The sequence below is a fragment of the Macrotis lagotis genome, chromosome 4 (genome assembly GCF_037893015.1).
Source record: "Macrotis lagotis isolate mMagLag1 chromosome 4, bilby.v1.9.chrom.fasta, whole genome shotgun sequence".
In the NCBI taxonomy this organism is placed as follows: Eukaryota; Metazoa; Chordata; class Mammalia; order Peramelemorphia; family Peramelidae; genus Macrotis; species Macrotis lagotis.
The window spans coordinates 202524688-202745251 of record NC_133661.1 but is presented as its reverse complement, the minus strand read 5'-3'; the positions used below and the strand labels follow the sequence as shown (position 1 = coordinate 202745251).

Sequence of the window (220564 nt, the reverse complement as noted above, 5' to 3'; positions counted from 1 at the left end):
GGTTTCATTAATTGGGACTCCATTAAGATTATAATTGGAATTTAGTGAGTTGTATTCACTGGAAGTTCTAACTAGGTAAAACAGCTATGTTAGATCACAGGACTTTTAATCAATTTTCTCTTATGTCAGATACCAGGATGGTCAACAGAAGGAAATGCTACTGGGTAAATGTCATGTTCTTGGAGCCAAGGAAGCCAATGGGCTAAAGATGTCAGTTCACAAGAATGTGCAGCTGAAGGGGCAGCTTCTCTGTATGACTGATGTTGGACCCCTTTGACTTGATTTCCCCAAAATGACATTTGAATAATATCTCATCTGGAAGAATAAATCTGGCCTAAGACATCTAACTTACCCACATGACTTCTGCCTGGACACTGACATTCAATGCTTATATCTGTAAAGGAATTTTCCTTTAATGTCCTGGATCTTTATAGTTACTAAGCAGAGCAGAAAAAGAAGTTTTAGGTGAATTGGATCTAATAGCCAGAGATAGGTTGGGTGTCTGGCTCTGACACCTGCTATCAGCTCCATGTTAAGATAGGAAGTAAGTTTCTTTAATTTATATTTAAAGGGGATATTTAGGTAAGAAGAGTGGAAATTCTTAGGATAATTACAGTTTCAAGGTCTAATTTATGGAAAGGAATATGAGTTAGAGAAGTATATCAGGAATCAGAAAATTGGTAATATTTTGAGGGGAAAAATAATTTTGGTTAAGGATGTTTGAGTCATTATTGTAATGAGAGCAAAGGTTAAAATTGTTTTATTTTATTTTAATTAGTTTTTGCAGGACAATGGGGTTAAGTGGCTTGCCCAAGGCCACACAGCTAGGTAATTATTAAGTGTCTGAGGTCGGATTTGAATTCAGGTACTCCTGACTCCAGGGCCAGTGCTCTATCAACTGCGCCACCTAGCTGCCCCAAAATTGTTTTATTTTAAACCAGATGCTGGGTACTCTTAGAACAAAGATGACTGTTGAATGTATATGTTACAAGCTTGAGTCAATGTGACAATTCTCATTGGGTATTCGCTCATGTAGCAAAACACTAATGGAAGTTTATTATGTTAAAAGTGATGTATATGTGTCAATATGGCAATAAGGAAAAATATAAATTGTAATAAGCTCCAGAACCTCATTGTTTTGTGATGGAAATATGTGTTTTGATCTGAATAAGATGTTAAGCAATTTCTTTACCAGAAGACAAGGTCTCAGCTAGTCACCAGAGCTAGAGAGGACTTTTTTGGAACAGATTCAGAAGATGCAAAAGGACATTGTATGTCTCCAGGGGAGAAGAGAAGAGAAGAGAAGAGAAGAGAAGAGAAGAGAAGAGAAGAGAAGAGAAGAGAAGAGAAGAGAAGAGAAGAGAAGAGAAGAGAGAAGAGAAGAGAGAGAAGAGAAGAGAAGAGAAGAGAAGAGAAGAGAAGAGAAGAGAAGAGAAGAGAAGAGAAGAGAAGAGAAGAAGAGAGGAGAGACACTGGAACAGTTCATCTCCATCATTTCTTGCCTATCTATACATTGTTTATCTGTAACTTCCCCTTGACTCTGTAAGTGTGACACCCCTACTGATGCCCTTCTCCTTATGGAAAGGAGGAGGGGAGGCAGGGCGAAAATGTTCTCCATTGAAAGAAAAAGAGGGAGTTTATTGGATAGCATGATTATATCCTACATGAGTCTGTATATCCTATTTAGGGAGAGCCCTATCTCTGATTTAGACAAGGGGGTATTATTTTTAGATGGGAGGAGAATCTAGCTTACAGAACTCATTTCCCAGTCTTTTGGTGTGGCTAATGTTGGACTTGTGATAGTTCACATCAGTTTGAGAATTGGCCTTGGGTGGCAGTACCCCTGGGTCTGACCTAGATTCTCAGTCCTTGGTCAGAGGTGCATTGTGCCACAGGATTCTGATCCAGAGGAGAGAAACACCAGTGGCATTTGACTGAGTCAGTTTAGGGTGACTATTGTTTATAACTGATTGGCCAGAATATTTGCCTGGGGAGTAGTGAATGTCTAGACATGTCCAGAAGCAGGGTACATATATTCTGGGCTGTAAAACTTAGAGATAGGTGACCTCAGACTCATGTGAGATTAATGATGGTACCTGGATCCTTTGTAAAGATAAGCAAACTTTAGGGGTGGCTAGGTGGCATAGTGGATAAAGCACCGGCCTTGGAGTCAGGAGTACCTGGGTTCAAATCCGGTCTCAGACACTTAATAATCACCTAGCTGTGTGGCCTTGGGCAAGCCACTTAACCCCATTTGCCTTGCAAAAACCTAAAAGTAAATAAATAAATAAAAGATAAGCAAATTTTGTTAAGGGACATTTGTTAAGGGAAACTGTGATTATGAGTTAGTGTGGACTTGCCAGGAAAATGCTGAAATGGCCATTTGCAAGAAAAATAATTAAATAACATCCCTAGGTATATTAGCTATTCTTGGGTTTGGTACATACAATGGCACAAAATCAGAAATTTATTTTGGATCAATTTTGGAGCCAGGAAGACCCTTCAAAGACATTGGCTTAAAAACTTGCCAGTGGAAGGAGGTACAGCAACTTTGGAAATGTGCCTATTATCATGATGATTATATGGCCCATTTAAGAGGGCCCCTTGGAAGTAAGGAGAAACAGTTTTATCCATTTGTTGGAAACTATATTCCTGGAAGACTAACTAGCACTAGAGGGACATTATTAGATTTGTAGGACTACTGCCTCATCTAGTTGTCCAAAGATTTGATCAGGGAGTTATCTAGACTTAAGGGCCTACTACCTGGGCACAGGATGGAAACTGGGGATATAGGACCCCTATCAATATGCTGAACAAAAATAATTAGGCTCCAGGCAGTTGTAGAAATTATTACTAATCAAACAGCTAGGGCCCTAGATCTTTGGCCAATCAAGCAACCCAATCCAGAGAGGCAGTCTTACAACACAGATTGGTAATGGACTACTTATTAGCTGAAGAGGGAGGAGTATGTGGGAAATCGAATCTATCCACATGCTGTATTAAGACTGATGATAATGGACAATTGGTTAAAGAAATCACTAAAGACATTAAGAAATTAGCCTATGTTCCTGTGCAAACTTGGAACTCTCCCTTTGGTAATTATTGGTGGTCCTGGTTTAACGGAATCTGGTGGAAGCAGATTCTTTTGTTCCCCTTAATCGTACTTAATGGAATTATCTTACTGCCAATTTTTCTGCCCTGTTTAATTCAATTGATAACATGAGTGGCTCAGGACAGTCTTAATAAAATGGTGACAATCACTTCCAATCTTAACAACATAACTTATGAGGATGATGACCAGATGAACCAACAATGTGAGTTTATATTACAGAAATTTGAAGAAATCTCATCAAAATAAAGAGGAAGGATTGAGTAGCATAAGGCTTGAGATTTCTTCAGTAGAATATTATAGATTAGAAGTAGTTGAACTGTGTGTTATATCTCTTCTGCCCCTCCTCTGCTGACAAGCAACTTCTGGGATATTGGTGAATGTTACCATGTTCGAAATGTAAAGAGTCAATTGACCATCTCTTATCTGTTGAAGTCTGGATGTTCATATATTCCTTGGGGATGGAGAGGTAATCCTGTCTCTGAATTATATGCTTTTTTCTTTAGATTATTTTACTTGTTCAGATTGTAAAGACCACATTCCTCACTAATGACGATGGGTCAGTTGAGGGGGTGGAAATCAAGTTAGGATATATGACCCTTAGGGTCTTTGTCTCTTTACCTCATTCTCCATCTATAAGGTTGAGTGGGGCCTGCTTCTCAAGAATCGAATAAAGCTTTTTCTCTTCATACCTTGAGAAATCTCTGAAATTTATTTAAGTGGTTATATTTGTCCCACACAAGGACAAGGACCCCTGACTAGTTGGAGCTAGTTTTTGACTTCCCCCTGTGTAGGGAGGCTTGAAGTCAGGTGAGGAGACCTCACTCATCTCAATGACTGGTCAGTATTCATTCTTTTGTTTTACATTCACATACCTGCCCATAGGTACCAACACTGCCAGACCCCAGTCTTTGTAATGCAAACTAAAAATCTCCCCTTACATTTTTGTGGAAGCCAAATGCTCCCCATATTCCTTACAGTAGTGGAATTTTCTTTGTCAATTGGACTGAAACCATTCTCTAAACTGTAGGTGGCTAGGACTGCACAAAATAGACTAGAAACAGGAGAGTTAAACAGAAATTTAACTAATTTCAGAGTGAGGAAAATGATGTTTGCAAATGGAAGCCCCCATCTGTTCACAAGAAGGAGGACTTATTTACATACTGTACTGGACCATGACATAATCATTTTTTTAAATTTTTATTTTTAAAATTTATTATTACTATTATTACAATACTTTTGTTATAAGAGTAAACATAAATCCCCCTCCCCCCAAGAAGATGAGAATCCTCAAGAATAGTGAGAGAGAAAAAAAATGTATTTCAGTCTGTGTTCAGATTCCAATGGCTTTGTCTCTGCGAGTTGCTTTCTTTATCAAAAGTGCACCAGAGAAGTTTCTTCAGTATTTTTCCCACAGTTGCTATTACTAGCTGTACCACCACTCTATTCCTCCCCACTCTCATTTATTCTATTCTCTCTCTCTCTCTCTCCTTTCATCCTGGACCATTCTAAAAGTATGTTGTATCTGAGTACCCTCTCCCTCGATCTTCCCTCTCTTCTGTCACCTATTCTCCCCTTCCTTCCTCCATTCCCCCTTATCCCATCTCTTTCCTCTCATTTTTCTCCAGGGTAAGATAAATTTCCTCACCCTATTAAGTGTGTATGTTATTTCCTCTCTGAGCCATTTCTGATGAGAATGAAGGCTCACTCATTCCCCCTTGCCTTCCCCCCTTTCCACTCCATTGAAAAAGCTTTTTCTTGACTCTTATGTGAAATTTCTTATCTTCTTCTTCTTTATTTCCTTTCCCTTCCGCCCAGTACTTTCTTTTATCACCCACTGACTCCATCTTTTTACTATATTATACCATTATATTTCACTCCTTCCTGTGTCCTGTCTATATGTGCTCCTTCTAACAGCTCTTATAAATGAGAAAGTTCATATGAGTTATCAATATCTTCTTCCCATGCAGGAAGACAAACAGTTCAATATCATTAAATTCCTCATAGTTAGTCCTTCTCATCTACCCCCTCTATGGTTTACCAGAGTCCTGTACTTGAAGATCAAACTTTCTGTTCAGTTCTGGTTGTTTCAATAGGAAAGTTTGAAAGTCCCCTGTTTCACTGAAAGTCCATCTTTTCACCTGAAAGAGGATGTTAAGTTTTGCTGGGTGGTTGATTCTCAGTTGTAAACCAAGATCTTTTGCCTTCTGGAATAGTATATTCCAGTCCCTATGAGCTCTTAATGTAGATGCTGTCAGATCATGTGTAATCCTGACTATAAAGCCAGGGCAGCTGAATTGTTTGTTTCTGGCAGCTTTTAAAATTTTCTCTTTGATTTGGGAGTTTTGGAATTTGGCTATATTATTCCTGAAGTTTTTCTTTTGGGATCTCTTTCAGGAGGTGATTGGTGAATTCCCTCAATTTCTATTTTACCCTCTGCTTCTAGGATCTCAGGACAATTTTGCTGTATTATTTCTTGAAAAATGAAGTCTAGGCTCTTCTGATCATGGCTTTAGGATAGCCCAATACTTTTAAAATTATTCCTTCTGTATCTTTTTTTGAGGTCAGTTGCTTTTCCAATGAGATATTTCACATTTTCTTCTAAGTTTTGGCTTTTTTGGAAGAGTTTTATTTCTTCCTGATTTCTTGCAAAGTCATCAGCTTCCTTTAGTTCCATTCTGCATTTGAAGGAGTTATTTTCTTGGGAGAGCTTTTTTATCTCCTTTTCCAGCTGGCCAATTCTGTTTTTTAAGGCATTCTTCTTCTCCTTGTTTACCTTTTGTTTTGCTTTTTCTATTAGGCCTAAACTGGTTTTTGACACATTATTTTCTTCAGTATTTTTTGTATTTCTTTCACCAAACTGTTGACTTGGTTTTCATGATATTTTTCTGCATCGGTCTGATTTCTCCTCCTAATTTTTCCTCCCCCTCCCTTAATTGTTTTTCAGAATCTTTTTTGAGCTCATCCGTAATCTGAACCCATTTTCTATTTCTCTTGGAGGTTTTGGATACAGAAGCTTCAATTTTATCATCATCTCTTATAAATGAGAAAGTTCATATGAGTTATCAATATCTTCTTCCCATGCAGGAAAACAAACAGTTCAATATCATTAAATTCCTCATAGTTGTTTGAAAGTCCCCTGTTTCACTGAAAGTCCATCTTTTCACCTGAAAGAGGATGTTAAGTTTTGCTGGGTGGTTGATTCTCAGTTGTAAACCAAGATCTTTTGCCTTCTGGAATAGTATATTCCAGTCCCTATGAGCTCTTAATGTAGATGCTGTCAGATCATGTGTAATCCTGACTATAAAGCCAGGGCAGCTGAATTGTTTGTTTCTGGCAGCTTTTAAAATTTTCTCTTTGATTTGGGAGTTTTGGAATTTGGCTATATTATTCCTGAAGTTTTTCTTTTGGGATCTCTTTCAGGAGGTGATTGGTGAATTCCCTCAATTTCTATTTTACCCTCTGCTTCTAGGATCTCAGGACAATTTTGCTGTATTATTTCTTGAAAAATGAAGTCTAGGCTCTTCTGATCATGGCTTTAGGATAGCCCAATACTTTTAAAATTATTCCTTCTGTATCTTTTTTTGAGGTCAGTTGCTTTTCCAATGAGATATTTCACATTTTCTTCTAAGTTTTGGCTTTTTTGGAAGAGTTTTATTTCTTCCTGATTTCTTGCAAAGTCATCAGCTTCCTTTAGTTCCATTCTGCATTTGAAGGAGTTATTTTCTTGGGAGAGCTTTTTTATCTCCTTTTCCAGCTGGCCAATTCTGTTTTTTAAGGCATTCTTCTTCTCCTTGTTTACCTTTTGTTTTGCTTTTTCTATTAGGCCTAAACTGGTTTTTGACACATTATTTTCTTCAGTATTTTTTGTATTTCTTTCACCAAACTGTTGACTTGGTTTTCATGATATTTTTCTGCATCGGTCTGATTTCTCCTCCTAATTTTTCCTCCCCCTCCCTTAATTGTTTTTCAGAATCTTTTTTGAGCTCATCCGTAATCTGAGCCCATTTTCTATTTCTCTTGGAGGTTTTGGATACAGAAGCTTCAATTTTATCATCATCTGAGTATGTGTTTTGATCTTCCATGGGACTCTGGTCAGATTCTTCTTTTTCTGTTGTTTACTCTTTTCCTCAGCCCAAGACTAATTTACAGCACTTCCAAGGCTTTGGGTTTTTTTTTTTTATTTGGGACACCCCACTGGGGCCTTTATTCCTCCAGGGTCTTATGCTCTCTTGCCTGTACTTTGATATGTAGATGACCACAACATTTCCCTCTGCCCTGGAGCTGTAAGGAGGAGTCCTGTTTGGCTATCTTAGTATAGAAGCCCAAACTGCAATCTGGATCTGAGTGTAAGCAAACAGCAGAGTCCTACCTTGAGGGAGAACAGAGAAATTTCTGCAGTCTTCCCTGACCCCCTTACTGTCTGTGGACTGTGTTCTAGAGGTTCAACCTACTTTCTCCAGATTCTTGCTGCAGGTTCTGTGGCTCACTCCACACTCCTTCTGGTGTGGCAGAATTCTCTTTCTACCCCTTCGAGCTGTTCTGGGGCTGTGCTGCTACTGGGGCTTTTTCCAACTCCTGGTCCTGGTGAAACACACCTTTCCCACAGAACTTCTAAGTTGTCTTGGACTGGGGAAATGTATCACTCAGTCTTTCTGTGGGTTCTGCCCCTCTGAATTTTGGCTTGAGTCATAATTGGTTGGCTTTTGGAGTTTTGGGGGGAAGGAGTTCCTAGGAAATGATGCCTTCATGCCCCCATCTTGGCTCTGCCCCCTGTATTCGACATAATCATTTTTTGGTCTTCAGCCAGTTCTCCTGATTGGCATATAGTAAAGACACTTTAGGGGCAGCTAGATGGCACAGTGGATAGATTACCTAGCTGTGTGGCCTTAGACAAGTCACTTAACCCCATTGCCTTGCAAAAAGCTAAAAAAAATTTTTTAAAGACACATGCTTAAGTCCAGTGGGAATGACTAGTCTCAAGTCTTGGGGGTCATGATTATACTTCAGTGTAAAGAGTTTTGTGATGGGAGCGGGACCTGGTAGAGATGAGGAACAGGGATTGTGAACTTGTCAAGAGACATGATGGCTATTGGCTCTCAAGTCTCTCAGAAATAGGGGAAGTTAAAAATCTTAAATCCCTTGGTGAATACTTAGTTCTGGCCAAAGCAATATACTTTGCCAAAGGGTGAGATGCTCCAGAGCATCTTAACTAAGAATTATTGTTATATCGAGTTCAGGACATAGTCTACTTATTAGACTTTAGCTCTGGGGAACAGGGTGTCTCCAAAATATTTTGAATCTTATCTGGGTGTTGACATAATTAGATGTTTAAACTTGATCCCGAATAAATGTGAATGTCATTGTTTGGCACATCCTTTAAAAGCCCCAGCTTAGTATTTCTCTAGTATCTCCCCTTTGAATTGTACCTGATCTTCTTAGCTTTCATGAGAATCAATTAAGGAATGGAATAATTTTGCTCCCTCAAGGAAAATCTAGGTCCTGAAAAGCTTGCAGGAGGACAAAGTGAATAGGGTATTATCTCAGTGGCAACATACTGGAAAGGGGGCTAAAGTACTCCACTAAACAAAGGTAGAGGGGCGGCTAGGTGGTGCAGTGGATAAAGCACCAGCCCTGGAGTCAGGAGTACCTGGGTTCAAATCCAGTCTCAGACACTTAATAATTACCTAGCTGTGTGGCCTTGGGCAAGCCACTTAAGGCCATTTGCCTTGCAAAAACCTAATAAATAAATAAATGAATAAATAAATAAACAAAGGTAGAAAATTTCAAAACAAGACAAAGAAAAAAGAGAAGAAACATTCCTAGTAACATGGGCAGGCTGCACTTTTTCTCCTAAATGTCCTTTTGCCATCAAACCCATATTCATTTTGAGGTTTTCCTTTTTCTACTTTTTCAAACCCTGCCCTAAGGATGACTTCTATTACCAAGGAATATCATTTAAATACAATGACACAATGATTCTTTAATTGAAGGACTGAAATTTAAGAATACCTTGGAGGCCAGGTGGTTTAGTGGCTTAGTGGATAGAGCACCAGCCCTGGAGCCAGGAGTACCTGGGTTCAAATCCAATCTCAGACACTTAATAATTACCTAGCTGTGTGGCCTTGGGCAAGCCACTTAACCCTATTTGTCTTGCAAAAACCTAAAAAAAAAAAAAAAGAATACCTTGGAGGACCAAACAAACTGTTGTATCAGTTGATGCTCTTGATAATTTTTAGGGAAAGTTGGTAAACTCTCCATTTCTATGGGAGATAAGTTCAGAAGATCTCTTTGCCCTCATTTGCTCATTCTTTCCTTTTTTTTCCTTTTTTTTTGTGGGGCAATGCTTTAAGTGACTTGCACAAGGTCACACATCTAGTACATATCAAGTATCCAAGATCATATTTGAGCTCAGGTTCCCCTGACAGCCAGAGCAGGTGCTCTATCCACTGCCTCCTTATTTATTTATTCCAACATTTGACTCCTGGTCAGAATTCATAATGGAATTTGTAGTTTGTAGTTAAAGGACATAGATTCAAATCCTACCTATGACCTATAATAACGGGTATATCATTTGCTCCTTTTAAGTTTAAGTTTCTTTATCTACAAAATAAGGTATGTGTTTGTGGGGAGGGGAGCAAGAGACTGATAGCTAAGCTCATAGAAATTGATTTCTAAATTTCTAGTTCTACATCTGGGGCAGCTAGGTGGCTCAGTGGATAGAGGGCTGGTTGGATTTAGGAGGATGGGAGTTTGAATTCAGTCTCAGATATTTGCCCTTACTAGATGTGTGACCTTGGGCAAGTCACTTGACCCTGATTGCCTCACATCCAGGGCCATCTCTAGTTGTCCTGATCACTGGACCCAGATTACTCTGAAGGAGGCAAGTGACTAAGCACAGCACACCCCTCACTCAAATCCAATTCACATGCTTGCTGTGGTATCATCTCCCTGATGTCGTGATCTTTTTCTGCATCATCTATATTGGTATTTGAAAAAAGTTTCTTCATAGAAATATTATCTTCAGGTACTTTCCCAAGTCACCCTTTTGAGAAGAAACTCTTCTTGAGTTCTCTCCAACCAGTTTTATATCGGCTTCTACCATCTAGGGAAGGGGCAATTTCTGGGGCCCCGAAAGAGTTGTAACTAAGACCAGATAACTGACTTTGTCCCAGGTGCTGACAGTTAGGGTGAGTTCTTTCCCATAATATCCAGAAATTGCCATTCCTGAACTTTGAGTTCTGGCAGTCAATTCTCTATGCCTTGCATGCTGGAATTGGAGGGAAAGATGGGACCCGGGAGAGAGAAAGGAAAAGGATCTGGGCCAGTAGAGTGCCCTCTACATGGCTACTGTTTTTGTCTCAGGTTAAAAAAAAAAATCACAGTTAATGCCTTTGCTCCAAAATCCTTGTTCCTGGTTTTTCCAGGCCTCTCTGCTCTCTTTTCATTGAAGCACAGAAGATATTTACATAAGAATATTTACAATGTCCAAATTATTTTTACTTGAGGGAATGATAGGGCAGCTAGATGGCAGAGTGGATATAGTGTTGAGTCTGGAGTCAGGAAGACTCATCTTCCTGAGTTCAAAACAGGTCAGAATGATTTATTCACTGTGTGACCCTGGGCAAGTAACTTAACCCTATTTGCCTCAGTTTCCTCATTTGTAAAGTTGGAGAAGGAAATTGCAAATCTCTTTGTCTAGAAAACTCCTAATGGGATCACTAAAATACAAAAATAAAAAATCAAATACAACTGAACAATTATACCATCTCTTCTAGATATTTTCTGTTTAATCCCTTTTTGATCTGGGGGTTTGTCCATTAGCCTAAATACTCAGTAGTCAATGTCTCACAAATTACTTCTAACTGATGGCAAATAGAGTTACTGCTGGCTCTAGTGTTCTCCCAACCCTTCTCTCTCCTTCCCTGCATCTTCCCACTGCCCCAAACTTTAGAGGATGTGGTTCAGAAACATTGGAAGATCTAGCATGGGTGTTCAAACTTTTAGCTCTTTTCTGAGCCATATTGCCCAATAAAAAAGTTGTTATGGGTCACACATAGAAGTTAAAATTTATTTAAGACTATGTAACCTAGTGAGTATAACAATAAAATATAATAAAGCATAATAAAAATGAACACAATAATAAAACATTTACATGTTAAACAAAAATAAGAATATGCAATTTTAATGTGATCACTGAGCCTACCTTTCTGATACCAGTGTAGCTATATCTGCTTTGATAGAAGTTGTAGTGATGTGAAGAATATTTTCTAGATCCTTATCTGAAACTTTTAGTTCTATTTTTACTTTCTTTTGTGTTTTATATGGGGAAAAAAGTTGCTCACAAAAAAGACATCATGAACTGGCCATGTTTGTAAAACGTCAAATATTTTTCTTTAGGCTGGTACAATTTATGAAAGTTGTATAAAGACACTTGAATAAATTTTTCTTTAAGTTGCATATCTGTTTTCAACTCTGCACATTCTGTTTGCAAGTTTTCAGGTAATATGTTGATATCAATTGAGAATGGAGAAGCAAATATACTGAGGTGTTTTCTAAAATTTTGAAAGCTAGTCTTAAAGTCCTGTGACAAAATAGCAATTAATGTTGCACATTTTTCACTGTTTATGTTGCATGGTCTGTGATGCTGTAACATTGGCTCATGCACTCACCTATTACTTCATTTTCAGGTTATGCAACATGGGCCACATGAATAGTCTTTGAGGCCCACAGGCAATAGGTTGGACACACCTGATCTAGATCTCTTAATATGTTTGCTGTAAATGCTGAAGGGAGGGGAGGGAAGCTGAATTTGATCTACAGCTGTCAAATTAATACTGATTACTGACTCCAAAAAGATTAGCAGATATTATCTTCGAAGAGAAGAAGGCTGGTTGAAAGGTAGATTTCCTAAGGAGTCTGTCTCTGCAACTGGAAGTCCAGAGATGAAAGCAAACTGGCAAGTTTCTATTACATCTTTAAGGAGAGGAATCTCAGGTTCAATTTAAAACACAGGAAGCGGATTTGCTAATAAGAATTGCACAAGTAACCTACAGAATATGACTAGGTTTGTCATCCTCCAGAAGGCACTAACCAATTCAAGGTGATCTTCCTGATTGGGTAAGAAGATGAAAGGAGTAGAGAAATATCTTTTTCTACCCTTACTTGGGGAAATTTTCATTTAATTTTTTCTTCAGGGCAGCTAGGTGGTACAGTGCATAGAATGCTGGGCCTGGAGTCAGTTTTTCAAGTTCAAATCTGGTTTCTGTCACTTATTAACTGTGTGACCCTGGGAAAGTCATTTTTCCCTGTTTACTTTGGTTTTTCTCTTTTAAGAAATGAGCTAGAGAAGGAAATGGAAAACCACTTTAGTAACTTTGCCAAAAAAACCTCCAGATAGAGTCACAAAGATTCAGACATGATTGCACATCATTTATCACCTTCAAACACAATTTCCATTATTTGTAAAGCTACCTCAACTAGATAGTTTAGAAAAGTAATATAATTAAATGAATTTATTACTAAAGTGTGAATGATTGATAACTACATAATTTGTATATCTTAAAAATATAATGTTTGTAAATCCCAATAAATCTATAATTATTAGAAATGTAGTCAGTGAAACTATTTAATAAAATGGATAGGGAGACTAATAAGTAAGCAGACTAAGTCTGTTTTTCTAAGGTCAGGTTTACTAAGCTGTACCAGCTAGATCATAGAGCAGAAAATGTTATATTCCTTTTTTAGGTTTTTTTTTTTTTTTGCAAGGCAAATGGAGTTAAATGGATTGCCCAAGGCCACATGGCTAGGTAATTATTAAGTGTCTAAGGCCAGATTTGAACTCAAGTACTCATGACTCCAGGGCTGGTGCTCTATCTACTGCACCACCCAGCCGCCCCAATATAACATTCTTAAGGAGACAGAGGCAGATTCTAAGAGACCGGGGTCCTCTCCATGGGGTCGATTTAAGAATGCCAGGGAGGCTGAAATACTGGCTGTCCTTAAAGTTTGGTTCAAGGCAAATATGATATCTATGAAATGAGACACAGGAACACACACACACACCAATTTAACACATACACATATGACTATATGCATATACACCCATGACACATACATCTATTATATATGCATATATACACATGTAAATACATAAATAGTATTCTGTACTGCTAGGTGGTATGGTAGATGGGGTTCTTGTCCTTCAAATCTGGCCTCAGACCCTTATTAGTTATTTGACTCTGAACAAGTCACTAAATACTATTTACCTCTATTTTCTTATCTTTAAAAATCAACTGAAGAAATGGCAAACTATTTCAGTATCCTTGCCTAGAAAACCCCCAAAAGGAGTTATGAATAATTGGACACAACCAAATAAAACAACACTTTTTACAAGGGAAATTTCTACTGAGTAGAGGTTAGGTGGAGAGAAATAATGGGGAAACTATTGTTGTTATTGCTTTTGTTTTGATGCTTCATTCTTTTTTTTTTTTAAGTTTTTTTGCAAGACAATGGGGTGAAGTGGCTTGCCCAGGGCCACCCAGCTAGGTAATTATTAAGTGTCTGAGGGCACATTTGAACTCAGGTCCTTCTGACTCCAGGGCCAGTGCTCTATCCACTGTGCCACCTAGCTGCTCCTGCATTTCTTATTATTGGTGCCTTGGAGCAATTTTTTTCTAATCATTCAAAGTTTGCTATCCTTTTCTTGAAGGCAGTTTATATACTTTGACTTGTCAGAATAATGTTAGATAATGTCTGGAGAATGTTGGAGAATGTGTCTTGGTTTTATACATTGTCCCATAGTCTCACCTTTCTCTAGTGCCTTGACTCCAAAACTAGTTCTTGTTTCAACATAACACAAGGCAAACTCCCTACTTTTAAGTGTCAGTGTAACTGTGGTTTGAACATAAAGCTGAGAAATTGCTTGAATGGGCAAAGTATTTATCTACATTGACATCTTTATCTATATAGCCTTATCTGGAGCTTTCTTTGCACTGTAAACCCATAGTTCAAAGATTTCCCTTTTAGTATCAAATTCCTCTTTCACATCCAAGTCACTGGACTTTGATAACTCTGGAAGAGAGATTGAGACTGATGCCTTCATGCAGCTTTGCCTCACTTAATTCTAATTCACAAGGAAGTCAAGATATCACCTTGTGATACTGCTGTTCTTTGAAAATGCAGGATGAACACATCATGGGGAATTGGGATTGGTGCATATGAGCAAGGGTATTTCCAGAAGTCTGGTCCACATGCACCAAAGTCTAAACAAGACTTAAAATGGAGTCACACAAGCAGATTCTGCACAAGTAGAAGACTTTGCATAATCCCCCTTAGGTGCTGACCATATTCATGGTGTATCAATTAAACTTGTATCAAACTTGTCTTCAACTGCATTATCTTAATCTCTATTACTTTTAATTTGGGAGTTGGCACAATAAATAATCCCTATAAAGAAGACTAATAGAAAGCCTACAAATATTTCACTCATGAAAAATCAAGATAGCCATGACATTAACTCCCCATGGAGACCATGGTTCTTTCCTATCTGCCTGATTCTTCATTTCAGTCTTTCTGTTCAGAGCCTAGATGGGTATAAATGCCATTAAAATTGACAGGACCCCAAGTGCAGCACTCCTGACCTATGTGAGTGTGTATATACCCCTCCCATCTATCCAGGAAGAAATCCAGATAGAGGTAGACCATTTTGTAAGACCACAGACCTGAGTCTATGAACCTCTGTACTAGTGTCCTCCATAGCACCCATGATCTCATTGACAAACACCTGTAAAAACTTATTGATTCTCTTAAGGAGGGCTATCCTATGGGCAGCCCTATACATTGGCATGCTAAAAATGACAAAGTCAATCCCAGATTCTCCTACTAAAGAGGATAAAAAAAGAGATACTTAGATGACTGAGGGCTTGTTGTAGAAGTCATCCTTATAGGTAAGGTGAATGTGGCCCAGAGGCCAAAAAGAACCTTGCTCCTTCCTGCAAAAATTTGAGAACCTCATAGTATACATTATTATTACACAAAAATAAAATTCTGGGGGCCTATACTAAAAACTCATCAATGAATGCCTAGTCCTCTGGAAATAAAATATTCTCTACAAATTCCTGGTCCCATAGAAAGTCATGTTCTTATATAGGGACATGGTATAGCTACAGCCTGTCTACTAACCCATTATGTGACTGTTTTGTTCTGGTCATAGCATAGTAGTGGTGGTCTTATAGTATAATGTAACTATAGCAGGGGTATATTAATAATTTTCTTCCTTGAATGTAAAGGTTGTTGTGGAATTCTCTTCCAAACCCATGGGAGCTCAATTAGCTTTATGCTTACAGCTTCTTGAATTGATGGCAAATGAATAGTCACACAAGTTAGTCCTGACTATCTTGTCCTATCCTAAGGTATTCTTTCTTCAAGGTGAAAGGGATATGAGTATCCAGCAATTATTTCACTTAAAGGTATGATTGGCATTTGGGATCAAGAATAGATGAAGGTGGTGCAGTGGATAAAGCACCAGCCCTGGAGTCAGGAGTACCTGGGTTCAAATCCGGTTTCAGACACTACCTAGACATTACCTAGTTGTGTGGCCTTGGGCAAGCCACTTAACCTCATTTGCCTTGCAAAAACCTAAAAAAAAACCAGAATAGATGAAGGATAAATTCCTGATTATCAAGGTCAATACATAAATAGATGGCCAAGGATCACTGATTGAAATTTGGGGTCTCTTTTTAGCCTAACTAGTCTTGACATACAAGTGACTTCCTGGATAAATTTGAGATAATCTCAGAGGGAAGACTCTATGATTAAAGGGAGAATAGGACAGAAGGTATTCCAGGTGGGGGACAGCCAGCAGATGTCTGAAAATGGGAGATGGTGTCTGGGTATGAGGAAACACAAGAAGGCCAGTGTCACTGGATCTCTGAGAATATGGGGGATGGAGAGTAAAGCATAAGAAGATCAGAAAGGTAGGGAGAGACCAAGAGGTTATGAAGGGCTTTGAAAGACAAACAAAGAATTTTATATTTGATCCTGGAGGCAATAAGATGCCACTGGTTGTGATTAACTTTTTTTTGGGGGGGGGGTCCTTTGCCATCAGGACCAGCCTGGTTTCTTTTTATCTCTGAACAAGAGAGCTATTTTATTTTTTCCTCTCCAATCCTTTTTTTGGGGGGACCAAGCCTGTGATTTTATTGATATAGGAAATCACTGTGAGAAAACTTTCACACTGTGAGGAAAATTCTCCACCATCAGTGATGAGTCCCTTTTCTGCAATTTAAAGTCATAGTAGCTCCCTGGGACAGAAAGTTTAAAAGACTATCCAGGAGGGATTCTTTTTTCTTTACTTATAGCTGGGATGTGTCTAGCATGTAATAATAATAATAATAATAATAATAATAAAAAAAAAATACTTGTTGACCATTTGAGATGATTTATCCAGAGTCCACAACCAATATTATGTCAGAGGCAGGATTTGCATCTTGGTCTTATGTGTCTACTAGGACGCATTTCCTCTCATCCATTTATCTCTTCTCAAGACCCATTTGGAGCCTTGGAAAGACAATGTCCAACTAAACAGATACAGTCAGTCATTTATGCAATTTTAGATTTTAAAGGGAAATGTTTGCACCCAATAATTTTCAGTGCCCATACATTCCCAGTGTATTGTAGGCTCCCAACCCCCACACATCCCAATGATATTTCCTGAGTCTGGGGTTTCATACTTTTAAAAATAGCTTATGACTGAAAAACAGCTGCTGCTAAGCTCTATGGGTATCAGGATGGAAACATGAGCTAATGGTTTCTGTCAGTGCCCCTGGCCTTCAGTTGTCCTCAATTATCTGGGCTTGGAAATTGAGCTTTAGCCCATGGGACTGTGTGACCAAGGAATGCCCTATAGTTGAGGAGTGGAAGGCTCTGCCTGACTTCCTCTAACCTCCTTCAAGGTGCTAAAAGAGCTTTCTTTCCAGATAAAAGGCTCAGATTCTTTTACTGATGAGGAAACTAAGACCTAGATTCATTCTGATTTGTTCAAGGTCACTCTGGTTATAAGCAGCAGAAGGAATTTAAAATACAAATTATAGCTTATCTCTTTTTCTTCAGTCTGACTTTAGTTTCTTTCTTGATTAATAATTAATAAGGCTTATCTTTAGGAAGAATCTTGATGGTGTTGCTTTCTTATTCTAGCAAAGTTCTCTTGAACTGCCTTTTTATTCTTTCCAAATGCTCTTCCATGAAGGCAATTGGTTTTTATTATTGAGAACACGTAGTGTGCTGGAGATTTGAGAGTTTTCTAGGTTTTGCTCAGTCTCATTTCTAGAGGGGCATAGCTAGGCAGTGTGTAGGCAAGAACAGGCTGAAAATGAGCCAGCAGGTTCCAGGAGGCAGTTTATACCTTGGAAATAATACATCTGACCCCCCAAATCACCAGGGGGTTGAAGAAGACAGTTGGATGGGAAGAGAGTTAAAAGATTCTGAGGAAATACAAGATCTGGGACCACCTTTCTGCCCATCTTCATTTCCAAATATCCCCCAGGATTCTCAGGTAGGTCATTGTAATATTGTACTTGGAAAATGTAATTCTTTTTTTCCCAATGTATTTTTTTTTCCCAAAGTACTGTGATCACTATGAGAAGAAAACAGGAAATTTTTTTTATAAACTTATGTCTCCTTCTGGCTTCATGTAATATTTTGCTCTGCATCTTTATAAGTATTATTAATTTAGACCTAGAAGAGCTCTAAGAGGTTATTTAGTTCCAACCACCCCTTATTACTGATGAGGAAACAGGCCAACATAGATTAAATGACTTGTCCATCATCATTCAGATAATAGACAGGATTCAAACTCATGTGCATAACATTTAATTCAGAACATTTTCCTATGCACCCTATTTTCCAAGGCATTTATCATGGAATAATGTGTTGTTTATTATAATTCTGTTGGTACCCATCCAGGGAATGGACTAGAGCCAGCTTGGGCTAGTTCATGAAGAAGACTGTTAAATTTTCATTGTGAACATTTATATTTTTGAAATCAGAAAATGTCATGAGTTAGGATCAGTACTATTTTGTTGATTACCTAGACTTAAGAAAGTAATAGAGGGGGCAACTAGGTAGTGCAGTGGATAGAGTACCAGCCCTGGAGTCAGGAGGACCTAAGTTAAAACTGACCTCAGACACTTGATACTTCCTAGCAGTGTGCCTTGGACAAGTCATTTAACTCCCATTGTCCCCCCCCCAAAAAAAAAGAAAGTTATGGAGAAAATTGAACTTCAAAGTGTGTCCTATATACATTGTTTTTGGAGAAGAGGAGATGGTTGTTAAACATTTGCTAACATACCTGTACCTATCCCTCAGTAAGATAACATGAGAGCAGAGACTGTTTTCCCCTACCCTCCTACAGTGTGCACACAGTAGATGCTTAATAATTGTTGAATGATTGAAAAATGATCTTTTTACCTCCTGCCTGTACTATTGTTTTTGTCATTTTGTTGTGTTTAAAAATACAAAATGAAAAATATGTACAAAAAATTTTAAAACAAAAAATTTTATAAATATATTTTGTTTTTTAAAATCATTTATATTTCCCAATATATCTTTTTTCCTTTCCCCTTCCCAGAGTCATTCTTTATTCTGAAAGTATTTTTAGAAAAATACTTCAACAAAATCATCCAGATATTTAAAAATTCTAACTTCATCTGTAGTTTTCCATACCCATGATCTTCATTCTTTGAAAGAATAGGAGGTACATTCTCAAATCTTTTCTTTGATACCTTTTTTTATAGCATCCATTTTTAATTCTTTTGCTATTTTTTCCATTTATATTGCAGCAGTTACTATATACACTACTGATATATATATAGATATATATAGATATATCTATATATCTATATATATATATCTATATATATATATATATAAATATATCTATTTTCCCACTCTAATATATATTCTCCTAATTATGGCTACTTCATTTCAAATCAGTTCATATAATTCTTTCCATTCTCTTTGTCAAATTAATCATTTCTTTTAATATCTTAATATTCATTACATTTATTCATCACAACTTATTTAGCCATACCCCATTTGATGGGCATCTATTTTGTTTCCAGTTCTTTATTGCTACATAAAGTACTGTTACAAATATTTTTATATAAATGGCACCCTTCTTTTTGCCATTGACCTCCTTGTGTCATATGCCTAGCCATGGCATCTGAGCTAATGAATATGGACATTTTAGTTACTTTTCCTTCCATAATTCCAAATTAATAAAATTCATAAATACATTTCAGAATTGTTTGTTCAATCCATAGCTACATCAACAGTGTCACTTGGGTTTCTGTAATAGCTTCCTAATGGGTTTCTCTCATCAGGTCCTCCCTTTACAATCTATCCTCATACCCTCCAAAGTGATTTCCCTAAAGCACAGATATAACTATGTCATTCTCCAACTCCATAAACCACAGTAGTTCTTTATGGTCTCTAAGATCAAGGGTAATTTAAAGCCCTTCTTAACATATCCACACAACTACTTTTCCAACTAAATTATATATTGATAACCTTCATGTTCATTACAGTCTGAGCAAATTGGCTTTATCTCTTATTTCCATACCTTTAAATGGACTATTTTGTATCCTTGCATCTACTCCATCCTCACCTCCAAGTCTCAGAAAATCTAGCTTTCTTCAGTCCTCAATTCAAGAGCTTCCTTTTATATGAAACTTTTTTTTTTTAGGTTTTTGCCAGGCAAATGGGGTTAAGTGGCTTGCCCAAGGCCACACAGCTAGGTAATTATTAAGTGTCTGAGACCGGATTTGAACCCAGGTACTCCTGACTCCAGGGCTGGTGCTCTATCCACTATGCCACCTAGCTGCCCCTATATGAAACCTTTTACTGATTCTCATAGCTACTAGTGACTCATCCTCCCAACCCTACACTCAAATCCCAAGTACCCGCCCCCCCCCACACCTTTCAACACTCATCTTGTATCTATTTTGTATATTCTTATGCTCTGACCATTTTCCAAAAGTCTGGCTGCTCCGTTTTGCCCTTAGGGTTCTAGGGATACTGTTGGGGAGATTGGAATATCTTTTCTTTAAAGCTATCAGCTCTTGCTACCATTGGTTATTATTTTCCCCACTGCTGGCCACCACCATTAGCACCTTGGCTTCTCATTTAGCATCAGTTAATTTTTACAAAGGACATATGCTTTGAAGCTGTAGCAAAAACAATAGGACAGGGACAGCTAGGTAACGCAGTAGGTAGAGCACCGGCCCTAGAGTCTGGAGGACCTGAGTTCAAATCCGGTCTCAGATACTTAGTAATTACCTAGCTGTGTGGCCTTGGGCAAACCACTTAACCCCATTGCCTTGCAGAAACCTAAAAAAAAAAAAGCAAAACAAAAAACAATAGGACAAACATTTCCTATCCCCTCCCCCAAACCTCAGAAGAATATTCTATTCTCCCTTACTCCACCTCCATCTCTGAGGGGAATAGGTTCACATTCAATTATGTTTCTATGTAATATTAATCCTAAAAATGTTCAGATGCATCATGTCAGATGAGTCCTTGTCTCAGCTAATGCTGGGTTAGTTTCTGAAGGTCACTCCTGAAAGTCATTCCTTGCTACTTAGGGCACTGGTGCTGAGCTACCTACAAAACTCAAACTTTAGAACAATGGTCCTAGGACATCAGTATACTAACTCTTTTGGGCTTTCAAAGCTAACAAGGTTGGGGACCCCAATCATTTTAGCTAAAATGGACCATACATTGAAAGACAGTATTATCTCTCATTGGATGTAGTCAGTAAAGGAGCTACTGAAGAGAATGAGGCCAGGAGTATGGTTATTAGTATTTTTATAATAAAAAAATAATAATAACAATAACTTGCATTTACATAGTGTTTTAAGGTTTGCAAAGCACTTTGTAAATATTATCTTATTTCATCAGCATAACACTCTAGGAGGTAAGTGCTGCTATTGTCCTCATTTTATAGTAGAGGAAACTGAAGCACAAAGATGTTATGTGACTGACCCAGGGTCACACAGCTAATAAATGTCTGAGATAAGACCTGAATTCAAGTCTTCCTGACTCTAGGTCTAGTATTTCTCCAATTAATTGCCTTTTGCAGGTACTCCCAGTTTTAGTTCTGCAGTCAACTGAATAAAGCTTCTCCTAATGCTAGTACATAGTAGACTTGAACTAACTTGTAGAATTACTATGCATACTTAAGAATTTCTATAGTACTTTTATTTTTAGCTTCATCATTCTTCTGGAAGCAGGTTCTATAGTGTCTTTAAATGATAGAAAATATCATCAGAGACTTTCAGTCATGAACCAGTCTCCATTTTGTACCTACATATGTACTTGAGAACAATAACTTTCACCTTGTTTTTGTATGCCCAGTGTGACACAATTGTCTAATTTATGCTTGATTGATTGATCTGTAAGATATTTTGCACACACATTCTCATACACACACGCACACAGTCCCAGATACAGACACAGATACACACAGACACACACTAATATATTGGTAAGGTGTGAGATTTTGTGATGGTTGTTTGTCAACAGACCTGAGCAGGGTTACAGAGTTGATGGTTGCCTATGTGTTATTCCTTGAAGGAATTTACAAATACCTGTCTAGCAGTTCCAATAGTTTCCCTTTCACTACCACTTTGATCCTTGAAATTCTCATTAGAAGGACCCTACTTTATGTTACAACATTCTGGAAAGGCTACTGTTAAAAATGTAAGTCACTTAAGTAACATGTTGACATTATCTTTAAGTTACCAGAGCAAGTAGTGATTACCTAGGAAAACATTAGGGTTTACTGCCCTGAATTATTATTGATCTTTTTTGATGCGTTCCTATTGATTTCCTGACTAGATATAAATTCCTTAAGGTCAAATAAGGTATCTCAAAGGCAGGGATGTGTATTTAAGGTCTCAAGATTGTTAAATTTTCAGTTTAAGAATTATACCTCATGGGGCAGCTAGGTGGCATAGTGGATAGAGCACTGGCCCTGGAGTCAGGAGGACCTGGTTCAAATCTGGCCTCAGACACTTAATAATTGCCTAGCTGTGTGGCCTTGGGCAAACCACTTAACTCCATTTGCCTTGCAAAAAAACTAAAAAAAAAAAAAGAATTATACCTCTGAAATTAGCAATACTTGTTTTGTTGATTATCTAGGAGATATGCTAGAGATTAATAATAGAGATTAAATGCTAATCAAATGTAAAAGTATATTGTGGGCCAAGAAGGAGTGATAGAGAAGTTCTTAGTTAAATTCTTCTAACATTCCCCTCCAAACAACTTAAACATAATACCTCAAATGGAATTGTGTGGTGACTGAGCCAACAAAAGATAAGAATGGGATATCCTTCCAGCCCAAGACAAGATAGGAGCTAGGAAAGAGATATTTGTGACATGGGGAAGGAGGGTGACCTGGAATCCATATAAGTGAAGCCTTGGGACTAGGAGGTGGTAACAGAAGTGGCAGCAGCAGCTTTGGGAGTTCTCAAGCCAGAGCTGGTAATGGGACTTAATAGTTAGTCAGAATATTAAAGAGAACTCCTCTGCTAACAGTGGACAAAGAACCAGACATTATTTGTCAACTCTATTATCTATAACCACTTCTTTGGGGTTCCCATCTGTGCTTTGGTGATGCATATATTCCTGTTATTTGCCTCTTGATTTATTCCCCCAACTTTTTTTCCACAGCAGCATCTGTGGACTCTTCATTGACTTTATTTATGATCCTGCTTACTCTTTGGGTCTTGATCTCATTGAGTCAGTCATACTGAAATTAGATCACAAGTTCCCTTAGAGTCTATTGAAGTGGGCTATGGTACTCAACTATGTTTCAGGATCTTCAGTTGAAGATCCAGAACAACAAGATTAATCCAGTCCCCAAATCCTACCCCACACAGAGTTGTCACTCTTACCCCATGCTGACCCTTCAGGTCATTCAGATGCAGTAACATGACAACACCCAGTGTTTGGGACCCTGGCCAAGCAATGATCATAGGAACTCACCTGCCCCACCTCCCTACCACCCAACTTCTGGCCAGTTTTATGTTCAGAGCACTGTTTCTGTCTCCTTGTTTCTGTCTCCTGCCATTCCCAGGGGAGTTGTCTCTCACAGTCTCCAGTCTGCCAATGGCCAGGGCAGTTGACCCTGGGTGACAGTGCAGCCTCAGCACCCATGGAGGAGTCAAGGTCCAAAAGCAATGATGGACTCTCAAGGAGAGCAATCTTTATTCACCCCATCTGAGTCCTTGCCTAGTCCACAAGACTTCATGTGTGAAGTCACAACAGCAACCTGTCCCTTCTGGGCTAAAACTTCTATGTGGTTACTAGTTGTTTTTCTTTAGTTTTTCTTTATGATGATTTCTGTAGTAGTTCTTTGAGTGCATTCCTTTGACCATTTCTCAGATCATCACACCATACTCTCCTAATCTTTTCTGGCCTAGAATAGTAAAACATAGTCCCTGGGAACTTTGACCTTCCCCCTCACCTAAATAAAACCAACAAAAAAATACCAAAAAACCCAAAATTGTCCCTCCAGAGCAGAGAAGAGAATTTTCAGTCAAGAGGGAATGGGAACCCTGCACTGTATACACCCACTTTTGGGTTTGAGGGCAGAGAAAAATACTTTCAGTTGAGAGGGAGTAGAAACCCCAAGGGACAATAACATTTCTTTCACCAAGTCATCAGGGACCTAGGGGAACAGTATTGTTTTTGGTTCCAAGAGAGGAGCAATATTGATTGTTGGGATCAGAGGCCTTTCCTGGATAAGGATCAGAGTGCAAATTGAGAGAGCAGTGACCAAATCTCTCTCCAGATCACACCACCTTGAAAACACCATATTCCTAGGATTAACTCTAAAAGCAAAAATATGAAAAAGTCTGAAGCTTGAGACAGCACTCTCTTATCCCCACCACCCCCCCAAGTTGGTGACAAAGTCCAATATTAACAGAAAGTTCCAAATCAAGAAATAAAGTGGAAAAAAGAATAAACAACAACAAAAAGAACGTGACCATAAAAAGCTATTCTGGTGATAGGGTAGATCTCAAGACATGAATTAAGAAAACAAAGAAGACAAAATAACTACAAGCAAAGTTTTCAAAAAAAAAAGAAGTGAATTGGACACAAGCCTAAGAAGAATTTCTGGAAGAGTTCAGAAAGGATTTTTCAAAATTAAATAGGGGCGGCTAGATGGCGTAGTAGATAAATTAGTCTGCTATATTTGGTCAAACATTTAACTAATTCAGCCCTTATATGATGACTAGTATGTTTTCTTTTGGTGAGGCATGTGATATTAGCTGGTATTGAATAAAAAGGGAAAAATCATGAGACAGAAAAAAAACAACAAATTTGAAAAAGAGAAAATAGTATGCTTTGATCTGCATTGATTCCATAGTTCTTTCTCTGTATGAAGATGACATTTTTCCATGACAGGTCTTTTAAATTGTCTTTGATCATTGTATTTCTGAGAAGATGTAAGATTCATTATAGTTGATCATTGTACAATGTTGCTGCTAAGATATACAATGTTCTCCTGGTTCTGCTCACTTCACTCAGTTCATGTAAGTCTTTCCAAGTTTTTCTAAATACATGCAAAGATAGTTTTAAACATTTATCTTTTGTAAGGTTTTGATTTCCACATTTTCTATACCCCTCTTTTCCCTCCTCCCTCCCCACGTCAGCAAGTAATCTGATATAACTTAATCATGTTTAACATAGTTCCATATTAGTCATGTTGTGGAAGAAGAATCAGAATTAAAAGAGAAAAAAAATCATGAGAAAGAAAAAAAAACATAAAAGTTTTAAAAAGTTAAAATGGTACCCTGTGGTTTGCAGTCATATTCAGTTTTTTCTCTAGATTGTGGATGGCATTTTCCAACACAAGTCTTTAGAATTGTCCTTGATCACTGAACTGAGAAGAGTTAAGTCCACCATAGTTGATCATCACACAGTATTACTGTCAATGTGTACAATGTTCTGGTTCTGCTCACTTCTTTCAGTATCAGTTCATGCAATTCTTTCTAGGTTTTTCTGAAGTCTACCTACTCATGATTTCTTTTTTTCTTTCCTGGAAAACTTTTTTTTATTGTGGGTGAAGAAGCAGGGCAGCTGGACAGTTTAGATGATTCCAATCTTGTTGGCAACATCTAAAGCATCATAGTCTGGAGCAAGCCAGACATAGGCCTTCTTCTTTCCATCAGGCTGGATCAGTGTGTTGACCTTGGCCACATCAATGTCATACAGCTTCTTTACAGCCTGCTTGATTTGGTGTTTGTTGTCCTTGATGTCCACAATGAAGACCAGGGTGTTGTTATCCTCGATCGTTTTTCATAGCAGACTCGGTGGTCAGGGGGCGCTTAATGAGGGCATAGTGATCAAGCTTGTTTCTCCAAGGGGTACTTTTCCGAGGGTATTTTGGCTGCCTTCGAAGCCTTAGTGTCTTGGGTCTCCGGAAGGTGGGCGAGGTTTGGATCTTCTTCTTTTTGTGGCTGTGGACGCCCTTCAACACTGCCTTCTTGGCCTTCAAGGCCTTGGCCTTGGCTTCTCTCTTGGGGGGGGCGACGGCTTCCTTCTTGGCCTTTGGCGCTATCTTGGGGGAAAGGGCCTACTCATGATTTCTTACAGAACATCAGTACTCCATCACATTCATAAATCACAATTTATTCAGTCATTCCCCTATTGATGGGCATCCCCTCCAATTCTTTGTCATCACATGATAAATATTCTTGTATATATATATGGGTTTCCCCCTTTTTATGATCTCTCTGGGATACATATATAGCAGTGGTATTGCTGGATCAAAGGATATGCACAGTTTTATTGTTCTTTGGAAAAAGTTCCAAATTGCTCTCTAGAATGGTGGGATCAGTTCTTAGAATTCTATCAACAATGCATTAGTGGGGTGGCTAGGTGGCATAGTGGATAAAGCACCAGCCCTGGAGTCAGGAGTACCTGGGTTCAAATCTGGTCTCAGACACTTAATAATTACCTAGCTGTGTGGCCTTGGGCAAGCCACTTAACCCCGTTTGCCTTGCAAAAAAACTAAAAAAAAAAAACAAGCAAAAAAACAATGCATTAGTGTCCTAGGTTTCCCCATATCCACTCTGATATTTATCATTTTCCTTTTCTGTCATCTTAGTCAGTCTGATAAATATGAGGTGGTATCTCAGAGTTGTTTTAATTTACATTTCTCTAATTAGTAGTGTCTTAGAGTAATTTTCATAAGTCCAATCTATAGATAACTTTAATTTCTTCATCTGAAAACTGCCTGTTCATATATTTTGACCATTTATTAATTGAACAGTGACTTGTATTTCTCCATTGTAGTTTTCCATTTATTTTAGAAATGAAGCCTTTGTCAGAGACCCTCACTGTAAAAATTCGTTCTCAGCTTTCTACTTTCCTTTTAATCTTGGTTTTACTGGTTTTGTTTGTGCAAAAACTTTTCAATTTAATGTAATCAAAATTATCTATTTTGCATTTCATTACATTCTCATTCTTTTCTTTGATCATAAATTCCCCTTCTTTCCATAAATCTAACTGGTTTTTAGAAAAGTAGATTCCTTGCTCTTCTAACTAACTTATGATATTACCCTTTCAGTCTAATCATGTACCTATTTTGACCTTTTCTTTGTATATAGTGTGAAATGTTAGGTTATGCCTAGTTTTTGCCATAATAGTTTCCAGTTTTCCCAGCAGTTTTTGTCATAGTGAATTCTTATCCCAGAAGCTAGAATCTTTGGATTTATTTTTTAAAAAAAAGTAGATTTGGTATAGTTATTTATTTTTATTATTGTGAACCGAATCTATTCCACTGATCCACCACTCTATTTCTTAGCAATACCAAATAGTTTTGATAATTGCTACTTTGTTGCATAGTTTTAGATCTGGTATGACTAGACCTCCTTCCTTTGCATTTTTTTCATTAATTCCCTTGATATATTTGATCTTTTGTTCCTCCAGATAAATTTTGTTATTATTTTTTCTAGCCCTATAGAAGAAATTTTGGGTATTTAGTATTTTTTTAGAAAACCTCAATTAGGGTCACACAAGAGTTGGAATGACACATTTAGCAGATAGATGGTGCAATGGATTTACAACTAGGCTTAGAGTCAGGAAATGGCAAACCACTGCAGTATTTTTGCCAAGAAGTGGATAGAGTGCCAAGTCAAGAGTCAGGCCAAAAGTCAGGAAGACCTGAATTCAAATTTGACTTCAGATACTTATAATTTATGGAACCCTGGGCAAGGTATTTTATCCTGGTTACTTCAGTTTCCTCATCTGTAAAATGAGCTGGAGAAGGAAATGGCAAAGTACCACAATAGCTTTGCCAGGAAAACCCTAAGTGGAGATATGAAGAGTAGGATATGACTGAAATGACCAAGCAACAACAACTGTCCTAAATATTTTTGCCTTATTTCCTCTATCTGATCAGAAGTTCCTTGAGGAGAAGGGTTTATACTCCTTTTGTATCTTCTTAAGTATCTAGTATAGTGTTGGGTCAAAGGTTATGATTATCAAATATCTTCTGAGTGAATGAATGATGGAGTGGGCTGCTAGAAATGATCTTTATACACTTTGAAATTTTCTGCTGGATTGTTTCCCAGGAAAGTCATTTAAGTCTCAAAGTCACCCATTAGTGCTGCTGCTGGTATATAGGAGATATTTTTTATTCTTTTTTGTTTTATTTTAATTTTTTAGTTTTTGCAAGGCAATAGGGTTAAGCAGCTTACCCAAAGTCATACAGCTAGGTAATTATTGTCTGAGGGTGGATTTGAACTCAGGTACTTCTGACTCCATGGCTGGTGTTCTATCCACTGCACCACCTAGTCGCTCCTACATATAAGATTTTGTGGGTGGAGTGGGGTGCAGGTTGGCAAAAATAATGGTTGGCCATGGGAATCAAAGAACTTTTCCCTCCATTCATGGACTCAGATAATGTTGAAATATCAGGAGGGAAGGTTTGAGCTTGAATTCTAGGGCTGTTAGACCTGTGGAGCAGGTGGCTGCTTATGAAACAAGACTTGAGGGAACCTGAAGACATGCATGTCCAAAATTTCTGTCAATTATGACTCAGCCCTTTTCACCTACCTGGCAAAATGACCACAGTTAGAGTCACTGTTAAGAGTCAACCACGGGGCAGCTAGGTAATAATGTGATAATGTGATCATAATGTGATAAAATAGGATATAGACAAGATAAATTAGAGATTTATCTCAGGGAAGGCACTATCATTTAGAGATTAAGAAAGGCTTCTTGCAGAAATTGAAATTTTTAACTGAGACTTGAAGGAAAAAGTCAGGGAAATAAGGAGTCAAAGAAAAGGAGAAGGAAAATTCTGGGTCTGGAAGATAGAGAAATGACCTGTATATTTTGTGCAAGTCTTGTCTCCTTGAGTTTATTAGAGTAGCTAGCTGTGGATGAGAGATAGAAACAGGAATTTTCAGCTGGGAGGATGGTGTATCTAGAAGAAAATATCTAAAGTCTGAGATGAAGAATGCAGCCATGCCTGGGGTAGGTCACTGTAGGAAGATAAAGATGGATGGTACACTGAGTCATGATGATGTGAGATTACACGGATGACATCATATGTTGTCCTAGGCTTGGACTTCTGGAATTTATCCAAGGGAATCTGTACATTCCTGTATGTATATGGATACTTCCCCCCTTCTCTCCCCTCCTACATCTTCCTTTAAGGAAGCTCCAGTGACTGATAGGGAACTCAGCATCTCCCAGAGATAATCCTTTTCTCTTCAGGAGGCTTTGAACTCTGACCCACAGGGTTTTTTAATGTTGATTTTTTAATACTGAGTTTCCTTGGTGAATTGATTGGACCCCTGAACTATTACGATCAAGCTTGCTGGCCTGATATTTTAAACTTTTTTTTTTAATGTTTTTGCAAGACAAATGGGGTTAAGTGGCTTGCCCAAGGCCACACAGCTAGGTAATTATTAAGTGTCTGAGGCTGGATTTGAACTCAGGGACTTCTGACTCCAGGGTGGGTACTCTATCTACTGTACTACCTAGCCGCCCCTTTTTAAAAACTTTTTAATACTTTATTTATTTCTTTTCCTAACTACATGCAAAGATGGTTTCAACAATGATTTTTGGGTAAGATACTGAGTTTCACAATTTCTCCCCCCTTCCTTCTCTCCCCCCTCCCCGACAAAAAGCAATATAAGTTATGGGTGTATAACTATATTTAACATATGTTCATACTAATCATGTTGTAAAAGAAGAACTAAATCAAAAAGGGAAAAAATCCATGAGAGGGAAAAAAATCATAATACATAAAACAAATTTTAAAAATTGAAAATAGTAAGCTTTGGTCTGCATTCAGACACCATAGTTCCTTCTCTGAATGTGGATGGTATTTTCCATCACAAGTCCTTTGGAATTGTCTTTGATTATTGTACTGCTGAAATGAACAAGTCCATCATAGTTGATCATCACACAATGTTGCTGTTAATGTAAGTAATATTCTTTTGATTCTCCTCACTTCACTCAGCAAAAGTTCATGCAACTCTTTCTAGGCTTTTCTGAAATTTTGTTCCCCTGTGATTTCTTACCTCAGTTTGTTCAGCTATTCTCCAACTGATGGATATCCCCCTCAATTTCCAGTTTCGTGGTGGGAAACCACAATGAAAAGAATTGCTATAAATATTTCCGTACATGTGGATTTTTTTTTTTTTACTCTTTTTTGTGATCTCTTTGGGACATAGACTTAGTAACTCTCTATGCCTTTCAATGGCTCTCCTCATTTCTCTTTAGTTTTCTGGACCTTTTAGTTTCCCTAGTTCTTTTCAAGATGTAACTCAAACCCTACTCTCTCTAGGATGTCTTTCTCTTCCCATTCCCCTCTATTATTTTATACCTTCATCTATTCTGAATATGTCTTGTATGTACCTGGTAATTTACATGTTGTTTCTCCTATAAAATATGAACTCCTGAGGGCAGGAAATATGTTTTTGTCTCTCTTCATATCCCCAGTGCCTGTTGTATAGAGTACATGTCTAATGAATGCTTGTTGAATGCCTGATTCCAAGTTGGGAAGGGTTGGTTATGTCACACTTAGTGTCTATGCGTAAAGATTACTTGGCTCCAAGTTAGCAGCCTTTACCTGAATATCTTCATCCTGATTGACATAGGAAATGCTTTCCCTAATTGCTCATTCTTAACTCTTCCCAGAGTCTTTATGTATCACGTTGTGGACTCCACCCTGTGCTCCTTTTCCTTCTTTAACATTCTCTGATTTTTGCTTTTTATTTTATTTTATTTGGTTTTTGAAAGGCAATAGGGTTAAGTGACTTGCCCAAGGTCACACAGCTAGGTAATTAAGTATCTGAGGCTGGATTTGAACCAGGTCCTTCTGATTCCAGGGCTGGTGCTCTAGCCACTGCACCTCCTAGCTGACTCGTGACTTTTTTTTAAAAATAAATTAAAGGTTGTGGCAACCCTGTGTTGAGCAAGTCTATCAGAGCCATTATTCCAGTAATGTGCTTATATTGTGTTTCTGTGTCACATCTTGGTAATTCTCACATTTTTTTATACTCTTTAACTAATCTTATATCAGTTCTACTGATAAGTGCACTGATTTTTGGTATTACTATTGTCATTGTTTTGAGTTGACACAAACTGAACCTATTAAAGACTGCAAATTTAATAAAAAAAAAAGTGTTGTGTGTGTTCTGATGGCTCCACTGACCAGTCATTCCTTGTCTCTCTCCCTTTCCTCAGGTCTCCCTGTTCCCTGAGACACTCACTACCCTCCCCCTTTCCAGACATAAGGGATTTAGTAGAGAAAAAAAGAGATAGTACTCCCATCCCTGACCAATTTGAGGAATATGTCCTTTCTTACAACTGTCTTAGAATTGACTCCTGGGAAGAGGCAGTTAGATGACACAGTGGATAAGAACACTAGAACTAGAGTCAGGAAGAACTGAATTCAAATCTATTCTCAAATATTGACTAGCTTTATATCTTGAACCATTCAGGTCCTATGGGCAAGGTTGTGGCAAGGATCAAATGAGATATTTGTGAAAAGTGCTTAGCACAATAGTTCTATATAAAGATTTATTTCTCTTCCTGTTCTACAACTCCTTTTCTGGTTTTTTCTTTTTTTCAAGGGGAATCCTGCTCAGGACAAGAAGATCTGAGAATTAATTCTCAGAATCTGTGAATCTCCCTGAAATTCAACATCCTCTCTCTTTTCAACGATCAACCCTACAGACAGGCAGCATAAGATAGTAGAGAGTGTATTGGGTTTGGAATCAGAACAACTGGGTTCAAAAGCCATTCCTGATGCTACCCATCTTTTCTTGGGAAGTCACAACTTCTCTGGGACTCAGATTCCCCATCTGTAAAATGAGGAATTTGAATTAGCTGGCCTCAGAGCTTCCTTCTTGTTTCTTGTCTTATGATGGAATTTGATTAATATATTATACAATTGTATATTTCATATGTCATTATATCATTAATTATGTAATCATTAAAAATCCTATTTCAATTTAAATATTTCAATATATTATAATGTACATATAGCATATAATAATAATGAATATTGCTATGATGGAATTTGATCAAATTATGCTGGGTCATAGTTGTTAGAGAGCAGACCTCAGAGTCAGAGAGAGATCTGGGTTCAAATTGTTCCTCTGACATATACTGGCCATAAAATACTCAACAACTATTTTTATCCTGGGCAACTATCTTGAGATTATAATTTTGCAAAGGAAGCACTAATCTGCATAGGTAAAGAAAGTCTCTCTCTAGGAACTTCTTATATTAATGAAATCATGGGTAGGTTAAAAAAAATGAAACATTATGTACAAGGCAAGTAACTGGGTACTATTTGGATAAATGAGGAGAATGTAGAGATAAGGAATGAGTGAATTAGAAAGCATTTATTAAGTACTTACTAGATGTAAAACACAATATTAAATTGTCATTCAGTCATTTTCAGTTGTATCTGACTCTCTGTGACCTCATTTGGGATTTTCTTGGCAAAGACATTGGAGTTGTTTGCCTTTTCCTTCTCTAGCTCATTTTACAGATGTTTAGATATGCATTATCTTCTTCTATTGGAATATAAGATCCCTGAGGGCTTGGATTCTCTTCAATTTTTTTTTTAATTCTCAACTTGTCAGGTATCAGAGAAATGTGGGAACTGAAGGTTGTATACAATGTGCATCAGATGAGATCATTGTATCAGTTGGATTTAATAGTTTTTCTTCATTTTTTTTTTAGATATTTTTGCAAGGCAAATGTGGTTAAGTGGCTTGCCCAAGGCCACACAGCTAGGTAATTGTTAAGTGCCTGAAGTCAGATTTTAACTCAGGTACTCCTGACTCCAGGGCCGGTGCTCTGTCCGCTGCACTACCTAACTGCCCTTGTTTTTTCTTCATTTTAAGGAAGGGTTCTTTGGTAGGGAGGACTTTATATTATAAATGACTATAAATCAAAAGGCACTGATAAAACTTTAAAAAATTTTAAGAAAGGTCTGGTAACACCATTAGAGAGGAGATAAACTCAAGATGCAGAACTGCAAATACATTTTTGAGCATGACCAAAATGGGGATCTGTTTTGCTTGACTATACATATTTGTTACAATGATTTTTTTCTTTTTCTTTTTTTTTCCAGAAGAGTAAAAGAGAAAAAAAGTGTTTGCTAATAGGAAAAAGAACCAAGAATGCATGGGTAGGATTTTAACTAAAGAGACTTTACCTAGGTAAGATGATCCAGGCAAAAGGTAATATGAGAAAAGATGGAGATGGGATGGTCAGTGAGTCACTTTGACTGAAGCACTGGCTAAATGAAAACATTTGAGATAATGCTGTTAAAGTTAGCCCAATCTTAAAACCATGAAGGCCAGGTTCAGGGTTCAGGCTTTAAAGGCAATTAAAAGATTTTGTGTCAGGAAATATTATGATCAGAACTGCATTTCAGGAAACTTAATCTGGGCAGTATAGCAGAGAGGTACCATTTAAGTGATGGAGAATCTTAATGTCAGAAATATCTGAATTCACTTCCTGCCTCTGATCCACCCTATCTGGGTGACTATAAGCAAGTCATTTAACATCTCAGTGTCCAATGAAGCATTGAGAAATTGTAAACTATAGTGGGGTTATTGTATTGGTGAGAAAATAAACCTTCCTCTTGCATAGGCTTGAACCTGTTGCTCCCCTGTCCAAAAATCTTCCGTGGTTCTCTGTGGTGTTCATTGTGGGATTCAAGGCCCTCTATGATCTGGTACCACTTTATCTTTCCATGCTCTGTTCATCTAACATGACTTGTGCTTTTCCACTTTAGCTTATACAACAATCAGTGTCAGAAATATCCTTTTTACATTTTATTCTTTTTAAATTTTTTAATTATTTATTTATAACCTTATTTTCTTTTGAAATTTTGAGTTCCAAATTCTCTCCATGCCTCCTACCCTTCCCATACTGTAGCCAATTGATTGATTTTGGTTATGCCCATGATGAATCACAATTCAGACCTGGGAATGTAGATGTAGAAAAATAGGGATTTATTAAAAGAAGTTGCAACACATAAGAAAGTGATAGGAAAGTTAAGAAGAGTTTGGAAAGGGAGAGAGAGAGAGAGAGAGAGAGAGAGAGAGAGAGAGAGAGAGAGAGAGAGAGAGAGAGAGAAGGGCAAGTAGCCATGAGGCTTGGGTTAACCAGGCCGCATGGTGAAGCCCATGGAGCTCTATGTGGTTTACTGAAGAACCAGAGGAAAGCCCATCCTTCTGGATGTGAGGCTGGAAGAAGCAAAGGCTCGGAAGGTACTTCTTGTTAAATAATCCTCCATTGTAGGCTGGACAGAGGGTGGTGCTTGGGGTGTAGTCTTTTCACCTTGGACCAAGTAACTTCCAATGGCAATCTACACGCTGTTCCTTCCTGTCTCAAGATACTTGATGTACACTTTTAACACATCATTTCCTGCCCAACAGTGTTCAGGCCATGACTAACAAGGTCAAGGTGGAAATGGGGGATAAGATAAAAACAACAGGGTCCAAGGGAGGCAGAATCTCAAGAGCAGGGACCTCCACACATTTGGAAGATTTTATTTCTGCTAATTCACTATTCTCTACATCATTTCCCTGCATCACTATCATTGAGAAGGCAAATAGAAGGATATCAACTACTGTATTTCCCTATGCACCCTTTTTTCAAAAAATTTGAGGTCTAAAAATTGGGAGTATCTTATACTATGGTTGTAGGGGTTTTTTTACTTGTATTTCCCACTTTTTCATCCTTGTTGTCTTTATGTTCATTGTTTCTTATTTGTTGGCAGTATATTGGGTTACATTTTGCCATGTTCTACCCAGAAATGGCTCAGAAAAGATTTTTGTACAGTGCTGAATTCAAGTTCAAGGTGATCCAGTTTGCAAAAGTGAATGGAAATCATGCTGCAGAACGTAAATTTGGTCCTCCTCCAACTGAGAAAAGAATCTGAGACTGGCTGTGGGAAGAAGAAACCTGTCTGAAAACATCCTGGCAGAAGAAGGTCACAAGAGGCAGGTCATCCACATGACCTGGATTAGAGAGGAATTGAAGAGCAAAGAACCATTGGGATTCCTGTGTCCACATAGATGGTTCAGCAGGCAGCAAGAATAGCTAATAAAAAAGAAGCGCCTGATTTCAAAGGAGGACACAAGTAGTGCTTCAAGTTCATGAAACGGAATGGATTAAGTGTTCATCCATGCACCAGACTTGCTCAGGGTGTGCTTGGTCAACCCCAGACCAGAGCACAGGCAGAAAAGCAAACAGAGCCTCTCTGTGTCAAACACAGATGAGGACAAGCTAATGGATGGGAGTTTTATCAAGTGATGAGGAGCTGAATGAATTTTATGATGTGTAAAATTGAGTTCAATAACTTTAAGTAATACTTTTTTTCAAATTTTGGGTCCCAAAATTACAGTGCCTCTTACACATGAGAACATCTTATACATGGGGAAATATGAGTATTGTACATATGAAATCACCCAAAATATATTTCCATATTAGTCATATCTCAAAAAAGCAAAGAAAAAGATAAGAAAAGAAAAAGAAAGAAAATTATATTTCAATTTGCATTCAGAATTCATAGTTCTCTTTTTTCATCATGAGTCCTTTGAATTTGTCTTGGATCATTATATTGATCAGAGTAATCAGATCTTTCACAGTTGATCATCATTACAACATTACTGTTACTGTGCACAATGATTTGCACAATGATCCAGATTTTCTCACTTCACTTTGCATTAGTTCATATAAATTTTGCTATTTTTTTCTTCTGAAACCACCCTTCTCATCATTTCTTTTAGCACAATAGTACTCCATCACAACCATATGACACAACTTGTTTAGCCATTCCCCAACTGATGAGTATCCCCTCAATTATCAATTCTTTGGTATCACAAAAGAGCTGCTATAAATATTTTTGTACACATAGGACCTTTTCCTTTTTTAAAATCTCTTTAGGGGCACAGACCTTGTAGTGTTATTGCTAGCTCAAGAGTATGCAGTTTTATAGATCTTTGAGCATAGTTCCAAATTGCTCTCCAGAATGGCTGGACCAGTTCATAACTCCACCAGTAATTTATTAGTGTACCTATTTTCCCTTATCCCCTCCAGTCCTTGTCATTTCTGATAAGTATGAGAGAGTACTTCAGAATTGTTTTAATTTCCATTTCTCTAATCAATAGTGATTTATAACATTTTTTCATATTACTATTAATAACTGATTTCTTCTTCTAAAAACTGCCTGTTTATATGCTTTATCCATTGGGGAATGGCTCTTATTTTTATGAATTTGCTTCAGTTCCATATATGTTTGAGAAATGAGACTTTTATCAAAGAAACTTGCTATACATTTTTTGTAATACTTCATTATCATGATACTCATTATCAAAATGTACTTTCCCTACTTATCTCTTTTGATTAGATCAGTTTTGACTTTTGCTTTGTATTTAAAATACCCTTGACATTTTTACTTCAGTTGAAGTTAATAGCTTTCTTTCTAGTCCTTTAACTCTCTGTGTCTCTGTTTTAAGTGTATCTCTTGTAAATAACATATTATTGGATACCGATCTCTAATTCATTTTGCTGCTATTCCCATTTTATGAATGAACACTCCCCATTCACTTTTATAATTACTGTATATTTCCTGACATCTTATCCTCCCTTTATCCTTTTCTTATCTCTGTTTATCCCATCACTTTTCCAAAGTCTGTTTTGCTTTTGACCACTGCCTCCCTTAATTTGTCCTCTCTTTTATCATTCCCCACTTTTCTCTCATCCCCTACTATTAATTCTCTCTTGGGTGAGGTAGATTTCTATACCCATTTAAGCATGTATGTATCTTCCTTCTTTGTTCTTGTTCTTTTTTTTTTTAGGTTTTTGCAAGGCAATGGGGTTAAGTGACTTGTCCAAGGCCATACAACTAGGTAATTATTAAGTGTCTGAGGCCAGAATTGAACTCAGGTACTCCTGACTCCAGGGCAGGTACTCTGTTTACTGTGCCACCTAGCTACCCTATATCTTCCCTCTTTGAATCAGTTCCAGTGAGATTCAGATTCAAGCATTGTCCACCACACTACATTTTCCCTCTATTATAAAAATTATTCTTTGCAAGCCTCTTTTATCTTAGAAAAATTTTCCTATTCTACCTCTTCCTTCTCCCTTCTCCTGGTGCATCTCTCTTTCTCATTCCTTCATTCTCCTTTTGTTTGATATTTTTGGGATTATTCCAACATAAAAGATTCACACTCATTCCCTTTGTCTAGATGACCTCCTTCTAACTTCCCTAATTATGATAAAGATCTTAGGAGTTTTATTTATCATCTTCCTATATAAGAATGTAAGCAGTTTAACCTTATTGAATCTCAAATAAATGCTCTTTCATGTTACATTTTTATGCTTTTCTTGAGTCTTGTGTTTGAAGCATATTTTTTTCCTGTGTTCCCCAACCACCAGTTCTGTCTCAGGTGGATCACATTCTTTTTTTTTTTTTTTTTTTTTTTTTAGGTTTTTGCTAGGCAATGGGGTTAAGTGGCTTGCCCAAGGCCACACAGCTAGGTAATTATTAAGTGTCTGAGACTGGATTTGAACCCAGGTTACTCCTGACTCCAGGGCTGGTGTTTTATCCACTGCACCACCTAGCCACCCCCTGGATCACATTCTTTATGATAAGTCCATCACAAAAGCTACTTCCATATTTTTCCGCCATTGCTGTTGCTGATCGCAACTCCCTCCATTCATACCTCCCCACTACCATATACCATATTTTCTCTCTCTTCTTTCACTCTGTCCCTCTTCTAAAATGTGCTGTAGGGTAGCTGAATGGTACAGCAGACAGATCACTGGCCCTGGGGTCAAGAGGCCCCGAGCCCACATACCACCCCTAAGGCCCAGCAACTACCTGGGCCCGTGGTCCAGGACAGACCACCCAATCCCAGCCAGCCCCTTGCAAGGAGTAAAAAAGAAAATGTATTATATCTGACCACACTCCCCAACAATCCACCCTCTCCTCCATCACTCACATCCCCCCTTCCCCCTGTTCCCCTTCTTTCCTTTTTACTCTAGATGTTTATATCCCATTGAGTGTATATGCTGTTTCTTCTTCAAGCCACCTCTGATGAGAGCATAAGTTCCCTCATTCCCCCTCGCCTTCCCCTTCCATATCATTGTAATAGTTCATTTCAATAAAAAATTATCTTAGCCTATTCCACTTCTCCTTTCTCTTACTCCCATTACATTTCCCTTTTAGCTACTGACTCCATTTTTGCAATATATTATATCTTCAAATTCAGCTCTCTCCTGTGCTTCACCTATAAAAGCTTCTTCTACCTGCTCTATTAAATGAGAAGTTTTATATGAACATTATCAGTATCATTTTTCCATGTAGGAATACAAACTATTCATCATCATTAAGTCCCTCATATTTTATCCTTCTCCTCCACTCTCTATGCTTCACCTGAGTCCTGTATTTTAAGGTCAACCTTTCTGTTCAGCTCCGGTTGTTTCAACAGGAACAATTGAAATTCCCCTGGTTCATTGAAAATCCATCTTTTCCCCTGGAAGAGGATGTTCAGTTTTGTTGGATAGTTGATTCTTGGTTGCATTCCAAGCTCTTTTGCCTACTGGAATATTATCCAAGTTCTATGAGCCTTTATGTAGTTGCTGCTAAGTCCTGTGTGATCCTGACTGCAGCTCCACAATATTTGAATTCTGTTCTTCTGGCTGCTTGTGATATTTTCTCTTTGACTTGGGAGTTCTGGAACTTGGCTATAATATTCCTGGGGGTTGGGTTTTTTTTTTTTTTTGGATCTCTTTCCAAGGGAGATCAGTGGATTCTCTCAGTTTCTAGTTTGCCCTCTGCTTCTAGGATATTTGGGCAATTTTCCTGTAAGAATTCTTTAAAAATAAGGTCATGGCTCTTTTCCTGATCATGACTTTTAGGTATCCCAATATGTTTTAAATGATCTTTCCTGAATTTGTTTTCCAGATCAGTTGTTTTTTCAATGAGATGTTTCACATTTTCTTCTAATTTTTCATTCTTTTGGTGTTGAAGTATTGTGTCGACTTCTTGTAAAGTCATCAGCTTCCTTTAGCTCCATTCTACATCTGAAGGATTTGTTTACTTCAGAGAGCTTTCTGATCTCTCTTTCCATCTGGCCAATTCTGCTTTTTAAAGCATTCTTCTCCTCAGTAACTTTTTGAACTGTTTTATCCATTTGACCAATGCTAGGTTTTTTTTGTTTTTTTTTTTTTAGGATTTTGCAAGGCAAATGGGGTTAAGTGGCTTGCCGAAGGCCACACAGCTAGGTAATTATTAAGTGTCTGAGAGCGGATTTGAACCCAGGTACTCCTGACTCCAGAGTTGGTGCTTTATCCACTATGCCACCTAGCCGCCCCTCCATGCTGGTTTTTAACATGTTATTTTCTTCAGTATTTTTTTGGATCTCCTTGACTAAGCTACTGTTGTCTTTTTCATGTTTTTCCTGCATCTCTCTCATTTCTTTTCCCAATTTTTCTTCTTCTATCTTCCTTACTTGATTTTCAAAATCTTTTTTGAGCTCTATCATAGCCTGAGCCCAATTTCCGTTTTTCTTGGAGTCTTTAGATGCAGAAGCTTGTACTTCCTCATTTTCAGATTGTGTATTTTGATCCTTCTTGGGATCATAGACTATGTATTTCTCAAAGGTGTTCCTCTTTTTTTCTCTGTTTACTCATTTCTCCAATCTGTGCCTGGTTTTGGGGTGCTTCCTGAGCTTTTGGGACACTCCCACAAGAATCTCAGTGTGTGAAGCTCTAACTTCCCTCCTGGTGTGTAAATGACCACAAATACACCCCTCTGCCACGGGGCTGAGGTGTGGGGGGCTATTCTATGGGGGGGCCTAGACTGTGATCAGGATCTGAATGTGGTCAGAGTCCCAGAGTCCTGTTCCAGGTACAGAGGACAAACCTCTGAAGTCTCTTTCCACTCCCCTATCTTTGGTGGGCTGAGCACTCAAGGCTCAGTTGCCTGGGGGCTCCTGCTCTCTGGTTGCAGCCACTGCTGCTGAGCTGACTGTGCTGAATGCAGCAACCACCCTGAGGGCCTGGGCTTCGTGTGCTTGGTATGGCAGAGGTCCCCTCTGCTGATCCTCCATTTTGTTCCCGGTGCTCCCCTGGGGTGTAGGTCAGGAAACTACCCCCATTGCCATGAGCTGTGGCTCCCAGGCACTCTGGGGCTGCCTTTGGGAGGCTGAAGTTTCTTCACTCTTGCAGGCTGCCCCTCTAACCCCATGGAGCAGAGCCTTTCTGCTATTTTCCAGGTTACCTTGGTCTGGAGAATTGCCTCACTGGATTTTTCTGTGGGTTCTGTTTCTCCCAAATTTAGTTAGAGTCTTAATTTTAAGATTTTTGAAATATTATGAAGAAATACCTAAGAGAAGCTCTTCTCCTGTCACCATCTTCAAGGTCTAATCTGAAGGTCATATTTTCTATCTCCTCTATTCGATTAAATACACTTTTACTCAGGAAAAATTATACTGAATTTTGCTAGTTAGATTATTCTTGGTTGTAATCCTAACTCCATTGTCTTCTAGAATATCATATTCAAGCCTCTGAACCTTTAAGGTGGAAACTGCTAAATCTTGTGTGATCCTGACTATGACTTCATGACATTTGAATTCTTTCTGATTGCTTGCAGTATTTTTACCTTGATCTGGGAATTCTGGAATTTGGTTATAACATTCCTGAGATTTTTGTTTTTAGAATCTCTTTAAGCAATTTCTGTTTTACTCTCTGAATAGAAGATATCAAAACAGTTTTCCTTAACAATTTAATAAGATGTATAGAATCTTTTTAAAATCATGACTTTCAGTAAATCCAATAATTCTTAAGTTGTATCTCCTCAACCTATTTTCTAGGTCAATTATTTTCTGATAAGATATTTCTCATTTTCTGCTATTTTTTCATTCTTTTGACTTTGTTTTATTATTTCTTGTTGTCTCATGGAATCATTAGCTTCCATGCCCAATTTTAATTTTAAAGAAATTACATTCTTCAGTGAGCTTTATCTCTTTGCCCATTTGACTAGTTCTGCATTGGGGGGGGGTTGCAAGGCAATGAGGTTAAGTGACTTGCCCAAGGTCACACAGCTAGGTAATTATTAAGTGTCTGAGACTGGATTTGAACTCAGGTCCTCCTGACACCAGGGCTGGTGTTCTATCCACTGTGTTACCTGGCTGCCCCCCACCTTAGTTCCGCATTTTTAAGGACTTTTTTCCTCAGTGAATTTTTCTGCTCTTTTTACCATTAGGCCAAAAAGATATTAATTTTCTTTTGATAATTTTTTGGCATCATTCTCATTCCTTTTCCCAATTTTTCCTCTACCTTTTTTTTAAATCTCTTTCTTTAACTCTTCCAGAAATACTTGTTGGACTTGTACCCAAATAGTATTTTTCTTTGATCATTTCCTTTTGAGTTTGTGTCTTGGTCTTTCCTGCCACCATAGTAGCTTTTCATGATCAAGTTATTTTTCTCTTTCTTCCACATTTCCCCAGTCTATTTATTGTCTTTGAAATTTATGTTAAAGTTGGTGTTTGCTCACTAGAGGATAATGAGGTACTTTCCCAAGTTTTAGACTTTTTCATGTTGCAGTTTCCAGAGCTAGTTCAGGGAATATGCCAGATTTCAGGGCTTCCAAGGCAGGGTGACCCAGGGAGGGGTGTGGTCATTGTTCTCCTGGTCTGTGCTCTGGTCTTTCCCCTTACTTCCCTACAGCAGCAAGCACTAGCAGTCCTCCTGGCCTGGAACTATGACCGAGAATTTCTTATGGGAATAGAGTTATCAAACAGTGCCAGTTGCATCCAGTGCAGCAAAGAATCCCCTGTAATTTCTTTCTGACTAGTTGTCCAAGCCACCCTTATAGTCTCTAAGACAAGAGCATCTGAAGCTACTGATGCTTCTTTGCTACCTCCTTGCTTTACCACTGATGCACCTGCTCTGCTCTGGGCTGGTTCCCATCTCAGTGATACTTCAAAATTTCATTTGAGGAGTTATTTTAAAGTTGTTTGGAGGGGAATGTTGCTATAGTTTGGCTGGGTTGATGCCTATACTCCACCCTTTTGATTTGAATTCATACTTATCCTTTAATTTCTAACTCAAATCCAACCTTCAAGTTGCCTTCCCTGACATCCATCCTTCCCCACCCTGATTTCACAAATTACTTGGTTCTGTAGCACTTATCGGTGCTTTTTTTTGAGCCAGAGTTATCTGTGGATATATCAAATTCCCTACTGGATTGAAAATACCATGAGGACAGAAGTCTTGAAATTTAAACTTTGGAACTCTTCCAGAGCTTAGAACTGTGTTATATGAGGAATAGAAGTTGAATACATTTTTATTGAAGGGCATTAAATAGAATCTAAATAAGAGTCTATTGCACTAGATCGGGTGAGAATTAATGAGGACACCTGATTAGGTAGGTGACATTGGGAGTAGAAATCTGGGATAACCAGTGCATTGTCAATGACTATTATTGGCACATTGAGTCCTGTTTCACCACCCTATGTGATTAGATCCCAAAGTAAATCTGTCAACTCTAGTTAGATTGTTAGAGCAGGAAGATTCTTCATAGGTTATCTAGTCTGACTTCCTCATTTCATAGATGAAGAAAACTGAAGCCAAGAAGGAGGACTCATAGTGCTGGAGATGGAAGAAACCCTATAGTCCAGCCCCTTCATTTTTCAGATGAGGCAACTGAGTTGAGAAAAGTCTAGATACTCTTCTTGGTCTATACCTTTCTCTCTAACCCCACCCTAAACTTAGGAAGTTACCCAAGAATGTACTGATTATTCCCTGAATTTGTCAGCACCGACATTTAACTTATGGATGAGGTATTGCTCTTAGAATCAGAAGAATCTAATCCTGTTTCAGACCTTTACTAGGCCATGTGACCTTGGACGAATCACTAAACCTTTATATGCCTCAGTTTAGTCATCTATAAAATGGGGAAGCTGGACTAATGGTCGCTAAAAACCCCTCCAGATCTAACTTGTTGAAGATCCTACATTAGGTTCTTTGGTGAACAAGTGAAATAGAAGAAACTATTCCAGAACCCAAAGAACTCACAATCCATCTGGGAAGATAGAATTAAGCCACCTGAAACAATCAGAGAACTATGATAAGACCATTTTTTGAGAAGTCATTTAATACAAGTGAATTTGAAATTTTCCTGGTGACAAGGAGTCATTGAAGATTTTTGAATAGGTCTATGCAAAATTGATCTTCCTGTCTCTCAATTCTTTGCCCTACAAAACTTCCCCACCCTGCCATGACAATCATATGATTATTAAACTAGTGATAGAGGGAGTTATCCTGTACTTCCTTCCATAACTTGAAGATTTGTGTTGGCACATTCCAGGATGGTGAGAGGACTGGATATTATGCCATATGCCAATAGAATTTGGGCTAGACCTGGAGTGAGGAAGACATGAATTCAAATCCAGCCTCAGACATTCAGACACTAGTCATGTGATCCTGGGCACATCATTTAACCTCTTTTTGCCTTGATTCACTGGAGAAGGAAATAGCAAACCACTCTAATATCTTCACCAAGGAAACCTCAAATGTGTACGGGTTCATTTCAAGAAGGGGGAGTGCAGCAACCCAGCCAAACTGTACCAACATTTCCCTCCAAACAATTTTAAATAACTCATCAAATCAGCTACATGGTCTGCAGGGTCATGAAACATCAGAACAACTGATCAAGACAAGGCATAGGAAGTGACATGAGAGTTATTCAATTATTTGGACGTGTCAGATAGAAGATTATACTTATTTTATTTTTTGTTTCCAGAGGGTAGAATTAGAAGCAATTGGTGGAAGTTAAAGATAGACAGATCAAAACTTGATTTTGAAAAATCTTAGCAATTAGGGATGTCTAAAAATAAAATGGGCTTCCTTAGGAGGCAGTGGTTCCCCATCCTGGAAGTCTTTATTTCCAGGCTGGATGACCATTTCCAGGAAATATTACAAAGGAAATTACATTGTAAGTACATGAAAATTTTGTATTGCATAAGAATATAAAATTTATATTTTTAAGTATATATATTTAATATATTGCAATATTTATTGTCATTATAGAGGGGATTTTTGTAACTGTGTGACTGATACAAAGGTATGCTCTATTTTAACAACTTTCCAAAAAGCAGGTTATGCTTTTCAATTTAATCTGCATTATTAACATTTTTCTCCATGACTAGACAGCACTAAACCAAATTCTGATTTGTAGTATTTGCAGATTTCTGGGGTATAAATGTTCACATGGAAAAATTTAACAATCAGGGTGGAGCCAAGATGGCAACAAGAACAGATCCTGTTTTAGGTGCTCTCTCATAAGTCTTTGAAACTAAGGACTTTAACTAAATTTTTGAGAGACAGAACCCACAGAGGGACCCAGTGAAGCAGTTACCTACTCAAGGTAACCTGGAAAAGAGCAGAAAGGCTCTGCTCCCCGGGGTCAGAGGGGCGGCCCGCCAGAGGGGTGGTCTGCCAGAGTGAAAGAACTTCAGCCTCCCGGAGGCAGCCCCAGGGCGCTGGGAGCCTCAGCTCACAGCAGTGGGGGAATTTCCTGAGCTATGCCCTGGGGAGCACCAGGCACAAATTGGGGGAACAGCAGGGGGGGGACCTGTGCCAGAGCAAGCACATGAAGTCCAGCCTTCAGGGCACACAGCAACCAGCATGGCCACTGCATTCCAGATCCAGGAAACATAAGCAAGCAGAGCAGGTAAGCAGGAGCTCCCAGGGCATGAACCCATGGAGTTGAGGGAAGGGAATGAGACTGCTGAGCTGTGTCCTCTGCCCCTGGAACAGGACTCTGGGGCTCTGAACACATTCAGATCCTTATTTCAGTCTAGGCCCCCCCAAAGAATAGCAGGGCCCCCCCCACCTCAGCCCCATAGCGGGGGGGGGGGGGGCGCATATGGTCATTCATAGACCAGCAGGGATGACAGAGCCTCACACACTGAGACCCTTATGAGAGTGTCCCAAAAGCTCAGGAAGCACCCCCAAAACAGGCGTAGGCTGGAAAAATGAGCAAGCAGAGAAACAAGAGAAACACCATTGAGAAATACATTATCTATGATCCCAAGAAGGATCAATATACTCAGTCTGAAGATGAGGAAACACAAGCTCCTGCATCTAAAGACTCCAAGAAAAACAAAAATTGGGATCAGGCTATGACAGAGCTCAAAAAAGACTTTGAAAATCAAATGAGGGAGTTAGAAGAAAAGCTGGGAAAAGAAATGAGAGAGATGCAGGAAAAATCTGAAAATGAAGTCAGCAGCCTAGTCAAAGAAATCCAAAAAAAAAGTGCTGAAGAAAATAGCATGCTAAAAACCAGCTTAGGTCAAATGAATAAAATAGTTCAAAAATTATTGAGGAGAAGAATGCTTTAAAAAGCAAAATTGGCCAGATGGAAAAAGAGATAAGAAAACTCTCTGAGGAAGAACAAATCCTTCAGAGAAAGAATAGAACTCAGAGAGATTGCTGAATTTACAAGAAATCAGGACTCATTACTTCAAAACCAAAAAATGAAAAATTAGAAAATGTGAAACATCTCATTGAAAAAACAAATGATATGGAAAACAGATTTAGGAAAGATAATTTGAAAATTATTGGAATACCTGAAAGTCATGATCAGGAAAAGAGCCTTGACATCATTTTCAAAGAATTACTGCAGGAAAATTGCCCTGATATTCTAGAAGCAGAGGGAAAAATAGAAATGGAGAGAATCCACCATTCTCCCCAAGAAAGAGATCCCAAAAAACCAACCCCTAGGAATATTATAGCCAAATTACAGAACTCCCAATTCAAAGAGAAAATATTACAAGCAGCCAGAAAGACACAGTTCAAATATTGTGGAGCTGCAGTCAGGATCACACAGGACTTAGCAGCAACTACATTGGAAGTTCATAGGGCTTGGAATATAATATACTGGAAGGCAAAAGAGTTTAGAATGCAACCAAGAATCAACTACCCAGCAAGGCTGAATGTCCTCTTCCAGGGAAAAAGATGGACTTTCAATGAACCAGGGGAATTTCAAATGTTCCTGTTGGAATGGCCAGAGCTGAACAGAAGGTTTGATCTTCAGATACAGGACTCAGGTGAAGCATAGAGAGTGGAGAAGGGGAAAATATGAGGGACTTAATGATGATGAACTGTATGTATTCCTGCATAGAAAAATGACACTGATAATACTCATATGAACCTTCTCAGTTAATAGAGCAGGTAGAAGGAGCTTTTATAGTTGAAGCACAGGAGAAAGCTGAATTTGAAGATGGTGTAAAATGGAGTCAATAGAAAAAAGGGAAATGTAATGGGAGAAAGAAAAAGGAGAGGGGGGAATAGGTCAAGATATTTCATATAATAAGATTTTTCTTTATTACCATGAGCTATTGCAATGATATGGAAGGGGGGAAGGCAAGGGGGAATGAGGGAATCTTTGCTCTCATCAGAGGTGGCTAGGAGAGGAAACAGCATATATATACTCAATGGGGTATAGGCATCTGGAGTAAGAAGGGGGGCAGGGGGAAGGGGGGGATGTGAGTGATGGAGGAGAGGATGGACCATGGTGGGAGAGTGGTCAGATTTAACACATTTTCTTTTTTACTTCTTGCAAGGGGCTGGGATTGGAAGGCCTGTCCGGGACCATAGGGCCAGGTAGATGCTGGGCCTAAGGGGTGGTAGGGGGGCTCGGGGCCTCTTGGTCCCAGGACCAGGGATCTGTCTGCTGTGCCACTCAGCTACCCTACAGCACAGTCAGAGTGAAAGGAGAGAGAAAATATAAGTACATGGTAGTGGAGAAATAAGAAAGGAGGGAGTTGCAATCAGCAATGGCAATGGTGGAAAAATATGGAAGTAACTTTTGCAATGGACTTATCAATAAAGAGTATGATCCACCCGCGACAGAGTTGTTGATGTTGGAACAAAGACTGAAGCACATTTATTATTATTTTTTGGGGGGGGGGGTGCAGGGCAAATGGGGCTGGGTAGCCTGCCTGGGGCCACATAGCAGGTGATCGTTGGGTGCTTGAGGCTGGATTTGGACCCGGGTGCTCCTGGCTCAAGGACCAATGCTCTGTCTGCCACCCAGCCACCCCTTTTATTATTAGTATTTTATTTTATTTTGGGTCTTTTCTTTCTTTTTTTTTTGTTTTTTGCAGGGCAGTGGGGTTGGGGAGGCTTGCATGTCACTCAGCTGAGTGATTGTTGGGTGTATGGGGCCAGATATGGACTCAGGTGCTCCTGGGTCCAGGGCTGGGGTTCTGTCCATTGTGCCACCTGACCATACCTACAATTATTACTATTATTTTTTTAATTTTAATTTTTTCTCTCCCCTTTACTTTATTGCTCAAGTGAGTCTATATTTTTTGGGGGAGGCGGTATTTTGTTATTTGTTTACTTTTTTTTTAAGTTTTTTCAAGGCAAATGGGGTTAAGTGGCTTGCCCAAGGCCACACAGCTAGGTAATTATTCACCACCTAGCTGCCCCTTTTGTTTACTCTTAAACAAGAATATTTTATTAATGTATAAAAAATATTATTTGTAAAAAACAAAAGTGCATACCCTTTGATCCAGCATACCTCTCCTTGGTCTATACCCTGAAAAGATGATGAAAAAGGGTAAAAACATCACTTGTACAAAAATATTCATAGCAGCCCTGTTTGTGGTGGCAAAGAATTGGAAATCAAGTAAATGTCCTTCAATTGGGGAATGGCTTAGCAAACTGTGGTATATGTATGTAACACTATTGTTCTATTAGAAACCGGGAGGGATGGGAATTCAGGGAAGCCTGGAGGGATTTGCATGAACTGATGCTGAGTGAGATGAACAGAACCAGAAAAACACTGTACACTCTAACAGCAACATGGGGGCAATGATCAACTTTGATGGACTCACTCATTCCATCAGTGCGACAATCAAGGATAATTTGGGACTGTCTGCAATGGAGAATACCATCTGTATGCAGAGAAAGAACTTCGGAGTTTGAACAAAGACCAAGGACTATTACCTTAAATTTAGAAAAAAATAAAACCCTGACATCTTATTGTCTGATCTTGCTATCTCTTATACTTTATGTTTCTTCCTTAAGGATATCATTTCTCTCTCACCACACTCAATTTGGATCAATGTTTACCATGGAAACAATGTAAAGACTGACAAACTGCCTTCTGTGGGGGTGGGGGTGGGGGGTGAGGGGAGGTAAGTAAGATTAGGGGAAAAATTGTAAAACTCAAAATAAATAAAATCTTTAATAAAAAAGGAAAGAAAGATTTAACAATCAGCTTTACTTTGCCTGTAGGACTTATCATTCTAGCTGTTATTTGAGGTTCCTTACAACTCTGAGGTTGTGTATGTTTTTATCCCTATTGCTGATACTTTTTTTATTTCCTTTCTGCCTTTCCATCAAAGCTTACTTCTCTCTCATGCAAATCCCACCCATCCCTGCTCATGTCAGGTTGACATCTCATGTCTGTCAAATGAATTCTTTGGTTGCATGAATTGGGGTGATGCTACAGTATTTGAGGTCTGAATTGTAGAGTTTAGTAGTCAGTTCTTGCTTTTGTTCTGTTGTTCTTTGAGATCCCTACCTGGGGTTTTCTAGGCAAAGAGACTGGAGTGGCTGGCCATTCATTTTCTTCTCTAGCTCATTTTACAGATGAGGATACTGAGGTAAAAAGTGTAAAATGAGTTGCCCAGATTCACAGAACCTGAGTTCAGATTTGAACTCAGTTCCTCTTGACTCCAAGTCCAGTGCTTGCTACTTAGTTCTACTTTCTCTTATATTGCTTGATCTCTTTTATATAAAACCCCTCCAGGACAGGAACTGTGTCTTTTATCTCCTCTTCTTGTTTAATAATAATTGTTAGCATTTATATGATTCTTTAAGGTTACAAGGTGAGTTATGCATATTATCTTCTATGATTTTCATAATAACCCTGAGAAGTAGATACTGTCTCTGTTTTATAAAAAAGGAAACTGAACCAGACAGAGACCAAATGATCACACAGCTCAGATGTGTCTAAAGCTGATTTGAACTCAGGTTTTTCTGGCTCTCAACACTCTACCCACTGCATTTAGTAGCTGTCATTTCCCTAACAGATCCTCCAACGTCTGGCAGACTTGGCATATGGTACACACTTAGTAAATCCTGCTTGGTCAGTTTTAGCAGCTTCAACCACTTGAGTGAAATAAAAAGTCAAGGAAGAGAAAAAGTCATGGCATTATGGATAGAGAACCAATCTTGGAGTTAGGAAGACCTGGCTTCAAGTCCTGCCTACTGCAATGAATACAAGACTTGAATAAATCACTTGACTTCTCACATTCCTAGGCAACAAGTCACAAATTGTTCTTCTATACTGGGAGAGGAAATTTCCTAACTGAAACTTCCCAATATTAATAAAATCCCTGGTACAAATTATAGAGCAATAAAAACCAAAGTTCCTCCCTTTATGGAGCCTTTGTACCATAATTAACATTGACTGAGCATACACTGGGTGCAGGATCTTGAAGTGATTAGAGTACAGTAAATTACTTAATAAAAACTCATAGGCCCACTAAGACAAAAGGAAAAGTTTAAAAAAAAAAGCTAGACTTCCAGAAAAGAACAAACAGAATAAGATATTACATACATGGTGTGATTGAAGGTGAAGACCTAAACTTCCCCCATTCACCATTTGAAGTTGTTCATTTTTGAGGTTAATACAAAGAGAGTCATAGTAAGTAATCTTGGAATCCAGGGCAAACACCATAAAATATGACCTTATAACATGCAATTAAGAAAAATTCAATCAACAGGAGAGGAAATTGGGATAATGGACCCACTGTGAGACCCCAGTACCTAAAAATCACCTAGTCGAGCCACCAACCTGGGGAACTGGGAGCAGGACTGGGGAGATCTTCATAGAGCACTCCACCTAGTAGCTTCTTTCTTTAACTAGTTATCCTTACTAACCAGGTGCTAGACTCAGTTGTTTCTACACTATAGAACAAGACCTGTACAAATGGAAATGTACATTTTTAAATTGTACTATCATTAAAAATCCTTATATGAAATGTTGTCTTCTAAATTTTGGTGTCCTAGTACAAAGGGCTAGTTGCTTTGACCTACTTAGTTTTTGATTGGAATTCCCTATTAAATATAAGTACTCGGGAGAGACATTTAAGGAGGCTTATCAGTCACGCACACCTTAGCATGAATTAGTTTAACTATATTACTTTCCTCTTGATGCAGAACTGGGAGATATAGGACCCTAGGTACACTAGTAGAGAATTATAGGGCTGCTTCCCAAGTCCCAGACAAAGGAGCCCCAGATTGTGGTAGGAACTCCTCAGAGAGCATACATCCCCTTTTTTGTTCTGGTCTTTTTTTTTTTCCAGAGGTATAGCACAAGGACTGAGAGTCAAGGGACTCACTTTAAATAAAAATGTTTGAAAATTGAATTAAAAAAAGAGAGATTGATGGGGCTCAACTGACAGAGGGGAGACACTACCCTAGAGAGTCCTAAAGAGACTGTCAGCAGTATTGGTCTCTATGGGAGACAGGTAAAGGAGGAAAACTTGATGATGATGACTATAGGGTCAGTCTCCTGTGGGTTAGAGTCCCCAGCCCTCAGTCAGTTCCTTCAAGTTGTTTGCTGAAATTGCAATGTCAGCCTAGATTACAACTCTTAGATACCAGCCTTATGTGGCCCAAATCCTTTCCTGGCAAACCTTCAGAGTACTGTTGCATATAAGGAAGTAGGTTAAAGTTGTGGGGAGCTTAGCCAGCTGTCAGCATCTGGGCCATGGACCTCAACATCAGGGAGGTGATGCCATGACAAACACATGAATTGAATTTGAATGGGGGGGGCTGTGCCAAGTCATCATCCTCATTTTCTCCTCCAGAGCCATTTGGGTCCAGTGGTCACATATGAAGCAGAATGATGGGAGATGGTCCGGGATGAGAGGGCAGTCAGTGTCAAGTGACTTGTCCAAGATCACTCAGTTACTGTCAAGTGTCTGAGGCCGAATTTGAATACCTGTCCTTCTGACTCCAAGGCCAGTGCTCTATACACTGTGTCACCTAACTGCCCTTAAAATCAGAGTGGCTATTAAATGAACAAATGAATGAAAAAAGCATGCCAGGGGCAGCTAGGTGGCGCAGTGAATAGAGCATCAGCCCTGGAGTCAGGAGTACGTGAGTTCAAATCTGGCCTCAGACACTTAATTACCTAACTGTGTGGCCTTGGGCAAGCCACTTAACCCCATTGCCTTGCAAAAAGAAAAAGAAAAAAAGAAAGAAAAAAGCATGCCAAATACTATGGTGAGTATTGGGGGGCGGGAGGCAGAGGGAGGTTATAAATAGAAAATGAAGACAATTCCTTTTTTCCAAGGATTTCACACTTTAAGATGACAAGTAGACAGAGGTCAGCTACAGGTAAATAGAAATGCCCAGAATCCTATAAGACTATAGCATGAATGAGAAGACCCAGGAATTCTTAGGATGCATGGAGTGATTACCTTGCAAGAACATACCATCATCATTGGTGAGGGGGGAAGTGTGGACCTAAGCCTCAGAAAGAAGAGGAAATTTCTTCCGAGAAGGATGGGTATGGGTAGAGATCCTGCCAGAAGGAGAAGAGGAGCAGGGGACCTTGATAGGAAGGAGTGGGAGTGGACTTTGGGTTAGAGAAGGAGAGAAAAGTCAGAGGATGGTCAGACTTGAAGCCAGCTCTGGTTGGGTCCCTCAAGGAATCCTTAATAGCACCTGGCATGATCTAGAGTAGGGGAAAAGGGAAAAGGAGGGTGAAGATGTAGTCCTTCTATCTCAGGAATAATTCATATCTGTGACAGCCATTATTAGTTCATCCTGGGTAAACTAGGGGCTTATTCCCTAGATTTTGATAGAACAACTTTGATAGGACAATTTATGCAAGGATTAAAAAACAAAACTATAAGCATCCCTCCCCCTTTTCTGTCACAAAGTGGGAGGATTTGGGACTCTGCTAGTGAGAGAACCTTCTGCTTAAAAGGACAAAAGGAATCTCTTGTGGTTCATGAGCTCATTTTTTCCAATTACAAGCAAGGATAGTTTTCACATTCATCTTTTTGTAAGCTTTTGAGTTCCACATTTTTCTAACTCCCTCCCTTCCATTCTCCTACCCCATGAAAGCAAGGATTCTGATATAGGTTATACACATACAATCATATTTAACATATTTCCATATAAGAATTATTGTGAAAAAAGAATCAGAACTAAAGGGGAAAATAACCTTGACAAAGAAAAAAAACATAAAACAAGTTTTAAAAAAATGAAAATAGTATGCTTTGGTCTGCAATTAGATGCCATGGTTTTTTCCTCTGAATGTGGAGGGCATTTTTCATCATAAGTCTTTTAGAATTGTCCTTGATCACTGAACTTCTGAAAGGAGCTAAGTCCATCATAGTCGATCATTATATAATGTTTCTGTAAATATGTATAATGTTCTGGTTCTGCTCACTTCACTCAACATCAGTTCATGCAAGTCTTTTCAGACTTTTCCTCCCAATGAGCTCATTTTTTCATATAGCCATACCCTTCCATGTCATAAACAAACCCATTCCTCTCCCCTCTAAAAATAATCTGTCCTTAACTGTGGTCAAACTTTGCCAGAGATTTTATCTTTTCTGGTTATGTTGCAATGAATTTGGGATATTGCATGTTCTTGTTAGTTTCTGATATCTTTATTACATCTGATTATTACATACCTCAACCACACCCATGAATAAAGAATCACTCAGAGTTTCAAAATCTTAAAAGATTATCCTTACCTTAGGGAGTCAGTGTTGCGTAAGAAATGGAGCTCTAGGGATGAGAAAGTGTGAAGTGTAAAGGACTTGTCCATGGTTAAGGGACAGAACTAAATTTGAATCTCAAATCTTCTGACTCTATCTTCTCTTCTTTATAATATGCTCACCTCTCTCAATCTTTGTAAATTGTAGGGTGAAAATAGGACCTACCTCACAAAGATATTGCAAGAATTAAATGAGATAAATATAAATAGTGTCTATTACAAAAGTCTTGGAAATGATACCCTAGAAGTCTCAAATGTCCAAACCATGAAATGACATCCAAATATGGAATATCAATCAATTAGTCAATCAGCGAGCATTTATTAAGTTCTTATGTACCTGGCACTATACCAGATATTGGCAATACAAGATAAAGTGAGAAATAGTCCTAAGTCCTCAAAGACCTTGTATTCTAACCAAGCAAGCAAGATCTACAAAAACCGGCATATCAGATAAAGATGTATCAGATGAAAAGACATATACTAATCTGATCTTAGCCAAAAGGCAAAAAAGGGTGTATGGGTATTTAAGGAAGACTACCCCCTTTGATATGAAGGCTTGCTAAGTCCTTTTCAGTGCTGTTCATCCACATTTGGTGTCCACTTGGTGCTCAGCTCTGACCTGGTGACACTAAGAAACTGAATCAGGCACACTGACCACACCCTGGTAAACTATCTAAGCAGACAGGCCAAATTGGTTGAGTATAAATGGGTTAGGGGGGTATTTACTTCAAATGTGTGAAGATATCCCCCAGTGGAATGGGTAGATGAGAACAATTTGTCACATGGATGGTTGAAGCATCTATTGGTGACTCTTAGAGCTTGGTCAAATATTGAAGAATCCAAGGTCAACAACTGCTTACCAGGCCATCATCAGTCATTTTGACTTTTATTCTGCCACTGGAATGCAATGACTCTGGAAACATATCTTTGTGTACCTCTGTCTCACTTAACTCCAATTGAAATGCAAATCAAGACTTTACCTGTAATGTCTTTGGAAATAAAGGCAAGACAAGCAACAGTATAGGTATATACAAAATATATGGGCAGCTAGTATTGTAAATAGATTACTGGATCTTTACCTGAGTTCCTTTATCTTTTCTGAGTTCAAATCTTATCTCAGACATTTATTAGCTGTGTAACCCTAGAGAATTCACAACATTGTTTGATTCGGTTTCCTCATCTATAAAATCAGCTGGAAAAGGAAATGGCAAACATATCTTTGCTAAGAAAATTCCAAGTGGGGCCATGAAAAGTCAGACACAACTGAAAAGACTGAACCTTCTCAAGAAGACCTGTGTGAGGGGGTGGCTAGGTGGTGCAGTGGATAGAGCACCGGCCCTGGAGTCAGGAGTACCTGAGTTCAAATTCGGGCTCAGACACATAATAATTACCTGTGTGGCCTTGGGCAAGCTACTTAACCCCCACTGTCTGTGATTCAATATGTATGAAGGGGAGTAATATTTAATAATACTGGAAAAATAGACTGGGGCCAGGTTTTTACATACCAAAAAGAACTTATGCTTTATTATAGAGGAAGTATATTGAACAGGTGAGTGACATGGTAATCCATGTGCTTTAGGAAAATAAATTAGACACCTGTATAAACAGAGCTATCAGACACCCTTAGGGATCTTAGAATAGCAAAAGCTCCCATTTACTTATCAAGAGTTTTATTATTTCTGAATACATTTCTCCTTGCTTACCCCACCCTGAGACATTTTTCTTGTAAGAATATTAAAAAGGAAAAACAAGTTCATCAAAACCAGAACATCAGTTATATCTGATCGAGACCATCTGTATTTATTCCACATTCATATAAATCACTTTTTTATTGGATTTTTAAAAATTTTTTAAATATTTAATATTTATTTATTCTCATTTTGTACAAATGTTTTTTATACATTAATAAAATATTCTTGTTTAAGAGTAAAGAAAATGCCCCCTCCCCTCTAAAAATATAGACTCACTTGAGCGATAAAGTAAAGGGGAGAGAAAAAAATTAAAATGAAAAAAATAATAGTAATAATTGTAGGCGTGGCCAGGTGGCGCAGTAAACGGAGCACCAGCCCTGGAGCCATGAGCACCCAAGCCCACATCCGGCCCTGTATCACCCAGCCATGTGACATGCAAGCCACCCGAACCCCACTGCCCTGCAAAAACCAAAAAAAAGGAAAAAAAACCCAAAATAAAATAAAATAGTAAAAATAGTAGGAGTGGCTAGGTGGCAGACATAGCATTGGCCCTTGAGCCAGGAGCACCTGGGTCCAAATCCAGACTCAGACACCCAACGATCACCCTGCTATGTGGCCCCAAGTGGGCCACCCAGCCCCATTTGCCCTGCACCTCCCCCCAAATAATAACAATAAAAAATGTGCTTGAGTCTTTGTTCCAACACCAACAACTCTGTCTTAGGTGGGTCATATTCTTTATGATAAGTCCATCGCAAAAGTTACTTCCATATTTTTCCACCATTGCCATTGCTGATCACAACTCCCTCCTTTCATATTTCTCCACTACCATGTACTTATATTTTCTCTCTCCTTTCACTCTGACTCTGCTGTAGGGTAGCTGAGTGGCACAGCAGACAGATCCCTGGTCCTGAGGCCAAGAGGCCCTGAGCCCCCATACCACCCCTTAGGCCCAGCATCCACCTGGCCTCATGGTCCCAGACAGGCCATCCAATCCCAGCCCCTTGCAAGAAGTAGAAAAGAAAATGTGTTATATCTGACCACTCCCCCCCCCCCCGTGGTCCATCCTCTCCTCCATCACTCACATCACCCCCCCCTTTCCCCATCCCCCCCTCCTTACTTCAGATGCCTATACCCCATTGAGTATATATGCTGTTTCCTTTCCTAGCCACATCTGATGAGAGCAAAGATTCCCTCATTCCCCCTTGCCTTTTAGCATGCTATTTTCTTCAGCATTTTTTTTTTTGGATTTCTTTGACTAGGCTGCTGACTTCATTTTCATATTTTTCCTGCATCTCTCTCATTTCTTTTCCCAGTTTTTCTTCTAACTCCCTCATTTGATTTTCAAAGTCTTTTTTGAGCTCTGTTATAGCCTGAGCCCAATTTCTATTTTTCTTGGAGTCTTTAGATGCAGGAGCTTGTGCTTCCTCATCTTCAGACTGAGTATATTGATCCTTCTTGGGTTCATAGATAATGTATTTCTCAATGGTGTTTCTCTTGTTTCTCTGCTTGTTCGTTTTCCCAGTCTAAGCCTGTTTTGGGGGTGCTTCCTGAGCTTTTGGGACACTCCCACAAGGGTCTCAGTTTGTGAGGCTCTGTCCTCCCTCCTGGTCTGTGAATGACCACAAGCTCCACCCCCCTCTGCCATGGGGCTCAGGTTGGGGGGGTGGCCCTGCTGTTCTATGAGGGGACCTGGACTTCGATCAGGATCTGAATGTGGTCAAAGCCCCAGAGTCCTGTTCCAGGGGTAGAGGACAGAGCTCTGCAGTCTCTCTCTTCACTCCCCAATCTCTTTTCACTCCCCTCCCTAGGTTCAATGGGCTCATGCCCTGGGGGCTCCTGCTTGCCAGCTCCACCTGCTTCTGTTTCCTGGATCTGGAATGCAGTGGCCACACTGCTCTCTGTGCTTTGAGGGCCGGGCTTCACATGCTCGCTCTGGCAGAGGTACTGTTAAGGTCCGAGAGAGATGCCTCCAATTACAGAACAGAGGCACTCCACACGATGGAGATGCAATAGCAAGGGTTTATTAAACTAGCTCGAGCTAGGGTTCTGTCCTAGGTCAGGGCTAGGATCCTGGAACCCCGAGTAAAGTGAGGAGAGACCTTATATATGGTTTGGTAGGGGAGTTTCAAGCATCTGCCTGCAGATTGTCTTGAGATGGTGTGGTGTGGTCTTATTGGATGCAGGTCCTTGGAGAAGCCCCCTTGATGCATGGTCTGAGGGCTGACCAGGCAGACTCTTCAGGAGCTGATCTGGCAGAAATCCAGCTAGCTGACCAAGCAGGGACTTAGGGGCAGAATTTAGGAAACAGTTCACAGATTTCGACACTCAGGATCTTACAGGCATTCAGGCTAAAGTCCACAGATTTCAAGACTCAGGGTCTTACATTCCCTTTTCTTCTTGTTCAATCCAGGAGCACTCATGCTCCTCAAAGGGATGCACCAGACCCTCAGGGAGACCGTTGTAAGACTGCCTGAGCACCATTAGTTGGATAGTATTAAACCTGTTCCTAATGAAAGCAAGCATTCGGTTTAACATGCAGGGCCAAAGGTTAGGAGGAGTAAAAGCAGTATCAAGGGGCCAATCAGGGTAGAGATCAATGTGGTGAGCCATGGGTACTGGTTGAACCATGCTTCAAACCATCCTTCTTGCTGTTCTCTTTCTTTCCTATGTTTGGCCAATCCCTCCCTTACTTTAGCCATTGACTCTCTGACCACGCCTGTATGGTCAGCTTAAAAGCAACCTTCTTCTCCTAGAGCAGCACATAGTCCCCCTGATGTAGGAAAATCAAGTCTAAGCCTCTTCTGTTCTGTAAAACTACTTCTGAAAGGGAGGTGAGGGATTTCTCCAGGTGTGAGATTGAGTCCTCTATTCTGCTAATATCCTCATCTACTGCTTCTCTGAGGGAGTCGAATCCTTTCTGATGGAGGGTGAGAGAGGAAATCCCTGTGTCTGCTCCTACCAGGCCTATTCCAAATAGGGTGGCTATTATTAGGGTGGTGAGGGGCTCCCTTCTTGTTCTGGAAATGGGTGTTCTCCTTTCCAGACCTGCCCAGGAGTTGTACATGACCTCTTCCTCATGGTAATAGATTTTAGGAAAGATAAGTACTTGGATGCAATACTCCGAAGTTAAGCCCATCAATACCTGTCAATTAATGCATGGGGTAAGGCCTGTGATGGAGCAAATCCACCAACCATTAAGGCCTGGGGAGATCCATTTGGTAGTACCTAGTAATTCCAGAGAATGGGAAGAATTGCATAGGGTTCGGTACCTTGGAGGAACTTTCCCTAAACATGTACCAACCCCTGACACTGACTGTAGGGTGAGTCCTGGCCCCTTTCGGTTCCATTTACAGGAAGGGGGAGGGGTTTGCGAAGTGCTAAAGTTTGCCACTAAGCCTACTGCTTCATAGAAGGGGGGTTTGATATCATAGCACAACCAACATCCATTCGTGACTCCAGGGTCTGATCTATTAAGAGCCTCATATACAGCAACCATCATTTCCCAAAGGGGTCAAAGGTGGTGGTCATTGTGGGGAGGGTGTCTACAAGGGGGGGCATAGGTCGGGTGCCTCTGATAGTTGGAGAGGTAGTCCTGGGTAGTATTCTTGGGGTGATGGCACTGACAGGTCCGGTTATTTCCTTAATCACTGAATTGGGACCCACAGCTTGCATGATTGGAGTTGCTCTAAGTTTAAGCTGTATAAGGCTCCCAAACTAGGGTTTCTGATAGAGATATAGTCCCCAGGTGAGTCCCAAGACCCATCATTTATCCTGTTTTCCTTTTTCTGTGAATTTGATTTTGATAAGATTGCAATCCTGCCAATGCCAAGTTCGGGTACATGGTCTTACATATGTCATTTCAATGAAAAGGGGCTGGGTAGTCCATTTCCATTCCCCATCATTAGTAGTTATGCAACTCCAGGTTGAACAGTACAGAGACTCCACACCCCCATAGGTCTTCCTATCTTGTCCTGTCCTGAACCCTGGACATGCATAGAACCCATTTCTACTCATAGACACCCTCTGTGCTTGCCTTCTCCATTCTCCTCCCTCTATGCCATCCAAGGGGTTTACTTGCTCTAGATTAAAGTACAAATTGGGCTACCAGGTAAGCAGCGGAGCTTCTCCAGTTGTTTGGTTATAGGTTTCATGAGTCTCTGGGTTAGATATTTCCCAGACTAGTCTGAAGGGCATATGAGGGTTACTCTCTCTGTTTGCCAGCTGCCAGAGTATCATCATCCCGGTTAGATAGAGGAACAGGTTCCCTCTTTTGGTTGTCATATACCTATGTTAGTTTTGTCCTTAAGGAGTTGACTGGATCTGCTGCAGCTTGCCACTGGGCTTCCTGTTCTCCACCTTCCTCGGGCTGGCTGTCTGGATGTGTGAATGATGTATCCACATGGGGATTCCATCAACCTTAACAGCAATAGGGTTGGTGAGAATTATTTGGTAAGGGCCCTTCCACCTGGGTTCTAAAGTTTTACAGTTATGCCTTTTAACCCAGACCCACATCCCCGGGGAATATTCAATGGGGGGGGGGGTTCCTCTTGCCCTTTAAGATTGTGTAGAGCCCTAAGGGCAGGCCAAATCTCTCTCTGGGTTTTGCCGTAAGGCTTTTAACACAGTCCGAAAACTAGGAAGGGTATTTTCAAGGGAGTGGGTTGGGAAGGAAGGAATGACAGGAGGAGGAGTCTTGTACATTATTTCAAAGGGGGTTAAGCCTAGGTGATAGGGAGTGTTCCGGGAACGGAACAGGGCAAAGGGAAGGAGGGTCACCCAGTCTCCGCCAGTCTCTAGAGCCAATTTGGTTAGAGTCTCCTTTAAAACTCTGTTCATTCTTTCTACTTGACCTGAACTCTGGAGAGTATAAGCATAATGTAGTTTCCAATCTATCCTCATTACCCTAGTGATTCCTTGGCTAATTTTACTAATAAAAGCAGGCCCGTTGTCAGAACCCATGGCTTTTGACACCCCATACCTCGGAACTATTTCTTCCAAAATCTTTTTAGCTACTACTTCTGCTGTTTCCCTTTTAATAGGAAAAGCCTCAACCCATCCCGAGAAGGTGTCCACCAAGACTAGGAGATATCTGTACCCACATTTCCCTGGTTTAACTTCTATGAAGTCTATTTCCTAATTTCTCCCTGGCAGCTGTCTCCTAGTTCTATGCCCCAAGTGGTGTCCTGTTATTTTTCCCGGTTTCATAACCTGGCAGGCTTGGCAAGTCCTAGTAAGTGCCTCAGCGTGTGCAGCATGAGATTGAAACTTGAAGCGTGATGTGCCTAGGAGCTGTATCATCTTTTTTTTTTGCTTAGATGAGTTGAATGATGAAGCTGATTCAGGAAGTGTTTCCCTAGAGATTCTGGGAGCAAGAGTTGGCGGTCGGCTGTATAATACCAGCCGTGGGCGTCTGTTTCAGTGTCTTTCATCGATTGGATCTAAGTTAAGTCAGAGTCCGAATAGGATGGTTGAGGTGGTAGGTCCCCCATACCAGGAGGAGGTATGGACAACTGGAGGATACTAATTTCCTGGCTGTCAGAGCCCTTTTCTGCCACTTCCTTGGCTGCCCTGTCTGCAAGACGATTTCATCGGGCTGTCAATGTGTCCCCCTTCTGGTGTCCTGGCACATGGATCACAGCTACTTGGTGGGGAGGAGGACAGCCTGAAGTAAATCTAAAATTTCCTGTTTATGTTTAATCTCTTTGCCTTCTGAGGTGATAAATCCCCGTTCCTGATATAGAGCCCCATGCACATGGAGTGTACTGAAAGCACATCTGCTGTCAGTGTAGATGGTAACCTTTTTTCCTTCTGCCAGTTGCAAGGCTTTGGTGAGGGCAATCAGTTCAGCTTTCTGGGCAGACGTATCTCTGGGCAGGCTCTTGGTCCAGACAATCTCACTGGTGTCAGTCACAACTGCTGCTCCTGCCAGCTGCTGTCCATTCTTCATGAAGCTATTCCCATCCGTGAACCATACCAGATCGGGGTGGGGCAAGGGAGTATCTTTCAGATCTGGACGAACTGCCCGGGTTTTGGCTAGGATGTCTGGGCAATAGTGTAGCGGAGGTTCTAGTTCAGGGTCCGGCATGAGAGTGGCCAAATTCAAAGAGTCTGGAACCCCAAACTGTATACGGGTGCATCAAGGAGTAGTCCTTGATAATGTGTAAGCCGGTCATTGGAGATCAATCTTCCAGGAGGTTGTTTCAGAACTCCCTCAACAGCATCTGGGGGTGGTGACTAACAGCTTCTGTACAAAAATCAGCTTGTCGGCATCTCTGACTAATAGGGCTGTGGCCACGATGATAGGCAGACACGATGGCCATCCTGAGGCCACCAGGTCTAATTTCTTAGAGAGGTAAGCTACTGGTCATTTCCAGGGTCCTATAGTTTGGACTAGGACCCCTTTGGCTATCCCCTTTTGCTCATCTACTTAGAGCTGAAAGCTCTTAGAGGGGTCAGGAAGAGCTAGGGCTGGAGGAGGTAGCATATCCCTCCTTAACTGCTAAAATGCCTCATCCATAGCTTTTGTCCATTCCCATGGTTTCCCGCTGCCACTAGCCTCATAAAGAGGTCTGGCCTTTTCTGCAAACCCCAGCATCCAGAGACGACAGTAGCCCACTGACCCCAGGAATTCATGCAATTCTAGGCTCGTTGTTGGGGTAGGGAGGCTAAGTACTGTTTGCTTCATGGCATCTGTAAGCCATCTTTGCCCCCCTTTTATTTTATATCCTAAATAGGTGACCTCTTTTTTGGCACAGCTGGGCCTTCTTCTCACTGGCTTGGTATCCCCATTTCCCCAGGGACTCTAGCAAGGCCCCTGTGGCCCTTTGACAGTCTTGAAGTGTCTGGGCTGCCAGGAGTGTGAGGAGTGTGACCCCTGGATGTTCAGTCTTATAATTCCCCAGGTCTTTATGAAGGGCCTCATTGAAAATGGTAGGAGAATTCTTGAACCATTGGGGAAGTCTGGTCCATGTAAGCTGTCCCATGATCCCCTTTTCCTCATCTTGCCATTCAAATGCAAAGATTTCTTGGCTTTTAGGAGCAACTCGCAGACTAAAGAATGCATCCTCTAAATCCAATACGGTATAGGGCACTAAGGAGAGTGTATGGGTTAGGGACAGTAGGGTATATATCCATGACATGGGCATTGACCTCCCGTAGGATATGGACAAGTCTGTAATCCTCTCCTCCTGGTTTTTTCACTGGAAGGAGAGGAGTATTCCATGATGAGTGGCATTGCCGCAGGATCCCTACCTCCAACAATCTCCTAATATGAGGAGTTATGCCCTGACGTGCTTCTCTGGACATGGGGTATTGCTTAACTCAAAACTGGTTCCGCCCCTGGTTTCAATTCTATATACATATATATATATATATATATATATATATATATATATATATATATATATATATATATATATATCAGGTTCTGCCCCCAGTTTCAAACATATATATATATATATATATATATATATATATATATATATATATATATCAGGTTGGTGCTTAGCCCATCCTGTGCCTGCAGTTTCTGCCCAAGCCTGAGGATATTGTTTGAGCCAGGGCTCAATGCCCTCTTTATTCACTGGGGTTTCAAGTTGGAACAGACGATGCTCATCTTCCTGCCGCAGTGTGAGGGTCTGGATTGCTATCCTGCCAGGTTCCCTAGCCACTTTCATTGCCCCTAATGGTTGCCCATTTCTGTCTAGTACAGAGATTCCCTCATTTTCAAAATATACACGAGCCCCAACCTTAGTGAGGATATCCCTCCTGAGTAGCGGGGTGGGACATTCTGGGATCACCATGAAGGAATGACTGACTTGCCCCATGCTTAGGTCCAATTTTCTCACGGTGATCCACCAGTATGGCTTAGTTCCCGTGGCCCCCTGGACCCAGCTGACCTTGTCAGACAGTCTACCCCTGGTGGAAGTGAGTACAGAATTCTCTGCTCCAGTATCTACCAGGAAGCTTACATCAGTCCCTTCCACCTTCAAAGTTACCCTGGGCTCAGGGAAGGGGGCCGAGCCCTGACATCCTCAGTCACTATCCTCTACGGTGGTTGTCAAAATCTGTTTAGATCTGGTTTCCCTATTTTCTCCTTCCTTTTTCTTTTTCCTAGGGCATTCTCTCACCCAGTGCCCCCTCTCCTGGCAGAATGCACATCGATCTCTTCCTTGTCTTCCTTTGTGTGAGTGTTTATCAGTCCTGGAGCCTTCCCCGGGTTCCCCCCAGCCGCTGCTAGCAAAATTTTAGCCATTTCCCTATTGTTTCTTCTAGTTTCCCCTGCCTGATATCTGCTATCCTCTGCTCTTATCCTTTCCGCCCTTTCTTCTGGGGTTTCTCTATTATTGAAAACTCTTTCTGCTATTTCTATCAAATCTTGTAGTGACTTTTCCCCTAATCTTTCCACCTTTTGTAATTTCCTTTGTATGTCTGGGGCTGCTTGGTTTGCAAAAGCCATGACCACAGCAGCCCTCCTACCCTCCTTCCATCAGCCTCTCTAGGAAGGGTGCCAGCCTCTCATCTGACCCCTGCCTCACGTCCCCTACCTTAGTCAAATTGGTCAGCTTGCAAGCCGCAGCACGGAGACTGGCCATCAGAGTCTAGCAGTACACTCGGAGACGCTCCCTACCTTCAGCCTCGTTGTAGTCCCATGCACCTGGGCGGTCAAGTGGAAAGAAGTGGTCAATGATGCCAGGATTCGTGGTGGGTCTGCCATCATCCCCTGGTACAAATTTCCGGGCTTCTCCTTGTATTCTTTCCCTCTCTTCCGTAGTGAAGAGAACCCGGAGGAGCTGCTGGCAGTCATCCCAGGTTGGCTAATGGGTGAATAAAACTGAATCTAACAAATTTATAAGGTCTTTTGGTTTCTCAGAAAACTGGGCATTCTAGTAGAGGTCACTAGTAGAGAAAGGCCAATATTGTAACACTTGTTCCCTGTCTGGTCTGGGGGGGGGGTCTATGGGCCACAATGGCAGGGTTTGCACTACCTCTGGCTCTGGGGTCTTTGTAACTCTCTGTCTAGTCCTGTACACTGGTCCCTCATGTTGAGCCGATAGGGTTGGGACCCTTGGGGAAGAGGGTGCCGGATCTGGGTTGTATGGTGGGGGAAGAGGTTGAGGCGGGGGAGGGGGATTTGGGTTAGGGTTAGGGGGAGTGGGGGAAATAGGTTCCAGTCAGAGTCTAGCTGGATTAAGACTGGGTCTGATTCAGGTAGCATGGGTGGAGCATTTGACTCCACCTTTCTTTTTACTATTAATACCTTTTTCTTAGGTTCTGACAGGGTAGGAACAATATTTTTTAGCCATAGAGGTGGGTTTCGGGCTAAGTCCTGCCAAACAAGGATGTAGGGTATTTGGTCGGGGTGTCCTTGTGGTTTTTCTGCAAAGATCAACCTTTTTACTTCAAGGATAATATCCATCCTGAAAGTTCCACCCCAGGGCCACCCCACCCCGAGTGTTGGCCATTCCTGATTGCAGAAGGTGTTAAAATTTCCTTTCTTAACATCAAAGGACAGATCATGGGCCCTTTCCTTGACCTCCTTAAAGTGGTCCAGGAGGAGGCTTAGAGGAGTGGTCTGGGTCTGTCCCATCTCAGCTGGAATTTTTATTAAATAATTAAGAGCGATAAGCAAAGCAGAAGCAAAGCAAAAGAAGCAAAGGTGATAGCCAGTCAGCATTCAACCCTTCCAGAAGGACCAAGTGTTGCTTGCCAGGTCCTAAAAGAAAAATCAGGTTAACCTTATCTCATTCCCATACATCAGTCATTCCTGACCTGCAGAAGGGTTTCTTTATCTCATTTCCAAATGTCAGTCCTTCCAGGATGACCTCCCAGGGGTTGGGGAACATCTTCCTTCACAACCCCGCTGGCGACCGTAGCAGTACGTCCACCTAGGCCCCTTGCCAGCTTAGTCCAAATACAGAGCCACGGACTTGGTTACTTTAAATATCCTTCCAAGTACGTCTTGTGGCCTGTGCTGGGGATCCAGCATGAGCTCCCAAATGTTAAGGTCCGAGAGAGATGTCCCCAATTACAGAACAGAGGCACTTGACACGATGGAGATGCAATAGCAAGGGTTTATTAAACTAGCTCGAGCTAGGGTTCCATTCTAGGTCAGGGCTAGGATCTTGGAACCCCGAGTAAAGTGAGGAGAGACCTTATATATGGTTTGGTAGGGGAGTTTCAAGCATCTGCCTGCAGATTGTCTTGAGATGATGTGGCGTGGTCTTATTGGATGCAGGTCCTCAGAGAAGCCCCCTTGTTGCATGGTCCGAGGGCTGACAAGGCAGAATCTTCAGGAGCTAATCTGGCAGAAATCCAGCTAGCTGACCAAGCAGGGACTTAGGGGCAGAATTTAGGTAGGCAACAGTTCACAGATTTCAACACTCAGGATCTTACAGGCATTCAGGCCAAAGTTCACAGATTTCGAGACTCAGGGTCTTACAGTACCCTGGCTGTTCCCCCAATTTGTGCCCAACGCTCCCTGGGGCATAGGTCAGGAGACTGCCCCACTGCTGTGAGCTGCGGATCCCAGCACCCTGGGGCTTCCTCCAGGAGGCTGAAGTTCTTTCGCTCTGGCTGGCTGCCCTTCCAACCTGGGGAAGCAAAGCTTTTCTGCTCTTTTCCAGGTTACCTTGAGTAGGAGAACTGCCTCGCTGGGTCCTTCTGTGGGTTCTGTCTCTCAAAAGTTTAGTTAGAGTCCTTAGTTTCAGTCTCTCAAAAGTTTAGTTAGAGTCCTTAGTTTCAAAGATTTATGAGAGAGCACCTAAGACACGATCCACTCTTGTTGCCATCTTGGCTCCGCCCCCCATATAAATCACTTTTAATCCAACAATTCATGAAGAAGGTTGTATGACATAATTATTCCAATTTTGTAGATAGTAGAACTGTAGTAAAGAGAAATAGAAATTCCTTCCCCAAAACCACACAGCCAGCAAGTGAAGATGCTAGGTCTTGAAATCTTCTGCCTCTCAGAACAGTGTTCATTCTTTCTCTACCTGAAGGTGACTTTTATGTTGACCAGCTAGTGGGCAGGCATAGACTAGGCTAGAGATGAAGGGCAGAATAGAATTTTAACTGCCTTATTTTAAAGATGAAGAAATTGAGATACTTTGCAGATCTCCTCACTATCAAATCAGAAGTCCTCCACAAAGCAATTACAATACCTCCTTGAAGTTACTTTACAAAGGCAGCCAACTCAGACTAGATTCAGAATTTTTTTGTTATCAGGGTCCAGAGGTTGTTCCTCATTAGACCTGGGCTTGTTCCTTGGCATGGAAATCCTTTCCAGATCATAGACTACTGTCAAACCTCCACAAACAGAATCATGGGGACAATTAGTTGGTCCTTCATTCTGATGAGGACCGAAATGGCATCATTACGTTGGAGTGAAGGTACAGTGTGTCCAACTGTGGCTGATCAGATCAGTGAGCTCAGACTGCTCTACCACAGGTCAGGCACAAATAGTCTATATGAGCATTTAGGATGGAGAGGGTTCTAAATTTGTGCATTTCATGCTTCTTTTGAGCAATTATGTTTCTGTTTTGCTCATAGACCATAGCACCTTCTTTGATGTAGGCACGCAATGCTAGAAGATCCTGTGTTATTGTCTCCCATGTCTCCCAAAGGTCTTCAAATAAACTGAGAGTGTGCTTATATTGCTTTTTCTGACTGTTATGTGAGTACTTGCCTTGTATGAGTTCTCTGTAAAATAGTCTTTTAGGCAAAAATATGTTTGGCATTTGAACAACATGACCAGCCCATCAGAGTTGTGTTCTCTGTAGTAGAGTTTGAATGTTGAGAAAGGACCTCACTGTCTAATACCTTATCAGGTGATCTTCAGACTTTCCCTGAGCCAATGCAAATGGAAACAATTTAGTTTTATGGCATGGCACTGGTAGGTTTATCCAGGTTTCTTAGGAATACATAATAGGTCTACTTCAGTTTGGTAGGCAATCTAATACCTCTTCTCTCCCACATGTTCATTTGGAGTCTCCCAATCCCTGAGTTAGCTCTGGAAATGTATGCATAAATCAAATCATCTATGCGTACCATTCCTGGAAAGTATGCTGCCAAGATAAGTGAACTTATCCACAGTACTCATGGAGATGGTAGTGAGGATGTGAAAGGATTAAAATTATAGCCAAAATTGACCCAGTACTTTTTGAGATGCATTATCTAATTGACTCTTGTGACAACCTAGTAGGGACAGGTAGTACAATAGCCCCCATTTTATAGATAAGGAAAATTAGTTTCAGAAAAATGGGATAACTTGTCTATGGTCACACAACTAATAAGAATCAGAGAGGGGATTTGAACCAGAGCTGTCTTTACTCCAAGTCCATCATTATTTCTATTATATTCAGTTGTCCCTGGTTTGAAAAGCCAGAAGTCGATTCTTTTCTACTTCTCCTGAGTAATTCTTCTCAGTCTCCTTTACCTGATCTTCATATCCAATCCACTATATTCAGGAATACCCTAGGTATACCACCCCTGAGCCTACCCTCTTTGGGTGATCTTATCAGCTCTCAGGGATTACCCCTCTGATGATGATTCCAAGATCTACATATCTCACTTCTCTGACTACAGACTGGAATCTACATCTAGATGTCCCATATACTTATTAAATTTGAAATATTAAAATAGACCTTATTATCTTTTCCTCTAATCCTTCTTCCTAATTTCTACATGTAGCAGAAGTTAGCTCTGGGTTCGGTATCTCAACTGACACTCAAACAACAAATCAAATCCCCAAGCATAGCTAGCTACTTGTCCCTTCAGGGTTCTAGAGGTAGCCTTACTAGGTTTGGGGGAAAGAATTCTTGTACCATAGGTTATGAGTCCCCACTGGTGTTTTTTCCCATTGATTATAGATACATATCAATTATTTAGTTAAACCTAAATAGCTTTTTAAAGTGCTATGGTAAGAATAGTTGTTTTAAAAATATCAACCCCCTCCTTAAAACTAGGAGCACATTCTTCTTCAAGTATATGCTAAGTTCAGAAAGTAGGGTCAAGCTTAGAGGATTCATGTGGTAAAGGGATAAATTCAGAGCTCCTGGCTGCTGGAAGTCCTTTTCTCCCTTTTGTGGAGAATTCATGAAATCCTTCTTAAATATGGTATAACTTTCCATAGGACTGCTTTTGGAATTCTTTTTGTCAGTGTGTCTTTTTTGTCCTTGGCTCTGGATACTGACATTGCTGTCAATCATTGCTATTCTAAGGACACTTCTAGGATATCTATAGAAAGTTCAAAATCTTCTGATCTTTTCAAAGTTTGCAATCTGGTTTATGATGGGATGAAAAGATATGTTCACTATCTCCTTTCCACAAGTGATTTTCTTTGAAAGGTTTGACTGAATCTTCTCATTCTTCTTGAGAAGGCCAACTACTTGAATTTTGAATTCCAAATTGGCTTTCCATTTTATCTAAGAACCATAGAATGTGACTTCTTCAGTCAACTCAATATACTTCCTACATAGCTTTATTTCACTTCATTCAATTGCTTTTATTCCTCCAGAATGAAAGATTTTAAGCCTAATTTAATGCCTTTGATTGGCTGATTGATTGATTTGGGTGTTCTGACCTTTTAAAGGTATCAGAACTGGAGCATCTTATTATTTACTTTAAGTAGAGGGCCGACCAACTGATTCAATCAACCTCCATCTATCCATCAACCCTTCAGTTTAATATTTATTATCCTCGACTAATGGAGTATGCTCAAAGGAGCTCTCTTAAGATTTAGAAAGATTATGCATTCATTATGCTTTTTGGAATAATTTCTTTTAATAGTCTTTTAAATAGGAATAATAGTCTTTTTAAAAATCAATTAATTTATTTTTCCAACTATATACAAGAATAGTTTGAAACATTCATTTTTTGGTAAGATTTTGAGTTTCACATTCTTCTCCCTCCTTATATCTCTCTGATATAGGTTTTAAATATATAACTATGTTAAACATATTTCCATATTAGTCATATGAAAGAAGAATCACAACAAAAGGGAAAAAACATGAGAGGGAAAAAACAGAAGCATAAAACAAATTTTTTAAATTGAAAATTACATGTTTTGTGACCCAATTAGTCTTAAGAAAAAAATTCTCTCTTTCAACTTCAGGGTTAGTGCAGGCTGCTCCCTATGTCTGATGTAATTTCTTTCCTCAACTCTTTCTTAGTCTCAACTCCTGACTCTTATAGTAAGGATTCCAAAACACATACTAATATTTTCTTTTTTGTTTGGTTTTTTTTTTTTTTAGGTTTTTGCAAGGCAAATGGGAGTTAAGTGGCTTGCCCAAGGCCACACAGCTAGATAATTATTAAGTGGCTGAGACCGGATTTGAACCCAAGTACTACTGACTCCAAGGCCGGTGCTTTATCCACTATGCCACCCAGCCACCCCTAATATATATATTTAGGTTTTTGCAAGGCAAAATGGGGTTAAGTGGCTTGCCCAAGGCCACACAGCTAAGTCATTATTAAGTGTCTGAGATCGGATTTGAACTCAGGTACTCCTGACTCCAGGGCCTGTGCTTTATCCCCCTAATATTTTCTTTAAGGAAACTTTGGCCTCCCAACTGCTATGACCTATTTTTTCTTGTGAGACAAACCGGGTTAAGTAACTTGCCCAGATTCACCCAGCTAGTAAATGTCACATGTCTGAGACAAAAATTGATCTCAAATCCTTGTGACTCCAGGACCAATCTTTATCCAGTGTGCCACTGAATTGCCCCTTACTATGATCTATTCTTCCACTTCATCTCAGGCACACATAAGACAATCATATCTTTGACATTAGCATCTCTTACAATTGTTCCACTTACATCTTCAAGAATTGCTGTTATTTGGTTATAACCTCCCATCATTTCACTATCCTCTAGGCCTTCTCTTCTATGCTCACTCTTTATCCTTACCATAACTTCTATCTCTCTGTCCCTCAGAAGACTCCACAATCATCATCACTTACTCCAGCTTCATTTTCCTTCTTTCACAATCTTTATCCTATTGGTTCCAATCAGTGCAATACAACTTTGTCCTCTATTCTTGAATCCCTTCCTTCCTTCTCTGAAACTTACTCATGCTTTACAATTACCCTACCTTGGATAGCTCCCATTTTCTACCTCTCCTGTTCATGTCCTTCTAAATGGAATTAGAAGTCATGAAATCATGATTAGTTTCTTTATCAATTTAAATTATTTAATCTCAACTAAGCCTTCATTTCAGCAAAATAATTCTTTTAGCTTTTCCTAAGTGATTCTTATCCATATTTGTATTGGTTGTGTGGTGGGTAAAAGATGAAATGTAGGAGGAAACAAAGGTTCAAGCTTCCAAGCACATCAGTTTATTAAGTAATGTCTTCTAGTTGCAGAACAAATCAGAACCAGGACTCCTCAGCTTTGGCACAGGACCTCCAAATACAGGGAGAGACAAATTTTTATGCATTAAAGATAATTAATTAAATAAGAACAATTAATTAAAAGAAAATAATTAACCAGGGTAATAAACTTAGATAATCTGATTTCTAATTGGAGGAAAGATTAGGGACTTTCCAAGTTAGAAGGGGAAGATTGAACAGATACAATTTCCTGAAATCAGAAAAAGGGGAGCTCCATTCCTTTCAAATGTCTGTATTCAATTAAAGGAACATGGCAGTGGTAACTGATTGACCAATATAGGACTATTTTTCAAATAAGACATATGGGTTGCTTGAGTTAACTGTGAAAAAACTCCTTGAAATAATCTTGTATATGGGGCGGCTAGGTGGCGTAGTGGATAAAGCACTGGCCCTGGAGTCAGGAGTACCCAGGTTCAAATCTGGTCTCAGACACTTAATAATTACCTAGCTGTATGTATAACCTAGTTCCTTAGTTAAGGGTCTCTAAACAACAGGTCAAGGTGGTCCTGCTTCCCAGCCACACAGGGTCAAGTTCAAACAATGTAATAAAGTGTTCTCTCAATCCTCACAATTGAATAAAGTTTTCTCAAAAGACAGAAATTGGATTAGAGCCATGATTGAATAGAAAGGGAACTGAGCCAGCTCTAGAACTGAGTCATAAGTTGAAATCAGTGTATTTTGCTCTACTCCCACTACCACTTGCTGTTCTAATTCTTCAACTGTTCCAAAACTTCTTTCTTTCACCCTCAAATCTCCCATACCACCCTTCCCTGTACTTTCTCTCTCTTTTTTGTTTTTGTTTTTTCCCCCCAAGGCAATGGGGTTAAATGACTTGCCCAAGGTCACACAGCTAAGTAGTTATCTAAGTATCTGAGTCTGGATTTGAACAGGTTCTCCTGACTTCAGGGCAGGAGTCCATTTCACCCTCCCACCCCTTTATACTTTTCAATGGAGGAATTTGTCTCATATTTTACTGAGAAAATAGGGTCTTTCACCATGAAATCCTTCTTTTTCTCTTTATGGTTCAAAACCTCTTGACAACATCCCTCAGCCTTTCCTTCTTTTCTCCATTCTCTTATGAGGAAATGACCCAGACTTTCTGGAGGCAACTAGGTGGTACAGTGGCAAAAAAAAAAATGGCTCTTTTTCTAATCCTTCTTGTACCCTTGATACTATCATTTCCCATACCCTTCAGGACATTGCCTTCATCATTATCCCCTCCCCCCCCATCTAATTTACTCTCACCTTCTCTGTTGCCCATAAACAAGATCTCCCGCATACTTAAAAAAGAAAAAAATCTCAACTTTGAGTCTACTATTCTGTCCAGTTGCCCTGTTATATTTCTCTTCCCTTTCACATTTCAACTCCAGAAGAAACTTTCTATTCTCATTGCTTCTACTTCTTATTTCTTTACTTACTTCTCAAACCTCTGCAATTAGCTTCAATTTTATCCTTCAGTTGAAACTTTCTCATCAATTATTTAATTGCCAAATTTGATAGTTTTCCCAGTCCTCATCCTTCTTGACTAATTTATAGCATCAGAGATTGCTGACCTCTTTTTGACTGAAAAGAAAGAAAAATAGGAGCATAGTTTTGAATGGTTGAGGATCAAGTGAAGGGGGGTTTAGGAAAAGAGTGTGTTCTAGATAAGATCCCACCTCTGACACTTACTATGTAACCTTGAGCAAATCACTTCATCTCCCTAGCTTTCATTTTTCTCATCTACTAGGTGGTGAAGTAGATAGAGCACTGGCCTTGGAGTCAGGAGTATGGGAATTTGAATCCAACCTCAGACATTTGATACTAGCTGTGTGAGACCTTGGGAAAGTCACTTAACCACAATTGCTTCACATCCAGAGCCATCTCCAGTCGTCCTGATTCATATCTGGTCACTGGACCCAAGATGGCTCTGGAGGAGAAAGTGAAACTGGTGATTTAGCACAGCAGCCCATCACTCAAATCCAATTCATGTGCTTGTAATGGCATCACTTCCCTGATACCATGGTCTTCTTCAAGAAGAAGGACAACACAGATAGACAGTTAAAGTAAAAGATTTATACTAGATGGGCTCTGTGTAGCTATATGGCACAGTGGATAGGTGTGCAGGTTTAAAATCAGAAAAACTCTTCTTGAATTCAAATCTGGCCTCGACACTTACTAGCTGTGTGAGCCTAGGCAAGTCACTTAACCCTGTTTGCTTCACTCCAGTATTTTTGCCTAGGAAACCCCCAAAAAGTGATCATGAAGAGTCAGACATAACTGAAAAAATGGTTAGCAATAAAATGAACAACATGGGATTATAAGATCATAGATTTAGAACTAAAAGGGGTTCTTCCTGGAGTCAGGAGTACCTGAGTTCAAATCCGGCCTCAGACACTTAATAATTACCTAGCTGTGTGGCCTTGGCCAAGCCATTTAACCCCATTGCCTAGCAAAAAAAAAATAAAAGGGGTTCTTAAATGCATACAGTACAGTTCCCTCATTTTTCAGATGAGGAAACTGAGGCATAGAGTAGGCTAGTAACACATGCATTGTTCCTTGTCACACAACTAGTAAATGTTAATGGGAAGATCAGAACCAGGTCATTTCAAGTCTAACTCTCTATCCTGTGCAACAGAGGAATCAAACACACTGTTTACATGCCTCCTACAGCACTCCTTGAATGTGGCCCAAAACAGGCTGAAATGTAATTGGAAAATATTATGCAAAATAATTAAAAATATAATGGAACAAAAATTTTAAAACTAAATCAGTATGTGGCTAGCAGGGGTCCTAATATGCAGATTCATTGAATTAAACTCCTCCTTTATATACCATGTTATTTCTTAAAGCATAGTACTGGCTTCCAGGTCATGTGAGCTCCATAATGGTACATTGGACATTTTTTTTTGGATCCCTACAACCTTTCAAACATCTCCAAAACAGAAATTATAGGTCAAAAAATAAAGAAGTCATCAGTTTCCATGGTCTAAAATACCGCAAAACCAGAGTTTTTTTTTTAAAGCATAATAATTAAAAAGGTTAAACCAAAATGACATTTTCTAAAATCGTTGAACTGGAACAAAACTTGATCATCACCCATTCCTCAAACTGAACTTGACCAGTACTGGCATTTCAAATAGTTTGAGAATTTCATAAACCCTTTCAAAGCTTAAGAAGACTATCTCCTACAAAACCATCTTAAGTGATTCTGTCCTGATAGGACTGTGGTTATAAAAAATCTGGGCCTAAATTCATCACTTGCTAGAGTGATCAAAGGCAAAATCAAATAACTCCCGGAGCTTCAGTTTCCTCATCTGTCAAAAATGGAGATAATTATACTCCTCTTACCTACTTCTTGGGGCTGTTATGAAGATCAACTGAGATAATGTGTGAAAGCAGAGCTGATCACTAGATGAATGCAAGATATTACCATTATAATAATTAGGGAGGGCAACTTGCTTCTCCTTTTTCCTCTCATCTGCCTTTTAGAATCTTTAACTCTCTTCCAGGATTCAGCTCAAATGCGAACTCTTTCCTATTTGAGATTTTTTTTTCTGATCTTTCCAGTTGTTAGGTTTAATCCCCTAGGTAATTTCTTTGTGTTTACTTTGCATATAGAAAGAAGGAAAGAGGAATTTATTAAGTGCCTACTAGGGGGAAGATCCAGTGCCTAGTTTGGAGTCAGGAAAACTCATCTTCATGGCCTCAGCCACTTACTAGCTGTGTGGCCCAGGGTAAGTCACTTAACTTCATTTATCTCAGGTCCTCATCTGTAAAATGAGCAGGAGCAGGAAAAAGCACACCACTTTTGTCTCACTGCCAAGAAAACTCCAAGTGTGATCAAGAAGAGTTGGACACAGATGAAATGAGTAAACAACAGCAAAAAATGTGCCTGGCATTGCTCTATTTGCTTTATAAATATTATGTCATTTGATCTTCATAATAACCCTGGGATATAGGTGCTATCATTATCCCCATTTTACAGTTGAGGAAGCTGGGGCAGTTAAGTGACTCCCCTGGGATCACACAGCCCATATCTAAAGTTGAATTTGAACTCAAGTCTTCCTGGTTCTAAGTCCAGTGCTCTATGATTTGGACTAGTTAGCTTTTGTTTTTTTCCCCCTCTCCCTTTTAATGTTGCTATCATTTCTCAGTGATTTTCTCAACCCCAATAGAATTCTCTCATAACAAATAAGCATCATTCAGGTAAAACATCTCTCACATGTGCTCCCTTCTCTGTCCTGGCACTGACACCACTCTGATCCATGCCCTTGTCACCCAAATCTGTATTATAACAATAGCAATAACCAGCTAGTTAGTCTGCCTGCCACAAATCTCTTCCCACTCCATTTCATTCTCCGTTTAGCTTCTGGATTTATCTTCCCAAAACACAGGTTTGACTATGTGCCCTATTCAAATAAATTTCAGTGGTTTCCTATTACTTTCAGGATCAAATATTAAATCCTCTGTTAAGTTTTTAAGACCATTCCTGCCTTTCCAGTTGTCTTGCGCTCACTCCCCTTTGTGCATTTGGCAATCTAGAGGCACTGGGCCTCCATGTTGGTCCTTGCACTAGACCATCTATCTTCAAACTCCATGCATTCTCTCTGATTGTCCCCTATCCCTAGAACTCTCCCTATCCTCATCTCCATCTTTTAGTTTCCTTTAAGTTTCAGCTAAAACCACCTTCAGCCAAAAGCTTTTCTGAGTTCTCTTCAATCTCAGTGTACTCATTCTGGGCTTATTTCCAATTTAATTTGTGTGTGTGTATGCATGCATATATAAACAAGCTATGAGTGTGTATATATCTTTGTACATATATATAGATATAAATATAAAATTAGAGAGAAAGATATGAGACAAAGAGGTAGAAAGACAGAAAGAGACAAAGACAGAATCAGAGGAAGAGAAAAGAGAGAGAAAGAGAGTCAGAAAGAGACAGACAGAGAAGACAGAGAGAAAGACAGAGAGGAAGAGGAAAGAGAGAGAAAGAATCAGAGAAGACAGAGAAAGAGAGAGAGGGAGACAAAGAGAAAAGAGAGAGAAAGAGACAGAGAAGGCAGACAGAGAGAGAGAAAGAGAGAGAGAGGCAGACAGAGAGAAAGAGAAAGAAGGAGAGAGAGTTGGAGAGAAAGAGACAGAGACAGAAATAGAGAGAGAGAGAGAAAGAGAAAGATGGACAGAGAGAGAGAGAGAAAGACTCAGAGAGACAGAGAAGACAAGGAGAGTGAGAAAGCTTGTTTGTCCATAGTTTTGTCTTCCGCATTAGACTTCGAGAACCTTGAAAACAGGGGCTGTTCAGGGTTGGGTTTTTTGTTTGCTTTTTTTGCCTTTCTTTGTATCTCCCTTTAACACAGGACTTGACAGGTAGTCATGATGAACAAATGCTTGCTTATTTGGTGTCTAAATTCTGTATCTAAAATTCTGTAGAGAGGCAAAGGGCATGTTTCCCTATCAGTTCTATCTGCTCCTCTGTATTATACATGTTGTTTTCTACCAGTAGAATGGGAACTCCCTGAAGAGAGGAAATATTTCATTTTTGTTTTTGTAGCTTTTGAATATGGAACTTAGTAGACCCTCAATAAATATTTGTTGAATAATTGAATTAAATTACATTTTAAGTTGATTTGCATAATTAAATTGTAATCAAATTAAACTGTATTCAGGGTAGGAGAGAGGCTCTAATATGATGATCACATTTTTATGGTATGGTTCTAATATGATGATCACATTTTATGGAATCAGAGGACCTGGAAATGTGAATCTTGGTTCTTCCTCCATGTTTGACCTTGGGCAAATCATTACCCTCTTTGAATCTCAGTTCCTCATCTGAAAAATGATGAGGATATGGCTTCTGAGATCCTTTCCTGCACTCAATTTATGATCCTTAAATAATCATGAGGTAGCACCCATCTTGTGGTAGAGATAACCAACTAGGCCATTAAAAACAATTGAGATAATAAACGAAGAATACTTTGAAAGTGCTATATAGGGGCGGCTAGGTGGCGCAGTGGATAAAGCACCAGCCCTGGAGTCAGGAGTATCTGGGTTCAAATCCGGTTTCAGACACTTGATAATTACCAAGCTGTGTGGCCTTGGGCAAGCCACTTAACCCCATTTGCCTTGCAAAAACCTTAAAAAAGGTGCTATATAAATATAGAAATAATCTCTGGGAGGTGGTAGTTCCTGACATTTTAACTATGTTGGTGTTTGTACAAAGTTCTCAGGGAATGAAAATGAAGAATCTCAACCTGTCATTTGGTTCAGCCCTCTCTATAATCAGTTAACCAAATATTTATTCATGAATTATTCAGAAGAATTGGATTTCATTGAGTTTGTAATCTGTAGCAACTGTCTTTCTTTTTTGTTGTTGTTGTTGTTGTTGTTTTGGTGAGGCAATGGGGTTGAGTGACATGCCCAAGGTCACACAGCTAGGCAATTAAGTGTCTGAGGTCTGATTTGAACTCAGGTCTTCCTGACTCCAGGGTCAGTGCTCTGTCCACCTAGCTGCTCCCTACAACTTCCTATCCTCAAAGTATCTGGCATATAATAAATACTTTATTCACTGACTGAGTCCAACATTGTGCTAATGCTGAATAGGATACAAGAAAAAAGAAGACAGCTTAGTGTTTGCCTTCAGGGAGCTTACAGTTTGTCCAATGAGACAGAATCATTGCTCAAGAAATTATTAGGTCCTTTATGGTCCTTTATGGAGAAATTTTTGGAAGGATATAGTCAAGAACAGCACAAGGGATTGCCCATACTGATGAGATTGGAAATTCTTTGATATATGAGCTTTTAGAAAACAACTTAGTTACTCATGTCAAGATGCTAAAAATGCATACGAGTAGAAAAAATTTAGATTTCTATCAATTTATCTTACTAATAGTATAAATTTTTACCAGAATAAACTGAAAAAAAGTGCTAATTAATAACTTTGTTCACTTTTAAATGATGTTATTGTTTTAAAAGAAAATATCATTTGGCTATCTTTGTTGTTCAGTAGTTTTTCAGCTGTATATGACTTTTTGTGAGCCTATTTGGTTTTTTTCCTTGACATAGACATTGGAGTGCTTTGCCATTTCTTTCTCCAGCTCATTTTACAAATGAGGAAAGTGAGGCAAATAGGGTCAAATGACTTATCCATAGTCACCTAGCTAGCAAGTATCTGAGGCTGGAGCTGAACTCAGGTCTTTCTGACTCCAGGCCAGTGCTTTATTTACTGCATTGCTTTGCTGCTTGCATTGAGGCCTACATTTATGAAATCACATCTCCAAGCAAAAACTTAAACATGTGTAGAGAAGTAGCACAGTGGGTAGAGCCAGAGGCAAGAGGACCAGACTTCAAATCCAGCCTCAGACACTTGTAGAGGTAGCTGTGTAATCCTGAACAAGTCATTTAATCCAAATTGTCTTTTAAAAAAAAAGAGCTGAAATCCCTGGAAGAGATTTAACTAGTTTAGTTTGGAACTCAGTCAATAGGCAACAAACATTTATTAAGCACCAACTGCATTCTAGGCACTAATGCTAAGGGTTTGGAATACAAAGAGAAATAAAAGACTGTCCCTGCTCTTAAGAAGCTCACAGTCTGGAGGAGATAACATTCAAACTATGGACAAGATACAGATGGAATAAATTGGAGATAGGAGATGTAAGGCAATAGCATTAAGGGGTCAGGAAAGGCTTCTTTGCAAAAGATACCTGTCTAAAAATCCCTTTCTGCCTTGTCCCCAAGAAATGATTATCCAGTCTTTGCTTCAAAGTTTCTAGGAAGGGGAATCAATTACTACTTGAGGCAGCATTTTCCAGTTTTGGACAGCTCTCATCATTCAGAAACTTTTCTGAAATCTGTTTCTCTGCCACTGCTTTCTGCTCTTTGCTCCTAATTCTGTTTTCATAGGCCTAGAGGAACAAATCTAATCCCTCTTCACATGACAAAGGATAGCTCTCAGGCAATGAGGAAGCATCAATAATGAGAGAGTCACATTCAAAAGAAAAAACTAGGGCATCTGAATGCAGAGCAAAACATACTATGTTCACTTTTTAAAACTTCTTTTATGTTGTTTCATTCTCTCTCGTGGTTTTTTTTCCTCTTTCCTCTTTTTTTACCCTCATGCCTTTTTTTTCCTCTAATCCTTCTTTCACAGTACGATGCATATGGAAACATGTTAAACACGATTGTACATGTGCAACCAATAACAGATGGTTTGCTGCCATGGCAAAGGGGGAGGGAAGAACAATGTAGAACTCAAAAGCTTGCAAAAGGATGAATGAATATTGAAAGCTATCTTTGCATATAATTGGAAAAAATAAAATAAAAGCTTCGTTAAGAAAAAAGAATGAGAATGTCAGACATGGAGTCAGGAAGATGACCTTGAATCCTGACTGACACTTGCTAGTTGTATAACTTGGTGTCACAGAATAAATCCCTTACCCTCTTTCAACCTCAAATTTTTATCTGTAAAATGGGGATGATGATGAAACAACCTCAAATAGGATGATATACCAAAAGCACTATATAAATGTAATCTATTATTTTTGTCACCTCTAAATGCTTTATTTATTTCATTATTTTTTCTCAAGTCAATTTTGTTTTCATTTCTAAATTTTCCCTTTCTACACCCTACTCTCCACATCCCCACCCCACCCCTGCTGCCATGCATATTAAGAAAGCAAGAAAATCAACTCATTACATGTGTATGGTCAAACAAAAGAAATTCCCACATCACTTTTCTCTTTTGTAAGCTAAACATTACTCATTTTTTGCAGCTGATCTTTGTATGGTATAATCAGAGGTTCTTTATCTCATTGTCTACCTTCTCCTGAATTGTCTCTAGCTTATCATGCCAGGAATGCTCTCCCTCCTCCTCCACTTATGCAACTGACCCCCCTTCCCAACCTTCCAGAAAGTCCCAACCAAAATCCCTTCTTTTAATGACAGCCTTTTTTATTCCCTCTTAATCCTAGTGCCTGCCCTCTGTAAATTGTTTCCTATTTATTCTTATGTAGCTTGCTTTGTGTATATATTTGCATGTTATCTTCCCCATTAAACTCCTTGAGGGTAGGGAGTATCTTTGCCTCTCTTTTGTATAGGCCTTAATAAATGTTCTGTTGATCAATATCCAACATGATGTATGGTTTCTTAGTAAAGAATGAAAGAACATGTGTCAAAATCTTATAAACTCAATGTCAAATCATGCAAAACAAGTGACTGCAGCAAAAGGACAGAGAGAAGATTTTTAAAAAATTAATATACAAAATTGTAAGACTTATTGTATGTCAATAAACTTACTTTCCTTTGCCCTTGTAATTCATACATTTCATGTCTATAGAATAGAGAATCATGAAATAAAACAGAAAAGTTGGATGATGTCAGATTGGGGAAGACTTTTAATGTCAGGCAAGGGTGTTTGAGTTTACTCAGGATGTACTAGAGTGTTCCTGGTCTTTTTTTTTTTTCTTTTTTTTAAGCAAAGGAATGACATGGACATATTTGTATATAAGAAAGTTAGTTTGGGGATGTAATAAAAAAGGGATTGCCCAAGGAATAGAGAGAAGGAGGATAAACCTGCATTCAAGTACTGGTCTTGAGAAATAGAGAGGAGAGAATGGATATGAGAAATATTACAGAAAGAGATTCAATAGACATGGAAATATGTTAACAACAATGAAGAGGGAGAAGAATAAAGATAATCCCAAGACTACAAATATAGGAGTCTGAATAGATGATGATGCCACAGACCAAAACAAAGGTCAGAAGGAGGAGCAGATAATCCGTAAACTGATTTTGGATGAGTGAAATTTGAGGTGGTGCCTGTTGGTTGGAGATATCATAGAGGCAGTTTGGAAATGTGGAAATCCTACTTGTTAGCTATGTGATCATGGATAAATCATTCAAATTCTCTGGACCTCAGTTTCCTCATCTGGAAAAGGGGATGATAATGACACTTCATTAATTGTAATTTGTAGGTCGTTGATAACTTTTGAAAGAACAATTTTGGTAGAGTGGTGAGTATAGCAATATAGGCAAATGGGTGTAAATAGATATGAAGTTCAGAAAGTGGTGTCCCTTTTCTCCTCATCTTCCTTCCCCTTCCTTCCCCTTCTCCTCTTCACCACTTCTTTTTTTTTTAATTTAATGGATATGTCTTTGACAATTATTGTATATTTATTTTTTCATGTTTTAAAAAATGAGCAATTTATAACCAAGAAAAAAAGAAAATCAAATAACATAAAACCAAGCAATATAAAAAAGTCTGACATGAAGGGAGAAGTGTCTTCTCCATACCATGTTGCTCCTTTCTAGTCATCATCCCCATCTCCTCCCACTTCTCCCTCTCTTCCTTTCCCCCACTTAGATAATATCTCTGGGATACCTGATTCTCATAAAGTGAAATCTCACCTTATTTTGCCAGGAATCAGGTGTCTTTCCATTTTCCAGGCATCTTTATCTACCTCACACCCTCTTCCTCTTCCAAATCCCCTTTCCCATTTCCAACTGTTTTTTATGTGTTATCTTTCCCCATTGGATAAATCCCTTGAAAATAGGCATTATTATGCTTGCTCAAAGGACAAACTTTCTGGCTTGAATTTGTTGGACCAATTCCTAAAACATAATAAGAGCTTAATAATGTATATTATCTGAGTATCTATCCATCCATCTCTCTCCCTCCCTTTCTCTGTCTTTTCCTATCTCTCTTTCTCACCCCCTTTTCCCCTCTCCCTCCCTCTCCCCACCATCTCTGGCTCTGTCTCTGTCTCTCTCTCTCTTACTGATATCACATACACACCCCTTTGGAACCAGGTTCATTATGATAATTTCCTAACCTTCAGTTTCCATTTTTTTTTTGTTATTCTTTTCAGTTACATCATTGAGACCATTTTGTATATTGTTTGCCTATTTCTACTTCTTTCAGTTTGCACTAGTTCATATAAGTCTTTCCAGGTTTTTCTGTCTTTATCATATTCATCATAGACTCATAGATTTAGAGCCTCATTTCTTACAGATTGTCAACATATCATACTATTCAGATACCACAAAGTCATTCCCAGTGAATGAGCATTACTTTGTTAAAGAACCCCTTTTCTGACCTGTCTACTGAAATTTGGCATTATAAAACTCTATTTGTTTGTTTTTGGTAAAGAACTAAAAAGTCTGGAGATTAGAGAAGGAAAGGAAAAGAGGATCTCAGATGAAAGGAGAGGTAACTTGGGAAAGGGAGAGGAATGACAGGAAAAAGGTAGGCACAAGCTCAGGAAAGGGGATGGTTTGTTTACTAAGCTGTATAGGACACTTTCAATAGGCTGAATTTTAAGACATATCTGTACCCACACCCATCATGTGCTTTGCTGTGGCTATTTAATGATGCCAGACTGAATGGCAAGAGCTAAGAGGGCCATCACTCCAGATAACTTTAGTTCAGCCCCTGATTACGCTCTCTAAAAGCTGACAACATTCATTAGTAAGACATATATACAGAAAGATATTTCTGAACAAAGAGGGAACATCCCTGTTAAACATGGAGATTTGAAGATATAAAATAAATACATAAATAATGAATCCATTTGTTCTGTGTTTACACTATCCAGTAGCTCTGTAATTTCTCAAAGCACCTCAAGGTTATTTTTCTTTAGAATAGTATACCAGGGATGGAAAACCAGAGCAAACTTCTCTGTAAATGGGAAGCTGCCAGGAGGCAGATTCAATTGGAGACAATTTTGCAAAGCTCTATACAATTCTTTTAATCTTTGTCTTTCTAGCTCTGGTATTCTAATATTATTAATAAAAGGTCACTTTAAACTTTGCAAAAGGCTTATTTAATGGTGGCCCTTGAGATAAGAATTTTTTCTTTGTTTTAAGACTTATAAATGACCAAAGAATTCATCATCTAAGTGGTTACCCTCTTGGTAATGGAACGTTTTGAAAAGAAGCTAGTTTGAAGTCATTCTCCAATTGATAAATGGTCAAAGAATATGGAAAGGTGCTCGGGGACCTATCTCTATCCTGAGCTGTCTGGATAGCTCAGTCGGTAGAGCATCAGACTTTTAATCTGAGGGTCCAGAGTCCAGAGCTGGGTCCCTGACAGAAAGGAAATTCTATATTCAAGTAATTCAAAGCTATCCATATGAAACATTGCTCTAAATCATTATTGATTAGAGAAATACAAATTGAAACAACTCTGAGGTACTACCTCATCCTTATTAGATTGGCCAATATGACTAAAAAGGAAAGGAAAAATGATCAATGTTGGAGGGGGATATGGGAAAACTGAGACCCTAATGCATTAATGATGGAATTGAGAAATGATCCAACCTTTCTGGAGAGCAATTTGGACTTATTCCTAAAGCACAATAAAACCATGCATACCCTTCGATTTAGCAATACCACTACTAGGTATATCCTGAAGAGATCACAAAAAAGGACAAAAATCTTGCATGTGCAAAAATATTCATAGCAGCTCTTTTTTTTTTATAGTGGCAAAGAATTGGACATTGAGGGGTTGCCCATCAATTGGGGACTGGCTAAACAAATTATGGTATAAGAATGTGATGTAACACTATTGGTCTACAAGAAATCATGAGGGATGGGACTTTTAAAAAGCCTGGAAAGACTTGCATGAATTGATGTTGAATGAAATGAGTAGAACCAGAAGAACATTGCACACCCTAACAGCAACAGTGAATGATGATTAACCATGAGGGACTTGTTCATTTCAGCAGTATGATAATCAAAGACAATTCTAAAAGGCTTGTGAAGGAAAATACCATCCATAATCAGAGAAAACTGTGGAGTTTAAATGAAGATCAAAGCCTACTATATTCAATTTTTAAAAGTTGTCTTAAGTATTATGTTGTTTTTTCTCTCTAATGTTTTTTATTTCATTTGAATTTGATTCTTCTTTCACAGCATGAGCGATATTGGATCTATGTTTAGCAGGGGTATACAAGTAGAGTCTATATTAATTTGATTCTGAGGAGGAGGGAAAGAAAAAAATGTAAAGCTCAAAACCTTGCAAAAATGATTGGTAAAGGGGCAGCTAGGTGGCGTAGTGGATAGGGCACCAGCCTTGGAGTCAGGAGTACCTGGGTTCAAATCTGGTCTCAGACACTTAATAATTGCCTAGCTGTGTGGCCTTGGGCAAGCTACTTAACCCCATTTGCCTTGCAAAAACCTAAAAAAAAAACCAAACTAATTGGTAAAAATGACTGTTGCATGTAGCTGGAAAAAGAAAGAAAGAGAAAGAAAGAAAGAAAGAAAGAAAGAAAGAAAGAAAGAAAGAAAGAAAGAAAGAAAGAAAGAAAGAAAGAAAGAAATTAAAAAAAAAGAAAAGAAACCAGTTTGAGTGGGTTTCAGTTAGACCAAACTAGACCAGGTTTTTGATGGTGCAGAGATGTAAAGAACTAGAGAAGGGGAAGCCAAGATAGGCCTTTCAGAGCTCAGGCAGCAGCTAAGGAAGCAAGAGAAGGACTTGTAGTTGGTCCATTAGGCACAAGAAGTATTGGGTCACTCTGTCTTTAGAATCCTCTCAGACTACAGAGCCTAAAACAGTCATTCTATAATTCCTTTCTCCCCTTAGAGTCCATCTCTAGAATCTGAAACCTTTTCCTTCTAGGCTTAAGGGTAAGGGAAAGGATTGAGAATTTATTAAGTACCATACTACTTTGAAACAAATGGGGCAGCTAGGTGATGAAGTGGATAAGAGTTTCAGGCCTGGAGTCAGGAAGATTATTTCCTGAGGTTCAAATCTGACCCTGAACAAGTCATTTAACCCTGTTTGCCTCATTTTCCTCATCTGACAAAAGAACTAGAGAAGGACATGGCCAACAATTCCAGGATCTTTGTCAAGAAAACCTTAAATGGGGTCACAAAGAGTTGGACACAATTGAAAACAACCAGAGATATGAGCCAAGAACTGTGCTAAATGCTTTATAAATAATATATTTTAGTTTGTCTTCACAAATAGTGTTAACTATAGTCATTTGCTAGTTTGGGAAAGAGACAACTGAGTGGGAATATCCCAGAGATGAGAGGTTTAATGCTGAGATGTTCTAGAATTCTGTTTCTATCAAGTGGTTCATTATTTTTTAAAAAATAGAAAGCTATAGATTTTTTTGGTACTACTTGTCAGAATAGAGAAAAAGTGTTATTTGGGGGAAATCATCTAGGCAATGAGCTTAGTAGTAAGGTTAGGGGAGTGAGTGAATAGGAGTGAAAGGGGGAGGGAAGAGTACTGGTAAATCTTTACTGCTCTGTTTCTTAACTTTTGCTGTGTCATGAGTCCCTCTGACAATCTGATGAAAACTTTGGGGCCATTTTCAGATGATATTGGCAAAATAAATTCATAATGGAAGGAGATGCTAAATTTCAGTTAGTAGTTAGAGAAAATAAAATTGAAAAAATTTTTCCCCATCCAAGGACATAGATCCCTTAAATTATATTCATGGACCCCTTGGAAGTTTATGGATACTCTTTCAAAATTTTTACTCTCTCTCTCTCTCTCTCTCTGTCTCTGTCTCTCTGTCTCTGTCTCTGTCTCTGTCTCTGTCTCTCTCTCTCTCTCTCTCTCTCTCTCTCTCAAGATCTTCTTGAATGAGAAGAAAGTCCCTGAATCTAAGATCTCAGGGCATCCTTACTGGTCTCAAAAGTTTTCTGTCAGAGAAGGTAGCATGTCATTAGCTATATACCTTCTTATGAGTATCTATCCTTCCGTCTCTGGCCTTAGCTACCAAGTAGGCTAGAAAGGCAAAAGTTTCCCAGGAAAGCCATAATTAACAGACTTAAGATCTTTCTGTGGTAACAAAGGGAAAGGAGAAAAACCAGAACCCTAGAATGGAAAGAAGAGGCAAGCCTGAGCGACAAACTGTGGTCAGTTCTCTTGTTTCTCCTTCATCTCTCTAAATTTTACCCATTCTTCAAACCTAGATAAATTAACTGCCCCTTAATGAAACTTTCTCCCAGGCTATGCTCGCCTATCTCTTCTCTGAGCAATTCTTTTTCTTAATATCTTAAACTGCATAATTTAGCATTTAATTATATCCATCTTCATTTTGTCTTGCAATAATTTCATGTATATTAATCTTGTCATTTCAACTGAGCTCTTTAGACTTAAATAATTAGAAGGATATTCTTTTCTCAAAGTTGGTGGAATATTTAATTTTAAGAAATTATATTACCTAAATTAGTTATCTGATTGAGTGGCATAACTATCAAATTTCTATTGTGTTACTTTGTTAAACTGGACAAAATGGTAGTGAAATTCATTTGGAAGAACAAAGGGTCTAGAGTCTTAAGAGAAAAGAAGATACATATGCTATGAAATAATAATGCTCAAACTTGGATCCTAAGAAGAGATAAGAGAAAATGTCTCTCAAGGACTTCTTCTCAAAGGTGGGGGACTCTGAGAAACCTTTCCCAGCATCCCCTCTTAATTTTATCATCTCTCCTTTCTTGATTGTATCTGGTTTATTTTATATATTTTTATATCTTGTTTGTACATATATATTTGCTTGCTCATTGACTCTCCCACTAGATGGAGAGGTTTTGGGGGGCAGGGACTGTACTTGTTGACTGATTAGTTGATATGCAGCTTCATCTCTCTCATGTTCCCTGCCTGGATAGGAAGCACCAGAAAGAGATATAACTGGTGGGGTAAGCTAGATGCTGCAGTGGACAGAGCTCTGGCCCTGGAGTCAGGAGGACCTGAGTTCAAATCCAGCCTCAGACACCTAATAATTGCCTAGCTGTGTGACTTTGGGCAAGTCTCTTAATCCCATTGCCTTTTAAAAACCAAAAGAGAGAGAGAGAGAGAGAGAGAGAGAGAGAGAGATGACTGGAGAGCAAAGTGAGTATCATTTGGAAGATGGAAGCAGAATGCAATGCAAATTCCTATAGGATGGGGGAAGGAAATCCTAATCCTGTTCCTGAATCCCAGTTGCCATGGCAATCATAGATAATCTATGGTTTCCTTATCTTCATGGAAAGTGTAAGTTATTATGGCAGCAATATTAAGGATATTAACAGCAGGATTAAGATATAGCACAAAGAATGAAACCAAGACAAGGTTCTTTTCTCCAGCATTTCTCCAACATGAAGAAAGGTCCTGAACATTGATTGACCCATCTCTAGAGGATAAAGGCTAAGAGTAGAAGCAAGGAAACACAGTCACAAAAGGTTTCACAAATCTTTGCCTCTTGGTGTGAAGGTTTTCTTTCAGTTCCAAGTTTAGAACTTGCCCTCATACTCATCAGATCATTTTCATCTAAGGGCAAGAAAAGCCGGTTGTGTTGCCCTGGGCTAAAACTCAGTCCGGAAACTCCCAGTGTTCTTCATTGGGTGTGGGGCCTCTGTCCTACCTCCCCTCAGTGAGGCAGATATAGAGATAGGGATCATATTCCAAGTTCAGGATCTTGGATAGTATCAAAGACCCTGTGTCATCAGCACTTCAATGGAAAAGAAAGGACCCTAGGTTTTCCCCTTCCTTAGGTTGGTGTTAGGCTATCTCATTTTCTTCTCTCCTGGTACCTCTATGACAGATGATGAAGCAGCCATCACCCCTAATTGGTTTTAAGTCCATGCAGCTATCTTCTTCCTTCTGTGGTTGAATCTGGTGGTTTCCATTCCTTGCATCCACCATGGATTACTGTCTACCTAGCACCACCTATCCCTAGGAGTGAGGACTGCAGCTCTAAGAGAGTCAGTGCTTCTTCAGGGTTGTTATATATGAGAATGTGTGTGTGTGTGTGTGTGTGTGTGTGTGTGTGTGTGTGTGTGTGTGTGTGTGTGTATGTCTATAGGTCCCTCAGCTCAGAGCCAGACTAGACCTTTAGTCCTTAACTTTTCTCTTGTACAAGCTCATCATTATACTGCTGCAATGCACCACTTTCTTGTATCCCCAGGAAGACCTGAGGCTACACCTTCTAGTTGCAGCCCCAGATATTTCTGGGAACTGGAGTACCTGCCACAAATCCCTGAATCTTTGGGGTTACAACCTCTGTTCCAAAGATTCCTGCTTTCCTGGCCACAGTGTGGAGCCTAGATCCCTGACTTTCCCTGCATATCTTGACTTGCTCACCTAAGCATCAAAATTTGACTCCTGGGAGGGAACTGAGAGGGTGGGGTTATGAGTCAGTGAATAAAGCAGCTCATTCTGCCAGGACTGCCTCAGAGCAGCAGCGATGTTTCAGAGTCAGCTACCCACCTGGGTCCCCCATTTTCCACCAGACTCGGGAGGGGAAGCAGATGCAGTCCCTCCAGCCACCTGTACCTCAGAGGTGAGGGAACCACGAGCAATATGGGGGCTGGGAGATGGAATTGGGTAAGGGGAGGTCTTGTGTGTATCAGTTTCAGAAATCTGGAAGGGCTCAAGCTGAGAAGATGTAGGAGCTAGAAGGGTAGATGTAGAGGGAGAGGAGCAGTAGAGGTTGACAATATAGGGGGTTGGAGGCACCTCAGATTTGACTTTGTTCTTGGGTAACAGGATTATTTATCCTTAAAGGACTTGAGATTGCTATCTGGTACCAGTCTTGATGGAAAAGGGGCATAGCTTTGCAAGATGCTAGTCGGTTTGGTACTAAGATTTAAAAGGAGAGATTAGTTTATGTGACAAAAAATTTAAAGGATCAACTGTGAAACCAGAAGTAGATTAGCTTTGCACTCAACTCCAGGACTGGTCAAACACCTTGAGCTCATAGTGAGACCAACTCGGCATCCTGGATGGAGAATTTCTTAGAGTCAGTTCTATTGCTAACCATGGATCATTGGTTCAGAGAATGATCAGGTATTTTACCTCTCCCACTGCAAACTCTGCCCACTATGGAAATATTCTCTCATTGCTTTGTGGATAGCTCTAGTAGATTTTAGGAAGACCTCAAGGTCTAATTAAAAAAAAAAACAACTTTAGACTTGGGAAGGAACATTTTTCTAGTCTTAATCTGATATAAACTGTGTCCCGAGTTCACTCTGTGAATCACTATGGCTGATCTGTATAGATCATCTTTAAAACGGGCCATTCCTATGTCTCTGGAACTTTGTGAACAGGATGATAAATTTCTCCAGGGTAGATGTATTACATTATCCTTTCTTATCCCATAATAACTAGGGCAATGAGGGGCAGCTAGGTGGTGCAATGGATAGAGCACTGGCCTTGTAGTCATGAGGACCTGAGTTCAAATCTAGCCTCAGACACTTATTACCTGTGTGACTTTGGGCAAGTCACTTAACCCTATTGCCTTGCAAAAACAAAACAAAAAAGCAATGTCAGTCCAGTCAGTACAGTGGTGAGACAAAAAACAGACTTCTAGGAGTGAAGCAGGAGTGAATATGGAGGGGAGCAATAACTAGGGTAGTGCTGTTTATAATAAACAGGTGGTTAACAAATATGAGGTGGATCCTTGAATAAAAATAAGAACCATACTGAAGAGTTCCTAAAGAGCTAACTGAAGAGGTTTACAGTTTTAATTTTGAGGAGTGAGAGAGTTTGGGAAACCTTTTCTGAATGACTGCTCAGACCTGTAACTCAAGTGAGGAGATCAGTGCTTTGTCCCAGGGTGTGGACATGGGGGGTATCCCAGTTCTTCCCCCCCCCCCCCCGTCACTACTTCCCATTCCTTCGATGGTTTCAAGTATACAACAGATGTTGATTGCCATCATCATGGCCTTGTGGTGATGGCACCCCTTTTTCAAGACCTTTTTCCTATACCTCCATCTAGAATTGGATTTTCTGAACAGCTCTCTTTCAGTAACTGCCTCTGTGTTTTCTATTCCAGCTGAATTTTCCCCAGGTATAGTTAGAATTAGTGTGACACATGCTACCACTCCCTCCATGCCCCTTGATGTTGACACATCCACAGGTTTGAAATGCTTAATCCTACTGCCAAAGATTTAGGGCAAAGATGATATTCTCTTGAGACATTGGAAATTCCCTTCTCACAGGCTCTCCCCTCTCCCAGGAACACCCCCCCCAATCCCAAATATTCCCTACAGACAGTCTGGAGCACTGATGAGTACTGTTCTCTAGAAAAAAGACATGCAAAGAGGAAAGAATATACAACTATATAGAAAATGGGGAAAAGATAAAGGAGGTTGTTTGGGTATTTACTCAGAGAGCCTAGGTATCTTATTGGTCCTGCAAATAATATCCTGATAAAATTAAACTGATAAAATTAAAAGTGATTCAGATCAGGAAGTCTTCCCCTTAGTCCCCAACTAATGAGGTCTCTGTAAATAAGAATCATTGATTAAGCTCAAGATATGGAGCTAAAAGATGCCTCCAATTAATTACCCACATGTTTTATATATATATATATATATATATATACATACAAATTTCATCACTTTCACATTTCATCATCTCCCACTTAACTTACCTACATAGCCTCTGAGAGATGCCAAGCTCCATGACACCCTAATCCACATGATGACATTACTACAGTGGGAAGCCCATATGTCCCAACCTATTATAAGGCTTTCCCAAGGGCTGACTTGAATGTTGTAAGGACCTAGGTGATCATATCCAGCATGCTTCTGGGTGTGAGGAAGAGGTGGTGCCTTGGGTCTGAGTTAAACCATATCTTTTCTTCTCTTTTTTAAAATTTTATTTTTTCTAATTATATGTTATGAAAGTTTTTCAACATTCATCCACTTGTATATTTAAAAGTTACATATTTTTCTACACCCTCTCTTCCTACCCCCTCCCCTCAATGGTGAACCATCTAGTAAAAATTGTACATATACATTTGTGTTTAACATGTTTATGTATTAGTCATTTTGTGTATGAGGAATTAGGACTAAGGGAAAAGAAAGAAAACCATGGGAAAGGAAGGAAAAACATGAAAAGTTTTTTAAAAAGTGAACACATTATCCATTCAGATTCTATGCTTTGTTTGTTTCTTGTTTTCTTCTGGATGAGGAAGGTATTATCCATTAATAGGTATCCCAGTGCTGGCTTAGATCTCTGAACTGCTGAGAGGTGCTGTATCCATCATAGTTGATCAACTCACATTGTTGGGGTTTTTGTTTGTTTGTTTTTGCAAGCCAATGAGGTTAAATTATTTGCTCAAGGTCACACAGCTAGGCAATTATTAAGTGTCTGAGGTTGAATATGAACTCAGGTCCTCTTGACATCAGGACAGGTTCTCTATCCACTGCATCACCTAGCTGCCCCTCACGGTGTTGTTAATGTGGACAGTATTCTCTTGGTTCTACTCTCTTCACTAAGTATCAGTTTGTGTAATTCTTTCCATGATTCTCTAAAGTCCTACCATTCATGATTTCTTATAGAGCAATAGTACTCCATAACATTCATATACCACAACTTGTTCAGTCATTCCTCAATTGAAGGGTATTACCTCAAATGTTCAAAAATATTTATAGCAATTCTTTACTACTACAAAAAGAGTTGCTATAAATATTTTTGAACATTTGGGACTTTTGCCATTTTTAAAAATTTGTTTTGGATAGAGAGGTCTAGTAATGATATTGCTGGGTCAAAGAGTATGATCAGTTTTATTGCTCTTTGAACATAATTCCACATTGCTTTCCAAAATGGAAACCATATCTTTTCAAGAAGTCTGAGTGTGGGAGTTTCCTCCAGTTTCTCTGGAAAGTTGTCTGCCTCCTCAAGGAGAAATCCTGTCAGTGTGGAGACAGGCAGTGGGTCAGAACTTGGATGGTCATCAATTGGGGACAAAAGAGATTCTGGACCTCACAGATGGTTATCTCAATTTCACAGATCTAGTTCCTCAGTTTTATTCCCTTGAATGCTATTAATAGTTATCCCAGAAGTGATCCAACTTTGGCACTCAATTCATGCAGATCTATAACCAAATTCTCATTTGTTCATTGACAGTAGAAGCTAATGATACAGAACCATGTTTGTATGGCCTGATAGGCATATTTCTCTAGCAAGAGTCCAAGAGGGAAACCAATATATGGTAGCTATTACTTAACCAATTACTCAACAAACATATATTAATTTTTTTTACCCCATGCCAGATACTATAATAATAAATATTAAGAAGGAAACAGTTTTTGCTCTCAGAACCATTATTCTATCAGAAGAGACAACATGTACATAAATGAGAAAATAAGGCCTATCTTGTGCCAGATATTGTGATATATATACATAAAAAATATTACCTCATTTTTAAGAGGCAGGCATTATTATCTCCATTTCACAATTGAGGAAACTGAGGCAGTTATACTTTAAGTAACTTATTTTATTTCCTTCCTTTCCCAAAGGTAGCTTCAGTAAGTAGACAGAGCTTCAGACAGAGCTCCTCTGGGCACCAGAAACCAGATCAAAGCCATTTATTGGGACTGAAATAACCATAAATACATTACCCTGGGGGTAATAAATGCAAAATGAAAACAAACAAAATATAAAGGCTGGGAGGATGCAAACTAGAAAATCCTTCCAGGAAATTTCACAATTGAGGCAAACAGAAGTTAAATTACTTTCCCAGGGTCATACAGTTAGTGAATATATGAGGTCACATTTGAACTCAGATATTCCTGACTTCAGTCTCGGTGTTCATATACATTGTACCACAACTGCCCTTAGTATGAGGCTAGGTGCCTCCATTTCCCTTGGAGGTATGGCTCACACCTTCCAATTGTACTGCTAACTACAGTCACTATTTCCACCTATGAATAACAGAATGTGATTTGAGGCTTGGAGTAGATTCCTACCTAAAGAGCCAGGATAGTGTAAAAAGCACTGAATTTGGAGTCAAAGAATCTAGGTTCAAAACCGAGACCCAGAGAGAGAAGTAATTTTCTTGTGGTCACACAGTTTCTAAGTACCAAAGCAGGGATTTGACTCCAGGCCATTTCACTACAAATTCAGTGTTCCCCTCACCCTCTCAATTGTATTGATGAAATAGATTCTTTTTTTTTTTTTCAGTTAGGGGAAATGGGAAAAAAAGGGTCCATAATAACTTTCTTCAAGTTTCTGATGGGTTCTTCTAGAAGATGGAAACTAGTTGTGAACCATCTTTGCTAAGGATAGAACAAGAAAACATACCTGCTTCAAAAGCAAGATGTATCTATCTGGGTTAGGCAACAGAAGAGAATTCCTTGAGAGCAGATGGAGAGAGAACTTACAGAAAAGACACACATCTGGTTGGTCTGGTTGAAGCAAGTCTCCACTAGATGATACGAGCAAGATGATATAGTGGCCAGGACACTGGTCAAGAAGACCAGGATTCAAATTCTGCTTTACTTGCTCAGAAAGTCACTTAACTTTCTCTGTGCCTCAGTTTCCTCATCTGAAAGTGGGTTGGATTCGGTGGCCTTTAAGTTTTCTTCCAGAACTAAGTCTGTGATCCTAAAATGTCATTTCTAAAGATGATTAGGAGATTTTCTGAAACACTTGACCCCATTTCCCAGACTGAAATTAATTGCTGCTTTTGTTTGGAATCTTTCTAGTTGGACCACTCATTACACTTTTTAAACAGTGAGGGGGAAAGTAGAAGATGTTCTGGAAATAAGGTTTTGCCCAAACTTCCTAAGTTCTCCTGGTTGTTTGGTTGTTTTTTCACTCACACAGACTGACTCTGTGTGACCCCATTTGTTGTTTTCTTTTTTTTTTTAAGTTTAATTTAGTATTTTATTTTTCCCAATTGTATGTAAAAACAATTTTCAACTGTCATTTTAAAATCTGAGTTCCAAATTCTCTCCCTTCCTTCCCACCCCTCTCATTGAGAAGACAAGCAATTTAATAAAGATTATACATATGGAATTATGCAAATCATATTTCCATATTGTTATGTTGTAAAAGAAAACATAGGATAAAAATGTAAAAAGTAGGAAAAGTATGTTTCATTCTATATTCAGACTCCATCAGTTTTTTGAGGATGAATAGCATTTTTCATTATAAGTCCTTCAGAGTTGTCTTAGATTGTTCTATTGCTGGGAATAGCTAAGTCATTCATATCTTATCTTCTTTCAGTATTGCTGTTGGTATGGTCTCTTGGTTCTGCTCATTTCACTTTGCATCAGTTCATTTAAGTCTTCATGTAGAATTTTCTTTTCTTTTTTTTTTTTTGCAAGGCAAATGGGGCTAAGTGGCTTGCCCAAGGCCACACAGCTAGGTAATTATTAAGTGTCTGAGGTCAGATTTGAACTCAGGTACTCCTGACTCCAGGGCCGGTGCTTTATCCACTGTGCCATCTAGCTGCCCCCATGTAGAGTTTTCTTGGCAAAGATACTAGAGTGGTTTGCTATTTCTTTCTTCAGTTTATTTTTAAGATGAGGAAACTGAGGCAAACAGGGTTAAGTGACTTGTCCCAAGTTACACAGCTAGTAAATATTTGAGGTCAGATTTGAACTTAGGAAGATGAGTCTTCCTGATTCCAGTCCCAGCCTTCTCTCTTCTGCACCACATACCTGCCTTTAAGCTCTGGTCCGTGCTCATGTTTTGCTGTTTCTAAAACCTGACCCTCACCTTTCTCTTTAACATGCTCAAATAAATCAGGGCAGATCTCTTTTAGCCTCAGTAACCCTGCCTCTAAACGGTGAAAAATCAAAGAGGTAATTGTATGATCCTGGCTCCTGTAACCCAGCTAGACTTCTCAAGAGGAGGATGAGGTCAGAATTTTATTGCTTTTTTGCTGAAGGGCACTTGAAATCTTTTAAGAGTAGAAATCACATTCCCTGGTGTACATTTATAAAGTGAAAAGAGGAACAGAGTAGATTTTTGAGCATAAAAAAAGTATCATTTTATAAAAAAGGACCAGCAAATATATTGTTTACTTTGGGCTGTAACTAGAGCATCTCAGTTAATTTTTTCCAGTGATCGTTGAAATGAGAGAGAGAGAGAGAGAGAGAGAGAGAGAGAGAGAGAGAGAGAGAGAGTCAGTTTTAGAGTTAAGTAATCTGCCTTTTCTAGAATTTTTCTGAAGTGAAAATCACACTTGCTCCCTACTCTTTAGTAATATTGGGTAATCTTAAGGATCAAGCTGTGCTTTGACCTGAGGAATTATTGAGAAAATATACTTCCCTCCCTTCCTTGCAGAAATGGGGAACTATGGATGTGAAGTATTACAGATACTGAAATTATGGACATAGAGTGATGCATATATTGTTAAACATGGCTCCTATGTTCATTGGTTTTGCTGAATGATTTTTTCTTTCTTTTTAAAAATTTGTGTTATAAGGGGTGGCTTTGTTTTAAAGAAAGTGGTGTAGGACAAAAGAGAAAAGGTCTAGAAATTCAAAAGTGGGCTGAGGGGTATCCTGGGCCAACATGTGCTAGCTGAAAAGTATATGAGAGGATTTAATTTTACCACATTCACTAAACTGTCTCCAATTGGCCCTGTCAAAGCTTTAGGAGGAAAAGCCCAATATTGGTGGTCTACTGATAAAAGTCCAGTATCTAGAGATATCAAAGACTGTGTGGGGAAGTTTCTGATATTAATGTCCTACCATAGATTCTTGATGGAGGTGGAATTATTTCACTAGCACCATCAACCTAAAGACAACCCAACCTTAGAGCAATGATTTCATTGGTATGGAGAACTCCTAGATGAGGGTGCTCCCTTCACCAATGCAAGTTGACACCTCCTCTTCAGTTTATAATCAAAGAATATTGGCCAAAATATTGAAAATTTAAATGACTATTTTGCCCAAGGTCATGTAGGCAGGTTTTCTGAAGAACTGTCTACAAAATTCCCCCCCCCCCCAAGTCTCTGCTTCCCTTCTGATCTTGGCTACATTTGTTTTATTTGTACAAAACCTTTTTAATTTGATGAACTTAAAATTATCCATTTTCCATCTAATTTTGTTATTCTCCTATCCATAAGTCTGATAAGTAATATATTTCATGTTCTTCTAATTTTCTTGTAATGTCTCTCTTTATATCTAGATCATGTATCCATTTTGACCTTAACTTATTGGTAAATGGCATAAGATATTGGTCTATACCCAGTTTCTATCATACATTCTGCTTTCCAGTTTTCCCAACAATTTTTATCAAATAATGAATTTTTATTCCCAAATTTTGTCTTATCAAATATAAGATTATTATACTTATTTACAACTGTAAATTATATTTCTACTTTGTTATATTGATCCACCTTTCTATTTCAAATAGTTTTGACAATTACTGCTTTACATATAGTTTAAGATTTGGTACTAAGCCCTGAAGCTAATTCTACACTAAGCCACACAATCCCTATAAATTCAATTATTGAATAAACTTTCATTAAATTATAATTGAGTGAGGGCAGCTAGGTGTCGAAGTGGATAGAGCAGTGGCCCTGGAGTCATGAGTACCTGAGTTCAAATCCGGCCTCAGACACTTGATAATTACTTAGCTGTGTGGGCTTGGGCAAGCCACTTAACCCCATTGCCTTGCAAAAACTAAAAAAAAGAAAATTATAATTGAGTGCAAAACAATTAAAGACTTTTGTCAAAAGTGCTCTCATCTAGTGAATGCAGTAAGATTTTATTCCCTGTTTATTTCAGAAATTCTGGTACCCCATCCACTCTCCCTGTAAGAACCAACTCTGTAGGACAGTGATTCTCAGATTTTCTGACTTCAGGATCTCTTGCCACTCTTAAAAGTTAGAGAGGAGAAACCCTCCAAGACTTTTGTTATGTGGATTTTATTTATTGATATTTACCATATTCTATAAATGAAAATGTCTTAGAATTCAATAAAATAGTTTTGACTTTATGTATCTCCAGGAAGGGGATTCCCTGGACCACATTTTGAGGACTATTCTTCTAGGTCAAGTTCTCTGGCCCTAAGACCTGCATAGCTAAAGATAATGGGCAGAAAAGGTGGGCTATGAGTAGTACAAGAAAGAATAGATTGCCAGAGGTCTAGAGTATGAGAAATTGTACTTTATAGGAAAATGGTACTAGCAGTCTGAGAAGGTATCTGAGAAACTAAAAAGAGCCAAAAGAAAGATGATTTGAAGTCATTTTGGAATTAAGGAGAGAAACTAGAAACTTGGGTGGGGCAGATTTCAGGATTTGAGAAAGCAGATGACAGGGGTCTGAGCCAGAGACCAAAGGGAAGAGGATGGGTGGATCCCATAGAGAACTGATGATGAAATATGGGAAGAAGAGCAAAGGGGAGGAGATCCTGGAGCTCTATATTCTGGTCAGAGGAAGTAATAGAAAGGAGTGGAATTTTGAGCAAAGGTTACATTTTGGTCATGTTGAGCTTATTAGTTCACTGTCATCTAGGTTCATTGACTCCTCCACTCACATAAACATCCACCTTCTTCCCTCCAGCAGAGGGTCCTATCCACTTCCCCCTGAGGAAGACCTTAGCTTTTAAAAGTCAAGGACCCTTCCTATATTAGAGCCATTACCAGTTGTCCTGATTTATATCTTGCCTTGGACCCAGATGACTCTGGAGGAGAGAGAGACTGAGACAGGTGACTTTGCACAGTCCCCCCTTCACTTAAATCCAATTCACTTGCATTCCATAATGTCACCTTCCTTATGTCATGGTCCTCTTTGAGAATGAGGACAATCAATGAACAACAAGAACACAGACAAGAAACACTGGGTTTAGAGTAGAGGAGTGGGTAAAGGAGCATAACTCATCCTTGGTAGACCACACCTATTTATAGGGTCGTTTCCGTATCTCCCACTTCCACCACAATTGGAACAAATTTGCTGTGTTAGCTTGGATTTGAACTTTGTTTTCATTGGAACATGGAGAATGTATTATTTATATGGGTCAACTTAGTGGTATAGTAGATAGAGTACTGGGCTTAAAATCAATGTTCAGATCCAGCCTCAAACAGTTAATAGCTGAGTGACCCTAGGCAAGTCACTTAACCCTATTTGTCTGTTACCTTATCTGTAAAATGAGCTGGAGAATTAAATGGCAAACCACTCCGATATCTTTGTCAGGAAAACCCAAATGGGGTCAAAAAGAGTCAGGCAGTTGTGTTCTATTGTTTGGAAGATGCTGTTCTTTGTTGATGTTTTTTTAAAATAAGAACATCGGTGAAAAATTTTTGAAAAAAATACATACTGCAGAGATCAGAAGGAAGTTCAGGAGAAACAGACAAACAGGGGCAATTCTATTACTACTAGTAAATTAACTCTATTACTACTATAATTCTATTATTGGTGTTAAATTTAATATATATTTAAAAATGCCCAAACTGACTTGAACACTGGCTATTGCCATGTTCTCTGGGTTCAAAATACTAGTCAGAGTCTTAAAAGTAGGATATATGGGATAAAGAGAAATTAATCAAATCAGGACATGGCTTAAGCTATAAGTACTCATGAGAAGTATATAATCATTGTTAATTCCTTCAGAATTTCAAGTACCTCCAGCAGAAAATGACAAAAAAAAAATTAGGTATAGTCTGTTTATTTGAAAAAGAATGAGGATTGTCAGAGGTGATACTTTATAGGGGAAATAATCAAGAACAATAACAACATAATGTAATAAGAAGAAAATGCCCTAGTTATAAGAACAGTTTCCTCAGGACTTTGGGAAGTAGATAATCTGAGTAGGATTATTCCTATTTAGAGATAAAGAAATTGAATCAATAAAATATAAGCTTCTTGAGGGCAGGGACTTGGTGGGGAAAGGGTGGTTGTCATTATATCCTGTGTACCCTAGCACAGTACCTTACATATCAAAAGGTACTTGAGAAATGTTTATTGACTTGAAGAGGTAATAATAATAATAATACTGATAATAAAAAACATTGCTAACATTTATGTAATGCTTTAAGTTTGCATGACACTTTATGTATATTATTTCATTTGATCCACACAATAGCCCTATACTATACATATAATCTTTAACACTACTATAAGTAGGTGCTATCATCAATCCCAAAGATGTTGCATTATTCAGAGAAACTCACCTGTCCCATGTCTATGCCCCAAAACTAGTTCTAGCTTTCTTAATATCGCGCTTGATCTTTCCTCTTTCTTCAGGACCAGTCGTCTCCCTGTCATCTGCTCTCAGTGAGGATCATTAGGATGAAAAATGTCCGTCAAGCTGATGTGTGTGAGTATCCCTCAAGAGAATCTTACCTCTCAGAAAGGTCCAGATGATCAGACCTGGCCTAGATTGGGCCTGACTAGAGAAAGGGTTAGGAATGCTTACATAGGTTCCTGGTTTATTCTCCATTCCCCCAAAAACTCCCCCCCCCCCAAACTAAACCAAAACAAAACAAAACAAAACAAAGGGAATCCCTGCCTCCAAAGTTCCTGTTTTAAATTCATATGTTATTAGGGCTGAAAGGGGTCTTAGAGATCACAGTCCAACCCCTCCACCTTACAAATTTCCAAGTAGGCAAGTAGCAGCACTGGGATATGTACACAGATTTCTTAGACTAAGACTAAGACTCTTCCATTACACCACATAGTCTCTGAGCTCCCTGGCTTCCAATGCCATTTCCTGTTTTCTGTCACTTGAACCTACACCTATATTTTCCTCCTATTCAAGATTTTGAGCTTCTCAGAAAACTGAGGCCTAAAACATTCCCATTTTGCAGTTTTCAGGAAGGAAGGTGAAGACTCTAGGTAGTACCACTCAGAAAAATCTTTAGGGTTCCAAGAATTCAGATCCCACTCTCCAGGGTCAGTCAACTAGCATTTATTATTTATTTAATTGCTTATGGAAGCTATCACAGCTAGCAAGTATCTGAGGTTGGATTTGAACTCAGATCCTCCTAACTTTAAGGCTGGTGTTCCATCCACTGTGCCACTTAGCTGGCCCTCAACTAGCATTTATTGAGGTTAGTCTCTACCAGGTTCTGTGTTAAATGCTTGTTATACAAAAAAGGCAAAAAAAAAATCCAGCTCTTACTCTAAAGGATCTAACAATCTAATGGAGACAGCTTGAAAACAACCAGGGAGAAATTATATACATATATATATATATATATATATATATATATATATATATATGTATATACACATATACATTATATATATACACACATATACATATACATAGAAATATACAAATCCACAAAGTATGTCAACATAAAGATGTAAATATAGAGCTATCCATATAAAGCTATATAATTAAATACACACAATAAATTGGGAGTAATCTGAAAGGGAAGACACTAAAAACTAAAGATGAGGAGGAGGTTAGCTAGGGAAGCTAAGTAGCAAGATGAAGAGATATTGGATTTCAGGCATGGGGGATGCCCAGTAAAAATGCCTGGGAGATGGAATGTCTAATCTAAGGAGTACAAGGTGGACAATGAACTGGAGTTGAGAGTGTGTTTAGAGGGAAAAGGTGAAAGAACATTGGAAAGGTGTGTTTTGGGGGTCAAGGGAAGGGACAGGTCTGGTTATGAAGAGCTTTGAATGCCAAAAAGAGGATTTTATATTTGATCATAGTGATAAGGAGTCGCTGGAATTTATTGAATAAATGATTTGGTCAGACTTGAGACTTAGGAAGATTATTTTGACAGTTGATTGGTGAATGAATTAGAGTAGGGAGAGATTGAGGCAGGGAGACTTACCAGGTTATAGTCATGGTCATGAGGTGAAGAGATTTGTACCAGAGTAGTGACCATGTCTGAAGAGAAAAGGGGATGTTCAAGAATAATGCTGTAAAGGTAGAAATGTCTGTACTTGACCACTGATTGTACATAGAAGCTAAAAGAATCCAGGATGGAAACATACATTGTACCTTCAGTATTAAATAAGTTTTCTTCTGCCACTGTGAATAGAATTTATCAGGAGAGAAAGAACACTGAGATGTTGATCTCTGTCCTAATGGAATAAATTTATAGTCATTACATTCTTGGGAATCTCATATTCATTTTCTTTGGAAAGAAAGAGCCCCTTGCTAATGGCTGCTATGTTAAGAGATCATAGGTCTCAGGGCTATCTCTTTTTTGTTGGGGGGAGGGGGAAGATGACTTTAAAGATAATGTGGAGGTATCTGTGATAGAAGAAGAGGAGGGCCATCTTCTGCCTTCATCCCCTGCCTCCACTTATCCTTCTGTTTCATTAAGACATCTTAAGAGGATAAACGTCTTGATTTTACATCCCTTATTTTGACCTCATTACCTCCTGTTCTGAAGAGGCAATTCCTTGTGTCAATGCCCCATGGGGGGGAATGTGGATGTCACTATTTACAGGTGATCATGTAAATCTGACCCTAGGTCAGCAGTTGCTCCCCATAGGCACCCAATTGTCCCAATCTTTGTATCCTTTACTAAGTAAAAATAAGATCTTCTATATTGTTAACAAATACTCATTAAAAATGACTGTGTCCATCACTATGATAAAATGCTGACTTTAGAATAAGAAAGTCCGGGATTAAAATCTAACCTATGACACTTTCTAGCTGTGTGACCCTGGGCAAGTCACTTACCTGTTCAAAATTGTTTTTTTTTCCAATCTGTAAAATGGTGGGATAGGACTAGATGACCTGTGATCTTAAGATCCTAGAGGAGGAGACATTATTCTGTGATCCAGTGACATTGCTTTTTTTACAGTTCCTTGAGCAAAGCACTCCATATTTTCACTTGTTACCTGAAACTCCATTCCTCTCATCTTACTTCTTAAATTCCCTGGCTTCCTTCAAGTCCCAGCTAACATTTCATTTTCTTCAAGAAACCTTTCTAGATCTCACTTAGACTAGTTCCTTTCCTTTCTTATTTAATTCCACATTATCTTGAGTATATCTTTCTTGTACATGTTCTTTGGATGTTTACACGTAGTTTTTTTCCCATGATTTCCCCATTTGATTATGAGGTCCTTGAGATAGTATCTGTTTTATAGAATTCTTTGTATCCCCAGGGTTTAGAATAGTGCTTAGCATGTAGTAGGTTTTTAATAAATACAGCTGCTGACTTATTTGAGTGACTTAAGTTCAAGTAACAATTAGAGAAGAGTAGAACAACTATAAACAATGGAAAATGAGAGAATTCACATCAGATTTCATACATCAAATTATAAGTGCTCTAGGAATTTCAACCATAGGAAAGCTACTGTTCAATTTCCAATGTGAGCATTTACAACTCAGAAATCAGCAATCACTACTGACTGGGACATGATTGGTTGTGGAGAAAATATAAGTGTTGCAGATTAAACTCAAAAATGTGTCAAGGGTCTATTTTTCTTCCTAGAGAGTCAGAGTTTAAACATTAACTAGAACCTCTTTACTGTCAGGAAAGACAGAGAATTCAAGCCAGGGCTTGAGGTGTGGGTAGAATTTGGATTAATGGAGACAAGCAGGGAAGGGCATTCTTGGGAAGGATGTGTAATAAGCAAACTAGGTAGGCAGGAATGCTCTTGTCATATATAAAGATCAGCAAGAAATAAAAGAAGATATGCTAGGGAGTTGTGAAAAAAGACTGAACACTGTGAAGGGTATAAGGTAGAGATAAGATTATTGGAAAACCTCAAAGGCCAACATGGAGAGTTTGATCATGTAGGCAACAGGGACTCACTCTAATTTCATGTATAGGAGGGATGAGTTGATAAAAATAAGGTTTGAAAGTAGTTTGATCAAAGCCTTCAGAATAAATTGAAGGAAGAAACCAGAGGTAGGGAAAACAGCTCAAAAGCTAATAGAGTAATTCAGACAAGAGATGATGAGGGAGAAAGAATAGAGATGGGAGAAACGTGGTTAAAAAAATCCATACAACAACAAATACAATGTGTCTCTGAGCTCATCCTGAGGGTGAGGCTGCCTGAACTAGTGTCAAATAAAGCTGCTATGTGCAAATTACAGGTTTAATTCATCTTTTGGAGGAGAGAGACAAGAAAGGAATAGTGTTTCAGGGTAGCTTGTGGTTAGAAATATTAATTAGACACTGGTTTGTAGAACTGCCCTGTCCACTAAGCAGTTAATATTAAGTAATGAGGCAATAATTAATATGAGTAATGTTGAAGTTATACATATTTATGTTGGAAAGAAGAAAGAAAATCAATGATAGCTCATTAATTAATAAACATTTATTAAATGCCCATTACAGATCAGGCACTGATCAAGGTCTTCACCCTTTCCTCACTCAGATTCTGCAATCTCATTACTCTTCGGGTGGCATGATCATGGATTTATAGTAGGGAGTGATTTTAGAAGTAGTCTAACTCTCTTGTTCTATAGACTAGAAAAATGATATTCAAAGAGATAGATGGACTGGTCCAAAGTCACATAATTAATAAGTGGCAGAGACAAGATATGAAAGCATGTTCCTTTGGATTCATCTCCATTCTTTCCATTGCATCAATCTGCGTCCTGAATCTTTTTCACCTGGTGATAGTCTATGAGCTGGATTATCTTCCTTCATTCAAATACACTTGTAACAGAGCCTTTTATTCACTGAGAAATCTGCCTTTTGGTACCTCCCTTCCTAGAGTTGGGAAGGAGACAGTGATGCTCAAAAAGACTGAAATGCTAACTTGCATCATCAAGTGCCTAAGGGACAGCTAGGTGGCACAGTGGATAGAGTGGATAGATCTGAGTTCAAATCCAACCTCAAACAATAGTCAGCTGTATGACCTTGGGCAAGTCACTTAACTCCATTGTCTTGCAAAAAAAATCATCAAGTACCTGGGATATCATTTGTTGTGAAAGTTCTGAGAATAGAAAACTCTCTACAAGGAGGTAGAGAGCATTACCTTTCCAGAATAACCTGAGGTTCAGAGCTCAGGTAAGTTAAGTGACTTGCCAGGGGTAACACAACTAGTTAATGTCAGAGGTAGAATTTGAATGCAGGTCTAGCACTATCCCTCTATACAGAGGCTCCTTTTCTGTGAAGTGCTAACATGCTAAACTAGTGGTATCAAAATCATATAGGAAACAGATCCCTTTGAAGCATACTGACTCAGAAAACCACAAATTGACATCATCTATATTGCATTATATTTACCTAGCTGTGTGGCCTTGGGGCCACTTAATCCCATTTGCCTTGCAAAAAAAAAACCTAAAAAAAAGAAAAAAGAAAAAAGAAGCATTGTATTGTTATTTATTTTGCTAAGCATTTCTCAATTATATTTTTATCTGATGCAGATCGCACTCAGGAGTTTTGAGTGGTACAAGTCTGACACCTCTCTGTTCTAAACCTGCAGGTGTCATAGTTAAAGAATGTAACCACTTCTTACACTCTAAGAAATTATTGAGGATCCCAATAACTTTTGTTTATTTGAGTTGTAAATATTGAAATTTAGCATATTAAATATTAATTAGATATCAAATTAGATATTAAAACTGATAAAATTTTAAAATATTTATTAATCCTTTAAAATAACATAATACATTGCATATTAACATAAATAACTTTTTAGTGAAAAATAGTTATATTTTCTCTAACAAAAATCTAGTGAGAAGAGTTGGTTTATATATTTTTTGCAAATTTCTTTAATGTTTGCCTTAATAGAAGACAGCTAGATTCTCATACCTGCTTTGTCATTCAGTCTATTGTGATTTGCTATTTTGGTTGATGAAAATGAAAAAAATCCAATCTCATAGATTTTGTGCAGTTGGAAAAAGAAAGAAGCATTTTAATAGGCAAATACTATTTTTTGTATTATTATGAAACTGTTAAGGGAGTTCCCCTGGTACAGAGTTTAGAGTGCTGGGCCTGGGGTCTGGAAGACTCATTTTTTTTTTTAGTTCAAATCTGGTCTCAGATATTTATTAAATGTGTCACTTAACCCTGTTTATCTCAGTTTCTTCATCTGTAAAATTAGTTGAAGAAAAAAATGGCAAACTATTTCAATACCTTTGTCAAGAAAACCTCAAATGGGGTCACAGAGAGTTAGACACAACTAAAACAACTGAACACTCTATAAAAAAAAAAAAACCTTCACAGGGAGACACTTTGGCTGACACATGCTCATCTATGACATGGAACAAACTACAAGATGTAACTAATGACATTTTCATCAGGAGTGACCTGAGAAAAAAAATGAATTTTCAGAGCATCTCAAGAAAAATAATGTAGAAATATCACATAGTATTCACTTTTAAGTGTGTATGGAAAGAGAAGAAAGTCAGTCCTAATAAGATTTAAAGCAGGTGTGCTTACCTTGTCTTGTGTCATGGACCCCTTTGTCAATTTGGTAACTCTATGAATCCCACACTTTTGGCAAATTGGTGAAGTTCTTGGATCCCTTATTTTAAATAATTGAAGTAAAGGTTAAATTTTGGTTTGACATTAGAGAAAGTAAAGATAGATTTTTTCCCCCATCCAAGTACATAAGCATTCCCTGTAGCTTTTCATGGGTCCTTGAAATTCAGCTTAAAAGCGGTTAGTTTGGAGCAGCAATTCTCAAAGTATTGACTACATCCTCCTGGGAGTCCCTGAGTCCCATTCAGAGGATCCTCAAGCTCAAAACTATTTTCATAGTGGTTGCTGCTGTTTGATCATTTCAGTCATGTTTCTCTCTTTGTAACCCGGCTCACACAACTTCTAAGTATCTGAGACCACTTTTGAACTAAGGAAGATGAGTTTTCTTGACTCTAGGTTCAGAGCCCTCTCTACTACTCCACCCAGCTGCCCTTATAAAACTTCTGATCTACAAACACTTATTAAACCCCATTATATACCTGAACTCTGTTCTCAGCTAGTGATGACAAAGACAATAAATAGTTTTTACCTTCAAGAAGCTCACAATCTGTTCAGAAGAGACAGCATGGACATATATACAAAATAGATTCAAGATCAGGAAAGTTTTACAAGATACAAGATAGTTGTATGCAAAAATGGACACAAGATGCAAGATAGTTATATACAAAATAACTATGATCATTAGTAGTTCATTGTCATAGTGACTAGAATGGGTCTCTAGCCAGGAAGACCTGAGTTCAAATCTACCCTCAGACACATACTAGCTGCATTATACTGGGTGAGTCGCTTAACTTCTGTCTGCTTTAGAATCTTCAACTGTAAGATGAGGATTGTAATAGCACCTATATTCCAAGGTTGCTGAAAAGATCAAATGAGATAATATTTGTAAAGCATATTTTAGTATATTATTTAGCATAGTGCCTGATATGTAAAAAGGTGCTTAATAAGTGTTTGTTCCCTTCCTGTTTTCCAGGGAGGTGAAAAATAACACTACCTGGAGCAGGAAGTGAGAAGGTAGGGGCAGGGTGGAGAAACAGAAAAGACTTCAGGTAGAAGGTGGAATCTGAGTTGAGCAATGAAGGATCCAAGGAATTCTCAGATGTAGGAGATAAGGAAAGCATGTATTCCAAGCAATAGTGATGACCAAGTGCAAAAACATGGAGATGGGAGATTGCTTGCGTATGAGATACAGTGAGAAGGTCATTTTGATAGAACCATAGGTTGTGATGGACTTTAAAATGAAGTGTGGATGATCTTGAGGACACCTCCTGGAGACCAAATGAAATCACCATGCCCAGAACTGGGTCAGTCCCGGCAGCCACCTGGCAACTTGTTTGACTTCTTCCTGGGAAACTCCATCCTTGAGTCAAGTGTAGAAGGAGTAGTCTCTCCCTTTAACTGTAATCTACAATTGCTGAATCACTCCCTACCACCCATTTCCAGGAAAGAAAGGCCATTTGGTGACCTAGCCTTCAGATAGCTACCCTATAAGAAAAAGGATTTGCTAACTAGCAAACTAGCAAACTCCTTTCAAGTTGAAGTCAGTTCTTCCTATTTGAAATGCCATTGCCATCTTCCATCAAATTCTTCATTATTATCAATATCTATTCACAGTTGGTAGGAGTCTCAGAGGTCATCTAATCCAATTCATAAATTTTTTAAATTCAAAGGAATTTAAGCCAAGAGAGGTAAAGTGATGTCCTTGTCCAAAGTCACAGAGATGTCAAGTAACAGAATGACTATTTGAACCCTAGTCTTCTAATTATAGACATGTTACTCTTTCCACAAAAAGGCAAAGGAAGTCATTCATTCTAATCTATACCTAAACAAGAATATACTATACACTAATAGTATATTATATACTTATGTTATATGATGTATTATATACTTACAGCATATTATAATTCTCTTATATTATAATATTTTGCATCCCCAAAACTTAGTACAGTACCTAATAGATGTTGTTCAGTTGTGTCCAATGAAGAGTGACCCCACTTAGGGTTTTCTTGCCAGAGATACTAGAGTGGTTTGCCATTTCTTTCTTCAGCTCATTTTACAGATGAGGAAACCAAGGCAAACAGGATTAAGACTTTCCCCAAATCATACATGCAATAAGTGTCTGAGGCCAGATTTGAACTCGAATCTTCCTGAGAACAACCCACTATGTCATCTAACTGCTCTCCTAGCATATAGTAAAAGCTTAATAAATGGTTATTGACTGACAGGACTATTACCATTGACTTAACTGTCCCTTCTCTTGTGATCAAGGCCTTTACAACAGGCTTTTCTCCAAGCAAAGTTCATGCTCTACACTGAAGATGATGCTAGACTCTTGGGTCTCTTACTCTCTTCTTCTTAGACCCAATTATTTCTTCAAACTTGTGTTGCTATTTCTGTCAATGAGGCTGCAATTCCTGACTCTTATCAATTCCTACTGAGGGGCTCTGAGCTTAATATGGGAGGGTGACAAAGGGATGCTGGTGATTGGATCTATGATTTAATTCATGTGGAGTTATCCCAAAGATGAAGTTCCCTCTACTAATATACATCAGACACTCTTCTGAAACTTACAGTCTCTGAGAATTCCCAAGACACTTATTAGTCAAATGATTTGTCTAAGGTCACATAACCAACTAGAACCTGACAGGAATCCCCAAATCTGAGGTCAATTCTCTACCCTTTAGACCACATTACCCCTTTTGCAACTCCTATAGATGATATTCTTTGTGTTGATCCAAATATTGCTGAGGACTGGGAATTAGCATTTGTATATATATATATATATATGATCAATTCAACAAACAATGATTGCTTATTATGTCCAAGACATTAGACTAGGTGCTGAAGATATAAAAATAAAGGCTTAAATTTGAAAGGCCTAAACTTTATAAGGAGGGTCAGATGCCAGAAGAATATCAATTAGTGATTATGAGGTATATGCAAAGTAATATCAGGGAGAGAGTTTTATCAGTTGGGGAGATGAGGAAAGGCCTAATGTAGGTGGCTGTGCTTTGAAGGAAGAAGGAACATCATAGAATCCTTCAAACTGAACGACTGATATGTTGTAGATTCTACTTTCTCTATTCTGTTCCAATTCAGAAATCTGTTAACATTTCTCAAAACCCACTCTCTATGGTACTAATCAAATCCATCCTTTCCACCCTGATCTGAGCATTCAGTCCTATAGAGAGAGATTTTGTAATTTCTGAAATATCATAATTTAAGAACTTTTCCCTCCCTACAGAAATGCTCATGATGAGGTTAGCATTGAGTCCCCCCCACACACACAACAACAACTTCAGGGAGTTTTCCAGAACCTTCTGTATTAGACTAACTCCATCTAGGAATGAATATTTTTCAGTACCATGTTCATCCATTGTCTTGAATTAACATGTTGGTGTTCTGCTATTCCAACACTGGATTCCAATGGAGCAGAATAATTTAGAGATAAATGAGACAAGAAATGTGGGTTAGATTGATTGCATCTGATTAGGCCCATCTAATTTAATTATGCAAACAGTAATAGTATTCCTATTTAAGGAAAACAACTGCCCGGTTAGAATGATGACACTGAATTCCATCAATGACAGATTCGTTAGGTATTTTCCCTGCTTCTATTGTTGCTTCCATTGCTGAAGCATGGTGAGTTGTTCTAATGGTTACTGGGGCCATCAGCCTCTTTGGAATTAAGTGAATATTGTGCCTCAGTATCATGGGTTGCATATATTCTTTACTAGTAATTCAGATTTAAAACTGATTATCAAGTATAGTCAACTCTCAACACTGTGAGGTAGAAAAAAATCTGTTTTTAAAGTGTTCAATCTCCTTTACCTTTCCCCTTTCCCCACCTCAACAGTCTCCTTTTTCTCTCCCTCCCAAATATCCTACTTCTAAGCACAAGAAATTAGTTCTAAGTAAAGAATCCTTGCCATTATTCCAAGTCCCTTTCCACCTCTAAAATTCTGTGTCCTAATTGTCAATGTTTTAGGTCCCTTTCCATCTCTAATGTTCTAATCCCTTCTACCTCTAACAAACTGTGTCCTAATTTTCTGTGATCTAAGGTCCCTTCTAATGTTCTAAGTCACTAACAATTGTGTCAACTGTCTATGTTCTAAGACACCTCTAACTCTAAAATATTGTGCTCTAATCTATATTTTAAAGTCTCTAAAATGCTATGGGATCATGTATTGACTGATATATTTTAATATTTGCTCCTTCAAAAGTATTTGCATCTTTATCAGGGATCAAAGACTTAAATAGAAGTAAGTAAGCTATATTGGGGGCATTTCAGGTCAATGGATAAAGGTATTTTGTGAGCTGCCTTTCTCGAGCTACACACATGCTAGAACTCATTTAGTACTTACTCATTGTCTCCATGACTTGATGCAAAACATTTTATACAAAAAAAGCATTATATGATATGTATGCCAAGGGGGCTTCTAGCCTAAAGGAGATAATTCTAAAGTTGGACCCAATGTAAAGGGAATAGCCACCCATCACTCAGGGGAAGGAGGAGGTTTGGGTGAAGATGGAAAAGAGTCTCTGTTCAGTGAATCTCTCTGAACATGGTTCTAAAACTGGTGTTAGTTTAGCCTGGAATTTTAAATAAATATTTGATTTGATTTCCTAACTACAAACAATGGTAGTTTTTACCAATCAAGGCTTTGAGTTTTACGGTTTTTCTCCCTCCCTCCTTTCCTAACCCCCTGCTCCCAACAAAAGACAATCTGATATAGACTTTACATTTATATCCATGCTAAACATAGATTGAAACTGAATGTGTTGTGAGAGAAGAATCAAATCCAGATGGAAAAAAGAAAACATTAGAGATAACAAAATTACATAATACATAAGACAATTTTTCAGAATTGAAGATAATAAGCTTTGGTTTTTATTTAAATACCACGGTTCCTTCTCTGGATATGAATATTTTCCATCACAAATCCCTTAAAATTGTCTTTAATTACTGACCTGATTATTGTATGAACAAGTCTATCATGGTTAATGTTGTTGGTGTGTATAATGCACTTCTGGTTCTGCTCATTTCACTCAGCATCAATTCATGCCAGTCTTTTTGTAGTCTGGAATTTTAGAGGGGATACCATCCTAGTTTTGATTCAAGTATTTTTACAGCTTTTCTTCTGAATGTTTGGTCATAACCCAGTAAAAAGCACAGCTATTATAGAGAAGTCAAGGATTACGAGATCTAGGGATATACCTCAGAGCTCACCAATAACAGACAATTGGGTTAATATTAGCTCAGGGACAAGTTTTAGTCTTACTCAACCCCTTCCAGAGACGACTCAATAGAACTGGACCAAGATAGAGTAGTGAAATTTGTCTTCAATTCCTCTCAGCCTTTTTGGTGGCTCCTACTGATGTTCTGGGCTAGGAATCACCCGGGGCGGCGGGGGGAATGCAAAAAGAGGCAAAAGATAGCCCCTGACCTTAAGGAGCCTACAGTCTAATGGAGGAGGACAACATACAAAGTAAACTATATGAAGGACAAATAGGAAATAATTAACAAAGGGAACGCACAAGAATTAAGAAGGGTGGGGAAGACTTTCTCTAGTTGGGACTTAAAGAAAGTCAAGTAAGTCAGTAGTCAGAGAGGAGGAGGGAGAGTATTATAGGGTTGAAGGACAGCCTGGAGAAAAAATGTCAGGAGCCAGGAAATAGAGTGTCTTATTCATGGAACAGCCAGGAGTCAAGCAAACTAGCTGTGTGACCTAGGGTTAAGCCCTCAGCTGTTACATTTATAAAATGAGGATAATAATAATGCCTACCTCCCAAGGTTATTATGAGGGGCAATTGTGATTGTGATAATGAAGTGCTTTATAAGCCTTGAGAGCTTTACAATCCCTTGAGGGGCTATATAAATGGTAGTTGTTGTTATTATTATTATTATTATACTTTTCAGTCTTGAGTACCAGAAAGGCTATTTTCTCATCCAAATTCCATTTTGCTTCCATTTCTAGTCTAGATTCCCCCCCCAAAAAAAAATTCCTTCAGTCATTAAAGGAAATAAAGTCTCATTGGTCTAGATGCAGAGGTCTTAACTTTAAATTCAGGCCTAATTGCACATTGCCCTTCTAAAATACACAAAAATTTATCCCAGATTTTGAATACTTATTTTGCCAAAGAATCAAGGGCATTTTACCAGTGAGTCAAGTGGAAACTATATCTTGGAGGTAATGATGGGATAATAAAGTCGAGATTCATGTTCAGGAAATTCCCTAAACATGTCAAAAGTCAGACAAAAATATTTATTTATGCAGAGTGTAAGAGATACAAAGAAAGAAAAAACAAATACCTGCCTTCAAGGAGCTTCCATTCCAAAGGAAGACAACTTGTGAAGCGCATTTAAGTCCTAGAAGTTTGTCAAGCAGATCTGCAGCTGTGCTGGGATGTCCTTCTACATAAGCAATTTTACTCATTTAGGGGGTGTGAGGGAGGTCACAGTCAAAGGACCACTTGTCTTGAACCACTCTAATTTGAATTCCCTTCTCTGGACCCTCTCCATCTCTTTCTCCCTCCCCTCCCTGTCTTCCTTTGACAGTGAGTATGACAGACTGTTTTGTAAGTCTCTGGCTCCCAACTGCCTCTCATGAGAAGCCAAGAACAAGGACTATTTCCAACTGCCACAATCCAGAATGGAATGAAACCTTCAGTTTCCAGATCCAGTGCCAGGTTAAGGTAAGGTCCAGGAGATCCCGGCTGTTTAACCAGTCCTTCTACAACTTTTGGGTTTCCTTGTTCACTTATTTTTCTCTCTTTTTGACCCTATTTGGAGTTTTCTAGGCAAAGATAATGGAGCAGCTTGCTATTTCATTTTCCAGCTTATTTTATAGGTGAGAAAACTGAGGCAAACAGGGTTAAGTGACTTGCCCAAGGTCCCACAGCTAGAAAGTGTCTGAGGCTGGATTTGAACTCAGGTCTTCCTGACTTCATGTCCTACCTCAGTTCCCTAGTCAGAGGATTTGGATTTAAATCTTAGCTCTCTTACTACCAATGTGATTTTTTGCAAATAACTTATCCTCTCTGGGCCTCAATTTCCTTATCTATAACATAAAGGGGTTAGATGGTCTTGTATAATGAAAAGAGTGTTGAACTAAATCAGGAAGACTTCACTTCAAATCCTGCCTTAGACACATAGTAGTTATAAGTGACCCTGGACAAGTAACATAATCTCTCTCTAGTCTTGTAAAATGACTTATAGGTTCCTTTCCAGCTGCAAACCTACTTTGACATGACAGTGATAGATGAGAGTGGACTAGGCAGACAAAATGTTTCTCTGAGGTGGAAATAGATAGAATAAGGGAATTATCTTTTTTTTTGTACTATGAATCTATAGATAGTCTGTTTCTAACACAAGGACTAAAGTATAGAGCAGGATTTCTTAACCTAAGATCCATGTACTCTCAAGGAGTCCAAGGATAGAATAAAGAGGGGTCCATAAATTTAAATGGGCAAAAAAAATCATCTTCATTTTCACTAACTTTAGTTTCCTTTGTAATTCCATATATTTTATTTTATTAAATTTTATTTAAAAACATTATGATGAAGAGGGTTTCATAGGACTATCAGTGGGACATAATACAAAAATGATTAAGAACCCCTGCTATAGATTGATGTAACCAATCTTTTATCTCAAAGACTATGGGAAAATCAGATTCTTCTAGCAGTTACCAAATCATCCAGAGATGAAAAATTGTAACATGTTGCCTCATTGTCATCACTTTTTTTTGCAAGGTAATCAGGTTAAGAAACTTGCCTAAGGTCAGACAGCAAGGTAATTATTAAGTGTCTGAGGCCAAATTTATAATTGCAATAAATATTTTAGTTAAACTAATAAGCATTCTAAAGCTTCAATTTTAATTTCTAATGCAATATTGATAGATATCACTCATATAAACAATATCAGAAAAAAGAATTGAATAAGTCATAAATGAGATCCTGGAAATGAGTATGTGAATTTTATTAAGCATTTAAAAAAATTAGTTCCAAATTACCTAAATTGTTTGAAAAAGTGGCAAAAGAAAAGGACATACTAAATTTCTACTATGAAATAATCATGGCCTTGATAGCAAAACCAACAAGAGTCAAAGCAGAAAAAGAAAAGTATAGATTAATGGTTCTCAAACTGGAAAGTTTGAAAGTCTATGAGAATCTTTTTTCAGAGTCTGTGACATCAAAACTATTTTCATAATATAATCTATTTGTTTGTTAAAATACTTCTCCCTTTTCCAACTTTATATCTGTGTAACATCAGATTTTTTTCATGTAATTCAACCAAAACAATATGTTGCAACAGATTACATACAGTGGCTGATATAATAATCTAGCTGTCTTTTATTAACCCAGACATTAGCAAAAATATGTAAACCAAAGCCAGTCTTCTCACTAATTGTTTGTTTTGGAAAATAGTTATTTTTCATTAAAAATATTTTTGGGGGGTGGCTAGGTGGTGCAGTGGATAGAGCACTGGCCCTGAAGTCAGGAGTACCTGAGTTCAGATCTGGCTTCAGACACTTAATAATTACCTAGCTGTGTGGCCTTGGGCAAGCCACTTAACCCCATTGTCTTGCAAAAATTAAAAAAAAAAATATATATATATATACACACATATATTTTGTGCTAACATGTAATATGTTTATTATTATTTTTAAGGTGTTATTAAATATTTTTAAAGTATCAGTTTTAGAATTTAATATAGTAAATAATGACAGATATGACCTACATAAATAAAAATTCTTCAGGATTCACAATAATTTTAAAAGTTTAAAGGTATCCTGAAAATGAAACTTTTAATAATCATTGCTATAGACCAATATCTTTAACAATAACAATTGTTGCAAAATAACAATTGTTGCAAAAATTTATATAAAATATTAATAAAATGACAACAATAACATAAAAAGATACACTATGATCAGACTAGATTTATACTACGAATGTTGATTTGACCCTATATTAACAAAATTATCAAAATAATGGATTGTTTAATACAAGGACTATAAATCATATGAGTATATCCATAGAAACGGAAAAAAAACTTTTGAGAAGACATAATTATTCCTATTTTTAAAAATACTAGAAAACATAGTACTGGGGCACCTAAATGGATAAGATAGCGCATTGGACCTGAAGTCAGAAAGACCTAAATTTACATCCAGCTTTAGAAACTTATTAAATGTGTGACCTTGGGTAAGTCACTTGACCCCAATTGTCTTGCCCCCCCAAAAAAGAAAATTATGAATAAATTAACATTTCCTTTGATATGATTAGTAATATTTATGTAAAAGCAAGAGAGGGCTTTCTAATAAGACCAAGAATAAAGCAAGGTTGTTTATTATTATTATTTGATATCGTGCTGGAAATAATGGCCATGGCTATTGGACAAGGGAATGAAATTGAGAGAATAAGGATGGCAAAGCATAAACAAAATTATTGCTTTTTGCAGAAGATACAGTTTACTTAGAGATTCTAGAGAGTCAACTAAAATTCAATTTTAAATAATAATTTAAGTTGCAGATATAAAATAAATCCATATAAATTATCAGCATTTCTTTATATTTTATATAATATCAAACCTAGCTAGAAGCTAAAGAAAGAGAAATTTCATTTAAAATCACTACAGGATGTATAATACTTGATAGATGATAGGGATGATATGAATATAGTTATAAAATACTCTTTATACAAATACAGACAAATAATTGAAAATATATTAGTTGCTTATGGGTAGGTTAAACCAATATAATAAAAAATGTCAAATTACCTAAATTAATTAACATAATTCAGTGTCATCCTAATCAAGATAACAAAGTATTATTTCAGGAAGCTAGAAAAATAATAACAAAATTTATCTAGAGAAACAAAAAATCAAGAATCTCAAGGAAAAAAATTTTTTTGAAAATGGGAAGCAAGGGGGCTAAGCAATACCAAATCCTGACTATATGACAAAACAGCAATCATCAAAATTGTCTGTACTTATTAGGAAATAAAGAGTTGGTTGAGTGGAACAGACATTTTCAATTAATTATTGTTTTAGGGCTCTAATGTCTGAGTGAGTATAAATGGAAACTGTTTATGTTTTGGAGAGAAACCCTAAGGGTCTTCCCTTTCTAGACTGATTTTTGGTTTTCTGGTTTTGTTTATCTCATAATTCACTCATAATCACTGAGTATTGCACCAGTCAAACTGAGACCTGAAAAAGAGCTTAAAAAAGCCAATGTCTCTCACTGCATCCGGGTGCCATCTCCTGTAGTCCTTATCCATATCAATCCACTGGATCCAGATGGCTCTGGAGGAGAGAGTGAGGTCAGTGACTTTGCTCAACCCTACCTCACTTAATTACAATTCACTTGCAAGTCCAAGTTATTTGCATTACTTTCCTGATGTCATGATCCTTTTCCATAATTAAGGGAGTATAAAATACAGATGCAAATAAACACAATGGAATAGTGCTTCATAAAAAGCAAAGACCCCAAGTATGGGGGCTAAAAACTCAATCTGACCAAAACTCCTAAGAATACTATCAAGCAACCTGACAGAAACTTGTTGTTCAGTCATTCAGTCATATTCTACTCTTCATGATCCCAGGGACCATATCATACTTATGCTATTCATGGAGATTTTAGTAAAGATACTGGCATGTTTACTATTTTCTCCTTCAGTGGACTAAGGCAAACAAAGGATAAGTGACTTGCCCAGGGTCACACTGCTAGTAAATAGTTTGAGATCAAATTTGAACTCATGTCTTTTTGACTCCAGGATCAGTGCTGTATTCACTGTGCCACCTAGTTGCTTCAGTATCTCCTACAATATATCAAAATAAAGTCCATATAAAGAATAAATTTTCCTATAAAATCCGTGGATAGGCTAAGAGTTCAAAAACAAGAGACAGAAAAGATCACATAAGATTAAATGAACAATCATTTTCAATATGATTTAAAAAATCTTGTACCAAGAGGGATAATTAGAAAGGAAACAGAAAACTGGGGGGAAAAACTTTTGGAGCAAGTTTGTCTACTAAAGGTCTCATTTTGAACAAACGTAAGGAACTGATTCAAATCAATAAGAACAAAAGCCATTCTCCAAATGCCTCAAAGGATATAATCAAAGGATATAAACAAGTAATCTAAAGAAGAAATCTAAACTATTATTTGCCATATGAAAAATTTTCTTAATCATTAATAAGAGAAATGAAAATAAAAGCAATTCTAAGATTTTACCTTACATTCATTAGATTGGCAAAGTTTACAAAAAAAAGAAAATAAGAAATACTGAAGTTGCTGTGGAAAGACAGGCACTTTAATACACCATTTGGTGAAATTGTTAATTGGTCCAGACTTTTTTGAAAGTAGTTTGGTGGCCTTAGGGAAGCCACTTAACCCCACTGCCTTGCAAAAAACCAGAAAGAAAGAAAGAAAGAAAGAAAGAAAGAAAGAAAGAAAGAAAGAAAGAAAGAAGGAAGGAAGGAAGGAAGGAAGGAAGGAAGGAAGGAAGGAAGGAAGGAAGGAAGGAAGGAAGGAAGGAAGGAAGGAAGGAAGGAAGAAGGAAGGAAAGAAAGAAAGAAAGAAAGAAAGAAAGGAAGGAAGGAAGGAAGGAAGGAAGGAAGGAAGGAAGGAAGGAAGGAAGGAAGGAAGGAAGGAAGGAAGGAAGAAAGAAAGAAAGAAAGAAAGAAAGAAAGAAAGAAAGAAAGAAAGAAAGAAAGAAAGAAAGAAAGAAAGAAAGTTTGGAATTATGCCTCCCAAATTTACAAAACTATGCATACCCTTTGATCCAATGATACCATTTCCTATACCCCAAAAGAGATTAAAGAAAAAATAGATCTCTGTGTACAAAAGAATTCATAGCAGCTCTTTTTGTGGTAAAAAGAATTGGAAGCAGAGGGGGAATCCCCCTCATTTGGAATGACAGAATAAAGTATAGTATAAGAATGTAATAAAATACTATTGTGCTGTCTGAAATGAGAGAGAAGCCTGGGAAAACTTGTGTAAACTGATGAAATGAGCAGAAGAAGGAGAATAATTTGTACAATAAAGCAACAAGGCACAGAACACTTCAAAAGACATTAAAAACCCTAATGAAAGCAATGGTCAACCACAATTCCAGAGGATTCATTATGAAGCATGCTATCATCTCTTGAGAGAGAAGTGATGGACTTTTAAGTAAAGATTGAGACATTTATTTTTCAACATGACCAATTCAGTAATTTGTTCTGACTGTGCATATTTGTTATATGAGTTTGTTTATTTTTTCATTGGAAGGAGAAGAGGAAGGTAAGAAAAATAGATTTTTTGTTAAATGAGGAATTTAATTTGATTTTTAAAAGATTCACTTAAGGGACAGCTAGTTGGCTCAGTGAATAGAGCACTGGACCTGGAGTCAGGGGGTCCTGAATTCAAATGTGGCCTCAGACACTTATTAATTACCTAGCTGTGTGACCTTGGGCAAATCACTTAACCCATTGCCTTGTAAAAACCTAAAAAAATTTAATAAAAAATAAAAAAAGTGAATCATTAAAAAAAAGATTCACTTAAAATCAACTAATGTGGAAGTCAATGAAGTGATCACATATCTCTGGGTTCATTTGTAACGAAGATAATCAGTTCCCTAAAGGGAGGGGGGACTTATATTACTTCTGACAATGATAAATGATGAAGAGAATGTGGAAAAATAGGTATAGTAATGGGTTACTGATGGAACTATGAACTGATCCAACCATTCTGGAAAAAACATTTGCCTATAAAACCATATAGTTCTTTGACCTAGAAATATGACTAATCAGTCTATAACTCAGGAAGAAAAAAGAAAAGGAAAAGGACCTATAAGTACAAAAATAGTTATAGTTAGCAATTTTTTTGTGGTGGCAAAGAATTGGAAACTGAGGGATGCCCACCAATTAAGAAATGACTGAACAAGTTATGATACATGAATACGATGGAATATTATTGTGCTATAAGAATTTATGGAGTTAGTTTCAGAAGGACGTAAGAAGACCTATATGAACTAATACAAAATGAAGTGAGTAGGGGGCGGGGCCAAGAAGGGATCCAGTCTTAGGAGCTCTCTGATAAAAACTCATAAACTAAGGACTCTAACTAAACTTTCGAGAGACAGAACCCACAAAGGGACCCAGTGAGGCAGTTCTCCTACTCAAGGTAACCTGGAAAAGAGCAGAAAAGCTCTGCTCCCCGGGGCCGGAGGGGCAGCCCGCCAGAGCCAAAGAACTTCAGCCTCCCAGAGGCAGCCCCAGGGCGCTGGGAGCCGAGGCTCACAGCATCTGGGGAGTCGCCTGAGCTGCACCCCGGGGAGCACCAGCACAAAGTGGGGGAACAGCGGGGGGTGGGGGAGACACCTCTACCAGAGCCAGCACGTGGAGCCCAGCCCTCAGGGCACACAGCCAGCAGCCTGGGTCTTTTGGCAGCCTAGACCGGGAAACAGAAGCAGGTGGAGCCGGTAAGCAGGAGCCCCCAGGGCATGAGCCCATTGAGCTGAGGGAGGGGAGTGAAGAGAAACTGCAGAGCTCTGTCCTCTGCCCCTGGAACAGGACTCTGGGGCTCTGACCACATTCAGATCCTGATCGAAGTCTAGGCCCCCCCCATAGAACAGCAGGGCCCCCCCACCTCAGCCCCGTGGCAGAGGAGGAGCTTATGGTCATTCACAGACCAGGAGGGAGGACAGAACCTCACACACTGAGACCCTTGTGGGAGTGTCTCAAAAGCTCAGGAAGCACCCCCCAAAAACAGGCTTAGGCTGGGAAAATGAACAAACAAACAAGAGGAAGACCATTGAGAAATATTTTGCAAATGAGCCCAAGAAGGATCAAAATACTCAATCTGAAGATGAGGAAGCACAAGCTCCTGAATCTAAAGACTCCAAGAAAAACAGAAATTGGGCTCAGGCTATGATAGAGCTCAAAAAAGACTTTGAAAATCAAATGAGGGAGTTAGAAGAAAAACTGGGAAAAGAAAGGAGAGAGATGTGGGAAAAACATGAAAATGAAGTCAGCAGCTTAGTCAAGGAAATCCAAAAAAATGCTGAAGAAAATAGCATGCTAAAAAACAGCTTAGGTCAAATGGATAGAACAGTTCAAAAAGTTATTGAGGAGAAGAATGCTTTAAAAAGCAAAATTGGCCAGATGGAAAAAGAGATAAGAAAACTCTCTGAGGAGAATAAATCCTTCAAACAAAGAATAGAATTCAGGGAGATTGATGAAATTACCAGAAATCAGGAATCAATACTTCAAAACCAAAAAAAATGAAAAATTAGAAGAAAATGTGAAATATCTCATTGAAAAAACAACTGATATGGAAAATAGACTTAGGAAAGATAATTTGAAAATTATTGGAATACCTGAAAGTCATGAACAGGAAAAGCCTTGACATCATTTTCAAAGAATTACTACAGGAAAATTGCCCTGATATTCTAGAAGCAGAGGGCAAAATAGAAATGGAGAGAATCCACCGATCCCCCCAAGAAAGAGATCCCAAAAAAACAACCCCCAGGAATATTATAGCCAAGTTCCAGAACTCCCAAGTCAAAGAGAAAATATTACAAGCAGCCAGAAGGACACAGTTCAAATATCATGGAGCTGCAGTCAGGATCACACAGGACTTAGCAGCAGCTACATTGGAAGTTCGTAGGGCTTAAAATACAATATACCGGAAGGCAAAAGAGCTTAGAATGTAGCCAAGAATGAACTACCCAGCAAGGCTGAATGTCCTCTTTCAGGGAAAAAGATGGACTTTCAATGAACCAGGGGAATTTCAAAGGTTCCTTTTGGAATGGCCAGAGCTGAACAGAAGGTTTGATCTTCAGATACAGGACTCAGGTGAAGCATGGAGATTGGAGGAGAGGGGGGAAATATGAGGGACTTAATGAGGATGAACTGCATGTATAGAAAAATGATACTGATAATATTCATATGAACCATCTCAGTTAATAGAGCAGGTAGAGGGAGCTTTTATAGTTGAAGCACAGGAGAAAGCTGAATTCGAAGATAAAATATGGTGTAAAAATGGATTCGATAAGAAAAAAAGGGAAATGGAATGGGAGAAAGAAAAAGGAGAGGGGGAATAGTCCAAGCTATTTCACATAATAAGATTTTTTTTATTACAATGAGCTATTGCAATGATATGGAAGCGGGGAGGCAAGGGGGAATGGAGGGAACCTTTGCTCTCATCAGAGATGGCTAGGAGAGGAAACAGCAAATATACTCAATGGGGTATAGACAACTGGAGTAAGAAGGAGGGGGGAGCAGGGGGAAGGGGTGGGGATGTGAATAAAGGAGGAGAGGATGGACCATGGGGGGACAGTGGTCAGATATAACACATTTTCTTTTTTTACTTCTTGCAAGGGGCTGGGATTGGATGGCCTGCCTAGGACCATAGGGCCAGGTGGATTCTGGGCCTAAGGGGTGGTATGGGGGCTCAGGGCTTCTTGGCCCCAGGACCAGGGATCTGTCTGCTGTGCCACTCAGCGACCCTACAGCAGAGTCAGAGTGAAAGGAGAGAGAAAATAGAGTACATGGTAGTGGAGAAATAAGAAAGGAGGGAGTTGCGACCAGCAATGGCAATGTTGGAAAAATATGGAAGTAACTTTTGTGATGGACTTATCATAAAGAATGTGATCCACTCACGACAGAGTTGATGGTGTTGGAACAAAGACTGAAACACATTTTTTGTTATTATTATTTGGGGGAGGGTGCAGGGCAAGTGGGGCTGGGTGGCCTGCCTGGGGCCACATAGCAGGGTGATCATTGGGTGTCTGGGGCCAGATTCGGACCCAGGTGCTCCTGACTCAAGGGCCAATGCTCTGTCTGCCACCCAGCCACCCCTACTATTATTACTATTTTATTTTATTTTGGGTCTTTTTTTTCCTTCTTTTTGGTTTTTGCAGGGCAGTGGGGATCGGGTGGCTTGCATGTCATATGGCTGGGTGATTATTGGGTTTACGAGGCTGGATATGGACTCGGGTGCTCGTGGCTCCAGGGCTGGTCCATTGCACCACTTGGCCATACCTACAATTATTAGTATTATTTTTTTTAATTTTAATTTTTTTCTCCCCCCTTTACTTTTTTGTCCAAGCAAGTCTATCTATATTCATGGGGGGAGGGGTATTTTGTTTACTTGTAAACAAGTATATTTTATTAATGTAAAGAAAAACATTTGTACAAAATGAGAATAAAAAATAAATTTAAAAAAATGAAGTGAGTAGAAGTAGAAGAAAAATGCTTTCCATCTTCAGATAGAGAACTGATGGACTCAAAATTCAGATTAAGACAAAGTTTTTCTCTCTCTATTTTTTTTCTGGGGGGGTGGCATGATCAATGTGGAAATGTTTTGCATGACTTCATATTGTGATAGGTGAAAACTGAAATAACTGAGGAAATAAAAGTTCAAGCTTGTGAACATAGTTTATTATGCAACGTATATTAGTTTTATACACCTTGGCACCAGAGCCCAAATATAGGAAGAGAAAAATTTTTATGCATAAAAGAAAACAATTAACAGGATATAAAACATAATACAAGATTAAGTTACCTGATTTCTTTTCAGGTTAGGAGAGGGAGAGCAAATAAATGTAATTCCCTGAAATTAGAAAAAGAGGTGTTCTCCACACCAACCCCCCAAGAGTCTGTATTCAATCAAAAGAATAGGGAAACAATAACAGAATGGCCAGTATGGAGCCAGTTTTCATGAGACATATGGGTTGTTTGAAATGGGTAATTGTGAGAAAACTTTTTGTATCAATTTACGAATTTAACTGAATTTTACTTCTACCCAGCATAACCTAAATCCTTGCTTAAGAATCTCTAAGAAGAAAGAAAAAAAAAAGAATCTCTAAGAAACAGACAGAAGTATTCCACCTTCCTAATCATGCAGGGTTAAGTTCAAATAATGCAGACAAATTTTCTCACAATTCCCATAACTGAATAAAGTTATCACAAAGCCGAAATTGAACTAGACCCATAATTGAGTAAAAAGGGAACAGAACTAGTTACAGAAATGAATCACAGGTGAAGTTAGTTTGGTTCACTCAATTCCCACAATTCATTTAATAAATATTATATTTCTTGCCTTCTCAATGGGCTGGGGAGGTATGGAGGAAAAGAGAAAATTTGGAAATTATAATAAAAATAAGAAAATAAAAAGAAACAAGACAAGCTTTAGACATAGAGTTGCTTAAAACAGGCTTCATCTTATAACATTATATTCTGTAATCTCTTCAATACAATGCTAAGGGGCATTCTCCTTTAATTTTTTTTTAGGTTTTTTTTTTTTCCTTTCTTCTTCTTCCTTCTCTGTGACTGTCTGGCTGTCTCTGTCTATTTTCTCTCTGTCTCTCTAAATCTTTCTGTCTTTGTCTCTGTCTCTCTCTATCTCTGTTTCTCTTTCTCTCAGCACCAAAACCACTGGTTTCTCATACTCTGGGCCTCCCTTGTGAAGGGGTTGAACTTGAGTCAAGAAACCTGTTACATTCCTTTCCAGGGTGATTATCTTGACTGGCCATCCTTCATATCCTGAGCCTCCCACATCCCTCTATCTGCCAGAAGAGATATGAAATAGAACAAACTTAGAATGATAACAAACAAATATCCTGGGAGTTCACAAGACTGCCCCACCTTCTGCCAATGTTCTGACAATGCCTGACATCCAAGGTGAAGCAGCCTGGGTGGGAAGCCCAGGAACAGATGAGTAACCAGACTCCAAGGGACTGATAAGAAGGGAGAAGGGATATTTCCCTTTTTTATATATACTCTGTCAGAAAGGACCTCTTTCTGGAACCTGGAACCTCTTTTGCAACTACTCCACACCCACACCCATTCTTACCCACAAATCCCTGTATAATCCTAGCATTAATGGAATACAATAGAAAATCTTGACTGCCACTTATTACTACTAGTATAACTTTGGATAAGTCAGTTAACTGCTCTAGGCCTCAGGTTTCTTTTCTGTAAAATCATAAGATCACAAAAGTCATCTTAGTCTAACCCACCCTCATTTTACAGAAGAGGAACTTGAGGCCCAGAGAGGTTAAGTCACTTGCCCAACATCATATAGGAAATAGTGGAGTTAGGCATTGAATCCAGGTTCTCTTACTCAAAAAAAATCTCTTATATAAAGAGCTAAAAAGATCCTGAGGAGCCTATCTTGTTCAACCCACTCCTTTTATGTAAGAGGGAACTGAATGAAGTCCAATGATTTTTTTTTAAGGACTCTCCGGTATGTGGTACACTAGAGATTCAAATGAAGATTTTCTGATTCCAAATTCTTCACTCTTTCTACTATCATACTATCTTGCATACCTTTTCCAAATCCATTAGGGTCTCTAAAGACCCTACCAACTCTCTATCCTCACTGGGACCAATCTCTGGTTATATTCAGACTCTCTTCCAAGAACTGTGGCAATGAAGTTCTGATCATTGAAGAGTCTCCTTTCCAGTTATCCCTCTTCTTCTCGATCTCTCCTCAGAATGTGCTAGAATTAAGTGTCCGCGATGAGGACTCACTTACCCAAGATGATCACCTCTTGACTGTCCTCTATGACCTCAGTAAACTCTGCTTTCGAAAGAGGACTCATGTGAAATTTCCACTCAATCCTGAGGTGGGTAAATATACTCAATAACTTGGCACAAAGTAGGTCTTTCATAGGATCACAGATACAGTGTAATCCAACTCTAATTTTTTACAGCTGTAGAAACTGAGGCCCAGAAAGGTTTAATTTACTCAGGTAGTGTCTCCTCCTTCAACCTATTCCACTTTGAACCCATTCATCAGGAACTTCAGAGACATTAGAGAGGCACAATACCACTAAACTAAAATCTAGACTTAACACAATATGCCTAATTAACAAAAATAAACATGGTAGGAAAGAGATAGGATTAATTTCTTATGCTTTTGGATTACTGTTTTTGTTTTTTGAGACTGTATCCCTTATCTTATTCAGGCTGGAAGTGTAGTGGTCACTCATGACTCCAATGCCAGTACTGAATGGCATGGGAACTTTGACAAGCTAATAGGGGAAAGTAAAACATAAAAGGGGATGGGGAGAAAGGAGATTATTCACATGAATCAGTAATCACTGGGGAGGCTGAGCAGGCTAAAATGTATCTGAAGTAGAGAATGAGATAAGTAATTAAGAAAAGTAAATAAGGGTAAGAAAGTCAGTGTGATTTGTACCTTCTTATAATAGAAATTCCATGTAAGGATTCAACTAAATCATTGAGTTGGCTTCTAGATGGACTCCATGTTCAAGTGGTATGACCAAGGCAAAGTACAGTAGCACAATCGCCTCTCTAATCCTGAAAGTTGTGCCTTTCCTTAATACAATCTAAGATCTCTGCATTTTTTCACTTGCCATTGTGCATTGTTGACTTATGCTGAGTTCTAAATGCACCAAATTATTTTCTAATCTTTCCTTAACCATCTTGTACTTATAATGGTGGTTGGTTTTGTTTTGTTTTTTTTTTTTTTGGACCTAAGAATGTGTTTTGGACCCCTATCCCAAGAATCTTTGAGATTATTTGCTTCATTTTATAGATGAAGAAATTGTCTAAGAAAGGTTAAGTATTATAATTTTGCTCTGATTTATGTGTTCTGTGACCAGATATCAGGCTGAAATGTTGTATCAGACAGGGTCAGTCTGGTTTAGAGCAATAACTCTCCAGAGACATCACAGGTAGAGAAAACCCTTGGGACTGATTATATGTAAGAAAGAGGCCTCAAAATCACTTGATTTAGAGTTAAAGAACTTAGTTTTGAATTTGGCCTGTTACTTATATTTGAATGACCATGAACAAGTATTTAACTTCATTAGGTTTCTGAAACATAGAAGCCAGACAAAGCACTCCCTTAATGTTTCTTACACCTCTAAGTTTATGATATGTAACCTGTGTGATGTCTCTGGGTATCAATTTTGTTATCAGTAAAATAAAGATATTAGATAATTTCTAAAGTCCCTTCCAGTTTTAAATCTATGATTTCTGCCTTCCTCTCAGGCCTTAGTCAAAGAACTTCACCTTTCTGAAGTAGGTTCTTCATCTATAAAATAAAAAGGTTGGATTAGATAATCTCTAAGGACTCCTACAGTTCTAGATCTTACAATACATATAAGCAATGATTCATATTTTACAAAATGCAATAAAAGGGTTGGCATTTGTGTATTTTAAAAGCCAATGGTATCTGTGTTTGCAAGGGCTTCTCTAGGACAGGGAAATATCAACCAAACAGGGTCATAATTCAGAGATGATTTCTTTCTTTTCTTTTTTCTTGGTAGGGCATGGAAGAACTAGAAGTGGAATTCTTGCTGGAGGAAAGGTGAGTGAGCACCTATATCAGATTGCTTCCCAAATCTAGGCCTTTACTAGTCCACATATAATAAATACCAAAATCAATGCCTTGAACATAAAATGTTCAAAAAATATGTTGAATAAATAAATGAATATTGAGAAGAGTTTTAAGAATGACATCCCCCCCACTCTTACCAACCCATCATCATGGATTTATCATACCTCTCATTACATGCTACTGGCTCTTATCCTAAATTCTAGGGCAATCGAGATAATAATATTTTCTTGTAAATTAATAAGCAGGGGTGGGAGCTCAGAGTTAATTGATTACTGATAGAGACTGTGTATTTATCTTTCTTCCATGCCCTACCATAAAAAGACACATGTTTTCACTCATTTCTCAATACCCAAATTCCCTTGTCTCAGAGATTTAAGGAAACATAAGTGGAATAGAGCACCAGGTCTGGAGTTAGGAAGACTTGAGTACAAATAATAACTGTGTGACTCCAGGCTAGTTACTTGATCTGTTTGCCTCAGTTTCCTCAATTATAAAGTGGGGATAATAATGGTACCTTTCTCTCAGAGTTATTGTGAGGATCAAATGAGATAATTGCAAAGCACTTACTATTATATCAGTGTTATAAGCTATATAGAGTTAATTTTTATATATAAATATTGATATAACATCAATGTTATACATATTTGTTAATTGACATAACAATTAATACAAAAATATATTTAAATATTTCAACAATAGGTCACAGTGAAAAAAATTATAGTCAGTCATCTTTAGTTATCACCTGTAATTGCTAGCTTTTCAACCCCAGAAGGACAGTCCTGCCATTTACCTCTCTCTCTGAATAATAAAATTTCTTAATAATTTTCCTTATGATACCTTTGCTATGATACTTTATTTTCTCAGGAAATGTATCCAGTCTTTCTCCTTGATCATTAGTTCACCCAGTTTCTCAGGAAATAAGTCCTGTTAGTTGTTTCTCCTGGCACTTCACACAATCCCTTTCCTACCATCACAGTTAAAAACTCCAGAACTGCTACCCTCCCAAGATTCTCTTCCCTCTGAAAGATATTATAAGAATATTCTTAGTTTCAGTGGGAGGGATTTTGAAGCTGGGTTTAGAAATGAAGGACTTGGGGGGCAACTAGATGGCACAGTGGATAGAGCATGGGTCCTGGAGTCAGGAGGACCTGAGTTCAAATCAGCCTCAGACACTTAATAATCACCTAGCTGTGTGACTTTGGGCAAGTCACTTAACCCTATTGCCTTGCAAATTAAAAAAAAAAAAAGAAGAAATGAAGGCCTTATTGAATCTGTACATCCAATGGTAGTCCTTAGGCTGGCACCCCAGAAAGCTGATGCTGGGTGTGGGGAAGGTATTATAGAAATCCTAATCAATATCTGGACTGACTAACTCTGGGGAATGGGATGCTTCTGCAAGAAACAATATTTGATGGAGGAATGTAATCTTATTTTCCAGTCCCGGTCCACCTGAAAATCTCCTCACCAATGGCGTGCTAGTGGTAACTATTCCTCCCTGAGTAATTCTAGCTGGACAAGTTTCTGCAGCCCCAAAGAGGGATGGGGCTCTAAGAGAGAAAACTGGCCACAAGTTGGATCTGAAACATCACACCTACTGCAGCCTCCAAAATGGTATTGTTATGGGTCAGGTCGGAAATGTGAAGAAATGAGGTAGATGGTTGGGATGTTGGGGATGCACAATTGAGGGGAGACCCATAATACCCTTTACTGGTTATTACATTGATATTTCATATTTATACCTTCTATGCTATCTCCAAAGGAGCATAAGGAAGCTCAGCCCTACCCTTAGCTGGTTCCCCACAAAGAAACACCCTTCCCTAGGGGTGTATGCATACCAAGTCTGTTTGATAATAATCATGGAGATCTTTTGCTTCCCTAGTATGACCTATTTTTACCAACTTCTCCCATCCATAGCTCTTCCCAAATTCTCATTTGTCTAAATCTCCAAAAGTAGACAAAGATTTTTAAGTCACAATTGTCAAACCAAGTGTTGCAAGCAAACATATTCAACAACCCAGCATTCCAGGGCATCTCAAAGAATCTGAATAGGCCCTAAAATCTTGTTGTAATGGGATCTAATCTGCCTCTGTCACCTTTTCTTGATTCTCCTCCCACCCACTTCCCCCCAAGACTTGTTTGTTTGCATTAGGATCTCAGACATAAATAGCTACTCATTTCCTCTCTGGCCAAGGAAAGACCTAGTTCCCAGGCTTGTTCTCCAGATCTAGATAAAGTCATGACATGAGGTTCCTTTGAACCATTTCCTACCCCTGGTGGCTCTGCATTTTCACCCTGCCTTAGCCTTCTCTGAAACTCATTTTGCCTCAACACACACACACAATTGCCCTGCCACTTTGACCTCTTTTCCCTTCTGCCAAGGCCATCCTCTAAGGTTAGGGGATGGACTGTGTCACAGAGATTTTTATCGGGATTTCCTTTCAGGGCAGACAGTTATCCTGCTTGGACATCTATGGGAAGTATAAAAAACAGAAGAAGAATCAAAAAAGTAAGAGATTTTATTTTCTTTGAAGGGCAGAGGTGGGATGGAATAGGGTATGGGAAATCCACCTCAAATTTTCCTCGATCTGAAAAGTCTAGTCAGTTTTAGCTTCCAAAATTCAGAAGCACTTTTAGAATTTGGAGGAGGTTTGGGGAAGGATCCTCAGAACTGCTTCATCCTAAACAGATTTAAATTTACCCCTACTGTCTCAAGGCAGTTTTAGAATGGATATTGTGCCCTGGGAGCCTATAGATTCCCTGAAAGATTTCCAGAGCCAAACCAATATTAGTTAAAAGATTTGGTTCTAAATCCCACTTCTTGGAAGTTCACAGGAGGGCAGATTGCATATATTTTCGATTTTTTTGAAATATTGATCAGTTTTGCAGATTCCACCCTCCTTTATTTTTTAGGTGGTTATTTTAGTTTTTTTTTTTTGTAAGGCAAATAGGATTAAGCGGCTTGCCCAAGGCCACACAGCTAGGTAATTATTAAGTGTCCGAGATCAGATTTGAACCCAAGTACTCCTGACTCCAGGGCCGGTGCTTTATCCACTGCGCCACCTAGCCGCCCCCCACCCTCTTTCTTTAAAAAAAAATGCTATATGAAATAATTCTCTCAAAGTTGGAAGGGAAGGAATACTGAGAAAAATTTTGTTGATGTAAAAGAACAAAAAAAATTATAAAACTTATTTTAAAAATTCATAAAATTGATGAAAAATGATATAACATTAATAAAAATGTTCATTCTACTCTGCTACCTCTTACTATCTATATAACCATGGACAAGTACTTTCCCCTTGAAGACCTTCATTCCCTTATTTTAATATGTTAGCCAAAATGTCCTGTAAGATTTCCAATTCTAGAATTCTCTGACCCTGAGAAATTTCTTTTCTCAAATTCCTAGTTCTCAGCTTCCTTGCTTTCCTTGCTAATTTACCTTTAATTTTCTTTTTATCTTTTGTTTTTATATCACTTCATTTCTGAATACACTCCTCCTTTTAACCAGTGAACCATCTATGATAAAAAATAAAAGATAAAAGGGAGAGAAAGAACAGTTCAGTAAAATTAAACCTACCACATTAACCACATCTGACAGTGTAAGCAATATTTGACACAAATCTTTCCCCATCTCTGCAACAATGAGTGCTATGTGGGTGCTATGTGGGTTGGAGGGGGGCAACTGAAGCATCACCTTAGAGTGTGGAGAGGGAAGAGTTCATCCTGCTACTTCTTTAAATGCAATAGTTTTTGGAGGGTTTGGGGTGGTGGCAATTGGGGTTAAGTGACTTACCCAGGTTCACACAGCTAATAAGTGTTTATTTGAACTCCTCTTGATTTCAGTGTGCTGTTCTATCCACTATACCACATAGCTACTCTAATCTTACCACTTCTTAAGTCATAGACTGTTAGAAGTAGAAAGGATTTCAGAGATTGGCAATCTCTAACCCACATCTTCCCAACATACTCCTTGACAAGGTCAATGCAGTGAGGCAGTTTTAGAGTTAAAATCCTGGGTTCAAATGCCAGCTCAGGAAGATATGAATTCAAACCCTACCTCAGATACTGAGACCCAGGTCTCAGTTTTCTCTTCTTTAAAATGAAGATGCTAGACTAGTTGATTTCAAAGGTCGCATCCAGTTTTCAATATGACATTTCTGACAAGTGACATCAAAGAGGAATAATATTTGGAGACTTTCTTCTATTGATAATTGTAGCCTCATGAGGTAGAATCAGGAAGATGCTTATCTGGGGAAACCTCTTAGTCTCCAAAAAGTTTTAGGCAAGTCATTGTTCTGTTACTCTATTCCAAATGTATTTTGCATGAGGCCATAGAACTGTTCAAAACCTGTACTTGGTATTCTGATATTGGTCAATAAACATTTACTCGAGCATCTCCTGTGTCAACTTGGTAGGTGTAGAATTTTTGAGAGACCTTTTCTTGACCCTGTCGTATTAACAATTTTGTCAATGAATTGATGGCATGACTATCAATTTTGAAAATGACCAAACTAGGAGACATAGATTGATGACAGATACATTGAGTAATAGGGTTGAAATCCGAAAAGATCTTAACCAGATAGCAGGGTCAGTGGTTCAAATTTAGCTCACTATCAAATTTGTTTTTGTATGACCTGCAACTTAGAGATGGTTTTTATATTTAAAATCATAAATGAGAAAATCATTCTTTGCTTGCAAGCCATACAAAAACAAATGAGGAGCTGGATTGGATTTATGGCCTGTAGTTTGCCAATCCCTGAACTAACAAGATGAAATTCAACCAGAATAAATGCAAAGTCTTCCACCTGGGTCAAAAATCAATTCTACAAATACAAGATTAGGCAGGTATAGCTAGGCAATAGTTATGAAGGAAAAGATCTGGGAAATGTTAATGAACTACAAGTATAATGTGAGTCAGTGATGTGGCAATTAAAATTGCTAATGATGTCTTGGGTTAGTTAAGGAATTTTGCCCTGTATTTTGCCCTGACCAGACCAAATCTAGAATACTGTATTCCAGTCTAGGCAGTACAATTAAGGAAGACCACTAATAAATTGCAGCATGTCCAGAGGAGGGAAGTCATAATGGTAAAGGACATAGAGTCCCTACCATGTATGGATTAGTTGAAGGAATTAAAGATAACCAGCCTGAAGAAAATGAAGGAGAGCAGAGGAGAAAGAAGGAAATGAAAAGTATTTGAAGGGCTGTCTGATGAAGGAGGAATTAGACATGCTCTGTTTGTCCCAGGGACCATAATCAAGAACAAAAAGAGAAACGTTATTAAGAAAAATATTTGTGGGGGCAGCTAGGTGGCGTAGTGGGGGCAGCTAGGTGGCGTAGTGGATAAAGCACCAGCCTTGGAGTCAGGAGCACCTGGGTTCAAATCCAGTCTCAGACACTTAATAATTACCTAGCTGTGTGGCCTTGGGCAAGCTACTTAACCCCATTTGCCTTGCAAAAACCTAAAAAAACAAAAACAAAAAAAAAAGAAAAATATTTGTGGGGTGGCTAGGTGGTGAAGTGAATAGAACACCAGGCCTGGAATCAGGAGTACTTGAGTTCAAATCTGACCTCAGACACTTAATAATTACCTAGCTGGGTAAGCCACTTAACCCCATTGCCTTGCAAAAACCTAAAAAAAAAGAAAAAGAAAAATATTTGCCCTCATGTCAGAAAAAAAAAATCTAATAATTATTAGATCATAGATTTAGAGTTGTAAGGACTTAGTCGCTACTGAGTTTAATCCCCATATTTTACAGATGATGACAATGAAATTAGAGAAACATAACTAATAAGCATCAGAGGTGGAATATGAATTTGTCTCTTTCTGACACTAAGTATAGGACTCAAGCCACTATGCCACCAAGTGTCCTTAAAACTATCCCTACATAGAATAGGCTACCAAGATGTAATAGTTTCCCCTCATTAGTGGTCTCTTCAAGCAAAGATTAGGAAAGTAAATAGATGGAGAGATAGATAGATAGATAGATAGATAGATAGATAGATAGATAGATAGATAGATAATAAATAAATGGATGGGTAGATGAATAAATAGATAATGAATTGATAGTTGGATAGATAATAGATTGATAGGTAGTTGGATAGATGAATATTATTTGAATATTATGTGAATGACTACTTACTGAATAAGCTGTGGTAGAGATTCTTTTTCAGGTACAGGTTGGGGTCTATTGCCATGAAGTCCTCAAATTCTATGACCTTCTGCATTCTATTCTTAGGAAAACAGCTAACTGTGACAGTGAATGAATCCTATGAAAACACTCAGTACATCACACCCTGGTACAACTCCTGCAATCAATGCCCAGATCTTGCCTTCTTCCACTATCCTAAATACTTCCAGCCCCAAATGCATGTGGAGATTCCCAGGAATCGTTGGACTTGTGGGGTAGGAAGCATTGGGTCTTTATACCATTCTGTGGGTTTGGGAAGCTTCAGGGCTAACTGACTCCCAGATAGAGTTCCATTGGGAAATGGGGGAGAGTGGGTACCTACCCTATAGGAGAAGCCTTATTCTCCCTTTTAAAGAAAATTCTTCCTTAGCTTTCCTGCTGCTGTAATGTTCATAAAGAAAACCGTTCTGTCTGTGTGTCCCTGGACTGCCTCCCAGAGAGAGAAGAGTATACAGTACCTATGGTGAGTATTAGGGATCAGAGAAGAATTACCTGGGCTTCCCGGACAGGCTCACTTAGTCAGAGAGCTTGTGGTAAGAGGTAATGCAGAGATGGGGTAAAGGAATCAGTGCTTATCTACTAACCAGATTGTGAAGGTTGCCTCTTTATGTTCACATGAGAAGCAGAGGTATGGACAACATTGTTTCAGGGTGCAGTGGGTTTTTATCTAAAAGTAAAATTTAGGAGTTGTGTAAGCAAGAGGCAAAATGATGTCTAAGGTGTTGTTTGGGGATATATGGGGGCTACATCATTTTGGGGAAAGAGATCCTCAAAAGTTCAGTGAGTAGGAAAACCATGCACAGAGGGTGGACTGTAAATAAAAATGAGTGTGAGGGTATGTGAGGGATAATACTTTGAGCTCATGGAGATAGTGGGCAGAGTTGTGGGTCAATGAGCATTGATGGGTAAATTTGTAAGCTTTTGTTGGAGGCTATTTTGCTCTGAAATATCACAACACTGACAAGACTCTTTCCTTTCCTTGGTTCTTAGAATGAAAACTGTGATTTACATATGACCACCAAAGATTGGTAAAGTACTTTCCACATCCTTATAGTTTTCTCTCTGTCTTCCCTTCCCATTCTTCAACTGGCCCCACTGTTATCATACCTTAGGACTGCTATTTATACAAATCCTTCTCTAGTTTCTTGGGGACTCTAGGTTCTTTTGAACATGTTGAGGAGCTCAGGGAATGGCAGAAGAAAAGGAAATAGCATTGAGAAATGATGGGTGAGGTTTTGCTGAGAATTCTTACCCCTGAATATTCAGTTACACTACGACTTCCCTTGTGTATTTTAAGGAGTGTTCAAGATGAGCTCTTGGTTAAGGAGAGGGCTTTCTCTATTTTCTGAAATTTCCTGTTCAGTGAGAGAGAGAGCTATATTTTTTTATGCATTTAGTAAGAAAGTCAGTAAATACTTGTTGAGCACCTAACATGGACCCAGACCTGGAAGTACATGGGAGAGAAATAGGAAATAGAAATATGGTTGATAGAAAAATGAACAGGAATTCAATAAATCTAAGTTCTACTCTTAACCATGACAAACTAGCTATATGATTTTAGTTAAATTACTTTTGGGGGGGGGGATTGCAAGGCAATGGAGTTAAGTGACTTGCTCAAAGTCACATACCTAAGCATATATTAAGTGTCTGAGGACAAATTTGAATTCAGATCCTCCTAATTCCAGGGCAGTGCTCTGGCCACTGCACCACCTAGCTGCCCCAATTTTGGTTAAATTGTCCCTTCTATCTAGGCCTCAGGTTCTATATCTGTAAAATCACTACCATACTTGTAACCATTGTAGGTTCTTGAATAAGGTGGTGATAAGATTAAAAAAAAGTTAAGTTATGGAGGATAAAATTACAGGGTGTAAGTGAAAAAAGGAACGAAGGAATGAAGTAGTATTAGTAGTAGCAGTGATGTGCCCAGGAGTGTTCAGGTAAATATTTAACAGGTAGTTTTCTGAGATAAAAATATCCATATAATATACTTAAATTTTAATCTGTAATATTAACATTTTCTCCATCACTTTCTTAAAACTAGACAATCAACAAAATAATAAATTAAGTACTGATTTGTAGTATTTGCTGACTTCCTAGGTGTAAATGTTCACTTGCCTCTAGAATACCGTTGTCATATACTAAACATTTTTTAAAAAGCAAATTAAGTTATGGGAATATTGTTGCTGGATGAGGAAAAACAAAAGGAAGGAAGGGAGGAAGGAAGAAAGGAAATGAAAAAAATTTTAATAAAAGTTCTAGGACTAGGAATAAAATTGAGATGATACAAGATAGTCCCTCAAGGAGCTTACATTCTAATAAGGGTTTCAGTTGCAAGTCAGATAGAAAGGAATTATGATCCTTAGAGTGCAGCATCAAAACAAATGGAAATGCATCATCTTTACTGTTATTTTTTGTTGTTGTTATTATTTTTAGGTTTTTGCAAGGCAAATGGGGTTAAGTGGCTTGCCCAAGGCCACACAGTTAGGTAATTATTAAGTGTCTGAGACTGATTTGAACCCAGGTATTCCTGACTCCAGGGCCGGTGCTTTATCCACTGCGCCACCTAGCTACCCCTTTACTGTTATTTTTACTGATAGAATTATGAACCTCAAATATTATATGTTTCTGTGAAATTCTAAGTCACCATTCCTGTTTTCCAAGATCTTATAGATCTATAACTTAGAGTTACGAAATGATCAGGATGTAGATCAAAATTATTAAGGAGCAATATGTGATAGTAAATTATAAAATTTTTAATTGTAAAGGACAGACTTTGGGTTTAAGGAGTTTAGCCCAGAGAGAGATCAGTAATTAGTTGGGGGAAGTGAGATGCTTAAATTGGTCCTTAAAGGATGGAAAAGATTGGAGTCCAAGCAGTAAGAATGAGTTTGTTGTGTCCTAGAGATAACAAAGGAATTTGCTTAACTAGACAGCTAGGTGTGCCTTGGGAGCAGTGTAAGATCAGGCTGGAGATGAATGACCCATGGAGTCCAATTTTAGAGGGCCTTGAGAGCTAGATTGAGGAGTTTGGGTTTCATGTAATAGACAACAGAGAGGCACTGTAGATTCTTAAACTAAGCAATGAAATAAAAATAGTAGAATCATTAGAGATTTTATAAATTGGAAATAAGAGAATGAGACCTCTGCCCTGGGATATTTACATGAAGTGTCCTAGTCCTTGTTTTTTCAAGGTATATAAGAAAGAAAACATAGGATTCAGACAGGGACCTTTCATTCATTCATTCATTCATTCAATCAACAAACATTTCTTAAATGTTTACTATATGACAGACTCTAGGTATATAAGACAAAGATGAAATAGTCAAGGAGATTATATTCTATTGGGGGAAAATAAATGAAATAAATATAAAGTACTAGGAAGATAACAATAGAACTCATGGATGGGATTTGAACTTTAATTGAACCTTGAAGGAAGCTAGGGATTTTTATAAAGTGGAGATGAAAAGGGCATACATTCTAGAGGTAGAGAACAGTCTAGCAACGTGCTAAAGATAGGAGATAAGATGTCACATACAAGGATTAATACCAGTTTTGCTGGAGCATCAAGTATATGAAGGAAAATAATGCACCATAAACCTAGAAAGGCAGACTGGAGGCATACAGCAAAAAGCTTTAAAAGCCAGCCGGGGGCAGCTAGGTGGCACAGTGGATAGAGCACCTGTCCTGGAGTCAGGAAGACCTGAGTTCAAATCCAGACTCAGACACTTAATAATTACCTAGCTGTGTGACCTTGGGCAAGTCACATTGCCTTGTTAAAAAATAAAGCCGGAGTGGCTAGGTGGCATAATGGATAAAGCACTGGCCTTGGAGTCAGGAGTAATGGGGTTCAATCCGGTCTCAGACACTTAATAATTACCTAGCTGTGTGGCCTTGGGCAAGCCACTTAACCCCATTTGCCTTGCAAAAACCTAAAAAAAAATAAAATAAAATAAAATAAAGCCAACCAGGAGACTATATTTTTATCTTGGGAGCAATTGGGAAATGCTTATATTTTAAGAAAGACATGTGCTTTAAGAAATATTCTGAAAAAGCCTGGAAAGACTTACATGAACTGATGCAAAGTGAAGTGAGCAGAACCAGTTCACTTCATTGTGCATAATAACAGCAGCTTTGTGAGGTGATCAGCTATGATAAACTTAGCTTTTCTCAGCAATAAAATGACCCAAGACAATTCTGAAGGACTCATGATGAAAAATGCTGTCCACCTCCAGAGAAAGTCTAAATGCAGATTAAAGCATACTTTTTTTACTTTTAAATTTTTTCTTGCTTATTTTTGGTTGTTTCCTTTCATGAATGACTAATATGAAATAAATTTTGCATGATTCCACATGTATAGCCTATATCAAATTACTTGCCTTCTCAAGGAGCAGGGTGGGGAGTAAAAGAGGGGGTAGAATTTGGAATTCAAAATTTTTTAAAAAAACAGATGTTTAAAAATGTTTTACACATAATTGGAAAAATAAAAAGAAATTTTAAAAAGAAATATTCTGGAAGCTATAGTTTGAAGAATAGTTTGGAGAAAGGAGACCAGGGAGTCAGGGAGACCGATTAAGAAATTGTTATAAAAGTCATCTGGTCGACCCCCTAAAACTCAGAGACATGAAACAACTCAGTCAAGGCTAAACAGGTAGTAAATACCAAAGGCAGGATTAAAATAGAGTTTCTCTGCTTCCAAATCCATTGTCCTCCTCAAAGCACCAACTTCTTTCCCATTCAGACTGAGTAATGGGAGAGTTGGCTGCTCAAGCATGTAGAGAGGTAAGATGTACAATGCATGGTGGTTCACAAGCCTCCCCTCTCCCACCACAGCCCTGATGATCTGGATGTGAGACTGGGTTATAACTTGTGTTCAGAGGAGCAGGCGTTCCTGAAGAAGCGGAAGGTGATTGTTGCAGAAGCCTTGAAGCAGGTGTTGCAGCTGGAAGAGGATCTGCAAGAAGATGAGGTTAGTTGGTTTAGGAATCAAGAGGTTAAATTATGCTCTTACCTGTATTAGATTGCTTTCTGTCAGAGGGATAGAGGGAATGGAAGGGAGGGAGGGAGAAAAATGTAAAACAAAACCTTGCTAAAAAAATGACTGTTGTAAAATAACATTATGTGTAGTTGGAAAGATAAATAAGTAAAAATATTTAAATTTTTTAAAAAATCTACTTTGAGCTAGGTTCTAAACAGGGTGGGTTGAGTATTCATGGCCTTTCATGGCCATCTTACCCTTCAACTTCCCTTTGGAGAATTCTGCTGTTGAAACCACTGGGTATCACCAGCTCCCACTTATTGTCTCTATCTATGATCATCATATCTCCCATATGTTATGTATACCTATGAGCTGCCTTTACAATTCAGCTATCCCAGGGAGGCTAGGTAACACAGTGGGGGCGGCTAGGTGGTGCAGTGGATAGAGCACTGGCCCTGAAGTCAGTAGTACCTGAGTTCAAATCTGACCTCAGACACTTAATAATTACCTAGCTCTAAAAACAACCCAATTCAGCTATCCCCTTTGGGATATATTCCTATAGGGAAAAATCCTATAGGATTTTCAGGGAATGTAGAATAACCAAGATTCATTCTAAGGAGTTTTATAGTATCTTGATTAAGTCCCTTACACCCAGTTAGGCATGTATAATAAGATCTCCCCACCTTCAATCCTAGTTTACAAAAGGACTTCCTTCCCACAAGCCACTGATCCAGTAGATCTTTCCTTCCTTAAGGGCCTCCTTCAAGCACTATCCATAAGATTTATTAGGATCATGACAACAAAAACCCCAAAACTGAAGACATGGTTCCTTGTCCCTACTACCCAGGGTCCCTTTCCTTCCAACCCTCTGAGAAATATGGCAGAATCAGCAGAGCTCCTCCAAGCCTTCCCCAGCAATCCCTGGACCAAGACATCTGGAATGGAAACCATTCCTGTTGCCACAGGTGCCCCCATGGCTATGGCCTTGTCTTTACTGTGGCTCTTCCCAACCCTGATCTGGGTGGAATAGATCTTTCTCATGGATCTACCAAATTGTCTTTCTGTGGCTTCTACCCCTTTAGAATTTGGTTAGAATCATAATTTTACAGCATTTGGAGTTTTTTGGGGAAGAGCTTCTGAGAATTCCTGCCCCAACGCTGTCATCTTGGCTCTGTCCCCAGACTCACCCCACCTTAAAACCTAGCTTTTTTCTCCTAACTCTCTACTTCCCCCTATCTCTATTCTATCCATTCTGTTTTCTTTGTGTGGTAAAATATTCTCTGCTCCAATCTCTCTTCTAAAGCCCTATTGCTCAGTCTCCTTCTTTCTAACTGTCTTTATATGTCTATTAGGTGCCTCTGGTAGCAATCATGGCCACAGGGGGTGGCCTAAGATCAATGACCTCCTTGTACGGTCACCTGTTGGGGCTTCAGAAACTGAACATCCTGAATTGTGCCAGCTACATCACAGGCCTTTCTGGTACAACTTGGTGAGTACTCAAGAATACTTGACTGCTTATGCCTTGGGCTTAACAGGAGAGGGAGGAAGTCCCTTGTGTTGGCCTCCAAAATTTTGCTATTTCCAATTCCTTCTCTTGGCTCTATGGCAGTGACTGAATGGATGTCTAATATCACTGGATGCTAAGTCATTGAACATTTAACAAACATTAAATCTTTCAGACACTTCCTTGCTGTGTAACCCTGGGGAAGTTGCTCACCCACCCTGTGTCTCAATTTCCTCATCTATTAAATTAGAGGTAGTTGACCCTGTGATCTCTAAGATCCTTTCCTGTTTTATTCTACCACCCTGTGATCTCATGGACATGCAGAAATAGTATGGAGTCATAGATGGGTGCTGCCCTCTGAGTCAAGATGATCTGAGTTCAAGTCACATCTCTGATATTGTAGACATTGGGCAACATATCAGTGCTTCAGACACCTTTGTAAGTTGCAGAACAGTCATTGTTTCACACTAGTAGAAGTTTCCTTGCCACGGAGCTTTCTATACATCTGACCAAAATAATAATGATGGCAACAACAATAAAGTTAATGAACTATGTAAACCCTGAAGAAAATGCAAAGTTAAAAAACAATCTATCTTGTATCTATGTGGGGAAAGCACATGTAATTGCACAATAGATTATAATGCAAAATTGAATATTGTACATTTATAAGGAGATTGCAAACTAGTATGAATCAGTCATGAGATCTCAGTTTTAGATTTCATGATAAAGACAATACAGCACTCAGCCCCCTTCCCTAATTATATCATGTTGACTTGTGCTTTGAACACTGTCCACCCTCCTCCCCACAATCCTTTATCTTACCAGTGTTTCTGTCTAGGTGCCAGGAGTGTGAAGAGATCTACCTTCTGCTCCCTGGTGTTTACCCAAAAATTCCAATCTGTTGCTGCCACACAGACAGAATTCTGCTTTGGTGACTGAGGTTCCTTGGTGCTAAATGCATCTAGGACCTTAGATACAAAGTGAGAAACTCAGTTTACAGATGAGGAGACCCCAGAGAAAAGGCAACTTGCCTAAAGTCATATAGGTAGTAAATGACAAAGATGAAATTTGATACCAGATCTGCTTCAGAGCCAATGATCTGTCCACAACACCATGCTACTCTCCTTTCTTTCCCAGGAATGGGTGTGATTGACACAGAGGGTCCAAACTCTGATTCCTATGCCATTGTGCTTAAGTTCACTGCCCACCTGGGCAGTGACTCCCTTCCCTCATTCCTTTATCTTATTTTTCCCCTGGAGATAATTGGAGTTAAATGACTTGTATACAGTTGCACAGCTAGTAAGTGTCTGAGATAAGATTTGAACTCAGATCCTCCATCCATTGCATCACCTAGCTGCCCTTAAGGCTTCCTCCTAGTCTAAGGATTGCAAGTGTCCCCTTTTAGAGTGAGAGGGAGGGGGGCTTCATTGATAAGTGAATAAGTGATAAAATCATCTCTTTTTACAATATTTGAGTTTTTAGTATCTCTCTAATATATGAGTAGATATAAAATAGCCTGGGAAAAATCTATGCCAACTTGGAGAGCTCCTTATAATAATAATAATAGTAATTTATATCTAGATATGTAAGAATATATATGTGCATGTATATATATATACATATTCTTACACATAAACACATAGATTTAGCGTTAGAGCTAGAAAGATAGACAGAGTTATTGTTGTTCATTCTCTTCAGGACCTCATTTTGGGAGTTTCTTGACAAAGATACTGGAGTGGTTTGCCATTTCCTTCTCTGGTTCATTTAACAGAGAAGAAAAATGAGAAAATAGAGTAGAATGACTTGTCCAAGTCCCAAAACTAGTAAGCATCTGAGATCAGATTTGAACTTAGAAAGATGGGTCTTCCTGACTCCAGATTCAGTACTCTATCCATTATGGTGCCACCTAACTGCCCCCAATTAATATCTATACTGTAGTTTAAAGATTATTATTATCATTATTATTATAAAGATTGAAAAGCATTTTATGTACATTCCTTATTTGACTCTTGTAACATCCATGCCAGGCAGATGCTACAGGTATTAAATTGAGGCTTAGTAGAAGATAAATGACCTGGTCATGGTCTCAGACAGGATCTGAATCCAGATCTTTCTGACTTCAGGTTCACCTCTCTATCCACTACATTGGCTTGCAGGCTTGTAATACAATTGTATCTTAAATTCACCACCTGTTTCCATCAAAGAACATCTTGGGAAAAGCTCCCCTGCTTTGTATAACTCATGTTTTTAGAGCATCTCCAGCTGAGAGAAGGGGTAAAGCAGATTTAATTCAATTTAACAAATATTTCTGAAACACTGACTTGAGGTCAGGAAGACTTGGGCTGAGGACCTGATTCTAATACACACTCGTTATATGATCCTCACTTAATCTATCAGTCATTTAATCCTTCAGTACTCCCAACCAATTCCCTAAGATTCTGAGTTACAGATGAGTTGTAAATCTATACCAGTGTGGAAAGTTTCCATTTCATTCATTTATTCGATGTGCATTTAATAATAATAAAAATAATAATTTTTAGCATTTACATAGAGTTTTAATATTTGCAAAACATTTAAAAAATATCTCATTTAATCTCATAGCAACCCTGGGAAGTAGGTTATATTTATCCTCTTTTTATACATGAGAAAACTAAAGTACACAGAGGGTAAGTGACTTGCCCAAGGTCACACAACTAGTAAGAATCTGAGGCTGGGTTTGAACTTAGGGCTGCTTAGAGTCAAGTCTACAATGCCCCTTTACTGTCAATTTTATATCATGCACAGTGGAAGGTATCAGAGATTCAACTTCTATACAGAGTTTCTATGATGCATTTGTTTATCTTCTCAACTGATAGTGCCTTCTCTGTACTACGTGCTGGAAATGCAAAAAGAGGCAAAAGACCATGCCTTCCCTCAAGAAGCTTATATTGTAATGGGGAAGACAACATTTAAATATATATATATATATATATATATATATATATATATATATATATTCAAAGCAGATAACATACATGATAAATAGGAAATAATTAAAATAGAAAATGCACTGGAGTTATTAGTTATTCTCTTTTTATTTACTTTGTAAAAATTTATTTCTATACTTGTCTCTTACATTAGAATATAAGCTTCTTGAAAGTAGGATTTGTTTCATTCATTCAATTTGTATTCTTGGCATCTCACTCAATCCTTGTCACAAAGTATGAATGTGTACTTAATCAGTGCCTATTGATTAATTGATTGATGCCAATAAAATCATAGATCTTCACTAAAAAAAGAAGATATTAGGGTAGTTAGATGGCACAGTGGATAGAGCATAGGTTTCTGGAGTCAGGAGGATCTGAGTCTAAATCTAATCTCAGATACTTGAAACTTAATAGCTATGTGAGCTCCGGCAAGTCACTTAACCCCATTGCCCCACTGGAAAAAAAAATTCAAGATCTGTGCTAGGTACTGAGGATATTTGTTGTCTGAACAGAGATTCCTAGGGCCTAAACCTTGCCATGTCAGAATGGCATGCGAAGGATGGGGGATAAAGGTTTTACAGTGACCTTTGCTGGGGACAAGTTTATTGTCTCAATGGTCTCTATGTAGTAATGGGATACCTGTGTGTCCTATCTATATGTTATTATATATTATAATATATTGTACACATGAACACATGTGTATAATATATATAATTCCTTAATTCCAGTGCATTTTCTATTTTAATTATTTCCTATTTATCATGTATGTTATTTGCTTTTAATATATATGTTTAAATGTTATCTTCCCCATTACAGAATAAGCTTCTTGAGGGCAGGCATGGTCTTTTGCCTCTTTTTGCATTTCCAGCACTTAGTACAGCATCTGCCATATAATAGATATTTAATAATATTTATTAAATAACTGAAAAATAGTAGTTCCTACCTTCAAGAAGCTTACATTTTATTGAGTCCTTTCAGGAGAATAGCTGTGGAAAGGGAATATGGAATAAACTAATTATTCTAGTGTCTTGCAAAATTATACATAAAATATACAATTCTGGGAGCTCAGTCATATAAACAGAATAGAGAATCTATTCTTTTTGATGATATAAATGAGAGAGGCAAAGACAGACAAAGAGAAAACACTAGGGAAAGCCTTTCCTGTACTAATCTTTACTTCTCCATTGCTCATTGAAACAGGATCACAAAAATTTAACTCAGCAACAAAAATACCTTTCAATTGTAGAGACTTTTGTCAGTGAACAAAATTAGCAATCTTTATCTCCTTGTTCCTGACAGCCCTCACCCAGCCTACCTCTCATGGAGCTGAGATGAGACACAATTGTTCCTGTGCCACTTAAGAAATGGAAGCAGAGGGTTAATGCACTTGGAGTTAGGGGACATGAGTTTAAGGCAGCTAGGTGGCATATTGGATGAAGCACCCACCTTGGAGTCAGGAGGACCTAAGTTCAAATTTGTCCTTAGACAACTAGCTGTGTGACCCTGGACAAGTCATTTAACCTCCTTTAACTCTAAAAATCAGAGGACGTGATTTTGGATCCCTTGAATTAATCACATCTCCTTTCTGAGTCTCATTTTCCTCATTTTTAAAAATAGAATTGGAATTGATGGTCACTGGTAAGCCTAAAGAGCTCACTCTTCCCAACCTAGAGGGTCAAACCACTTGTCTTCTGGATGTCCTGTAACATGTGATGCATCTTCCTAGGACCATGGCCAACTTATACAAAGATGCTGACTGGTCCTCCAAAAACCTGGAGAAGGCTATCCAGGAGGCTCGAAGACATGCTGTCAAAAACAAGATCCCTTCTCTTTACCCTGAACAACTCAGTTACTACCAGCAGGTCCTAGAACAAAGAAGACAAGAAGGCTACAAAGTTACTTTTACAGATCTATGGGGTTTATTGATTGAGTCCTTTTTGGGTGATGAGGTAGGTTCTCTGATCCTCACGCGTTATTCTTTGTTGCCTTTGTACTCGCTTCATATTCAGCTTGAAACATTTCCTGATTCCCTCAACTACTGGTTCTCTCCATCTCAAGATTCCTTAAAATGTAAATACTTTGTATATATTTCTGCTTATTCTCTTTAGAGTTACTCTATATATGCATATAATAACAGCAAGTATTTATATAGTGATTATGATTTGCAAAATACTTTACATATTATCTCATTTGATCCTTACAATCACCTTGTGAAATAGCTACATCATTATATACATGAGAAAAACTTAGACTTAGAAAGGATACTTGACTCAGTGTCACACAACTATTAAATATCTTGAGGCAAGATCTGAAGCATTTAACTCAATTCTCTCTCTCTGTGAGTGTTTGTGTGTGTGTGTGTGTGTGTGTGTGTGTGTGTGTGTGTGTGTGTGTGTGTGTGACTTGTTCAGGGGTTACTCAAGTAGTAAATATTTGATACCAGATTTTAAATCAGATTTTCTTGACCCCAGATATTCTGTTCTATTCACTGCACCACCTAGCTGCCTGGTTCTTTACATTTAACATTTATAATAAAGTTTGCTCTTTATTTTCAAACAAGACCATGACATCAGGTAGGTGATGCCTTGACAAGCACATGCATTAGATCTGAGTGAGGGGGGATGCTGTGCTGTCCAGACTCACTTTCTTCTCCAGAGTCATCAGGTCCAGTTGCCGGATATGAATCAGAACAAGGCAATCAGGGTTAAGTGACTTGCTCAAGATCACACAGCTAGTAAGAGTCAAATGTCTGAGGCTGGATTTGAACTTCCATCTTCCTGACTCTAAGGTCAATACTTTAAACACCATGCCACCAAGCTGCCTTTAGAAAGAATATTTATTTCTCTCAATGAATAACAATTTTTATTTTATTTGAAAAATAAATCCTTCTCTAAATTGTCATAAACTCCAATAAAAGAAATCCCCACATTACCCATGTCTGAAAATGTATGCATAAAAAAATTTTTAAACCCTTTCCTTTTCAAAAACAATTGGGGTAATGACTTGCCCAGAGGCACAGTTAGTATTTGAACTCAAATCCTCCTGACTCCAAAGCCTATGCTCAATTCATTGTGTCATCTAGCTACTCAATCCATTGCTTTTCAGAGTCATACCTCAAGAATGGCCTGATCCACTGGGTTCATACCCAGTCTGATATTTCTACCTTTTAATTTGTGGTTCACCAAGTTGTGACATTCAAAGATTGGAATTCCAAAAAAATAAAATTTTTTGCTACCAAGCTGGGTGAAGACAACATTTAAACACATATTCAAAGCAAGCAACATACAAGATAAATAGGAAGTAATTAGGACTTAACCAAACAGTTCAGTAGAGATAGATAAAACCAGAAGTGTCTTTCTCTCTCTATTAAAAAAGCATGATAGGGTTTTAATTTTAGTTTGCATTTTTTATTGCATTTTCTTTATTGCTTTCTTGAGTCTATACAAGTCAGCAGAAAAATAAATTAAGCCCTGGTTTGTAGGTTTTGCAATATCTGATCATAAATGCTCACTCTGAAAATTTAACAATTTGCTCTCAAGACCTGGCTCCAGCACATGCTCTTTGGGGGGGGGGGGTGAGGGTGGCGAGGGGAACAATTGGGATTAAGTGATTTGCTTGGGATCCCACAGCTAGAAAGTGACTTGAGGCCAGATTTGAGCATGGATCTTCTCGACTTTGGGACCAGTACTCTATCCTTTGCACCTCCTAACTGCCCCTCTACCAGAGGCTTTCCTTACAGAGAATAAGGAATGTCATACAAAATAGTTTGGTTGTGCCAAAGAGAGGAAAGACTTTTGTGAGTCTGTCCTGCTTCTCTAACTGAGCCTGAATCCAATTCAGAGCTGGCCCCTAAAGAACATACAGTCAGCACTTTGCCTCAGGTTGCTGGACATCTGAAGTTTCAACTTCCTCCCCCTTGAGATTCTCTCATAGCTCATGACAGCCCCTGCATCCACAGCATAATAACTTGTACTACCTGTCTCCTGAAATCAGACTCCCTAGAAACTTCCTAGAAACTTCCTAATTGGGTGATCCTGGGAAGTCGAAGTCCCCCCCTCCCCTCCCTTCCCCTCCCCTCCCCTCCTCTCTTCCCTTCCCTCTCTCTCCCTCTCTCTCTTTCTCTCTCTCTGCCTCATTTTCCTAACTTGTAAAACAAGATGTAGAGATAGATAAATAGATAGAATTCTATACATTCTTTCTTTCTAAGCAACTTTCACTTCTTAAATTCCAATGTTGCTGTCTCTCTCCTTATGGAATTATGTCCTGTGGTATCTCCTTTAGTGGACCTTTGTTCCAAAGAAGATTTCCCCTCTTGCTCCAAATGCAAGGCCATTTCTTCTTTAATTCTTTCTTTTTTTCCAAACAGAAATATGAAGGAAAGTTGTCATGCCAAAAAGAGGCTGTGTGCCAGGGCCAGAATCCCCTCCCAATATACCTCACCCTCAATGTGAAAGATAACATAAGCAATCAGGATTTCAGAGGTAATTTCACATCCTTTGCATAGTTAACACACTTATATCTTGGGGATCTAATTTGAGATTACAGTTGGTGTTTCCTGCTCCTGTCCCAACATTCCTAAGAGACCACACTACCATCTTTCTTATCTCTACAACAAAGATTAAATAAATATCCTGTGCCTCAGTTTCCTCAACTGTAAAATAGAGTGGTGGGGGGAAGTTGGACTAAATGACCTCTGCTCACTTTATTTTTTTTAGGTTTTTGCAAGGCAAATGGGGTTACGTGGCTTGCCCAAGGCCACACAGCTAGGTAATTATTAAGCTTGTGAGACCATATTTGAACCCAGGTACTCCTGACTCCAGGGCCGGTGCTTTATCCACTGTGCCACCTAGCGGCCCCTTTCTGCTCACTTTAGATCTATGATCCTATAAAATCTTTCTTTATAGCCCCAATACTTACATGCTAAAATTAATTAATTTAACATGTTAATTTGCTGTCCCCCTGGCTCTCATGACTCCCCTGCTTTGTCAGAATCATCTATCACTTTCCCAGTTTTGAATCATATAGGATAGGAAGAATGCAACTTCTGCAAAAGAAAGGAATTCTATACATTTTTTCTGTCTAAGGGACAGGACTCTGCAGATTCCTAGAGAGAATCTGATTTTCCATTTTCAGTCTTACTTTATTAGACTGTGGGGAGTAAATTTCTTTGGGCGATTTTACTTGTTTTTCAGTGTCATTGATTTGGAGCCAGCCCGCTTCTTCTGGGTCACTGTCTGTTTTTGGGCAGATACTGCCCTCCCCTGTCTTCTGTTGGAATTGCAACTTCTTCATTCCTCCCATACTCTTGAGAATAGCTTAACCCCTGGTGGGGACCATGAATAAATTTGAGCCCGGTCAATGAACTTACATGGGAAAAAAGTTACATTTTTAATTTCACTAATCTCTAATTGAAGTTTAACATTTCACTATCCACCCCCAGACAAAGAGCTGACTAAAAGCATGCTTTTTTTAAAAAAAACAACAACTATTTTTTGAGGGATTTTTAACCTATATTTTCTTTCATGACTCTAATGGAAATGTTTTGCAGAGTAAACAAATATAACCTATATCAAATTGCTTACTTCCTCAGTGGGCAGGGCCAGTGGAGGAAGGGAGGGAATTTGGAAATCAAAGTGTTAAAAATGAATGTTAATGGAAACAATGCAAAGATTATCAGATTAGGGGTAGGCTAGGTGGCCCAGTGGAAAGACTACCTGGGTTCAAATCCGATCTCAGGCACTTAATAATCACCTACCTCTGTGGCCTTGGGCAAGCCACTTAACCCTATTTGCCTTGCAAAAACCTAAAAAAAAAAAAGATTATCAGATTGCCATCTATGGGGTGGGGTAGAGGGAGGGAAGGGAGGGTGAGAGGAAGAGCTATGCTACATTTCTCAATAGTCCTAACTTTTTCAGATTGATTTTTTATTTTATTTTCACAATTACTTGTTATGAAAGTTTTTCAATATTCAACCACTTGCATACTTTTCTAGTTACACATTTTTCTATCAACCTCCCTTTCTATCCCCCCTCCCCTCATTGGCAAACAATCCAGTGAATATTGTACATTTTTACATATTAATATTTAATGTTTACATATTAGTCATTTTGTGTATGAGGAATTAGGACCAAGGGAAAAGAAAGAAAATCATGGGATAGGAAGGAAAAAACATAAGAAAAATTTTAGTATCCATTCAGATTCTGTGTTTTTTTTTGTCATTTTTATTGTTTGTTGTTTCTTTTTCAGTAGTCCTAACTTGAAGCTCTCTTTTGGGGTCCCCTGAAAGAAATGGTTCCTCATACCTTTCCTTTTGCTATTTTGTACACAGAATGGGTGGAGTTCACCCCCTATGAAGTGGGATTCCAGAAATATGGAGCCTTTGTCCCCACGGAACATTTTGGCTCTGAATTCTACATGGGACGATTGATGAAAAAGCTCCCAGAATCCAGGCTATGTTACATGATGGGTAACTTTTTATCTTGGGACATCTATTTGTCTGGAAGAAGGCTGAAGGTTTTCAGTGTAGCCCTAGTAGAAAGACTATGTTGACTGTAGGGTTAGCAGACTTGGGTTCAAATTCCACCTCTGACTTACTTTCTGTGTGATCTTGGTTAAACTCTCTGGGTCGCAGTTTTTCCACATCTGTAAAATGAAAGGGTTGAGCTGGGTGACTTATGAGGTTCCTTATAGTTAGTTCTAAATCTGTGATCCTATGACTTAAGCTACCCTGGATGCTCCATTGGTTCTAGGTCACATAGCCAACTTGGGCTGCAGTTTCCCTCAGGGCTGCTGGGTGATAACAATAGATAGAGCAGCTGACCTTGAGTCAGTAAGGCCTGAGTTCAAATTTGACCCCAATACTTAGTAGGTGATTTCTTGACCCTGGACAAGTCATTTAATCCTGTTACCTGAGTTTCATCCTTTATCAAATGAGCTGGAGAAAGAAATAACAAATCATTTTAGGATCTTTTTCAAGAAAGTCCCAAATGGGGTCACCAAGAATCAGATATGTCTGAAAAATGACTGAACAGCAATAACTTGGCTATTCTAAGTCAGTTTTAACCAGTCCATTGCAAAATTTTCATTGTGAATCTCAGAAATCAGCAAATGTTACAAATCAGGGCTTGATTTATTATTTTGTTCATTTTCTGTACTTAACACAATGGAGAAAATATTGATAATACTGATTGAACTTAAAACCCTACGAATATTTTCCCTAGAAAGTCAATTGTTAAACATTTACCAGCACACTGCTGCTCAGGCTCATTGTCTGTAGGGTCCCTTCTTATAAGTCTCAATCTATGATTCTATGGGCTTTGGGTGGAAGATGTCTGAGTTGAAATGATAGTAACTTCATAATTTTGTCCTTTCAGTGGTTCCCTATATACTGTAGGTGTACAATAAATGCTTGATGACTGATAAGAGAAAGGAATAAAGAATCATAGATTTAGAGCAAAAAAATGACCTTGGTAATCATCTAGTTGAATTCCCTCATTTTATTTGTAGAGAGACCAGAGAGGTTTTATGCTGGCCGTATATTTTTATACATGTCTGTATAAAAGTGAGGAAACTGAGATCCCTTGAAATTAAATTACTCTTATCCAAGGGTACACAATACAGCAAGTGACAGAACTGAATTTGAATCATCAATCACTCTCCTTATGTAGAAGGCAAGTTGATGTGGGGGATTGGGATATTGGGGTTTTGCCTCCTTTTCCTCTTTCATTATACAGTGATCAGGCAGAAATTTAGCCTTCCTCTTTCCTCTGCCCTCCTTCCCTTCTCCTCTGGAGATATTTAATGGACTCAGACAATAACTCTGGGAGTTATTGGAGAAGGAAGGAAGGAAAGAAGGAAAGAATGAAGGAAGGAAGGAAAGAGGAAAGGATGGAAGGAAAGAAGGAAGGAAGGAAAGAAAGAAAGGAAAGAAGGGAGCGAAGAGGGAAGGGAGGGAGGAGAGAAGAAAGGAAAGAAGGTAGAGTAAAGGAAAGATAAAGCATTTATTAAGCACCTACTACATGCTGGGCACTATGCTAAAATGTTTAACAAATATTATCTTATTTGATCCTCACAATAACCTGCAAGTCAGGGTTGAGGAAACAGAATTTAAGTGACTTGCCCAGGGTATCTGAGGCCAGATTTGTACCACTGGATATCCTAAGAATCTCACTGTTACTTCCTCTCCCCCAGGTCTATGGAGTAGCATCTTCTCCCTGAACATACTTGATGCCTGGAATTTATCCCAAAATTCGGAGGAATTTTTCCACAGGTGGACAAGAGAAAAAGTGAATGATATTGGTGGGTAACTAACCAGTTGACCTCCCTGAATAGGGGGGAATTTAGATACTAACCACAGACCTAAATTGCAATGCTGCATGGCTCACTGAGAGGCTGAGGCAGACATAGAAGGAGGCACCATTTGGGGTGGATAGAACTGGAAGGGAGTAGTTTATATAAGGATGGTGAGGAGAATGAAATAGAGGATGATTGCTTTGGAATGCAGGGAACAGAAAAGCAGGCTGAGGTTTTATTATACTGCAGTAAGAGGAATATACTCTGAATTTGGAGTCATTGGGCTAAATCTAATGAAAATAGAAATGAAAAGGGATTCCCATCAAGTTTATACTTGGATTTCAAAAAATTCTTCTCTACAAGTAAAGACAGACAAAGGGAAAGATTAATGGCATGGTGAGATAATTTATATGAAAAAGATCTGGAGGGTTTAGTGGACCACAAGCTCAATATGAGATAATAGTGTGAGATCTATACCCAAAATAACTAATGCTTCTCCATTAAGAAAGATAACTTCAATTAAGGAATAAGAAGGAGATAGCTCCACTGGGTACTGTGCCCTAGTTAGACCACATCTGAAGTTTTATAATTAGTCTTTAGCCTTGCATTTAAAAATTTTCTTTAACATTCACTTTTATAAGATTTTTAGTTCCAAAAATTTTCCCTCCTTCCTCCCCTCTCATCTTCTCTCCTCCCTTCCCAAGAAAGCAAGCAATCTGATATATAAAATATACAATCATATTAGTCCTCTTTCACATGAAAAAAGAATCAGAAAAGGGAAAAATCATGAGAAAAAAACAAAAAAGAATGAAAATAGTATGCTTTGATTTGTATTCAGACTCCATAGTTCTTTCTTCTTTCTCTGGATGTGAATGGCATTTTCCATGCTGAGTCTTTTGGAATTATCTTGGGTCACTATATTACTGAGAAGAGTTAACTCTGTCATACTTAATCATCACATAGTGTTGCTATTACTGTCTACAATGTTCTCCTGGTTCTGTTCAATTCACTTGGAATCAGTTCACATAAGTCTTTCCAGGTTTTTTCTGAGCACTACATTTTAGAAAGAGGATGTTCAGGAGTCAGCTCTTCTAGCCAGCCAATTGTTAAATCGACATAAACATTTATGCCTTGAAAATCAGCACACTATAAATCAAGATTTGATGCTGAGTGCCTGACTTAAGAAAGTTTTGGAGAAGATGCTAATACAGATTAAATTTAAGAGGTGTCCAGAGTTTTCAGATCTGGTTGTTAAACACTTATCCAAAATACGCCTGGGAATAAAATTAGTAAGTACCCAAGGGAAGATAACCAAGATGGTAAAGCGTCTTGAGCTGATGCCTTCTGAGAACAAATTGAGAGAAACTGAATATGTTTAATTTCACTTGTGAAAGTGAAGGTTCAGAACAAAAAGAACCTATTTACTTATGTGCTATCTCTCCCATTAGCATGTGAACTCCTTAAAAGCAGGAACTGTCTTTGTCTTTCTTGGTATACCTAGGATTGAGCACAGAATATTTACTTTATCTAGCACAGAATAAAAAATTAATTTAACTTTAAAAAATTCTTGTTGATTGATTAACAAAAAGGAATGTTTAAGGGATATGATAACTATCTTCAATTTTTCAAAGACTCTTGTAGAGGAGATTAGACTTGGTCCCAGATTACAAAAATAGGAGCAAAAGATAAAATTGACAAAAATGCATATACAGTTTGATATAAGGTGAAAACCTACTGCTAATTGGGAGTCATTCCAAAAATGCCTTTTGACACAGTGGCTTCACCATCATTGAACTCATTAAGTAGAGTCAGGATGACTACCTATTGGATACCTGATGGAATTATTTGGAGGACTGGGTTGGACTAGAGGGCTATAGAGATCTTTTTTGGACTCTAAAATTCTGTGATTCTGTGATCCTGTGAATCTGAGATGGAATTTCATGCATGGAGAATAGTAAATAGACCATTTATATGGTCTTATTAAGGAGAACAGCATTTCTTAAGCCCCCTGGAAAAATAAGTTGAAGGCAGATCATTATTATTATTATTAATTCTGCTCGTTACTATCTGTGATGTGGGCTAGTCACATAACTTTTATGATCCCCAGTCTCTTCAGCTGCAAAAAAGAGAAAATAATACTTTCATTTCTAGTACTTGCATATATTTCTAAGTATCATAAAACGTATAAATATATTTAATAAAAATAGACAGCATTTCCAATATTTTCAGTGAAATAATACTTACTCAGCTCATGGGAGTCTTGAGAGGCAAAGTACTCTGTGAAATGCTATATAAATGTATGTCTAGGATTTTCCACTGAATTCCCACTCCAATCCCTGGAATCTTGAAGGCTCTTCCAGGGGAATACAACCTCTGAGAGATTCTGTCACTCTGGATGAGCATAAAGGAAGAGAAGAGGGACTTTGAGTGAGACTGTGTTTCTGTTGACTGAGTACCTACCTGCCCAGCTAGGTGGAAGGAGGCTCATTAATACATGTCTAGGGAGGTCGGCTAGGTGACACAGTGGACAGAGCACAGCCCTGGAGTCAGGAGTACCTGAGTTCAAATACAAACTCAGACACAATAATTACCTAGCTGTGTGGCCTTGAGCAAGCCATTTAACTCCATTTGCCTTGCTAAAAACTAAAAAACAAAACAAAAAAAAAAACATGTCTAGGGGAAACTAGATGGTGCAGTGGACAGAGCCCCAGTCCCTGGAGTCAGGAGGACCTGAGTTCAAATGTGACCTCAGACACTTAATAATTACCTACCTGTGTGACTTTAGGCAAGTCACTTAACCCCATTGCCTTGCAAAAACAAAACATATCTGGCAGTCAGGATCATAAGCCCCAGATTTAGAGCTGGAAAGAGCTGCTAAGGTCATCTGGTCCATTCCCCTTATTTTACAGATGAGGAAATCCACTTAATTTGTAGAAATTAAGTGACTTACCCAAAGTCACACATGATGATAAGGGACCAAGCCAGAATTTTCACCAAGACTGATTCCAAATCCATACCATGCTGTCTCTAAGCTCCCCCCTTCCCAACTCTTAATTTTTTTCTAATACAAACTCATGAAAGCTTATTCCCTTCAAAAAAATTTTTTTCGGTATCAATAAAAGGAAAGCCAGGGCAACTAGGTGACTAAATGGATAGAGTACTACTGGCCCTGGAGCCAGGAGGACCTGAGTTCAAATCCAACCTCAGACACTTAATAATTACCTGTGTGACCTTGGGCAAGTCACTCAATCCCATTGCCTTAAATAAATAAAAAGAAAATTTTAAAAAGGAAAGCCTATAATGATGAAATCACAGATGTCTGAGTATAGGCACTCTTCAAGAAACTGAAGGACCTAGAGATGGTTAATTTGGGGAAGAAAAAGGTTCAGGGAAATATGAAAGTTGTCTTCAAATAGTTGAAGGGTCATAATATGAAAGATATTCTGTTAGACCCCAGAGGGAAGACCCAGGATCCATGCATGAAGGTTACAAGGGGATTATTAGTTACAAGGAAGAAGAAAAAAACTAACTAGACCTAGAAATGGAATGGGCTGTTTTGAGGAACTGTGGATGGATCACACAGATGCCAGATGATCATTTATTATGTATGATAGTAGAGACTGTTTCATTCTTCATTTTTGTATCCCCTTTATCCTGGCACATAGTAGGGGATTTAATTAATGCTTGTTGATTAATTGATGGTTATAGTAGGATTTCTTTCAGGTATGGGTTGGATTTAGATGGTCCTTGAAATCCTTTCCAATTCTAAATTCTGTGACTTTGTCACATGGTTTTGTGACACCCCAAAAGATAACTTGAGTGTCCTTCTATTATCTCCTGATGGACTCATAGGCCAGCCTAAGCAGGATTTGAGTTGGAACTAGAGGGGCTTTGGTTGGGTTCAGTAAAGTTTCCAGATGAGGGGGAAGGGGAAAGAGGAAGAAGCAAGGACATTCCAAAGGAGCTTTGCTAAAGGCTAAAGGTGGAACAGGATTGTGGCATAAGCAAGATCATAGGACATAGGTTTGTGAACTGGAAAAGTCAAACCATACTAGTGTGTTAAGGAAGACCCAAAGTCAGTGGGCCAGGCTTGCAAATTGAGAAACTGAATAAGTTTGAAGAGGCTGTGTTGAATGGAGGAGCACAATTTGATGGGGTTGGGGAGGAAATGGGAAGTGAAGTTTAAGGTCCTGAAATTCTGTGGTTAGTAATTGTCAATCAATAAGCATTTATAACACCTATTAAGGGGCATTGAACTAGAAAATTCCAATTCTCCAAACTTGCCATTCTCCTCTCCTCTGTTAATCTCCATATTGACTGTGTGTGTGTGTCACAGACCTCCCAACTTCAACTTCCCTATGGTTGGGGAGTACCGACCTATCACTGTTTTACACACACCTAAAGGAATGCATGAACCTCTCTTTTATTTGTTGAATGTCATTATATTTTGTTTTTTCAATTTCATGCAAAGATTTGTTTTCTACATTCATCTTTTTGTAAGTTTTTGAGTTCCACATTTTCTACCTCCCTCCCCTTCCCTACCCCAAGACAGTTAATAAGCTGATGTAGGTTACACATAATACAATGATGTTTACTATATTTCCATATTAGTCAGATTATGAAAGAAGAATCAACTAAAAGGGGGAAAAAAACCATGAAAAAAAGAAAAAAACCATAAAAAAAAGTTTTAAAAAATGAACATAGTATGTCTGCATTCAGACTCCATAGACTTTTCTCTGAATGTGGAGGGCATTTTCTGTCTCAAGTCTTCTAAAATTATCTTTAATTACTGAACTGCTGAAAGGAGTTAAGTCCATCATAGTTGATCATCACATAATGTTGCTGTTAATTTGTTAAAATGTTCTGCTCACTTCCCTCAGCATCAACTACCGCAAATCTTTCCCAGGCTTTTCTGAAATCTACCCACTCATGATTTCTTACAGAACAGTAGTACTCCATAACATTCAAATTTTATATACTTGTTCAGCCATTCCCCATTTGATGGTCATCCCCTCACTTTCCAATTCTTTGCTTACTACATAAAGGGTTGTTATTAATATTTTGTACATGTGGGTCTTTTCCCCTTTTTTTATGATTTCTTTGGGATACAGACCTAGTAGAGGCATTGTTGGATCAAAAGGTATATTCAGTTTTATTGTCCTTTGTTCCAAATTGCTCTCCAGAATGGTTGGATTAGCTCATAACTCCACCAACAGTGTTCCAGTTTTCCCACATCTCCTCCAACATTTTGTCATTTTAGTCAATTTGATAGGTGTGAGGGTACTACTTCAGATATGAACCGTTCTTTTAGTATCTCTTCTTTGAGTCTCTCTCTCTCTCTTCCCTTTATCTCTCCTGTCCATTCATAGTCCCTTGGCCTCTTCCTTGTACTGTCTGTCTGTAATGGTTATTGTCTTGGGTTCTTTCTACCTCAAGCCTGGGGTACAGCTACTTGAGTGAAAAGACAGCTTTTTATCAATCATTAATAATAACAACTAGTATTTATATAGCACTTAAATGTTTGAAAAGCATTTTTCAAAGATTATCTCCTCACCTCAGCCTCATGGGATTCCTAGCTTTTGCCAGGGCTAAATTCAAGCCCTGCCAAGAAGTCTTTCTTTCCATCCCTCAAATAACTTTGTATTTATTATATATGTTTACTGTTCAGTCATTTGGTCACATTCGACTCTTTATGATCCCATTTGGAATTTTCTTGGCAAAGATACTGGGGTAGTTTGCCATTTCCTTCTCAAGTGCACTTTACTAATGAGGAAACTAAAGGCAAAGTTAAGAGACTTATGCAGAATCACACAGCTAGTAAGTGTCTGAGGCCATTTGAAGTCTGGAAGATGAGTCTTCCTAACTCTAATCCCAACTGTATCACCTAGCTACCCAATATGTCTGTGTGTATACATATGTGTATGTGTGTGTGTGTGTGTGCACATATACTATTTAAATATTTTTGCCAGTCAGCAACAACTCTGGGAAGTAGATACTATTATTTTCTCCATTTTTATATTTAAGGAAATATAGACAGATAGAGGTTAAGGGACTTGCCCCAGGTCCCACAACTAGAGTCTGAGGCAGGATTTGAACCAGATCTTCCTGAATCCAGATCTATTGCTCTATCCACTGTGTTATCTAACCAATAAACCAATCAACAAGTATCTTTTAAGTATGAGAGCTTATCATTGTCCTTGGCACTTAGTAGGCAAGTAACATATGTTTCTGGAATTGCTGACCTATTTAAATATTTTTTGCTACATACCTATTGCCAGGCTTTGGGGAAGCAAATATATGTATATATAAATAAGCATAAATACACATATATTTATTTACTTTTTTGTTACATGTTTTCTTCTAAATAGAATGAAAGCTCCCTGAGGGAAGGGACTGTTTCATTTTTGTATCTCCAAATGCCTAACAATACCATGAGAAAATTACTTAAATTGTGTGCATCTATATATATGTATATATATATATATATACACATACGTATGTGTGTGTATTTATCTGTCTGAATATAAATATATCTTTATCTATCTGTATGTCTCTATATCTATCTATATACAAAGAGATAGATCAAAACAGAGGTGGGGGGTGGTAATTTGGACAAAAACTTTGAATCCCAAGAAGCAGAATTGAGGAGATGATGAAAGCATTGTATAAAGGTGTGATGGCAAGAGATAGAATATCAAGTGTGAGAGACTGCAAGGTCCATTTTGACTGAAATGAAGGCATAGGCATAAAGGGTAGTCTTGTTTAATAAGTCTAGAAAAGTAGGCTGGAGCAAGGACTGTTAAGAGCTTTTAATATTTACAAGAAAAGCACCCCTCAACCATGAATTCCAACCCTTTCAGGAGATGGGTAGTATCTTGTCAAATGATCTTGTCAGTTTCTAATTCATTATGTGGAGAAATTTTAGTTTCCTCATTCTGCTCTCTTTTCTTCCAGAGGATGAACCGTTATTGCCTGAAATCCCCAAATGTGATGCATTTGCCCTGGAGACAACAGTGGTGACACCTGCGACAAAGCTGGCCAATACTCTACGGGACATCCTTACCTACCGAACCTTTGTGTCTCAGTTCCACAACTTCCTCAAAGGCCTGCAGCTTCACACAGACTACCTGCAAAATAGTCAGTTTTCCAAATGGAAAGGTGAGTCTGATTCTGAGACATTCCCATTTTGGCTTTATCCATTTGGAAGAAATGCAAGTGACTTTTTAGTTTGCCTTCTAGGTAGACAAAAATCCCCAAATATCTGCAAGTATTTTGTTTGGGCTTTTTGATGGGATTTTTTGTTTGATTGATTTTGGTCTGAGCTGTAAAAATTTCCCTCTTTGTCCCTCAGTTCAGTGGCATCAAGCATAGTGGGAGGTCAAGTAGTCAATCAATCTATGAGTGTTTATAAAGGTCCTACTATGTTCTGGGGGGGGAGAGAGAGAGAGAGAGAGAGAGGAGAGAGGAGAGAGAGAGAGAGAGAGAGAGGAGAGAGAGAGAGAGAGAGTTCTTAACATTCTTGGTACAATGGGGAAAAAACCTTAGTTCTGGTGTCAGATCCCACCTCTAATAATTACTACCTGTGACTTCGACAAGAGAAGAAAAGGGGAAGGAAGAAGGAAATCAGTATTTATATAGAACCTATATATGCCAGGCACTATTCTAAGGACTGTTTGCAAAATATTATCTCAGTTGATCCTTACATCAACCCAACTGAGGAAACGGAGGCAACTAGAAGTTAAGTGACTTGCCCAGGATCAGAGAGCCAGCAAATTTTGAGGTCAAATTTGAACTCAGGTCCAATGTTCTATTCATTTCACCACCAGCTGTCTCTAACAATCACTACCTGTTTGATTTTAGCTAAGTTACTTCATTTCTTTGTCCCTCAATTTCCTCATCTGTTAAAAAAAAAGAGATTCATCTCTGAAGTCTCTTCCATGATCTTTGAGGCTATGCACCTATAAGCACATAGTAGCAATGACCCAAAATCCTCTCATTTTCTCATCCTGACTTCCTTCAAGACTGAGATCAAATCTCACCTTCTAAGAGTCCCTCTCCTACTCCTTCCCTTGACTTTCCACCTTCCAGTCCCAAGGCTTTTTCCTCTGAGATTACCTACCATTCACATGATATACATACAAATGAATTTCTAGTTGCATTACATAGATTTTTTATTCATTATCACTCTTCTATTGGAGTTTTAAGCTCTCTGAAGTCAAGGATCATGTTTTTGCCTTTTTAGCACCCTGGTGACTTAACATTATTCTAGACACATAATATGCATTTAAAAAATAATTGTTGATGATAGAGAGGAGAATCAAGTCTTTGAGTATGACTCTTTTAAAAAATGAATTCATTTTTATTTTTATTCTGAACATCAAACAAAATGGGCATTTGTATGTGTGTTTGCATGTAGGAATATGTGCATGTACATAAATATATAAATGAATATATGTTAAAAAAGGAGAATTGGTCATGGAAACTCACATCTCTATAATATGTACCTTGATTTTCTTTTAAAGTACATAAGAGGGGCAGCTAGGTGGCACAGTGGATAAAGCACTGGCCCTGGAGTCAGGAGTACCTGGGTTCAAATCCGGCCTCAGACACTTAATAATTACCTAGCTGTGTGGCCTTGGGCAAGCCACTTAACTTCATTTGCCTTGCAAAAAAACCCTAAAAAAAATAAAGTATATAAGACCAGGGCAGCTAGGTGAGATGGTGGATAGAGCATCTGCCCTGGAGTCAGGAAGATTTGAGTTCAAATCCAGCCTCTACACTTAATACTTACTTGGCTATGTGACCTTGGACAAGTCACTTAATTCCATTTCCTTGCAAAAATAAAGTATATAAAAACCTAAGCTGTCCTTCCTGCATAATTTCCTTTCTAGACTCCCTTTAGTTCTTTTTTCTCCATTAAAAAAAAAGAAATCCTCAAAGATGTACCTTTCATTCTCTACCTTTCATTTCTCTCTTTCCTTTCCTTTTCCCATTCTTTTTTATTCTCTTCCCTTTCTTCCCTTCTTCCTTCCTTCCTTCTTTCCTTCCTTCTTCCTTTCTTCCTTTTCTTTCTTTCCTCCTTCCCTCCTTCTTTCCTTTATTCCTTCCTTTTCTTTCTTTCTTTCTTTCTTTCTTTCTTTCTTTCTGTCTGTCTGTCTTCTACATTCCTTCTTTTTTCTTCCCTTCTTCCCCTCTTTCATTTTTTCCCTCTTCTTCTCTTCTTTCTTCCCTTCTTTCCTTCTCTCTCTTTCCTTCTTTTCCCTCTTCCTTTCTTTCCATCTTTCTTTTTTCTTTCAATCCTTTTTCTTTCCATTTTTCTTTCTTTCTTTCCTTCTTCCTTCCTTCCTTTCTCTCTCTCTCTTTCTCTCTTTTTCTCTCTTTCTTTCTCTTTCTTTCTCTTTCTTTCTCTTTCTTTCTCTTTCTTTTTCTTTCTTTCTTTCTTTCTTTCTTTCTTTCTTTCTTTCTTTCTTTCTTTCTTTCTTTCTTTCTTTCTTTCTTTCTTTCTTTCTCTCTACTCTCACCCTCCCAACTATTGGGAAAGAAAAAAAAGCCCTTAGATATGACTTTTCATTTTCACCAATTTCTTACTTTGCTGCATCCTGATGGACTTGTAAGCCTGTCTCAATAATTTCAATCAACAAGTACTTAATGAATCAGAGTATATAGCCACATGTATGGCCCTGAGCCAGAGTAGTTCCATAAATTTGTTATGGCTATGTTGAGCCCTTCCCTTTCACTGAGATCTAATGGAATGACATAATTGATTTTCTCTGCTCATACTATGCAAGATCAGCTAAAATCCCTAAGAGAATGTGATCTCTTAATGACCCAGTTAGAAAAGGATTTCAGCTCGCCTAGAGATTGCATTCCATATTTGTGGAGTAGATGGCAAGACTAGAGAATATGCAAGGGATATCTGAGTTATCTTATTGTTTAGTGGGCCTTTTGAGAAAGAGATCAGGCTAGGAAGGATCAGACAGAACAACCAGTCCCCACTTAGAGCCCTTTGCTCTTGCCTGTTGCTAAAGGGACAGTTGTGTTACAATTAGCAAGGGTATATTAATAACTGAAAGGGCTTGACTTTCAGACACAGTGCTGGACTGTTTCCCAAACCGTCTGACGCAATCTGATAATCATCTCTGCCTGCTGGATACTGCATTCTTCATCAACTCCAGTTACCCACCCCTTCTAAGACCCGAGAGGAAAGCTGATATCATCATCCATCTCAATTATTGTGCAGGCTCCCAGATAAAGGCAAGTGATGGGAAATAATAGTGGTCACAGTGTAATGAAGAAGAAAGAGGGCTAATTTGGAATAACAGGACCTGGTTCTTTCTTGGGCAAGGAAACAGAAACAGAAATAAACTTCCATTTAAATAGAATATCTTTTAAATTTTGAGAATTTTCCAGTACCTGAAATATTGCATTGGGGGGGGGGGATATTATGGTATATGAATTTGGGCAAATAGCTTAAGTTCCCTTGCCCTCAGTTTCCTAGTCTGTAAAATGAGGAACTGGCTAGAGGAGATAACCTAAGTCTCTCTCAATTGTATACTATAAACAAGAATTTACTGTCTTCTCATGTATGTGAGATAGATACTGCACATGTGTCATGGAAAGAAAATTGATTCTGGAGTTGGAGACCTTGAGTTCAAATCTCTCCTCTGATCATTAGTTTGCTGTGAGACCTTGGACAAACCACTTAACATCCCTGGGCCTCAGTTTCCTCATCTGTCAATCAAGTGAGAGATTAGACTATATGACCTTTTAAGGTCCCTTCCAGCTGGAAGACTACTTATGATCCATTTAATTCCCATTTTATAGATGAGGTGGTAGTTAGGTAGATCAATGGATAGAGCATGAGAACTGGAACCAAGAAGACCTGAGTTCAAATGTGACCTCAGACACTTACTAACTGTGTGATCCTTTGCAAATCATTTAACCTCTGTTTGCCTTAATCTCTAGAGAAGAAAATGGTAAAAGCATTCCAGTAGTTTTGTCAAGAAAACACCTTATAGGGTGCCAAAGAGTCAGAAACAATTGAATAACAACATAGATAAGGAAACTGAGTCCAAGAAAAGAAGGGGCTTGCAAACAATCTCACAGGGAGAAAGTGTCAGAGCTGAAACCTGAATTCCAAGCCATAGAATTACAGATTTAGACCTGGTAGGAATCTTAGAGATAGTCAAACACTCTCATGTCTTCTTTCTAAAATGAGGGAAATGAGGCCTATAGAGTTAAATAAATTATCCAAGCATCTGACTCCAAGCCCAGAAGAGAAGGTGCTCTAATTTATGTTTTAATCGGGTCAGTCTAAAGAAAATCTGCCTGTACATATTCACACTAAATCTTTGGTCTTAGCCAAGAGTTTTGGATTCTCTTCTGAGATTGATTCATTGGAGCATGTAATTTCTTTCAATTGGGGGGGGGGGCAGCCACCTGGGAGAACACATGAGCTCTAAGTTGAGTGGCTCTCTGGAATCCTAGTCCAAGGCAGAACCTTTGTTCTTTTCCATGAATAACATGAGATCAGCTTTCCTAATGACTAATAAGGCATCCAGCTGGCAATCACATTCATCTAAACATCTGGACTGGAGTTTTAATCAACTCCATTAGTAGACACTTCTCCTAAATACTGATTTGAACCTGCTGCATATGGAAATTCTTAAGAAAAGATAGATCTTAATTCTAAAGCTTTATACCCTTTGAGGGAACCATAGTGTCTTCATTTTAAAAGAAGGGAAGGAAGCTTGTCAAAATTACCCCCAAAAAAATTGTTACAGGTTTCATACTTATTTTGATTTTTGCTTTTAATTTATTCAACCTATATTTATTAAGTATCTCCTAATGAGAGGTTCTAGTAAAGATACCAAGATGAATAAGACATAGGATCACCAACAAGAAAAAATCAAACTCAGGTATTGATTTCAGGATGCCAGTTTTTCAATTTCCTAGTCACCCACCTGCTTATAGTAAGGGACTGGGACAAGCAGAGAAAATTATTGGGAAGGGGTGTTGAAATCAAGTCTTTTGAGGATGAATACCTAAACCAAAATCCATTTCTCACTTCCACCCCTCTGCCAAATTAAGAAGGTCCTGGCCATTTCCTCTCTAACTTCCACCATTCATCTTTTCTGTCCCTTGTTCTTTTCACTACTCCAGAGAAATAAGGGAAGGTTCAGCCAGCTGCTGTACTCTGAATCCTTTACCCTGAGGTGACTGCATTCTCAGTCATAGCTTCCCTTGAAACTTCCCTAAAACTTATACAAATAAAATAAAATTGTTTTTTTTTGGGGGGGGAAGGGGATCTTAGAGCTAAAGCTAGAAGAAGCCCAGAGCTCATGATTCAGTCCAACCCTCTCATTTTACCAATGAAGAAAGTGAAGCTCAGAGAATTTAAATAACTAATACTGGAAGTAAGCATCAGATGTGAAATTTGAACCCAGGTCCTCAGAATCTCTAACCAATGCTATTTCCAATAATGTTTAATAATACTTATTAATGAATTGGTAGTATGATAATCAATTAACCAATTATAGTTGAATGCATTATAATGCTTTGAGGTTTGTAAAGAATTTTATATACATTATCAGATTTTATTCTCATACTAAGCCCATGAGTTCATTACTACAGATGTATAGAGGACAGGCTCAGAGAGGACAGGGGGCATTATAGGGGTAATAAGACATACATGCAATAGCTGACAGAAGTCTGAATGCAGTAAGTGCAGAAGTCCAAAGGAATACAAAACTATAAAATTGTTTCTATTTTTTATAGTGCTTTAGGGAGGCTTTGTTGAACATGTTTTCATTCAAATTTTCTGAGGAAGGTTTTCTAGTATAGCATTTCCCTGCTCTGGCTCTTCTTTATTCTAAAAATAATTGAAAGTGACCAGAACCATTTGGGAGCTAAGTTTGTTTGCTCCACCTTGAAAAACACGAAATTCAGTAGGGGTGTTGGACACTTCTAAAAGCAGAGTCCAGTAAGGTCTGTTGCATTGACAGCCCAAGTCAACAAGAGCTTATTCTGTGACTTCCAGGCACTGCTACATGCTAGGAATGCGTTGGCAAAAGTGAAACAGGACCCTGCCCTCAAATTCTTAGCTAGCATTTATATGGCACTTTAAATGAGGGAACTGAGGCTGAGAAAGATTAAGTGACTAGTCACACAACTAGTAAACATGTAAAGATGAATTTGAACTCAGGTCCTCTGGATTCCAGTTTCAGAGCTCCATCTTCTATGCCACCTGCATTGCAATTTGAGGTATTAGGGTATGGAAGGTTAAATGACTTGCCTGAGGTCATATAACTTCTCTTAGCAGTGAGCCTTCCTGGCTTCCAGACCAGCCTTCTATTCTCTACACCATGTAGCCTTGAACATACATATAGAAGTATATATAAAAGAGACATAAGATATTTGGAAGGGAAGGGGAAAGAAGACATGACCAGGTGAGTAGGATCAGGAAATGTTTCCTAGAGGAGAGATGGCACAGGAGCTGAGCCTTGATTTGGGACAGCTTAGGTGGTGCAGTGGATAGAGCACAGACACTAGAGTCAAGAGGACCTGAATTCAAATCCAACCCCAGATACTCACTAGCTATGTGACCCTAGGCAAATTACTTATTACTTAACCTCAATTGTGAAGCACATCCACAAAAAAAAAAAAAAAATCCTGGACCCCAACACTCGAGAAGAAGGAAGAAAACAGGAATATTAAGAAGCAAAGTCACATGAGGAGCTAACCTCCATCCAAGTGAGTCCAATCTCTCTTATGACTCTTGTTTTTTCCTCTAGCCCTTAAAACAGACCTGTGAATACTGTGAAGTGCAGAATATCCCCTTCCCCAAATATGACGTGAAAGAAGAAAGTGAGAAGGACCTAAAGGAGTGTTACCTGTTGACACCTGATGATGATGCCTCAGATGCCCCAATAGTACTTTTCTTTCCACTCATCAATGGCTCTTTCCAAAAGTATAAAGCCCCAGGTAAGTCACTTTTCCTTTCAGAATTCCCTCAGGCGTTATCCCAAGGATACTGTTGACTCTTTGAATGAGAACTCTAGAAATAGGAAGTCTTTTCTTAGGGGCTACAGGAACTCTGAGCTCACATAGTTCTTTGGTTAGAAAAAGGACAAACCATGCTGGTTATAAAAGCTACACACACACACCAGAGATTTTAACCAGGGCAACCAAGGCTTTTCCCCAAGGTACATGAATGTAGAAGGCATTGATAGTATTTGATCAGTAGTACAGAAACAACTGAGTTTAGCAAACAGTTATCAAGAATAATTAGCTAAAACAGGAAGCTTGTTGGTTAATTTTCTTCATGAATTTAATTTTTAAGATAAAATAAAATAAAAAAAGAAGTTTGATACTTCTTCCTGCATCCAAGTAAAGTGACATTCCAGGGAAGCTCCTCCTTGACCTAGCAGCAGCCCCTCTCCCCAGACAAGTCATTGATGTGTCCCAGAGCTGCTACTCTATCACTTTGTCCTAGAATGATTATTATAGCTTTGCTGTACATTTAAGTGAGAGTGGATAGAGTCTGTGGAGAGAACCAAGAAGTCCTGAATTCCAATCCTTCCTCAGTACATAACTCATTTAACTTTTCTCTGCCTCTCTTACTTCATCTGTAAAATAAGATTGTTAACTGAACTCTCCTCCCAAGGTTATTGCAAGGACCAAATGAGATAACATATTTAAAATGCTTTGCAAACTCTGAATGCTAGCTCTTATTAACACAGTCCTACACAGAAGGTGTAGGTTGCTTGCCTATGGTAAGGTGATAAAACCATCTAACCAGCCCTACTGGTCTATGTCCAATTGAAGGAGAAGACCAAAAACACAACCAGAGCATCTTTTCAGGACCTTGGTCTTAGAGGGTTGCCTAGAGCATTGAGAGACAAAATTATTTGCCCAAGGTCACACTACCAATATATTTTAGAGCAGGTTTTAAACTCAAGTCTTCCTAGTTTGGGGGCTCACCTATCTACCGTATCTAGCATGTATATATAGGGAAAGAAAGAAGCATGTGATCAGGAAGAATCTCAAGAATGATCATCAGCTTGGGGAATTTCAAGGAGACCTTAAGGGGAGCAGAAACTAGTATGGGAGGATTAGACTTCAGTCCAGAAAATATTATAAATCAAAACTTTTCCTTGACTGAGCTGCTCCTTATTTGGAAGGATTCATTCCAAATGCTCCAGCATCATTCAAATGTTCCCAATCCTTAAGAGGAATATAAGTCAGAGGTCAGCAGAATTTTGATAGTGATTCAAGGATCCCTTTGATATCTCTCCTTAGGTGTGGAGCGTGGCCCAGATGAGATGGAGGATGGAAATGTTGATATCTATGGACACAATACTCCCTATGCCACCAAGGAGGTAACTTATACAGAGTCTGCTTTTGACCGAATGGTGAACCTTTCTGAGTACAACATCCTGAATAATGCAGACATGATCCTTCAGGGCCTACGCCTAGCCATGGAAAGAAAGAAGCAGTCAAAGAAAATGTGTTCATCATAAATGTGATGATCCTCATGGACAGCGTTTCTGTTTCTTTCACCATTGCATCAGAGTCCAGTGTCAACTGATTTGTTGGTAGAGGATGACTACCACAGACTGATATCAGTCTGTGACACAGTCAACCTGACTTGGATATTAGAGGAAGAGATCTGAGGGAAGAAAATAACAAATAGCATTTTCTTATTTAAAAAAAGAAAAAGAAAAAAACTTCCCAAATAACTCCCTGAAATCAAGGAAATACCATTGCCACAGGTTAAGGCATGCCATCATCTGAGAAAACTGAGTGAGGGCTGTAATAGGGGGAAAACCCCAGAATCAGAGCTTCTTTTAACTGCGAGGAAACTTGATACAATAGAAAAAAAGAAATAAAAATAAGAGGATTGGAATCAGAAGATCCAAACTCAAATCTTAGTTTGGTCATTTATTATTTATATAACTGGAGAAGTCATTTAAACTCTCTAATTACAAAATAAGGAGAACTGGACTAAAAGATCATTCCTGTTTTTATAAAATACAGAAGTTTCAACCTCTTCTCTCTCTCATCTGTATGAATGTCCCAAGGAAAAGGGGAGATGTGATCTATAAGGCAGTTTTAAATTTCTCCTGAAAAAAAATTAAATTCATAACATTATGGTCATTTTTATGGGTCAGGATAATATGATGTGTATACAATGAAGCCATTTTGGCATCTTCAATGACATAGTCAACCAGGTAACCAGATTTTAGTTTGCCACTGACTGCTCAGAATTAGAATGAACTCTTGATTATATGAAATGTTGTTTCATCAAATAAATGGAACTCCCATCATTGGCATCTTAGCAAATGCTAGGCAGAGTTTAAGACATGTTTAGATTGCTGATTTTAATGAATAGCACTGCTCAGGAATATAGCTTAGAAAGCTAGGACAAGCTGTAAACCATGAGAGTCCTTCAAAAAGATATTTTAAGTCAACTTCATGGAATGCCATTGACTTTGCAGAATAGGTATTCTCTGGACTGAGAAGATAAAGTCAACTGAAAGTGTGCTCTAAGAGTGCTTGACTTTGGGTCCTTTTCCAACTCTACCTCTCTCCTTACCGTTCACAATCAGGTCATGATTACTATTATTTATCATGTAAGCATAATCTACTTAAGTTATTGAAAATTGATTTAAATTACAGGGCCTGTGTGTGTGATGAAGGCAAAAACAATAGGATCCTAATTTACCTTGAAGCTTATATAATGAAATTTATATACATACTGTATCATATGAAAGTACCGATTCATTGATGGACTTTAATATTGAATTAAAATAATGATCTAACAAATGTATTTGGTTATTTTTCTCTCATTGTCTGATAACATAAATATTAGTCACATCCTCAGCACTTCACACCTGAATTACTAACAGACCTCCAACTCTTTCCCTCCTCCAGTGTATTCTGCATATCTTGGTCATAGGACTCTTATGGATTTGATTGTCATCTCTGTATATATGACTCCCAGATCTATATGATAATAATAGTTAACATTCATATAGTGCTTTAAAGTTTGCAAAACTTTCATACATATTTTATTTGATCCTTATAACAATACTATATGAATTGTCATTCTTCATCCTTTTTTTTCAAAGAGGACTAATAACATCACAAGTGAGGCAAAGTTGTTCAGTCATCAGCCTTACTCCCTCTAATAAAGTCATCAGAGTCCAGTGGCAAGACAAAAGTCGAGATGACTGGTGATGGCAGCCTAGGATGCAGTGGGTGACCTTGATCTTTTTAAATTGTTCTTCCACAGATGTCTGAGGCCATGCTCATTTAATGACTAAAGAGTAAGTAAAAAATGAGACAAAAGATGGCCCAATTTACCATCCAAAAGATCTCAGTCTCAAGAGGTGAAAACTCTCAGAATTTTTGGCCAAAACAGAAAATAACTCTGATTTACACTGAACAATGAACCACAGAGGCCTGGGTTGGGCCTATTATTGGCCATTCAGAGAAAGCCAGAATTATTTGTATAATAATTATAAAGGATAATCAGAGTAGCTCCATTTAAAAGACAATGGGATTTTTAAAGCTTGTTTTTCAGAGTTGTGTTTCAAGAAATCAAATCTGAAAACTGTTTATTGAAGAAGCTATTATAAAATTTTTATTATATCCCCATTTTACAGATGAGGAAACTTGAATCAGAGGTTAATTGACTTGCCCAGGGTCACATAGTGTCTGAAGTAGTCTTGGAACTTGAGACTTCCTGATTACAAGTCTATCTCCATGCCACCTAACTGTCTTGGAGGCCTGGTCTCTCTCTTGAACTCTAGTCCTGAATCATTACTTGCCTATTAGACATTTCTAATTGCATGTCCTCTAGACATCTCAAACTCAACATGTCCAGGATTGAACTCATTATTTCCCCTGTCACTGTTCTTGATTTCCTTATTTCTATGAGAGACAAGGATCCTTCCTGTAACTCAGGTTTGCAACCTCAGAATCATCCTTGACTCTATTCTCTCTTACTTTGAGGCAGCTAGTAGCTCAGTGATTAGATGTCTGAGTCTAGAGTTAGGAAGACCTGAGTTCAAATCCAGATTCAGACATCAGACATGTCTTAACTGTATGACCCTGAGCAAGAAACTAACCTCTTGATTGCCTGACAAAATGGCTCCACTGGAGAAGGAAATGGCAAACCATTTCAGTATATTTGCCAAGAAAACCTCAAAACTTGGTCATAAAAGTTCAGACACTGAATAACTGAACAACAGCCCAAGTATCTACTCAGTTATGAAATCCTGTATTTCCTATCTCCTAGCATCTATCTATCACTCTCTCCTCACATGGCTACCACCTTAGTTCAAGCTCTTATCATTTCTTGCCCGGACTTTTGCAAAACCTGTCCCTTAAATCTCTCTTCTCCAGCATATCTCCACAATGCTGCCAAAAAGATTGTCCTCAAACACAGATTTAAGCATGGCACTCCTCTGCTCAGTAGGTTCTAATGACTCCTTATGGCCTCTGAGATTAAATATTAACTCCTCTTCTTGGCTTTAGCTTTTACAGCCTAGTCACAAATCTACCTTATGCTATTCCTCACACATAGTTCATCCATCTTCTCTTTCCCTCTATTTAAATTGGCTATTGCCATGGGGTGATTAGGTGATCTGTCAGGAAAATATGAGTTCAAATATAGCCTCAGATACTTACTGGCTATGAGACCCTTGGGAAGTCATTTAACCTCTATTTGCTTCAATTCTTCATCTATAAAATTGGACCACACAGGAAAAGGAAAAGGCAAACCACTCTAGTATCTTTGCCAAGAAAACTCTGTAGACATGTCTATGGGTTAGAAAAAATTAGACTTGACTCAACAATAATTCTCCAATCCTGGACTGTATTCTTCCTACCTCTTAGAATTCCTTGTTTCCTTTAAGATTCATCCTAGGGAACACTTTCCATATGAGATCTTTGGAGATTCTCACAGGTGTTAGTACTTTCACTGCCACAAAAAAATATATATATATATATAGGTAAATTGGTAAATATATATATATATATATATATATATATATATATATATATATATATATGGTAAAATGTATATACATATATATGTATGTATGTATGAATATAACTTTAGAATTAATTGTACAGCATGGGAGACACTGGCACAGGACCAGCTAGCATGACATACCCTCATCAGATAGTGCCATAAAATTTTCTCAAATGGCAGTCATCACAGTTCTCTTTGGGAAGTGCTCCTCAACCCTAGATGTCTACTTCATGTCATGGCCTTGTTAGGGGAAGTAAGGTACTATCAAGAGTTCCATTGTAGGAGGAGGAATGATTCCATCAACCCCTCCCCAGGATATTTGTGCCTTATCAGTTATATTATAAAGAATGGGAATCTCCCCTTCCAGGATTCTGTGTCATCCTGTGACTTTTGATACAAAGGGGAGAGCTATATTTGTTACAAGTCACCAAGATTTATATTTGTTTTAGATGACATCTATATATTCATAGACAATGTCTCATATACAGTTCTATACAGGTACAATAGCCATTCCCCAATAGATATATAGTCAAAGCATATGAACAAGCACTTTTCAAAGAAAGAACTTAAAGTATGGAGAAATACTTATTAAAACAACTCTGAAGTTTCACTTCATGTCTATCAGGAACAAGATGGCAAAAAAGCAAAATGGTGAAAGTTGGGGCACTGTGGGAAAATGGATACACATTCAGGACATTCTAGAAAGCAATTTGGAACTTTTTCCAGCCAAGTTGACAAGCTGTGCATACCCTTTCATTTGAAATCAAAGAAGAGAAAAAGAATCTGTAAATAAAAAAATATAGCAGCTCTTTTCTTAGTAACCTGAAATCGAAAACCAGAGTGGTATCCTCTTATTGGGGAGAGGCTCAATAAACATGGTATTTGAATATAAATGATGAAATGGACAGTTTCATAGACATCAGGAAAGATTTGTGAATTGATGTAGAGAAAGGAAGTAGTACTAGGAGAACAATTTATACAAAGATACTAAGTCTTCTGGAGCTTCCATTTTGTGGAAAGGCCAAAGCCTGCCTGCCTTCATTCATCTCCTGGCCCTGTTCTTTCTTGACTTTCTCTTTATTTAAAACCATTCCCCATCTACTGCCATCTCATCCTAGAACTTCCCTCTATAACTAGAGCCTCCTAGCTCTGGAACAGCCTACCTTCCCTATGGCTCATTCTCTAAGGTTATCCCTCCTCAAGATCTCCCTTTGGTGAGTTACTCCTGGATCTTCCATTTTGTGGAAGGTTCCAGGCTGGCCTGCCTTCATACCCCTTTCATACCCTTCCAAGGCCTTTTCTGACTTTCTCTGGACTTTAAAATCATGCCCCATACCCCTCACCATACCCCACACACACACACACACATTTTTGAGCTCCCTTTTTGTGTGTTTTTCTTTTCCCATAAGAATTTAATTTTCGTGTAGGTAGAGAATGCCTCTTTTTTTGTTTGTATTTGCACTCCCAGGGCTTAGCATAGTGTCTAACAAATAGTGATGATTATGATGATGATGACACTGGCAATGGCAGCTAAATGGTGCAGTGGGTAGAGGCCAGGAAGTCAGGAAGACCTGAGTTCAAATCCTGCCTCATATACTTACTAGCTGTGTGACCTTGAAGTCACTTAATTCTGATTGCCTCACATCCAGGGGCTGTCTCCAGTTGTCTTGATTCATTTCTGGTCACTGGACTCAGATGGCTCTGGAAGAGAAAGTGAGGCTAATGGCTTAGCAGCAACCCCTCACTTAAATCCAATTCATGTGCTTATCATGGCATCAACTTCCCTAATGTCATGGTCTTCTTTGAGAACAAAGGACAAACATCATCCTCATTTGTATCCCCAGGGCTTAGTAAAGTGCCTAACAAATAGTAAATACTTAATAAATGCTTATTTTCTTGCTTCCTCTATACTAGAGAAAAACAAATAATTTAGAGCTCTGATCAATGCAATAACAAAATGTAAGACCAAAAGAATGATAGTGAAACAGGATACTCATCTCTTGACAGGTGATAAACTTAAAATGTAGAGATAAACATTTTTAAATATCACTAATGTGAGACTATGTAGCTGAAAAGACTTGTGAACTGATATAGATAGTTATTAAGGTATTTGTCATTTAAAACTTTCTTAAATTTGGGATTAAACAGATTAATTTTTTAAAAACTTATTATTTAAATAAAAGTAATAAACTATTTTGATAGATAATATTTTATTCTCCCATTTCATGTTAAATTTTTTTTTTAACGTTTGAGTTTTTTTAGGTTTTGAGTTCCATCCTTCCCTTCCTTCTCCCTGATACAGTAAACAATCAGATATAGGTTATACATGTGCAATCATGTAAAACATTTCATATCAGTCAAGTAATAAACCATTTTAAAAGCATAATGTCTAATGTAAATAAGAACATTTGGAAAACCTCACCATAAATAGAGAAAATTTCTTTTATTTGTATTTTGTGTTAGGGAATGCTTCCTAACACTGGCAGACATCTTAGGAGATCATGCTTCCCTAGTTTACAGTATTAAATACAACAAAATTCTGATATAACAAAAGAATTTGAATACTTCACTGGAATTGGTTGTCATAGGACCTTCAACTGAAGAATTAGAATTTTAGTGGAATTTGTATGATGTTGAAGCAATTTAGCTTAGAAAAGGTAAAAAGGCACTAACTAGTCTTCTTCCAATAGATGCAAATTATTATCTGACTCTGTGACCCCATTTGGGATTTTCTTGACAAAGATAATGGAGTGGTTTACCATTTCCTTCTCCAGCACATTTTACAGGTGAGAAAAATGAGGCAAACAGGGATAAGTGACATGTCCAGGGTCAAACAGCTAGTAACTATTTGAAGTTGGATCTTAATACAGATCTGCCCAACTTTAAGTCAATGTTCTAGTTAAATATAATCATAGAAAGTCAATGAGCAGGTAGTCAATTAGCATTTAATTAGTGCCCAATCTGTGCCACTATATATAATATATATATAGTTTATAGTTTATATTTGTATTTATCTATATAATGTATATATATATTAGAAATAATCAAGAGAAGGATAGCATTAGCATTAAGGGGATCCTGAAATGGCTTCTTGCAAAAGACCCTGAGAAGCTTCAGCCGAGACTTACAAAAGACAAGTAAGCTAGAAGGCAAAGATAAGGAAGAAGAGAGAGCTCCAGTCTGGGGAGAGTTGGTGGGGTGGGGGTAGGGGGTGTGCAGCCAGTGAAAAATTCTAGTAAAATAGAATAGTGGAAGGGACATTTTATTAGGAAACAACAAATTTTAGACTCATTGAATACTTATCTGATATTGAATAAGTAACATCTCTGGATCTTAGTTGTTTCATCTTTTGTAAAGGAATGTTCTCCCCCAATGAGAGAAGTCCTGGTTGAATTTGGTCTGTTGGAAATAAATATGTGTTAATCGTCCTAGAGTTTGCCCTACTCAAGGACAAGTTACCAGAGGGCTTGACCTTAAGAAAGAACAAACCAGAATTAGGTTAACAAACATATTTAATGCTATTTCTCTAGGTCAAGAATTGCACTAGCATGGGGGGATCAAGCCCAAGGGCCAGACCCCCTCTCTGATGTGCAGATCTCCTGATTTAAATAATGGTGTCCATCAGGAGGTATAATCTGAAATGGCATCTGTGGCTTGTCCATTCAAAGGGGAATGGTGCAGCCCCTAATGTAGGATGGGGAGGGGGTAAGAGTGAAAGAGGTGGAAGAGACTTCAACAATAAGGGACTTCTAGAGTGGGGCAGCTAGGTGGTACAATGGATAGAGCATCAGCCCTAGAGTCAAAAGAAATTGAGTTCAAATCCAACCTTGTACACTTAATAATTACTTAGCTATGTGACATTGGGCAAGTCACTTAATCCCATTGCCTTAAAATAAAATAAGGGATTCTAGAGAAAGGGATCATTTCTTGGAGCTTGTTCTATATAATGGTGTTCTATGGGATAGTAAGGAATGCCTATTGACCCCTTGAGACAATTGGGATTTGAGACTCTGCTCTACCACATAATATTGCTGTAATATTAGCCAAGTCCCACTGAGCCTCAGTTTCTTCATCTGTAAAATGGTTTAATAATACTTCTATAGATTACAGAGCTATAAAATATCATAAAGATAATTTAGTCCATCACCTTTTATTTTACAGATGAGAAAAGAAATCAGCTATCATAAACATTTATTAAGTTCCCACAATGGGCATCACATTAGATTCTGGGAATACAAAGAAAACATTTTTGTCCATGCCTTCAAGGAATTGACCTTCTATGAGAAAAATGACATGTGTGCATACAACTAAATAAAAAGTGATTGGGTGAAAGCAGATGGAGAGGTATTAATAGATGGGCACAAGAGGAAAGACTTCTTCTAGGAAGTAGTTTGAGCTGAACTTTGAAAGTTAATTGAAATTCTAGCCAGATATCAACAAGCTGTAGATGGTGCCTCACTGATACAGGAGGAAGAGAAACTAATTTAAAGGGCAAGAGACTCCCAAAGCATCCAGACCGGCATCAATAATACTGCTTCCTATTAGATTAGATCTTGGGATGGAATGGTTCTGGAAAAGGCAAATGAGAAGGTTGTCTTTGTACAACATTCACCTCACTTTAATAAACATGATTATGCATGCAAGTCATTTTTATCAAGCATATGACAATATGGCCATCTTCATTTACAAAGGATGAATATCATCATCTTCAATAGCTATTTTTTATTTCCACTTTTTTATTTAATATCATTCTCATTTTGTACAAATAATGTTTTTTTATACATTAATAAAATATTCTTGTTTAAGAGTAAATGAAATACCCCCTCCCCTCCCATAAATATTGACTCACTTGAACGATAAAGTAAAGGGGAGAGAAAAAAAAATTAAAATTAAAAAAATAATAGTAATAATTGTAGGTATGGCCAGGTGCCGCAATGGACAGAGCACCAGCCCTGGAGCCATGAGCACCCGAGCCCACATCCGGCCCCATACACCCAACAATCACCCAGCTGCGTGACATGCAAGGCACCCGAACCCCACTGCCCTGCAAAAACCAAAAAAAAAGGAAAAAAGGTCCAAAATAAAATAGTAATAATAGTAGGGGTGGCTGGGTGGCAGACAGAGCACTGGCCCTTGAGCCAGGAGCACCTGGGTCCAAATCCGGCCTCAGACACCCAATGATCACCCTGCTATGTGGCCCCAGGCAGGCCACCCAGCCCCATTTGCTCTGCACCCCCCCCCCAAAATAATAATAATAAAAAATGTGCTTGAGTCTTTGTTCCAACACCAACAAATCTGTCACGGGTAGATCACATTCTTTATGATAAGTCCATCACAAAAGTTACTTCCATATTTTTCCACTGTTGCCATTGCTGATCGCAACTCCCTCCTTTTGTATTTCTCCACTACCATGTACTATATTTTCTCTCTCCTTTCACTCTGACTCTGCTGTAGGGTCGCTGAGTGGCGCAGCAGACAGATCCCTGGTCTTGGGGCCAAGAGGCCCCGAGCCCCCCTACCACCCCTTACCCAGCATCCACCTGGCCCTATGGTCCCGGACAGGCCTTCCAATCCCAGCCCCTTGCAAGAAGTAAAAAAGAAAATGTGTTATATCTGACCACTCTCCCCCCATGGTCCATCCTCTCCTCCATCACTCACATCAGCCCCCTTCCCCCTGTTCCCCCCTCTCCTTCTTACTCCAGATGCCTATACCCCATTGAGTATATATGCTGTTTCCTCTCCTAGCCACCTCTGATGAGAGCAAAGATTCCCTCATTCCCTGTTGCCTTCCCCCATTCCATATCATTGCAATAGCTCATTGTAATAAAGAAAAATCTTATTATATGAAATATCTTGGCCTATTACCCCTCTCCTTTTTCTTTCTCCCATTACATTTCCCTTTTTTCTATTGACTCCATTTTACACTATATTTTATCTTCAAATTCAGCTTTCTCCTGTGCTTCAACTATAAAAGCTCCCTCTACCTGCTCTATTAACTGAGAAGGTTCATATGAGTATTATCAATGTCATTTTTCTATACAGGAATACATGTAGTTCATCATCATTAAGTCCCTCATATTTTCCCCTTCTCCTGCAATCTCTATGCTTCACCTGAGTCCTGTATCTGAAGATCAAACCTTCTGTTCAGCTCTGGCCATTCCAACAGGAACATTTGAAATTCCCCTGGTTCATTGAAAGTCCATCTTTTTCCCTGCAAGAGGACATTCAGCCTTGCCGGGTAGTTGATTCTTGGTTGCATTCTAAACTCTTTTGCCTTCCAGTATATTATATTCCAAGCCCTATGAGCTTCCAATGTAGTTGCTGCTAAGTCCTGTGTGATCCTGACTGCAGCTCCACAATATTTGAACTGTGTCTTTCTGGCTGCTTGTAATATTTTCTCTTTGAATTGGGAGTTCTGTAATTTGGCTATAATATTCCTAGGGGTTGGTTTTTTGGGATCTCTTTCTTGGGGGGATTGGTGGATTCTCTCCATTTCTATTTTTCCCTCTGCTTCTAGAATATCAGGGCAATTTTCCTGCAGTAATTCTTTGAAAATGATGTCAAGGCTTTTCCTGATCATGACTTTCAGGTATTCCAATAATTTTTAAATTATCTTTCCTAAGTCTGTTTTCCATATCAGTTGTTTTTGCAATGAGATGTTTCACATTTTCTTCTAATGTTTCATTTTTTGGTTTTGAAGTATTGAGTCCTAATTTCTAGTAAATTCGTCAATCTCCCTGAGTTCTATTCTTTGTCTGATGGATTTGTTCTCTTCAGAATTTTCTTATCTCTTTTTCCATCTGGCCAATTTTGCTTTTAAAAGCATTCTTCACCTCAATAACTTTTTGAACTGTTTTATCCATTTGACCTAAGCTGGTCTTTAGCATGCTATTTTCTTCAGCACTTTTTTGGATTTCCTTGCCTAGGCTGCTGAATTCATTTTCATGTTTTTCCTGCATCTCTCTCCTTTCTTTTCCCAGTTTTTCTTCCAACTCCTTCATTTGATTTTCAAAGTCTTTTTTGAGCTCTATCATAGCCTGAGCCCAATTTCTGTTTTTCTTGGAGTCTTTAGATGCAGGAGCTTGTGCTTCCTCATCTTCAGACTGAGTATTTTGATCCTTCTTGGGCTCACAGACAAAATATTTCTCAATAGTGTTCTTCTTGTTTCTCTGCTTGCTCATTTTCCCAGCCTGAGCCTGGTTTGGGGGTGCTTCCTGAACTTTTGGGGCACTCCCACAAGGGTCTCAGTGTGTGAGGCTCTGTCCTCTCTCCTGGTCTGTGAATGACCATATGTGCCCCCCTCTGCCACGGGGCTGAGGTGGAGGGGGCCCTGCTGTTCTATGGGGGGTCCTAGACTGTGATCAGGATCGGAATGTGTTCAGAGCCCCAGAGTCCTGTTCCAGGGACAGAGGACAGAGCTTGGCAGTCTCTCTCTCTTCACTTCCCTCCCTAGGTTCAATGGGCTCATGCCCTGGAGGCTCCTGCTTCTATTTCCTGGAACTAGGCTGCAGCTGAGTCAGGAAGGTGACTCAGCCACAGCCCAGCCCCAAGGCTGGGCTTCATGTGCTTGCTCTGCAGAGGTCCCTCCCCCCTTCCTCCAATTTGTGTCTGGTGCTCCCTGGGGTGTAGCTCAGGAAACTCCCCCCGCTACTGTGAGCCTCGGCTCCCAGCACCCTGGGGCTGCCTCTGGGAGGCTGAAGTTCTTTCGCTCTGGCACTGCCCCTCCAACCCTGGGGAGCAGAGCCTTTCTGCTCTTTTCCAGGTTACCTTGAGTAGGAGAACTGCCTCATTCGGTCCCTCTGTGGGTTCTTTCTCTCGAAAATTTAGTTAGAGTACTTAGCTTATAAGTTTTATGAGAGAGTGCCTAAGACATGATCCATTCTTGTCACCATCTTCTTCAATAGCTATTTTTCAAAAAGGTTTTATTTATTTTTCACCCTACTTACAAAGATAGTTTTCAACCATCTTTTTATTGTAAGGTTTTGAGTTTCACATTTTTCTCCCTCCCTCCCTTCTCTTCCCCATCCCCCTTGGCAGAGAGCATTTTAGTATAGGTTATAAATGTACAATTATGTCAAACATATTTCCATACTAATCACATTGTGAAGGAAGAATCAGAACAAAAGGGGAAAATCATGAGAAAGAAAAAATTATAAATTTTAAAAATTGAAAATAGTAAGCTTTGGTCTATATCCTTTTCTGGATGTGAATGGTATTTTCCATTCCAAGTCCTTTAGAATTTCTTTGATTATTGTACTGCTGAAGTGAACAAGTCCATCATAGTTGATCACCATCCACTGTTGTTAATGTGTACAATATTCTTTTGGTTCGGCTCATTTTACTCAGCATCAGTTCTTGCAAGTCTTTCCAGACTTGCATGAAATCCCACCCCTCACAGTTGTTTGTAGAACAATAGCATTTCATCATATATAATCATATATATATATATATATATATATATATATATATATATATATATATACATATATATATGCCACAGTTTGTTCAGTCATTACCCAACATCAATGGTATTCTAAGGGGTGGAGATGAGGAGAGTGCAGTTCAAGCTTGGGAAATTTCAAAAGCACTGAAATGGAGAGGAAACATCTGGTATCCTTGAGATAATATATCAGTGAGATCAAATGAGAATATTATATGTATCTTTGTGCTTTGCAAACTCTAACATATATACATGTGCTTATATATCTGATATATACACACATATATGATAGGTTGGTAGGCTTTTTGGTTTTTACTAGAAGTTGATGAAATCAAATGCAATATTACTATGTAAAGCACTTTGCAAATGACAATTTTGTGTGTGTGTGTGTGTGGGGGGGTTGTTTTCTGTTTTTTTACTAGAAAAGAATCGATTCTATGTCCATGAAAAAGTCATAATGAAGACAATGACCAATTTTCTATCATCACAGAAGTCCAATTAAATAATAATCCAGTTAAATATCAATCAGAGAGGGATAATATCATCCACATTCAGAGAAAACTATGGAGTCTGAATCCAGACCAAAGCAAACTATTTTCATTTTTAAAAAATTTTTTTTATTCCTCCCCTTCTGATTCTTCCTAGTATGGAAGTATGGTTAATGTAGTTGTTTGTTCATGTATAATCTATAGCAGATTACTCGCTGCCAAAGGGAGGGGGGAGGGAAGGGAGGAGGAAGAAAAATGTGGAATTCAAAATCTTACCAAAAAAATGAATGTTGAAAAGTATCTTTGAGTGAAATTGGAAAAAAATAAAAATAATAAATGAATGAAAATAAATCAATATAAATCCCAGGGAGTCAGTCAACTAGCAGCTAATTAGTTAAACTAGCCCCCTGTCCTTAGTCCCTTAATCTTAAATCACACACACGTGTCCCGCTGACATTAACGTTGAACTAGCTCTGGGGTGGTGTTGATGTTACCATGTACGAGGCCCCCTGGCTGGGACTCCCCCAGAGACTGTGACAATCAAATGGGCTAAAGCCCTCGGAGTGATGACGGGTCCGGAAGCAAGTGCCATCTGAGCTGGAGGGAGAGTGAGGGAGGTGACCCAGCCGCTGCCCAGCCCCGGAGTCACTGGGAAAGCGGGATGCCTGGCGCCCTCATGAATAATTCATGAGGAAGCTCCTCTCCATAGGCTGGCGGCCTGGAAAGCACCCAACCAGGAAGGAGCCCGGGGGGGGAACCTCCGGAGGCGAGAAGGTGAAAGGTGACGTGTCCGAGGACGATTGGTCCGGGCCTCGGGGGGGCGGGGCCCGGGCTTGGGCGGTGGCGGCGCGCGGGCGCCCGCTGCCTCATTCCGCCGGGCGGGCCGCGGGGGCGACGTCGGGGCGCTGCGCAGGGGCCGGAGCGGAGCGGGGCCGGACCGAGTCGGGATGTTCAGCTGGATGGGGCGGCAGGGCGGGCGCGATCGGGCCGGCGGGGCGGACGCGGTGCAGACGGTGACGGGCGGCCTGCGTTCGCTCTACCTGCGCAAGGTGCTGCCGCTGGAGGAGGCGTACCGCTTCCACGAGTTCCACTCGCCGGCGCTGGAGGACGCCGACTTCGACAACAAGCCCATGGTGCTGCTGGTGGGCCAGTACAGCACGGGCAAGACCACCTTCATCCGGTAACCGCGCCCGCGCCGCCCCGGCCTCCTTGACCCTCCCCTCCCCCGGGTCCCGAGCCCGTGGAGTTGGCCCAGTTCAGCCCGGGAATTAGGCCTCTGCCCCGGCGCCCCTCGCCCCCTCCTCCCCCGGGAGTTTTCCTCCCCGCTCTGTCCACAGCCCTGGCACACCAAAGGCACCTTCTGAGAATAATGCAGACGGGAACCAATTATGGGGCAACACAACTTTTTATCTGCCTCTATCTAAATCTCTATCCATCTACACACACACATTACTCATTCACGGACCTTAACCCTGGCCCCTGAATTCTCTGCCTACGTCGCCCCCCCAGGACTTCCCCCTTTTTCCCTCCCCTCCCTTCTAGGCTCCCTGTAAATTCCGACTCCTCCCCAGAACTTAATTCTAAGTTGAGTGCCAGCATCTCCCTTCCCCTTAGTGCTTTCATCTTAAGGTGCAGCTGAGAGTCGTCCCAGCAGGCCCAAGGACGGTGATCATCACCTGCTTAGTAATCACCAAAAAAAACAAAAGCCCTGGTAGCTATTACCTTCTATTCCCATGTCGTTTCTGTCCTGAGATGAGGGAAAGTTTATTTCCAGATGTCCTGACAGAGTTGTATAGAAAGGATGGGACAGAACTGAAACAGCAACATGAGTTAGTGAGAGAAGGACCCTTGTACGTAGGTGTACACAGTCTAAGGGTTTTACTTTTTTGGGGTATGTTAATATAAAGGTGAGTAGATTAGAAGGACTTATTCCTATTGGACATAAGATTCTAGATCTCAGAATTTAGCGATGGAAGCATCAAAAATCATATCCAACCGGATCATTTTACAGAGAAGGAAACTGAGATCTGGAGAGGGTCAGCCACTCACTCAAATAGTACTGGAGACAGAATTTTAATCCAAGTCTTCTGACCGCCCTTTGTATGACTTTTAATAACTCAAATTACTTCTACCACCACATTCTATAGTAATAGCAATTTACCTTCCTTAAGCACACCTGCTCTCTGGTAACTATTATTAGTGATAATAATAACTGACATTTCATATAGAGTTTAAAGGTTTATAAAGTATTGGATGCACAGTTTCATATTTGAGCATCTTCACAAATTGTCTATGATTTGCGCATCTAATATGTCTCAGACATATGGAACTTTGAACCCGGGTCATCCTAACTATACGTCCAATGGATCAGCTAGATGACGTACTAGGGGAAAACCCCTGGCTCTGAAGTCAGGAGGACCTAAGTTTAAATCCAGCCTCAGATACTTATTAGCTGTGTGACCTTGGGCAAGTCACTTAACCCTAACTGCCTCATATCCAGGGCCATCTCCAGTTGTCTTGATTTATATCTGGCCACTGGACCCAGATGACTCTGTAGGAGAAAGTGAGGCTGGTGAGGCACAGCACCCCCTCACTCAAATTCAATTCTTGTGCATATCATGGCATCATCTTCCTGATGTCATTGTCTTCTTTGAGAATGAATAACAAACATCATCCACTAAACCATGTTACCTTTCATGTTTTGTATTACAAATGTTTTTATGTCCATTTTATGGATATAGAAACTGAGACCTAGAGAGGTAAATGATTTATCTATGGCCATTCAGCTGATTAAGAATCAGAGTTGGGATTCAAACTCAAATTTTCTTGATGACAAGTCCAGAGCTCTCTCTAGTTCCTCTTTCCACTCCCTTCTCATTTCAGGGTTAATCTGGAGTTTAGGGCAAGGTAATGAGAATGACCATGCCAGCCTTGCTCCCTTATTGTGGTAGGGGAAACTTTATTAGTTTCCATTTCCTTAGGTGGGAAGTTTCTTCATCCCCAATAACTGAAAATATTTATAATTCTTACACTATTATTAAAAGCAGGCAGTTAAATGAACTCTGACTCAAATCAAAAACTGTCTCAAAGGAAACTTAAGATATTTCTAACTTTTCATGTGAAATAATTTTCCTTAAAATTGTTTGATTTTTGAGGCCATTTTATAAAAAAATGAATACCTCAATAAAACTCACTTCTTTTTTAAATTTTTTTTTATTTTTTAAAGATTTTATTTATTTCGAGTAAAACTCCTTAAAATCTTGAACAAATCTTGAAAAATATTTGTTTTCTTTTGCTCTTCAGAGTTTGTTTTGAATGATAGTTACTGAATATATTTTTGGTCCCAATTTTCCTAGGGCAAAAAAAAAAAACATAGTTTGGAAACCACTTCATAAATGATACAAATACTTCTGGGAACTGAGAAAGTTTTGGCTACATGTCATCTCTATTTGACAGTGACTTATTTCTTTGCCCAAGTAGACTGAATAGTTCCTACAAATGATGAAAAATGTAGTTATTATTATTATTATTATAGGACATTTGTGTACTGAATGCAAGGATGTATATTTAGATATGAATATTCAGATGTATTCATATACACAACATTTTTTTTGTTTTGGCTAGACCAGTGTAGTTTAGAGTGCCCTTGATGAGATGAAGAACACTCTCCAAGAAAGCAGGTCAGCACTTGTATGTGCTTAAGGATTTGCCTAGAACACTAAGAGATAAAAGGGACTTGTCCAGGGTCACAAAGCCAGAGTATGAGGCAGGACTGCAGCCCAGGTCTTCCTGACTTGAAGGTCAGCTATCTCTCTACTACTTCCCATTTCCTCTCCATCTGTAAAATAAGGATAAGAATACTCACACTACCTATCTCACAGTGTTGTTTTAAGGAAAGGACTTTGTAAATCATGAAAGACTATATTTGTGTATTTATGCCTGTGGCATAAACAAGATATGTTACTGAAATTAGAATTCAGAATATATGTTCTAAGAAGCAGGTGGATAAACTGAAGGGATTCTGGGAGAGATCAACCAGGGTAGTGAAGGTCCTGTAGGTCTCATGCCATACATGTTTAGAGACAGCTAGGCTAGAACACATGAGCCTGGAATCAGGAAGACCTGAGTTTGAATTCTGCCTCAAGCACTTACAAGCTGCATGATGCTGCACAAGCCACTTAATCTCTCTCAACCTCAATTTCCTCATCTTTATAATGGGAATAAAGGAGAGCATCTGCCTCCCAGGGGTGGGTAGTTAAGAACAAAATTAGATAATCTTTGTAAATGCTATATAAATAAGTTACTTACAGGGATCATTTGAAGGAACTAGAAATATTTAGCCTGGAAAAAGCAAGACTTGGGGAGTGGGGAGCAGGAGAGAGGGGAGCTGAACTGGGTAAGAGCTGCCATGTCTTCCTTGACTCCAGAGATCATAACCAAAAGCAGTGTGTATGAAAAGGTGTCCAACTTTTTAGCTCTTCTGGGCCACACTGCTCAACAAAAACCTGGCAAGCATAACATACAGAATTCAATATTCATTTATGACTACAATGTAAACCACACCACAAATAGTCATGAGTGACCCATGAGGGTCAGGTTGGACACACCTGGTAGAGGCTACAGAAAGACAGATATTTTTTCCATGTAAGGAAAAGATTTCTAACAATTGGCACTTCCAAAGTGGAATAGACTACTTCCACAAAATGTAATAGATTACCTACTTCCAGAGGTAATAAGGGCCTCCTTGTTAGAAGACTTCAAGCAAAGACTTGATAAATCCTGGATGAAAGTGCTAGAGAGGTGATTTTTGTTCAGCTAGGGGTTGAATCAGATGACTACTAATGGCCCTTCCACTGGAGAGAGTATTTCTGAACAAATTTGTCTTGTTATTCACTGAAGGAAGATGTCATTGAGCAATAATCCTGGTTTGTTTTTGTTTCTTGGAAGGGTAGTAGAAGGGGTACTTTTAAATCTATTTTAAAAAATTATGTATTTTGTTCTCTACCAGAAATCTCAGTCTGAAATGCAGCAAATAAGTTTTACATCTGAAGATTCAGGCATATTGAGCATCTTTCAAATTCACAAGTAATAAAACCTTATATGTTAAGTGACAGGCACAGAGGTAGATGATGGGAATTCCATGGCATCTATAGATAAAAGGCACAATGTAAGTACATAATATATAATTACAGTACCCCAAATATTATTTGTTCAGAGGCTGGTGTTGTTATACCAGTTTGTATTTGTCATTATGACTTGTGTGTGCTGTTATTAATCATTTATTAAACACTAACCTGAAGCTTTACAAACTTGAAAATGACACATTGCATTCTTAGCTACAGTCCAAGTAAGAATTGAGAAATGAACTAGAAAAGCCCTCAAAAATGATGAATGAATTTCAGTGGAAATGCAGTTGGTTTAGATGTTGATGTGTCATCATTTTTTGGTGTATCCTTTCTGCTTTTATCTTTGTCATTTGGAGGGAAACAATTTTTATTAACAGAGTTTATTAAAGAAATTGTTATTCAGTCCTATCTGGCTCTTCATGACTCCATTTGGGATTTTCTTGGCAGAGACTGGACCCCATTTGCCGTTTCCTTCTCCAGCTTGTTTCACAGATGAGGAAACTGGCGCAAACAGGGTTAAGTGACTTGCCCAGAGTCACATAGCTAGTGAGGTCTGAGGCCAGTTTTGAACTCAGGAAGATGAGTCTGGGAAAGTCACAACTTCTGTCTGCTTCAGTCACCTTCACTATGAAATTGGGTGCTAATAATAGCACCTATCTCTCCTAGGGTTGTTGTGAGGATCAAATGAGATAATATTTTAAAAGCATTTAGTACAGTGCCTGGTATGACAGATGAACTTAATAAATACTTGTTCCCAACTCCTTCCCTAAATGATCTTGTATAAACTAGGCAAGATAAGTTCAAATAGTTGGAGAGCAAAAAGGAACAAGATTGTTTTGTAGTTGGAATAGCAAACAGGATAAAGGAAAAATTTTGCTAGATAAGGAAAGACCTGAATTGTTTTGAAAATAGAAAAGAATTAGAAGAAAAAAGAGACTATTCTTTGGGGAAAAAGGCAAAATAAATGAGAGCTCAGTAGGGTCAGAAGGGTACTCACTGGATTTGGAGTAAGGAAATATGGGTTTTAATCCTCACTCTGTCTCTCATTTGCATGACCTTAGTAAATCACTTAACCTTTCTGTGCCTTGGTTTCCTCATCTGTAAACAAAGCGTTTAGACTGTACATCTTCATGCACTAAACGGCTCTCTAAGATTTAAGTTATAGAGAAAGCACAAAAAAACCACAGATCAAGACCCTTTTGAAGTTTTACAGTTGAAAAAAATGAAGGTTTACTGTCAGACTGGCAAAGAAGACAAAAGAAAAAAATGACAAATGTTGAAGGACTGTGGAAAAATCGGAACTCTGGTGCACAATTGATCCATTCTGGAAAGCAGTTTGGAACTATGCCAATAAAGTTACCAAACGGTGCATACCCTTTGACCAAAGCTATTCCTCTTCTAGGTCCATACCCCAAAGAAATCAAAGAGTAAAAGAATCAATAGGTTTAATGTATACACACACACACACACACACACGTACACATGTACACACGTACACACATATGTATGTTAGCTGTTTTTATGGTAGCCAAAAACTAGAAACTGGGAGACTGTCCTAATGGGGAATGGCATATGAATATAATGAAATATTATTGTACCTTGAGAAATGATAGAATAGACAGTTTCAGGGAAAAATGAGAAAACCTTTTTGAACTGATAAAGATCAAAGTGAGCAGGCCTAGGAGAACAACTTATACAGTGATAATGATAGTATAAAGAAAAACAACTTTGAAAAATAGTCAAAAAAATGAAAATAACACATGTCCTTCACCTTCTAACAAAGATGTAACAAACCTAAAATGCACAAAGAGCCATATGTTCTCAGATTGTTGTTGTCTGATGACTTTTCTTTTCTGAGAATTTTAAACATGAAATTGACCCCAAAATTTATGCATTCTTCATGGTGATTCTCACTTAACAACTGAAGGAAAAAATTTATATAGCTAACTTCTTAGGACCACATGGAAACTATTTAAATGTTGACTGCTGATATGATTGTTTACTTTTTTTTTTTAGGTTTTTGCAAGGCAAATGGGGTTAACTGGCTTGCCCAAGGTCACACAGCTAGGTTATTATTAAGTGTCTGAGGTCGGATTTGAACCCAGGTACTCCTGACTTCAGGGCCAGTGTTTTATCCACTACGCCACCTAGTCACCCCATGTTTACTTTTTTTCAATGACTTTAGGAAGATTACAATTTTTAAAATGGGTGAGGTAAGTTGAATTGAGATTCTTTTCATTACCTCTTCCTATATTTGAGAGAAAATTGACTCATTGAACAAACAGCAGTTTTCTGCCATAAAGCAAAAACTTGAAAAAGCCTTTCTTAGAGTGAAAGAACTATATAGTTCCAAAACAAAAAAGAAATCTTTCTCATAGCTCTTTAAAATTACTCTTTAGGGGGCGGCTAGGTGGCGTAGTGGATAAAACACTGGCCCTGAAGTCAGGAGTACCTGGGTTCAAATCCGACCTCAGACACTTAATAATAACCTAGCTGTGTGACCTTGGGCAAGCCAGTTAACCCCATTTGCCTTGCAAAAACCTAAAAAAAAAAAATTAAAAAAAAATTAAATTACTCTTTGAATCTAATATCATTAGCCACTCCGGCTAGGTTGATGTGGAAGTTCTACAAGATTGGACTCTATTTCCCTATTCTTAACTTAGAATTCAGATTTGTATAAACTGCCTCTTAGAACCCAGGAGAACTACAGCTCAATTAGAAATCAGGAACAAGGAACAGAAACTTCAACTCAACATGCTTATATCAATTTACTCAATAGTCTGCAGATTATGAGATTAAATTCCTTAACCTTCCTATAACATCAGGTTTCTTCAAACCCTTGGTGTGGCAGGCAAAGTCATAGAGACTCCTCAGACTCAAAATTTGCAGCTTTGGGAAAGCCTGGGAGACAGACAACAAAAATTCATCTATCTTTTCTCTGTAGCTGAGTGGCTGGCATGTTTTAGTACTTCCTTGTCTTAAAAGACCTTTGAAATTATACACTTGTTTGTCTTTACAAAAAATCAGCAATTAAAACCTGGCAGAGTTGTTAACTATAGTCCCAGTTCTGCTGCTCTGAAAGTGACATGTTTTCTAAGATAACTTTTTTCCAAGTGTTATAAACTCAGGAAAGGCTGGAAAAGAATAGAAGATAAAGGTATGCATGTAGCAGATAGGAGTCTGTCTGAATTCCCATCTGAGTATGTGATCTAAGTATGTGATCATGGCAAGTGGACATCTCTGAACCAGTTTCCTTATCTATACAGAGATAGGTTTGCCTCAGATACCCACAGGGTTAATGTAAAGAAAGCAACTTGAAACTTTAAAGTCCCATGTATGAATTTTTATTAATATTATGATGAAAGTATTTGTCACTATGTAAAAATGAAAAATGAAGGGTAAGAGATATCTTCAAAAGTTAACTAATGGAGGGGCGGCTAGGTGGTGCAGTGGATAGAGCACCAGGCTTGGAGTCAGGAATACCTTAGTTCAAATCTGGCCTCAGACACTTAATAATTACCTAGCTGTGTGGCCTTGGACAAGCCACTTGCAAAAAATACTAAAAAAAAAAAAGTTAACTAATGGGAGGAGAAAAATAAAGGTGAATGGTTAAAAGGAGAGGAAAAAAGGCTTAAACTACTCATGATGAAGGGTAAAAAGGATAGATGACTTTGAAACATAACAGTGTCCCATAAATTCTTCCTGAATGGCATTCAGGAAAGCCTCTCAAGTTGAGTCATTGATAGCCTGAATAGCCACAACAACTTTACATCAACCCTTGCTTCATGTCTTTTGCTACAACTATAGTCAGATATGTGGAGAAGATACCAGCATATAGAGATAGTCAACATGGAAAAGCAGAAAGAGCATTGGATTTGAAGATAGACCTTGACCTAGTGACAACTTCTGAAAGGGGGAAAGATCATTTTTAAACTGAGATAAACAGGATAGGAGAGTAATGGGAACTTAAGTCAGAAGGGACATGGGCCAGTTTGTGAAAAGTCTTGAATAACCAGGCTAAAGAATTTTAAGGCCCTTAAAAGGATTAACTGATTAGTTTTTTGTTAGAAGTAGGAATCAGAGCTGTTCTTAGGACAATGCATCTGGTAGCAATAATCAGGATAGTTTAGAGTGCAGAAAAACCAAACAGAAGACATGAGATAATCAAGGACTGAACCAAAGTGATACCAATAGGGATAGAATCAAGAGATCATAGAGGATTTAATAGAAACTAATGATTAGATTTAGAGAGCAATGAGGAGTCAAAAAAAAAAAAAACCTTGTACTTTCAATGAGTAAACCTTTGAGCTTTTTTTGAGTTTGAGCATGTTTGAGTTGACAATGAGATTTTGAGGGGAAATTACCACTGACTCACTGGAAATACAAGAATGGAACTGAAGAGAGGATGAGGGCTTGCAGTCATCAGCAGAGTTGGCCATTGAAACTATATGAAAAGTTGCAAATAGATTCTCAAATTATAATATTTGTTGTCTACCTGAAGGTTCAAAGAGGAAGGATGGCATTTTGTGCTAACATAGGGTACTGTTAGAGTTGGAGATATCTGTGTACCTCTGGTGGTCACAGTCCAGTACTATTTGGAGGTTGTGTCTCTTTCTCTCTCTCACACACACACACACACACACACACACACACACACGAAGGCTTTTTCAAGGCCAAGACACTTTGTGATTGTTCTTGGATTTCTTGGGGGGATTATATGGGGGGTGGCTAGGTGGCGCAGTGGATAGAGCACTGGCCTTGGAGTCAGGAGTACCTGAGTTCAAATCCTGCCTCAGACACTTAATAATTACCTAGCCGTGTGGTCTTGGGCAAGCCATTTAACCCCATTGCCTTGCAAAAACTAAAAAAAAAAAAAAAAAAAAAAAAGTACTATATGGAAAACCAAATTGTTAGATCAGCAAATGTCTCCCCTTTTCTGCCTGTCCCCCACGGTGATATAGGAATTCTTGATTGTTCATGGCATATTTTTTCATTATCCTTAATTAAATTAATTCTATTAATATTCTCAGTATCAACCAAAGCTTGCCATGATAGTGATTTCAAAATTTATTTTTTAAAAAAAGACAGAAAACAAACCCTATACTCTACCCCCTTCCCATTCCGCCCATTCCAAATAACAGCCTGACCCAGGATTTAGGTTCTTCTCAAGCAAAATAATATTAGTGGAACATGTTTGTGAAGTGTGGAAATGGTATCAATTAAAATTCTTTGAATTTCAACATATATTTTAATATGTCAGAATTCAGTTTTATTTGTGCCTGATTTTTTTTACACTACAGATATGTACCATGACCCTTCCCATCACAAAGAAAAAACTTCAGTTTTCTTAAAGGCTGTATGTGATGACTTTTTTCTTGTTAGAATTATTTCATCACATTATCTCTCAGGACTCTCTTCCTTAACAGCTCCATATGCTTTTAATATTTTTTAAAAAATTTTTAAATTTATTTAAGGCAATGAGGTTAAGAGACTTGCCCAAGGTCACACAACTAGGTAATTATTATTTGTTTGAGGTCTGATTTGAACTCAGGCCTTCCTGACCCCAGGGCTGGTGCTCTATCCACTACACTACCTAGTTGCCTCTCTATATGCTTTTAATGATCACTTAGTTTAATGACCACCCATTGTTTCTTGAAATAACCACACACACTAAACTGTAATGAATCCTGGAAATTATCATTTTGACAAGAGTAGTGATAAAGTTTTCTATCTATTAAAAAACAAGAGTTCACTAAGAAAATTAATAATATAAGCAAAATAAATAATCATTAAATAATTTTAAATTTAAAAGGAACTTAGAGATCATAGTAATCTGTTCTCTCTATATATTATAATCCCTTAAGAGAAACTTGATTGACTTTTTTTTAAAGACAAAAAAGAGGTTATCAATCCCAAAGTATCAATCAGCTGGAGTGAGGACTGTCCCTAGTTCAACTTTGAGCCACTTTTATTGTGATGGTAAGGCAATGCTGATTGGTAAACCTTTCAATGAGAAGGTGGGATAAGTGTCTCCTTAGCTCCTTCCCATTTTGCATCATTGAGAACTGGATTTAATTGACTTTTACAAACTCATTTTGCTGATCAAATAGTTTTATTTCTTTTTACTTCAGTATATATTAATTAAATACCCACTAGGTGGAAGGGGGAGGGATAACTAGGATGACATGAGGATGGAATGCCAGACCTGGAGCCAGGAAGGCTCATCTTCCTTAGTTCACATTTGACTTGAGACACTTGTTAACTCTGACCTTGGAGAAGTCACTTAATTCTGTTGACCTCAGTTCCTCATCTGTAAAATGAGCAGAAGAAAAAAATGGCAAACCACTCCAGTATCTTACCAAGAAAACTCTAAATGGTATCACGAAGAGTCATACACAACTGACAAATGACTCAACATCAACACATGTGGAAAAGACTGTGCTATGCAGTCTCATGAAAAATGATATAACTACCAACGCTAAGGAGTTTACAGTCTAATTGGATGGATGTGTCATATTCACAGATAGACATGGTACATGGTAGACTGTAATAAGAGCTAAGGAGAGATTCAAAGAATATACTCTAGGAAATTTTGATGTGAGAGTTATCACTTTCACTTGGGGAGTGGAGAGACTTGGAAGAGATGCTACCTGAACTGTCCTTAAAAGAAAGAATTTTAGGCTAAAATGAACAGGGAATGCATTCTAGGCACTCCCTATACTGCAAATACATGAAAGTAGGAAAGTACAGGCTGAAGTAGAGGAAGAGCTAGTATTCTAATTTGACTGATGGGCAGGGTCCATAAAGAGAGGGGAATTTGGAGGATTTTTTTGTCTTTGTAACCCATAGGGCACTAGTCCTTGACATGTAGCATTTGCTTAATAAATATACTGAATTAAATTGAAAACAGGATGGAAAGGTAGATTGGAACCAGATGGTAGAAATCTTGAGGTAGAGAGTCCTAAGGAGGTTGTATTCTATCCTAGAGGCAATTGGGAGCCACTGGAGGTTTGGGTACATTTCGTGACCATTTTCACTTTGGTGACACTCATTTTCCATGCATACAATCTGTGTATTACTTACAAACAATGCATCTATTCATTAAAGCAGTTCTGGAAAGATTTATAAAACTCTTAGCTATTCCTGTTACTTTGTGTACTCAAAAGTAGTAATTGCTCTTTTTAAAAAGTTCTATAATTCATATTTTTCCCCCGTTCTTGGTTGACACCCATTCTCCACCCCACACACACATATCCACTCCCCCCAGTTACTCCAAATTAATGAGGTTTATTGGACTTTAATTTAGATGAGTGTTTCAGAAAACCACCTGATGATACAGTGGGGTCCCCAGCATATGAGAGTTTGGAAGATTCTATTTATATCTGGCTTTCCCAGCTAGGAATTCCATAGAACCTATATGACTTCAGAAGTCATATAGCTGAGCCTGAAGAAGAATCTCCTCTCCAGCCTATCCAGCAAACAGGGCATATACTGAATGTTCATCCTGCTTCCTCCATGGTGGTGGGTCAAGTCTATCCAGTTTTAGGTTAGATACAAAAACATTTCTACATCAAATGATTGTCTGACACTAGAATGAATGACTAAGTGAAATTGCATAATTTCCTTCCTTAAAGATCCTTAGATTAAAATCAGCAGTTTTCTGGGTGCCAACCCTATATAAGTCCTCCTGAAACTTGAGTCGTATTCAGTGTGTCTAACTCTTTGTGACCCCATTTGGACTTTTCTTGGCAGAGTTTTCTTTACAATTTCCTTTTTCAGTTCACCTTACAGATGAGGAAACTAAAGTAAACAGGGTTAAGTGACTTGTCCAGGTCACACAGCTAATGAGTGATGTCGGGTTTGAACTCAACACTCTATACACTCCACCACCTAGCTGTCTGCATGCTGTGACTTCTTAAGACCCCTTCTAAATAACCTAGTGATCCTGACCCGCTGTCATCTGAGCCACCCTTTCTCTTCCAGATGTCCCCAGACACATTGAGAGCTTCTCAACATTTAGACTGAACTGAAACTGGGACTTTGGGAAGGCAGGAAGAAATGATGTATTGTTCTTTGGGGTTTTAGATTTCAGTCCACTGTTTTGTCTGTCCCACAGGCAATACATTCCAAGAGTTTTCTCTCCTCCCCCCTACCTCCACAAATAGCTACTCTTATTTGTGGAGGAAGAAAGTGAGTCAGGAAGAGAGAGATCAAAATCACTCTTCAAGGCTTTTCTTTTCCTTCTCACCCCTAGACCTGTGTGCATCTGTTGTGTGCATGCATGCATGTGTACATGTGTGTAAATATAGATATCAGTATCCATATTTACAAGGTTTGTAAACTTAGTGCTAAAGCAGTAAGACTCTTGGTACATTCTGTTCTTTGAGGAAAAAAATCAACCTAAGTGGAAGATCATTAGAAAGGTACAACTTTTTAAAATATTTTTAATTTTACAACCTATTAATTTCCAAATATACCCCTTCTTGCTTCCTCTCCCCTCCCTTGCAAAACTTCCTTTGTAAGAAAGATTTTTTTTAAAAAAAAGGAAAAAAATTAGTTCAGCAAAATAAAACAAAACATCAGCTGTATCTGACTATCTGTGCAATAGTCCACAAGAATAGATAGATCTTAGCATGCTAACCCATCATTGATCAGGGTACAACAGTGGTTTATAGAAACCAAATTTGTTATAGCAAAACAATTTTCCCTTGCAGTTGCACTTCTCATTTCTTTCCTTAAAGGCCTGTCACTTGACTGAAACAATTCCTATTTTTCTTATTTCTATTCTGCATATCCCTTCACCCTTCTCAGCAGGAACCTAGCATGAGGTTTGCTTTGGTCAGTGTAGTATAATGGAAAAACCATTGATTGCACTTGCAATCCAATGAGAAGAATGAGTATTGAAGTCCCAATTTCATTACTTAAAATTTAAATGACCCCAAGCATATCACAAACTCCAATCTGCAGCATCCTGATCTACAAAATGGGTATAGTAATCCTTGGACTAGGTGTCCTCACAGGATGCATGAGAAAAGTTGACTATAAATACATGCATTGGCTTTGGAGCATTGATGTGAGAGTTATCACCTAAAGATGAAGAAATTCTACCATTGCCAGTCAGCAGTTTCTATGAAATTTCAAGGTAAATGACTAATACTAAGAGGGATTAAGTAATTACTCGGGATCATATGGTCTGTGTGTGTGTGTAAATATATATATATATATATATATATATATATGTATATATACATATATATATATATATATATAAATCAGAGGTATGTCTCTGACCCTGAGACCAGCTTTCTGTCTGTTTTATAATGCTACCTCCCTGAGCACTATAAATCAATCTGTAAATGTACACTACTCACATTACTAATATTTTTAGTACTATTGATAATAATAATTTTTGCTAATAATACTAATGATTGTTATTATTGGATGTAGTCATCCGTGTCATCTAGTCTGAACCTTTCCGTGTCCCTTTCTGCTTAATTTTTGTTTTTGTTTTTGTTTTTGCAAGGCAAATGGGGTTAAGTGATTTGCCCAAGGCCACACAGCTAGGTAATTATTAAATGTCTGAGACCGGATTTGAACCCAGGTACTCCTGACTCCAGGGCCAGTGCTTTATCCACTGCACCACCTAGCCGCCCCCTGCTTAATTTTTGATAGAAATGTCTTTATCACTACCACTACATCCTGGGATATTGCAACAAATTAAGAAATATGTTAGTAGGCCAGTAAGGAAAAGATTAGGAAGCCCTGGTGTAATTATTGTTAGTGATAAGAAAACAATTCATCTCCCAGAGTGAATTTCACTTTCTGTTTTTGCTGATGTGCCCATTGAAGTGCTTATTAAAGAGGCATACAAAACTAGAACATAGCATGCTTTCAGAAGCAATTCTGTCAAAAATTTGACCCAGATGCTGGATACAATCCAAATAGAGGTTTTTAAAATGATGTTTGTTCATTAGCAAGATGATAAAGTAACATTTTCCTTTCTTGGAGGACTGTTTCTGGATTTTCCTTTTTATAAAAATGGTCAGACTCTGGGCAAGTCTTTTAACCTGGTTTGCCTCAGTTGCCTCACCTGTAAAATGATCTAGAGAAGAAATTATTGAATCATTCCAGTATCTTTGCCAAGAAAACCCCAAATGGGCTCATCAAGATTCCGACACAATTGAAAGAACTAAATAACAACAAACTCCCCAAAATGGTCAGAATTGTAACCAGGATAGGATGAACAAGTTGCTCCCCCCACCCCAGAACCTCAGTATTCAGAGTGTTCTTCCTTAGTTCTCCAGTGAGAACTGCCACAAGGGTTCCGTCCCATAACTCTTACTACCACCTTCTCATTCTTCCCATTCCCCTTGTCCCAGAAGGACGTCTGGTTCAGCTAACCATGACAGAAGATCCTCTGCATGCTTCATCCCTCAAAACTAATTTGTTTCTCATGTCAGAATCCTTAATTCCAGGAAGTTTTTTGGCCTCCTGCTTTGTACCACAAGTTCATCTTTTCTTTATTTCTTTGTTTTTTCTCTGCCTTCCTTGTCTCTATTAGGTACTTACTGGAGCAGGATTTTCCAGGTATGAGGATTGGTCCAGAGCCCACAACAGATTCTTTTATTGCTGTAATGTATGGAGAAACTGAAGGTAGCACCCCTGGAAATGCTTTAGTTGTGGACCCCAAAAAGCCATTCCGAAAACTTAGTCGCTTTGGAAATGCATTCCTGAATCGGTAAGAAAGACTTCAGTGTATGTCTTATTATGTTTGTCCTAAGGAAGATTCTTTTCTTCTGAATTTGCAACCAACTGCATGTAAAATACTATATTTAGGTTTAGTCAATACAGCAACATATATTGGATTTGAGAAACTGGGGTGAACATTAACACATGTTCATGCGGAAAAAAAGAGCTTTTAATTGACTCCAAGTTTAATATGAACTCACAGTCAGAAACAGCAACCAACCCTGCCCCACCTCAACAAAACAAAGCTAAATATTCTAACACAATTTTCTAAGGCTATATTAAAAAGAGAACTATTAGAAATAGAGAAACCATATGTCAAAGCTGATTGTAGTGTATATTGGTCAGACCACATCTGAAATATCACATTCCATTATGGCTGCCACATTTTCAGAACCATAGTGTTGAACTGAAGTCTGGTGAGAAAAGGGTTGCCAGAAAGTTGGAAGTATATGTTGTGATTACTTCAAGAAGTTGGGGATATATAACCTGGCTAAGAGATAACCTAAGGAAGGAGTTTATAGGATTTGATAGCCTTTAAATACTTGAAGAACTGATTGTTAGATGGAAGAGAAATTAAATTTAGGTTGAGTAATCACAGAACTTTTAGTTGGTGGAAGTTACCAGGAGACAGATTTATGTTCACTATAAGACCAATCTTTCTAATCAGAACTGTCCAAAATTGGAAATATGCTGCTTTGTTAAGGAATAAGCCCTTGGTCACTTATCTCTAAAGGGTGCTATGTAAAATGGATCCTTGTACTAGGTAGAAAGTTGTATTAATTCATCTCCAAAGGTTTGTGCAATTTCAGTGATGTCTAGGTTAGTCGATCCATTGCCTGGCTTCTTTTGCTGCACTGTTTGCACTTCCTTCTTCTCCCCAATACATACCTCTTTAAAACATTTTTTTAAGAACACCTTCTTTGGGGGCAGCTAGGTGGCATAGTGGATAAAGCACCGGCCCTGGAGTCAGGAGTACCTGGGTCAAATCCGATCTCAGACACTTAATAATTACCTAGCTGTGTGGCCTTGGGCAAGCCACTTAACCCCATTTGCCTTGCAAAAAACCTAAAAAAAAGAAAAAAAAGGAATGCCTTCTGTGGGGGTTGGGGGGAGGGAAGCAAGATTGGGGGGGGGAATTGTAAAACTCAAAATAAAATCTTTCTAAAAATATTTATGTTTAACATATAAAATAATTTCAGAATAGCAAAGAAATTTTGCTTACTAGCAACTCTGGTCAGTGTTCTTTGGTAGAGATGAATGGAATTATAGACTACAAAGAGTTTTGACTTACCTGAGGAATGACTAAATCTGTGCTTTTGCTATGAGAATCAATGTGACATAATGGACAGAGAACTGTGCTTAACCTGGGTTCACATCCCACGGCTGACACATATGGCCTATGTGACACTGGGCAAATTACTTAACTTCTCCATATTATAGGTAATTTTCAAAGACAAGTTTCCTAGTCTTTTCTGTCTTATTCTTTGGCACCCTGGATCACTTCTCAGAATAATGATTCTAAAAACTAAAGAAAATGCTAAATTTCATTTTGAGATTTGTGAAAATAAAAATATAAAAATTTCCCCATCCAAATTAACAGTATGCCTGAAATCTATCCACATTCACCCCTGGGGATCCTTGGTTAAGTATTACTGTTCTAAGTCTATATATCTTGGAGAAAATGTTTTGATCTACATTTGGTAGAAGGAAATTCCTCACCTGGAAGTTCTCTGTACCAGTGACTTAGATTGTGAGCTTCTTGAGAGCAGACACTGCTTTTTGCAGTTCTTTGTATATAATGCATCATTCTTTTTACATAGTATTATTTAAATGCTTACAGTGAAATCACAGGTCCAGTCCATATCCTTAAGTGCCTTGTCTTATTATTATAGATGAAGAAAAGACAGCAGATCTTGGGGGGGGGGGAGGAAGGAACTAATAATGATTTTTTTTAATCATGACCTGCCACTCCCTCCTCCCCATACCCTTTATTCTTACTCCCTTCTTTTTATTGATACTCTTTTCCATACCTGTTTTCATTCACTGCCCTTACCTTTTCTTCCTCCAGTTCTTCTACCCTACTCCACCTTCTCCCCAGCTTTGAAAGGAAGACACGTGCTCTAGAATAGTAGTTTGTCTCTACTTAGGAATGGGGGAGTAACAGTCAGTCAATAAGCACAGTTCAGGTACAGGGCTAAGAGCTTGAGGATACAAAGAAAGACAGAAGGTAGTCCTTGCCCTGGATGAGCCTACAATCTAACAGGGAATAGACTGAAAACTGACAGAAGTCCTGAAGTACTACTTCTCCTTTCTAGATGTCTATTAAAGTAGGAAGAGATACTCAAAAATTTGGGAAAGCTCCAGTGTTGCCCAGCCCAAAAGCAGATAGTGGTGAACTGCATTACTTTTCCAAATCTCTTTCATTCCCATAAAGATAAGACACTAAATATTTAATTAAGTATCTTAAATCAGTAGAAATTTAATAATCAGAACCATGGATTTTCCACTGTTGTTGAATTTAGAATTATATTAATGCTTTGCAAGATTTCACATCTATAATCTAAATGCTAGACTTTTTAGTGGGCATAGGAGAGAGTGGGGGGAAAGAAGAGAATTTAGAGATAAAATTTAAAAAGACAAGAAGGTTTAAAATAAATAATAAATTGAGGGAGTGGCTAGGTGGCATAGTGGATAAAGCACCAGCCCTGGAGTCAGGAGTACCTGGGTTCAAATCCGGTCTCAGACACTTAATAATTACCTAGCTGTGTGGCCTTAGGCAAGCCACTTAACTCCATTTGCCTTGCAAAAACCTAAAAATAAATAAATAAATAAATTTAAATGCTAAAAAAAATTAAATTATATTAAAATATACCAAAGTAGAAATACCTTCTGAATGGTTGGTTTGTTTTTTCCCCAACTATTGTCATTCAAAGAGAACATTCAAGTTATACTAAATTAAAACATAAGGATGTTGGAAACTCAGAGATAGTGAATTACACATCTCATAGAAAATGATGGTGATACAAATAGAAAAATCAGGATTGTCTGCTCTCTGGGGGCTCCCAGTTCAGCTGTAGGGGCAGCTAAGTGGCACAGTGGAAAAAGCACCAGCTCTGGAGTCAGGAGTTCCTAAGTTCAAAAGAAGCCCCAGAAACTTGATACTTATAGCTCTGTGACCTTGGGCAAGTCACTTAACTTCATTACCTTGCAAAAGTAAAAAAAAAAAGTTCAGCTACAGATGGCAAGTTCCAGGGTTCCTTAAACAGTGTCACTAGGTCAAATTCCAAAGCTGGGAGTCTAAAGGTCATGGAGCCAGGACAGATGGCAAGACCTGGTAATCCTCTCTCTCATAGGAGGGAAGTTGGTAGCTCCTATCTCATCCAAATTGTTCATAAATTGTACATTGACCTAATAGGGGATTGATTATATAATGATTTGGAACTGGATGTTGGCTTTTCATTTTCATATTGATCAACTTTCTATTCTTTCCAATGCTAATAGAGAGGATTTGTGACCATGTGAGTAACTTTAGAACTCATTAAGGCTAACACTCATTAATTTAGTTTAGTTTGGAAGGTAGCCTGAGTTAATGACATTTCTGAATTATAGAATATTTTAAAAATATAAAATTTTGTTTATTTCAAGTACCTACTGTAATAGTTTGAAGTATGCCATAAAAGTATTGACCTGCTTTAAAAAGTAGATAGTCAATAAAAATTTATTAATAATCTACTAAGCACTATGCTAAGTGCTGGGGATTCAAAGAAAAGTAAAAAAAAGTAGTTTCTTATCATGGAGCTCTCAATCTAATGGGGGAAAACAACAAGCAATCAAATATGTACAAACAAGCTCTATGTAGGCTAAATAGGAAATAATCAACAGAATAAAGGCACTAGATTTAAGAGGGAAGGGGAAAGACTTCCTGTAGAAGGTAAAGTTTTAGCTGGGGCTCGAAAGAAATAAGGGAAGTCAGCAAGGATGGAGCAGAGGAGAGAAGGATGGGAAATACCCACTGAGAATATCTGGAGTGTCTTCTTGGAAGTTACCAGATTGCAGAGTACAAAGTGGGATGGTATAGTGAGTATAAGGTGTAAAAATGCTAGAAGGGTAGGAAGGGGAATTACATTATAAAGAACTTTGAATGACAAATAGGACTATTTATTTGCTTCTTGAAGTGATTGAGAGCCCCTGGGGTTGAGTTGAAGAAGAGGAGGATGATAGCATAGTGTGGCCTGGGCTTTATGAGGGCCACATTGAAAGTGAAATGGAAGATGGACCAGAGTTGGGAAAGATTTGAGATAGACCAACCCACAGTCTTTTGCATAGTGCAGCCATGAGATGATGAGGTCCTGTATCAAGATGGAAGCTACATCAGAGGAGCAAAAGGAGAAGTATGTAAGAGATGTTATGGAGATAAAATTAACAGGTCTTGGAAAGAGATAGTATGTACAGAGTGAGAGAAAGAGAGATGAATCAAGGGTAACACTTAAGTCATGAATCTAGTTTACCAGGAGGCTGGTGTTGTACTTGACAGTAATGTGGAAGTTTGGGGTGGGGGGTATTTTAAAGGAAAAAATAAGGGGTTTAATTTTAGATCTGTTGAGTTTTAAATGTCTATAAGATATCTATTTCAAAATATCCAATAAGCAATTAGAAAAGTTAGAATTCCAGGGTCAGCCCAGAAGTTAGAGCTGGATAAGTAGGTATAAGAATTATTAGGAAAGAAGTGATCATTAAATCCATGAGAGATGGTGAGATTGTCAAGTGAAACAGTATTGTGGAAGGAGCAGAGATGAGGACCCAGGATAGAGCCTTGTATGACACCTGTGGTTAGATTCATGACCTGGATGTTACAAAGGAGACTGAGGAGCAACTTGATAGATAAAAGAGTCAGAGAAAGGAGGGAAAATCAAAGAGGTTCAACAGTGCCACAAGATTCAGAGAAGTCAAGAAGGATAGGAACTGATAAAAGGCCTTTAGATTTAGCAATTAAGAGATTGTTAATAACTTTTCAGAGAACAATTTCAGTTGAATGATGAGATCAGAAGCCAGACTTTAGAGAGTCCATTGCTTTACAAATATCTCATTTGATCTTCACAACTATCCTAGGAGGTAGATGCTGTTGTTTATCCCCATTTTACAATTGAGGAAACTGTGGCAGACAGAAGTTAAATGACTTATACCATTTCCTACAGCTAGTGATTGAGGTCAAATTTGAATTTGGGTTTTCCTGACTTCTTGACTGAACCACTGGCTGCCTAGAAAGACTTGACTTGAAATAATAGGTGATGGAATGAATGGATGAAGTGAAACTTTTTTTAAATAACTCATCTGGCTAAGTGACGAACTAATCTTGTAATTACTTGATTTACTACTTAAGTATAAGTGGTTCAAAATATTTGTTCTTTTACGTGCATAAATATTTTCTCTGAAGTCTTGCTGATACAACTAGTTTTTTAGCAGAATATTTTTAATTGATAAAAGGAATGTAAATAAGCCAACTTTTCTAATAGCTTCTAGTCTAAGGTCAAATTAATTAAGTTTTCTTACCCACATTTATTACTTGGTTGGTTTTCTTTTGCAGGAGTAGGAGGTGGAGAGGGGAGGGAATTGTTTATGGATGAATCTTTTGCTTTATATAAGAATCATTTTCCTAGAAATGATTTGCTTGAAAATTTGTTTCTGTTTCCTAAGAGAAAGGAAGGAAGTAGTGTCTTTTTTTGGACAAGGTTCAGTCCAGAATTTAAATCTTCTAAATGTAATGTAGAGAGAGAAGGAACTTTAAAATGTTTCTAATTCCACTCCACCCCTTTCTACATTAGAAGGAAATGAAAGTTAGTTATATAACTAACAATATATAAAAGAAGAAGTTGGGGCACAGAGCCAAGATGGTAGCATGAAGGCAGGAATTCCCAGAAACTCATTCTCCCCAAAACTCAAAAAGCTGTCAAATTTTGACTAGCCAAAATTTAGAGGGGGCAGAATCTACAGAAAGACTGAGTGATACATTTTCCCAGTCCAAGATAACTTAGAAATTTCATGGGAAAGGTCTGTTTCACCAGGACCAGGGATTGGAAAAAGCTGCTGCAAGCTCAGCCCAGCCACAGCCAGGCTGAGTGTCTAGATCCCTGGGTGGGGGCACCTGGGTCTGTGGCAGAAGTGGTGATTTCTAGACCTCTTGGCCCAGGGATCACCAGGAACAGCTTGAAGGGTTGGTGAGCACTCGCCAACTGTTTGCCCATACCCAAAACTAGGTTGCAGTTTGGCTCCCATATCGCCATAACTGAGCAGGGAACTTTCCTCACAGCTCCAGGACCTGTGGTCGTCCACATACAAGAGCACAGGCAAAAGAGCAGTCAGAACCTCTCATAAGACCTTGGAGGAATTAAGGTCCCTGTGATGGTCCCCAAAAAACCCCCAAAGTCTTGAAAGTGCAGTAAATCAGTCATAGGCTGAGAAAATGAGCAAACAAAAGAAAAAGAAGAATCTCAACATAGAAAATTACTTTGATCCCATGGAAGATTCAGAAGATGACAAAATAGAAGCTTCTGTAGCCAAAACCTCCAAGAGGAATAGAAAATGGACTTAGGCTATGGATGAGCTCAAAAAAGACTGAAAAGCAACTAAAGGAGATAGAGAAAAAATTGGGAGGAGAAATGAGAGCAATGCAGGTAAATCATGAAAACCAAATCGGCATCTTGGTGAAAGAAATACAAAAAAATACTGAAGAAAATAATATATTAAAAACCAAACATAGGGGGTGGCTAGGTGGCACAGTGGATAGAGCACTGGCCTTGGAATCGGGACTACCTGAGTTCAAATCTGGCCTCAGACACTTAATAATTACCTAGCTGTATGGCCTTGGGCAAACCACTTAACCCCATTGCCTTGCAAAAACTAAAAAAAACCAACCAAACCAAAAAAAAAAAAAAAACACATAAAAAGCAATAGAGAAGGCAGATGAGGAGAAAAATGCCTTGAAAAGCTGAATTGGCTGGAAAAGGAGATTAAAAAAACTCTCTGAAGAAAATAACTCCTTCAAATGCAGAATGGAACTAAAGGAAGCTGATGACTTTGCAAGAAATAAGGAAGCCATAGAACTATTCCCAAAAACCCACCAAAAATTAGAAGAAAATATGAAATATCTCATTGGAAAAACAACCAACCTCAAAAATAGATCCAGGAGTGATAATTTAAAAATTATTGGGCTACTTGGAAATCATGACCAGGGAAAGAGCCTAGACTTAAATTGTCCTGAGATCCTAGAAGCTGTAAAAATAGAAATTGAAGGAAATTCACCAATCACCTCCTGAAAGAAATCCCAAGAAAAAAGCTTCCAGGAATATTGTGGCCAAATTCCAAAACTCCCAAGTTAAAGAGAATACTAAAAAGCTGCCAGAAACTAACAATTCAACTACCGTGGCTCTATAGTCAGGATTACAAAGGATCTGGCAGCATCTACATTAAGGACTCTTAGGGCTTGGAATATGATATTCCGGAAGGCAAAAGATTTTGTTTACAACCAAGAATCAACTACCTAGCAAAACTAAACATCCTCTTTTGGGGGAAAAAATGGACTTTAAATGAAACAGGGGACTTTCAAACTTTCCTGTTGAAATAACCAGAGTTGAACAGAAAGTTTGATTTTCAAGTACAGGTCTCAGGTGAACCATAGAGAGGGTGGACAAGAAGGACTAACTATGAGGAACTTAATGATGCTGAACTGTTTGTATTTCTGCATGGAAAGAAGATACTGATAACTCATATGAACTTTCTCATATATAAGAGCAGTTAGAAGGAGCAAATACAGACAAAGAACAGGAAGGAGCTGAATATAATGGTATAATATAGTAAAAAGATGGAGTCAAAGGGTAATAAAGGAAATTACTGGGAGGAAGAGAAAGAAGAGGAAGAAGTGACTAAGATATTTCTCATAAGAGTCAAGAAAAAGCTTTTTCAATGGAGTGGAATGAGGGAAGGGGAGAGGGAATGAGTGAGCCTTCATTTTCATCAGAAATGGCTCAGAGAGGAAATAACATACACACTTAGTAGGGTATAGATATCTATCTTACCCTAGAGAAAAATGAGAGGAAAGGGATGGGATAAGGGGGAATGGGGAGGGGGAAGGGGGGGGAATAGGTGATAGAAGAGAGGGAAGATCATGGGAGAGTGTACTCAGGTACAACATTTTTGAACAGGGACAGGGTGAAAAGGGAGAGAGAATAGAACAAATGAATGTAGGAAGGAATGGAGTGGAGGGAAATTCAGTTAGTAATAGCAACTGTGGGGAAAATATCGAAGCAACTTCTTTGGTGGATTCATGATAAAGAAGGCAATTCATTCCAGAGACAGCCACTGGAATCTGAACACAGACTGAAGTACATTTTTTCCTCTCTCACTATTCTTGAGGTTTCTCATCTTTTTTGGGGGGAGAGGGGTTTATGTTTACTCTCACAACAAGATTATTGTAATAATATAAAATAAATAAAAAAAAACCCAAAAAACCTAAACAAAGAAGTTAGGTCATTCATTTAATGAACCATTGAAGAAATGTTTCTCCATGTCCTAAGATAGTAGTTCTCAAACTTATACAGTGCTAGAACTCTTCACAATAACTAAATCTCAGCTAAACCCTCAACAAAATCTTTAAAAAGGATTTTTTTTGAGTGCCTACAATTAATGGTACCAAATAAGACAAGACAAATTTAATTCCCCCCATCAAACTGATTATATTTCAAATTGAACATTATTACAGACAACATGGTGAGAAGAATAGTTATTTGCTGTGTACCTCACAAAGTTTATTTTAAGGTAAAGTAAAAGAAGATATGAAACTGCCTTGTAAACCACTATACTAATAAGTGTTATTTAAGCCCAGAGCAGTCAGTGGAAGAAGGAAAGCATATATAGACATTGTGGTTTTGACACATTCACTTGTTTTTTAAGAGAGGCAAAAAGGTAAAGAAAAGAAGTATAGGAAGAAATGAAGAAAAAGGGGGAGAAAATTATTAATTTGCATAATAAGGTGCCCAAGAAGAATATACCAAATAACTGTGGAGAGAAGTTGTAGAAGGACCAGATATCTCAGGAATCTTTTTTCATTTGAACTTGAAAAAAAAAGTAGGTTTGAAGAAAAAGGGTGAGAAATTTACTAATACCCAAGAAGAAGAATAAAGAAAAAAAGTGTGGAGGGTTGTGGAAGGAGCTGATATCTCAAGAACCTTATTCTTATCTGAAACTACAAAAAGTGGGTTGAACACACCTACACATCGTAAACTCAATAAGAAAATAGGCAGGGCATGTGAAGAAGGAGTTTAAGAGGAAGGTGAGAGTCGGAGAGAGAAAAGTCACAAGTAAAGTATGTTAGTTTCAGAGTGTGGATGGTAATGGGTGAATGAAAAAGAGGAAGAAAGTGTAAGAATCAAGCATCTGGGTCTGGACTTGATATTGAAGGAAGGGTAGAGGAGAAAGAAGAGATCAGTTCAATTCTAGATTACTGGTATTGATAAAATTCCTTCTTTTTCCTCTTTCTATTCTTTTCAAATACCATGGGGGTAGGGGTAAGAGAAAGGAGAGGGGAAAAGTATAAGGTCATACAATGGAGGGAAATTAACAAATATATCAATTGTCATAATTGCCAATGGCATAAATTTATTTGCAAAATGAAGATAGAAAGCAGAATCCAGCAATCTGTTGCTTATAAGAAAAGCACTTGAAACAAAGATTCACATAGTTAAAACTAGGATCTGTAGAAGAATTTATTGATCCTTTAGGTGAATTCAAAAAGCAGACAAAGCTACAGAAAAATGGAAATGGCTAAAAGAGATAAGCAGGGAAATTAAATTATGTTTAAAGGTACCATAGTTAATAATATACTTAATTTGTTTTGTTTTGTCAAATGGCATAATATGAAAATACTTGAAAAAAAGTAACCAAATTCTATGGAGACATACAGCAAAATTAGAATCATTTTCTCTTTCAGAATTAGACAAAAAAAAGATAAACATGAAATATTAAGGAATTGAAAAGAATCTATATAGATAACTATTATTCATTGAAAATTTAAAGTAAGCATTGTCTAATCTGATATTCTTTAATTTGAAATTAATACTTCTGATCTATATATTTCTGATTTAAAATTGGTCTCTTAATCTTTAATAGTTATAAAATGTCAGTCTGCTATGAAGGCCTGTCTCCTAATTTCAAATGTTGACTTAGTCTGTGTCTACTCTCTGGTCATCTCAGTGATGGTAACAGTAAATTCCTTACCTGATCAAAAAACCTTGAGATAAGAGACATCTTAGTTGAGGAGAGAGAAAATCCTATTGTTATTTGCCTAAGTAGGATCCTTGTCAGTAGGAATTTTTTATTATTTTTTATTATTTTTTGTTTATTTAAGGCAATGGGGTTAAGTGACTTGCTCAACGTCACACAGCTATGCAATTATCAAGTGTTTGAGATCACATTTGAACTCAGGTCCTCCTGACTCCAGGACTGGTGCTCTATCTACTATGTCACCTAGCTTTCCCCATCAGTAGGAATTTTAAGCAAATATAAGATTTGAGAGAGTTATATTGTAAAACTTTGTCATCTGTGTGAAATCTTATTGGTTATCTAACTCAGTTTTCATTCTTTTCCTTTCTGTATAAAATGCCCCCCAAATTTTGTATCAGTTTGGCTTTCTTAAGGATGCCATTCATCTATGGATTTTGGTAATATCCTAGATAATAAAACTTCATTTATAATATTAACTTCATTATTTCATTTTTAGCCTAAGAAAGTTATGGTTAACATATTTCTTGACTGTTTATGATAACTTTAAAATTGATCATTTCAGGGGCGGCTAGGTGGCACAGTGGATAAAGCACCGGCCCTGGAGTCAGGAGTACCTGGGTCAAATCCGATCTCAGACACTTAATAATTACCTAGCTGTGTGGCCTTGGGCAAGCCACTTTAACCCCATCTGCCTTGCAAAAACCTAAAAGAATAATAATAATAAAAAAATAAATTGATCATTTGCTGAACTGAAGAATCTTCATGAAAAATACAGAAAAACAAATATTAAACATATTCTTTGCTAATGTTTGGTTATTTTTCAATCATGTCCAACTCTTTGTGGCCTCATTTGGGGTTTTCTTGGCAGAGATACTAGAGTAGCTTGCCATTTCCTTCTCTAGCTTTTTTTTTTTTTAACAATTTTATTTATTTATTTGTTTTTTTCAAGGCAAGTTTTTTTCAAGTGACTTGCCCAAGCTAGGTAATTATAAGTTTTTGAGTACAGATTTGAATTCATATCCTCCTGGCTCCAGGGCCAGTGCTCTATATCTACTGTACCACCTAGCTGCCCATTCTACAGCTCTTTTTTTTTTTATCAAGTGTTTGAGATCAGATCCAAAGGCAAATGGGGTTAAGTGGCTTGCCTAAGGCCACACAGCTAGGTAATTAAGTGTCTGAGACCGGATTTGAACCCAGGTACTCCTGACTCCAAGGCCAGTGCTTTATCCACTACGCCACCTAGCCACCCCTCTACAGCTCTTTTTATGGATGAGGAATATGAAGCAAATAGGACTAAATAATTTGCTTAGGATCACACAACTAATAAATATCTAGGACCAGATTTGAACTCAGGAAGATGAACCCCAGGTCCAGAACTCTAACCACTGTGTCACCTACCAGAGTAAATAAAATTATAATAAATATTTGAAGAAGAATTCAAACAAGTGGGAATAAATAATTTTATCTAAATATTTGCATAAACATAAAAGAGAAAGAGATTAGTGAATTGAACATGCCACAAAAGAAAGCTAGAAAAGCAACAGATTTGCTTTAAAAAAAATCTGTTAAAAAGAATTTTTCAAAATCAAGAATGAACAAGAACCCTGAATTGTTGAATAAAATAGGACTTTTTAAGCTAATAAATTAAGCTGTCACCTAATCTTATAAAAGAGAAAAAAATATTAATATCAAAAAAGAAAGCAGAATAAAGAAAATATGAAGGAAATAATTAGAAACTATTTTGCTCAATCATATGCCAACAAAATTGATCTCTTAAATGAAATGGATTTATATTTACACAAATATAAAATGCTTCCACTTAGCAAAACAGGAAGTAAAGAATCTCTACAACCCAGTCTCAGAAAAAGAAATTGAATAAGCCATAAGTGGAGGAGAGGAAGAGAGGAAACTCTAGTCCATCAAACATTCAAAGACCAATTCCAATATCCCATAAATTGTTTGCAAAAACAGAAAAAGAAGAGAACCTTTAAAATTCTTTCTGTGAGATAAATATGGTACAGATAATAAAATGAGACATAAAGTAAGGCAAACATATCTAAGACATGACTGCTAATATTCCTTAGTGTGACCAAAACAAAATTAAAATATAATTGAAAGATATTTAGCAAAATAAATTAAAATACAATAAAGCATAGATAATATTCTCTTTTAAAACTAATCAGTATGTGATTTTCAGGGATCCTCATGTAAGGCCTAGTTGCCCTTGTTTTCTATTTGAGTTTGACACCACTGAAGTAGAGGGGAAAAAAACTATAGACCAAGATCTCTAATGAATATTGATGCAAAAATATTGAATAAAATGTTAGAGGAGTTACAAATATTTCAAAGATTATATACTATGACAAGATTGGTCTTATATTAGGAAAATTGTAAATGTAATAGATAATGTTAATGACTAATTAAATCAACAAAAGCAGAAAAAGCTTTTGACAAAATAATTGTTCATTTATGTTTAAAAATGTAAAAACCTAGTAACAAATGGGTCATTTATTAATGTAGAAAACAGTATCTCTAAAGCCAAGAATTCAAATTATCTGTAATGGAGAAATGCTAGAGGTTTTTCCAATAAGATTAAGGGCAGAACAAGAATGTTCATATAATTATTTTTATTTAATATAGTTTTAGAAATACTATTTATTTGTTTATTTATTTTTAGGTTTTTTGCAAGGCAAATGGGGTTAAGTGGCTTGCCCAAGGCCACACAGCTAGGTAATTATTAAGTGTCTGAGACCAGATTTGAACCCAGGTACTCCTGACTCCAAGGCCAGTGTTTTATCCACTACCTAGCCGCCCCCTAGAAATACTATTTATTGAAATAAAGTATAAAAAAAAAAGAAAAAAATTGAAGGAATAGGTCAAGAGTAAGAAGAATGATCACTTTTATAGATGACATAATGCTTTACTAAGGGAACAATATTCAGTCAAAAATTAATTGAAAGTACCAGGCTATAAAATAAACTTGCAAAAATCATGAATTCACAGGATGAATGGGTGAAGCATTCTCCCCCCCCCCCCACCCCATTAGCTGAGAGGTGAGGAGTTTAGAGCAATGGTATCAAATCAAATAGGATCATTAATCTTGTAAGGGTTCCTGAAAGCCACATATTGACTTGGTTTTAAGATGTGATATTATCCATATTATATTGTATTTTTCTCTATTTTGTTAAATGTTTCCCAATTATATTTTAATTATATTTTAATCTGGTTCAATTGCACAAGAGAATATCGGGGTTTACATGGTGTCTGTGGAGTTCACTAATGCTTTAGAGAGTTTTCATAAACCATTGTACAGTTTGTTTTGCTTAACTGTACTTTTTTGTTATAAATGTGATTTTTTGTGGGGAGTGATGGAGGGAGGGGAGACACAGTTATGGGAGGAAGAGTATGGATAATAACAATTAAAAAAGAAAAAGTTCTTTTTTTGTTTTAAATATACAAAGAGGTAGTTCATAAGGAAACAAATAGCAGTATTAGAACTATATGATAAAATATGTGTGTGTGTGTGTGTGTGTGTGTGTGTGTGTGGTTGCTAATAGATATTGGTGTTGTCTTTATAAACCTCTTTTTTCTATTCTTTGTGTAAAGAAATTTTACATCTCTTGATGTACAGCAAGTTTAGCATAAAAAAGAAATTTTAAAATAAATAAGTATAACTCAGCAGTTTCAACTTAACAGACATTTGCTAAATACTTCCTATGTTCAAGATATAGGATAAATTATACTTAACAGTGGTGTTTCTAAAGGAATCATAGTTTGTGTTAAAGTGCTGGATTTGAGTCAGAAAGACCTGGGTCCAAATTCTATCACTCACACATGTTGTATGACTATTTCTGTTTTGTATTGTATCTCTGGCACATTGTACATAGTAGGTACTTCATAAATACTTCTTAGATGATTGGTATTTATATTCTTTTAACAGGATTTATCAAAGAGTATTAGACAAAGTTGATCTCTCTCAGAGGTAAATTTGTGGGTAGCCATCTGGGAAGCATATTCCGGGCAGGTCAAATATACAATACAACCTCCTGATTTTTCTGGTACCCGCAGGAAAAAACACAAGTGGGTCAGAGTACATTGAGAGACATTAACCAACCTGAATACTGTGTTAGTTCCTATACCATCCCATCCTTCCATACTTTGTTGATAAATGGTCATTATAGTTACTTCTCACTTTAGGTAACAAGCAGTCATCCCAAGGGGCAGATCTCCCTTATCCTTGTAACTGAAGTTTGTGCATCATCCTAAGAATAATCTGCGTGAGATTGCTCTTAGATCAGAGTGATCCTGAACAGGTCTTGAAAGAAAGTACCAGCTAACTATAGAAACACCCACACCCACAAATATATATACATATGCTCCTCTACCTATATCTAGGTATAAACATGAGTATATACCTTCATGTCTATATATATATATATATATTTATATACATATATATATGTATACACACTCACACACACACACACACGTGTGTGCTCTTCAGGTTTACTTCCAAAAGAAAAAGGAAAGTTTTTTTGCCATGCGTTTCTGGGAAACAGGAACAGGTTTGTGGGAATCCAGTACTTCTACAACAAAAGAAATTTTAATAGCTTCAGAAAAGAATCATGATAATATGGGTAAGGTGTTTCTATTTTCTGCATTGAAACCATACAACACCATCCTACACTTGCTTTATAATGAAATTCAGCATAAGGCAAGTCTGTCTTGGAGTCCATCCAAAGGCATTAGTTACTGAAATCTGAAAAGATTAAATCAGATGACACTTCACTCTAGTTGCAAGCCTGAATGCTGAGGGCAGTTATAGTGAGGTTCTGGCATATTTTAGTCCATATGTGAACATGAAGGCATAGTGACATAGCAACTTTTTCCATTTGTAGTTTGTCCTCATTATGATACTGAAATTTTTCCAGGGTTTTTTTCCTCTTCACTATCCCCTTTCTCTGTTGACTGCAATAGTTTAGTCCTTTTTAATTCATCAGTTAGACATCTTTTTTGAGAATAGGAAGGATGTAGGGGTGGGATCAAGATGGTAGCATGAAGGCAGGAATTCCCAGAAACTCGTTCCCCAAAAAACTCCAAAAGCCATCAAATTATGACTCTAGCCAAAATTTAGAGAACCCACAGAAAAACTGAGTGATATAATTTCCCAGTCCAAGACAACTTAGTAGTTCCACAGGAAAGGTCTGTTTCAGTGGCATTGGGGGTTGGAAAGAGCTGCAGCCACAGCACAAGTAGCCAGGCCAGGCCATGGCAGAAGGGGGTGGTTTCCAGACCTCTTGGCCCAGGGATCACTTGGAACAGCTGGAAGGGGTGGTGAGAGAACTCTGCTGCACCACAGTAGAGCACTGGCCTCAGAGCAGCTCGGAAGCGAGAACCTGCAATGGGAAACAGTGGAGCCTCCCAGCATTTCCAGAGCCCATAGATGTTAAGGGGGTCGGGGGAGACTGTAGAGGTCTCTCCGCTCTCCCTGGGGAAGGACTCTGCTGTCTGTCCACACTCAGATCCAAGTTGCAGTTTGGGCTCCCATACTACTGTAGCCAAGCAAGGACTCTCCTCATAGCTTCAGGGCAGAGGAGAGCACAGTGGTCATCACATCCCAGAGCACAAGCAAGAGAGCAGACAGAACCTCTCATAAGACCTTGGAGGAATTAAGGGCCCTGTGAATTGTCCCCAAAGCCTTGGAAGTGTGACAAATCAGTCATAGGCCGAGGAAATGAGCAAACAACAGAAAAAGAAGAATCTGACCATAGAAAATTACTTTGATCCCATGGAGGGCCAAAATATATACTTAGAAGATGACAAAGTTGAATCTTCTGTAGCCAAAACCTCCAAGAGAATTTAGAAAATGGGCTCAGGCTTTGGATGAGCTCAAAAAAGACTTTGAAAAACAATTAAGGGGGCGGCTAGGTGGCGTAGTGGATAAAGTACCAGCCTTGGAGTCAGGAGTACCTGGGTTCAAATCCGGTCTCAGACACTTAATAATTACCTAGCTGTGTGGCCTTGGGCAAGCCACTTAACCCCATTTGCCTTGCAAAAAACTAAAAAACAAAAACAAGGAAGGTAGAGGAAAAATTGGGAGGAGAAATGAGAGAGATGCAGATAAATCATGAAAATTAAGTCAACAGCTTAGTTAAAGAAATACAAAAAAATACTGAAGAAATATTAAAAACCAGTTTAGGTCAAATGGAAAAAGCAATACAAAAGGCAAACGAGAAGAAGAATGCCTTAAAAAGCAGAATTGGCCAGCTGGAAAAGGAGATAAAAAAGCTCTCTGCAGAAAATAACTCCTTCAAACATAGAATGGAACTAAAGGAAGCTGATGACTTTGTAAGAAATCAGGAAGAAATAAAACTATACCAACCCCCCCCAAATTAGAAGAAAAATGTGAAATAGCTCATTGGAAAAACAACTGACCTCAAAAAGAGATCCAGGAGAGATAATTTAAAAATTATTGGAGTGCCTGAAAGTCACAACCAGGAAAAGAGCCCTAGACTTCATTTTTCAAGAAATGATACAGCAAAATTGCCCCGAGATCCTAAAAGCAGAGGGTAAAATAGAAATTGAGGGAATTCATTGCTCCTGAAAGAGATCCCAAAAGAAAAATTTCCAGGATTATTATAGCCAAATCACAAAACTCCCAAGTCAAAGAGAAAATACTAAAAGCTGCCAGAATCAAACAATTCAACTACCATGACTATAGTCAGGATTACACAGAATCTGGCAGCATCTACCTTAAGGACTCAGAGGGCTTGGAATATGATATTCTGGAAGGCAAAAGAGCTTGGAATGCAACTGAGAATCAACTACCCAGCAAAACTGAACATCCTCTTTCAAGGAAAAAGATGGACTTTCAGTGAAAACAGGGGACTTTCAACTTTCCTATTGAAACAACCAGAGCTGAACAGAAAAGTTTGATCTTCAAGTACAGGACTCAGGTGAACCCTAGAGAGGGTGGATGGGAAGAACTAACTTTGAGGAACTTAATGATGTTGAACTGTTTGTATTCCTGCATGGGAAAAAGATACTGATAACTCATATGAACTGTCTCATTCATAAGAGTAGTTAGAAGGAGCATATATGGACAGGGCACAGGAGGGAGCTGAATATAATGATCCCACTTATTGTGGGACTTTATATGAGCAAGTCACTGTCTTTCTCAGCCTTTGCTGCTCTGTAAAGTGAGGCTATTGCCACTTCCCCTTCGAAGAATCCTCAAAATACAATGTTGTCCTGAGGATCAGATAATAATGGTAACTCACATTTTAGAGCTCTTTAAGGTTTACAAAGTATCTTACAAATATTATCTCATTTCATCCTTACAATAATCCTGAGAGGTAGATGCTACTATTATCCCTGTTTTTTTACAGTTGAAAAAAACTGAGGCAGGCAGCAATTAAACTACATGTCCACAGTCAATGGTTAAGTGTCTAAAATTAGATTCGAACTTAAATCTTCCTAACTCCAGGTCCAGTTTTTCTATCCACCTGCCTAACTTGTGTGGGAAAGTCCATTGTAAAATATCAATTGCTTTCTAAATGTTAGATAATATTATCAATAAACTTTCCTTGGAATGGGGAAATGATATCCTGAGAACCATATCTTGTTTTAAACCACTTCTTTCACCTATTTGCACAAGTTTTTTTAAAAAATTTAAACCTTGTGAAAGGAGACATTCATAATTGCATAAAATTAGAGTCCTTAAAAGATAGTTTAGGTATGCAAAAGTAAAAACTTATTTAGGCCTAAAAGTAATTTGTAGAAATTATCTCATTTAATATGAAACATCAAATTTCTATTCCAGTTAACAATTCAGTAAACATGAATTAAACTCTGGGTTAGACTCTGAAGAGTGTTATAAAGTTTAAATAAGATTTGTTTTGTGCCTTCTTCAAGTTTGCAACCTAACAATTCTTTAAGTTATCGCTAGAGTGATTCTGTCTTCTTCATTCCTTCCTTTTCTTCTTTTTTTACCTTCCTTTCTTCATTTAAAAAAATTGAGTTCTAAATTCTCTCCCTCCTTCCACCTCTTCCCCATCCTTTGTGAAGGCAAGAAATAAAATATTTATTATACATAGGAAATCATGTAAAATATTTCCAATTTAGCCATGCTGCAAAAATAAATTAAAAAGCAAGAAACAAAAAATTCTTTAATCTGTGCTTAGAATTCATCAGATCCTTTTCCTAGAGGTGGATAGCATTTTTCATCATGAGTTCTTTAGAATTATCTTGGGAAATTGTATTGAAGAGAGTAGCTAAGTCTTTAACATTTGATCAATCCTGCAATATTACTATGGGCAATGTTCTCCTGGTTCTGTTCACTTCACTTTGAAACATGAGTTTATGAAATATGTAAACCAAAAATACAACAATAAGTAGAAAGTATTTATTGGCAAAAGGTAGAAATATTTTGGTTAAACCTTTCTAAATTTCCAAAGGAACTCTGACCTGCCAGAAAAAGAACCAGATATCTTTATTAAAAACAAAGAAAGTTGAACTCCACTATCATCTGGATGCAAATACTGCCTTTTTGAAGACTCAAAAGCAATAAATAAAGAAATTTTGATAGATTTTTAATGTGCTCAATTATTCTTGTGGACCAGTTACTACCCCTAATTTTTTTTAACATTTGTAAGAGCTTTCTAAGTTAATATTTTGTAATGTTTTCTTCATAAAGTCTTTTCAGATCTATCACGAGAATTTGGAACTCATGTAATGGCCTATTTTGTAAATATTGTACTGTTTAAAACTTTGAGTATGATTCTGTATCCTACATCTTTTGTAGTTTTAACAAAATGTCCTACTTATCACCATCTCAGGAAACAATTATTGTGGTCTTTGGAAATGAAATTATTAAATCAATAATGCACATTTTGGCTACTTATTGAGTTCTTCCCAGTTTTTTCTGAAATCATTTTGCTTATCATTTTTTATAGCACAGTAGTATCCATCCCATTCCCCAACTGATGAGCATCCCTTTGATTTCTAATTCTTTGCCATCATATAAAGAGCTGCTTTAAATATCTTTGTACCTATAGGTCGGTTTTTTTTAGTTTTTAAAAAATCTCTTTGTGATACAAACCCATTCCTGGATTAAAGGGCATGCAGTTTTATAGCATATTTCCAAGTTGTTCTCCATATTAATTGGATCATTTCATAAGTCTACCAACAATCCATTGCCGTCCCAATTTTCCTACATTCCACATCCAATATTTATCATTTTCTTTTTCTGTCAGGTTAGTCAGTTTTATAGGTGTGAGGTGGTATCTTAGAATTGTTTGAATTTGTGTTTCTCTAATCAGTAGTGATTTAGTTCACTTTTTCATATTATTATTACAGAAAGCTTTGGTTTCTTCTAAAAACTGATTATTTACATATTTTAACTATTTAGCAGATGGAGGATGGCTCTTATTTTTATAAATTTGACTCAATTTCATGTATATTTGAGAAATGAGATATTTATCAGGAAAATTTACTATAAAAATCTTCCCTAAGTTTTCTGCTTTCCTTCAAATTTTGACTGCAGTGGTTTTACTTGTGTAGAAATTTTTTATTTTATGTAATCAAAATTATCCATTTTGCTTTCTATGATCCTCTACATCTCTTGTTTGGTCATAAACTCTTCCTTTAGATCTGACCAGTGAAATTTTCCATGCTCCCCTAAATGTTGTCATCCTTTATGCCTCAAGCATATTGCCATTTTGACCTTATTTTGGTATATAGTGTGAGATATTGGTCTATTCTGATTTTTTCCCAAACTGCTTTCTAGTTTCCCAGCAATTTTTGTCAAATAGTGAGTTTTTGCCCTCAAAACTTGAATCTTTCACTTTATTTGTCTCATTTATTCACTGATCCACTGCTTTATTTCTTTTTTAAAATTTTATTTATTTAAGGCAGTGAGATTAAATGACTTGCCCAAGATCACACAGCTAGTCAATTATTAAGTGTCTGAGGTTGAATCTGAACTCAGGCGCTCCTGACTCCAGGGCTGGTGCTCTATCCAATGGAGTCAAGAGGACCTGAGTTCAAATCCAGCCTCAGACACTTAATTACTTAGCTGTGTTACTTTGGGCAAGTCAGTTAACCCCATTGCCTTGCAAAAACAAAAACAAAAAGGATATTTCCCCCCAAATACTGCTTTGACTGCATCCCATAAATTTTGGTTTGTTGTCTAATTGTTGCCATTATCTTTAATGAAATTATTGATTGTTTCTATGATTTGTTCTTTGCCTCTTTCTTTGGGACTAGATTATTTAGTTTTCAAATGCTTTTTAACCTATGTTTCCATGGTCTTTTATTAGCTGTAAATTCATTTCACTGTGTTCTTATAAAGGTGCATTTACTGTTTCTGCTTTTTTCTGTATTTGTGAGTTTTTCTGTCCTAGTTTTTGTGAAGATATTAGAGAGAAGTTTTCAGTAGGAAATATTTAGGTCAGTCTTTTTGTTGAAACAATTATTGTTTCTTGACTGAAGTCATTGTATGATGTGGAAGCCAAACTTCTTGGTGCCTTCTGACCTGATGCAAAAGGGTAAGGTTAAATACACATATTTGAAAAGAAATCTTTATCAGTTAATTTATTAGTTAATAAAGTTGCAGTAGTTCTATAACATAGAATTACCTAACTCCATATATCTCAAACTGTGTTCTACAAAAGCTAAATTTTTATATTGCCTCTAAAATATTAAATATGAAATTGTGTATATATATATATATATATATATATTAAGAGTAGTCATATATGCAGCAGTTTTTTGTATGAAAATAAGTTAATTTGCCTCTATTTTGTTATATTAGTTCCTAAATTTGTTTTTATCCTAGGGATATTTCATACCTCCACATTTACCCATTCTCAAATATTTATGGGTTCTGATGACCATATTTCAAAAGTAAGTGTCTTCTGTGGCCAAAATATGTTAGGAAATGTTGACTGAATTGTTCAAGATCCATCAGTGTACATGATGACTATGGTAGTATAAATGAAAACATTGCTGAAAGACAGCCGAACTCTGATTAATTAACTGTAATGAACCAATCTAAACCAGAAGGTCAGATGATAATTATCTTCTTCCTTTTGCAGGTCCATTAAAGTTGATCATCACCCCCATGTAGCTGTTAGAGTGTACAGTGTTTTGGTTCTCCTCTCCCTCAGCATTAGTTCATGCAAATCCTTCCAGGCTTCTCTGAATTCCCATCCCTCCTGGTTTCTAATAGAACAGTGGTGTTCCATGTCATATATATACCATAGTTTGCTAAGCCATTCCCCAATTGAAGGACATTTACTTGATTTCCAATTCTTTGCCACCACAAACAGGGCTACTGTGAATATTTTCTACAAGTGATGTTTCTGCCCTTTTTCATGATCTCTTCAGTGTATAGATTCAGTAGTGGTATTGCTGGATCAAAGGGTATGCCCTTTGGGCATAATTCCAAATTCCAGAAAGGGCTGGATGAATTCATAGCTCAGTGTTAAAACAAACCAACAATATTAGCGTCCCAGATTTCTCACATCCTTTCCAACGTTGATCATTGTCCTTTCTGGTTATATTAGGCCTTGATATCTTTAGGGAACAATCTGCATATTACCTGCAAAAACATTTTACTCCTTATTTTTCACTGGTTCACAGAACTCTCTTGCTAGGCAAAGTTACCTCTGCTCTTCAGATGCTGAAACAATGTTAAATTCTTTTTGCACGTAGCCTCCCATGACAGGGGCCTGAGGAAGTGTTATGTTCTTTTAACAAAGTAGGTCAGTATTCTATTTTGGTGAAAAGCAATTTCTTTAGGACTGAAATTTGTCTGGTTAATTCAGTGCTCTTCTCGATGGGCTCTGAGGATTTTCACTTTCTCAAAACAGAGAGACAAAAAAGACAACACAGCTACTTCTGAAAGGTTTCCTCTTCTCAGGTAGTAGCTGACACTAAACTCAATCAGCTCTTTGGCTTCTGCCAGCTATAGCACACTCCAATCCAACAATTCTTTACATCTTCTGCAAAACCTGCCTATCAGCCGTATTACCTCTAGTTGGCTTTAGTATTCTGTAATCAGCTTCTCTCATAGTCTCCTTTGTCTTCTGTTTACCAGCTTCTTATGACTCTTGCTATTTTTCGTTTTCTTTTTTCTGTATCTCCATCTACCCATCATTAGCTGGCTTCTAATGTCTCAAATCAGGGCATATTTGTGCTTAGTGTCATGTCTACATTATGATGTGCAACTCAAAAAAATACAATTTTCCTATGAGAGATACAATTATGACATATTAATATAATAGAATATTATTGCACCATAGGAAGTGATTCGAGTTAATTTCAGAGAAAACCTTGGAAGACATACAAACTGAGGCAGAATAAAGTGAATAGAACCAAGAGATCAATTTGTTTAGTGGTAATATTGTAAAAACAAACAACCCTGAAAGACTTAAGAGCTCTAATTCCTTCAGTGACTTTCTAGGATTCCAGAAATGATAGTGAACTGTGCTACTGGATTCAAGATACAGAACAACCTATATTTTTAGACATGGGCAGGGCAGGATTTTATCTTGTTTGACTATGCATATTTATTACAAGGGTTTTCTTTTCTTTTTTTTAATCCAGATATTTAACTGATAGGCATTCCCAATTCTTTGCCATTAGAAAATTTTTTTTGTAATTCATATCAGTCCTTTTCTTCTTTCTTCGATTTCTTTGAAGCATAATGGTAGTGGTTTTGCTGGATCAAAGAGTATGCACAGTTTAGTGACTTTTGGGTCATAGGTACAAATTGTTTTCCATAATGATTGAAACAATTCATAGTTCTACCAGCTATACATTTATTTGCTTGTTTTCCCCCTAGTCCCTCCAAACATGTTATTTTTGTTTTTTTAAACATTTTTGTTAATCATAATCATAAAGATATGAGGTAGAATCTCAAAGATGTTTTAATTTTTTCTAATTGTTTTTATAGTTTGGATAACTCAGATTTCTTTATTGAACTGATATGAAATACCTGATCATGTCTGTTTGAAAGCAGCTTATTGGCTTTTTTGTACACAACTGTTTTCAGAATTTTAAAGAATAGAGCTAGTTAGGAATCATGAGAAGATTATAAAAGGATTGATCATGTCCCTGTGCCATTTATCATTTTGGGAGTGACTCTTATTATAAATTTGAATCACTTCCATATATATTTCTGAAGTGAGACTTTTATCAGAGAATGTTGGTAAAGATTTCTTCCATCTAATTTTCGCTTCTGATTTTTACTGCTTTGGGTTTTTTTTTTTGTGACTCTCTATTTTTATAAGAATTTTCTTCCTTGTTCCTCAAATTTGTTTAATATGTAACCTTCCATATCTTAGTCATGAATATTCATCGGAAGTTAATTTTGATAGAATCTGTGAGGTGTTCATCTGAATCTAATTAATGTCTGCCAGCTTGCTTTTCAGTTTTTACCATCAACTTTTGTGACATAGTAAATTCTAACCACACTAGCTTACTAGGTTTGTTGGATTTTACATATTGTACTGATTTGTTCCACTGATGGACCTATTTTTTTTAATCAGTACCGAATCATTTTGATGATAAGTACTTTGTAGTATAGTCTAAGATCTTGGTTTCCCAGACAAGGGTTAGGTTCTCAAAACAGTCTGTCTCTCCTTGAGGACTTTTATCAGAGGCTGTGTTTCTTCTCAAGCAGATTTTTATCAGTACTTCACACACAACTGTTCTTTTCCTTCTCCTTTCAGCAACCCCAAAATGTCCTCAGAACACAGGGGGCGGACAGTACCTTCAACACAAAGAAGCATTCAAAGAGGAGGAGCAGGTTTATGGAGAAATGATTGTTATGTGAAAAAAATACATCACTCAAGCTTTAAAATAAGTTGGCTTAGATATTGACTAATTTTCTGTGATTATGTGGCACTGAACCTTCAGCCAGTTCCCTGTTTGTTCTTGATTTCCATACTCCTCCCCTTCTCTTTTTCTTGCCTGTTGCATCTCTCCTGGAATAGTGCCAGCACAGTACTGTAATTTTGTTTAGCAGGAATTGAATGTACAGTTTCCAATGGTACATTTCTAACTCCACTCAGAACCCTGAAGAGGTTCTGGAAATTTATAATGTGGTACTACTGTCATTCCTTTCTGGAGAAAGTTTGTCAATATTGTGGTAATACTAGGTCTCCTAGAATAGTTTCCACTCCTGCTATTTTTCCAGCAAGGGGCAAACATTTCTTCAGAAAGTAGGGTAGTATTAGACTGAGCAGATTACTGTTCTGTTGATTTGTTGCTTGACCCTCCCATTCCCTCAGGTACATCCCAGCACTTTATTCCTCCCCCAAATCTAAGGTATGAATCAGCTAAGGAATAAATCAAGTTGTTGTGTGCATTTAAAGAACCAGTTAGCAGAGGATATTTTTAGCAGTCCATATTTATTTTGTTCTAGCAAGTCTGTTCTCTGTTCAGTACTAATGTTTGTTAAACAGACTTCTTTTAAAAGTAGAAATGAGTAAATTTTCTTAAGTGGATTGAGCTTCTTGTCTTAACTGCTAGCTTTCAAAATCTTTGTTCTTTATTCTAGTGAAAATTGAATTTTAAATTTGCTTTTAGGAGATCTGTGTCATAGTCTTCAAACTACATACTATTTAGTTACTCCCTTCTTGCATTTCTCTAGCTGGAGGAATAGATGTAATCCTTTATGAAAGGCAGCATAGTATGATAGAAAGTTCAGAATTTGAATCCCTGCATTGTGACTTACTACTTGTGTTGTTATCTTTGAGCATTTCACATCACCTTTCCAGGCCCCAATTTCCCTCAACTGCAAAATGAGACCGTTGGACTAAATGATTTCTAAAGGATATCCTGGCTGTCATTGGGACCCTATGATCCTCTCCTTTATGCCCTCCTAGGAATGATTTTAAGATAAATGAAAGAATACATGTGAAACCCTTTGAGATCTATGTGAGAAAGCTATTTTTTTTTGCTAACATTTGTATTTCATGTTCCAAGCTGCCTGTTCATGCTTACATCAGTTATATTATGCAGTGGTTTTGCTTAGCTATACATATACTGGTAGAGTCTGATGCAGTCATTCCTCATCTCACATTCTGGGCATATTTACCTTCTGAGTAATAGCCACTAAATGGGAAAAAAAATTGAGTTTTAAGCAAGTTTTTGAAATTTCTGCCCACTGGCATATACATCAGCTATTTCAAATACAAAGAAAAGGAAGGTCATTATAGGTTTTCTGCATTTATATGTATATCACATTCTTATTAGAATAAATAGATTGAAGTCAAAAGTTTTAAGATAGTAAGAGAGAATTCTAAGAAGAATTCTCCTGAGAAATAAGTGATTTTTCTTATCTTTCCCTTTTTGTTCTAATGGGTTTTTTTCCATTTTGTTTAAATTTTTATTTTTAAGTAGGGGGGAAAAAACATACATTTAACCCAATTTGGTTGCAAGTTCCTTAGCCTTTGGTTTTTCCAGCTTGGCAATATGAGCTACTGATTTTGGACCCAGAATATTGCCACCCCAGTGATGACAGATCTCATCATATCTATCATTGTAATTGGTTTTGATGGCTTCTACCAGCTTTGCCAGGGCTCCTTTATCTTCAGGATTAACTTGTGTGAAGGCGATGCTTGTGCAGGCTTTCTGTGAACTAAGCAACCAAGTCTGGATTTACCTTTGATAATACAGTAGGGAACCCCCATTTTTCAGCACAAAGCAGGAAGGAAGACCACTAGCTCAGTGGGGTCCAAGTCATGTGTAATCACTACCAACTGTGCCTTTTTGTTTTCTACCAGAGTAGTAACAGTGTTAACACCTGCTCTGAGGACAGGTGATGTCTTAGTGGGGGACATCTCCTTTGCCAGCAGCTTTTTGTTCAGCCCAAGCCAGTAAGTAGCCTTTGCTTCTTCTTTTGCTTTGTCTCGGATCTGTACTTGTGAGCCAGTTTAAGAAGCTGGCGATCCAAAGCTTGAGTGAACTGGTTAATTGCTGGTGGCACTTTCAAACACTTATAAAGGATGGACCTCTGATGCTGCAGTCTGACTCGATTTGTCAGGTCCCTTTTAGGCTGAATGCCCTGACCAATACCAAAGTTCTTGGACTGCTTCTCAAATAAAAGATTGACCACTTTCTTGACCTCCTGCTTCTTCACAACAGCAAAGGGCTGGAGCCACCTTCTTCCCCTTGGCCTTCTTCCCTTTGGGTATCTTGGCTGGCAGATCGAGAAAAGCCTAATGGTATTTTTTTAAAGCAAAAAAAGAATTACACCTTTATTTTCTACCACATTTCCCCAAAATTAAGCCAGGTTTTATATTGATTTTTGTTCCAAAAGATGCAATAGAGTTTATTTTCCAGAGTTGTCTTTTTTTTTCCATGTACCTACATTTATTCATTTATTCATGTACAAAAATCTACATTTTATTCAATTACAGTCATGTCATCTTCTTCTGGAATATCAACGTACCTCTCCGAACCCTAGATTCTGGCTTGAATTTCTTGCAACTCTATTTCCTGTTGAACCATTGATTGCAATCTCTCATGTTTAGCAATCAAACTCTTCTTAAATGAGCACTTCTTGTCCTTGTAGCCTGCTTGTAGTACATTGGCAACCCGCTGTCAGTGATTTTTAACCCATGAATTCTTCATCCAAATCATAACTTATTGCAGATTAGGCTTCACAAAGTATCCGTGATGATTTTTTCCTATTCCATTTTCAATTTAATCATTGATTTCCATGTGCAAATGGTTGCTAAATGACTTATTTATTGCAATAAGAGTCTGAAGATAGTCATTCCTGCCTGAATCATTATTTGATCTATTCTCTCTGCAAGGAAGTTCTCATGTCTCTAGCGTGGTGAGTATAGCAATTGTTTCTGTTATGGTCAAAATTGTCTATGAAAAAGGCCAATGTCTCCCCACTGTATATGGGGCCATCTCCAGTTGTCCTGACCTATGTCTTACCATTGGACTCAAATGCTAGAGGAGAAAGTGAAGCTGCTGACTTTGCACAGTTCTGCCTCACTTAAATTCAAGAGATTTAGGTATTCTTTCTTTTTTTCTTTCTTTTTTTTTCTTTAAGTTTTTTGCAAGGCAAATAGGGTTAAGTGGCTTGCCCAAGGCCACACAGCTAGGTAATTATTAAGTGTCTGGGGGCTGGATTTGAACTCAGGCCCTCCGAACTCCAGGGCCGGTGTTCCATCCACTGTGCCACCTATCTGCTGCCCCCCCCCCCCCCCCCCCCCCCCCCCCCCCCCCCCCCCCCCCCCCCCCCGTATTCTTTACTAAGAAAAAAGGAATTCATTGAGTACTGTTTTAGGCCTGTGTCGGGCTAACTATAGGAAAAGGGGGGAAAAAAGGATGACTTAAAAATGATCTAAGAATATAAGCAGTGGGGTGGCTAGGTGGCACAGTGTATAGAGTACCGGCCCTGGAGTCAGTCAGGAGTACTTGAGTTCAAATCCCGCCCCAGACACTTAATAATTACCTAGCTGTGTGGCCTTGGGCAAGCCACTTAACCCCATTGCCTTGCAAAAGCTTAAAAAAAAATATAAGCACTACCAAAGCTTCAATTCCTTATGTCTATGGCTGATTACATGCCTTATGCTTTGACTCATGAGGCCATGTGAGGGCAGATGTAGAGAATCAAAACCAATACAGGGGAAGTTAGAGAAAAAGCAAATTTGTGTGGACAATATGCTGCTCCTGTGCAGGGGTTTTGGTGAAACAGAGCATCTGAGAGAGATGCAGATGGGGAAGGTTGACTGACTGTGAGACAACCTTTAGTAAACTTTTAACTCATAATTCAGTATTATATTATAGGTAGTAAGGAGTCATACATAGTACACTGAACATTAAAGTCATCAAATCACAGGAGTCAGGGAAATACATGCAATGTTTCTCTTCAATAAATACCTATTTTTTGTTTAGTTCGAAGCTTGATGTATCCTGAGGTTATTGTGTACATGCAATATGGAAATTTTTATTTTGTGAATACATAACACACACAGTGATAGCAGCACTGATACATATTAAGTATCAATATCTGATACATATTAAGTCCTTAGTAGGTGTTGATACAAGTATATTTTGGCTTCTGTGAAAGAAAAAATTATTAATGTTTTGTAAATCATCTCAACTCCCCTCCCTAGTAATATGGCAGGCAAAATTTAATAGAAAAGCTAGAAAATATTTTAAAATATTAGTGTGCTATGGTGTCTCCTATGAGAATTGACCTGTAAAGACTGTGTAGTACTTGAGTATAACTATTATTAAAAATAAAAAATCTGAATCCCAGAGTAGCATACTTCCTTGGCCACCTAGCAAAACAAGTGGCAACATTAAATGGAACCACTTCCTTGTAACTGCTTATGTGAAACAGGCCTTTTCAATTTCAAGAACTTAAATGCCTAAAACACATACAATCTTATCTTTCTTATCCTTAGTGATGATTAGAGGTGGGGCTTTCTTTCCACCACACATTATCAAGTGTATACGTTATTCATCACTCCGATTGGTCATTTGGAGTAAGTTCAGGTTCATCTGTTTATATAGCTATTTACTTCTGGTC

At 38.2% G+C, this 220564-nt stretch overlaps 2 protein-coding genes, 1 long non-coding RNA gene and 3 pseudogenes across 4 annotated transcripts; 3 read left to right on the top strand and 3 right to left on the bottom strand.

Annotated features, from left to right (window-relative positions):
• Positions 1-17033: 17033 nt before the first annotated feature.
• LOC141522077 (cytosolic phospholipase A2 epsilon-like) lies at positions 17034-164689 on the top strand. 2 transcript variants are annotated; one of them, XM_074235169.1, is made up of 20 exons: positions 17034-17663; positions 97482-97554; positions 110154-110290; positions 122081-122212; positions 123884-123924; positions 125393-125435; positions 126397-126460; positions 130191-130357; positions 130513-130605; positions 131133-131170; positions 134973-135108; positions 136470-136606; positions 141314-141536; positions 143954-144068; positions 145916-146053; positions 147778-147885; positions 154834-155037; positions 157967-158133; positions 161673-161862; positions 163180-164689. In XM_074235169.1, the coding sequence occupies exons 1-20, from the start codon at positions 17481-17483 to the stop codon at positions 163398-163400; spliced, it is 2610 nt and encodes an 869-aa protein (XP_074091270.1). In that variant the 5' UTR covers positions 17034-17480; the 3' UTR covers positions 163401-164689. The 2 variants fall into 2 exon arrangements, with proteins under 2 accessions (XP_074091270.1, XP_074091271.1); XM_074235170.1 differs by lacking the exon at positions 17034-17663 and adding an exon at positions 86720-86830.
• On the top strand, positions 21833-23465 carry LOC141520487 (rhomboid domain-containing protein 2-like; annotated as a pseudogene).
• LOC141520486 (large ribosomal subunit protein uL23 pseudogene) lies at positions 25265-39786 on the bottom strand (annotated as a pseudogene).
• On the bottom strand, positions 69487-110179 carry LOC141522078 (uncharacterized). Its single transcript, XR_012478125.1, has 3 exons — positions 109908-110179; positions 70997-71141; positions 69487-69591 (listed from the first exon to the last, which is right to left on the bottom strand). It is a non-coding gene; the product is annotated as an uncharacterized LOC141522078 (long non-coding RNA).
• Positions 164690-176796: 12107 nt separating the features above from the next.
• On the top strand, positions 176797-192814 carry LOC141522075 (EH domain-containing protein 4-like). Its single transcript, XM_074235168.1, has 2 exons — positions 176797-177029; positions 191537-192814. The coding sequence occupies exons 1-2, from the start codon at positions 176797-176799 to the stop codon at positions 191715-191717; spliced, it is 414 nt and encodes a 137-aa protein (XP_074091269.1). The 3' UTR covers positions 191718-192814.
• Positions 192815-217428: 24614 nt separating this feature from the next.
• LOC141522844 (large ribosomal subunit protein eL8 pseudogene) lies at positions 217429-220476 on the bottom strand (annotated as a pseudogene).
• Positions 220477-220564: the final 88 nt, after the last annotated feature.

Bases quoted from the DNA above. Each gene is read 5' to 3' on its own strand.
- LOC141522075 (XM_074235168.1), top strand. From the start codon at position 176,797: ATGTTCAGCTGGATGGGGCGGCAGGGCGGGCGCGATCGGGCCGGCGGG. The intron at 177,030-191,536 runs GTAACCGCGCCC...TGTCTCTATTAG, and splicing joins GGCAAGACCACCTTCATCCG to GTACTTACTGGAGCAGGATT.
- LOC141522077 (XM_074235169.1), top strand. From the start codon at position 17,481: ATGAGCCAGCAGGTTCCAGGAGGCAGTTTATACCTTGGAAATAATACA. The intron at 123,925-125,392 runs GTGAGTGAGCAC...CTTATTTTCCAG, and splicing joins GAATTCTTGCTGGAGGAAAG to TCCCGGTCCACCTGAAAATC. The intron at 141,537-143,953 runs GTAGGTTCTCTG...TTTTCCAAACAG, and splicing joins AGTCCTTTTTGGGTGATGAG to AAATATGAAGGAAAGTTGTC.